Genomic DNA, 270466 nt, shown 5'->3' with positions numbered 1-270466 from the left:
TGGGGGGCTCAGCTTGTCTGGCAGCAACAGTTAGTGCATGTCACCTTGTGTTGGGACATTGCAAGTTCGAACCCCAAATGGTATGGTTGTATAATTGGTAGGGTCTGCCTAACCCCAGCTTTCTCTGTCAAAAAGAAAAAAGGATTTAGTAGGATCATATTACAATTCCACTAAATTCCCTACACCCAATATCTCTGTCCAAAATGTGAATCGTGTATTCATTCTCATAGGAATGGGAATGAAAAGCTAGCGATACTTTTTTCTCAAAAGGGGCATTTTTTATCCATCTCAACATTTCTCGAGTGGAGACCACGCCCATCTCGATAAATGCCAAGATGGGTGGCTTTGTGGGGGATGCATGTACGGATGAATGGAAGCTTCTCTTATTTTGATAAATTTATTTATTTCTTTTCGACATTGTGTATGGTTTTTTATCATGTGGATGTTGTCTTGTTTGGGAGCCGTTCAGCGAGGGAATCAGGGTAGTGCATTATAGCCCTATATCCAACTTTTTTTTTTTTTTTTTGAAAAGCAAGCTGGACGCCCGTCTCAAACTTTCTGAAGCACCTGATTAAGGGATCGACTCAATTGAACCAATTTAGCTTCAGATGGAAGTCAATTACAGATTTATCCTCGTGTTTTTTCTTTTGAAATCAGTTAACCTGATCGCGTTATTTAGCAGCAACTTACCTGAGCTCGCCTTGTCTACGTTCCAACTTGCAAGACACTCACATCCATCGTAGTATTATTTGGGGATTTCATCTTCAATGGTCCCTTCTTATGGTTTCAAATTCAGACGCTTTTTTCTCTCTGTTAAATCGATGCCCGAGTTTGTTAGATCGTTCCGTATCTGTCGGATCCATGAAAAGGGATTCGATGGTTTCCCGATTTTGGTTTGCTTATGTTTCATTAAAAATCACACTTCGGGATTGTTTTGTTTGAAGATCTTGTGTAAGCACATTTATGTTTAATCTTTCATTTTTTTAACCCATTCAGTTTCTCAGGTTTTCTCCCTCGCTTTCATCATGAAAATCACGTTTTTTCGCTTTCTTTGTCGAGTGTTTTTCGTACCTAATGCGATGGTGGTAGGATCTGCTTGTGTTTAGATGAATCAAAACCATTTGTTTTCTGGTTCTCAGCCCCAAAAAACCATGTTGGTTTTAAGCTTTTATGTTTTTTTTTTTTGAGCTTTGTAGAATGCTCTCTTGTATGGTTAAATCGTCTCCCAACTTCTTGTGGGTTTGCACCTTCATTCTTCTTTGAATTACTTGGTAATAAGTTCTTTTGTGGTTTTCCTTTGTGGGTGTACTGCTTTTTCAACCCTTTGGCAACGTAGGCATGCCTGAGTTTTGATGTGCGTTGTTGAGCTCGGTGGTTTGAAAGAACTGGATTCTTCCTCACCACTCTTCAATCAGGGGGCATCACTCCGAGATACTGGCATGTGAATTTGGGATGGGTTTTTCACGACCTTTTCCATGGCAAAGAACATAGCCAATTTGAACATTATGCTTGAATTGGGGCAATGTTGTGCCATGGGTTTACACCGTTGGGAAATATGGCAGGCATAGCCAGTGCGATTAGGTCTCTAATCCCAGGAGTGGTTTTCTGTTCCTCATGAAAAAATAATCATGCTTGAATTGGAAAAGTGTGAATGGTCATGCCACTTTCTAGCTTGGTAATGCGACTTTGGAACGTGCTATGATCATTTGAAAGTTCCTTTAGTTATTGACATCCATGAAGAAACAGCATGCAATTTGTGTATTTACCTGAAATTTTCATGGAAACTGTTGCTTTTAATGATGAACTCACTTTGTTGCTTCATCAAGATGCTTGTAATGTCCTCCACAAAAAGGAAAAAGAAAAGGATGCTTGTAGACTTGTGGTATAAGGTTCATATATTTAGTTGATGGGAAAACAGAAATTTTCAAAAGGGAATGAAGCCTGCACTAAGCAAGCGGTGTTTGGGCATGCGGAGACTAGGCGAAAACAACATTCTTGGGATAGAAATTTCATGGAGTTAAAACATAAAAAGATAAATTCATTTTTCATCAATCACAAATATTCAATAAGGACTAAAGAGCTATGCTTTCATGTTAAAACTTACTAAACCTAAACTATAACCTGAAGCTCATGATTGTTTTTTCAGCCATGACATGATCTGTGGAATTAGAATCTAGACCTAAGGCCAGATTCAGTCCAATGTATTTGTACGGTTCAATCCAAGTGAACTGAGATGAACACTAGTTTTATATTCATAGGGACTTGTTTTATTTTCTGCTGTTCAAAAGTTCAGAAAGATCTATGATTGGCAGATCATCACTGGCTTCTATATTTAACCTCCTAAATTGTTTTTTTCTAAAGGATGTCTTTTTTTTTTTAAATTCATCTTGTATCAGCTCTGATTTTTTTTTAAAATTTTTATGACCGTAACGATGACACTTACAACTGCCAAAGTGAGATTACAAATGAGTGTCTGGACTCGATAAAAAAAAAACAAGGTTTGCATTCTCTTTTAAGCTATGGTGTATTGGGCAAGGCAAAATTCTCCATAGAACAGAAATGACACTGGAAAAATATCCCCCTACTACAATATTTATAATTTATTTCAGTCATTATGTACATGACATCAAATCATCTCCTGGTTAGTTTAAGATTAAACAACTTCACTGCGTCAGTGGAATTAACTTGCTGAAGGGGCATGTGATTAGCTACAAACTCTCTTCTAAGCTCAAGAGATTGGTGGTAGAGGTTAAGATCCATGCCGTCCACATTTCGTCCAACCCTTGACTGTAGGATGGCCTGAAACAAAATTCAAAGAGTTAAGTACTTGCAAGGATTTATGTGTGCCTTGCTCTACCAAATCTTGGAGCGGAGAAATACATACATTGCCATCAAGTTCGATTAATAGCTCGCCTATGAATTGATAAATGAAACCAATTGTGAAGTTGATTTCTCTCAGGTGCTGGGTGTCTACCTACAGGTTAACACTTACATCAGCTATGACTGCAACTGCAGACTCCACAGTATTCATGTAGCCCGAATATCCCCATAGTAATTAAAAAAGATAAAATAGTTTTTTTCCTTTTGTTTGTATTTTGGTCCAGTTCTTGATCTCATAAGAACTACAAGGCTGCAGTTAAAAAAATTAGCAAAAAAAAACTTTAAAAATCATGAAACAATGATGAATTGCACAAAATACAACCATAAAATTACATATGAAACACGTCTCGAAGAACAATGTAAAATATTAAATTGTTTTGGTTTTGGCCTTTGGGAGATTCTCTCGGTCACTGATCGCTCCCTTAGGATTTTCAGTCTCAGTTAGAATGTTCGGGTTAATAAAATACCCTTGAATAATATATCTCCGAACGTTCTCTTCTGTGATGGTTGCCTTGGCCCGTGTGTACCCGCGGGATAAGATAATACAAACACTATTTAGAACAGTTAGGTATCACAGTGAGTGGAGTTATAAAAAGGGACATTTGCATATTCTTTCAGCATGCTCTATATTTTGAAATTGAAATGAACTGAAATCCTGAAATGAGTAAATATGAGATGATTGAACTATTACATGAAAGTTATGCATGTTATTGTTATTGCTGTTGCATAACTTACCTCACTTACTTATTAATGTTGCATACCATGTTCTAAGTGCTCATGTATATGACTGTTGATTTCTGTTGTTGCTTTACGTGCTATTGTATATACTAAAGATTTACACTTGACACCCACATCACATACTAGATTCATGATGTACCTGCATTAAGAGTTACAGTTTTTCTACTTAAACGTGGTAGTCTAATTCCAAACAATTTACTATTTTTCAGGTAAAGAATAGGGTTTATGAGCGGCTGCGGGATGAGGCATCGGATCGAGATTTTTGGATTTATTGTTTCAGGGATTGCTTGAGTTTATTATAAATTTTAATTGTTCATATCATTTAAACTCTGATGATTTTCATTAATATTGAAATGAAATAAATTTTGGGTTTACTCTTCACCGTAATGTCTCGAAATGCTTAACCTTATTTTATTTCTTGTTTCCGTTGTTAAAAAAAAATCCTCTTAAATTTTGGGTTAAAGTTTCGGGGCGTTACAAATGGTATCAGAGCTTGAGAACAATAAATCAAAGATCACGAACGTGCCACACCCTACCAGCGCTTTGTGAGTATAATTTATTTTGTTTTGTTATTGGTCATGTTACTTGTTCTTTTGTGATGCTCATAATAGTATATAGGTGAATTCACGCCTACACATGATTAATTTTGACCTATTAGATGAATGATACATCACGTCTATAATGATTAGCGTTTAGGTTGTTGACTTATCACGCTAGCAAATCATTAGTGTCAACCTACTAGGTGAATGTACCACGCCTACATAGTTTCATTGTAGATGATCGTATGGATCTATCATATTTATATAGCGTGATTGATGTGTGTATTGTGAATATTTGACTAAATTGCTTCGTAGATATGTGCATGTGTTTCATGTCAAAATAATTGAATGTGATATAATGTAAGAATTATCAATGCACATGAAATGAGGAAATGATCTGAATATCTCATATACATATATGATTGAAAACTTATCTGCATAACTCGAACTACGTAGAAGTTACGTATCTTGAAGTTTAGTTGGTTCTTGATATATAGATGATCACATTGTACGGAACTCATGCTTCGAGGTTAGATTTGAAAAATGCCATATTCCTGGTGGCAACGATATGATGCATAGGATAATATGTTTTATTATGATATGATCGAAATGCCACGTGATCTGAAATTTTGAGAGGATGCGATATATGCATAAGTTCAACAGTGAACTATGATTCATGGAACCTTATTGGTGAAAGGTGTAATTTTATGATTTATGTGCCAACTGAAGTAATGATGCATATTGATGATATATATATGCTTGTGCCAATATTGGTGGCTACCGACCTTGAGAGCAGTAATTTGTAGTATCACTATTTTGGCACCTATTGAGGACCTTTTCCATTAAGGATTAACTGTGAGGGTATGTATGACCAAGATTAGGTAGTCCGGCTAGAGCGGTAGATCTCCGTGAGGTAATACATTGTCCAAGAACGGGTAGCCGCAAGGACGGTAAATTCCTGTGAGGAAGTGCATTGTCCAAGACCGGGTATACCATCTAGGGCGGTAATTCCGTGTGAGGTTGTGCATTTCCTAGACCAGATGATTCGATATGGATCTTGTTAACCTTTAAGTAATAAAGAGTCATGTCAAATTGAGAGAATTTGCTGAGATTAATTGATATAGCTTATTAGAGATCGAGAGATTTGGCTTTGGTTATAGTAGAATTAGATCATTATTGATTTTAGGTCTTGAAAAATGTTATGTTTATGTCTTTCGTGGATAGATGAGTCATTCTGTGAGAGAATTATGCCTTGGGCGAGATCTCGATTGAAGATAACTAACCGTGCAAAGCCTTGAGAAGTAGGAATAAGTGGAGGTTATTTAGGATAAAAAAGTCCATTAGAAATAGCAAAGACAAAAACAACGACATGGTTATGATAAAATAAAGGAAAACTCTATCCAATAATCAAGAACAAGCTAAAAGAATATCAGGTCGTGTCTATCCTCACTGAGAATTAGTGAAAATACACTCTAATTGTCTTAGGTTAAGACTTTCTCGTGATTCATTACATTTTTGCCATCAAAGGAATCATGTATGAATTTTTGACGAGACCGACTTTTAGCTCCAAACGTCTCTTAGAAGCTCATTGTGTGTTGTCCTGATCCTTATATGTTGGGATATATGCTGGGAGCTTGTACACATATGTGCATCCTTGTCGATACCAATCTTCTCAGACTACGATCTCTACGGGAATCCTGCAATGAAATTTCGAGGACGAAATTCTTTTTAGGGGGAAAGGATGTAATACCCGTGAATTTTATCCGATAAATAAACTTGAAATTTATGATTCTTGAACTGAATATCAGATAATTTTTATTATTGTATGTGTTAATTGTATTTAGATATCGGATATTCTATTTGGATCTTCAATGTTGGAACCTTTATACCCTGTTCAGAACTTCAATTTTCCATTTGAATCTTAGTTAACGGATCTCAAACATTTTAAGTGGATAACCAATAAGGAATTTTAAGCAAATGGATTGGATCTTTGATATTGGATCCTCCATATCAGGGTCATATTGGATATTGGATCCAAGACAAATGGAGTTGATCCACGATGTTAAAACCGGATTTTTGTGAGGAAAATTTCAATTTCGGATCTATAACACTTTCATGGGATCCGTAGTAGCTTATGCGAAGTTTAGACCCACAATATTTCTTTTGGATCCTAGACACCAGAGAGGTAAAAAGGGTAGGGAACCAATTAAAATTTACTTGGATCCGTTATAAGCCACGTGGGAACCACAATAGTGTAATCTGGATCCACAGTTCCAAATCATATGATCAAAATTTTGGATCCATGGATCCAGATTTAGTAAGGAGACTTGCGAAGCCGAATGAACTTTGGATCCATAATAAGTTGGTAGGGATCCATAATAATGTAATTGAATCCACTGAATTTTATTAGAGTTACATTTTAAAAACTTAAATATCTAATAAGTTAAACGTTTTAAAACGGGTCTGGATCCTCTGGTGGACCCGGACATGCCCAAACCTGGACCCAGCTGTGATGGGTCGCGGGTCACGGGTTCGGTCAAACCAAACCCGCAACAGTGGTGCGCTAAAAAGGTAAAAACACACACACACATACATTTGGACCCGGGTCGGCTCCGGATCCGACCCGGATCTGTCAACCCGTTAGGGTTAAAAAAAAAACTCGCATGGCCAGGGGGTTCTTTTAAAATTTCCCCCTGCGCCGCTCTCCCTCTTCCTATTTCTGCTGGGGTTTCCTGATCAACGCCCTCCCGCACCCTTAAAATCACGCAAGGGTGAGGGGAGGCCTTCACCCCTGCACTCTCTGGCCTCTCGCTCACCGATGGCCTCAGCCACCACCCTACCCTAGCTTCCCCTCCCGTTCCTTTCCAGCCGCCAGCAGCAATCGCTGCCATTTCTCCTTCCCTCGTGTACTCTCATTATCTCTCTCTTTCACGATTCAAGGAAGAGACTCTGCGGAGTCATGGCTGATTGATAGTCGTGGCAATGCCAACAGGGTCATCGTCGTCAGAAGGCCTTCCGACCACCTGTTGTTCGGTCATCGGTCACCTCCTGTCGCCAGCCATCTCCAGTCGTCAGCGACAACTCTTTCGCCGGAAAAGGTAGGGTCTGTACACTTTTCTTGTTCGGGGTTGATTGGATCCGGGTGTGGTTTGGGTTAATCAAGAAAGAAAGCCTGTTTAGATGTATCGGAGTTGGGGGTTTCTCGTGTGTAACTCTAATTAAAAAAAGGGTGGGGGTTATGGTTGTCGGAAAACTCGAGTTTGTCAATTAGGTATTTCAGCTGACATTTGGAATTGTAGGGACCATTAGTTGCCATAGATCTTTTCGACAGACTGGGTATCCCGGTTACCCTACATTCCATTGGTTAGGTTGCAAGAAATTCAAATCAACCGGTTTATGTTTTTTTTTCTTCTTTTGGAGGGGTTTTCTGTAGATGTTGCCTACTGGAAAACCTGTTTCATACATAATATGATCTGGTCTTCAGTTGTATTTCGGATCTTTACTTTAAAATATGTTACAATTGTGAGTGTGTATTTTTTTGTAAATAGCTTCTTTTTTCATATATTCTGTTTACGAATCCTGCTAAATTCTTTGTTAAGTTATCGATAATAATGGAATCTGGATTTTTGGTGCTAGTAAACTACAACTCAGTCGATCTTTGTAACTGCATAATGTTAAATAATTGATAGTTTGATTTGGGTAATTTCGGTAACTGTTCCTAGCAAAAAAAATGTGCATACTTTCTTGGGTAATACTCCTGATCTGAGTAGTTGGCATTAGATGCATAAATTGTCATTCTGATAATGCTTGAACCCTGAATAGGATATTCATTATTACCGGATGATTTTCAATTAAGCTGTTCAGATATGTTCCTTTTGAATCACTCTACTTATACATATACCTATATCTATATATATGAAAAAAATTAACTAAATATATATATACATATATATATATACATATATATATATATATATTTACACATATCGGAATAAAGACTGACCTGTGAATTCTGAGTGAGCATTCAATATTTACTAAAATGTTTGTGCATGCACCTGTAGGTGCTTATGAGTCTGATGATCATCATGTATGCTATAACTTTGTATTTTGAAGGCCTATAGATTTTATTTTAAGTGTTCCGTACAATGATAGTGAACATGCCATTTGGTTAATTAGGTTTATGCTAATGACAATACTGCGAGATCTTGACGTGAATGCTGGCATGTTTCTTGTTTTGTCATCTTTGCCCAAGAAAGAACAAACTTCAACACTTGAAAGATAATATAGGTTGAATTTTAAGAAATAAAAGGATTTTGGTTGATTTACATATTTGGTGTAATGGACCATCTTCTATCTGCAAGTTAAATGGGACATCTTGATTTCTGTGTAACACAGGTTGTAGTAAGTTCAATCCTTAGCAATTAACATATATAATGATTACATTTATATTATTTATGTTCAAATTATGAATCAGATCCACATAACTTATAGTTCTGTTAAAATAGCAAATCTTTAAGTGTATGATAGTCTAAAGATGTTATATTGTTTTGACGGTTTTAATACTTGAGTAATACGTTATTTTGTGGATTGCTATTAAGTCGGATTTTCCTATTATTTTGTGGGCTGTGATCAGATCTGAGTACTTGTGATCATGTATAAGCTTATACAGTTGTATGCATGATGTGTGAAATTAAATGTGTTGCAGTCTCATAAGCTTCTTTCTCATAGTTTAAAAGTATGTTGGCTGCGATTTGTTTTAGTAGAACTCATATGCTTTCTCAGATGAAATCTGTTTCAGTCATGTGCTTCTCAGTGATGTTTGAGATACATTCTCTTGTATGTCTTGTTCAATTGATATTGCCCATTTGGGGTTCAACTGCATAGTAACTTGTATATTAAGTTGATATTTAGTTGCATATTAAGTTGCATAATTTATGATGTTCAATTGCATATTCCTTAAATTGTTTCAATGCCCATTATGTGCATATCATCTAGAAGATTCAAATGGCCATTAAGATGCTTATTCTCCAATGTCCATATGCATGTTAAACTGTATATTTTTTTTCTGAAGTATTATTGCCTAACACTACATACTTGTTGAAAGTATCAAATGCCAACTAAGCTGTATATCTTGTGGAATGTTCAAATGAGAATGTGTGGAGAAAAGTATTTAGTTATATTACCAAATCTCTAGGATTACACTGCATGCTCAATAAAGGACACCAACAATGTTTTTGCTTGTTGGCAGAGTTTTTAATACATGCCACCCTGTGTTGGGATGTCACAAGTCAAAACCTAATGGTACGTTGTGGCAATTTGCAATTGAAGAATAAATAAATAAATAATAATGATGAGGAACGATGATCTGGTAACCGAACTTATGGGTCGGTTTGTGGTGGGCATATGAGTGTCAAGCGAGTGTATTGAGGGTCATGCATAGACCATCGAAGTTATGATGTGAATCCACATGAAAAATGAAAATATAATATTGTTGTCTGACTGGTTTAAAGGCACTAGGGCATTCGTGCTTGACTGGTTTAAAGGCACCGGAGCACTTTGGGTGGGTTATGCAATCAATATGACAAAGGATTGGGACTGGTTTATACACCTTGGTAAAATGACTAAGGTTGGGAATTCTACTGCTATGATAGTAGAAGGAAGTTGGGGAAAAGCCCCATACTTCGGGAACATAATTAAATGAAAAGATTAACCCACTCAGATTCAGGCTTACCTTGGAGAGGGTAAGTGGTACAAAACTCCGGGGACATGTGTTTTACTGTTTCGAGCTAAAGTGACTCGATGGTCCCCAGTCCTCGGAGTTGGGGGGGACCCGGACTACCAATATGTCCTAAGTGGTAGCTCTTTGTTCTTCTGCAGAAGTTAGAGATGCATCTTGTTTTGGTTTTGGCCTTTGGGAGATTCTCTCGGTCACTGACCGCTCCCTTAGGGTTTTCAGTCTCAGTTAGAATGTTCGGGTTAATAAAATACCCTTGAATAACATATCCCCGAACGTTCTCTTCTGTGATGGTTGCATTGGCCCGTGTGTACCCGCGGGATAAGATAATACAAAACTATTTAGAACAGTTAGGTATCACAGTGAGTGGAGTTATAAAAAGGGACATTTGCATATTCTTTCAGCATGCTCTATATTTTAAAATTGAAATGAACTGAAATCCTGAAATGAGTAAATATGAGATGATTGAACTATTACATGAAAGTTATGCATGTTATTGTTATTGCTGTTGCATAACTTACCTCACTTACTTATTAATGTTACATACCATGTTCTAAGTGCTCATGTATATGACTGTTGATTTCTGTTGTTGCTTTACGTGCTATTGTATATACTAAAGATTTACACTTGACACCCACATCAAATACTAGATTCATGATGTACATGCATTAAGAGTTACAGTTTTTCTACTTAAACGTGGTAGTCTAATTCCAAACAATTTACTATTTTTCAGGTAAATAATAGGGTTTATGAGCGGCTGCGGGATGAGGCATCGGATCGAGATTTTTGGATTTATTGTTTCAGGGATTGCTTGAGTTTATTGTAAATTTTAACTATTCATATCATTTAAACTCTGATGATTTTCATTAATATTAAAATGAAATAAATTTTGGGTTTACTTTTCACCGTAATGTCTCGAAATGCTTAACCTTATTTTATTTCTTGTTTCCGTTGTTAAAAAAAAATCCTCTTAAATTTTGGGTTAAAGTTTCGGGCGTTACACCAACAGCTCTATTTAGAGCTGTTGGAATGTGTCAGTCCAACAGCTCTATTAAGAGTTGTTGGACTGTGTCAGTCCAATAGCTCTATGACACAACTGCCAAAGTGAGATTACAAATGAGTGTTTGGACTCGATAAAAAAAACAAGGTTTTGCATTCTCTTTTAAGCTATGGTGTATTGGGCAAGGCAAAATTCTCCATAGAACAGAAATGACACTCGAAAAATATCCCCCGACTGCAATATTTATAATTTATTTCAGCCATTATGTACATGACATCAAATCATCTCCTAGTTAGTTTAAGATCAAACAACTTCACTGCATCAGTGGAATTAACTTGCTGAAGAGATTGGTGCCATGTGATTAGCTACAAACTCTCTTCTAAGCTCAAGAGATCGGTGGTAGAGGTTAAGATCCATGTCGTCCACATTTCGTCCAACCCTTGACTGTAGGATGGCCTGAAACAAAATTCAAAGAGTTAAGTACTTGCAAGGATTTATGTGTGCCTTGATCTCTACCAAATCTTGGAGCGGAGAAATACATACATTGCCATCAAGTTCGATTAATAGCTCACCGATGAATTGATAAATGAAACCAATTGTGAAGTTGATCTCTCTCAGGTGTTGGGTGTCTATCTACAGGTTAACACTTCCATCAGCTATGACTGCAACTGCAGACTCCACAGTATTCATGTAGCCCGAATATCCCCATAGTAATTAAAAAAGCTAAAATAATTTTTTTCCTTTTGTTTGTATTTTGGTCCAGTTCTTGATCTCATAAGAACTACAAGGCTGCAGTTAAAAAAATTAGCAAAAAAAAAACTTTAAAAATCATGAAACAATGATGAATTGCACAAAATACAACCATAAAATTACATATGAAACATGTCTCGAAGAACAATGTAAAATATTAAATATCTTTAAATTAAGGACATGCCACAAGACTCATACTTTAATATTATATAAACAAAATTATTATATTTATACTTACACTCGATTTTCAATCGGTTTTCACTCATTACTTGCATTATTATGCCGGCTGATGTTATCTTTGCTAGAGGAGTGTAGAGCCTGATTTCAACCTTGATATAAATCTGTAATTTTTTTGGATCTAACTTTGTAATTTTTTGGAAGGTATTGAGTGGAAAAATTGTGAAAATACATTTTTACTTTAGCAAACCACAAAAGCTCTCTCTCTTTTGTACACGGATCGATCACCAAATTGCTCTCATAAGTCCTGGAGTGCATGAATACATCTCTAATAGCTTCTATAAAAATAAGAGAGTTGACCTTCAAGAGGTCTTTAAAACCCAAAATTAAAAATTACAATTTAATTATTTTTAAGTGTGTCGATCATGTATTGTACGATATAAAAATGTATCATACAATATATAAGATATGCCCTCGCATCGCGATACAAATATGTATTATATCAATATTCTTTATAGTAACGATATAGTATTGTACCATACATTACAATACGTACAACATTGGTTTGGTGATTGTATAGGTAATATGAACCTGATATATTGCCATGATGAAGTAATGCTAATCGGATCAAAAACCAATTTTTGCATGAGTTACTTCAATGTAAGGCTTGGCTATCTGCATGTCCTTTGGGGCGTGGTTGACTCATGGGACGCCCAGTGGTGGGGACAGAGTGGTCCCTGCCCAGACATTGTCCTGTGTTTGGTGAGCTAGACTGAGCGGTTCAAGCAAGGTCGCTTTTGTTCCCAACCCAGGCATTTTACGAGGGGTGCAGCGGGGACGCCAAAGCAGGTTATATGCCCCCCCCCCCCCCCCCCCAAACAGGGCAGTTAGCTACATCTCATGTTTGGGGGTCCCAAAGAGCACCACGTATGTAAGCATGTGCGTCTCGTATCCCCATGTTTGTGAGCATTAATTAGAGTTGGAGTTTGATGCGATTGCAAAGACTTAAGTACCCACTCCTCCATTGGTGCAAAAAAAATGACGATTCTTGAAAAGGAGTGGTTGTAAAGACTTAAGTGCCCCGAAGATGATTATTTAAGACCCAGTCTCTGCACTGCAGGATTATCTGAGAAAGAAATCTCCCCTGGAGGAGGCCATGAACATCAACCCTCTCACTCTCCCTTCTATTTCTGCTTCTATACACATCCAACAGAAGATCTTACATTGCTCCATCAAGCACCAGTTGACCTGCACATTGACTGTTGTGGAGCCTGATTCAAAGTTTTTACCCTTACAGGAGGAGGGTTTGGAGGTTCATCCTAGCGTGGGTAGCATCATTCAACTAAATGAGTTGTAGATCCTGATTCAGAGTTTTTACCCTTACAGGAGAGGGGTCTGGGGGCTCCTCCCAACGTGGGTAGCATCATTCAACTTGAAGAGTTGTGGAGTCTGATTCAAAGTTTTTACCCTTACAGAAGAGGGGGGTCTGAGGGCTCCTCCTAGCATGGGTAGCATCATTCAACTTGAAGAGTTGTGGAGTCTGATTCAGAGTTTTTACCCTTACAGAAGGAGGGTCTGAGGGCTCCTCCTAGCGTGGGTAGCACCATTCAACTTGATGAGTTGTGGAGTCTGATTCAGAGTTTTTACCCATAAAGGAGGAGGGTTTGGGGGCTCCTCCCAACGTGGATAGCATCGTTCAACTTGATTCGTTGTGGAGCCTGATTCAGAGCTTTTGCCCTTACAGGAGAAGGGTTTGGGGGCTCCTCCCAGCGTGGGTAGCATCGTTCAACTTGATTCGTTGTGGAGCCTGATTTAGAGTTTTTGCCCTTACAGGAGGGGGGTCCGGGGGCTCCCCCCCGGCACGGGTCTCGGGTGTCATGGTCAAAAAATGCACAGGGTGTCGTGGTGAGAAAGACATATGTTTGTTCCAAGCAAGGTTGGAAGAAATCAATAGAAAATCCAACAGGGAGCATGCTAGAATCAAGATGTGGATGTCAAGCGAGAATGGTGTTGTGCAACTCAAATAACACAAAATAATAAGGGTCTGGTTTTTAGTTAAAATGGGGAATGAAATGACAATTGAAATTGCTTAAAATTTACAAGAATAAACTAAACTCAATAACGAAGACATTATTTTTTACGGATTTGGAATATGACCTTCGATTAAGGAGATATAGCCCTGACATGTTGGTCCTAATTCAGGTAGCGATTTACAGCGATTTGCTTACTGAATAACATTATAAATCGCTATAGCGATTTGCGGAAGACACTATAAATCGTTATAGTGAGATTCAAAAACACTATAAATCGCTATAGCGATTTATGGAAGACACTACAAATCGCTATAGTGAGATTCAAAAACAGTAGAAATCGCACTTTTTGATTTGCGGAAGACACTACAAATCGCTATAGTGAGATTCAAAAACACTATAAATCGCTATAGCAATTTGCGGAAGACACTACAAATCGCTATAGTGAGATTCAAAAACACTATAAATCGCTATAGCGATTTGCGGAAGACACTACAAATCGCTATAGTGGGATCCAAAAACACTATAAATCGCTATATTGATTTGCGGAAGACACTACAAATCGTTGTTGAAAAGCCGGATAACACTATAAATCGTTGTGGGGCTCGTTGGAGACCCGAAAATATTATAAATCGCTGTAGGAAAGCCCGATAACACTACAAATCGTTGTTGGAAGGCCCCAAAAAAATTTGGTCTGGAGGGCGCTGCCCCCCAAGCCCCCCGCCAGGGGCGGCCCCCCTTGGACCCCCGCCCGCTGACCGCGCAGTGGGATCCGCGCCAGGGGGAGCCCCCGGACACCCCTCCTGTAAGGTTAAAAACTCTAAATCAGGCTCCACAACGAATAAAGTTGAACGATGCTACCCACGCTGGGAGGAGCCCCCAAACCCTTCTCCTGTAAGGGCAAAAACTATGAATCAGACTCCACAACGAATCAAGTTGAACGATGCTACAGTCAGTGTGCAGGTCAATCGGTGTTTGATGGAGCAATGTAGGATCGTCTTTTGGATTGTACACAGAAGTAGAGAGAGAAGGGAGATAGAGTGAGAGGGTTGATGTTCATGGCCTTCTCCAGGGAGAACTCTTTGCCTCCCTTGATTTCTTCTCTAGAGAGAGAGATAGAGGGTTTTATAGTGTTTTACGGAGAAAGAAGAAGAAGACTTTGAAGAGTCAACATCATCCTCGACTTTCTGGATGGAGGACATGTTTGTCCTTTTTTTGAACGGAGAAAGAAGAAGAAGACTTTGAAGAGTCAACATCATCCTCGACTTTCTGGATTGAGGACATGTTTGTCCTTTTTTTAAACTGTTTGTTTTTTCTTTTTTGAATGAAGGGCATTTTTGTCATTTTTTCAAACCATCACTTTATGAGAAGAATAGCAAAAAAAGGTACTTAAGTCTTTGCAACAACACTAGAGTCCGATGCAAAGTTATGTCAATATACACGGGAATACGAGCCCCATGTGCTTGTATACGTGGTGCTCATTCAAAGCCCCAAACACAGACGTGGGATTCAGTGAATCATCCGGAACATACACCACCCTCTCAACACACCCCAAGGACAAACGCCAACGTGCAGCAAATTCTTGTTACTCATGCTGAAGATAAGAGGCCTGTTGAGATGAATGGTTGGAAAATAACCAATTGAAATTGGGACCAATTACTGAAGATTAGTTTATGGTTTTGGATGGTATCAAGTGATCAACCATGTAAGCTGACAATTATGTACCAAATCATTCAACATTTAGTTGTAATAAGATGGGATAGAGATGTGACGTCTTATACTAGATGGCCAAATGAGCATGAATATATAGTTCTGTGATGATCATAAGGATGAGCTGAGGGCAAGCCCTAAGGATTCTGCACATTTGGTTAGGTGGGTCTTCTTAAATGCATTCAAGTTGAAGGACGTCACATGTTTGATACCTGGGATGTGAGTCCTTTGGTGGGAGTATTGCCGGGTGGGGGGAAGTGCGGTGGACCGTCACCTTTGGGGTCTTTATTGTTGGAAGTCGGCACTAAGGTCATCTGGATTCACACCCATCCGAAGATGGAAACTGAGGGTGCGTTTGAATCACAGATGCACGTGGACAGGACTGGCCGGAATGTCCATGCATGTCCGTGAACAGGACAGGACGCACTGTCCTACACTGTCTGCGTGCCCAAAAAAATGAGTTTTTTGTTTGTTTGTTTTTTTGTTCTAAAGTGTCTGTTCTCGGCTGTTCCATGGAACAGCCGGAACGCACCAATATTGCGTCATCCCGTGTCTGCATGGGTGCGCATGAGGCCTATGCTTGGTACTTCCCATGGACGGCAATTCAAACGCTCCCTGAGTTTTCCCCTTTTCCTTTTCATATTTAACCTGTGGAAACCTGCTACTGGGTTCGGAGACAGTGTCGCTGGGCTGGCGGCATAAAATGCCAGGGCTGACAACCAAGTTTTAACTTGGCTTAACCAAAAAAAAAAGGTATGAGCTCAGGCAAGGTTCTTATGCGAACACGCTTGCTCAATTCCCTGGATCAGGCCAATTGGACAAGGCGACCTGTCTCATGACCATCCTTATCTACCATTTTTTTTAAATATTTCTACTGAGAAACCATCCCAACTTCAGAGACCTGCCGTACTTATGATTACTATGGGCTTATGACCATCCTGATCTACCATTGTTTATCTATTTTCTTCAGTTTACATATTGCTCAGGCCATGCGTTCTGTACGTGGGGTCCATCATCCAAACGACCAGGCGTGGATGGGTCCCACGTATCATGAAAATGAGTGGGATGGCAGAAACTGGTCCCTTTTATGCCATTCGATCCGATTCTGGGGACGGATTCTCCATAATCCATGTCAGGAACTCAGGCAAAAAGCAAGAAAGAATCAATATTTTATTCTTTTTAAAAACTCCCACGATCATGTCATAGTCGCAAATCTCATGATAAATTAAAATTTTCTTTTTTTCGAAAAAAAACTTGAAAAAATGTCAATATATTTAAATATTAATATATATAGACAATAATAACATGATAATATCGTGATGAAATCATAATATTTTAAAAAAATAGTGGCTATTTTAAAAGCTTTTTTTTTGTTATCTCAACATTTCAAAAGTGATCGATATCTGTGACTAAGATCATACAGGATCCTTTTTACTGTACATAGAGCGGGGTGTAGTCTGTAAACCTTATTGTTAGCTGCTTCCTTACACTTGCAGGACTACCCGTGCTCTAGTCATCATAAATTGATAATCACCTCTGTATACTTTTTGAACCATAGACCGTGGCGTGCATCAGAATGATCACTGGTATCAGTCAAGTTGGGCAGAAGTTATTTTTAAAATGCATGTGAAATTCCAATTTCATGTTTGACTATGGAAGGTGGGAGTTTGGGACTATTCTCCTTCTCTTTCTACCATTTATGATCTGACAAATCACCTTTTCAAACTAAGAAAATATTCATGATTTGTGATGAAGATGATAGTGGGTGCCACGAAAGTATTGATGAGTGAGTGTAACTTTTGGAGTGGAGTGGAGCATGTGGTGCTGATAGTGATAGATGATAGTGGTGCAATAGCTTGATATTGTCTACGGCACTTTCGGTTCAAAACTTCAAATGTTAAAAGGTCAAGCAAAGCACTGCCTCTTTTTGACAAACCATTGTATTCGTCGTCGTATTCCAGCAATCATAATCAGCATCCGACCAGTGATTGATCACTTCTTGTCCTCATACTCATGTTACACTTTGCCTATGCAGTATTCTTTTTTGGTTTAGTGTTTGAATGGATGCTGTTGTCTTTTGCGGATTCTAATAAATCCACATGCTTTGCAAGAACAAAGCAAGAAAAAGTATGCTTGTTTGTGATGTGCTTCCACTTTGTAATCTATGCCTTCAATCGTGGAACTCCAAAAATTGATCTAACGCCACAGGATGTGATCACCATGACTCGTTTGATATGTGAAAGATTTAAAGCCATAAATGCAGATGCTGATTGTCTGTCACAGAAATATAATTATTGATTCAAAAAGTTGGATCCTTTGTATGCACATGGACGAATTCAGTCCACAAGAGCTTTGTACGTTTGGTTAGGTAGGTTGGCTTAATGCTTTTAGAGTTGAAAGATGTCATCAGTTTCATGTTACCGTAAGTTCAAACCAAATATTAAAGAGGGCTTCTTTTTGTCTGGTAGGAGCAGCTAGTGCACGTCACCTTGTTTTGGGACCTTGCAGGTTCAAAACTCAATGATATATAGTTGTATAACTGGTAGGGGTCTGCCTAACCCCAAGCTTGCCTTAAAAAAAAAGGTAGTTCAAAGCACTGAGGGTACTTCGCTGATGATCAGTAAGGAGGTACTTGGAGAAGTTTTGCACCAAGACACCAAAACAGGGCCGTGATGATCAATATTACAATTCAGCCGAAGTTAAGGTGTCCAAACCCATGTTGTCAGTATCGGTATCGGCCCTAAATCGTTTGGCTATCGATTCAGCTGTGTAATTAGCTGATACTGATACTCAAGTGAATTCGTTTCCGTATCAGCTCAAAAATAATAATAAATTATTACATGTCAATCATAACGCGACACATGTTAAAAGCTATTAAAATAATTTTAAATTAATTTAAACAAATTATTTTTTGGTATTTTTTATATTTTTTGTATTTTTTATATTTTCAAAAAAAATAACCTATCCAGGCTTGCAGCTTATCGATTTTCTGCTGATACTGATAACATACTCCAAACTATAACAGTGGTTTTTTTTTTCGTTTTATTAGCAAGCTGGGGTTAGGCAGAGTAGTACCGGAGATAATAATAATAATAATAGAAGAGAACAGTGGCTAGGTTCAAATTATGTCCATCACCAAATAAGAGCAAAAGTTTGCTATCCTCATAGGCTACCTCCTAGTAAAGGACTCTTTTTTCTTTTCTTTTTTGCATATATGACCTTCCAGATGTGAATTTACATGTTTGGTTTAATACAAATAAGTGTTTGAATCATGTTTTTCAACACTAATGTCGAATTTTCTAGGGTTAAAAAATCAACACCTATAATATCTCTGATCCTCCGAGGCAGTTTATGCATAGTTTCACCGTGTAAATTAAAAAAATATATATCTTTGGTAACGTGTCTAAAATAAAAGTACATCAACAACATTTTGAGCATGTAAACATCACCCGTCAAGTCACAAATGTGGTTGATCCAGACTTGTTTCTTGGCTTTGAAAGAATTTAAAAATCTTAGTTAATGATTTTATTTCCCTTTTATAGTTTTGTCGTAGCTAAAATGGATGAATGATGAGGTTAGCTGTTTATTTAACAATGTGGTTTGCACGTTCATTTGGACCACATTAGTTGTACTGAAGTTTCCAAAATATTGGTTAAGAAGATGACGATCTTGATTATATAATTAGTTGGAAATTGCTTTGTGATGAAGCTAAGACCAACATTGTTAATGGGGTAGGTAGCACCTAGGGATGGCAGTGGGGGACAACGGGGCTCCGCCCCGCCTTGCCCCGTTTGGTCCGGGGATAGAGGCGGGGATGAAGGTTAAAATCTATCCCCATGCAGGGATGGAGGCGAGGATGGACTTAGGTTTTTCCCTGTCCTGCTCCATCCCCACCCCGTTCCCAATCCTTTAAGGGATGATTATAGACTAAGGGGAAACGAGGCCCCACCCCGCTTCACCCCTGTTTGGACCGGGGATGGAGGTTCGGATTTGAAACGGGGCAGGGTGGAGACCTTGTCCCCCGCACCGGTCCACTGCCATGATCCCTAGACATGAAACGGGGACCCAGGTTAAAATCAAAACCCGTGCTAGGATGGAGGGTGACTGCTCGTTGTTTGCTTACGCGGATCATTTAACTTTTTTGATGACACGACACAGGGCTAACACGAGTTTTTGATGTGGGCTGGGACCCACCTATATTCAGCATTTTAAATGCCTGACCACTGAACATATCAGTTTATTCTTGATAGATACCTCTACAAGTATCAAGGTATCCATTCCTGGGTCTTTAGGCTACATAGCATCTTCTTCTTTCCCATCTCTTAGAGGTGGGCACCAGCTTGCTAGGCCCACAGGCCGGCCAGCTTACGGGTCGGACCTCTGCTAAAATTTGTAGGTGTAAACTCGAATTTGACTAAACGATACGGAGTATCCGATCAGGATTCGGGCCTGCCAGATTTTTTATAAGAAAAAGCATACCCTATTTCAATAAGAATTACATGAACCAGACGTTGTCCATATATGACAAAATAATATTTTTTAAGTTTTTACATTGAAAATTTATGGATCTTAATTGAAACTCAGGTCAGACCTGGGTTTGATATAAAATTTCATAAACCATACAACCCGTTTAATAATCAGACTTCAATGGTCTGACCCTGGTAGTTAATCGGATCCTCTTCTTTGTAACCCCATAGGATCCGGTAACAGCCGGGTTCAAGTCATACCCGATCCGTTGCCACCTCTATTGTAGATTCAACCTCGATCTTAAGTAGGCTAACACAATATCAGCATTATATATATATATAAGAAAACTAGAATATGTTTACTGGAAACAAGATTTTCATAGGTTTTTTATTTTTTTCTAAAATTTCACCGTATGGATGTGATCTAGACGCTTGATTTTTATAGAAAAACTCTTTTGGATCATCTAATTACGATGTATAAGAAGGATCTTTTAAGGGTTCAAAATCAATGACTTAGAATTTTTATAAATATTCTAGCATAAAAAAACAAATTTTTGATCTTATTACGATAATTCAACAATTGATTCCTAGCAAATGGACCATGCCGAATGCATATGCAAGGTTAGATTTGCAAAAAAAAACCTATATTTTTTTTTATTCATACCAGCAAACATATTTGGTTGGTAATATTCTAGTTTCCCACACTAGAATATGAGAACTGAAATATGAAAACTAGAAATATGGGCATTTTCAACACTTTTTTTGCAAATCCAACCATGTGGATGTGCTTGGCGTGGTGAATTTGCTAAGGATCAACCATCAAATCGTGTATTTTCGATAAAAAAAATGAAAATTTTAAATGCTTAAATATTTATGATGTTTATGAGCCATTGATTTTAAAGCCTTAAAAAAACTTGTTTATTGATCAAATTAGGATGATTCAAGAGAGGGTTTCATTAAAACCAAGCCTGGCACGGTTACATTCAAGAGAAAAGAATTAAAAAATCATGAAAATCGCGGTTCACACATTATTCTCATATTTTCAGTTATCATATTCTAGTAACTCTCTCTCTCTCTCTCTCTCTCTCTCTCTCTATCTATCTATATATATATATATATATATATATATATATATATATATATATATATATATATATATAATTACTAGAATGTGTGAACCATGATTTTCATGGATTTTTTTTATTTATTTTGAATCTAACCATAAGGATGTGATCTACATGCTTGGTTTTATAAGAACCCCTTCATGAATCATCCAATTTTGATGTATAAATGGGATTTTTTTAAGGCTCTAAAATCAATGGCTCATACTCTTCATAAATATTAAAGCATTCAAAAATCATATTTTTCAAGTTCTCATATTTTAATTCTCATATTCTAGTGACTATATATATATATATATATAATTACTAGAATATTAGAACTGAAAATATGAGAACTAATGTGTGAATCACTATTTTCATGGATTTTTTGTTTTTTTCTCTTAAATCTAACCATACAGATGTGATCTAAATGCTTGATTTTATAAGAACCTGTTATTGAATCATCCGGTTTTGATGCATAAATATGATTTTTTAAAATTTAAAATCAATGGCTCATAATCTTCATAAATATTCAAGCATTCAAAAAACACATTTTTTCATCAAAAATACATGATCCAATTGTTGATTCCTTGCAAATTCACCATGCCAAGCACATCCACGTGGTTGGATTTGCAAAAAAAAGGTGTTGGAAATGCCCTATTTCTAGTTATCATATTCTAGCTTAGTTGAGCCCGACCTAATTAAGCACATGAACCCGCCAGCAGGCTCAACCGGGCTTAAGCTTAGCCAACGGACCGGTTTATTGGTGGGCCGGGCAGGCCTGGTTTCCACACCTACCATCTTTTTCTTTTATCATATCTTGTTACATCATTTTGTAGTTAGCTATCCTGTTACATCATTTTAGTATAATATTGTTCAAGCTTAGCTACACACCCAAATGCACCCTCTTTACAACAAAATATTACAAAAACACCATAAGGTTTTAAAAGTTCTAGTCCAACGAGGTGAAGCTAGGGTCACCAAATTTTTGGAAGGTTCTATTGGTTCACACAGCCAGGTTTCCATCATCTGTCCCATTTTTTTAGTAAATATTGGTTATTACGGTGAAAGGTGGTGATCTTTGGATTCCCACAGAAGGTGCAGAGCTTCTTGGATTTTTAAAATTGGCTACTATGGTTGGGTTATCCAAAAATCTATTAACACTATGGAAGACTCGATTTGATTAAGTTAGGTTAGTTTTTTTTTTTTTAAGGCAAACTGGGGTTAGGCATAGGGAAGGCAGTGGACAGGGGCGGGGGCGGGGGCGGGGCGGGGGCGGGGGCCGGGGCGGGGGACAAAATCTCCATTCCCACCCGGTCTCAAAATCCTACTCTCCCCACCTCCATTCCTAAAAGGGTTTTGATTTTAACCTCTATTCCCGCCTCCATCCCTGTTTCATGTCCTCCATCCCCAGTCCAAACGGGGTGAGGCGAGGCAGGACCCCATTTCCTCTGTTCACTGCCATCTCTAAGAAGGATCAGTGATGGGGCAATGAGGGGATTGAGGACAAGGATGGGGCAAGAGAAAGCTTAAGTCGGTCCCCGCACGGGTTTTGATTTTAACCTCCATCCCTACCTCAATCCCCGTTTCATGTCCTCCATCCCCAGTCCAAACGAGGCTAGGCGGGCGTTTCTCCCCGGTCTACTGCCATCTCTAGTCAGGCAGACCCCTACCAGTTATATGGCTATACCATTGGGTTTTGAACCTGCAACGTCCCACCACAAGTTGGACGTACACTAGCTCCTCCTACCAGACAACCCGAACCCCCGTTGGTAAGTTAGGTTATTTGTAAGAGTGAATGATGAACTACTTTGATTTAAGGTGATGCAGAATTTCAGTGAAAAATCTCATCTTATCATTCTTGAAATAGTTTGAATTCTTTTGTTTTTGCTCCGAGTCATCCTTACATCAATTTACATAACTATCTTACTTTGGTTAAGCCAACGGAAAACACCCTCCCTTCCCATCATTGACCACATATTGGCAGGTCTCTGGTCAGTAAAATCTTTGATGTCAGGTCCCCTGCCCACCTAGTAGAGGAGTACACCCATTTTTAGTGGCGTATACTCAGGGATCGAAGAAAATTTTATCAAAGTATGGATTATTTATAAATATCTAGCTTAATTTAAGAAAGCAAAAAAAATACATGAATTAACTAGAATAGTGAGATATTTAAGTACATTAAAAGTAAAATCACAAGTATTTCAATCCTCTAAACTCTGCCTAACCTTATAGATCTTTGCCTATTTATAGATGAGGAGAATCTAATTCTAATGAGCCTAGATTTCTTATTTGATAGATATAAATTAAGAAAATAACATAATCTAAATAAATTGCTAAATTCATGTTTGGATCTGTTACATGAATCTAATACCCGTTACAAGACCCAAAATAAGAGATAATATTCAAACTAAAGAAATGGATCATGTTGAACCTTGTGGACCCGATTCTTCTACTCTCCTGGATCTTACTCTTGTGGCAATAATGGCCTACTATTGGTTTCGAACCCAAGTACTTTCATATCAGTTGACAAACCATTGAGGCCTTAAGCAAGAAGGCAGGGCAATGAGGAATTATTTATGACTCCTCATTTAAAATTGTTTTGAGAGGTCTCACGTTACCTTAAGGTAAAAAAAAAATTACCAAGATAAAAATAACATATTCAATCTCTTCCTATTTTTAACCATTATTATTCGGTTTTATTGTTAACCTTCCGATTACAGTAAAATTATGTTAACTTCAGTAATAATAACTCACTCTCTTTTCATGTTTGGATTCTAAGGACTCATGAGGCACCAAGGCCCTGATTGGAATCTAGTAGTCGTTTGGGATGGCAGTCCACCGGGGCAGGGGACAATGTCTCTACCCCTGCCCTGTTTCAACATTTCACCCTTCATCCCCGGGTTTTGATTTTAACCTCCATCCTCGTTTATTGTCCTCTATCCTCGGTCCAAATGGGGCGAAACCCCATTTTTCTCCGATCCATTACCATCCCTAAAAGCATTTTAGTTATTTTACTAATTGGGATTGGGGACGAAGAAGGGGAGAAGGGCAGGGGAAAGCATAAGTCCATCCCCTGCATGGGTTTTGATTTTAACATTCATCCTCGCCTCCATCTCCATTTCATGTCCTCCATCCCTCGTCTAAATGGGGCGAGGCGAGGCCCATTTTCTTTCCGTCCACTGTCTTCCCTAGCGTCCGAGGCGGCCAAAGTGAGAATTGGACAGCACCAAAGTTTGGATGAATGAAGAAAATGATGAAACTTGGGTAATATTTGATACCTTCAGTTCCACATTTCACTTTCACCTAGATGAGGTGGTAGTTATCAAATACTACCTTCAAGGATTTTGCTTTTAGGCCCTGGTTGGAAACTGTCAGTGGTGGCATCTAAGATGCAATTATGGAATCCCTAAAATTGTGGTGTTAGCAAATCCACATGTTTGTTTGGGATTCACTTCCACTTGTGCAGCTATTTGGAATGCTCCAATGACAAGAATCTTTATTTCCATCCAAATCTACTTCCCTTGAATTTGGGTTATTTGGATTCTCCCAACTCTTTCTAATCCTACCAAAGCCCCAAACTCATGAATTCAAACACTTTGTCACCTGCCAATTGGGTTCCAATTCCACTGAATTCTCCGAATCCAAACAGCTATCTTTGTCTCTTAATCCGAAGGATGGCAGATTAGTCATTTTCTCTACATACCAATGACTAATGAGGGAGACAAATTCAGGGTTTGGGCCCTGGGGGCACTTTTGTTAAAGAACCCTCAACCCAGGCACGCTTACGTAACGTCACTGCTGAGTTTCAAACCACTACTGTATCTAAGAGAGAGAGAGAGAGAACGGTCAGATGGAAGAAGAAAAAGGTTCTGAAGGTGATGTGCATAAAAAGAGCGTTCCTCCATTCCACTTCTCCTCGTTCAATTCCACTGAACGCCAAAATCTTTCTTCCACCGAAAACCATTCCGAAGACTTCCCTTCCTTTCCTTTCCCGGCTTCAATTTCCCACCCCAAGAACACCATGTGCTCCTTTCCATATCAACCGAAGAATCCGGTATTTCGATCACATCTTTTAAGATCGAATAAAATCCGAATGATGGTGTTTCAGTTTCAGAGAAATCATGCACTCTAGCGAAGCTCTTGGCGTGAAAGGTGTTGAAAAGAGTAGCGGTAGTTTGCGTTTTTGGGTATGACGTGTCTCCCCTTCTCCTGCAGTTCTTTCTCTGGGAGAAAGGGGAAGAATGATGGAGGGAGAGAAACCGCCGAGGAGTTGTCGCGAGAAGCGAGGAAGAACCATCGGTTGGTTCACAGCAATCGAGCCGTCCTCGCAAATGGGTCGAATGGAATCGCTTCCTTTTTTTCGCAGAGAGGGAGGAAAGGAGTTAATCAGGATTGCTTGGTTGTGTGGGAGGTATTCCCTTTCGTTTTGTTTCATTATTTTGTTTACCATTTCTATTGGTTGTAGTATTGAAGTAGGTGTTTCATGTTTGGTTGAAGTTCGGTTTTTTAGTATGGTTATGCTATGTGAAACAGAAGGATTTGACTTATGTTTGTAACTTTGTAGAGTTGGGCAACCAAGCAGTTTGGTGATTGCCATGATGTTTTTGATGATCGTAAACGTCGCCACTAATCTTTATTTAGCGTTTCTTTAACGTGGTCTCTAGGAATGCGTCATTTGACATCCTCTGTCATTCTTGGAACATCAACTTGATCGTCATTTTTATACTATAGTTCATGTTTAGCTTGGTGCTAGTATGAGCATGGTCATCATCATGTTCATGGTTAGGATTTAATTGGTTGCTTGGAATAGGATGCATCACTAGTCGTCATCTTTTCGTGCTTGTTACATCACCATGGCCATCATAATCCACATCTTTTTTCGTTAAAGTACTTGTTCAACTTGCTTGTTAAGAGGTTAGCGTAGTTGAAGCAGGCTTCGGCTGTCACACTGGCAGTTGGAGTTTGACTCCTGCGGACGGTAACCCTTTCCGCTAGCCGAAGCAAGCATAGGCCCTGTGGTTGAGGGTACTAGCTCTGGCGTTTTCCTGCCCCGGTAAGGCAACGATGTCTCCTAGGCCAGAGTCGGGGTTTCCTCAGGTTAAATATGGAAAAAAAACTTGCTTGCTGAGGTAAACATGACATCAACATCTTCCTCAAGTATTTTTATGCTCGGCTTGTCATGCTCACCGTTTTCTTTTCTTTTATTTGAACACACATTTTGCTCGGGTTCTTGAACATGCATTACCTTTCTTTTCAGAGGTTTGAACAAGAATCATCATGATGAACACTGTCTTTATGTTAATTCATCTACTAGAACGTTTCACTGTTAATTTCCTTCTTATGATTAGCACATCTTAAACATCACTTTTTATACGATTAGATGTTATACTTGGCTGTTACATTAAACATGACCACAACCAACACTGTTATCATCATCTTCATGTGCATCTTTCATCTTTCTAGTCTTTCTCATCACCATCACTATTTTACCTCAGTGCCTGCTCTGGTTGTTTCCTAGTGTATGGGTTCTGGAGTAGTAACATGACCATTGTTGTCATACTTTCAGTCGCCCTCATTCTATAATTGACTGTCTGCTCAATCATGCTAAGATATGAAAAGAAACTCAAATATATTCATTGACTCACTATTTACGATTAGCTTTGGCACATTATCACAATTATTTATCATCATCACATCATAATGTTGCTCCACTTGAGATTATTTGGCTTATTTCATTTGTAGGGATTTGGATGCCAAGAAGACATGATGTTCTGTGGTCTGTTCGATGGGCATGGTCCATGGGGACATTATGTGGCAAAAAGAGTTAGAGACTCGCTTCCATCTGCTTTGCTTTGCCAGTGGCAGGAGATTCTTGGTTTGGCCACTGTTGGTCTGGATGTTGATGATGAATGCATTAAAAGCTATAGCACTTTTGATGTGTGGAAGCAGTCCTATGTGAGAACTTGTGCTCGTGTTGACATGGAACTTGACCAGCATCAAAGCTTCTATAGCTTTTCTAGTGGGACAACTTCAGTGACTGTTGTGAAGCAGGTAAGGAGAAATTACAATGCTTTTCATATACTATAGGTTCTTATTGCTATTATATCTATACATTCACATGAAACTCTGGCCCGATCAAATTTCATATTGGAGGGCTAGATTGTAAGGTTAATTGTACAACCTGAACACGGGCTGTTATACCAAAAGCCTGTATATGTTAAAATTGGTTAGTTGGATTTTTACAGAGTTGCAAATTTCAATAATAATGGGCAATAAAAGAACTCTAAATAGATCTCTGAAAATTCCAAACAGCGTGAGTGCTTTACTTCACTTGTAAACTGAGTTCAAGGTTTCAAAGTTCAGCTGTTAAAGACTGACAAAAAACATTTTTGTCGTGGATGTGTAGATCACCCCTTTCATATTTGAAGAATGTGAAAGCATGATACTATTATTTGTCATTACATTTTGCTTTACATTCTAAATTTGAAACTTCAAACAATTTATCTTGTTCTTGATTTGAATATTTTTTCCATGTGATCTACCATGCAAGACTATGCATTTAACTGAGGAAATTAATGACCAAGTAATGATTCTCACAATTTCCATCCTTCCTTAGGGTGATATGATTGTCATAGCAAATGTTGGTGATTCTCGTGCGGTATTAGGTACAACTTCTGAGGATGGCAGCTTGGTTGCAGTTCAAATGACTGTTGACTTCAAACCCCATTTACCACGTAAGTCATTTAGATATATAAGTCAGGAAGAATGTCAATAAATTCATGTCTTAAACCTGTCCACTTTTAAATATTGAAAAGGCAGCATGACACAAGGGCAGGGGCATTCTCAAATTTTAACTAATTTACATTTTTTTCATTTATCTTCTTTTTGAGTGTGCTTTTTCAATAATAAAATTCGAGAAGCCTGAAACGGTAAGATGTCTAAGAAAAGCCTTCCTACATGAAGGATACTCAGCCACTGTACATAGCATACCTCACATTGGCTGGCCTCCAGTTGGTAAAACCCTTGAGGTGCCCCCTGCTTTGATCTTGTGACAAGGGACACCACCCATGGGTTTCTAACTTGTGGCATCCCGTCAACTTGGTGACACTCAAAAGTCGTCCCTACCAGATGGGCGGGGCCCTTGTGGGCAGCCATTGTACATAGTTAAGAATAAATGTTTTACAAGTGTTTGCATGCTTGTGGGCATGTGTATGTGTGTGTGTTTGTGTGTCTCCTTGGCTTGTGCTGGTTAATACCAAGTATAGCTAGTTCTTTTGCAGATAACTGCTTTAAAATATCCTAGTGCCCTGTACTGTTTAGCACTGCCAAAGATACTAAATAATCGAAACAGAAAATCACTTGTTTGATTCATACTTTTTGAATCTAAATATAGTGCTGCCAATGCAAAAGATTGAGGGAACTTGTTAAAACCCAATGCAACTCAAGGGCTGTGTGTGTGAAAACTTCAGCTCGTTCAGTCATTCTTATTCTTATTGATTTCAGAGGAGGCTGAGAGGATAAGGCAATCCAGGGGGCAGTTATTCTGTTTACACGATGAACCAGGAGTGTATAGGGTATGGTCCCCAAACAAAGGAACACCTGGTCTGTCAACATCTAGAGCCTTTGGGGACTACTGTCTTAAAGATTTCGGGATTGTTTCTGCCCCAGAAGTGACACAGTGGCAGATTACAGACAGAGATCAGTTTCTTGTGCTAGCTACAGATGGGGTATGCACTTGTGACACCTGCTAACTGTTTCTAATCATACAATCTTCTCTGTTGTCTGTGTTTTCTTAGAGTGAAGATGTCTTGGTTTTCTCAAGTATATCCATCTACTTGAAGCATAATGTTTTTTCATATTGTGTGGATCCAAAGTATCAACATTTCTCTAAACCATATAATTCTTGACATTGTTAAAGGCTTCCAAGTATTTGCAAATGTTTTTAATCATGTCTGCTCTACTGATGACACTGGTTGGCATTCACTTTCTTTGGTCCACAGTGGCAGTTGATGCTAGCCCAATCCCCTATCTTCTTGATTTTCACTTGGGTCATGTTGCCAATTTTTTTGTCCTTTTTTGACAGTCAAGTTGGGGGATAACCTCCGTGAGATTCAAACCCGAGACCCATCCGTTATGATAGTGTGACTTAATTGTCCAGCTATCTCATTCAACCCCAATGTTGGGAAAGGCTTTAGTCAAGACATCTGGCCCTAGACAGCATTTTTTTGAAGGCTTCTTCTTTATCATCATCATCATCATTATCATCATTAATATTATTGCTCAACTTGTTTTGTTGATTGTTCGCATGAAACAAATGTAATTTCATTGTGGTGGTTAAATTCAGGTGTGGGATGTCCTCTCAAACCAGGAAGTTGTGAAAGTTGTTTCTTCAGCGTCTCGGAAAGAAACATCAGCGAGAAGTCTTGTGGAATATGCAATTAATGCATGGAACTGTAGGAAACCAGGATTGGCAGTTGATGATTGTTCAGCTATATGCTTATTCTTTAGTTCTTCAACAACCCAAAGTCTAGACAATTTAGTCAATCATGGATCATTGGTTGGCGCAGCAATCAAACATAAGAGCGAAGGGGATCCTTATATAAATGGCACAGTTGTTTTTGGCCGCTAATGTTCTAAATGTGTGTTCAAGAACCTTAAAATGTTTTTTAATATCTTTGCTTAGCATGCTTGTATATCAGTTTCTTGTAATTACTACTGAACTTTTTCCATGTATGCAAGATCATCAACATCGACTTATTTTCAAGATGTAATCTTTCTCCAGGGCTGGATTTTAGTGCTATACTATCTTACCAGGAGTCATAGTTTATGCCAACCACCAGGGATAAAAGGCATTCAGGACACTGAGGCAGAGCTGGCTGGCCTCTTTGCCATTTGAGGCCACCGCCTAGGGCCTCATTTTTTGGAGGGGAAATTTGGTGGTATTGGGTCAGGGTGGATGGGCAGTGGCACCCTGACCCAAATTGGAACATGCACAAAGTGTGCCCTAGCGGCGCCTCCACCCCACCCCGGACTCCCTCTCTCGACTCTCTGCGTAGCTGCGCTCCCCCCAACCTGACCCCACTTTTCTTTCTGGAGTCTGGACCACCAACAGCCAGTGCGCCACCAGTGACCAGGCCCACCCCCACCACCTCCGAAGGCCAGTGCGCCACCACCTGGGATGGTTCTCTCTCTCTCTCTCATCTGGGTCAGAGCCTGGTCAGGCCACCAGGGGCTCCCCAGTGGATCGTGGGCCTCCCACTATGGAGAATTCGCCTTTCCTTGGATAGGCTTTTGGATGAAATTTTTGGTTTTTTTCATTGAAAAATCACGAATTTCCTGTGGATGAGTTCTGAGGGATTGATTTTGTGAAAATTTTGTTGTTGATTTTGGGTGAATTTTAGTGTTTTTTCGTTTAGTAGCTGAAGATTGTGAAGTTTCCTCTGTTTCTCTGTGCGATTGCCCAACTTTTCATTTGTTTTGAAAATTTTCCCTAATTATGAGTATTTAGCGTTTATGCGTCCTGTTGCATTCCTGCTTTTGGACCCTAGATCAAACTGTTCTAGTCATAATCTTTCTACTTCTAGCCTAACAGGAAAAAATGGAGATATGATATGACTGGTATTATCTATTATGATCTTCATGACGTAGAGGGTTCTCCAATTTGAATGCCAGCACCGCACAAATTCTTTTCCATTTCTTTCACACTTGAAAAAACTCGTTCATATTGGAACGTTGAAAGAAATGTGTTAGAAGTTTACTGTTCAATTGCCTGTTTTTAGCTTTCTTCAATCCATTTGAAATAATTGACATTATTGAGTTGGAAAATTTTCCACAAAATCCTGAGATCCTCACTCGTGTGTTTTCTTTCATTGTCAACTATATGGTTAGAGCATTCTCATAAGATCATGAATTATGCACAGTAGCAGAACTTTAAAAAACCTTGCTCGAGGAAGATTTTCCCTTTTTTGGTGCCTGTGGTGGCAAGTGTCATATATGGTCCCCTACCTTCCATTAATGGAAATGAAAAGAAGATGGAGTGTTATTCTTTTATGAGTGCAGTAAATCCTAGAGATAGTGAGGCTACGAAGGAATAACATACGTAGTAGTAGGGAACATGCGTGGGGACATTCAATGATAATGGGGATCTTGTTGTAGGCTGGGGTCCTCTTCGAGGATTTTCATTGCAGAAGAAAATTTCATGAATAGCTTTGCCTTATGACTGTTGCAAATGACAAAAACTGCCACATGATTATGGATTAAGAATTTGTATAGCTCTCTGGTTTTCTTTAAACGAGAGATATGTCTAAGAATGATAAAGAGTATTCATGCTATTTAGGGAAAGTTGAGAAGCATTGACTACCTTGTTTCTTTTGGTTTTTGTCATGGCCTTTTTCCAGTACTCTGGCTGAGTGAGTATATTCCTATTCTTAGATCAACATTTTGTTGCTTTTCCCTGCTTTTATGCCTCTATTTTGCAACTTGGTTTATAAGCATATTGGGGTGCCTCCCACTCGACATATAATTTAGTTGTTCTTAAGGCTGTATTTTCTTCTTTTCTTCTTCTGAAACATACACAAACACAAACACATGTAAGCATCATTGCCATATGTAATGAATTAGCCTTTTGTTTTCAAGTATATGAGGAAGTTTGAGTATTCATTTTGTGATTATCATGTTTCCTATGATAATAGATGCATCACTACAACTTAATTGTTATCATATTTGTCGACCATAAGGTTTTTTTTTTTAATTTGATGCTCATGTCAAAAAATAATTTTTTTAATCTTATGTGCTTCATATCCAGGTTTACTAGGCCTCTCACATGTGTGGTGTGTCTAACAATTGTTGAATTCATTCTCAGATAATTACCAGGTTTTATGTTCTTTTATCTATATTTTAATTTTTTATCTTGTTAAAATTATTATGTCTTTTCGAAAACTTGAATATGAACATAAAAAACGTGAAAAAAAGAAAAATCAAAATTTTAGTTGCTTCTCTAAAGAGTGCTCTTGATAAGTTTGTTATTAATAAGAAATATATAAATTACTTGAATAATGATACTATTACCCACAATGAGAAAATTTTGAATGATGTTGAAATAAAAGAAAGTGAGAAAATTATCAATAATTTAGAAGAACTAAGAATAATACCTGAATAAATTCATGAAAATATAGAGGAAAAACATAAAACAGTAAATGAGAAACTTCAAAAACATTTATAAGGGGAACCACAAATAATAATTGATGATTCTATCAATATTTATGACCCAGGACATTGGCCAACAATAGATATAAAAGTACAAGATTTATTAGTTGAAAGAGGCTCAATTAGAGAAAATTTCCTCTTGATCAAGACTTTAAACATTTTTCTATGTTCTATTATTACCGAGAATTATCAAATAGAAAAAAATATGATAAAAAATGGTTAATTTATTCGAAAGATGTTAATAAATTATTATTTTTTGCATTGAAACCTAATAAAATTCAATTAGCTAATGAAGGAAGTAAAGATTAGAAGAACCTTAGTAGAATATTAAAAAGTCATGAAACATCAAGTGAGCATATTACTAACATGAATGCTTGGGTTGAGTTAGATAAAAGATTATTAGAAAATAAGACAATTGACAAAAGTGTTCAAGAAGAATGTAATAGAGAAAAAGAACATTGGAAAAACAAATTAGTAAGGATTATTGTCGTTGTTAAGACTCTTGCAAAAAATAATCTAGCATTTTGTAGACTTAATGAGAAGATAATCAAGAAAATAATAGAAATTTTTTAAGTTTAATTGAAATGATAGCAGAATTTGATCCAACAATGAAAGAACATATGAGGCGTATTAAAAATAATGAAATACAAAATCATTGTCTTGGATATAACATACAAAATGAATTGATATTATTGTTAGCTAATATTGTTAAAAATATTATTATTTCAAAAATTAAAGAAGCAAAATATTTTTCAATACTACTTGATTGTACACCCGATGCGAGACATCAAGAACACATGACACTTATTTTAAGATATGTTGTTGTTTCCACTATTCCAATTTAGATTTTTTAGATGTTGATGACACATCTATACAGTCTTTTTAATGAACTAATAAATGATTAAATGGTCTTTAACTTAATATTAATGATGTAAGAGGATAAGGTTATGATAATGGACCCAATATAAAGGGAAAACATCAAGGTGTGCAAAAAAAATATTAGTTTTAAATCCTAGGGCATTTTACACACCATGTGGTTGTCACAATCTTAACTTAATATTTAGTGATATGGGTAATTCTTGTCCTAAAGTTATGTATTTTTTTAGAATTATACAATGTATTTTTTGCTTATTTTCTTCTTCTACAAAATGATAAAAAAAATTAAAAGACACTCTTCCATTACTAAGTCTTAAACCATTGCCCACAACATGATGGGAAAGTCGGGTTGAAAGTGTTAAAGCAATAGTGTACCAAACACCATTCATAAGAGATGCATTATTTAAATTATCAAAAATTAGTGAAGATGCTAAAATAAGAAGGGAAGCAAAATGTTTTGCTATACATGACATAAAAAATTTTGAATTCTTATTAGGGATGATTATTTGGTATGATATGTTGTTTGTCGTTAATACAATTAGTAAAAATTTACAATATAAAGATATGCATATTGATGTTGCCATAAGTCAATTAGAAGGCCTTCTTAAATTTTTTAAAATTTTTAGAGAAAATGGATTTGAACTGTCTTTAACTCGTGCCAAAGAGATTGCAAGTAACATGAAGATAGAGCCTATTTTTCGTGTAAAACGTAAATTTTTTAGGAAAAACCATTTTGATAAAATTGTTAGTGATAAATCTATGCAATCAACAGAAGAATCTTTTAGAATTAATTATTTTATATTTATTGTTGATCAAGTCATCGCCTCTATTAACATTAGATTTGAACAATTTCACAAATATCAAGATTATTTTGGTTTTTTATTCGACTTAGAAAAACTAAGAACATTAGATGATGAAAGTTTAAAAGCTTGTTGTGTTAAACTTGCAAGTTTTTTAAAATTTGATATTTATTTAGATATAGATGACTCAGACTTATTTTTAGAGTTAAATGTCTTATGAGAAATTTTAGAAAAAGAGATAAAGAATCTGATTGACACACTAACTTTTATAAAAATATCAAATTCTTTTCCAAATGCATATATTGCTTATAGAATACTCTTGACCATACTTGTTACTGTTGCTTTTACTGAAAGAAGTTTTTTAAAATTAAAATTGATTAAATCATATATAAGAACAACTATGTCACAAGAAAGATTAAGTGGATTAGCTATGTTATCTATTGAAAGAGATATAATGACAGCTTGACTATAAAGATTTAATCAAATACATTTACATCATTAAATGCAAGAAATGTAGACTTTAGATAATATTTTCTAAACTATATTGAGAATTTAAGAAAAAAAGGTATAACCCCTTTAATAAATAATAAAAAAATTATATACAATAAAAAAATTTAGGGCCTCATTTGGAGGCTTCACTTAGGGCCTCAACTTCTCTTGAGCCGCCCCTGCACTAAGGAATGAGGATTTTTATTTTCTAAAAGAAAATCACCATTTTGGTGGTTTGCATTTGTGAAATTGAGTGAGATTAGAATCCAAATCTATCATAGTTCTCATTTTTCTTATTTTTTGTGAAAGAATTTCAATGAAATTGAGCACCAATTTCACCATGTCCATGAATCCAAACACCCTGCAAAAGGGGGATAGGGAAAATCGTGTCTCTCAATTTTTTTCACTTTTTCTTGTTTCAGTTTTGCCTGTTCTTGTGGTGAATTTCTAATATGAATTTCCAAATGCATGTTTAGGACATATCATTCAACAGTTCAAGTTCTTAAAATTACATGAAAATTTGTAAAGCCATTGGACAAATAAGCCACTTCAAAATTTTGGCAACCATACTGCAAGGGAGTATGTAGTACAATGAATTAGTCATGAAAGGTTCAGGAAAACATGGACAATGATGCATCACCCTAATTTTGTGAGTGAGCTCATGGTAAGCTTCCTTTTCCCATATGTGTCAAGTTGCAAAAGGAAGAACCCATAAAATAAGCTCATCATCTGTCATCCTGACCATTTAATAGATAGGGTTATGGTTTGTTCTTATGAAAGCTTAGGAAAAAATCAAGAGTTAAAGAGAAAACTTTGTCAAGTCTATAAAACATTGGGACTTATTTTCAACAAAAAATGACCGTATTGTATGGGTAATTTGATGCATTTTTCTAATAACCCTTTAATTTTTTATATTCTTCTTATGTCCAAAATCACAAATATCTAAATACAAAAAGACCTTTTTACTCTTTACACATGCGAACTTCTCTTATATATGCGAACTTTCTCCCAAATATGTGATTATTTTGTGTAGAATAATTTATGTTCTCATATTTGTATCTCTTCGATCAAATGTCAAAAACTTGTATTTTTATAGTTGTTGGAAAGGCCTATAAGTTTTATGTTTTGAGTAAGAACCGAAAACCCCTCTAGAGTTCTTGTTTCTAAGTTTCAAAACCGAAATAGAAACATGCACCCTCAAGGGTTGCATATCTTTTGCCTATTCTATGCTATTTTCTGGCTCACTTCATCGAATATCTGGAAAAATAGTAAAAAGAAAAGAGACATATCAGGACATTAGTTTTTTACTACTACCAAGATCACCTTGATCTAATGAGCGGTTAGAAATAAATGTTATCTAGAAGATAGACCGTTCTTTCTAAACATGCAAACAACAAACATATGTGAGGATGAGGAAGTCCACTTAAAATGAGGTTTGCACATTTTTTTTTGTCGATTTCACGAAGTTCACATAAAATTATATGTGAACTTCATATTAAACTTGAACAAAATAAAAAAGTTTGCATATATTTTATGAGTGGATGAGGAAGTCCACATTTATTTTATGCATGGATGAGGAGGTCCGCATATATTTTATGTGTGGATGAGGCGGTCCACATATATTTTATGTGAATATGAGAAAGTATGCATATATTTTATAAAGAAGACCGCATGAAGTCTCCATAAAATATATGCAAATTTTCTTATATTTGTATAAAATGTTTGCAGACCTCCTCATCCTCACATATATTGGTTATTTTTTACCTATATTTAATGCAGACTTTGTGAGGTCCGCAAAAAAATCGTGTGAATCTACCTTTTAGTCAAAGGGTGTGATACAGTCGAAAAGTCTATCTTACAGAAGGTATTTCTTCTAAACTGTTCATCAGATCAAGGCAATCTCGGTGGCATTGAAAAACTAATGCATTGATTTGTTTGCCTTTTTTATTATTTTTTTGGAAAGCTAACGCATCGATACAGATCTGAGAACAAAGACTGTTCTACAAAAAAATAATCACATATTTAGGAAGTCCACATGTGTGAAGGGTAAGCAGGACTTTTGAAAACCGAATATTTGTGATTTTAAACATTGGGAGAATAGCAAAAATTATGAGGTATTTTGGAAAACATGGCATTTTTGTCGTACAATACGGTCATTTTCTATATTTTCAACCTTAACTGCTAGTTGTGTTATGCACACTATTATTTGAATACATTAATGTTTTTAATATGATTTTAAAAAATATATTTTTAAAATATTTAAAGATAATTTTTATTAAATACTGAAATTTTTCTATGCTCCTATGCCCTATTTTTCAAAATATTCTCAAACTTGCAAGTCAAACAGATACATCACGTCATAGTATCCATGTATCTTTGTTGCATAGACTGCTAGTTAGGGTTTGATTGAGGTTGGGGCTTTTGCAAATTTTGGTTGTTTTGGATCCGATTCGAACTAACATCTCAATATATTTTCTTATTTGAAATATGAATCATTTTCATCCCTATTGCTAGTGAGGTATCAATTATGCATCCATGAAGCTTTACAATGTGGACATCAACCCAGTCCATGGCCAACATGACACCTTGTAATGGGATGTTCAAACCATAGTGGTAGTTTCTCTTAAAAAAACCCATTTTCCTAAATATGGAGTCAAGAAAAAAAAACTCATCCAAAATTTGTATATCACCCAGAAGGTTCTAGAAATTTAAATTATCATCCAACAGATGAAAATGTTGCCTTATTTCATGGAATCAATATGTCACTAATGAGAGAGGATCAAGTCACAGGCAAGTCTGACAGTAATCTTAGTCAGAGCTCGCTTTGATACCATTCATCTTGTAGATGAGTGCTTCCCAAACATTATGATTGGGTTCTTTGTATCTTAAAATTTCTCAAAGTATTGATGCTTTAGGGCACTTTTACCAGCATGGTCGAAAGTTATGTAATTCTTTATATTTTATGTATTCTGCTATTGTAATAACATATAGAGAATCATTTTTTTCTCTGCTTTCTGCTCACCATTTGTAACATTGTATCAAAGCACAATGTTTAGTTAGTTGATCGATTCATCACCATATCGACGCTGATCTCACTTGGTGTTCATTCAATTATGCACAACAACCGGCTCATCGGTGGTTACGGTTATGAGCTCATATCCAGTAAAGCTGCAACATTCTTGTCCAACGCATACAACTGATTTTAGTGGCATCCGCAATGCCAATAGTGATTTCAACACCTTAGCAAATGCATAGACATCCAATCTAGAGATGATGGCAAACTCATATTTCCTTCATCACTCGGATAATCTGGGGACGTCACTTGTATCTCAACAACTCATTAAAGATAACTACTCAATGTGGAGTCGGGTGACGATCATGGCACTAAGTGCCAAGAATAAGTTAGGCTTTGTCGATGACACAATCATGCAGTCAGATTCCTCTTCACCCAATGTTGTCGCGTGGGAACATTGCAACAATATGGTGGTGTCTTGGTTGCTCAACTCAATGCATAATAACCTTGCATCAAGCATGATATACGTAAAGACAGTTGCCGAAGTTTGAACAGAACTTCATGAAAGGTTTCTTCAATCAAACGCTCCCAGAATATATCAGATTCAATAAGAGATAATCAATCTCAAGCAAGGTCAATCTTCTATAATGGTATACTTCACCAAGTTGAAAGGATTATGAGACGAGATGTCCATATATGTAAGCATTCCACCTTGCTCGTGTGGACCCATGAAAGTTATCCAAGAGCTCTAACAATGAGAAAGGCTTATCCAATTCTTAATGGGCCTAAATGATAGTTTCGATGCCATTGGGAGTCACTTGCTGCTTATGACTCCATTGTCGAGTATATCTAAGGCTTACATCTTAATAATTCAAGAAGAAGAAGAACATGCTCTTCGAATCACACCCTCACATGAATCAGTTTTTGTCGCAGTCGATCGAAGCAGTCAGTTTACCAAGACCGACTTACCAAGGATGCCATAGAATCACACCAGACCAAAATGCAAATATTGTAGTCGATTAGACCACATCAAGGTGAAGTGTTATCACCTTCACAGTTTTCCTAACCGACCAAAAGTTCTCTCAATACTCGCTTCATCAGCCAGGCTAATATCAATGCTTGCCATACCATGACTGAACCAGAAAAGCCACCTATCAATCCACCCATCTCCTAACTTATTCAAGAGTAATATGACAAGAACACCTTCTCCTATGACCAACCTTGCAGGTAACATATCCAAACCTTATGCTTGTTTGTATGTATCTTAATGTTAGATTATAGATTCAGGAGCTACGAATCATATCACAAACTCATTGTCCAATATTTCTTCTCTTATGAATGCTTCTTTGCCACCAGTTGGTCTCTCAGATGGATCACACACCCTTGTCACTCACATTGGCAACGTCACATTATCACCAACACTCACTTTATCTAATGTGTTATATGTTCCTCAATTCAAGTTCAATCTTATTTCAGTTAGCAAACTCATTTGTAAATTAAAATGTGATGTGTTTAAAGAGGATCATTGTTTATTTTAGGACCCGCACTCGAAGAGGAATATTGAAGCGGGTAGGCTCCAAGGCAATCTTTATATTCTTGAGATCGATTGTAACCATGCTTTGAATGCTTCTTCGTCTTCACTTTGGCATTTTAAATTAGAACATTTATCAAATTTTAAACTACAAGTCCATGTTAATTCCAATAAAGTCAATTAAAAATTTCTAATGATCATTGTTCCATTTGCCATAAAGCCAAACAAACTAGATTTCCTTTCGCGCATGGGGCCATACCATCCTTTAAACCATTTGAACTGATCTATTATGATATATGGGGTGTATACCAAACTCTATCTATGTGAGGAGCTCATTACTTCTTGACCATAGTAGATGATTACAATAGATGCATGTGGGTATACCTTATGCAGTATAAATCTGAAACATTTGATATCATCAAAAGTTTTGTTGCATTGATTGAAAATCAATTTAAAACTAATGTTTCAAATATTAGATCTGATAATGACACTGGATTTTTCTCTAATAAAATGCAAGCATATCTTAGAGAAAAATGAATCAACCACCAACACAGTTGTGTAGCAACTCCGCAACAAAATGAGATAGTTAAGCGCAAACATAGAGATCTATTGAATGTAGCTCGTGACCTTCATTTTCAAGCAAATTTACCAATAAAATTTTAGGAAAAAAGCGTTCTTACTACAACATATCTCATAAATCGTCTCCCCTCAAAACTTTTGATGGGTAAAACTCCATATGAGATGTTACACAACAAAGCACCCAAATATGAACACTTGCGAATATTTGGATGCCTTTGTTACACATTCAATATCCATCATGGTCACAAATTTGATGAATGTGTCAAGCAATGCATTCTTATAGGGCACTCATATGGTCAAGTTGGCTATAAAGTGTATGATCTCGAATCGCACAAAATTTTTGTTAGCATAGATGTAAAATTTTATGAAAATGATTTTGCTTTTCTTAATCATAAAGCTCCTAACAATGACGATGATAGTGTTTTACCCATACCAATATTTGAACCACAAGATTTTACTCCATAAAACCAGGTACATGACTACATACCCACAAGTCCAAATAGTTCCCATAATCATGATCCAAATCCACCAACGTCACCTTCTACCCCAGACATTGTGAATTCCAATACTATAGCCGCCAATCCCACTAACCCAGAAATGCCTCTAATTAGAAAATCAGATCATCTTCATCAACCACCATTGTATCTCAAGGTTTTCAAGTGTTACTCTACAACCCCCATACTTCAATCAAACGATTTGTATGATGTGGTTCCCAATGCCAACCATCCTCTTAGTTATTATTTTGCATATCATAAGTTTTCTCCTTCTCATAGAGTCTTCTTAGCGACCATCACTTAAAATCAGGAACCAAAAACATTCCTCCAAGCCATGAAATAGCAACAATGCTGTGATGCCATGGCTATTGAAATCTGAGCACTTGAGGAGAACAACACTTGGTCAATGATCGATTTACCTGAAGGTAAACATCTCGTAGGCTATAAATGGATCTACAAAATCAAATATAGATTTGATGGCTCTATTAAGCGATACAAAGCTTGTTTGGTTGTCAAAGGGTATACCCAAATTTAAGGACTCAATTATAATGAGACATATGCTCCAGTCGCTAAGATGGTTACCATTCATTCACTTCTTGCAATCTTAGCCATACACAATTGGCATCTATTTTAGATTGATGCCAACAATGTGTTCCTACATTGTGATCTTGATGAAGAAGTATATATGTATTTACCATCAAGATTTTCTAGTCAGGGAAGCATCAAGTTTGTCATCTTGATAAGTCTCTCTATGACCTCAAGCAGTCTTCTCAAAATTGGTTTGCTAAGTTATCCTCTTATTTGAAGCAAACTGGATTTGTTCAATCTAAAGCATACTACTCTTTCTTTTCTTGCATTGAGAAAGTTAGCCAAATGTTTGTTCTGGTCTACGTAGATGACATCATCATAGTCGAAGATGACCTTACTCAGATCGAAGAACTCAAACGACATTTCAACAAGTTCTGCCTTAAAGATCTCGACCATTTAAAATATTTTCTCGGCATTGAAGTGGCCTGATTAAAACAAGGGTTTTTTTTATCCCAGCGAAAGTATGCATTAGACATCTTGGAAGACATGGGTTATCTAGGAGCAAAACCTTGCAGTTTTCCTATGGAGCAACATTCCAAATTCAACAATGAAGACAAATCTATTTTTGAAGATCCCAACAACTATCGATGTTTGATTGGTAGATTGGTTTATCTCATCATCACATGCCTGGACATTTTGTATTTTGTTCATATCCTTAGTCAATTCTTGAGCCAACCTCGTACCCCTCATATGAATGTAGCCCTTCAGATTCTGCAGTACCTTAAAGCTTTTCCTGGACAAGAAATTCTCATGAACTCATTTAGTATGTTGGATGTTGTTGGTTATTGCAATTTAGATTGGGCCTCTTGTCCAATGACCCGTAGATCAACGTCCGGATATTGCATCATGATCGACATCAATCTGATATCTTAAAAGTCAAAGAAACAATCTATTGTCTCCCGCTTTTCAGTTGAAGCAGAATATCGCTCCATGACATTAGCAACTTGTGAGCTCATTTGGGTGAAGTATTTGTTTGCAAACTTTGAGATATCTCATCCTCAACCCATGACTCTCTTTTGTGACAATAAAGCAGTCCTTCATATTGTTGCTAATCCAGTCTATTACAAACACACAAAGCATATCGAGCTTGATTATCACCTAATCCGTGAGAAGATTCAAAATGACCTCATTTGCATGCAATTTGTTTTCACATATTTGCAGTGTGCTGACATTTTTATCAAGGCCTTGGGTAGTGACCATTTTCCCTTGTTGAAGACCAAGTTAGGCATGCTCAACCCACATGCTCCAACTTGGGGGGTGTATTAGATTATCGTGATTTTTGTAAATAACAAGATCCACATATTCACGTTATTTACAAGAACCATTTCACTTTCTTGTTTTTATTCCTTATCTTATCTCTATCTCAATTCTTGTAATCAAGAATGATCATAAAAATTGTGATCTCCTTCCTTATTTTGTTGTAACAATTATCATCCTCACCTAGAATCTAGGAAAGATAATCGACCAACATGGTCGATAGTTATGTAACTCTCTTTATATTTTTTGTATTTTGTTGTTGTAATAACATATAGAGAATCACTTTTTCTTTGCTGCCTCATCACCATTTGTAGCAGGTTTGGAGGTCACTGGAAGGTTTTATAGTTACTTGGACTGCAGATGATGTCGACCATGAGGATGATCCTGAACCCTTGTATGGCGAAGATGACGCTGATAAAGGCCCTCTAGTTCACTATCTTTGGTGCACCTCAGTGACTTCAGGGGCTGTGGGGTCTTGTCTTGTGAGCCAAATGATTGAGCAGCCCATAGTAGAGCTTGAGGTTGTTGAGCCTGGTGTTGAGTGCACCAGTGTTGTAATTGGACCTAATTTAAATAACAACTAATAACTCATTTGGTTGTATGACTTACTTTAGAGAGGATAGGAGGTACATATGCCGATTGACACGTTTTGAGGGCATAGACACCTCTTGGGCCCCAAGTCATCGGTATAGGGGGTTGTGGTTGTCAATTTATTCTAAGTAGGCAGTCAAGCTCTGCACAGTAGGAATCAATTTCCTGGATTACTGTTAAGTCTCTCTCTGTTAAAGATCGCTTCTGTGAATGTTGGTCTGCATCTTCGAATCGATAGGTTAATTAAAATATATAGCATAATAAACCACTATCTTATTGTTAAGTCAGGATTAGGTCATGACTATGTACCCTTCAGGGAAGGAAAGAAAAATAATGCATTAAATTAGGTTTATAAATGGTTAAATAATTTATTGAATGTTAGCATAAAATTCTATGCATGTCATGTATAATTTCTAGTTCATGCATATGTTGGCATATATGGATATGTTTGATTATTATCTTGATTACTAATGATATGATGCAAGTATGTTACATGATGGTAAGTATGAATTATTGTGTAATCTTGCATGATTAAATTATTATTGTTGTGATCATTAACTTTGTTGAGTTTATAAGCTATGATATGCTATGATTTATTTGTCTCAGGAAAGATGTATGCTATGTGTATTTGCATTCTTTTCATGATTGTGTATAGAGTATTTTTCTACTAGGGATGTGGCTAATGTCTCTACATTTTAATATTTTAAGTAACAAATAAGCTAGAGGGCGATGACAGGAGGCTCAGGGTTGCATCAAGAGGGTCATATTCCTTTAAGTTGTTGGATGGACTAAATCATTTTATTTACTTTGTTATTTTTTTTAGTCCTGTAAACTCTGATATTTGAAAGACTAGTGTTTGATTTAATGCGATTTAAGTGATAGTTTAATTCAATTATTTTAGTCTTACAAGTGTGTGTTGGTAACTGTAACCCGCCCAAGGCTTGAACCGAATCTAAAAAGAGTTTCTGCTATTTTTTTAAAAATCGTGTAAATGAATTTTAAAAACACAAAATTTTCCTAAAATTTTAGATTTCAAAAAATTGGGGTGTAACAGTATTAGATTACCTTGATTTTCATACATAACAAGATCTACAAATTCACGTTATTTATAGGAAGCATTTCACTTTCTATTTTTTTATTCCTTATCCTATCTCTATCTCAACTCTTGTAATCAAGAACGATCACAAAAATCGTGATCGCCTTCCTTATTTTGTTGTAACAGTTATCATCCTCACCTAGAATCTAGGAAAGATAATCGACCAACATAGTCGACAGTTATCTAACTCTCTTTATACTTTTTGTATTCTGCTGTTGTAATAACATATAGAGAATCAATTTTTCTCTGCTACCTGATCACCATTTGTAACAAGTTTGAAGGTCGCTGGAAGGTTTTATAGTTACTTGGACTACGAGATGATGCCGACCACAAGGGCGATCTTGAACCCTTGCATGGTGAAGATGACGCCAATAAAGGCCCCCCTAGTTCGCTTGTTGGCGTACTCGGACATAATGGTAGTGGAGAGAGTGGTCACCATTGATGCTGAAGCCCAACTAGAACTGGAAGGGCGACCCCCTTGACAGTTGCTCCCACGTTTGGAGGCATCGATGAAAAAACCTATGCTTGCGATCACGATGGTAGTGAAGTGGTACCACTGCATCTGCGCAACATCGAGGATATTCAACACATTGAGTTGTTGCTCACTCTAAGACGATTTGAAGGTTGCTGGATGGTTTGGAGGTCATTGAAAGGTGCAAGTCATTCAAGCGATCAACAGTGAGTCACACCATCGCCAAATATATATATATATATATATATATATATATATATATATATAGAGAGAGAGAGAGAGAGAGAGAGAGAGAGAGAGAGAGAGAGAGAGAGAGAGAGAGAGAGAGAGAGAGAGAGCTTTTGATAGAAAAGATTTTTCCACCCTCTCTAGGTAGAGGAAGCTTTCCTATAAAAAATTATACTTTTTAGAAGAAAAAAAATCTTTCTTGTTTGAAATTGTCAAAAAAAAACTGTAATTTTTTTTCTCACCATCACTTTTCTTTATTTGTTCTCACTTTCAAACTTGCCCTTAGGGAGTGGAGGAATTTTTCCCATCATTTTTTTTTGCATTAGAGCAACCATTCACTATGACACATCTCATTTCATGGCTCCCTAAGGAATTTTTCCCATCATTTTTTTTGCATTAGAGCAACCATTCACTATGCCACATATCATTTCATGGTATGCTGCAACAAGAGCTTCTATATTCATTTTCATGCTACACAAACACGTGAGAATTTTTCATTTAAAAAGTTATCAAAACTTTTCATATGCATTTCTTTTCCTATGAAAAAATTTATTGCTTCCAAATGCGCCCTTAAAAGCATTTAAGATATATAAAATAAAATGAAGAGCTGAAAATAAACTCGAAGCACTTTGTTTGGGAGACCGTTTCCGCACCGGTCACTAACAATTAGGGGTCGGCCAATTTTTTTCCCATCACCGTGGGTGTCCAAGCCAACGGTCTCGATGACAGGCTTGACACAGTAATATAACTTCCATCTGATCGTGCTAAATTTTTTGAATCTAGGGTGAGATTGGTCATTTGATTCGTTGGCTCCTCACAAACCCTAGAATTTCACAGACTCTATAAATAATCTCTCTCTCTCTCTCTCTCTCTCGCCTAGGGTTTTCCGTTTGTTGCTTGTCCATCTGGCTCCCCCTCTTTTCGTCTACTTTGTCTTCTGTTTCTTGGTTCTCTTTGGTGTTCAAAGTTATGATGATTCCGTGATGGTGGGTTTCTCGGTGATGAGAAGAAGATGACGAGTCTGATTATACTGCGATGTCATTCGAGGCATTTGTCTGAGAGGAACCACCTCCCTTCCCTTTCTCTCCTATTCCCATTCCGATCCTTCCCACTCTGTAACCTTAATTCACTTTTCTCTGTTATTTGTTTTCTTTTCTGATGATTCTATGCATTCATATGTTTTCTGATTTCTTCTTGTAATAGTTGCATTTGTTTTGCAGGCTCTGTTGTTCGACAGAGTTGATATCTATGTTTTTAACAAGTAGTTACCGCAAAAGAAAACAGATTTGTTTGGTTTTCAATGAGTAACTCTTTTCTGCAAGTGAGGAAGTTGTAGATTTCAATTCATACTCTTGGTGTTTCCTTATTATCTGTATTATTCTCCGGTTCTTGTTATTTCCTTAATATCAGTATCGTTTTTCGTTCCGGATGGCCTTTAGTGATTTTTTTTGTATGTTTTTTTTGGCTTCTTTTATGCTAAATGGACGTGCATTACGGGCTCACCGTTGTTGGGTTTTTCCATTATATCTCAAAACATGAAGAAAACTAAGCTGCCTTTGGTTCCCATGTTTTTTCTATATCTTTTTCCCGGAAATTTGGTTGTTTTACTTTCTGTTTGGTATACACGGGTTCCCCTGAACATGGCGTACTTTGTTTTCTTTGTCAATAGCGTTTCCTTTTTTACCCTCTTGAAGAACATTGTGAATGTGCAAGTTGTGTTTGGCAGCTATTCTATTGTAGTTGCAAGTTCCCAAAGATGTTTCATTGACCATGCTAATACTGATTAGTTGATGAACAGTTTTCTCATGTTCTGAGGGAACTTCGATGCCAGTCGTGTCTAAGGATGTTTTTGTGTCCTTCATTTCTTTCAAATTTAACTAATTTGATTCAGGCCTAGAGAACATTCTAGAAATACTACAGAACATGTTCTTTACCTGTTTTGTATGGTTCTATCATGAAAGTGATATATTGATGGTTAAGCTACCAGATCATTGTATTCCTCTTACTATAGCAGTCATGGGATGTGCAGTTTACCCTTTGGTTGTTTACCCTTTCGTAATTCTTTTGGGATAAACTTCTTTCAAGGAATTGGCATTGTTGAAATATGTGCGGCTTGTATAATTCATTATTATAGGGCCTTTAGACAATGCCTAAACTAAAAGCCATTCCATCAGATTCTGATGGAATGGCATCGGCAGACAACCGTAAGGATGGATCCACAAATGAGTGGCTCACAATATTGCTTGTTTACTGAGTTCATCCTACATGACAATGTTTGTCTCTTTCCTTTTATGAAACTGAGAGATTTCATCTATTTTTTATGAAAGTAATATTTTTTACCTACTCATCAGCACACATTTTCAGTTATATGATAAATGTTGATTGTTGCATTCCTGATGAGAAAAAATCAATGCGTATATTCAATGTTTGGCTTACTAGCCCACTGCAATCTTTTTTTGGGTATTGGTGTCAAATGGTCCCACCTAAATCAGTGGTGTAAATTCTTGCTGTCAATATTGGAACTGATGACTGGAAGTGTCGAGCATGAAATGATCTATCTACTCTCTTCCTTTTTGGCGTTAACTCTTTCACAACTACTTTTTACATGGTAAGAGTAGGATAAAATAAATGTTAATGATGCCAGTGATATTATCCTACAAACTGAATTACAATGTTGACTCTTAACTCTGCTTAATGTCTGATTGCCTACTTTGAAATTGCATTTGTGAACATTTTCTCTAACAATTATGAATTAGTTATTTCTTGGAAAGGATTGAATTGTGAATGTGATAGAAAAGGCACATGGCATATGATGTTATCTTATCCTACACACTGAATTGTGATGTGGACTCAAACTCTGCTTATTATCTGATGCCCTTGTGATTTTCTATCATAAATATTTTATTGGTATGCATGAAATTGTCAGGATATGTCTGGAAGCTATTTCTTGCAGGATAAGTGATAAGTTCCTTGCTTTTCATTATGTTTAAGTTGGTATATGCTGATCTGTTGGTGGGACTTGTTGTGATCTATCACTGCATTGCAAGGAAATGCTAGCTATTTGCAACTTGTTCTTGTGGATATTTCTTTATGCACCATTTATCTTCTTTTTAGCTCACAGTTGACAGTGATTATTTTGCTGTTTCTGAATTGCTGAATGGCTAAAACTGGTGCTGAGATTTTATGGTTGGCTTACCAGCTCATTGCAGGTCATTTTGCATTGGTGTCAAATGGTTCAACCAAAATTCTTTATTTTGTCAAGCATTGTTCAAAAATCTCTATGATGAAAGAATGCAGACGGGCGGTCAGAATCTGATGCCATGTTGATTGTCTGCAAATTACATACTTGATGACTGAGAGATTTAGAAAATACCACTTGATTAAAAAGACACCCTTGGCAGGTTTTATTTTTTTACAATCATAAGTTCGAGTTCTTCTTTTTCCTTTTCAGTTGGTTATGAATGTCTTGCAGTGATGAAGATCTTTTATATATGTCTGGACATCTGACTCTAGAATGATTATATAAAGATTATTCTGAGCTTGCATAAGAAATGAAGTCCTGACTCCTGCCTCAGTAGTGTGTTTGGTCTTAATTTTGACTTTTTAGCTTCATTTATCTCTGATGGATATCAAACTGAAATTACTTTTTATTAAAAATCAAAATTAATGGAATGAATTTTCTGTTTGCTTTTAGACATTATGAAAATCTCCAAATTTAAAACTTGAAGTTACTGCTGCTGTTAATATGAAACATGACATTGTATTCTGTTATCAACTTTTTAACCTGACTTTCTTGTTTTTGCCTTGTAAAAGATATATGCGTTTAACACTTACTGCTCATGAATATGATAATGTGTGTTGCGTGCTCCTGCTCGCACGCCTGTGTGGGGGTGCTGTTAGGGACATCTATCAACAGAGATTTCTGGTTGCTACATCAGGCCCCCTTTCTTTTGAAGCCAAAGGTGATTGTTACGCCAATCACGTTGGGAATGTATTACCGAGTCTAGAAGGTGACGTTTGGAAACTATTACCATATTTCAAAAAAAGAAATATGTTGGAAATATGTTTATCTATTGCGGTTTGATTATTGGAAATATGTTCTTGTGTGTTAGTGCAAATGATTGTGATTTATTGTTACAAACATGAGGAACACAATATAGTATTGAAACGAGATGGCTGAACTTTCAGCTCATCTTCTGGCACTTTGAAAAGTGTTTTTACGTTCTCAAAAAGTGATGGAAGATGCGATCCATTTTTCAAGTGCGCTGAATATGGTTTTTTTTAGTTCGAGGAAAAAAAATTAATCAATCAGTAAGATTTTAGGCAACCGGCCTAATGGGCCAAGCAGGCTGCCATGGGCTGGGTTTGGGCAAGATTTTAGGCCCAGGCCCATTAGGTACTGGGCTGGTCTGGGGTTGATTTATTAATTTTTTAATAATATAAACATTTTTAAAAATTAACTGTTACAAAACTTGAATAGCTATTATTATTTACCTAATTAATTGCATGAGAACTTGCTATTTGTTAATTATTACTGTTTACCTAATTAATGGCACTAATTAAAAATTAATTGCATGAGAACTTGCTATTGTATGATTAACTCATAATTTCAGTCAATCCTTTATACATTTTATGATTGGGCCAGGCTGGCCCGCTTCATATTGGCCTTTTGGGTCAATGGGCCGGGCTATGGGTTTCTCTTCAAACTTGAGCCCATTAAGAACTTGGCCACAAGCGGGTTGGTTAGTAAACTGGCTGGGCTGTTGACCGAGCTGGCCCAGTCAGCAGCCCGGTCAGCCCGATCCATTAGTGTGCTGGGCCTGCCCGATGTCATAGCCAAGTCATGTCTTCGAATCCCCAGCGGTTCCTGATCTGGAATACATCCATCCATGGGGTCAGTTTGTGTGTTATTAGCAATGATTGTGATGTAAATTTGTTGGATTTGGGTTGGGTCTGAGTATTGTCATCTCATTTTTACTTCTTTATGGTATTAAGGGGAAAATATAGGCTACCCTCGATGGGTTTCAAATCCCCAGTTGGTTCTCACATCTGACCTCATGGATGTATTCAATATGGTAGGAAGAGTATTTTTTTATGTTATGATTTTTTGAGGATTAAAAATTGTGTACATTCATACAATATTATAAGCCATTGATTTTTTATTCTTTAAAATTTTTGATATGCAGATAAAAAAATTCATGGATGGTAAGGTTGGTTTTTACTAAAAAAAATACGTAGATCACATCTGGAATGAATCTTGAAAAATTAAACATAAAAACTAGGGAGTTGAAACAACTTGTTTCTTTTAGTAAATAAGTTAGCTTTGAAACAATGTATTTCTTTTGTGTAAATAAGGTGGTTGAGGCTTGGCTCATTTAGCTTGCCTCACCACAAGAATGAGCCATGATCGAACACTTTAGGCTTCTAGATTACAGCAAATGGATAACTGTCCTTTTTTTTCTTCAACACATGATTGTTGGCCAGGTTGTTTGCGGTTTTGGTTAAGGCAATTTTTTGTTGACTTGGTTTATTTTTTGGATAACTGAATAAAGAAAAAATTACCTCTTTTTACCATCTTCATTGGCCTAAAACCTTAGGTGTCCCCTGCCCACCGAAGAGTACAGCCAGTTTGGCCTTGCAGCAAATAGAGATGCAAATTTTTTATTTATTTATAACCCGAAGAAACCACACTCGGCACGACTCTATCAACTACCTGGATGGACAGGTTTTGCCGACCAAACAGTCTGAGCAATTTGTTGGGAAGACAGGAGTCTCGCTTAAAAATTGGAAGGTGCACGGAAAACCGCAGCCCGGGGCACCGAGACTTGGTTAGTACCCCACAGTGCCTATGTTGGACTTCCGCTTATGCAAGGGTGAAGGGAGTAGCGCCCACTGGATTCAAACCCTGACTGGTGGTGTGCAGCCAAGGCTTGCTCAGAACATCATCTCCTCTTGTTCGTGCTAGAGTGTTTCCCTTGCCTATCATTTGGCGGATAAAAGCAAACATATGTTGGAGCTTAATCTCCATCGAGTATTGATTATGACGAGCGTCACTTCCTTGTGCAAGCCAACGTCCAGCATAGGCCCTCAAAGTGAGGGTTCGAGCCTCAAAGTGTTACACCTCTGAGCTGATGATCGTAGGTATGGCAAGCTGAGCCAGTGCGATGAAGTCTTGGTGCCGGGTGTTGTTTCTTCAGGTTATAAATCCAAAAATAAATAAATAAATAACTGAGCAAGTTTGAGCTTGACTCGTGCTTGTGTCACAAAAGTGACTTCACAATTTCACAAGCGTCAACAAAAAGTTGGGTTAAGGTTTACATGCAAAGCTACACCATTACGAGGTTGAAGGCCAATAGCGGGGATTTTTCTTGCCGCTATTACTTTATTTCTCACTGCTATTGGCTTACAACGGTGATATATTTTTTTGTTGATAAGTCATCGTTAAGAAATGACCTTTGTTAACCAATAATGATGACATTTATAGGTCAATCGTTAAAGGTGACTTAACATTAACAAAGAAACTCAATAAAACTGAGAACACTAATAACGGTAAGGTAGCCTATAATGGTAAAGTTGTTTTAATGATGAAATAACGTATAATGACTAGATTTTATCTCACCATTATAGGCTATAATAGAAAGAATTAACTCGCCATTATAGGCTATAAGGACGAGACAGGGTTATCGTCTATAATGCGAGATAAGGATCTTATGGTTATACGCCATAAACCTAAAAAAAAAATCAAAATTTTGTTAATCGATTATTTAACCATTATTTATTTATACCTAACAGTTACACTCTAAAAAAATGAACCATTATTTATTTATACCTAACAAAAAACAATATAGGAATCAATGGATTTTAAATAGCATCCATCAAACAAACAATAGAAATGATGATTATCTTTGTTCTTGAAAAATGTCAGAACACTATTTCCCATTTGATCAATTATGCACCACATTGCGCCTCTCTTCTCACCTGTTATGTATCCCTAATGAAAGTTCAAAATATTTAGCACCATAATATTCAACCACAAGCGTCAAACGAAAAATATTAAATCTAGAAAGCAACCGCAATTCTATATATGTGTCAAGGCAGTTTGCTGTGAATAAATCTAATACTGGATTTTAAATCGAGATCAGTTGCTTTAACAACTCAAGCAATTGAATAACAACAAAATCATAATTATAGCGTATCTTGTCAGCCTCGAAATAGGTTCCGGGTGCAAAAAAGGGAGAGATTTGTGAGTACCCACAAAGAAACCAAACTTAAAGTCATGATATTTGAACTTCTGAAATGAAACCAATATCAGAAACCGTCAGATTACCTAAGGATGGCAACTTAATGAGAAGAACAAAAATGAAAAAGAGAACAAAAATGTTAACGTTAAACCCTAAATTTGTAATAAATGTGAACTTACTCAATTTTTAGTAAGCACCACAAAACAAGCATGAAAAACAACAAATCACCACAATGCAAGATAACCAAAGCCCCAAAATCCATCGTGTTTTAACATTAGTTTTTGAGCTAGGGTTTTCTTTGGACTTTGATCTAGGTTTTGACATAGGGTGTTGTTGAAGAAAGAGAGAGAAAGGGACACACCATTTTTAGGCTAAGGACTCTGCAACTCCCCCTTTTTCCTCTCCCAACCCCTTCTCTTGATGATAGGTTCGCATCCATCACGTTGTTCTTATCCATGAGGTCGTCTTCCTCCGGTTTGAAGTCCAATGCTTCGACAAAATAGGAGAGGAGGCGAGAAGCCTCATAGAGATAAAAAGGGTCTATCATACCCTTTTTATAGACACCATTCTATAACGATGATATAATTGTCATTGTTGTAGAGTAAAACCCTATAACGACATGACTCAGCTCTTGCTGTTATTGATCTATTCAAGTCACCGTTATTGATGAAGCTAATCGCGATGACATTCATGATCGTAGTAAAGTAATATCGGCAAAATTCATGGCTCACCATTATTGATGAAGCTAATAGAGAGAACAAAAATCTTGATGTTATTGCTTAATCAATAGCGGCATGATTTTTTCTCACTGAAAAAGAGTCGTCGCTATTGACCCTCATCCCTATAGTGGTCACTCTATAACGGCGATAATTATCTCGCCGTTATAGATGAAGCTAATAGCGGCATAAAAAATCTCACTGTTATAGATGAAGCTAATAGCGGCATAAAAAATATCACCGTTATTGAAGCAAAAATCTCATTGTTATTGCTTTATCAATAGCGACAAGATTTTTTCTCATTGAAAAAGTGTCATCGTTATTGACTCTCATCCTTGTAGTAGTCACTCTATGACGACATAATTGTTACTGTTATAGAGTAAAACCTTTAATGGCGAGATGTGTGCAGGGGCAATGCATTCCACGAGATATTCAGCTTATTGTTATTGCACTACAAGAAAAATGCTAATTAGCGACAGATAGTAGCGACGGCATTTTCCGTAGCCAATTAGCGACGGCTTAGCGACCGTCACTAATCCGTCGCTACGTTTCGTGATATTCACAGATGTAGCGATGGAAAATGGTCCGTCGCTACGTAGCGACGGATAAGTTTTGTCGCAACAACATGCTGCGGTTAGCGACGGATGGGGCGACGGTATTTTTCCGTCGCTACTTAGCGACGCTGTGAGCGACAGACATATTCCGTCGCTAAGAAGTTGTATATATTTACATCGGCTTAGCGACGAAATAATTCTGTCGCCAATCCGTCGCTACTTTTCGCGTAAATCTGATCAGAACCCTTTTCCCTCTTTTCCTGTTTCCTCTCTCCCGCCCTCCCCACGCAGCCCGACGCCTTCCTCCGCCGCCCCGTCGCCTGCCGCTCCGCGTTCCGCCCGAGCCGTCGCCCCGCCGACCGACCGTCGCCTCGCCGGAGACAGGTTCGCCCGCCCTACGCGTTTCAAGCAGAGGATAAACCCCCTGCCTTTCCGGCATGGGGGGTCGACCCCCTGCCATGCTTTCCGGCATGGGGGGTTGACCCCCTGCCGGAAAGGCAGGGGGTTTAACCCCCTCTCGTGCTTTCCGGCATGGGAGGTTGACCCCCTGCCGTGCTTTCCGGCATGGATGGTTGACCCCCTGCCGTGCTTTCCGGCATGGGGGGTTGACCCCCTACCGGAAAGGCAGGGGGTTAAACCCCCCGCCGTGCCGGAAAGGCAGGGGGGTCGACCCCCTGCCGTGTCGTAAAGGGATGACGGCACGGCAGGGGGGGTCGACCCCCTGCCGGAAACGCAGGTGGTTTAACCCCCTGCCGTGCTTTCCGACATGGGGAGTTGACCCCCTGCCGTGCCGGAAAGGCAGGGGGTAGACCCCCTGTCGTGATGTATATCTGTTAATACATCTGGAAAGTATCGCAATCTTCTTAGAATCTCTATGCCGAACAATCTTGAGGATGAACCTTCCGTTTTAGTTGTGCCTGCTTTAAATGCATTCTTTTGACGTTGGAACAGATGATCGCTAGGTAGAAATCAACGATGGCACTCAAACCAGCAAGGCTTCCTTCCATGCCTCAATCTAAAAGCTTTGGAATCCCCCATGCAGTACGGACAAGCCAACCTCCCATGTGTGCTCTAACCAGATAACATATCATATGCAGGAAAGTCACTGATTGTCCATAGAACAACGACCTTCATGTTGAAATTTTGTTTTTTGTGGGCATCATACGTGGTAACACCGTCATCCCACAGTACTTTTAGTTCATCAATCAATGGCCTTAGATATACATCAAGATTTTGGCCAGGTGAGGTCGGACCAGGGATCAACAGAGACAAGAAAAGATTTGGATGTTTCATACACAAGCTTGGTGGAAGGTTATATGGAGTTACAAATACTAGCCAGCATGAGTATGTAGTTGATCTACCCCAAAATGGATTAAATCCATCTGTACATAGACCGAGTCTCACATTTCGCACTTCCATTGCGAAGTTCTGATGAGTACGATCAAAGTGCTTCCAAGCTTCAGCGTCAACAGGATGCGTGATCTTGTTTTCATCGTGTCCAACTTTATTTGCATGCCATCTCATGTGTTTAGCTGTCCTTGAAGACATATACAATTGCTGCAATCTAGGAGTGATAGGAAAGTAGCGGAGCGACTTGTATGAAACTTTTTTTGATCTCGTGCTACCATTGCCTCTTGTCTTTGGCTTGAACCGAGGATGCTCACATGACGGGCATGATATGTCGTTTTCCTGATCCTTGAAATACAATATGCAGTGATTTGGACAAGCATTAATCTTTTTGTAACCCATATCTAGAGCGTTGACCATAACTTTCACACGATAGAAATTTTGTGGCAATTTCTTATCTTTGGGCAACATACTCTTCACAATCATGCACAAACGGTCAAAACATGATTGAGTCAAATTATACTCGGACTTCAAATTCATTAGTTGAAGAACTGCAGACAAGATAGTGTGACTCTCGCAACCGTTCCAAAGTGGCTCATCAGTATCTCTAAGTAAATCATAAAATCTACTAGCTGCATCGTTTAGTGATTCTTCATCTACGGCAGTTCTTACATCACTAGAACTCATAGCAGAACCCAGTTTTGTTCCTGCGGCATCAAATATCAAATCCGTATATGGATTATCGTGCACCACATTCACCCGTGCATCAAAATCATTTCTAAATTCTTCTCCATGAAACATCCAGTTCTGATAATCACTCACAAAACCCTTCCTGTATAGGTGATGTCTAACGCTATGAGGTTCTACAAATCGATTATTCTTACAAATCTTGCAGGGACACCTAATCTGACCTGTAGGATCCACTGTACTGATACTTGCCGTTGCAAATTCAATAAAACTGTCAACACCATCCATATATTCATGCGATAACTCATTGTCCACTATTCTACGGTACATCCATTCATGGTTTGCAGTCATTCTGTCGTATGATGTTACGAATAGTATCCTAACGAATTAAAAAAAAAACGATCAGAATGCTACGATGAAGAAAATATCAAATTTATCATGCAATATACTATGTCAAACAATAACAAGAATTTTGATGCATGCATTGATAACTTAATATTTTCATGTGCAAACTATTAATGACACGATACAATCATTTGAAGCATGCTTTTATTATAAAATTTCACATGGAAGTCAAAATCAAATTGAAAGTAACTACATGCAAGCATGGATACAATTACATCAAACATTGCAATACATCATAATCATTCATACCAAACAAATGGAAAACATGTACCTGCAGCAAACACACTTCAATATCTCACTAACTACTACCATGCTTAGCATGGACTCCGTACTCCAAAAATAAGAACACTTCCATATTCATACATTAAAATCATGCTCAGCATGATCTCCGAACTCCAACAAAGCAACCCTAAATATCAACAACTAAGTGAGTGTGTGAACAATAAAGTATTACATCTAATAAATTAAATAACATGTGATACGCTTGCATCACTTACTCACCACGGGTATTTACCCGATTTGCATTGTTTTTGTCATTTACTTACCACAGGTGGCTGAGCACGAGTTGGTTTCATTGAAAAATCTGCAAAAAAAATGCAGTTTTAAAAAAAAGTCGCCACAAAAAAAAGGAAGCTGTTCCGGCAAGGGGTCGACTCCCTTGCTGTTCCGGTAGAGGGTCGACCCCCTTACGGAACATAGGGGGTTAACTGACCCCCAGCCTTTCCGCCAGTGAGTCGACCCCCTACCGGGGTCGACCTGCCGGAAAGGCAGGGGGTTGACCCCCTGTCTGTTCCGGCAAGGGGTTAACCCTCTGCCGGAAAGGCAAAGGGTCGACCCCCATGCCGGAAATGCAAGGGTTAAACCCCTCCGTTTCTGGCACGACAGAGGGTTAAACCCCAGCCTTTACGGCAGGGGGTTTAACCCCTGCTGGAAACGCAGGGGGTTAAACCCCCTGCCATGCCGTAAAGGCAGGGGGTTAAACCCCCTGCCTTTCCGGCATGGGGGGTCGACCCCCTGCGAGAAAGGCAGGGGGTTTAAACCCCCTGCCGTGCCGTCATCCCTTTACGGCACGGCAGGGGGTCGACCCCCCTGCCTTTCTGGCACGGCAGGGGGTCAACCCCCCATGCCGAAAAGCACGACAGGGGGTTAAACCCCCTGCCTTTCCCGCAGGGGGGTTTAAACCCCCTGCCGTGCCGTCATCCCTTTACGGCACGGCAGGGGGTCGACCCCCTGCCTTTCTTGCACGGCAGGGGGTCAACCCCTCATGCCGGAAAGCACGGCAGGGGGTTAAACCCCCTGCCTTTCCCGCAGGGGGTTAAACCACCTGCGTTTCCGGCAGGGGGTCAACCCCTCCTGCCGGAAACGCAGGGGGTTAAACCCCCTGCCGTGCCGTCATCCCTTTACGGCACGGCAGGGGGTCGACCCCCCTGCCTTTCCGGCACGACAGGGGGTTTAACCCCCTGCCTTTCCGGCAGGGGGTCAACCCCCCATGCCGGAAAGCACGGTAGGGGGTCAACCCCCCATGTCGGAAAGCACGGCAGGGGGTTAAACCCCCTGGCTTTCCGGTAGGGGGTCAACCCACCATGCCGAAAAGGCAGGGGGTTTATCCCCTGCTTGAAACGCGTAGGGCGGGCAAACCTGTCTTCGACGAGGCGATGGTCGGTCGGCGGGGCGACGGCTCGGGCGGAACGCGGGGCGGCAGGCGACGGGGCGGCGGGCGGCGGAGGAAGGCGTCGGGCTGCGTAGGGAGGGCGGGAGAGAGGAAACAGGAAAAGAGAGAAAAGGGTTCTGATCAGATTTATGCGAAAAGTAGCGACGGATTGGCGACGGAATTATTTCGTCGCTAAGCCGACGTAAATATATACAACTTCTTAGCGACAGAATATGTTTGTCGCTCACGGCGTCGCTAAGTAGCGACGAAAAAATACCGTCGCCCCATCCGTCGCTAACCGCAGCATGTTGTTGCGACAAAACTTATCTGTCGCTAAGCCGTCGCTACGTAGCGACGACTTAGCGACGGACCATTTTCCATCGCTACATCTGTGAATATCACGAAACGTAGCGACGGATTAGTGACGGTCGCTAAGCCGTCGCTAATTGGCGACAGAAAAATACCGTTGCTACTATCCGTCGCTAATTAGCATTTTTCTTGTAGTGGTGGTCGTGAGGCTCCACCCGGTTTTTTTCTACCCTTCGGCAAGGGTTCCTCGTCATAAAAAAAAAAGACAGTATGAGCCATGCCTTTGGGTTCCTTAAGGGAGGATAAAAGAATCTTGATCTCAGTTTGTCTATCCAATGGAGGGTTCAAATGATTATGAAAGGGCACGGACAAGGGTTTTGCTCATCTGGTAGGGACGACTCATGAATATCACTTAACTAGGGCTGTCAATGATCAGTATCCGACCTGACCTGACCTGACCTGACCTGATCCTAATTTGAGTAATATTCAAGTCGGGTTTGGGTTATGATTTTTGTATCCTGACACAACTTTAATAGAGTATTTTATATGTATTTTCGCTGGGAATAATCTCCTTAAATTACAAATATGAGTGAGATTTCGTTTTCTTGACCATACAAAACCTGAACCGTACAACTAGTTATTTGGACAAGTATAGGTACATGTTGATGGAACAGATATCCAACTTGTTGACAACCCTACACCTAACTTGAGGGATATCATGAGCTAGAAATCAAGGGGTGTGTTCCTTGCCATGAGGCTGAAGATGAGTGTACTCTTTCTTGCGGAACAGGGACTGGAGCTTTTGCATCGATGAGCTCATGAGTGAGTGAGGTGATATTCTTGATTATAAAAGAAAAAAAAATTGGGCCATATGTATTTGTTGGATTCTTTCGTGGAACCATCTTAACTATGAAGCAGGTTATATGTCCCCCCCCCTCCCCCAAGACGGTCGTTAGCCACAGTGCATATTCGGGGTCCCAATGAGCGCCACATATATAAGCGATCGGGACTCGTATCCCCGTGTGTGTCAGCATCATTTAGCATCGTAATCCGGTGCGATTGCAAAGACATAAGTACCCTTTCTTGTCATTCTTGCCATGAAACGACGGTTCAGGAAGATGACAAAAATGTCCTCCATTCAAAAAAAGGGAAACGACGGTTGGAGATCCTCCATCATGAAAAGTGAAACGCTGGTTCGAGAATGATGTTAACTCTTTAAAGTCCAAATGTTCATTTTTCGCCTTAATCAGTAAACTTTTGCACCATCTGTTGTAACAGAAGCTCCCTTTGACGATGCAAACTTTGCCATCGTCTCCTGCTATTAAACCCTCCTTTGCCATCGTCTGCTGCCACCGAACCCTCCTTTGTCATCGTCTACTGTTGTTGGAGCATCCTTTAACGTCATCTGCTGCCACTGAAGCACCTTTTGCAGTTGTCTGCTTCCGCCGGAGTATCCTTTGCCGTCGTCTACTACCATCGGAGCATCCTTTGTCGTCGTCTGCGCAGTGGGAGCATCGTTGCCACCATCTGCTGTGTCTACCTTCCGAGTGTTTCTCCTCCATTGTCGAATTACCAAGGTTTCGTTATGCAAACATATCGATTTGTAAATATGAATGCTAAATCTTACAACTGGTTTTACTATTCATGCTAAATAACACATATTTTCATACTCAAACAAATCGATTTGTACTTATCCACCTTCTGGTCGTCAAAAAATAGTTAGCACGATTTGTTCTTATGAAGGCCAAACATTTCAACGATGTGTATTTATGAAGGCTAAATGTCTACAATGATTTGTACATTTAAAGCATGAACGATTTATACATTTAAATCGGCAGCGATTTGTACTTTCGATGCAACGACGATTTATATGTTTGAAGTAGTAATGATTTAATGAAATTACCATGATTTATACTTGAGTTTGATTAATCGTACAATAATGTTTACGTATGAAGCCAAACGTTACAACAATATGTACTTATGAAGGTTGCGATTTATACAACGATTTGTAAGTTTGAAGCAACAACGATTTATACCTTTAAAGCAGTAGTGATGTGTATTTATGAAGTTACCTTAATTTGTACTTAAGTTTACTAAATCTTATAATGATGTTTACATAAGCCAAATATTGTGATGATTTGTATTGTTGGTGATTGTTTAACGAATGAGATAATTAATATTATTATATACTTGGGGAAGCGGTTGTAACATATAATGATGCAATTATATTTATGTGTTGTGCAGGTTAGCAATGTCTAAAGCTCGTCAGACAAGAAATCCCCATCCGTTCTATGGGATGAATATTAGAGAAGTTATCTGTCAGTCCCATCTAAATGAGCCTTATGAAAGATACCAAAATATAATGAAGATTGAGAATGATAAAGACAGGGACAAAGCATTGAAATTGTATTATGCGGAGGATTATCCATTAGATATTGAAACTGAAGACCAAAGGAAGAATGAGGAAGAACTAAAGATGAAGAAGAAGGATGACGAAAAAAAGCAAAAGCAAAGGAAGAAGGAGGATAATGAAAAGCAAAGGCAAAGAAAGAAGGCAAAGGAGAGAGAAAGACAAAGAAGAGGAAAAGACAATTGAAGAATAAGGAGGAGGAGGAAGAGAAGAAAAGACAAAAGATGATCCAGGAGTATTTAGCATAACGAAAGAGGATAGGGCAAATGAAGGAGGCAGAGGAGAGGGAAAAGCAAAAAAAGAATAAGGAGGAGAGGGAAAAACAATTGAAGAAGAATAAGGAGGAAGAGAAGGAAAGTCAAATGATGAAGATGGAATTAAAAAAGCAAAGAAAGAAGCATCAGGATGAGGAAAAGAACGAAAGGCAACGTTAGGAGAAGGAGGACGAGGAAGAGAAGAAAAGGCAAAGGAGGACGAGGAAGACAAGAAAAGAGAAAGGAAGAAGCAAGAGGATAAAGAGAATGAAAGGAAAAGGAAAAAGCAGGAGGAAGAGAAGGAAAGGAAAACGAAAAAGCAAGAGGAAGAAGAGAAGGAAAAGGAAAGGAAAAAGCAGGAGGAGGAAGAGAAGTTAAGGGAAAGAAAAAAGCAGGAGGAGAAAGAGAAGGAAATGAAAAGGAAGGAATAAATTGAAAAGCAGAGTAGGGAGGCGAAGAAGCGAAGGAAGGAAGAAGTAGAAAAGCAGCAGGAGGCGGCGAAGCAACAAGAAAAGTCGAGGATGGAGGGAGGGGATGAAGTGGAGAAAATTCTGACCAAGGTACGTAAATTGATCTAGTCTGTCATGATTTACTGTGATATGTATTACTATGATAGTGATTACTATGTATAGCGATTAATGTGATATGTATTATTATGTATAGCGATTACTATGATAAGTATTATTATATATAGCGATTACTGTGATAGCGATTACTATGTATAACAATTACTGTGTACAGCTACGTGTAGAAGTACAAATGAGACTAATTTATAATTGATACGAATAATATACTATTTTGTGTTACAGGGAGGGCAGAAGAGAAGTAGAGCACGAGGTGAAAAACTCGAAGGTCGGTATCAGTGGCCTGTAGTTCTGTCATAGTATGGACAACTGAGTGAATATTAGAAAGATCGAATATGAAATATGCACTTCGGCGGCCTTATGGACCAACATTTTTTTAAAACATGTTGGAATTTCATGACCCACCTGGTAAATAAGTGAAATCATTAGACGAACACATTCCAATTTGATTCTTTTGAGATCACAATGACCCTAGAAGATGTAGCACGGATTACTGGCCTTAAGTGCCATAAAAGTGTTGTCCTATTACGGGATTCAAACTATAACGCCAGGAAAAAGTGTACGGCCTTTCTAGGAATGTCGATGGACGACTGGAGTCATTATATTTTTGGTGGAGGCAATTCCACATCGATGAAATTTTCTTATTTCTGTAATAAATGAGAAGGTCGGTCTGCTATATATGCATCTGAAAGAGCTGACCAAGAGTTGCACAACTTTCTTCTTTATTTTTTTGGTATTACTTTATTTTTGATTGTTTTGGTTCGAGAATAAGTTACTTGTGGCTGCAGTTCCTGGAAGACTTAGATGAAGTCGACAACTATGCATGGGGTAATACTATGCTCACACACTTGTACAGTCAACTTTACCGTGTGAGTAAGGGTACGAAAACCATCGGAGGGTTTTGGCCATTTGTTCAGGTATTTGTTTATTACATATTTAGTACTTGTAGACTAAGCTTGTTGAAAGTTGTAATTTTACTAATATATTGTTTTTGTAGGCCTGGGCATGAGAGCATATTATCTCATTGCATCCTCAATGTGGCCCTATGATTTGTGGTTTTCTAAAAATCGGTCGGTGGGCTGGAATAAATGTCAAGGAGGATCATGCTAATTTCATTTTAAATGGTCTGCAACTAAATGAGGTAAATGGTTTAAAATCGTTTATAATTGTTTCAGCATTTATCATTCAATAGTATAAATCATTGAAATGTTTAGCATTACTAAGTAATCATCGCTGCACGATTTTGTCTTCGTTACTACAAATTGTTATCGCTTTAGCATTTATCTTTCAGTACTATAAATCATTGTAATCGTTTGCATTCTTAGTAACAATCGTTGTAATATATTTAGCACTCATTGTTATAAATAATTTTAATATTTAGCATTCATTAGCATAAATAATTGTCTATACCGAAACCATAATCTTTAATTTACAGGTTATGTAGAGACCGTATGGAGATAGGGAGGACGAGGACCAAGAGATTTTTGTTGAGGGTGCGAGACTGTCTCACCGCAATATTTGGTTATTTAGCAATTATGAAGCCGAGTTGCAACATGGCAGTCGAGTTCTCCTACAATCTGACTTGGGACAGTCTATTCCAAAGAAGCCTGTGGAATTCATAAGAACGATGAATAGTGGTGGGGCCAGGAACGTGAATTGGCATGAACACTACAGTGAAGAATTGTATAGCTGAAACAAAGGAGGTGATCGTGCCATAGCGTATGATTATAAAGAACGACAATATGATCCCGACTATTTTAAAAAATATTGAGAACCCATGCATCAAAATCTGAAGATTGAGAATATTGAGAACCCATTTCTTCCTCTTGTCCCCCATCATGTCGCATCCTAGCATATACAACACGTCCTTTGTCTCCCTCCGACTACAACAACGATTACCTTAGTAACAATATGCAATGAGGAGCGAACACAGCTAAGAAAAGAGGATGTAGTCTTTGGCACAAGGTTAGAGTTGTTGGAGAGGGAGAATAAGGACTTACGAAAGGAGGTTAGCAATTTGGAGAGACAAATGTGGTCACTGGTAGAGATGATGACCAGTGTTTATAATAAGATCGAGGGAACCAAGAGGCCACCGTGGAAAGAGTCTCCACCAATTAAACGAAAGAAACAATTTATATGTCTTGATTCTCAATCAGACTCGTCAAGTGCCACTGAATAAATGATAGCGATTCTTTTTAACCCAATAATTATTTATTGTAATTGTATAATTCTTTGTTCTAATTCTATAATTAATTTTTGTAATGTGACATTCTTTAATTCTTTAATTCTTTTTTTTAATAAGTGTAATACACAAGTGCCACTGAACAGATCATTGTAAGGTTCGACCTTCATAAATAAAAGTGATCATATTTGTTTTTTATAAGAGATCACGATTGGCTTGCAACCAGTTGCATATAAGATATCGCGATTTGTTTTTTATATAAGGTGTTCTATAACGATCTGTACAACCATCCCACCTAAACCCATTAACTAATCGAACCAAATCTATTTGAATATCCTATTGCAATTTTCCTTCACGACCTTTATCCTAGAGAATGATACATTCCATCGTGATTTACCCAATGACATTAAAAAATGACAGAAAAGAAAAAATAAACAAATCGATACGATGTTTAGACTTAGTTAAGAACAAATACAATTAACTTCACTGTTACAGACATCATTATGTATATCACTCTGGGACAATATCTGGTATAGCGATTTAGATACAATAGATGTACAACGATTTGTCTTATCGCGAATTACACAATGACATAAAACAAAAAGTAGAAAGAAAAAATTGTTGAAGGTTATAGTGTTACTAATATATTGTTTTTGTAGGCCTGGGTGTGGGAGCATATTGTCGTGTTGTGGCATTAGTGTGGCCCTGCGATTTGTGGTTTTCTAAAGATCAGCTGGTGGGCTACAATTAATGTAAAACATGATAATGCTAAGTTTATTTTAGATGGTTTGCAATCAAATGAGGTAAATGGTTTAAAATCGTTTACAAACAATTCAACATTTATCATTCAATAGTATAAATCGTTGAACAATGTCTCATTCTTAAGTAATCATCATTGCAGGATTTTGTCTTTGTTACTACAAATCATTATCGCTTTAGCATTTATCGTTTAGTACTGTAAATCGTTGTAATCGTTTGCATTCTTAAGTAATGATCATTGCAGGAATTTGTCTTCAATAGTACAAATCATTATCGTTTTAGCATTTATCTTTTAGTACTGTAAATTGTTATAATCGTTAGCATTCTTAAGTAATGATCATTGCAGGATTTTGTATTCCTTAGTACAAATCGTTATCGATTTAGCATTTAACTTTCAGTATTGTAAATCGTCGTACTCGTTTTCAGTAACAATCATAGCAAGATATTGTATTCCTTAGTACAAATCATTATCGCTTTATCATTTAACTTTCAATACTGCAAATCGTTGTAATCGTTTGCATTCTTAAGTAATGATCATTGCAAGATTTTGTATTCCTTAGTATAAATTGTTAGCGCTTTAGCATTTAACTTCCAGTACTGTAAATCGTTATAATCCTTTGCATTCATAAGTTATGATCTTTGCATGAATTAAGAAAATAGACATTATCACCATCATAAACCCATGTCCAAATATTTATGTGCTTCGAAAGAGACATCATCATCAGCATCAACACCTTCAGTTTACGCAGTGGCCTTCGCTAGTTACTGCAAACGATTGAAGACAAATCTATCTACCAATGGAGGTCCTTATTTGTTTGCAATATTTTTATCCATGAAGTATATTGGCAGCAGATAACGATATGGATTCCATCAGCCAAAGAAGATACAATTCAACATGACTAGCATATTTGTCTTGAAGTATATCAAAGATTAGTCAAATATTTTTCAACTGAAACGTATGATTTGCGAACGATTGAGGGTCTGACAGTAGGAATAGATCAAATAGATGGTCATCAACACCCACCTGTCTATCCTGCAGAATATTTGTGCTTGCTTCGATATGGCGGCAAAATTTGAGGATGATTATGGTTGTTATATTCTGCGTAAGCTTCGATATATTTCATGACAAATACGTCACAATTGTATGTGTCATGAATATATCGATGTATCAACAGAAGATAACCATTGTAATCATCATCAAAGATAATACAGATCTTGTGGCATGGCATGAAACAACTACAATATCAACATCAAATACCATCCATCAAGCACATGTAGAAGGAACACAAAAGAACAAATAAGAAAGAAAACTACAAGGAAAAAGAAGAAGGCGGAGTAGAAGAAAGAAGAAGAAGAAACAACGTTGCCGTAGACAATAAAGAGTAAGAGAGGCTAAATAGATTAGGGTTTAGACCTGAACAACGGGTCGGGTTGGGTCACTGTAGTAACTAAACCCATCACACAGATCGATACATTGTTAAGACTAGATAAAGTAAAATAATGCTATCGTGGTTTGCCTGATACGTCCTATCGACTTTGACTGGTTTTGTAAAAGGCAGATAAAAGGATGTTTTTCATTTAATTAATATGCAATGCAATTAATTTGTGTGTGGTATTTGAAAATGGGTTGTAGGTGAAAGGACATTTTCTTTATATATAAATGACACGTCGCACAAGTTCAGGAGGGTGTCGCTTCACTTTGCTTCGTGATTAAGTAACAGATGAAACGACGATTCCTAAAGAAATGACATGTTCTTGAAGCGAACATATAACCTGCTTTGTCGCAAAGGGGGTATCGATGTCAAGGAAGGAGACAACGATAGGTACACATCCAATGATGTCAAGGAAGAAGACGATGACAGCTACACGTCCAGCGATGGCGGCGATGAAGATGATCACAACTATACGACCAATAATGGCGATTCAGGCGTATATTGTCTAAACCTCGTGACTAGTTTCTTCAACGTTTGCCTCTTTTATGGAGTTTGTCTAAAGCGAACAATTTCAATGTCGTTTACTGAATATTCTACTGATGTCAGTGGAACATCCATAAATAAAGGTGGGCTTAAATGCTGCAAAGAGCTCCAAGAGAACATCAATCCGCTGCAGGATGAATTCGCAGAAGGGAACACTATCAATAATTTTGTTCGTATGAAACCACTATCAGTTATAGATTTATGTATGCCATGGGTATATATGTTAACACATTCATATTTTTTACAAACAGACTATATCTGATTTTGTCAGGTATATTAAAAGCAACACAACAAGCAAAACTACACGCATCGTTAACCCTTATTTCATGGTATATTGATTCTCTTTTATGTTTATTTTGTTTTTTGCTTTACTCTTGTTGCTTCATATTTCAACACTACTATTATCAGTGTTTCATTCAATAGAGTATCGCCCATTGATTGCCATACTCCATTGGATTTCAAGATGAACTACTATACTGGGGTAACGATGATCATTGCAGAGACTTTTGGTCAAGTGAAAAAGTAAGTGAACAAAGCTCTTGTTCAAGGTTGAGGTATAATAGTCCTAACATGATTTATACGATCGATTTCTAAGATATTATATCGATTCACAGATATTGATTCCTACACTCTGGCGAACTGCTGATCATTGGATCTTATACGTGATGGATATACGGGAAAAACAACTATGGTGTTATAACTCAATAGACTTTCACACTGGTGTACAACGTGACAATATGCATTTGGTAAGTTTCTGTCTATAAGTGTATTGTATCTTTTACGGTGGCCTATAGTTTACTTTACTCTAGATTAACCACATGAGGGATTCTTAAAAGACGTTTTGGGTGTTAAAATTGGCGAGTAAACCTTGCTCTGTGCAGACCATGCTCCTTTATAAAATAATGGCATCGATTGTGGCATATTTATAATAAAGTATATTGAAGCAATATGAAATAGACGAGAACCTGATTTCGATGTTGTATGTTCTTTATTATCCTCTGTTATTGGGGACTCAATTTATATGTTGGTGTCACATTACATTTTTGTTGCAGGATAATATACCTGGATTCCACACAGAACTATGCCAACAATTGACTGAGTTTGTAATTACAAAAGAGAACAAAAATCAACTACGAAGAGTACTTACAAGGCAACGAACAACGAGCCACCCCCCCCCCCCAGGCGGAGCACAGGGTTAATATGATGTACAAAGATTTTTACAGCTTTCATAGACTGTGTATACCAATTGTTTTATACAAATTTTGTAAGACTATTCTAACATATTTTGTAGACTGTATATACAAATTTCGTAAAACTGTGTTTACAAATTATGTAAATTTCTCTGGGTTGAAATAAAATTTCAATTTTACTAAACACGTGAATAAGTTGGACCCTTATTTCTTACATATATAGACAACTACTCTCTGTACATGTATCTCTACTTGCAATTTGGGAAATCTGAAGTCTTTCATGCCATTATTGTAGTTTCCAAAAGAAGAATGCATTATGCCTCAGTATACCATGCATTTATATATGTCTGAAAAGATTTACACACACATTCATAAATAACTGAAATGATTTACACAAAGAATGACTAAAGAGATTAGCGATGTGTACGGTGGATAAATCAGGGTAATGTTCGGCATTCGTTAATAAAAATCGTATAAGTGATTGGCGTTGTGTACTGTTAAGAAATCGTTGTAATGCTCACCCTCCGTAAATGAAAATCGTAAAGCGATTACCGTTGTGTACAGTGAACAAAGCCTTATAATGTTCACCCTTCGTAATTGAAAATCCTATAATTGATTTGTGTTATGTACAGTGGGAATGAGTTGTTTTCTGTTACGTGAAATTCTATAAGTGTAGCACACAAATGTCACTGAACAAATCATTGTAATGATCGGCCTTCGTAAATTTAAATCGAACAAGCATTTATATATGTCTAAAAAGATTTTCACACACATTCATAAAATACTGAAATGATTTGCACAAACAATGACCAAAGAGATTAGCGATGTGTACGGTGAATAAATCAGAGCAATGTTCACCATTCGTTAATGAAAATCATATAAGTGATTAGCGTTGTGTACTATTAAGAAATCGTTGTAATGCTCACCCTCTATAAATGAAAATCGTAAAGCGATTACTGTTGTTTATAGTGAACAGAGCCTTGTAATGTTTTTCCTTCGTAATTGAAAATCCTATAATCGATTTGTGTTGTGTACAGTGGGAACAAGTTGTTTTCTGTTACATAAAATTCTATAAGTGTAGCACACAAATGTCACTAAACAAATCGTTGTAATGATCGACCTTCGTAAATTTAAATTGAACAAGCGTTTATGTATGTTTGAAAAGATTTGCACACACATTCATAAAATGCTGAAACGATTTTGCACAAACAATAACCAAAGAGATTAACGATGTGTACGGTGAACAAATCGGGCCAATGTTCGTCATTCGTTAATGAAAATCGTATAAATGATTAGCGTTGTGTGCTGTTAAGAAATCGTTGTAATGCCCACCCTCCGTAAATGAAAATCGTAACGCGATTATCGTTGTGTATGCCCTTCGTAATTGAAAATCCTATAATCGATCAGGTTTTAGGGTTTAGGTTTTACAGTTAGGGTTAGGGTTATGGTTTAGGTATTAGGTTTTAGGGTTTAGGGTTTAGGTAGCAGGGTTTAGGGTTTATGTGGTAGGGTTTAGGGCTTAGTGTTTAGTGTTTAGGGTTTAGGGTTTAGGATTTAGGATTTAGGTAGTAGGGTTTAGGGCTTACTGTTTAGGGTTTAGGGTTTAGTGTTTAGGGTATAGGGTTTATGGTGTACGGTTTAGGGTGTAAGATTTAAGGTTTATGGTTTATGGTTTAAGTTTTAGGGCTTAGGGTTTATGGTGTAAGGTTTAGGGTTTACGGTTTAGGGTTTAGGGCTTAATGTTTAGTGTTTAGGGTTTAGTTAGTAGGGTGTAGGGTTTAGGGTGTAAGGTTTAGGGTTTACGGTTTACAGTTTACGATTTATGGTTTACGGTTTAGGGTTTAGGGTTTTATGTATAGGGTTTAGGGTTTAAGAAGCTACCGAGACAACAATATATCTTTGTAAACGATAGCAATATATAATATCGTGATTGACGAGCTTTGTGTTTTAGGTTTGTGGATTTCTTGTATAGGGAATTGGATTTAGGGTTTAGGGTAACGAGCTTTGTCTATGTGAACGATATAGCCTATCACAATTTACAATTTCATGCCGATTTAAGTCATAGTTGCAGATCGATTTCGTTGTTACGATTTGTCTGATTGCGATTGTGTTGACGAGCTTTGTCTAGTTAACAATTTTCCTATCGTGAGTTACACAATCACATATAAAAGATGCAAAAGATGTTGAAAAACAAATCCACGCAAGACGTGCTATCGTGATTTGACAGATTTGTCCTATAGCTATGATTAGTTTTGTATAAGGAAGATGAAATGACATTTTTTAATTTCATTACTACGCAATGTAATTTATTGGCTCTCATTTTTTTGTAACTGACATTATTTATTTGAAAACTGGTGGTCTGTGAAACGACGTTTCCTTGATATATAAATGACACATCACACAAGTACTGGATGGTGTGATTATCCTCTGCATCATGAACAAGGAACAGACAAACCGATGGTTCCTTTATAAAGGACATGTTCGTGAATCAAACATATAAACTGCTTCATCGCAAATAGGGTATCGATATCGATGAAGGAGACGAGGAACGAAAAGACGACAACTATACGACCAACGATGGCGAATCAGGCGTATATTGTCTAAACATCATGTCCATTTTCTTCAAAGTTTGTCTTTTTTATGTCGTTTACGTGATTTGTGTTGTGTATTGTATAATGAAATTTCAATATCGTTTATTGAATATTCTGTTAATGTTAGTGGAACATCCACCAAAAAAGGTGGGTGAAAACTCAGCAAATCACTCCAAGAGAACATCAATCAGCTGCAAAACGAATTCGCTAAGGGGAACACTATCAATAATTTTGTTCGTATGAAACCACTATCAGTTATATATTTACGTATGGCATGGGTATGTATGTTAACAAGTTCATATTTGTTGCAAAGAGACTATAGCCAATTTCATCAAGTATATTAAAAGCAACGCAACAAGCAAAACTAGACGCATCGTCAGCCATTATTTCATGGTATATCGGTTTTCTTTTATGTTTATTTTGTTTTTTGATTTTCTCTTGTTGCTTCGTGTTTTAACATTGCTATTATCATTGTTTCGTTCAACAAAGTATCGTCCGTCGATTGCCATACTCCATTGGATTTTAAGATGGACTACCATACTGGGTTAACGATGATCATTGCAGAGACTTTTGGTTAAGTGAAAAAGTAAGTAAACAATCCTCTTGTCCAAGGTTACAACATAACAGTCCTAACACCATTTGTACGATCAATTTGCAGATATTGATTCCTATACTCTGGCATTTTGAAAAGCATTGGGTCTTATATGTGATGGATTTACATGAAAAACAGATATGGTGTTACAATTCATTGGACTTACATAGTGGTTTACAACTTGACATTTCACATTTCGTAAGATTCCATTTATAAGGGTATCGTATCATGTAAGGTGGTCAAGAATTTACTTTCTCATGCATTAATCACAGGGCGGATTCATCAAAGACATTTTGGGAGTCGACGTTGGTCAAGAATTTACGTTGTCGAGTGGATCTTACGCTTAGCACAAGATGCTCCATTATAAAATAATGACATCGATTATGGTGTATTTGTAATGAAGTATATTGAAGCAATATACAATGGTCGAGAACGTTATTTTGACACTGTATGCTCTTTATTACCCTCTGTTATTGGGGACTCAATGTATATATTGGTGCCACATTACATTTTTTTTCAGGTTGATATGCCTGGATTCCGCACAAAACTATGCAGAAAATTGACAGAGTTTCTAATTGTGGAAGGAAAAAAAACTCAACCGACAAGAATACCTAAAAGGCAATGAACAACGGGACCCCTGCAGGAGTAATTTGATGTCCATCGACTTCTAGCAAATTTTATAGATTGTACAACCAAATTTTGTATAAACAATTCTTGTAGACTATATATACAAATTATGTAAATATCTCTAGGTTCAAATAAATAAAATTTCAATTTCACTAAACACGTCAATAAATAAGACTGTTATATAGTAAAAGTAAATCGTTGTTATGTTCGCTCTTCGTAATTGAAAATCGTTCAAGCGATTAGCATTGTGTAAAATGGAAAAGAGTTGTTTTCTTTAACGTGACTTTATATAAGTGTACATACATTATTTACACAAATATGAATAAACGGTAAAATCGATTTGCACAAACAATGACAGTGCATATTTACCACGATTTGTACTCATGAACGGAGCGATTGCCATCCAGTTGTGACCGACATAGGCGTTAATGCCTAAATCGTTATACCATTGTGATTTACAAAATGACATTTATCTTTTAGACAATGAGCTTTGTCTAAGTGAATGATATGTACCATCGTGATTTACACAATGACCTATGAAGGTTATGTGGTATCACAATTTGCTATTATGGGCAACGTCTATGTCATTGATTTTTTCTAATCGCTTTTACGAGCGATTGAGAAAGAAGGTTTAAGGATTTTGGGTTTTACTTCAATGATAAAAAATGAGTTAGATTCTTAAATACAAATGATTTCATTCACAAATACAAACAAAGATATATCATTGTTGTCGTAACTACAAATTCACATAATTTACATGATTTACAACCACATTTGTATATAAAAAATATTAGTAGTTGGTTACAATATCTATGTGCAGCTGAGGATACATCCTCTCCAAGTAAACAAGCTCAGTACTAATGGCAGCCCACTGTACCATATTTCTTGAACCAAAGCTGATTATCAGAGACTCTAGCATTGGTGCACGCTTCACAATATGCTTCACCAACTTCAGTTCAGGCACCGTCCCCTGGAAGGAACACAAAAGAATATAGAAGAAAGAAAAATACAAAGAAGAAGAAGAAAGAGAAGAAGAAGAAGGCGGAGTAGAAGAAAGAAGAAAGAAGAAAGAAGAAAGAAGAAAGAAGAAGAAGAAGCTACGTTGCTGCAGAAAAGAAAGAGGAAGAGAGGTTAAATACATTAGGGTTTTAAACCTGAACAATGGGTAGGGTCGGGTCGGGTAGGGTTTTATATATAGATCTATATTAGGGTTTTACATTTTGCAGGATTTTACGCCCGTCTACAACAATCAACAAGAAATTTAGACTTGGAAAAGTATAAATCCAATTAAGTAACAGTTGCAAAAAGTTATAAGTAAATCGCTATGTTACATATCGATATCATTTACATAGACAAACAAAGACATTTCTGTTTTTTTTATACAATTAGACATCCTAATAATTACCTACTGGTGATGATATCTGTTTTTTTGATGATGACGGTCATGTATTTTAGCCAAACCATTGTGGTCAGGTAAAAAGGACTAGGTTTTTCTATAAATGATTGTGGTTGTAAATCACATTGATTTGTAGTTTTAAAGTTATCGTGACAACGATATGTCTTTATTAGTCTTTGTGAACAAAATCAATTTGTATTTATAATGTTACCGCGATAACGATATATATTTGTTAGTCTTTGTGAACAAAATCAATTTGTATTAATAAAGTTACATCGATTTGTATCGTTGAATTATTCTTGATTTATTCTTTGCTAAGTTTGTTCATCGTGTGACTTTGTTTGTGAACGAATTATTGTCGGACATTACCGAATGTTATAGAGGACCTTTCATAAAATATGGACCATATAGATAGTTTATATATAACGATTTGTATATGTGAATTATTCTCGATATGTGAAGGCACTGAGTTCACAAGACAATGATTTTCACTAATCGTGTAAGTACTGAGTTCACGTACAATACCCAATTTTTATACCCGATTTACACTAACTACAATTTATACAAGTGAATGATACATATTACAAGGATTTATACATGTGAAAGATACATTATTAAACAGAGTTCACACGCGATTCCTTTGTTCCATAGCTTTTTGGATGAAGCCATTTTCATGAACAGTGATCCACAATAATATTAACAATTCTGTTTTTGTGGGCCATGATTCATGAAAATGGCTTCCTCAAAAAACTCTTTCTTAATAAGACCATCAAGTGTATATGCATATTCACCTGCTGTTTTGTTAAACTCTTAACAAATCCGACAATGTGGAAATTGGGTCATGCAAAGAGGCATGACAACTAACTTGATGGTAATACTTAAAAAGAGTCGATACACGATTCTTGTGTTCCATAGCTCACTTTTGAATTGATCTGAGCCTGTCATGAAACAGAACAATATAAGACATTACATTAAGTTTCACAAGAAATGCAAACATCCTCCCAACATTGATTACCTACCAAAAGACTTGTAAAACTGAAGCCATCATTCTGGAAAAACCTGGTCGGGAGGATCGAAGGTTACAACATTGGAAATTACTTTTGTAGGGTAAAGTTGTATGTTGAAAATTACACAAGTTAGATATTGATAAGTTTCACGTAATGCAATTTACATGAAAAGCAATATAATGTCTTACATACTTGTTCATGCGAAGGGCTTGGTTGCTTTTGATTAGAGGTTGGTTGTTTCTTAGACCTTTTCTTACCAACCAATTCTAGTGTACCATTTGCCCTCCGACGACTGCGATCAGAGGCAAATTTTATTTTGATACTCTTCGCTTGGTGAATATTTTCATCATAATCAACAACGTTTACTCTTGACTTGTTGAAGATGATGTTTATGCTTCGGCGTAACTTTTCAGGAGTGTAAAGGGAAGCATGATTTTTACCTACGTTGTTCACTCCTATTTTCTTGGACTGGTATTCATGAGCTGCAACATACTAATGGTGAATTAACTACATGTTTTCAAGTAACTCCCTTGACACTTTTCTCATGCATACATAGGCTTCTTCACTTTTCAAGGCCAAATCTGCAATATGCATAAATGACCTACACAGTTGTTGGTAACGGGAGGCTATGTGACACTTCTCATCAACACCAGATTGACTGACATTATCCGTATCCAGTAGTTTAATCTTTGTTTGTCTCCTCCATCTTCATATTAAATATGACTCAGGTATTTTTTGTATATTCTCTTGATTAAGTGTCTTTAATGCATGCCAACATAAAATACCTTTGAATTCATACATTTTGCACGTACATTCAACTTTTTTGTTGTCAACATTGTACGTGACATGTGCTTCTTGCCTTTTCTGATGCTCTTTGACCTCCTATAAAATACAATATTTGTGCATATTCTCGGTTTGCACACATCCTTTTATGTTGCAATTCATGACATGTATAACATCTTTCTTAATCCATTCAAATATAGTTAGTGTATACAGATCTGCAGGTCACATCAATATTTTTATGCTCAAAGTTACAAGGCGTGTATTGAAGCATTTCATATCTTATTCAAGCTCATTTTGTCTTTGACGTCTACAAATAATTCATAATATTTCATGAAGCGAAACATTGTTAAATATGAATAGAGGGTTTTCTTCAGCGTGACATGCATAGATTCAGCTCTTTGTGTGCTTATCATACATGCACAAAAGTATTGTCTTTCATATGCCAATGCCCACTTCTCCTTTTCTGCATATAAATTTTGTAACCACAGACAGTCTTCAAGGTCATATATCTGAATCATTTTCTCTCAATCTGACATAAAGGTGACCTCGTCTATGCTCTCAAGTACACACTTTGTAAACTTTTTGTCAAACTCTGTCTTCTGATTAAATATGTGTCTTATGTTCTTTGCTGTATTTTGAAAGATACGCCACAAACATAGGTGATGATGTGCATCTGGCTACACATGAGACACTGCAGCCACAATTGCGTGATCACCATCTGTAAGTACAACTTTAGGTTTCTTTTCATTCATTGCCTGTGTAAATGCTCTGAACAACCACTCAAAGCTTTTCTTGGTATGGTCATACAAAAAAGCGTCGCCTAATATACAACTCTGTGAGTGATGGTTCACTCTGACAAACTGCTCAAATGACCATTGTTCAATATTAATTTTCACTGCCGTATAAAAAACAAACACATCATTGAAGCATTCATAATCTACTCTTGACTTTGAATCTGTCCAAAACATATTCACAGCATATCCATCTACATCCAGTTGCATTGCACTAAAGAAATCAGGGTCAATGCTTGATTTCTTCTGTAAGTAATCAACCAAAGAACATATTTCTCCATTCTTCATATTATCTGCCCTCTTCCTTCTCAAGTGGTTTCTTAGATCCATAGGTGTGAATGACATATTCTCACGAGCACCATCTATGTGCGTGAACAAATTGTATATCTTCCTTGGTGCAATGCCCACACTATCAGCTATTTCAGCCATTGCAGCATGCGCTTCAGTTACTTTACGATATAACCTTAACATAGGAGTCATAAATGAAGCAGATAAATCATGATTATAATCACTGATTAAAGTATGAACTACATATTTTTCATTCAGAAGTCTTCTTAACACCATTCTCGTTAGACATCCACATCTTAATTCTGGCATGCTTCTTATTGGATTTCCAATTGATTTCTTCCAACCTTCCTTAGAACAAACATGTCTTTCTCACCACGACACCCTGTGCATTTTTTGACCAAGAATACCTTCTAACACTGAAGCCAAATTTTAAGGCATAATCATTGTATCATTTATATGCAGCATCCTCATTAATAAATTGCATTCCTTCTACGGGAATAGAGTCAGGTGTACTATCATGTACATTCCCAGTGCCTGCACCTTTATCAAGTGTATTGTCAGGATCATCTACCTCATTATTGAATTGCATTTCTTCTACTGGAACAGTCAAGTCAGGAGTGAATTCAATGCTTGCACCCTTGTTATCATGTGCATCATTAGTGCACGTGTTCACTTCTTCAGGTGCGTCATTGGTACATATGTTCACTTCTCTATATCTTTCAAATGATTGAGATAGATCATCTTTATTGCAACCCGATGATAAGCTCACCATTGTTATAACCAAGATATCAATTTGTGTTAGCAAGCGCATACGTTTACTACGATTTATTCAAGATGCATATAACAATGGATACTGATAAGGTTAAGCAAGTCAAAGAAATGATTTAATGAATCACAGCATAAAAGAAACTGTGATTTGTTATTTGCTTATACTATGCATCGAGTTGTTACTTACCAAGTCAATAAAAGAAACGACATGTTGTACATGTGTGTTGACGATAGCACTTTAATTATATCTACGATGTTGTGAAGCGAGTTCAATAGAAATCGCTAAATGAGTAGCGATTTGAATACGAAAATCGTCACCGCAAGCGCGTAACAATATATTTCTGCACGCATATGTTTTAAAAGTCTTTCTACAAATATCTTACAAATTGATACTAGAAAATACATAATATCTTATAAATCGATATACATATCACATGATATATTACAAATCGATACGGCAATTCAGCATAATACCTTACAAATTGACACTACAAAACATATAATATCTTACAAATCGATAAATATATCACAAATATATTACAAATCGATACAGAAATTCAGCATAATAGCTTACAAATCGATATTAACAAACAAAAAAATATCTCACAAATCGGTAATATGTTACTAAAACCGCGATTTGAGATACAATGCATATACTGAGTGAATGGAGGATACCGGATGGAGTAGAGGCCCTTCCTCACATCTGTAAATAAGCATTCTTGTCAACAGGTCCCAGTGTCTTATAAATATCGATAAGTTTTCAACCATCGAAAGGACAAGATCCACCTGCAATAACAAAATAATGATTTAATGGCACTCACGACGACATACGTTCTTCAACGATAGCATGATGACATGGAAAGGTACTCACGACACCTTAATGACACTGGTTAGAATGCTTGTGCGTCATTGCTTTCTTCCATAATGCCTAACAACAACGAAAAAGAAGAGAAGACTGTAAAGAGAGATGGCCGACAAATGCACCTATGACGTCCACCAATGATCGAACCAGTCGATTGCGAACACGGGAATGTTTTGTAACACAAGGCAGGAATGAGAAGGCAACAATGTGTTGTAAAAGGCTAAAAACCAAGGCAGGAACCTCGACTAAAGGTGACGGCAAAGGCTGCTACTCCTGTGGCAGCAGACGACGACAAAGTTTGCATTGTCAAAGGGAGCTCCTGTTACAGCAGATGGTGCAAAAGCTTATTGCTGAGGGCGAAAATGGAAGGTTTAGACTTTGAAGAGTTAACATCATACTTTCTGGATGGAGGACATTTTTTGTCTTTTTCTCGAACCGTTGTTTCTTTTCTTTTGAATGGAGGATATTTTTGTCATTTTTTTGAACCGTCATTTTATGGCGAGAATAGCAGGAAAGGATACTTAAGTCTTTGCAATTGCACCGGATTTCGATGCTAAGTGATGCCGACACACACAGGGGTACGAGCTCCTATACGTGGTGCTCATTGGGACCCCCGAACATGCACTGTGGCTAACGACCATCTTCGGGGGAGAACACACACCACCCTCTCTCTTAACTAGGGCCGTGGTTTTGTGTTCTGACCGAACACTTATATAAGTGCTCTACCTTTTAAGAAGTGGGCCAGCAAGGAAAAGATCAGGTGCAATAAGATTGCACAAATATTTGTGCCTTGCGCACTTGATCATCCTTCATCTTGAGGACAGGGCCTATCAGTTGTGGGGCCCAAGGCCTGATTGAGAGGTGATCAGGTGCTTAATGCACAAATTTTGTGTCATGTGATTGCACCTGATCAGGACTCACCATGGTTCCCCTAGTTGGGTAGAACACTGGATATGGTTCCCCTAGTTGGGTAGAACACTGGATATGCTTCCTCTTAACTGCATGATACAAAATGGCACACACGTGGGGTTTCTATCTAACTACGAATGAAAATTGGTATCCCTGCTCACAAGGGCTCCCTCATCTGGTAGGAGCAACTTGTGAATGCCACCAAATTGACGGGACGTCACAAGTTCAAAACTCACAGGTGGCATCCCTTATCCCAAGGTCAAAGTTGGGTGAATTCTCTGGTGGGCAGGGGAGACCTCAAGGGGTTTACCAACCAGAGGCCAGCCAATGTGTGGTTGGTGGGGCAGGGGGTGTGGTTGTTTGATTACCAAAAAAAAAAAATGGCATATCCTAGTGCCTAGTGCTGAGATGGATCTAGTTTGATTGATCCAAACTCAAAACTTTGTAGGAGCATCCATTGTTTTAAGAGGCATACTGACACCTCAAGGCTAGGGATGTCAATTGTTCGGATTCAAGTCAGATATTTGACAAAACCGAGTCTATTTAGTAGGATTCAGTAGAACAAGCAGCAACCCATTGATAACAGACTTTGGATTCAGTATCCAATTAAATACATTGAATTAATGGTCAATGGTAAGAGTAGATCTCTGGCAGTTTTCAGGTTTGAAGGTTTTCAGCAAAAAAGAGCCCATAGAGCCGCTATCAGTAAATTCACAAAGTGTAGCCCATTTTTTTAAATTAGGGGCAAAACCTTGCCCCCCACATGGAATCTACCACCCTTTACAACATACACCATAAACTACATTAGGGAAAGATTTTCATTTAGTTCTATCAGAAATCAACTTCATTCATAGCAGCATCATAATACAAGTATTGAGTCCACTTCAATTCCAATTTACAGCACACTAAGACATGCTTTGGCGATTTACCGTGTGCCATTGCCAAACAATCGATAATAAAAAAATCAAATAAGTATAAACAGAGGCTGAAGTTTCCAACATGCAGGTTCTTGTAAGTGTTCTCTTATTGAAGAGCATCAACCACCATAACGGTTCTTGAGGCTTTCAGGAGGCTCTTCTTCCATGATTCCTGAACCAGCTGAAGCCAAGAATTGTCGGATGGTTGTTTTCCGATCACCAAGATAGGTATGGTCCAGAAAGTTGTCATAAGCTTTACTGCCAAGATTCTTTGCTGCCAATACACTGCAGAAAAACAATGTTTTGCCTTATGATTACATATCATAGATGCTTGTAAATTATATGAATTATGACATCAGCTTTCAATCGAAAAAGGAACTATGGCACCTGCTTGCAAAAACATGGCAGCGTGGAAATTACCATGAAGGGAAAATATCGTCCAGCTGTATTTTCTGTATGGTGGCAGAGCACCATTTACAAAGACATGAAACTAAAATCAAGAGAGGGAAGGAAAAGTATACCAGTGTCGAAGATAAATACGGCAGGGTAAAATATCATCCTGCCATATCTTCTGAATGTTATGTCGTCCATATCGTTCAAAGAAAACTTTCTCATCTCCTGCAGAGGATTCATGTGATAAGAACAAGTGATAGAGCCTAGAGAGACTGCATGCACGCTTCCAGTAATATAGCAATCACAGAGAGATCAAAAAAGAATGTTATTGCATGAGGTATCAGCATGAACTCAAGAGGCATATGACATTTACTATAGACGTCAAACAAATGCCAGTTATGCTTGAATTTCAGAGAACCCCTGGTCAACATCTTAGTAAGATCAGATTGTTTTGCAGCCAAAATGTTGTTATAATTATTGTTGTCATGATCATTAGGTTGAAAGAAGAGCACCAATCCAGAAAGATGCACTACTAAAAAGTGAGCATAGAAACCTGAAAATCAAAATTTTATACAACATAATGCTAGTGTTTGGATATGATACTGTTTGAAGTTTCAACCCTTCATCATTACTTGGTTGAATCCCCATTTCCAAGACTGGACCAAGTCACTAAGTCTTTGCAAGCCTAGGATGTGTCACATGAATCGACTAATATTGACTATTGAGAGATAATGTTGATGGATCTGGGTTTTGCACCCAGATCCAGATTCATATTTTCAGACTTCAAGTATTCTTTCATATGTTTTGTACTTTTCAATATTGACCCTTCTGTTATAATTGTGTATTGTATTAAATATTGGGGCAGTTTTGTAATTTACACTGTGTAATAACTGCTTTCAATATATAATAGAAAGAGATACACGATCCCCCCTATTGTTATTGTGATTCAGCAGCAACCCCTCTCACGTTTTGTCTTCCTCTATTATTTGAGATAACTTTGGATAACAGTAAGATACCTAAAGTTTATATGGTATCAGTGCATAGATTGACAGATTAGGTGTATTGAGGTATATGCTCTAAGAGATCTTAGGTTTTTACTATTTGCTTCCTCTTCCTTCCTTTTGATTTCTTCTTTTGCCATCATTTTCCTTCTCTTCTTCTTGTCTAATCCTTGCTTAACCAAGTTTAATTTTTCGTCATATTCATAGCCTTATTTCTTGACGTCATTACTTCTCTATCATTTTATGTTTGACGTCAGCCTGTATGCCGTAATATGATCCTTACCTTGCTCCATCCTGCCTTTAGTTTATGAAAAATTGAATACCTCAAATTCCTTGCAAATAACTCATTTAATTAGGAGTTAAGATCTTTATGAGCATCTTGATGGATCCATTGTCCCTCCACAAGAATATATTCTCAAGAAGGATAAGGATGACAAAGGGTTTGTGATTCCAACAATCCCTATTAAAAATCCCGAGTTTGTTTCATGGTGAAAAGAGATGCAAACATTATTTCTGCTTTGTCGCAAGAGGTTTTTGATGGGATACCTAATGATTGCACAACCCTGCAGCTCTGAACCAAATTGGTTCAGACATATTCCCAGATATCAGAATCCAAAGTCATGTTCTTGAAGGAGTGCTAGACACTCTAGAAAAGTTTCATTTTTTTCATGGAGTATCTCAACAAAATGAAAAGTATCGTTGATCAGCTTGCCATAGTTGGTTATGAGGTATCAAATAAAGATATGGTTCAACCAGAGTTACCGGAAGCTTCTTAGGTAGGTGGGAAGCTCGCTTCCCGGAAACTCGCTTCGGAAGCGCGATACTCCTCGCTTCCGAAACTTCATGGGAAGCTCGATTTCCCCACACTTCTTCTATGCTTCTCATACACATGGTCTATGCATACTATATACTTTTCTCACGTTTCTTTTCATCTTTTTCATGTGTTTTCTCTCACGCTTTCACTCACTTTCCATGTACTTTCTTCAAATTGGTAACCATCATTGTTAGATTTTAACAAAAAATTTAACTCTTTTATTGAAAAATCATGAAATATAAGAATGATCAATTTTATTTTAGTTTTTATTTGTTTCTTGTTTGATTCCATATTGCAGCATTTTTTATTCATATTTTGCTTTTAAATTGAAACTTTGCTTCCTGCTTCGTATAAATTTTAAAATGCCTCGCTTCTCGCTTTCGCTTCCCGTATCGTTTCCCGCTTTCGCTTCCTAGTTTGGCAACCTTGGGTTCAAAAGACACTCAACGGTCTCAGTTTGGACTATCATATTCTTTTTACTACTTTGCAGTATTCATAGTTGCCTCTTATACTCTTGAGGATCTGATGGTTAAATTATTTCATTATGAAATAACCTTCATTGGAAATTTTGATGCTTCTAATGATTCCCAAGAAGTTCTTATCACTAATGTATCACGGGGTCGTAGAAGAGGATGATTATTTAGAGGAGGTAGGGGACGTGGTCGTGGAGGTAATCAAGTTGGTTGGGGCATTCTTCCTACACCTATTGTTCCTCCCAATACAACTGCTCAAGGACGTTGCCCTATTCCCACTTGTTTCATATGCAAGAAATAAGGGCACATTAAAGCAAATTGCCAGTTTAAGGATGATCCTAGTTATAATCCTCGAACAACACAAAACAAGAATCAATCTACAGGTCAGACTAGTGGAAAGTCGGTGAAGGACAATTATATATTGATAAGCAATTATTACTTGCTACCTTTGCTGGACTTAAGGAGTGTGGTACGTTGATTCGGAGCCTGCTAATCACATCACAGGTGATGAAGGTAAGTTTTTTAAGTTGATTCCCTATTATGGTAAAGATAGTATTATAACTGGAGATTAGACTCGTCATCCCATCACTCATACTGGAATGCGTCAGTCCTTTTGTCAGAGTCTAATTCTTTAAATCTTTTTAATGTCTTCTCCATTCCCAATATCAAGGAAAATCTGATTTCAATCTCTAAATTAGTTCATGTTATCAATTCATGTGTTGTATTTACTTCATCTTCTATTTATGTTAAGAATTTTCGCACAAAGAGAATGTTCGTTGAAGGCAAAAGATTCTAGAATATGTACATACTCATAGAAGATCCTCTATCCAAGTTTGTTGGTTCCATTTCGAAGCCTAGTTTAGAGTAATTGAGTCCATCTGTTTTGTTTAATGTTTCTAGTCTGAATAAAGCAAATGTGTGGCATAGTCGTCTTGCTATTTGTAGCCAAGGTTTTGTAGAAATATTAGTTTATGATAAACTTATCTCTAAGTCTAGTTTAGTTTGTGAGCCTAGTCACATTGTTTGTCTTAGTTGTCAAACTTCAAAAAGTCATGTGCTTCTGTTTAATTCCTGGAATAAAAGACTTCAAAACATTTTAAAATTGTGTACTCTAATGTTTGGGGTCCTACACCCAATGCTTCTTTTTATGGTAGTCATTATTATGTCTTCTTTATTGATAATTTCTTGCATTATACGTGAATATATTTCATGAAGCATAAGCATGAATTATTCGATATATTCACAAGGTTTCATATATGAGTTAAAAATCAGTTCTCCGTTTATTTTGAATTTCCAATGTGATAGTGAAGACAAATACTCTTCGAAAGAATTTATTACTTATCTTGAAAACAATGGGATCAACCGAAGAGTATCTTTCTCATGCACCCCACAACAAAATGGCCTTTTTGAAAAAAATCAATGTCGTATTGTTGAAAGTGACCTAGCTATAATGCATGCTGGTGGGGTTTCCTTTTGAGTTTTGATTAAGAATAGAGGCTTTTCATTCACTTGTTTATGTTATAAACATGTTGCCTATGAAAATTTTGGATTATAAGTCCCAACTGGGTCTGCTCGTAGAAAACTTCCAGAAATGTGGTATTTGATGAAAATTCCTTTGAGTGTGGCTTTAATGCAAAACAGGTTCAGGAAATGAAAGTGACTGATATTGAATACTATCAGATATGGTTAATTGAAGAATTGTTTTTTGTACCTAATGATGCCCTCATACCACAAAGAGAACCTTATTCAAGAGCATCCAAATCAAGACTTAAGCCCTGTTGAAGATAGTGCAACCACATATGGCAGGTATAAAGAAGGTTGTGTCTATACGAGGAGAAATAGAAGAATGATAGGTATGAAAGAGGAGCAGCCAATTGAAAACATGTATGCAATAATATCAGCCAACACGATGAAAATGTGGAACAACAAGAACTCAGGAGGTCAAGTAGGATTAAATATTCCATTGAAAGATGGGTGAGTTATGAAAATTTCGGTGTAGAACATAAGTTTTTTCTCATGCAGATAGAGAAACAAGAAGAGTCAATCTCATATGCTTAAGCAATCCGAAATAAGAAGTGGATTGAAACCATGAATGAGGAGATGAAGGCACTACATGAGTGCCAAACTTGGGAAGTGGTAAAGTGACCTCTGAAGAAAAATGTGACAGGATCTAAATGGGTTTACAAGATCAAATATAAACCTAATGCACTATTGAAAGGTAATAAGGCAACTAGTAGTGAAAAGATTTACAAGCGTTTTAAGATGAAAGATCTTGGTCAGTTGAAATACTTCTCGGGAGTTGAAGTTGATAAGAAGAAGGATGGTTTGACCCTAACCTAGTACAAATACATCATAGATCTCTTGCATAAAACTGGTATGAGTGATTGCAAGCCTTTATTGACTCATGTCCCAATACATTAGTGGTTGAGTATGAATGATGGGGAATTATATGATAACTCAACTGAGTATAAAAGTATTGTGAGAATGTTTTAATATCTCACTTTTACAATGTCAGATGTAGTGTATGCAGTGAATCAGGTATCTCAATTTATGCATCAACCAAGGGTCAATCATATAGAGGTCGTGAAGTGAATCTTAAGATATTTGAAAGGTACATTAGGTGATGGGTTGCTATATGAACCGAGAGAAGATATTTTTACAATCATGGCTTACTCATATGTGGATTGGGTAGGAGATCCAAATGAAAGAAGATCAATTTTTGAATATCGTATATTTGTCGCAGGCAACTCCGCCTGTGTAGTTATACACTGCCGGTCCCAAGCCCGGATAAAGGAGGAGGGTTGCGGTAGGCCTGTGACAGCCAACATAAAAACTTTGTCATATCCTATGAAAATGAACCAATATGAGAATTTCGTTGGGGCGTTCCCTACTGAGCGACGCGCTGTACTCTCTAGGCCCGGAGGCAGTGATAAATGTGCAAGGGTTGCTAGGTCGTCGCCCAGAAGCGACGCGTCACACCGGCGCCCGGGTGTGGTGTCAAATAGGCAAGGGTTCCCTCACTTTGTTGGACGGGTGGGGGTAAAGAAGTTAGTCCAAGACCATAAAATTAGGTTAGCCACTTGGAACATAGGGTCTTTAACTGGTAAGTTGGTAGAGTTAGTAGATGTTATGTGTAGGAGAAAGATTGATATTTTATGTCTTCAAGAGACCAAATGGGTAGGTGAGAAAGCTAAAGTGATAGAACCTTGGGGATATAAGATTTGGTATACAGGAATAAATAGGAATAGGAATGGAGTAGGGATTGTTATGAGTCGTCAGTTTATAGATAATGTAGTTGAGGTCCGTAGGAAGGGTGATAGAATTTTACTTATTAAATTAGTATTAGGTACGGATATTATTAATATTATTAGTGTTTATGCACCTCAAGTAGGTTTAGATGATTCCATTAAGCATCAATTTTGGGAAGATTTAGATGGAGTAGTACAAGAGACATCTTATGGAGAAAAGCTTTTCATCGGCGGTGACCTTAATGGACATGTAGGCATTAGTAGGGATGGATTTGAGAATATCCATAGAGGCTATGGTATAGGAGAAAGAAATGAAAGTGGAGAAAGGATTTTAGATTTTTGTTTGTCCTATGATATGATCTTAGCAAACACTTGGTTTAGGAAGAGGGAGTCTCACCTAGTAACATTTAAAAGTGGAGTTAATACGAGTCAGATAGATTTTTTCCTACTTAGAAAGAGAGATAGGGGTTGTTGCATCGATTGTAAGGTTATACCAGGAGAAAGTGTAGCTACACAACATAGAGTCTTAATTTTAGATCTTAGAATTAGACAATGCCGCAAAAGGGATAAACATAGGATAGATCCTAGAATTAAGTGGTGGGCACTGAAAGGAGCTAAACAAGGAATGTTTGTAGAGCAGGTAGTTAAGGAAGTTGATTGGTGTCTCGAGGAGGATTCAGAATCAATGTGGAATAAGATAGCGGGTGGTATGAGAAAAGTAGCTAAGGAGGTATTGGGTGAGTCTAAAGGCGGTGCACCACTAGGTAAGGATACATCATGGTGGAACGAGGATGTCAAATTAGCTATTAAGGTTAAAAGAGAGTGTTATAGAAATCTAAGTAAGAGTCGTGATAATGAGAATTTGGAGAAGTATATGATAGCAAAGAAGGAAGCTAAAAAAGTTGTTCGAAACGCGAGGGCTAAGGTATATAAGGAGGTTTATGACAAGTTGGATACCAAAGAAGGCGAGAAGGATATTTATAGGCTTGCAAAGATGAGAGATAGGAAATCGAAGGATTTGGGTATGGTTAGATGTATCAAAGATGAAACGCAAAGGGTTTTAGTCAAAGATGAGGAGATTAAGGAGAGATGGAAAGATTATTTTGATAAGCTATTTAATGATAGTCATGCTCAAGATCTTGGAGACTTCTCCATTCCTTTTCATGAGATAAATCGTGACTTCATGCGCAAGATTCAAAAGAAAGAAATTGCCGAGGCTTTGAAGAAAATGAAATCAAGAAGGGCAGTTGGCCCAGATGGTATACCTATCGAGGCTTGGAAATGCTTGGGAGAGAAAGGTTTAGAATGGTTGACAAATCTTTTTAACTTGATTTGGCGAACAAATAAGATGCCTAATGAGTGGAGGAAGAGTACTTTGGTGCCTTTATATAAGAATAAGGGTGATATACAAGATTGCACAAACTATCGTGGTATAAAACTCATGAGTCATACTATGAAACTTTGGGAGAGGGTGATTGAGTCTAGGTTGAGGAAGGTTGTCATGATATCGGAGAATCAATTTGGTTTTATGCCTGGAAGATCAACTATGGAAGCTATACATCTTCTTAGACAACTTATTGAAAGATATAGAGAGAGGAACAAAGATTTGCATATGGTTTTTATTGATTTAGAGAAGGCATACGATAGAGTACCTAGGGACGTTCTCTGGTGGACAATGATGAAGAAAGGTGTTTCTCTCAAGTACATTAGTATAATTAAAGATATGTATGAAGGAGTAGTAACCAATGTCCGCACTTGTGGAGGGGTGACAACCAATTTCCCGATAACGGTTGGGTTACATCAAGGATCTGCTTTAAGCCCTTTCCTATTTGCGATAGTGATGGATGAGCTTACGAGATCAATTCAAGAAAATGTACCGTGGTGTATGTTGTTTGCTGATGATATTGTTTTGATTGATGAGTCTAGAGCTGGGGTTAATGCTAAGTTAGAATTATGGAGACAGACATTGGAAGCTAGAGGTTTTAAGTTGAGTAAGAGTAAGACTGAATATATGGAATGTCGGTTTAGTAAGCAACGAAGTAGTGATGGGAGTGTAGTGAAGCTTGGTGAGCAAGATATACCGGTGAATGATTATTTCAAATATTTGGGATCCATCATTCAAAAGTATGGAGAAATTGATGGAGATGTAAATCATAGGATAAAGGTTGGGTGGATGAAATGGAAAAGTGCTACTGGAGTGCTGTGCGATCGTAGAATGCCATTGCGGTTGAAGGGAAAATTTTATAGGACGACTATTAGACCCGCTTTACTATATGGTACGGAATGTTGGGCTGCCAAGAGACATCATATTCAAAAAATGAGTGTAGCTGAGATGCGGATGCTTAGATGGATGTGTGGAAATACAATAAAAGATAAGATTCAGAACGAAGAGATACGTAAGAAGGTAGGTGTTGCACCCATTGAAAATAAGATGCGAGAGAATCGTTTACGGTGGTTTGGACATATTCGGCGAAGGCCTAATGATGCTCCAGTTAGAAGGTTGGAGAAATGGGGAAATATATTAGTTAAAAGAGGTCGGGGTAGGCCTAGGAAGACTTGGATGGAGATGATAGGAAAGGATATGAATGCTTTGAACCTCACCGAGGACATGGCGTTGGATAGAAATGATTGGAGGAAAAGGATTCATGTGGAAGACCCAAAATGAATTTCTTTTTTGGTTCATATCGCTGACCCCAATTGTTTTGGGATGAAGGCGTAGTTGTTGTTGTTGTTGTTGTTTTTGTTTGTATATTTGTCGCAGGCAATCTAGTCTCATAGTCAAGCTGAAAACAAAGAGCTATGGCTCGGTCAAGTACCGAAACTTGATATCGAGCCATAGCGGCTGCTTCTTCTGAATTGACGTTGATAAGGAACTTGTTACACGACTTAGATGAGAAAGCCCGTAGATTAGTTTTATTTTGTGATAATCAAAGTGTCATCAAGATCTCATTGAATCCTATGCATCATGGAAAAACTAAGCATATAGAAATTGATAAGCATTTTATTAGAAGCAAGATTGAGGATGGAAAGCTTGAAGCAAAATTTGTTGGCTCAAAAAATCAGATTGTAGATCTTTTCATAAAGGGTTTAACAAAGCAGAGATTTTGGTATTTGAAATCCAAGTTGTCCATGGTGATCACCATGTACAACTTGAAGGAGGCTATTGAGAGATAACATTAATGGATTTGTGTTTTCTTTCGATCCAGATTCATATTTGCAAACATCATGTATTCTTTCATATGCTCTTTTATTGCTTTCAATATTGCCCCTTATGTTATAATTGTGTATTGTATTAAATATTGGGGTAGTTTTGTAATTTCTCCTGTGTTGTAACTGCTTTCAATATATAATAGAAAGAGATACATGATCCCCCTATTGGAATCATGACTCAGCAGCAACCCTTCTCACGTTTTGTCTTCCTCTATTCCTTGAGATATTGGATAACAGTAAGATACCTAAAGTTTATAACTCACTATCACCTGAGGTGCTGGACTGGGAAAAAAGATCCCAGACTGAGACTCGTCATTGACCAGTCAATGCTAAGTTAGGCCAGTTGGATCATATATAGACTTGGAGGAGACTTGGCTTAGCAAAGGAGCCTAAGTACCAGCTAAAAATACAATCAAAAGAGCATTTATTATCAAGATATTTAGAAAGTAAATTAATTTCTGACAAATATACCATGGCAAAATCACAAGGAAACAGCATTAACTTTTAAAAATCAAGATAAATTAAATTTCTCACAAATATGTCACCCTAACACAAAGTTGTGAGAGTGCTTTGATCCCGGAATCCACTTTGAAAGTGACACTCTTTTCCATTGTATATTTTTGACCCAAACTCCTCTAATAAGATATCTAACACCTGAGAAAATCTCAAGGAAAGAGCACTAATTTTTATGAATCACTAAGCATTCCTTTGAAAAAGCCAGCTCTTATTTTGAAATTAACTGATATTTCTTGATAAAAAAGTAATCTTCAGTTCTATCTTCTATGATCAGAAAAATGAGAAAGCATATACAAAAATCTGGTATTTATATAGTAGACTATCTAAGTAATTACATTCCTCCGGTATAGAAGAAAAGGAAATTGTCAGGAATGATGGTTGTCGAATACCACCTTTACATCTGACATGAAAATATTCTTCATCACTATAACGAGCACAGAGCACCTGTGATATTAAGGAAACAAAAATATTATAGGCATAGAACAAGATGACCATAACTATATAACTGTTCTCAAGTCTCAGCAACAGATTTTAACCAATACACTCTGGCCCTGTATCATAAACTATGAGCTTACAGCTGCAGAGGGAAAAGGCTTTCCATCAAAATCTTCGGGCACCACCTGTATAAATATTTGACATTGAATGGATGTAATTCAGTGAATATTTAAAGAGCTCTATATGACAAAATTTAGCATAGAGATATCCACTAGCTCAATGAGAAAATAAATGTTTCCCGAGAATCAACTTACAGCTAAGAAACGAAATTCATGCTCCCTTTCAATGAAAGACGTGATCTGCATAGATCAATTAACAGCACTGGGCAAATGTCTTTATTGACTTAATTACAAGATACCATTGTAATGAAGACTAGGAACATGATGTTTGTGCACATCTAATGTTAGAACAACCTTGAAGCTTCTCTTGCAACAAAAAGGTTCTAAAATTTTAAGCTCACTGTAACAGTATAATAAGAAATAGCATGCATATATGGCATGTGAAGCGGAATAGTAGTGCATCTTTACTTGCCTCTAGCTTACTTATTTCAAACACAGTAACAACAAGAGTTTCACCCTGACAAGGTTCCACACTTAAGCTGGAAATCTCCTGCATTGTTTGCACATCACAGTTAAATACTTGGAAATGACAACGGATTCCATGTTTTACACAAATCCAAGAATGCAATGCCAACCCTTGTTTCATCTTTTGCTATCCCCCTTTCAAAGAAAATGGGAGCGACATGGCCAAAGACACGGCGAAATCCACGCAGCACCGCAGTCCTAAAATTTTTCAGCTCAGGAAATGTACCCCGTGCACTTCTTTCTGGTTTCATAAATTGCAAAGCAGATAATAGCAATTTCGATAAGAACATTTTCAACATAGATAGAAGTCATTTACGAGATGAGCATGCTCAGTTGGTACTGGTTTTCTTTTAAAACTAAGCTGAAAAGATGTAGGAGAAACTTTCCATATAACCATGAATTTCCATTTTCGATTTGAATAAATAAATATATCTTCTTTCTGATTGGTGAAGACTGAAGAGCCACTAAAACTTGAGAGAATAAGTATTTGGTTCGTGGCACTGAAAAGCCAGAGAGAGAGAGAGACGAACAATAAAAATTGCATCATTTTCTTCTTTTTACCTGAACAAATAAATAAATATATACTTTCTGGATGGCGAAGAACCAATAAAACTTTGAGAGATTGCGTGTTTGGTTCGTGGACTCAAATAGGTCCCAAACAGCAAAAAATGCACCATTTTACTGCAAAATTTTCTCACTCGAAACTGTGAAACAGAAGCAATAACAATCTCCATTCCATCATTTTAAATCAAGATAAACACCCCTTAAAATTTATCATGCAATTCTGTAACAGTTCCGAAAATTCTGACACGAATTCCGCATTCTTATGGTTTGAGTTGTTGGGTCATTATACTTCAAACATTTTCAATCAAACAAAAAAAAAAAAAAACCGTTCCTTCCATCGGATAACCGTGGAATCAAAATGACAGAGGGCTCCAAATTTTCACAAAAAGAAATTTTATTCTCTTTCTGATATTCTGCAATATGGTCACCCATTTCTCAATAAATTTTCGTTAGTTTAATCGAAAATTGCCAGTCAGAACCCATCAAAGGACGAAATTACAGACACCCACGTAATCAAAACTGCGAAATCGGGAAGAGGGTAACACAAAAAATTAACGCATGAACTTTATCACCCTTCATATTGTAACTAGGATGATCTAAACAGTTCGTTTTCAACGCAATCGAAATGGTTGAAGAGAGCGGAAAGAGAAAGAAGGGAAACGAGGCAAAGGATTAAGAAGTCACCAGAGAGAAGAGATCCGAATCCGCAGATGGAGAGGTAGCCGTCGGGAGAAGCAATGGCGTCGAAGTCGGATGGATCGTTCATCTCAGGGAAGGAAGAGGAGACGCCAACGGCAGCCATGGAAGCGAAGGGGATTCGGACGCGAGACCTCCCCCGCCCTTACGTTCCAAATCCAACCATACGTACCCTTGAAGAAAGTGTTTTTTTGGATGATGTGAGACGTAACAGTAATGTACATACCCGACCCGAACACGTTCAGGGCATCCAAAGGGGAATTTACATGTAGTCGTCCAGAATTTAGCAAAATTATGTTTAACGGTAATACAATCCTCTGCTTATCTAGAAGAGAAATTTATCTAAGCTTGACTATAAAAAAAAAAAAAAAACTTTCCCGTTCTTCCAGAGAGTCGCGAATGGATTCCGCTGTCACGAACTCCTAAGTTCCCGAAATCAACTAATCTCTGGGGATTAAATAGTTCCAGGAACCCATAATTTCCTGGAAATACCACGCAAAACCTGAAAGGGTATTTTGGTAATTCTATGGCTCAAAAAGTTAAGCCGCGTTGCTTCGCCCCGAAGCATAAAACCCTTTCACGAGGGGGAGCGATTTCTGGACGGTGTCGGATTTTTTTTGTTTTCTCTGCCCGAACGGACATTTTTTTTTCAAAAGTTTCGATTCGGTTTTGGTTAGACGATCGCACTTCATCGCTGTCCCGATCCCCCGAAATTTGGTTCGTTGTTTGGTAACTTGTCGAATCTGGTGCTTTTTGATACGTGGCGATCGTGTTTGGTTTTTTTTTCTCGGTGTTTTCTCGTGAGTTACGTTTCCCTCATGGCTCGACTGTGCTGCTCTGATTCAGTTAGTTGGATCGGCGTTTGTTCTTGAGAATTTGGTGTACCATCGGATCTGCGGGAACTAGGGTTCTTTTTTCAGGTTTTGATCGCAGTAATTCGTTTTCTTGTATGTGATTGGCATTTCCGCGTTTCTGCGGTGATTGTTAGGAGTTTTTCGGCGAATCTCAGCTTTGTTTGATGTGTTCCGCTTGTGATTCTCGGGGTGATCGGGGTGGTGGGTGATGATCGATGATGGAATTGTAGTTCTGTGAGATTTGAAGTTGATTAGGGTTTGCGTTCGATGGCAACGGCGACGGTGGCGACCGTGGCGGGGGCTGCTATTCTTCTGTATTATATGATGAACCGGAGATTGTCTATTGAGAGTGAAAAGAACGGGGAAGATGAAAATAAGGGCGATTTGGGTGTGAAGTCTCGTTCAGGGAGGAGGAGGACTACTCGTAGGCCGGCACAGGCGCCCGCAAATTGGTTCGAGGCGATGGTAACTCTGGCGGAGACTTTGCGGTTCACTTATTCCGAAACCTTGGGGAAATGGCCCATCGGAGACCTTGCCTTCGGCATCAATTTGTTCTTGAAGAAGCAGGTGAGTTGCTTTGGCATCCTAAAATGGGTATCTGATCCGAGGAATTAGTCCCTTTTCAATTTTCATTTTGGGGAAGCCAAGAGTCCTTTTATTGGCGAAGTTGGTGACCATTTAATACTTCCTTTTCTTTCTTTCTTTTTTATATATTGAAAAGACTGTATGGCGATTGTTGCATTCATAAGGCTGCTCATTATGTAGATACATGTTGATTCCTTATAATTTGCCTTGTTGGTGCGGCAGGGGTTACTTGTGGAAGGAAAGGTGTTTCATGTAGCATCATGTCATGTTCCGCAATTGAGCTCTGATACAAGGTTTGGGTTGATTATAGGGAAAGAAATAGCTATAATGTTAACCGGTAGGAAAGTTACTGTGAGCAGGAAGATTTCACATTCATTCTTGTTCCAAATTATCACCAGTACCGTCTAGTAGATTAACACGACTTATAGTGGGGACTCCAGCATATCAGTTTCACATTTTGTGTTCTTTGTAAGGTATCAAAGAGGATTTTGTACGCCATTGAAAATTTGGTGCTACAAAAGAGGGTCGAACACTCTCCAAATTCTTTGTTGTTCTCTGTCACATTTTCCTACAATATTAGATATTATATGCAGAAACTTTTTGTTGCTTCAGAATTTTCTTTTTATTTTGTTTTTTGTGTCTTATAGTTTGTGTTTTGGTTACAATCCTTCCTATCATACCCTTGATTGGAAGAAATTGATGACATAATGAGCTAAGGTTTAATATTGACTGTTTTGCACCTCAATGCCTTCTCAATCACTTGGGGATATTAGAAAGATGGATGAAGTAATTTGAAAAGTCAGTCTGTGGTCAACCGAAGTTAAAGAGATTTAGAGAGGTATCTACAATAATGGGAAAAAATATTTGGAGATATTTTAGCATTCCCCAAACTGTTGGGTTGAAGGCCACATGATGGTGGAAATGTAAATCTCTCTCCTAGTGAAAAAATAGTTATTGCAGCTAGCAAGATCATGTTGCCAATATTTGAAAATTATGTCTCAGTAACTTTGTGGTTAAACATCAGGTGGAAGTTGCATAGATAGAGGTTCAGTTGGCATTGGTCATTGCTAGTGCAGGAAATTTATCTTTTTCCCACATGGATTTCTTTATTGCTGTATACCTATCATGAAATTTGGTCATGTCTAAGTTTATTGTAATCTAATATGCCACTTCTATCTCTTTTAGTAAACACCTACTTCGTTATTTAGGACTAATCTCCACCCAGCATATTTTCATTAGGTCCATACTTTTATTTCAAGTGTTTGTCAGTTTTCTGTTTCTTCATACTCTTGTTTGGAGCACTAGAAATAAGCGTGCCTTTGATATCTATTGTAAAAAGGTTTTCTCATGCAATGTTCTAGAAATATTGCTTTTGTTTACTGTACTTTTAAATCTCTATTGCTGTAAGGTAAGTTCTCTAAGTTGGAGCCTTGATCTTTTATTTGGTTATATCTGCAGGGAAACCTACATGTTTCTAGTGTATATGCTGGAAATGATTGTCTGGAACTTCGAGGACCCGAATTGAAAGATGAACTGATTTATCTGTTGAAGCTGCTGACTTTTTGCATGCATTTCTCAAAGAAGCCATTCCCAGTATTTTTGGAGTGTACTGGCTATCGTCAAGAGAATGTCCTATTACAGGAGCCGAAGGCTGGGGTAAGGCTGTATAATATGCTTTGATTCTGACAACTTGTTGGACTTGCAGCTCTGTCATGTAATGGGTTGTTGATTTGCCATTTGATGCTGGGTATTTTGGTTCCATGTTTTATATTGTCATGCAGCTCTTGAAACCTGCATTCACAATTTTATCAGATAAAAATTCTAAGTGCTTTCTTCTATTGATTCGGGGGACTCATAGTATTAAGGACACATTGACAGCAGCAACTGGGGCAGTTGTACCTTTCCACCACTCAGTTTTACATGATGGTGGTTTCAGTAATTTAGTTTTAGGGTATGCCCACTGCGGGATGGTTGCAGCTGCTCGGTGGATAGCAAAGATCAGTACACCTTGTCTTCTTAAAGCTGTTGCTGAATATCCTGATTACAAAATCAAGGTAAAATTTTCATTGAAGAAGCTGAACAGGGAGTTTGGATTGCTTCTCCTAGTTATTAACATTCAGATAGAACATGCAAATCCTTTCTTTTTGTCCCAAGGAAGCTACTACTCAATGCTTATTTTGATATCCGCATCTCTTTTCTTATTTCTACTTTGGGGTCAAATAATATCATGTAAACTTAAAGTGTGATGCCTATATTCCACAATGAGAGTCCTACCAAGATGAAGTGTGTTTGGTATTCAGCTAAATTGTTGCCTATATGCTTTGCTATGTGTTCGCTGAGGTGTACATGGCTCCTTCATCAATAGTTTATCAGCATACATTTTCTATTTTAATGAATGTTGAATATTCATTTGTACATGTATGTCCCATCAACTGTACATTGTGTATATTGTTCCAAAACTCGAGTATGGGTGCATAGTCACAGATCAAATGGTGTAAACAAGACTTAACTTAAACAAACATAGCTATATAGTCATGTGCACATTTCTCCCATAGAAAATTTGTAAAACTGATTTCTTTTCTTCACAAATGCAACCAATTTCTTTTCTTCTTCACAAATGATCGGGAAGTTGCTATCAAAAAAATGATGGGGAGTTTCTTTTTCATTCTTTTTCTTTTTTTTTCTATGCAAAATTAAGGACAGTGCAACTTGGCCCATCTAAATATGGTTTCTTCGTTATTAAAAGGGTCATGTTAATAGACCTCATATTATCAGTTGAATGATAAAGGAAAATTGTGATAAACTGTCCGATTTCGAGGATGAAGTGGGTGGATATACATTACTATACAAGAAGAAACATTACTTTACATTATGAAGCATCAAAGTATTTTCCCTTTGAGGTTATTATTTTTGTCTTCAGGACCCAAAGGATTGCATAAAAAGGAGAACATAGTAATGGTCTATGACAGATGGGTGGTTGTGGCCCCAAGAAACTTTTGAGAAGGTTTAACTTAAGACATTTTGTTGATAGAAGAATGGAGGAAGATCGAAAAGAAATGACCCAACTCATCTGGTGTGGCAATAGATAATGGGCTGCAGATCTATGTTAGATGCATACTTTATTTTGGCTCATGTTCCATATCCTCTTGTATTAGTCATCTTGGAATCTTCATAAAATGGCTGTATCCCCATGCCCACAATTTCATCCACGTGACATAGCTGCAGCGAGCTTGGTGGAAATTTATGATGTTTGGCCTAGGACTCACTGAAACAGGTAGAGCTTGTCAACAGGACAGGGTGACCACAGTGAAAAAGGAGTCAACAACAGGGATAACATGGGACTGGAAAAGGGGAGTGGACAAGTTGTTATTTTCCAACTCCAGTTAACAGCTTCTGTCTATACAATGGAAGGAAGTTTGCTAGGGGTTCTTTTGGTAGCTTTTGAAAACACAGGTGGTATATGTAATATTCAACAAGGAATTCTGGAAAGGTTCTGAATCATTCGACTTCTTTCATGGATCATTGGCCACCTTTTGTCAATTTCAGCTGTAATTGACCAATAAATAATGAATTTCAACACACCATTGGAATGAAAATGAACTTTTTGATGCGGAAACTAAGTTATCCGGGAGAACTGAATGTAACAATTGAATGGTTAGAGTAGCAGATGTCAGCCTAGGGATCTTTTATTCTGATCTCATCTTGACTGAGCTGATTATACTTGTATAGATTACATTTCTATACATTTTTTTGATATACATAACTCTCTGATTTAAGGAATTTCTTATTTATTGTGTGGTCTTCTTTTGATGAGTACCATGCGCATCAGACAGTTTTATCCAATCCCGAGCATGCTTGATTTATGGTATACTTTTGTTTATAGCTTGTGCTAGAAATTTAAAGATCAATAAAGATACTCTTTTCTCCTCCTGATTCTCCTGAACAATATTGACCTCCGTTGCTCTCCTGAATTTTCAGATTGTTGGTCATTCCCTTGGTGGGGGCACAGCTGCATTGTTAACATATATACTTCGAGAGAGGAAAGAGTTTTGTTCAAGCTCCTGTGTCACTTTTGCTCCAGGTGTGTGTTCAGTCTATATCCTGTTTGAGTGTTGAATTATGTTCAATCTTCAATGCTCTTTGATTTTAGTCTTATTCTTTGGCAAGTCTGTTGAAAATGGGACATGCTATTCTTTCTGGCTACATCAAACCGTTCTTTTGTTCCTATGTGTCTCTGGTAGTCCATCTGAATCTTAACTGATGTGATGAGTATCTGTCATAAATTGTGTATGTGATGATATGACATGCTTGAAAGGTCACAGACTTATGATGGATAGCTGTTTGTGAGTACGTTGTGCTGAATGTGTTGGTTCTTTTTTTTTTCTTGTTTGATGTTGCAACTTTGTTTTCTCAGTGCTGAATATGTTTTTTTTTCTGTTTGATGTTGCAACTTTTTTTCTCAGTGGGGATAACTCTAGTTCAAGGGTACTTTTCTCTTGTTATGCTGCTGGACAATAAATAAAATGTCTGGCTATTAATAGAGAAAAAATCAATAGCACCTTTAGTTCATGGTTATTTTTCTGTAATTGTTGCTGGAAAATAAAATGTATTTGACTATTATTAGTAGAGAGTTCAGTTGCTCTCTCTCATATTCTTCCTCTAGTTCTTAATTCTTGGTCATTCTCTAGTTTCTCTATTTGGTCATGTGGTAAATTGTTAGGATAAATCTTTTTTGACTTTCTGTTTCAAATGTTTAAAAATATATTGATATTTGAGCTGCATTTTATGCAACCTATGCAGCTGCCTGTATGACGTGGGATCTGGCTGAATCTGGGAAACATTTCATTACTACTGTGATCAATGGTTCTGATTTGGTGCCTGCATTTTCTATTGCTTCAGTTGATGATCTACGTTCAGAGGTACTGTTATCTATTTTGTCTTTATATGCTGCTCGTGACTTGGCATGTCCTGTCTTCTAGTGTTTTTGCTTCATTGTATTTTGATGGTTTATATCAGTACATTAAATGCTTATTGTATTCTCCTGTTTGGGTAAGAAGGTCCGTGTGCACGCTAGCTAGCAGGCATGTGTGTGTGTGATCCTACAAACACACCAGGATCTTTGGACAACTGGTGATGCATGATCCTCATGAACATGAGACAGGGTCACCACTTGCGATGTGTAACTCAAAATGGAGAATCCTGTAGGCTCTCACATGTTCATCCTTCACTTGTTTCTGGATTTCCTGAAATGTCTACAAATTTGTCAAATTCTTGTTCTTCCCTGCAGCACACTAGCTCTCAAGTGTTCTCATGATATAATATTTTATTACATTTGAATGCATGGGCAACTGGTTATTATAAGAGTTCATGTCGACTTCCTAACTTACAATCATTCATGCTGTTGGAATACGCAAACCCTGACAATTTTCTGCTTGCTTCAGGAAGTGAAACAGCTTCTGTGATATCGCTTTTATGATTATTTTGATTTTATGCGCTTGATCTTTATGACAAAAAAATGCACATCAACTAGTAGGATACTGTGACTAAGTCAATGGTATATGTGATGGAATACATTCTTACTGGTGTTTGCGCTTTTTTATTTGCTTTCTGCAGGTGACAGCATCCTCTTGGTTAAATGACCTAAGGGATCAGATTGAGCACACACGGTTTCTGAGTACTGTCTATCGCTCTGCATCTGCTTTAGGTTCTCGGCTTCCATCTATTGCCAGTGCTAGAGCAAGGGTTGTGGGGGCAGGTGCTCTCTTACGTCCTGTCTCTAACAGCACACAGGTAAGAAAAGGGGAAATTTTTGCAAGATGCCATCTTTCAATGATTAAGTCAAAGTATGCCTTTCTTATCATTTTGCATTCCTAAATGGCGAAGCATACTGATTTTTTGTGTGAAAACTTTTTATGATTTGGGTGAACTTCCATAAATATTAAAGCTGTTTCTGCACTTACATACACAGCTTTGGTACAGTCGTCGCTTGCATAAAAAATATATGTATAAAAACCCTAATGCATTTTCAGACAGTTGCTGGCTTTAAACACACTTGTTAGTGGCCATTTCCATGTTACCAAAAAGTTCTTCCCCGTAGACTGCAATTTCATCTCTTCTATAGTTCCTTAGCAGACTCCATTCCTAGATATTGCTCCAATACATATCGATTGTAATGAACTTTCTTTCTGGATTTATAGGTGGTGATGAAGAGAGCTCAGAATGTTGCGCAGGCTGTTGTCCGGACCAGGTCATCCCTCTCTTCATGGTCATGCATGGGTGCACGCCGTCGTAATGTAGGAAACTTTTCAAGCCCTGATCCAGAGCAAAATGAATCTAGGCTCTCTACATCAATAGTGAGCTCGAAATCCATGATGACTGAAGTGGCTGAAATTGAGCATGTGATAGAGGGCTCTCAAGGCTTGGGACACGAGGAACCAGAAGAAGAGGAGCTTATAAAGCGAAGTGATGCCAGTGGTAGCACTAGAAGTGATATGACAGAAGATGAGCTATGGCAAGAACTTGAAAAGGAGCTTCAGCGGCAGGGGCAGATCGATCGAGTGCAAGAGGAAGAAGCCGCAGCCATGATAGAAATCACTGAAGAGGAAAATGGAGTAGCTGAAGCTATTGTAGAAGATAATGCATCTACGTCCTCATACTCTTCGGAGACACAGAGATTCTACCCCCCTGGCAGGATCATGCACCTAGTTTCCTTTCCACCACCTGATGGTGAACTGGGTGATGATGCTTCTCCTGTCAATGAGGAGAAAGTGGGAATCTATGAGACGCCAAGGAACCTATACAGTAAGGTTAGACTCTCGCGAACTATGATAAATGATCATTATATGCCTGCCTATAAGAAAATGATGGAATTACTTATCAGTCAATTTGATGAAGAAATGGAAGATGAAGTGGAAGCGAGTGTTTAGATCATTTATACCAGTTCACGTTGTAGATATGACGAGTTAAAAGAATTAATAAGGTGAAAAAAATGTCATGTACAGCTTGAGCAAAATTTTGATGTACTTTTATGGTAAAACTACGAGGTGGTTGCTTTGTTCCATGCCAACCTCTTTAGTGGGCTAATCAGGAATCCCTTTGAAATTTGTGGGGTTCTTTAGTGAACTATTTCCCACTCTCAAACAATCACCTCCCTGATAATCCAATGACATAAGTTTCCAAGCTCAAATGTTATGGTGCGTAGCACTTAAAGTCAAGATACCATGCTGATTCTCCAAATTGTATTGACTGCACATGATATGCTTTCTGGTGAAGAGGAGGATGGTTCCTTTTGAAATTTGTATAATTTACACTGCAATGCTCCATGGCCTTATTTTTTTCACAAGCTTGACAGACAATGCTAGACGAGCCAGATTTCTCTTGATTCGAGAGCTGCCCTGAATTACTTGATTCATATCCTTTCTTGTATCAACCACCTCCACCTTGCCCTCATTATAGGAACAATATCGACTGTCCCTACCACCACCAAAGTTGTGATATTTTCCTCTATTTTTACTAAATTGAGAGGGATGTGGTGAAGGTGTAACTGTTTTAGAGGTATCAAAACTACTTAGTTGTGCATGAAACAGTTCATCAAGGCCTACTGACCCCAAGCCTTGTATTCAAAGAGATCCAAAGGGAGACATACTAAATTGTGGGAAGCTCAGATAAAATATGCAAGATTAGATCATCATCTACCAATGCCAACTGGTGGGCAATGGATTTTGCCCTATGGCAGAGAACGCACACTCACAATTAAGGCACAAACACTACATGGTTCGGTTTGAATAATGAACCTACGTCCACGACAGACATAACCTTCCCTCTTCTCATGTTAGATGATGAGAGGAGGTTCCCTTGGATGAAATATGCCTTGATGGGATTTGAGAGATTTCCATTCCATCTACTGTCCTTATAAATCTCCTCTAATTTAGGATCATTGGAACCAATATGATTCATTTCTGTTACATTTGATGCATTAGATTTATCTTCATGATCTTTCACAATTGTACTCTTAGAATCCTCTTATTGGAGAATTCTCTTCACATGGTTTTGACTGGACCCGAACACCTCTGGTTTGGATCTCATATATATCCTTGATATGGAGGAAGTTTGCGTGCTGACACATTTGCTTTGGTCATAAGTGGGATGAACAATCACAGCTGAAAATCCAAAATCCATAATTGTTGGATTTATTCGAGGAAGAAGCATTCTCTAGTGGAGCTGGTAAATGAGTTGAATGAATAGAAAAGAGGGTGTTCAGATTGGCTAGCGGAGCATGAAGTCATGACAAGGTCAGGTTTAACGAGCTGGTTTGTTTACAAAAAGTAAAAAAACATACAAATTCTAGAATTGAAAAATAATAAAATTTGAACTTTAAACCTCCTGAGCAAAGCTCAAAATGGCTCATTTACAAAATAAGTGCATTGTTTTAAAGTTGTAAGCAATAAGATTTGATCTTTAAGCTTTTGCAAACTAAATACTTCAACCATCTGCACTCTATGATATAAAATGTATTTGTTTAGCGAGCCTACATGAGTCAAGTCAGGCTAAACACTTGTTGGTCAACCATCTTTTTCTTGTTTTTGAAAGGGTTCATAGTGAGAATTGAACCCGTGACCTGTTAGATGTAGGTATGCCCAACCACCAAGTTGGGTTAACATGCTTTTTTTCCCTTGATTTTTAAGACACTTTTCTCTTTGCACACTCGTTAAGTGGTCATTTCTATTTGTAAAGATCCTATGTTGATGATCCTAGTCGTCCAACCGCTGCATCTGGACGGCTAGGATTAGTCTGCATCCAACCAAGAATGTGGACTAACCCGAGCTGTTGGTTGGACAGCTAGGATCTAATGGATGGATCCCATAACATCTTTTCAATTCTATTAAGAAATCTGAACAACAAAAGATGATGGAAAACCATGGGGAATTTTTGTGCAGCACTTTGTGAGAAACTTTGATACAGGGTATCTGTGGTTATGCCTTTGATACCCTGGTTGTATGTAAGACCCACGCGAATTTATGATCTCTTACATTTATACTCCAAGCTTTCCACCACAAATTAAGACATGTTTGAAATTACTTGCAAATACGGCGATATGTGCCACCCTTATCACAATTAGCCTTAAATAGGGGTGTCAACGGGCCTGGTTTACCCGGACCCTTCCCGAACCAAACCCTATAGGGTCCGGGTATGGTGATAAATAAGAAGACCCGATTAAGACCTGAGTCCGGACTTGAAGATCTGATTAATACATGGATTAGGGTATAATTTGTGAAATTTTATACGAGACCCGGACCTGACCTGAGTTCTGATTAAGACCCGCAAATTTTCAATGTAAAATTGATAAAAAAAAAATATGATTTTACCGGGTATGGTCTGGGTTTGATTCATGTAGTTCTTATTGAGTCTTGGGTATGGTTTTTCTTATAGTGGATCTGATTAGACTCGAGTCCAAACCCAATACCATACCCCCAAAATCTGATCCAAGTCTGGTTTGTCCGAATCAACTATTCCTGTAGGACAAAAAGTTATCCAATCATCACCCACAGTGAATGTCGATTACATGATAAGCAACCCATCCTACTTCGATGCAAGTATCAGCAGCATACGCATCATTAGTAACACAATCGTACTGCAATGCTATCCACAACCCGTGCAGCACGAATTTCACCGCTGTTGCCAACCACTTCTTCTTCTTCTTCTGCTGCTGCTGCTGCTGCTGCTGTAACTTGCACTTTTCTCTCCTATCCTTCTGTTTTTCAGTCCGATCGTGCGATCATTTTCACAAACAGGCAAGGAACACGTAATGCCGATAGATTATCCACAGGTGTAGTAAAACTAATTCAAGTGAATCAATGGAGGCAAAACGCACACAAAAACAAGTGATGTCAACACAGAAAACCAATCCACAACCTTGCGCGTCGAAATCTCTGAAATTCTCTCATTGAATTAACCAATACTTGAAACATTCGCGAAAACTATGAAACGCATGATCAAACTAAAGGAGCGAATTTTACGAACTTGTCTGCCGGGACGAGAATCGGTCCGAAAGTGTCTTTCTCCTCACTGAAAGCAGTCGAGAGCAACCGAACGCCGGCGAATTGGTGCGTACTCGCAGAAAACAGGTTTGACGACGCAGACGAGAGGCGGTGCCAAGCAGAAACCATCGCCATTGCTTTTCTGTAGAAATTGGACATAAATCAAGTGTCAACAACAAAAAAAAAGGGAGATAGATGAACGCATCGCTTAACTAGTCCATTTCCGTTCATTTTTTCTCGAAAAAATTGGCTTTCTTCGCCATGAAAATCTGGTAATAAATTACATAATAATAAAAAAAGGTAAGGAAATCAAGTGGCAGACAGGTCTTGTGGTTAAATATCGGGTTAACCATCTTGCCCCATGGGTAGGGATGCACATGAGTCCAATCTCGGCTCGCCCAAATAAAACGGTGTTCATAATCGGCTCGGTTCGTTAAACTCGTCTTGAGTACAATGGACCGAGCTGACTCAGCCTCAGCAGGCAGAGAGAGAGAGTCTTTCCTCATCCTTCAATAAAAAAAAATGAAATAGAGAAAGAGTCTTTTCCTCCCTTCAATCAAGAAGAACAAAAAAGAGAAAGACGAAGAACGAAAGAGAGTACGAGAAAAAGAAAGAAGACTTCTTTCGCGGTGCTTCTCTTTCACAAGGCCTCAACAGAAAAGACTGAGAGAGGACTTCATCTGTCGTGTTCCTCTACTATGCGAGAAAAGGCAAGACAGAAATAAAAAAAAGGCAAGAGAGAGAGAGAGAGAGGAAAGTGGGTAAGATGCGACTCAAGAAGGGACGGACAAGGCTCTCATTCGGAAAGGTTTGATGCCGTTCATCTTGAGATCAACGGCATCCAAAGGACCTCCAGAGCTCACTCGACCCCATCTCTCCGACAAAATAACACGGCAGCAGTCACAACGTTATCACACGTGGCAGGAAACTGCGCGAGGGACTTGTCTTCCGGATACAATCAATATTGTACAAGCAGTTATTTATACAAAGCTTTTACCCGCTCTATTTGGAAGAAACAGTTGAACCCGGGGTTTGTTTTGATGACTTCTGTCCCTTCCCCCTCCCCCCCGTTAGCTCTCCCGCTACCTTTCTCTCTCTCTCTCTCTCTCTCTCTCTCTCTCTCTCTCACACACACACACACACACACACACACAGTTAGGGTTTCCCTTTGAGCGCCCCTTTCGCCCTCCATTTTTGACGATGGGCCCGTAGCAGCCAATGCCGAAACCTTGCGATTCTTTGAGGTCGATCGCTGCGTTCAAACGGGATCCGAAATCTCAATCTACGCCCAATTCTTAGGTCCGTGGGAAAAATTGGGAGGCCATCGAGTGTCGCGGACTCGGCTCTGGGGACGCGATGGATGCTCGTAGCGGTAATTGTTTATATCCCCACTACGCTTGAAGCGATCCGATCGGATCAATCTGAGTTCTAGTCGTCTATCTTTTTTCGAGGGATCCGATTGGAAATTTCGTTATCGATCGCAGTCATCTTGAGTTTTCTTGTGAAATTCGTCGGATTGTGCACATCTTGATCGCTGGTTAGAGCTGTGTGATGTCTGGTGCGGGGTTAGATTGTGGATCTGATATTGTTTCTCACTGCGATTGACACTTTGCGTACGATCTTTGCCGCAGAAAATCGACGAGGAAGTCTTCAGTTTAATGATTGATGCAACGCGTATTATTTGATATATTTAGTTCGTTTCAATTTGTGGATGATTGTGATGGATGGATTTTACTCACTCGAATTACCGGTCAGGATGGCTGGGTGTGTAGATTGGGATTTGATTTATATCAAGATCGCTTTCTCACTAAAATTGATACTTAACGTCGTGTTTCTAGTTATAGAATCTTGTAATGACTTACTCACTTTAAAGATTTGCACACGGCAATAACTTTTATTTGGCACTTATTACTGCCTCGTCGCTGTGCACGGAGTACAAAGATCTCTCTCTCTCTCTCGAACGAACGACACAATGGAAATGTTTAATTATTAAAAAATTAGCACTTTATTAAGGTCGATCTTAATTACACGTTACATTCTCATTATTTTGTCCTGCCTAGGAGTTGCATTGGTTGACTGTATCCCAAAACATTGTTCAATCCAGAGATGGGACTGTAGTTGCACCTCTTTGTTGCACCATTTCTAGCATCAAAATGGTTGTCATTGGTCCAACACGCTTGCCAGTGTATTTCGTTTTCTTTTATTTTGTTTGTGCATTTCGAATTAATCAATCTCCATGGTTTACCACAGTTGGGTGTTCGAGAGAAACCTCTGCAGTTGTTATTGTTCTAGAGACGGACGAGGTGTACATTATCACTAGCTTGTCGACCAGGAATGACACTCAGGTTATCTATGTGGATCCAACAACTGGTGATTTATGCTACACCGGGAAGATGGGCCATGACCTCTTTGTTTCTGAGAATGAAGCTTTGAACTATGTCACTGGTGGGTCAAGGTGGCTTTGCAAGAGTACAACATATGCCAGGGCAATTATGGGTTATGTAGCATTGGGAAACTTGGGACTGCTGCTTATCGCAATGAAGGTCACAGCCACCATCCCAAATATGCCTGGTGGTGGATGTGTATACACGGTTGCAGAGAGCCAGTGGGTTAAGATCCAGCTTCGGAATCCACACCTACAGGGTAAAGGAGAATTGAAGAACGTACAAGGGTTAACAAAGCTCGACTTGGATGGGAAGTACTATTTCTGTGAAACAAGAGATATTACCAGACCTTTCCCAAGCAAATTTTCATTACAGAATCCAGAATTAGAATTTGTATGGAACAACTGGTTATCTCTGCCATTCAATAACATTGGGCTTCCTCAACATTGCGTCGTCCTTCTGCAGGTTTTCCCTCATCTCAGGGTGTCCTTTTTTCTCATTGTTCAGTGTTAATTTCTCAATATTTTCTTACTGCTTCTGCATAACAGGATAAAATTATGGTGCATAGATTTTTAAAGCAGCTTGATTCGATTTGCAACATTTTGGTAGAATGTCTATCTTTCACAGGGTATAATTGATGTATATTGTGTATTGCATGTCTCGGAAAGTAATTTGGAAAAGAGAGCTACTTTATTTGTCGTGGTTAATGTAAATAGAGCAATACATAGCAATACAATAGCTGCTCAGGGTGCATATCATGTCTTATTTGTCAGATAGTTCTGTCATTGCCAGTATCATCAATAATAGTGACATTGTCCTGCTAAGCATTGGTTATTCTTAACTGATTTTGAGCTGAAATTGCCTGTATTTCTTCATTTGAGATTCAACTGAAATGAGTTATTTCCGTTGCCCTTGCATATGCAGGGATTTGCGGAAAGCAAACCTTTTGGAGTCTCTAATCTGCGAGAGCTTACAGTTGCTCTTACAGCACGAAGAAGTAGACTTCATCCTGGCACTCGTTACTTAGCACGTGGTTTGAATGCATGTTCTGGTACAGGTATGGAGTGCTTACTGGTTGACCTTGTTAAAGACTCCCGGGGTTAAAATTGTCATGTTTATATGAACAGAAGTATTGGTCGAAATGAAACCTGTTCAACTGTAAGCCTTAGAAAGTGAATGGTTGCCCCTCAGCAAATGATCACACGCAGTCATTACTTCCTAGGTTCAACCTGCGTCTTTTCCTTAGTATTCTTTTGGGTTGTTGGTACTCTATATTGTATATATTTTTAGTTGTTTAGCATTATTAGGTCAGTTCTTTTTGGTACTTGGGATTGCTGTTCATATAGTGACAATCTTTTGTTATCCATGACTTCCTTTAATTCTTAGCATGGAAGGTTTTCTATCTTTTGACCTTATAAATTTATTAGCAAGCATCTTTGTGCTGTCGTCATCCCATGTGTCAAAGTTGGTCTTGAAGTTGTTATGGGATTATCTTCACGTGATGGTTTTGGTGGCTTACTGAATGAGATATTCATGCTATAGTGGTGAGTCTAGTGCTTGGGAAGTATCTTTCCAGTGGCATCTAATACTGACAGTAAGAGGTGGTGCTGAGTTTGTGTTGGTAATATTTAGCTCATCTTTGGACTCCACAGTAATAAGCTGAAGGGGTGGATTTTGGCTTACTTGTATCTCCTGTATTGGTCATCAAGTTGCTTTGTGTTTTCATGTTGAAAGTCTTTTAATATAATCAATAGCAACTCATCGTAAAGATACTATTTTCCTCCTGGCAATCATAAACTATAAAGACTGCATTAATTTTTTGTTGAATAGACCATTATATAGTTATGTCTCCCTCAGATGTTGACAGTCTATGAGATTTTGAAGGCAGTAATTATGGTTGTAGAAATGATGTACCATCCATATACCTTTTGACAGGTAATGAAGTTGAATGTGAGCAACTTGTTTGGGTCTCAAGGAATGCTGGCCAGAATGTTCCATTTACCACATATATTTGGCGAAGAGGGACTATCCCAATCTGGTGGGGTGCAGAGTTGAAGATCACTGCTGCTGAAGCAGAAATCTATGTTGCTTCAAGAAACCCATATAGAGGGAGTTTGCAATATTATCAGCTCTTAAGACAGCGATATGGTTCCAGAAACTTGGATGCAACAATCAATGACAATCAAAAGAAAGCACCTTTTGTCCCCATTATCTGTGTTAATTTACTTAGAAGTGGTGAAGGAAAGTCAGAGGCAATCTTGGTTCAGCATTTTGAGGAATCTTTAAATTATATAAGATCTACTGGAAAACTACCATACACACGAATCCATCTAATAAATTATGATTGGCATACCAGTATTAAATTAAAAGGAGAACAAGAAACAATTGAAGGGCTCTGGAAACTTCTTAAAACACCCACTACAACTGTTGGGCTTTGTGAGGGAATGTATGTTTCTTCACCGTGGCAAGGTGAGGATTATCAAGGAGCAGTAGTTCGCTGTGATGACTTCCAGGGTGCCTTCAGTTTAAGGTCATTTCAGAATGGGGTCATACGTTATAACTGTGCTGATTCATTGGACCGGACAAATGCAGCAAGTTATTTTGGGGCTCTTCAAGTTCTTGTTGAGCAATGCAGAAGGTTAGGTCACTCGCTTGACAGTAACTGGGGCTCAGGCTTTCAACTAGGTAACAGATTTTCTAGCCAGGGGAATGATGATGGATATACTGGCCCTTTACCACCTGGTGGGGAGAAACGTTCTGATGCTGTAACTGGAAAAATATATTACATAGATCATAATACAAGGACTACTACATGGGAGCATCCCTGTCCAGATAAACCCTGGAAGTGGTTTGATATGACATTTGAAGAATTCAAAAGATCTACACTGCCTTCTCCTATCACTTTGCTTGCTGATCTTTTTCTTCTTGCTGGTGATATCCATGCAACACTATATACTGGTTCTAAAGCCATGCATAGTCACATCCTTCATATATTCAATGATGATTATGGAAGTGGAAGGTTCAAACAATTCTCTGCTGCACAGAATATGAAAATAACTCTTCAACGAAGATATCAGAACGCGGTTGTGGACAGCTCACGGCAGAAGCAGTTGGAGATGTTTCTTGGAATGAGACTCTTTAAGCATCTTCCATCAGTTCCAAGGCATCCATTGAAAGTATGTTTATCTTATGTTGTTGATCTGTAATTCGGAATATAGAAGCTGTAACCTAATTAGGATGACTTATTGGTAAGGCATTAGTGAAGGCATATTTTGTGATTATATTATGCAAAACTGCAGTATTTTCTTCTTAATTGATTTCTTGTCTTACATTAAATTTCATCCGTTTATTGAAGAACATTAAATGAAGTTATGGCAGGATAATTTTATTATCTAATCTAATAATTGCTTTAGAAAGAGTGTTTCCATTCTCTCCTTTTCCTTTTGACTTGCATTATTTGATGATTTTGATCTACTGAAAAAGTAATGAGAGAAATTGGCTTAAAGTTAAAGCTTGATTCTTTCACATGATTCTGCGATCATGTGAAACCCAAATCTTGTGAGATTTTGTTTCTTTCTCACATTCAAACAAATGCCTCGAAAAGCTCTTTGCTCACATGGAGAACTAATTGATTTTAATTTTTGAAGTTGATGGGGGTTGTCTACATTGTGTTTTTCTTGTATTTCTGACATTTCCTCTAATGATTTCTTCAATGTATTGTTGATGCATGACCAATTGAGATCATTATCATGGGTACTACTTCTTTTATTCTTTTCATCTAGGTACATACTTTTGCATGAAAAGCATAAGAAGACTAATCATCCCAAGTTTCTAGACCAGTATTGCCCCAAAATCGTGGACTTGAAACCTTTTATGAAAAAGGTTGAAAGCTTTGAAATCAATCATTTATCAGAGTTTAAAACAGAAGTTCAGCAGAAGATCAGGTTCAAAACAACAAGTCCCTAGACCTTGAGCATATTACAACCAAAAGCAGATTCTCCCTTACAAACTGATTTGCAGTTCAAATATATATTTTATTGAAATGAAAAGAAGAACCACATTTTGGTAATATAGTTTTAGAAATGCAGAGTTATAATCAAAAGAGATGCTTTCAAAGAAACCTTATACCGCATCTATCAAAAGTATCTCCAGGAGCGCAACGTCAGGAAAGGGCATTGCCTTGAATGCATCGCGTCATCATGCCATCGCAAGCTGTCTCAACCTGTTCACCACCTGCCCATGAAAATGGGTCAGTCACACAACAGACTAGTAGGGGTGCAAAGGACAAGAAAGAGCAGAAGCTGCAATAAGTAAGATAAACGCTAGCTCAAGTAGAAACAAGCAAGACTAGCAGATCTAACCAAATGTGTTGTGGAGTAAGCAAAGCTCTAGTAAAGCAGACAGCTACGTAAAAGAGCAAGAAGGATCAGAGTGCTTGAACAAACCACTATAGCAATCTCACAAATATAATAGGTGAAGAGTACTAACTCTATCCACCAGCCAAGCAAAAGCAATTGCAAAAGACAGGTATTCATAACAACATTCGTAATAAATACAAGTACCATTATATGGTTCAGCCTATCGGCCAGCAGCTACATTAATCGTGAGGCACAAGCTATTGCATCACAAGCAATTTGTAAGCTACACAGGATAAGCAATCAACAAGTATGAGAAGCTAGTTATCACCAAGCACAGAACTGCGTAAGCAGTTTAACCAACAAGGGTAACGCCTCGACAGGCGTACCTAGCTCAACGAGTAGCATACCTAACTACCGAGCTAACAAGCAAACAAACAATGCATGTCACAATATGCCAGTGTTGTTAAAAACGCGCCTCAAGGCGCAAAAAGCGCGCCTCGCCTCTAGGCGAGACCCTTTTCGCCTTGAGGCGCACTTAAAAAGCGCAACAGCCTCAAGGCGTACGCCTCATGCGCCTTGAGGCGTACGCCTTGAGGCGAGGCGCGCCTCAAAGTGAGGCACGCATTAAAAGTCGGATGGCCCGGACCCGAGTTCGACCCGGATCCGGGCCCGTATTCTCGAAAGATCGAGAACCTGTGTCTTTAAAAAAGACACAGGCGCTTCGGGGCGAGGAAAAGCCCTCGCCCCTTCTCTCTCCACTCCATCCCCTCTCGTCCACCGCCACTGCTATCGCCGGCCACCACTCGCCGCCGGCCACCACCCGTCGCCGATCATCGCATCTTCCACCTTCTTCTTTCCTCTGCTGAGATACCAGATGTCAAGTTCCAGGAGCTGGTCGACGCCATCGCGCCCGAGCTAGGCAGGCAGGACGAGTTGCTCCGACTCTTCAGGGCCTTCGACCAGGACGACAACGGCCACATCATCGCTGCCGAGCTGGCTCGGTCGATGGCCAAGATGGGCCACGCGCTCACCTTGCGGGAGCTCACCGAGATGATCCGGGAGGCCGACTCCGACGGCGACGGTGTCATCAACTTCCCCGAGTTCGCGTGCGTGATGGCCAAGTCCTCCGCCCTCACCGATTCCCAACCCTGAACTCAAACCGAAAAAAAGATGGATTTTTGTGGGGACCGTTTATCTGGACAGTGAAGATCTACCGATCGATTCAATGGGTCTGATGATCATATCATCGCATGATGATCTGATTGCCTAACAAGAAGAGGGCATCTGATGATCTGAGCTCAGTGCATCAGCACTCATGTCGTCAAAATGAAATGGTTTGGGGGAACTTTCTGTTCTTTTTTGGGCAGTTACATTCTCATTATTTTTGAGTGGTGAAACGCTGTTAAAACTACATGTCATGACCAACTGCTTAAGCCTTTGTTTGGGAGCCAGATTTGAGAGGGGGAGATGGTGATTCACTGAACCTCCTACTCCCACTGCTCTTTGGGAGCCTGGATTTAGGATGGTCTCCCATCTCTCTGTTTCAATTACATTCTCACGAAGATGTAGTTGACAACTCAACTTGTATCCCGCGTCTTCATTTCCACTCCAACATGGGCTCCCAAACAAGTTTTGCCTCAGCCATGGCCCCATGGGGTGGGGCTTAATTCCAAGAATATTAGTAATAGAAGAAATTCATGAATCCATATATATGCAGGTGATTGATTATATCGTGCTTATGACCTTGTGCTGTACACTACATTTTCAACTCACTTTTCTTATCATCGTGCATGTGCTGGTCGGTGGCAATTTAAATAAGTTTGAACAATGCATCAATTTTAGAAAATTGCTTCTTAATTACAAAAATCCGACGAAAGATTGATGTTTAAATTATTCCTTGACATCAATAAAGCATTTCTTATTTATTTATAATTTTAGATCATTTTTATAGTTTTTTTTAAGTTTAAAATTTTTTTTTTTGAGGCTTACGCTTTGCCCCTCGAGGCTTACGCCTCGCCTCAGATTTTGGTGGAGCGCCTCGCTACGCCTCAACGCTTCTCACAACACTGCAATATGCATATCTCATGATCAGGTGCATAAGTTATATCTTGTCTTATTATTGAGCAAGCCGTTGTGGGTACGCACAAGGCAAAACGTAGAAACAGCCGAGATCGATTCGGGGGTCCATTATGCTATGTATTTTATTATACCCCGGATGACTGACTGAGTCCGCTTCCTAAGAGAACGGTCTGTGACCAAGAGAGTAAATCCCCAAAGGCAAACAAAGGCCCAATGGATGCGCATCCGTACTTCTGTAGAAGTGGCCCAAAGGATTTCCCCTAACCTCCGATGACTGGGGAAGGTCGGATCTTTGCCCGAGATTGCCATATATGACTGTCCATCGGAGTTTTGTACCATCCATCCTCTCTCTTGATGAACCGTTCCGAATGAGTACGACGGAGGGTTTCTTAACCGCCGTCCCATTCTCATGCTCTGGTCTCTCAACCCAATCGAGCATCTTGTCTGTGAAGGCGCATGATTATTATTATTTAGGTGAGTTATACGCGCCATTGCGCGTTCGAGGCAAGCACTCAATTCACATCCTACTCACCGCGGTACGCATCGTACCTATTCAAATGTATAATCACAATGAAAGGGGGTCAATCCCTAGTGAGGGTAGAAACTGTTAAATAATGTAACATAATTCAATATGTAATCTCATAGTTTTAGTTTACTTTTAAGTTTAGTTAGGATTAGGTTAGTTTATTTAACTAGGTTAGGTTTCTTTTTCTTTTTTAGTTTAGTTTTTTGACTTATTTGGCTTTATGCTTTTTTGACCAAAGTCAAAAAGCATAAAGTAGAGAGAGCTCTTGGACTCCCAACAGCTCTATTTAGACTCTTAGAGCCGTTGGGAGCCCAACACTCCCTCATTCCCTCTCTCCCTTGTATTATAAATATGGGGTGTTACCCCCTTGTAACTTACACTTTTGTAAAGCCCTCTTTTGGGACCCAACATATTGAAGTTGATATTTTTTTTACGTTTGTGCATTTGTATCCGTGCCTTTGTGCACTTGTGAGAGTTCTCCTTTTATGCCTTTGTGCATTTGTATCCGTGCCTTTGTGCACTTGTGAGAGTTCTCCTTTTATGCCTTTGTGCACACTTTGTGTTTCTAGTATTGTGTTTATACACAAAATCCTTTTTTATAGAGATTTTCACATGGTATCAGAGCAAGGTTGCTTGAGAAGGAAAGTCTTGTGATTCTTCACAATATTGAGTGCCTCAAAAAGCGTGCCTTCAATTTTTTCGAGATTGGCGTGAAGACTTCTATTCATCAAATATTTTGGAAGATTACTACAAGAGTTAAAATCTCTTTGTGGTACGTATTTTTCTCCTTCATCTTATCTCTCTAATGGGTGAAAAAGACTCTCATTTCTCTCTTGGCTTTAAGCTCAATGGTTCCAATTATCATATATGGGCCGGAAATATGGAAGCTCATATTAAAGGAAAGGAGCTTTGGGAATATGTTCAAGGTTCCATAACGGAACTCGAACAAAAAATTACGATGGTTGAAAGAGGAGAAATCAAAATTCTTGAAGGAGAAGAAAGACAAAAAGCTCTTGAAGAATATTTAAAGAAATATGAGGAATGGGAAATGAGAAACTTCAAGATCCTATCTTGGATCTTCTCATCCGTTGAAACCAAGATCAATGTCAATATCATCAAATTCAAGAAAGCCTCCGAAGCTTGGCATTATCTTGAAAAGATGTATACTTCACGAGACTTATCTCACAAGTACTATCTTCAAAAGAGGGCCTTGACCCTACAACCAAATGAGATGTCTATTCGTGAGTACTTTGCTGAATTATCCTCTATTTGGGATGAGCTTGCCATGCTTGAGCCCAAGTGGAGTGGCGAAGCTATTGAACTTAGATACAAGCAATTAGAGGAAGATCACTTCTTTAACTTCCTAAATGGTCTTCGACCCGAATTTGAACAAATTCGGTCCTCTCTTCTATCTTCTTTCACATCTCCTTCCATTGAAGATGTTATTACCAAGTTAAGTGGAGAGGAAACTCGTATGGGCATTAGCAAGCAAAATCCAAGTGTTCTTGCAATGCCCACAAATCAAGATGAATGTGATGGAGCTAATGTCGTGTCTAGGCCTGGCAACAACTTGAGGACATATAAACCTCCTCACTTTAAAAACCAAAATCAAGGATACAATGGTGGTCAAGGCGGAAGAAGGGACAATAGCAAAATTGTGTGTCACTTTTGCAAGGAACTCGGTCACATCAAACCGGTTTGTCCTAAATGGAAGAAACTACTTGCAATGGCAACCACATCTCAATCACAAAAAGAGGAATCTACAAGTGGAGCTCTCTCTCTAAATCAAATTATGGAAGCTCTTCAACCTCTTCTTAAGGGAGCTATTTCCGGTGCCGTCGTATCCACTCCTTCTCCTCCAGGTAAAACTTCTTGGCTTTTAGATTCGGGTGCATCTTTTCATATGTCTCCAAACATCTCTTCTCTTTCTGAATATTCTAAAAGTTTATCACCATCTTTTGTTTCAACTGCGGATGTCACTTCTCTTGAAATTAAGGGGATTGGAAACTTTGAAACTCAAAATTTTTTTATTCCCAAAATTAGATTTATACCTAAATTGAATTTGAACTTACTTTCCGTCTCTCAACTCTCGGACCTTGGATGTGACATTCAATTTTCATCTAATAAGTGTTTAATACAGGATCACCGGTCCGGGAAGTTGATTGGGGAAGGCTCTAGGAAGGGAGACTTGTAATATGTGGATTCTCTCCAAATCCCTAAAACCCCTTTTTGTAATGTGGCCCAACATAAAGACATAAATGTTTGGCACAAAAGACTTGGTCATCCCAACATCACCAAGTTATCCTATTTGCATTTTATTAAAAATCTTTGTAAAAATACTTTCTCTTGTAATGATTGTATTCTTGGAAAAATGAGAAGTATGCCTTTTGAACAAAGATCTATGTTTACCACAAAACCTTTTGAAATTGTTCATTCGGATGTTTGGGGACCGGCACCCGTCATATCCAAGGGAGGCTTTGCCTATTATGTGATTTTTGTAGATGATTTTTCTCGATATTGTTGGATATATTTCCTTAAACATAAGCACGAAGTGTTTTCATGTTTTAAATCATATCATATGATAATTAAGAATCAATTTAATAGTAATTTAAAGATTTTTAGGACCGATTCCGGAGGCGAATATCTTTCCAATGAATTTAAGAAATATCTTGAAGACTGTGGTATTGTCCATCAAAGATCGTGTCCTAAGACCCCACAACAAAATGGGTTAGCCGAAAGGAAGCATAGGCATATCATTGAAACCACTAGAACCCTTCTTATTTCCCAAAGTATTCCAAAAAAATTTTGGGCCGAAGCGGCTCTTGCTTCAGTTTATCTTATTAATCGTCTTCCATCCAAAAATTTAGATAAAATCTCTCCTTTCGAAACTCTATATGAAAAAGAACCCGATTATAATAGATTGAGAGTTTTTTGTTGTAAGTGCTTTGTCCTTACAGATAAGAATGATAAACTCTCACCTAAAGCCATTCCTTGTGCTTTTCTTGGCTACTCCGAAACCCAAAAAGGGTTTCGATGTTATGATACTAAAAATGATAAGTTATGTCTCAAGGAATGTAACATTTTTAGAAAATGATAGTGGTTTTGAAAAGAATGAATCTCATTTAGAAATTGCTGACTATTTCTTTCTCTTTGATCTTTTATCTAAAGATGATGATATCTCTAGTGATGATGAATCAACATATAACAGTGACAATGAAGTGGTTGAAATCAACAATAACTCTAACCCTACTAACTCTCAAGAAGAAAATATAACTAGAGACCCTATCACCTATACTCATAGAGATAGACTCCCCTTTAGAAGTGCTATTGAGCAATATAGTGAACCTAGCGAATCTATCCCCTCACATGATTCAAACCCTAGAAGAACCGAGAGAACTAGAAGAACTCCCTCTAGATTTGTATCTTTTGATTCTTTCTCTCCTAAATATCGGGCTTGCTTAAGTGCCATTCACTCATATTTTGAACCAAAAAATTTTGAAGATGCCAAACGATGTATTGAATGGAGAGAAGCCATGGAGAATGAACTCAAAGCGCTTAGGAAAGCCAACACTTGGGAATTTCAAACGCTTCCCAGTGGAAAGAAAACTATAGGATGCTGATGGGTGTTCAAAGTCAAAACAAAGAGTGATGGATCTCTTGAGAGGTATAAAGCTCGTCTTGTAGCTAAAGGGTATAGTCAAGAATACGGGATTGACTATGAAGAGACATTTGCTCCAGTAGCTCGTATGGTTACTGTTAGATGTCTCGTCACCATTGCTTCCATTAGAAAATGGAATATTTACCAAATGGATGTCAAAAATGCCTTTTTAAATGGTGATCTTAATGAAGAAGTCTACATGGATGCTCCACCTGGTATGGAAATTCCTAAAAATAAAGTTCTTCGTCTTCGTAAAGCTCTTTATGGCTTGAAACAAGCTCCCAAGGCTTGGCACGATAGGTTTAACAATGTAATGACTGAAAATGGTTTTACTTCATGCTATACTGACACTGCATTGTTTGTTAAGAAATCTGATGCAGGGATTGTTATATTACTGTTATATGTTGATGATATGTTAATAACAGGTGATGATGTCAAAGGAATCAAGAGCATTAAATCTATCCTGACTTCAAGATTTGAAATGTCAGACTTAGGATTTCTGACATATTTTTTGGGAATTGAGGTTGCCTATTCTCACAGAGGCTATTTTTTGTCTCAAACTAAACTTGCTTGTGACATTCTTGGCAGATCAGGAATCACAGATGACAAGGTCTGTGAAACTCCTGAAATAGTAGGTTCAAAGATGAAGATTGATGATGGGATTCTCCTAAAAGATCCCACACCTTACTGGCAACTGGTTGGATCTTTAACGTATCTCAGCATTACGAGGCCTGATATTTCTCATGTTGTACATGTTGCTGGTCAGTTTCAACATGCACCTACTTCAGTTCATATGAGTGCCATTCTCCGCATCATCAGATACATAAAGGGTACAATAAACAATGGGGTATTTCTATCTTCTTCTTCTGAATTGAATTTAATTGCTTATACTGACTCTGATTGGGGAGGTGACCCAAATAACCGTCACTCCACCACTAGTTTTTGTATTTTTTTAGGGGAATCTTTAATTTCTTGGAGATGCAAGAAACAACATAAGGTCCCACTTTCATCCACAGAAGCCGAATATAGAGCCATGGCATCTACTACCATGGAGATTGTTTGGATTCGCAACTTGCTGGAAGATATGAATATTCAAGTTCAAGGGCCCACAAAACTATGTTGTGATAATAAAAGTGCAATTTATATTGCCAAAAATCACACATTTCATGAGCGCACGAAGCACATTGAGATGGACTGCCACTATGTTCGTGAAGAATACTTAAGAAGAACTATAGACCTTCCATATGTTACATCAGAATACCAACTAGCAGACTTCTTCACCAAAGCGTTGTGCTCTCCAAGATTTAACTTCCTTCTTGGCAAACTTTTGGTTATGTTACCCTAAGTTTGAGGGGGGGTGTTAAATAATATAACATAATTCAATATGTAATCTCATAGTTTTAGTTTACTTTTAAGTTTAGTTAGGATTAGGTTAGTTTATTTAACTAGGTTAGGTTTCTTTTTCTTTTTTAGTTTAGTTTTTTGACTTATTTGGCTTTATGCTTTTTTGACCAAAGTCAAAAAGCATAAAGTAGAGAGAGCTGTTGGACTCCCAACAGCTCTATTTAGAGCCGTTGGGAGCCCAACACTCCCTCATTCCCTCTCTCCCTTGTATTATAAATATGGGGTGTTACCCCCTTGTAACTTACACTTTTGTAAAGCCCTCTTTTGGGACCCAACATATTGAAGTTGATATTTTTTTTACGTTTGTGCATTTGTATCCGTGCCTTTGTGCACTTGTGAGAGTTCTCCTTTTATGCCTTTGTGCATTTGTATCCGTGCCTTTGTGCACTTGTGAGAGTTCTCCTTTTATGCCTTTGTGCACACTTTGTGTTTCTAGTATTGTGTTTATACACAAAATCCTTTTTTATAGAGATTTTTACACATCACTCTTGTGATCTCACACACATGCCATTGCATGTTCGAGGCAGACATAGACCTCTCATCCTACTCATCGTAGTACGCAACGTACCTGTTCAAAAGTACAACCACGATGAGAGGGGTATGGATCTCTCGCAGGAAATCCCAATGCTTCTACTTTATAGAAGCCTACAGTGAACTCATTCCAGTTCCAACTGATCGTGCTCGGGTCCTTTAGACAATTGCGAGCAACCCGCCTATTAGGCGAAAGCAACATAACAGGATTAGCTTAATGTGTCAATACACGCTTAGAGGTTACTGTAGACCTCTCGTTCTGCTCTCGTAGCCCAAACATATCGTATGTGACTAAGGGTACAACTACAAGAAGAGGAACATGGATCCTTCGTAAGAGATCCAACAATACCTTCACAAAGGAATGCACTACAATCTTGGTTGAACCAGAAAGCCTAGAAACTAGGTCTCGTATCAGAGATGAGGTAACGTCGATATAGTGATGGTGCAAGTACCTCGCTAGGATCCCCGCCCCTATTCGTGCACAGGATCCTAAATAAAGTTATCTAAGTCATATCGAATAGGCAAACTAAGGTTGTAACACATCTATCCCAAATACATCAATTTGGGAGGTCCGACCGCTACCTCTGTTTTACAAGTTATACATCTTGAAAATAGGTTTGCACCTACGACGATGTCTTTTGAGAATTGAAGTGCATAAGTGTGTGTCGTGGCTTGAAAGCCAAGTGAGACGATATACACTATGCACTCGAAGTTGCACTCAGGGAGTGCAAGCTGACAAGAGGCAAACTCATGCACATACTAATACAAAGGCAAAACGAGGGACAAGACTCGGTGGGCGAAGCCGCACCGCGAGGGTAGAACACTAAAGCTCTACACGAGGTATGAGATCATACCTCGATCATCGTAACGCACAAGCAGGCAACTACACAAGCAACTCGTGAGGTATAAAATCCTATACGCACTACGCCAGTGTAAAGGGCGACTCACGAGGCATGGGGTTGCACCTCGATAGATCGATAAGCGTAAACAAGTAAAGCAGCATACGACAACAATGAAATACATGAATGAGCAAGGCATATGCACGAAGTGCGGCAACAAGGTAAAAACAAACGCATACAAAAGATAAGGGCAAGAGCATCACGATAGCACAGGAAGGTAAAGCGCGAGAAGTAAAGCAGAAGCAAGGCCATGGCGCATAAAACGCGGGGCAACAAGGTAAATGCAGGAAGTAAAGTGCAAGAACGTAAAGAAGGACCAGGACTTGCATCCTGGAGAACAAAGTAGACATAAGCAAGTAAATGCCAAGGCGCAAAGCGCGGGGCAACAGGAAAGTAAAGAGGACAAGGATCGCGAAACCGCGTCCTTGAGTTAAAAGACATGGAATGTAAAGGCAGAAATAGAAAGCCTAGGCACATATAGCGCGGCGGCGACAGAAAGGAAAGTGCAGGAAAGTAAAGAGGACAAGGATCGCGAAATCGCGTCCTTGAAGGTAAAGACATACGTATATATATTATACGTATACATATATCGTCCTCTTTTAGTTATCTTTCTTATTTTAGCATTTATCAGTTCATTGTCCTTTCACGCAAGAATCCCCTACCTTAAGGGGTTGCGGGTCCTCGTACGCATGCAGCGTAGGTAAGCAAGAGCTCGAGCCACAGAGGGTGAGCTGGATCCACCGTTCAACCTGGAGAGCTTAGAACGTTAGCATATGCCGAAAATAAACAAGCAACAAGGCAGCAAGGCCTCCCTGCCTGCAGGAGGCAGATGCAGAAACTCTGCACCCTGCAGACAGGGGTGCCAGAGGCAGGGGCCTCAGCCCTGCTTGGCAACAGTAGCAGAGGCAAGGAGCAGGAGCTCCCTGTCTGCCAGGCACAAAGAAAGGCAGGGGAGGGAGCAGAAGCTCCCTGCCACACCTGCCACAACAAGGCAGGGGGGGGGACACCCCCTGTCAGAACACGAGACAGGGGTGCAGCCCCCCGCCGGCAGCAAGAACAAGGCAAGGGGACAGAGCCCCTTGCCAGAGAACAGCAGAGGTGCAGGGGACAAGCCCCTGCTCGAAAACAAGAAAGCAGGGGGGCTTCACCCCCTGCTGGCACAACGCAGGAGGCAGGGGGGCCTCGCCCCCTGCCGGCACAATGCAAGAGGCAGGGGGACAGAGCCCCCTACCGAGGAGCAACAGAATGGTGCAGGGGGCTCCGCCCCCTGCAGGAGAAACAATCGAAGGAAGGGGGGCCTAGCCCCCTGCCGGCAAACAAAAGAAGACAGAGGGGCGAAGCCCCCTGCCGAGAAGCAACATCAAGGCAGGGAGACCCCTCCCCCTACCGAGAACCAATAAAAGAGCAGGGGGGGCTCAGTCCCCCTGCTGACCCACTGCAAAAAGGCAGGGGGGGTGACCCCCTGCCGACAAGAGGCGACAGGGGGCTCAGCCCCCCTGTCGACCAAGAACAAAAAGGCAGGGGGGTTAACCCCCTGCCAAAACAAGAGGCAACAGGGGCTCAGCCCCCCTGTCGTCCAACAGCAAAAAGAAAGGAATGACAGGGGGCGGAACCCCCTGCCAAGAAGAGCCAACGACAGGGGGCTCAGCCCCCTGTCGACCAATAACAAAGGGGGTGGCAGGGGGTTTAGCCCCCTGCCAATAAGCGGTGATGACAGAGGGCTCAGCCCCCCTGTCGATCCACCCAACACACAGGAGAAGGAGGGGAGGGTTATACCTCCGAAGACCGCAGCGACCGGGGGAGGAGCTGACTGGAAGGGGCGCTGACGGCATGCTCGGGGTCCCTGGCGGCTGGTCGGCAAGACACAGGGAGGATCGCTGGCAGCAGCAGGGAGGAAGAAAGGGTGGTGGCCGGCGATCGTCGGCGGCTGCTGTCGACCGAGGTCACCGAACGGAGGGTGGTGGCGCTGTCGAGGCTCAAGGGCTGCCGGAGTGTCTGCGGCTGAAGGGGAGACAGCAAGGGGGATCGGGGGCTCACCGGAGCTCGGACGAGGGCTGCTGCAAGCAAAGATCGTCGTCGATGGCCGCGGATGTCGGCGAAAGGGGAACGGAGCAGAGATCGAGCGAGGAGAGAGAGAGAGGCAGCGATCGGGGACTCACCGGAGCTGGAGGGGAAGCGGCCGGTCGGAATCGCTCGCCGGCGTCTCCGATCGCCGGCGGGAGCATGATGGGGGCAGTGCAGATGAGAGAGAAGGGGCGAGGGGTTTTGCCCCTCGCCCGAGACGCCTGTGACTTTTAAAGTCACAGGCTTCTCGAACGATCGAGAATCCGGGTCCGAGTTCGGGCTCGGGTCCAGCTCGGATCCGGGTCCGAAACGGCGGACCGACCGTGACACGTGTCCGACACGTGCAGGGCATGTGTCTGACACGTGTCCGACACAGATTTTTTTTTCCGGTTGTTACAAGTATCATGAAGAAAAAACCAACACAATCAAAATAAGCAACACAAACTATGTGCCATGACCTTTGTATTGTTTCTGGTTTGTCCTAGACAATCCTGTTTGGTCTTGAAGAGTAATCTATGAAAATCTGCTCAACTTATCAGCTGTTTTTTTTTTCATCTATGTTTCAAAGGCACACTTTGTCCTAAAATCATGAAGTTGATGTTTGTTTAGTCAAACAGAATGACCGAAATGCCTCATTATTAATTGTTTAATAAAAAACATAAGTTGAATTATTTCATCAAAAAATAACAAAAATGTTATTTTACACCTCAAACAGGTATTGGAAATGCATTCAGATAAAGCATGTGGTAAATGTAATAACTAAAATGTTGAGCAGATTTCTGTAAATAATTGATAAGTTAGATTGCTTTTTGTAAAATACTAAAAAAAAAAGAGGAACACAAAAATTTGGTGTTCAAGGATGAGTTCCCAAGATGGTAGAAGGTATGCTTCCAAAGTCTTTGTTTCTGGGCATCCAATATGCCTTTGTCAATGATTATGAGCCCTCATATATTGTTGTCTGCACTTTTAGCCTCTGATATAATGCAATCCACACTTTTCTTATTGCACAGATAGGGAATGTTTGGTGTAGCACATGTACATTGTGAACTTGATTGGAATAGTTTTGTCCATGAGGCCATGTTATACTAATTAATAATCAGTCATTTCCTATTTGACTTTTGACATCCATATACTTGATGCAACTTGTAGTTTTTATGCTGATGAAGATTTTTTAACTTGTATGTAAGACATGTTCCTGTGATGACCATGCATTACCTCATCAATGTTAAGTGCCATCCATATCTATAGCACCTTTCTTATAGCCAATCTTCTTTTTCAAGCTTGGGACAAAACATAAGAAATCAGGAGCAAGCTCAACATGTTGGAAAATTATCTTCATCCAGATGTGTGTTGAAAAATCAGCCCTGACAACTTCCTGCAGCTGTTATGAAAACGACTCCTCAAAACATCCACCTGCTTCTGGTATATAAAAAAATTATACTGACTTCATAAGCTGGGTGAATGATGATGCGAAGTTGACTTTTTCATTCTATTTTAGGCCAAAGCACCATTGCTCTCTATTTTTTCTTCATTAGGCTTGCGCTAAAGAAGTCATCGGATTCACCTTGGTCAGTTGTGGAGGACCAATACAGAGGATGGTGACAACTGAGATTGGTTGCCAGAAGTTCTGTTTTTTGGGGCATTTTTATTTCTACTGCATGGCTGTTATTTGATTTCAATTTTTTTACTGCCGCATGGAGATTATCTGTTCTCAAAGTATTTATACTTCAATTTTGGATAGTATTTTTTACATGTACACGTTGGGCTATTTTTGCTGTTGTTGTTTGTGAAGATGAATCACGATCAATTTTGTTGAAGATGTTTGAGGGATACAAAACTAATGATTATTAAAACTTGCTCTGCCATGTGCACCTTGATATTTTCATCAATGTTGTCAATTGCATTTTCTGTTCATAAAGGAAATGTTGATTGTGAAAGCATAATTGTTTTAAGAGGGATGTGTGTTTGTGTGTGGTTCTGTTTCGATGTGCAATTAAGCATCATCTGTGTTAAAATATGGTATTCAATTATTTGACAGAGTTTACCTGCAGGAGAAAAATAGGAGAAGAAGAAGATGGACAGGCCTTCTGGAAAACACGTTCCTCAATCTGGAAATGTGTGGGCTGCTCTATACTTTATAACTTCCAAATGTAACTTTTACACATTTGTCCCCATGTCTAATACAACATTAAAATAACTGATGGGGTTAAAACAAGAATATAAAATAAATACATACAACAAATTACGTCTCTATGAATGATTATGTGGACATGGGTCTGAACTGATCCATATTCATGTTTCATTAGCCTTCCTCAAAGTTGTACATGGTCTTTACCATGGACAACTTGTTCTTCAAATACCAAAATCTTTTCACTACTAGACCTTATGTAAATATATCAGCTATCTGATTTTCTGTTCCCACAAACTTGGCCTCCAATTCTCTTTCTTCAATTTTCTGCCTAATGAAGTGTTGATCTATTTCAATATGCTTGGTTCTGCTATGTTGAACCGGATTCAGTGATATTCGAATTGGACTTTGGTTATCACAAAATTGGACGAAACTCGATACTTTTTCTCCTAGTTCCATCTGAAGAAACCTTATCCAAGTCAATTATGAGGTGACCGCTGCCATAGCTCTATATTTAGCCTCAATGCTTGATCTTGCGACTGCTCTTTGTTTTCAACTACTCCATGATATAAGGTTGCTGCCAATAAATACACAATAGTCGAAAATCGACCTTCTTTCATCTTGATCTCCAGCCCAATCAACATCGAAGAATGCTATCAATGATAAAACATCTTCTCCTTGCAATCTTCTTTTACACACTAATCCATCTTCCATGGTACCCTTCAAATATCTCAATATTCTTTTCACCCCTTCCATATGACTGATTTTCGGTTCATGCATGAATTGAGATACTTGATTGACAACATATGTAATATCAGGTCGAGTAAAGGTGAGATATTAAAGCATGCCTACTATGCTCCGGTATTCGGTTGGATCTTTACATAATTCTCCATCCGCATTACTCAACCTCTGATGTATTGAACTTGGTGTGAATGTTGGTTTGCAGCCTTTCATACCTGTCTTGGCAAGTAAATCCATGGTGTATTTATGTTGAGTCAAGATGAGACTACCATCATCAGTTCTATCCAGTTCAACGCCTAGAAAATATTTCAATTCTCCATAGTCTTCTAATGAAGTATGCGGAAGCAAGAAAGCACTAGCCACTTAAAGGCTTACAAGATCACAATCATAAAAGTGCACATGCACAAGTCTTCTATGGGACAATCCAAAAATCAATAAGGCAAAGGAAAGATACACAAAAATCTAAAACTTATAAGCCTTTATCGATCAAATGCTTAATACAAGCCTTAAGGAATAGTGGGGAACACTCTCTCTCTCTCTCTCTCTCTCTATATATATATATATATATATATATATATATATATATATATAATAAAAAGGAGAGAAGAGGGTGTTAAAATATAGTATGCGTATGGATCTGGATCCAGATCCATACGCACGTTAAATGAAACACATGCACAATATTGTTTCATTAATGGCATTCTTATAATACTTCTGTAATTAAAAGATTCTTTGTATATCTGCTCTTTTTATAAAGCTTAGGGCTTGGAGGTCAAGCTATCGTGCGCCGCCCCAACCATTGTGCATCTCCCTCTCTCTCTCTAGTTTCTTGTGTAAGCTGAACCACACACACATACGAAATCTCACATGGTATCAGAGTTGTGGTTGCGGAATCCTATCAGAGGCGTGTTCAGCGAGATCTGAAGAAACATGTTTTGGTTCATTTTTCCCCTCTTTTATTCTCCTCTCCACCCCTTCTATGCAACTCGTTCTTTTCTGCTAGTTCTTTTATCATCATCGTTCTTTTTCTGATTGAGGCAATCTGTAACGCCCCAAAATTTTGACTTGTGATTTCGAAAACCTTATCGAAAAACCTTTCAAAGATTTAAAGTTTTAATATTTAAAAACGACAGCGGAAGACATTTAGAAAGGAACACAAGTCAACAATCCTGGGTACGTTAGCTGAAAAAAACTATCATTCACATGTACAACAACTTAAAGGAATTTAAGTAATAAGGCAATAGATTAAAAATCTGCAGTTTATTACAAAATGAGCATTTTATTCCAAAGTTCAATAAATCTAAGAAAACTCCAAAAAGACCCAGAGTCAAGCCGCCAGCAGAAAGAAAATGAATCTTGATCCATGTTGCACCACGCCATTGGCCGCCAGTGAAGTCCTACTCCTCACCTGCCCATGAAATGAGTCAGTTTCATAACAAACCAGTAGGAGCACGAACAAATAAGTAGAATGAAAATAAAACAGGACATTCATGAGATAAGCAGTTATGATATTTAAGCAATTAAAGCAATTGTAGTCTATTCTAATAAATGTAATAGGTGCAAAGAGCTGTTAGTTGAAGCAGTGTAAGTCTCAGTCATCTACAACTATTCATGAATATATTCTTTAAGTTCCGATATTAACTGGCCTGTGGGTACGCACAGGCGCGAAACGTAGAAACAGCCGAGACCGATCCGGGGGTTTATTATGTCAGGTGTTTTCATTAACCCGGATAGCTGACTGAGTCCGCTCCCAAGGGGACGGTCAGTGACCAAGAGAGTAAATCTCCAAAGACATTCGTGGCCCATGGATGCATCCAACTTCTGCAGAAGTGCCTGGGAGTTACCACCTAGGATAATTTATGGTAATCCCAATTCCCCTAACTCCGATGACTGGGGAAACCGAGTCTTTTGCCCGTGGGGTGGTTGTTAACAACCTGTCCATCGGAGTCTTTGTACCATCCATCCTCTCCCTTGATGAACCGTGAAGATCGGATGGGTACGACGGGGGTTTCTTAACCGCCGCCCCATCCTACATGCTCTGGTCCATTAGACCCACTCGAGCATCTTGCCTGTGAAGGCGAATGGTCACCATTTAGTGATCTCAGCATTGTGCTAATTGCACTCATCGAGGTTGCTACAACCTCATCATCCCACCATCGTAACCCACATGGGACGTACTTGTCCAAAAGTACGATCGTACCTTCCTAGAGGTACAACTACGATAATGTTTTATGATTCCTTTGGTTCCTACATGACATGTTTTGCTTTTCTGAGCAATTGGCCTGTGGAGGCCGATATTATCACATCAAAATCAATAAAGTGTAGATTTCACACTTCAATACACTCCATGATCTTACATAAAATTCATACCGTACCTGCCTTAAGGTTCGATTACAATAGCAATAGCAGTGGTTTTGAGTCTATTCACAAAGTCTACCTTAAGTATGCAGTTTCAAAGGAATAAGCATGCAGAATAGACAATTATGAGTTAAGTAATCCTATACGTAAACAGGCATGCCAATTAAACTACTTGATTCTTTCTAGAATGAGTCCACCCAAAGAATTTACATTATGCAATTTCAAAAGAATCACAAAGAGTAAAACTTTGACCAACCAATACTTCTTCAGATACGCAAGTATGCAAAATAACTATTCTATCTCAGAAGTCTTATTTTATTTTGTTCATACATACTATTCGTGCGACTTTCCCCTACCTCGAGATGTCGTGCAGCTGCGTGCGTCTACGCGTGTAGATGATACGAGGCTCGAGCCGCGGAGCCAGATCGGGGGTCCGATGCGAGGTCTGCAACAGTGCTACGTTAATTATTATGCGAAGAAAATAGAAAAAACAAGCCTGCCTATAGGAAAAGAGAGAGGCAGCAGGGGTGTGCCCCTGTCGGCCGAAAACAGAAAAATGACAAGGGGTGAGCCCTTGCCTGCAGACAACCGCGAGGTGACAGGGGCTGAGCCACCTGTCAAAAACACCGAGGCGGCAGGGGGGGGGGGGGGGTCAGCCCCTGCCGAACACAACGAAGCGGCAGGGGCTGAGCCCCTACCGACAAAGGCAAAGTGGCAGGGGCTGAGCCCCTGCCAGCAGCATCCAAGTGGCAGGGGCTGAGCCCCTGCCGGCAACATAAAGTGGCAGGGCCTCGGCCCCCTGCATGGCGAATATGAAATGGCAAGGGTCTCGGCCCCTGCCTGGCACAAAAGGAATGGTAAGGGCCTTGGCCCTTACCTGACGAGAATGGGGAAATGGCAGGGGCCCCAACCCCTGCCTATCGAAAATGGGGAATGGCAGGGCCCCCAGCCCCTGCCTGATGAATTAAGGGACGACAGGGGCCTCGGCCCCTGCCAGAAGCACCTACAAATGGCAGGGGCCTCGACCCCTGCCTGGCAAAATCACGGAGCCGCAGGGGGGGGTTGTCCGGCCCCCTGCGTGTTGAGGATCAAGAGCAGCAGGGGTATTCCCTACCCTCCCAGAGGCCAAGAGGTGACAGGGGCGATTCCCTGCCGTCGGGAAATAGAAAACGGCAGGGGCATTTCCCCTGCCTACCGGAGATCGTGAGGCGGCAGGGGCTAACCCCTGCCAGAGAGAGAGTTCGGGACGGGGGTGACAGGGGGCAGCCGACCTCCTATCGGATTGCCTATCACCCCCAGAGGTGAGGGAGTGTCGCAGGGGCCATTGGTCCCCTGCCGGCACTCTGGCGCACCTCCAGAGGGAAGAGGGGACGACAGGGGCCTTGCAGGCCACCTGTCGGCCCTCCGATGATTACCGGAGAGGCGGGAGGGGGTGGCAGGGGCCGTGAGCAGCCTGCTGGCCTCCCGGCGAGGTGACAGAGAGGGGGGGTGAGGGAGGAGAAGAGGGCGGCGTACCTGGGAGTGGTGTCCGGCGTCGGCGGCGTGCGCAGCAGGGAGGAGCTCGGCGCAAATGGGGGCGAGGCCTGCGAGAGGGAGGCGTGACTCCCCTCGCCCTCCAACCTCTCTCTTAAAGGCGCAGGGGGGCAACCGAATGGGGAAACCCTCGATGGGTTTCCCTAATTTGCCCAGAAGCGAAGGGGGAGAAGGGGGGGGGTTGCGGCGCCCGAAAACTCGGGTTTTTAAAACCCTAATAAAAAAAGGGGCCCGGGTCGGGTCCGGACCCGACCCGGCCCGGGTCCAATTTTTTTTTTTTTAAATGGGGGTTTACACAATCCCATCTTCGTCTCGGTCCCAGAACTAAACAAGTTTGTAAACTTCTGCTACTCATTTTTTCTTTCTTGATTCTTTTAATCCCATCTTCGTCTCGGTCCCAGAACTAAACAGGTTCGTAAACTTCTGCCTATCTTCTTTCTTGATTCTCGTTCATCATCTGTGTATCTTCTTCACCTTTAAAACTGCTTCATCATTAACGTCTGTCACTCTTTCCTCGACATCAACGATTGCAGCCATCATTTCTAAGTGTTCTCCTCTCTGATTGCAGTCTGTTTGATTCATCTTTGATTGCAGTCTCCTCTTTGATTGCAGTCTCCTCTTTGATTGCAAACAAACAATCTCTTTGATTCCAGAAACTTTTCCTTTCCTTTATTGTTGTTTTAGTGTTCCCTGTGCAATGCCTATAGGCAGATTCTACATTGGAAGCAAGAGGTTTTAAGTTGAGTAAGAGTAAGACAGAATATATGGAATGTCGGTTTAGTAAGCAACGAAGTAGTGATGGGAGTGTAGTGAAGCTTGGTGAGCAAGAAATACCGGTGGATGATTGTTTCAAATATTTGAGATCTATCATTCAAAAGTATGGAGAAATTGATGGAGATGTAAATCATAGGATAAAGGTTGGGTGGATGAAATGGAAAAGTGCAACTGGAGTGTTGTGCGATCGTAGAATGCCATTGCGGTTGAATGGAAAGTTTTATAGGATGACTATTAGGCCCGCTTTACTATATGGTACGGAATGTTGGGCTGCCAAGAGACATCATATTCAAAAAATGAGTGTAGCTGAGATGCGTATGCTTAGATGGATGTGTGGAAATACAAGTAAAGATAAGATTCAGAACGAGGAGATACGTAAGAAGGTAGGTGTTGCACCCATTAAAAATAAGATGAGAGAGAATCGTTTACGGTGGTTTGGACATATTCGGCGAAGGCCTAATAATGCTCCAGTTAGAATGATGGAGAAATGGAAAAATATATTAGTTAAAAGAGGCCGGGGTAGGCCTAGGAAGACTTGGATGGAGACGATAGGAAAGGATATGAATGCTTGGAACCTCATCGAGGACATGGCATTGGATAGAAATGATTGGAGGAGAAGGATTCATGTGGAAGACCCAGAATGATTTTTTTTGTTGGTTCATATAGCCGACCCCAATTGTTTTGGGATGAAGGCGTAGTTGTTGTTGTTGTACAATCTTGATTCTGAATTTGCAAAAAAAAAAGGAATTTCCTTTCAAGATATTGGTAGCACAGGTACATGCCTTGTTGAAGTTCTACTGATTGATTAAGTGATCTCAAACGTGTTTGTTTCTTTCCATTCGTTTTGTTTGCTTATTCATTGTCTTATTGATATGGATTACTCCTCGTCATCCGGTCCCTCTGCAAATTTCTTGAGTCAGCTCGTTACAGAAAAACTGACTCATTCTAATTTTTTGACTTGGAAGAGGCAAATTCTTCCTTTTATACGGAGTCAGGATCTCGATGAACATCTGGATGTTTTAGTTCTTATACCACCACGGCTTATTTTGCAGGAAACCAAGGATGAGAAGGGTGACACAATTACCATTTCTATTAAGAATCCAGAGTATACAACTTGGAGGAAACGGGATCAGTCTTTGGTTGCTTATATTACGTCAACACTCTCTCAAGAAGTGTTGGTTACTCTTTCAGATGATTTTACTGCGGCGGATCTGTGGAGTAAGTTGTTTCAGACATACTCTCAGATATCAAAAGCCCGAGTTATGTACTTCAAAATGAATTTCAAAGTTTGAAGAAAGGCTCTATGGCAGTCATGGAATACATAGGCCGCTTAAAGAGTATTACTGACCAATTGGCGGTTATTGGAAGTACTATTACAGATAAAGATAAAGTTCAACAACTTCTCAATGGATTGGGTCTTGATTTTGACATGTTTACCACAGCTTTATCATGCCTTCCTCACTTGCCCACCTTTGACGACCTTCAAGCGAAACTTCTCCAGCATGAGATGATTATGAAGCAAAGGGCAGAAGGAAATGAATCAGCTCGTTCTCATTCAGTTTTGGCCATGGACACTTCTGTAGGTTTTGGACGAGGGAATGGAAGGCATCAAGGACGCAGAGGCCGCAAACGTTTTGGGCAGGGAGGACGTGGTATCTTGCCTACACCTAATATTTCAGGGGCTTTTAATACAGGGAATGAGAGGAGAGTGCCCAATTGTTTCTTATGTAACAAAAGAGGACATGTGAAAGTTGATTATTGGTTTAATCTACAGAATAGAGGAAAAGTAAACAAAATTGAGAATAAATCAGCTACTATTGTGGACACGAAAGCTCCATCCACAGATGTGCAACAACTTTTGTTATCAGCATTGTCACAGATGACGATCAAGCAAAATGAACAAGGCGAGTGGTATGTTGATTCCGGTGCTGCCACACATGTTACGGGTAATGCGGGTAAGTTATCTCACTTATTGCCTTATTTTGAAAAAGGTAGCATAGTTACGGGAGATGGAACTTATCACTCCATTAGTCATACTGGCAGTGCACATATCCCTATGTCAAAGTCCTCACTTCACTTGTCCAATGTCCTTCTTGCTCCTAATATTAAAAAGAACATTTTTATGTAGCTAAACTTGTTGACGATATGAATTCTTCCATCGAATTTACTCCATCTTCTGTTTATGTTAAGGATCTACGAACAAAGGAGACGTTCGCTAAGGGGGAGCGACAAGGAAACATGTACGTCTTCAAGGAGATTCCTTCAGTGTCTTCGCCTTCAGTCCCCGTCCTCCAGTTGAAGTCGTCCAAGCATTCTTCAGAGTCTTTGTTTTTCCCTTTATTGGAAGTTTTAAATTCATCTCATTGTAATAAGAAAGATATTTGGCATAGTCGTTTGGGACATTGTAGTCGGGGTTTTGTTGAAAATCTTGTATCTGATGGTCTTCTTCCAGAGTCTAGTTTATGTTCATTTTTTTATAATAATAATAAATGTTCTTCATGCGAACTCTGCAAAAGCCATGTTCTTCCGTTTCATATTATAAATAAAAGGGCTTCAAAGCCATTTGAGATTATTTGTTCCGATGTTTGGGGACTCGTACCTATTCCTTCTCTTTCTGGCAGTCGTTACTATGTTGTCTTTATTGATTCTTATTCCCGTTATACTTACCCTTGCTCAACACAAATATACGCTGGACATTCTCAGCAGAGCAGGCATGACAGATTGTAAGCCGTTAACAACTCCAAGTGTCATTCATCAGAAATTGAGTTCACAAGAAGGGAATATATATGGAGATCCCACTAAGTATCGCAGTTTAGTTGGCATGTTGCAATACCTGACTTTTACTAGACCCGACATAGTATATTCGGTTAATCAGGTATCTCAGTTTATGCATGAACCTCGTGTGTCACACATGGAGGCAGTCAAACGTATACTTCGCTACCTAAAGGGTACAGTGGGTGATGGGCTGGTATACAAAGGCAAGGAAGAATTAGATCCAGGCGGGGGCCATGAGATTGTTACTTATGCTGATGCTGATTGGGCGGGTGATCCAGACGAACGACGATCAGTATCCGGTTACTGCAGCTTCATTGGGCCAAACTTGGTATCCTGGAGCAGTAGAAAATAAAAGGCGGTTGCTAGATCGAGCACTGAGGCTGAATACAGATCGATGGCCACTGCCACGGCCGAGGGTACATGGATAAGACATCTTCTGACTGAAATGGGAGAACCGATTGCTCGGTCACTGTTGCTGTGTGACAATCAAAGTGCCATCAACATGTCATTCAATCCCATTCACCATAGTCGAGCAAAGCACATTGAAATAGATCAACATTTTATTAGGAAAAAGGTTGAAGACAAAGAGATTGAGCCCATGTATGTGTCAACTAAAGAACAAGTTGCTGATATCCTCACTAAAGGGTTAACAAAGGATAGATTTTGGTTTTTGAAGAACAAGTTGTTCATGGTCCAACACCATGCACAACTTGAGGGAGGCTGAAAAGAAGGCATCGTTATCTTCATTGTGTATGTCTGACCCGATCCATTTATGTAATGGATCGGGTCCAGATCCAGTTCATGTATTGTAAATTAACACTTTGTAAAGGGGTATTTTCGTACCCTAGTGTTTTACACTTTTAATATAAATAGAATGAGAGGGCAGTCACGATGGACTGAACCCTCTTTCCTCTCTCTCTCTCTCTCTCTCTCTCTCTCTCTCTCTCTCTTCCCTTCTCTCACTATCGATAATAGGGTTTCCTTCTTTCAATATCTCATTTTCTCATGGTTGTTGGGTATAGGATCGCCAGTCAGGAAAGCTGATTGGGGAAGGCCATAGAGAAGGAGGACTTTATTACATGGACTTTTTGGAATTACCCAAGAATGCATTTTGTTATAATATTCAGAAATTAGAATTGGATTTATGGCACAAAAGGCTTGGCCATCCTCATATGTCTAAAATTCAATATTTTCCAAGTTTGGAAAAATTTTGTAATTCTGAAAATTTTTCTTGTAAAGACTGCATTCTTGGCAAAATGAAAAGGTTACCATTTCTTAGTAGAACTTTTGTTTCCTCACGACCACTTGAGCTAATACATTCGGATGTTTGGGGCCCCGCACCAGTTATTTCAAAAGGTGGTTATAAATATTATGTCATTTTTGTTGATGACTTTTCTAGACATACTTGGATTTATTTTCTTAAACATAAATCTGATGTCTTTGCTAACTTCCAAATATTTCATAAAATGGTTAAAAATAAGTTTCAAAATGATATTTCTGTTTTTCGCACTGATTCAGGGGGAGAATTTATGTCCAACGAATTCAAAGACTATCTCAATTTACATGTTATTACACATCAAAGATCATGTCCACACACTCCACAACAGAATGGCCTAGCCGAACGCAAACATCGGCACATTATGAAAACTACTAGGACATTGCTAATTGCAAATCAAGTTCCAAAAAGTTTTTGGGCTGAAGCGGTCCTAACTGTCACCTACCTCATTAATAGGATGCCATCTTTATCATTAAAGAATACAACTCCAATAGAAAAGCTTGTTAATTTAACTCCAGATTATTCTAGATTAAGAGTCTTTGGATGCAAATGTTTTGTTTTCACCAACAGAAATAACAAACTCTCTCCTCGTGCAATCCCATGTGCCTTTTTAGGATATGTTGATAATCAAAAAGGCTACAGGTGTTTCGATTTTCAAAATGACAAATTATATGTGTCAAGAAATGTATCTTTTTTGGAAAAAGAAAGCTTCTTTGAATTTGAAAAATCCAAGGATGTCACTGAATACTCGTTTTTAATTGATCCAACTTCAAAATCCAATGAATGTGATGTTGGATGTGACCTTGGCAATGATCAAAGTCCTATTGTTGTTGAAAATGATGATAATGAAGAGCAAATCCATAGGGATGTTAGTCTACAATATTCAAGACGTAGAGAGCAAAATCTTCCATGTGCATTACAAAAATACTCTGAAGTCTCACCTAGAAGAACGTCTAGAATCTCTAAACCTCCAGAAAAATTTGTGTCTTATGAATCTTTTTCACCCACGTATAGGGCCGCCATTACATTAATACAATCATATGTTGAACCATCATCCTATTCTCAAGCAAAAAATCATATAGAATGGATAGAAGCCATGAAAATAGAATTGGATGCACTAGAAAAGGCCAATACTTGGACGATACAAGATATCCCTTCGGGTAAGAAACCTATAGGTTGTAGGTGGGTATACAAAGTCAAAACCAAAAGTGATGGGACCCTGGAAAGATATAAGGCTCGTTTAGTAGCAAAAGGATATGCCCAAGAGTATGACATCGATTATGAAGAAACATTTGCTCATGTGGCCCGTATGACCACTGTTAGAACTTTAATAGCCTTAGCCTCCATTAGAACATGCCCTATCTTTCAATTAGATGTCAAAAATGCTTTCCTGAATGGGAATTTCGTTGAAGAAGTATACATGGAAGTCCCACCTGGTATTAGTATCCCTAAGGGTAAAACTCTTCGTCTAGAAAAAGCTCTTTATGGTCTTAAACAGGCTCCAAAAGCCTGGTATGACCGATTTAGTCATGTTATGCTTGATATTGGTTTTCAACCTTGTTTAACTGACACTGCTTTGTTTGTTAAGAAATCTGATGCATGTATCATTATTCTTCTTTTCTATGTGGACGATATGATCATCACTGGAGGCGACAAACAGGGAGTTGCAAATATCAAATCTCTTCTTAAAACTCACTTTGAAATGACTGACTTAGGTTTATTAAGATATTTTTTAGGCATTGAAGTTGCTTATTCCCCTCGGGGGTATTTGATATCTCAATCTAAATTTGCTCTTGATATCGTTTACAGGTCTGAAATTACAGATGATAAGAAAGTAGACACTCCAGAAGTTGTCAATGTTAAAATGAAAATTGATGATGGAGAACTTTTTGATGATCCTACTCCATATAGACAGCTTGTTGGAGCTCTTTCTTATCTTTCCATTACTAGGCCAGATATAACTCATGCGGTTCATACAGTCAGTCAGTTTCAGCATGCTCCCACCTCCGTGCACATGGGAGCGATTTTGCGTATTATTAGATACTTAAAATCCTCTCTTTCACGAGGACTCTTCTTGTCTGCTTCATCTTCATTAAATGTAATTGCATATACTAATGTTGACTGGGGAGGTGATCCCAATAATAGACACTCAACTACTGGTTTTTGTGTGTTCCTAGGTGAAACCTTAATTTCGTGGAGGTGCAAGAAGCAGCAGAAAGTCTCTCTTTCCTCCACCGAAGCTGAATACAAAGCCATGGCAACCACCACTATGGAGGTTGTTTGGCTCAGACGATTGGTAGCGGATATGGGAGCTAAAGCAACGCAAGCTTCAAAGATGTGTTGTGACAACAAAAGTGCGATCTACATTGCAAGCAACCGGACATTCCATGAGCGCACTAAACACATTGAGATGGACTGTCACTATGTCAGAGAGGAATACTTACATGGAACCATTGATCTGCCATATGTTACATCAGAATATCAATTAGCAAACTTCTTCACCAAGCCTCTCGCTGCTCCCAGATTTTACTTCCTCTTGGACAAACTTGCGCTCATTGTACCGTAAGTTTGAGGGGGAGTGTTAAAATGTAAACTATAATATATATATATATATAATTTAATATTATTATATTTTCTTTTATTATTTTCTTTTTCTATTTTCTTTATTTTCTTTTTTAGCATCTAGTTTAATAGAAACTAGATATTTGATCCAGTCAAGTTCCTGTTGGAACTTGACTGTGCAAATAGTTGTTGGACTGTAGTCCAACAGCTATAATAAATGTTGTTGGACTATAGTCCAACAGCTATAATAATAAATGTTGTTGGACTGTAGTCCAACAGCTATATTAAGAGACGTTGGAATCCAACGTCTCTTTTGGAGAGCTCAAAATGAGCTCTCCTCTCTCTTCCACTTTTTTGTATATATAGGGGTGAACCCCTTCAATGTAAACAACTATGCTTCTTAAGCATTTTGTTTATGAATAAAGTATTATTTATTTTTCAAGTGTTCTTCCTTTTATACCCTTTCAAGGGTCATGCTTGTAGTGTCTCCAATAGACACTTGTTTGTGAGTTATTTGTGCATTTGTTGAAGACCACCATTTCATTACAGTGGAGGCTATGAAGAAGGAGGTGTCTACTATCCTCATCAACCTCTGGGAGTCGTGCATACTGTGTCTGAGTCATCCTCCAGTTCTTATCAATGGCACCTTCGTCTCGGTCATGTGCCTTTGCCAAAACTGCGTAGAATCCTTCCTCAAATTTCTCCTACTGCCTCATTCCAGTGTGAAGCCTGTCAGTTGGGTAAACATCACAGAAGTTTGTTTCCTTCAAGTCAGAGTCTATTGAGTTAAAGATTATTTGAGCTTCTTCACGTCGATGTGTGGGGACCTAGTAGAGTTCCCAGTAGGTCTCAGTGTCATTATTTAGTCATTGTTGATGATTTTTCTAGATTATCATGGGTATTTTTAATAAAAGATAGATCAGAAGTTCCTTCAATTCTTATGTCTCTCATTGTTGAAATAAAGACTCAGTTTGATTCTCTTGTCAAGATCATTCGCACTGACAATGCTCTCGAATTTAAAACCAATGAGTTACTACGGTTTTATAAGATTCATGGCATTCTACCTCAAACTACTTGTGCTCATACCTCTCAACAAAATGGGGTAGCTGAAAGAAAGCATAGACATCTTCTAGATGTTGCTCGCAACCTTATGCTACAATCATGTATGCCTCCTTCATATTGGGGAGATGTCATTCTTACAGCTTGCTATCTTATCAATCGCATGCCATCATCCTCATTGGGAGAACAAATTCCTGTGAACATCCTATATCCCAATGTACCTCTTTTCTTGATTCCTCCTAAGGTGTTTGGGTGCGTTTGTTTCGTTCATAAACTAGGGCCTCATCGAGACAAATTGTCGGCTCAATCCATAAAGTGTGTTTTTGTGGGCTATCCAAGAAATCAAAAGGGGTACAGGTGTTGTGATCCCATCGCTCGTAGGGAGTATGTCAGTGCAGATGTATCTTTCTTTAAGTCTGTTCCCTTCTTCTCAAATACTGCCTCCAGGTTCCTATGTGATCAGGGCGATGCAATGCCATTACCTATTCCACCTTTTCCTATGGAATAAACTCTCACACTCAGTCACGATATCATTCCTTCAAGCTCTCCTACCTCTCACACTCAGTCACGATATCACGATCCACCTCTGGTATATACTCGAAGATCTCCTCCGGAATCAGAACCTACACTACCTTCTCCCTCAGAAGCAAGTCCTCCAACCACGACTGAAGCATCTATTGTGGATGATGATTTGCCAATAGCTATCAGGAAAGGTAAAAGGCAATGTACCTTACATCCCATTTCTAAGTTTGTTACAGATGCGAGACTTGGGAGTCATATGAAGAAGTTCATCATAGCTCTATCCGCTGAATCTCTACCTCTAGATCACCATCAGGCTGTCCTAGACTCAAAATGGAAAATGGCTATACACGATGAGATGGATGCCTTAGTCTCACGGAATACCTAGGAGTTAGTTACTCCGCCGGAGGATGCTGATATTGTTGGGTGTAAGTGGGTCTACACCATTAAGTACAATTCAGATGGCTCTATTGAACGGTACAAAGTCAGGTTGGTGGCAAAAGGGTATACACAGACATATGGGGTAGACTTCTTTGAAACTTTTTCTCCTGTGGCACGCTTTGGCACTATTCGGCTAGTCATATCTGTGGATGTCCATAATGGTTGGGGCTTATGCCAGTTGGATATAAAGAACGCATTTTTGTATAGTGATTTGTCAGAGACGGTGTATATGCAGCAACCTCCGGATTTCGAGGTTCAGGGGGAGTGTTACAAGGTGTGCAAGTTAAAGAAAGCAATATATGGTCTAAAGCAAAGTCCACGTGCGTGGTTTCAGAAGTTGTTTGAGAGTATGTCCGCTTTCGGTTTTAACAAGTCAGCATCAGACCACTCATTGTTTGTTAAGAAAACTCCCACTGGTGTTGTGATTATGGTTGTGTACGTGGATGATATTATACTTACAGGAAGCAATAAAAAGGATATCTCAGATACCAAAGCTCATCTTCAGAAACACTTCGTTACCAAAGATCTTGGTTCTCTTAGATATTTCTTGGGTATAGAGGTAGCTCGAAGCCGTGAAGGGTTAGTTTTATCTTAGAGGAAGTATGTACTTGATTTGTTACAGGAAACAGGAATGTTAGGAGCCAAACCTGCTAACATTCCAATGGATCCTAAACTTCACTTGTTTGAAGAGGCAGAACCTATTGACATTAGAAGTTTCTGGTCTCTAGTTGGTAAACTCTTGTACGTTACAGTGACAAGACCAGATATTTCTCTAGCTGTGAGCAAGATTAGCCAGTTCATGGATAAACCAACCCAAGTACATTGGCAGGCAGCAGTGATGATTCTTAGGTACTTGAAGTCATCTCCGGGTAAAGGACTACTATACAAATCAAGCTCTTCTCTTGATATAGTTGCCTATTCGGATGCTGACTATGCAGGAGACATTAGTGATAGAAAATCCACTACGGGGTTTTGTGTGTTTATAGGCGGAAATTTAATAAGCTGGAGAAGTAAAAAGCAGACCGTAGTAGCTTGATCGAGTGCTGAGTCAGAATATAGAGCCATGGCCCAAACTGCAGCCGAAATGATATGGGTTAGATCAATTCTCAGAGATCTACATGTACAGACCTCAACGCCGATGGTGATGAGATGTGATAACAGAGCAGCCACTTATATTGCTAATAATCCAATGTTTCATGAGAGGACTAAACACATTGAAGTTGATTATCACTACATAAGAGATCTAGTACAGACAGGTCAAATCTCTACTTGTCACGTTGCTTCAGAGGATCAAGCTGCCGATGTGTTTACTAAACCTCTTGCTAGTGTGGGCTTTCTTAAATGCTGTGACAAGCTGAGCATGATAGATATATATGCTCCAGCTTGAGGGGGAGTGTTAAAGGAAAATATCTTTTTGGTTTTGGGTAGCTTTATGTAATTAGTAATAAGTAGATGGGTTCTTTTAGTAACCTAATTTTGTACTAATTCCTTTAAGTAGGGATTAGGGACTAATGAAACATACGATTACTCTCTCTCTCTCTCTCTCTCTCTCTCTCTCTCTCTCTCTCAGTTACTGTTTAATCAGGAACCCAGCCGACGTTAACAGTATCAACAATAGAAGGAATTTTTTCACGATATAAAAGGGCCGATTTGGTGGATTCAAACTCTGGCCTTAGACCATTCACAAATTGATAGAAATGTTCCATATCGAGTTGCTTTTGGCGAAGCTCGATATCTTCGGCACAATGCCATTTGGGCTCAAGAAAAACCAACTCTTCCCAAAGTTCGGACAACTCATTGTAATATTCTTGAATAGTTTTATCTTTTTGAGTCATTGTCCGAACTTTGTCTTGTAAATTGCACACATGTGCAATATCTTTAAGGGAATACATGTTTTTGAGGTATTCTCAAGCCTTATCGGCATGCTCAAACTTAGCTAGACTAGCGCATTTTTCAATGTCTATGCTATTGATGAGCCATGATATAATTTTTGCATGCTCTATCCTCCACTCTTTTCATTTTTTTTTCATAAGTGACTTAACGCCTTACTCTTCTCTTCCTCCGTTAGAGGAACCTCTTTATCACCCTCTTTCTTGGTAAGAGATAGTTTAGGTTCTGAATCGGAACCATCCACTGTACCCCATAAACCTTTTCCCCAAATGTGGTGCTTCATAATCGAAACCCACATTACATAGTTAGTATCATTTAGCTTCATAGGAATGATGGTGATCTTATCATTGGCATCCATCTTTTACAAGGGTAAGAGAGGAATAGATAGGAGGAGAGAGAGAGGGGAAAAAAGAAAATGAGTAAACACGGGAATAAGAGAGAGGATACAAAACCAAATTTTTTGTAGCACAAGTTCGTCTTTCTTCAAACAAATCTTCTTGAGCCAAGAACAAGGTGATGAAACACCTTTTGTAAATGTGGTATGGAAATCGAGGCGAAATCACTTCAAGATCTAAGGATTCTGTAGCTTTGATACCATGTAATGAAATGGTGGTCTTCAACAAATGCACGAATAACTCACAAACAAGTGTCTATTGGAGACACTACAAGCATGACCCTTGAAAGGGTATAAAAGGAAGAACACTTGAAAAATAAATAATACTTTATTCATGCACAAAATGCTTAAGAAGCATAGTAATTTACATTGAAGGGGTTCACCTCTATATATACAAAAAAGTGGAAGAGAGAGGAGAGCTCATTTTGAGCTCTCCAAAAGAGACGACGTTGGATTCTAGTCCAATGGCTCTTATTATAGCTGTTGGACTAGATTCCAACAGCTATTATTATAGCTGTTGGACTACAGTCCAACAGCTATTTGCACAGTCAAGTTCCAACAGGAACTTGACTGGATCAAATATCTAGTTTCTATTAAACTAGATGCTAAAAAAGAAAATAAAGGAAAATAGAAAAAGAAAATAATAAAAGGAAAAATATAATAATATTAAATAATATATATGTATTACAGTTTACATTTTACCAATAATGTCCATCTGAACTTTAGTTATGGAAAAAGCAAACAGAAGGGACCTCTAGATTGCTAATAATTTCTGGATAAAGACTGTCTGGGGACCTTGGTCTTTGTTTTGAGGATTTGTTTTTCTTTTTGTTTATTTTGACTAGTTGATTCTCGAGATGATATGATTGAACCAATGTTCATCTCTATTTTTGTCTTTTGCTTTCTTCATTTTGTGGTAACAGTTTCTTACTTGACACAGGTGTTGTCACGACCATCTGCGTGCTTTTTGAAACCGATTCCGAATATGTTTCCTGGTACTAATGATGGAGCTGATCTACTCAGTTTCAGGAAGAAAGATCTGATATGGGTAAATTGAATCTGTGTTTCTAGGTGCTAGGTTAACCTTAGTCTTGTAGGTTTGCCTCCTGATTAAGAGAAATTTCCATCAATGTACATGGAAGCTGATTGCTTGCTTATAATGGGTTGCTGAAGCAAATGCATCATAACATTGTCAGGTCTGCCCACCTGCTGCAGACATTATCGAAATTTTCGTATACCTTCAAGAACCTTGCCATGTTTGTCAGCTTCTCTTGACCATTTCACATGGAGCAGATGACTCCTCCTTTCCAGCTACAGTTGATGTCCGAACAGGATGCAGTTTGGATGGGCTTAAGCTCGTGCTTGAGGTGGGTGCTTTTTGGTTGTTTTGATTGCTTTATCCAATCTGTTCTGTCCAAATGGAGGTCATGCTATTGTGTATGAAACTATGTTTCATTATTGTTCCTGTTTAGCTGTATTGCTGTCCTATTTTCGCTTTTCATATTAGTATTAATTACAATACTATGTTCAGGACGTGGATGTGTGAGGTGCAAAGTACTTTAAGGTTGTTAGTTTTGCTGCAATGCAGGGAGTAACTATACCTCAATGTCCAAATGGGACAAATATGGTGATACCCTTGACAGGTGCAATCAACTCAGAGGATATGGCTATTACAGGTGCAGGCGCACGGCTTCAATCTCAACAGAAGTCTTCCAATTCATTGTTGTATAGTTTTGAAGAATTGGAGGGAGAATTGAATTTTCTTACCCGTGTTGTTGCACTTACATTTTATCCTGCAACTTCTAGGAGAATCCCTATCACTCTTGGTGAGGTACAAACCTGAGTTTAATTTTGTTGATTAATTCTTCTTTATTTATTGTCATTATTGCTTATGCTTCTCTGTTCACGTGTTTGGCTAAAAATTGATTGGTATTTGAGAGAGGATGGATGGAAAGGAATTAGGAAATCAGCTATATTCTTTAATCAATGGGTCTGCGTAAGAGAAAATGACCAAATGAATATGATAAACCTAAAAATGCATCATTTGAGAAGAGAAAGGCGGTAACAATAACTGGTGGTCTATGTCACAGGGATTTGGCCAGACAGGTGCCGCACCCGCGTTGACGCGATGCGGGTGCGGCACCCGGTGCGGTCAACCCGACCCTGGGTGCAGTCAACGCACCTAGGGACATTTTGGTCCATTTTTTGGATTTTTTTTTTTAAAAATTGCCCTATGAAATGGGCTGCGGAATTTTTAAAAAAAATCTTGGCAGGGGGGCGCTGCCCCCCTATAACCCCCACCAGGGGCGCCCCCCCCTCTGGACCGCTGACCGCACAGCGGGACCCGTGGACCCCCCTTATATATATATATATATATATATATATATATATATATATATATATATATATATATATATATATATATATATATATATATATTTTGCCGCACCCGCACCCATGTAACATAGCTGGTGGTGATAATATTGGTGGATGTAGTGCTGATCACTATTATGTGGTGGTGGTTGCAAGGAAATGGAATTAAAAAAGGCAATGAATAGTATGATAATGGTGGTGATGATGATGGAGAGAAAATGGTGATTATGATGGTGACGATATGGTAGTGATGAAGGTTAATGATGTATGAAAAAAATGATGATCATGATGTGGTGATGACATTCATACAGATACTAACAATGATGCTGATCAAAGAAAAATGATGATGGCTTTGAGGAAAGTAATGTTTGTTATTAATGATAATATAAATGATTGTGAATATTGTGATAAATAAATGATGGTTAGCTGTATAAAAAGATGATGATGAAGCAGAAAGGGATGGTTAGGTGAAGAGCATGATGATGACAAAGACTGTACTAAGTGTATGTCCAAAACTAGAAAGGGAAGAGTCGTTTTCTTCCCCCTCCCCTCACGTGCACATTCAACACCCCCATCATGTTCATGTGAGATGAAGCGACATATCACAAACTTGTGGTTTATGAACCTTTCGTCATCTAAATACCCTTTCAAAAGAAATTGTGTAGTGTCGTCAAAATTCTAAATAAAGCTGTGAAAAAATAATAAAAAATGAATTAATGTTAAACCGTAGTATCAAAAGTGTCTTGCAAATGGATCTGCAGAAATGGCATCATAATCTCATTGCTTCCCTTATTGTGGGAATTTTTCATCATATGAAGAAAAACAAAAAAAAACTTTTGGGAAATTTCCCTTCCTTTTCTCTTATTTATTTTTAATGTTGTGAATAAAATATGGTTGATTACTTCCTATGTCACATAGACAAGGCGAAATAGGCCATGTACCCATGTTGACACGGTACGGGTACCGGGCACGGCACGGGTAGTGGGCCTGTGGGTTGGGTCAGATCCAACTAAGACCCGACCTGAAACCCACAATCTCTTTTTTTTTCCTATTTTTCCTGTCTAAACCCTCTCCCTTCCCACCCTTGGCAGCAGGAGAGAGAGAGAGAGAGAGAGGTGATGTGAGTGGGGTTAGAGAGAGAGAGAGGGAGGCGGTGGGGTGAGGGTTACAAAGAGAGAATGGAGAGAGGGAGAGAGAGAGGCAGTGGGTGAGGGTTACGAAGAGAGAGAGAGAGATCTTTAAATTACATTTTAGTCTTTTTATATTAAATCATATTCTTTATATATAAATATATATATACATATATATCCTGTGTCGCCATACCTGCATTTTTAAAAATTGCCGTGTCGTACCCGCACCCGTACCCATGTGACAGATTACTTCAAGATGTTGTTTTTGCTCTTGTGAAATTATGTCATATAGTGTTTCTACTTGGTGATATGAGTAATATATCTTTTCACTCATGCAGATTGAGGTACTTGGAGTTGCTCTTCCTTGGAGAGATATATTTGTTAAGAATGGCCCTTATCTGAAGTTTATTGAGATCGAAAAGAAATGTCACAAGAGAACAAACCGATTTTTGACTGATTCAGAAGTCAATGCCTTTGACACTTCATTGTCCAGTCAAAATTCCTCAGTTGTATGCCAGACAAATGGATTATTACCCCATGGATTTGATCTTCTAGGTGGAGATTTTGTATGTCCACAACCTTCTCCCCGACCTGATCTGCAAGGGACTACCGTTCAAGTTGGATCAGGTGATTTGCTTGATTTCTTTGGAGATGGCTTAATTGAACAAAAGGGTTCTGAGCAAGATCAACCTGATCTGCAAGGAACTACCATTCAAGTTGGATCAGGTGATTTGCTTGATTTCTTTGGAGATGGCTTAGTTGAACAGAAGGGTTCTGAGCAAGATTACAAGTCATCTTCTCTGTTGCAAGATCCTGCGTCTGAAAATGAAACTGCAACGCAGCACTATTTGAGTTGTTTCAGAAACCTTTGTGGTCCTAAGATGGTAATAGATGCTAATTCATTGTGTTTATACTCTTGAAGATTTCTTTATCAAGCATCTTTCCTATCTATGATCAAACTATCTTCTTTATATGTTGGAATTTCTAGATTCATTTTGTGGAACCTCTTTACGGTTAAGTGTTTGCTACTAGGAGCAGGTACTTTTGGATTTTCAATATATATTTAGCTGTATTTTGGTAACTAACTGAACATGATTTTGACCTGCAATGTAGAGCACGAACTTGCTTATACAGTTTATTAAACATCTATATAGATGGCAATGACAAGAATCTTACAAGGCAATGGTTCCAAAAATGCTGTCAACAAAATGGGGATGTTGTATTCCACTCCTAGCGAGGGGTGGACTAGACCTGGGCCTGATATAATTGGTTGGCTTTGATATGTCGTAGGCAGAGGACTTGTTCAGGTTGTAATGAAAGAGAAAAATACAAATAGATGCCTCTTATGGGCTTACAAGAACACAATGAACGCATATGGGTCCATACAAAACTCATACACATAAGCCACTTATAGGCTTGAATCACAAGTAAAAATAATGAATATTATTGAGAGATTGGGTTCTTGAGAAAGAAATACCCATCTAAGGGGAAGCACCCCTATATATACACAAAGGAGAGTCAATATAGCTGTAGGGAGCATCCCTACAGCTATAAATATAGCTGTTGGGATCTCCCAACAGCTATATTTGGGCAATAACAATATTGCCCATTACAAAAACAGGAATTTACAAAACAGAAAAGAATAAAGGAAACAAAAAATATACAAAGACATTAGTGGCCCTAATGGGCACAGCCTATACAGTGAAAAGACTGAAATGCCCCTATTAGGTATTACCTATTACAATGATATGAATATACATATATATGTGTGTGTGTGTGTGTGTGTGTACATATATGATCATATACATATATATGATACAATGATACAACTTAACACAGGTCATAAGGTCTGATTCTGAAATTGGGCCTGCTACATGTTGGGTTGGGTCCAGGTCCATGTCGACCATGTTATGTCTATGTTTGCATGTGTGTGTGTTTATCTGTGCATGGGCATGAAAACTCACCCAATCTGTGTTGGTTGAATTGCTGCAATCTTGGGTTATGAAACTATAATACAAACCGATATTGTTTCCTAGCTTTTATCACCTGCCTGTTTTTGTCAAAAGTTATTTCCCTGTGCTTGGTGTCTTATATAGGCTCAGATTTAGGTTAACTGGGTTACATCTAGCTAGTTACTGGATCCAATTTGAACCCGATCACATATTGGACAAAACTGACCCTACAGTTAATTGGGTTGGGTTCAGTGCAACAGTGTCATTAATGGGTTGGTTTGATCCACCTGGCCCACTTTCACCTCTCTCTCTCTCCATGTGTTATTTCATATGTTGTCCAACTTATGAAGAAAGTGTTTATTTAGCTTTCCAGTTTTGTCTGGGGGCAGAAATGCTGTCATGTTTATGGTTTTCATGCTCAGAGCATGTTGCCCTGACCTGACCTATTCTTATTTATTTCCCCATCTCCTCCCTTCATACCTTGTCCTCTATATGTCTGAGTTTTTTCTACTGTCATTATTATTATTATTATCAATAATAATAATGATGATGATGTTATAATAATAATATTATTATTATTATAACTTGATTCTGACCTTTACTCAATTTCAGTAACCTCTTAGCTCCCCAGTTTCCCAGTCAAGTATCTGAAATTATTAGGATGTTGGTTGATCCACCTTGGACCTAACTGTTTATTGACATGGAAAAGACCATTGACTCATTGCAAGCACTCAGTCCTTCACTATGTGATGTATCCTTTATGCAAAATGCAACGTGAGATGTAGATGGCGAATGCAGTAAAATCTTGGGCATGTCTATGATAAATTTAAGTGATTTCCTTTTTTCTTGTGGTCCAATCTGGTGTGAGCTTCTTCTCATTTTGATTTTCATGGTAACTAGTTGTCTTCATTTTTTTTTTACTTTGGAAGATGCAAATGCAGCATGATCACCTTCCAAGATGTCCATGGCCAATCTATGATAAATTTAAGTGCTTTTTGTGGTACAATCTGGTTTCAGATTCCTCTCATTTTGATTTCCATGGTAAATAGTTGTCTTCATTTTTTTCTGCTTTGGATTGTGACGTGTCACGTGCTTTTGGACATTTAATTCTTCAGTCAAGGGTTGAGACCGATATTTATTCAGTTTACAAATCTATTAGCTGACATAGTCAATACGATGGATATGTTACTTTTCAGGCCAGGAAACCAGACTTTTTACAAGCAATGAAACTTGAAATTGAGCGGTTCCGTCTAAATTTATCTGCTGCAGAAAGGGATAGAGCTCTCTTATCCATCGGTGTTGATCCTGCAATGTTAGATCCAAACAAACTAATTAGTCTTTCAGATATGGGTCGATTGTGCAAAGCTGCAAATAGTCTTGCTTTGTTGGGACATACTGTCTTTGAGGACAAGAGTGTAGCTTCCATTGGCCTTGAGGCAGAGGAGGATTGTACTGTAGATTTCTGGAATATAGCTGGAACTGGGGAATCCTGTTTAGGTTCCGGTTGTGAAGTTCGTTTTGATGCACAAAACCGTTTGCAGCCCTCAAAGGTTCCTTTTGCAGGTTCTTTGTTGCTTCTGATGTGTTCTCTTTGTCAAAGAAAGGTATGCAAGGTTTGTGTTGCTGGCAGGGGAAGCACTTTACTTGTAAATACTAATCAAATGGGGGTGACACAGTTCAATGGTTTATGTAGCCCCAGTGGATCTAGCCATGGTGGGCAAAATGATGGAAATTCAGCCAACCATGCCATTATGCTTGATGGCATTTTATGTAGATCATGCTGTCCTGGTATTGTTCTTGATGCATTGGTTTTGGACTATATTAGGGTTCTAAGTAGCTTACGAAGAAGGGCACGGGCAGATGATGCAGCCGTGCAAGCCTTAAGGAAGGTGTTAGATCCTTGTATAAAAGATCATACATATGATGTAAAACACGAACTTGGATATCGGCAAGGTGTTGAACTAAACAAGAAGCAGTTAAAGAATTTACTCAGCCAGGAAGAATCACTCGCTGAATTTCCATCTGCAGCTTTTCTGTATTCGGTAATATTTCAAGCTTAACTGTTGTGGTAGTTTAATTCTGTTGTGAACTAATGATCAATTTCTCCACCATGGATTATGTTTATGTCTTTTTTCTTTCCCAGCTGAATTTTCCTTTTGAGCATTCCAGGGTTTTCCCAGATCTATATTTCTTATGATGTTTTGATGGTGTTGAAATGATTCTCCAATTTAGTTTTTTAAAAGATGTGGTTCTTCAGATGGTTATCATTTTATTTGCTGTACTTTCGATGTATAAATTGCTGTGAATTAGTTGAACCAACTCTCTCTCTCTCTCTCTCTCTCTCTCTCTCTCTCTCTCTCTCTCTCTCTCTCTCTCTCTCTGCAATAGCAGTATATGCTGCTACAATCTCAATATTAGGTAGAGTGCAAGGCAAAATATAACGAAGTTATGTAAACACTTTAAAAAAAATTGTGTCAGAGTATACAAAGAAACGACAAAAAACAATCAAGTAGTGAAAAGGTTAAAAGGAAGTTACTCACGTCTATGACAATGGAAAGAGAAAAGGGAAAAAGAAAGGCAAACCCCGTGTCACAAGTCACAGTGCAACTAATACTATGCATGCAATTAAAATAAAGCCAAATTCAGTAAAGTGTTCTCTCTCTCTCTCTCTCTCACTCTAAACGTAATAACTGGATGATTGCTCATGAGTGATCGTAATCGTTGTTCTTATCATCATTATCTTCTTTCATTCACCCCCACCTCACCCCCCAAAACAAAAAAATCAACATCGTCTTCTTAATCTATCTTATCTCCTAGATCACCCGCATATTGTCTTAAATATCATGCTTTCATCATTTAGCATGCCAGGACCTCTTTAGCCACTTATTTTTAGTATGAAACTGGTTAATGCCAAATTGTTATTTAGGCTTTTTTTATTTCTAAGATTGCCGTTAAATTTTCCTAGAAGGCTTCATTGACTGGAAAACATTGCACTGGTTTCATTGCATGGAAGGCTGGTTGTATTAGTGCTAACAACAAGGCAGTGGTGGCAAGCTAGGTAGACATTGGTGACCCTTGATGGATGGACAGCACCTTGTGATGGAGCATAGATGATGCATTCTTAATGTTGGTGGGGAGCAATTGGTTGATTTTATACTCTGTAACTGTGTAAGGTGTTAAATGCTGCAGGAATGCGAGGAATATGTCATTTAACACTCAAATTTTTAAATATTCAATCTAAGAATCTTGCTTGTCAAATCATACTCCTACAGGTCGGAATGTTAAGTCAAAATTTCGCCCTTGTACTACAAAGTTACAGTTCACCAACATGAGATCGTTGAGTTGTTTATGCTTCAAACAATTTCTTTTCATTGTTTGAATTTTTTCAAAGATACCCGTGTTCCTTTCAAATGCACTTGCACTCCAAGCATGGCTGAAACTCTCGATAGAAAGTGTTGTATGAGCATGTGCTTATGTGCTTATGTTGCAAAGTTTATATCTGCATTCTGTAATTGTTGGTAACTTGTATCTTTAGTTATATTATAATATGACTAAGTGATCAAAATCTTCTGTTTTAGGTGGTTTTATTTCTTTCTGGAATTAGTCACGTATGCAATGAAGTTATTGTTTTCTCATCTTTAAAATCTGTGTCATTTTTTATTGGAATTTCTTAATGAAACATTCTTGCTTGTATAAACTGACAACGTTTTATCTATCACAGTTAGAAATGGCAACAGGATCAGCCCCAGCTTTGTCATTACTTTTGCCACTTGATGTTGGAGCAGCAGGTTCATGTTGGCGAGCTCCACCAAATTCAACGAACATTGAATTTGCAATAGTTCTTGGCACACTTTCCATTGTCTCAGGGGTTATCTTGCTCGTTAGTTCATGTGGCTATTCAACATTCGATGTCCCTATTGTAAGCATCTTTTGAAGAAATTTATGACATACCCTTGTTTGTATACTTACCAATTTTTTGATATTATGATCAAATAGCAATGTATTTGCTGACTTTTTTCATTAGAGTATTTCAGTGCATAAAATAAACATCAAGGATGAAAACTAGAAACAATCACTTCTTTAAATCTATGGTTGATTTCTCCTGATTTTCTATTTTTGTGTTTTTCTCAATATCTGATGTATTTAAGATATTAAAAGCCAGAGCCCTTAAAGGATGGATAGACTAATATAATATTTGACTTAAGGGTATTTTATTTTGTTTCGATTTATGGTGCTCTAGTGACTGTCTTCAAGATGATCATAGGATTCCCATTATTGCCAGCATCATACTCATCATTCCAAAATCCAAGGATGGCCTTTCTTTATGTGATTTTTGTTAATATATATATATATACTTATGTAAACCAAAATACCCTATTTCGGTCTTTTCACTGTAATAGGCATCAGCCTATTAGGGTCTGACCCAGAGTTACCAGAAGCGCCTATGCTTGAGGGGAAGCGCGCTTCCCCGATACGCGCTTCGAAAGCGCGAAACGCGACGCTTCCGAAACGCACGTTGAAGCGCACTTAAGTATTCGGAAGCGCGTACCCCTTTAAAGGGGTACGCGTATCCCTTTAATGGGGTACGAGTGACCTTTATTACTATTTTGCCCTTTTTTTAAAAAAGAAAGAGTTTTTTATTAAGGGCAAAATAGGAATTTTAAAAAACTCGCGAAAAAAAAAACTTAAAAGAGGCCTTAGGGTTTTTTTTTCACGCCTCTTCAGAGTCTCTCTCTTCCTCCCTCTCTCTCAGGATTTTGGCCACCAACCGGCGACCTTCAGAACTTCCGGCGACCTTTTTCGACGTTCGGCGACCTCCACCGACCGACGATGGGGATATTCAGGTACGCGTATCCATTTCCCCTCCATCTCTTCTCTCATCTCTTCTCTCTATCTCCCACGACTCCGATTTTTCCCCCTCCCCCCTTATGTTCAGGTACGCTCTCCTCTCACTCTCTCCATCTCTTCTCTCACGCTCATCGCACGACTGCAACCCCTTCACAAGCCAAGCATGGCGACTCTCGTTCAGACTTTTCAGAGTTTTCTTTTCTTTTATTTTTTTTAAGGCAAGTTGGGGTTAGGCAGAGTCGCAGACCCTAACCATCTCTTAAGCCCCACGCGGTAGAGGGATTCCAGCTTTCAGCTTGGCACAGGACCCGTTTACCACACGGGATACCACCTTGGTGGTAAGCCCTTAGAGTTTTTATGCTGCCAGGGTGCCATTTTTATGAAATTTTCTATTACAAGGGGACATGATATGGGATTAAGTTGGAGTATCCCTATGACATGTTGTAGCAGCAGGTACTGCAGATGGGTATCACGCCATCAGCACATGAGTTGTTGTTGTATTATGAAAATCGTGCTATGTTACATCTCCCCCATTCTAATATAGCATGGAAAGAACAAGCACATTGAAATTATCTGTATTAATTCTTGAAGAGTGAAAAGTTGTGCATCGGTAAATGAATAGTATGGCTAAATTACATGGTGTTAGCATGGTAAAGTTTGTTCATGGTAATATCCTGAGTCAGGATTTGCATATTTCATGTCATATGTAGAATAGCCATCTTTAATCAACCTTTTGCTTCTTAATTTTCCTCAAATTGACATATTCATGTAGAGTATTGGTGTAATTATGTATTAGGAATAAGGGTTAATGCAATATTTTTTTTTATCATTCTTGTAGGTTTTAACTTTTAAGCTATGTCACAGGGATTCGGCTAGGAGGGTGCCGCACCCGCGTCGACGCGACTCGACGCGGGTGCCGCACCGGGTGCGGTCAACTCGATCCTGGGTGCGTTGACCGCACCCAGGATCATTAATGTCCATTTTTAAAAAAAAAAATTGCCCAAATGGGCTTCGAATTTTTTTTAAAAAAACTTTATGCTAGTCTGTCAGCTGCTGACAGACTAGCATAAAGTAAGTTTTTCAGTTTTCAAGCACAGCTGCTGACAACTGCAAAGTTTAAAAAAAAAAACCCGCCTATTCCCCAACCCCCTTTTTAAAAAAAAAAAACCGCCTATTCCCCAACCCCCTATATATATATATATATATATATATATATATATATATATATATATATATATATATATATATATATATATATATATATATATATATATATATATATATATATATTACTTATTACATTTTTGCCCCTGCCGCACCCCCGCACCCGGGTTTTCGGAAGTGCCGAATCCCCGCACCCGCACCCGCACCCGCACCCATGTGACATAGCTTTTAAATCATTTTGACGAGTGCTTGAATCCTGATCAGATTGATTGGATCACTGTTATTATTCTTTTACTGTTGGATATATATGGATTATTGATTTATTGTTTTCAATTTCAAAGTCAATGAAAAACATGTTCTGCCTCCACAATTTGTCTTATGGTTTCATTATGGTGTTTGATCTTGCAGACTTTCATTCTCTCCTTGATCTCTTGAAGTGATTTTGCTTTATGTGAATTCTGAACTTACATGTTGATCAAGTGTACCAAGCATTATAAAAGAAACAAAAGAGATACTTATAAGTATAAATTAATATATAAAAATATATATTATAGGAAAATTATTGAATTCATATTATAAAAATATATAAGCTATAATATAAAAACATATTATACAAAGTGTATACCAAGCATGATTGAGCTTATCATCCCTATTAAGTATGAATTCTTTGATATACCAAGCGTGGGCACACCCAGGCTTGGCTCATTTACTCTATCAGAAGAGTGGGGCAACTAGTATGCTGCAGTTAGTTGTTTAAAATTTTAAATAAATATCATTATTACTAGAAACAGTCGGCCAATATGAATTTTGTTTTTCTTCGTTGTTATGTTATCTTTCTTTAACATTTTTTCATAAATGCAAACTTTTGAAAGAACTTTTTTTTTTAAATTTTGTCTGCTTTATCATAGTATATTATAGAATCATAGATCTTTCACCTCCTTAAATGATGTTTATTTATTTGTTTTAGTAATTGGTAAATTATGAGTAATGATTTGTGTTCTTCACTCTCCATCCTTTGTTGTTAATAATAGCCTTTTTAAAGTGTTTTAGGTTGATTCTAGGTTGATTCTTATACTTTTATGATGCAGGTATATGTGCATGTTCTTTGCTTCATTAATGACCATCCCAAGCTATGATCACGATAATTATGATGACGATGATGATTCTTTGTACAATTTGGAGCATGAATCATCTAGTGGTGTTGGGAAGGGTAAGAGGTCTTCTGCTTGTCCATATCAGTTTGAGGATAGAAACGAAGATTGTTTTGATGAGGAAGATTAAAGAAGAATATGACTTGGATGACTACTATTCTGAAGATGACCAAGATGATGAACCACCTAGCATGCATAAAACAACAGTGCTATGGCGCCATGTATTGAAACAAAAGAAGAGTGGGCAAGGAAAGCAAGGTGGAACCCAGGTTTTTATGTGCAGACACTGCAAAAATATTTATCATGGGTCATATACTCGAGTTTTTGCACATCTTATGGGATCTCTAAAGGGACAAAGTGTTGGGATTTCCTTTTATCCTGTAGTTGCAAAAAATGCAGAATTGGCAAAAAAAATTAAGAGGCAAGTTCGACGAGTGGAGGTTTCATCAAGTGCATTTGAGTTGAGGAGATCAGGAATTGATAATCCGAAGAAGCCTATTAGTATAACTACATCATCTAGTTGAAGCCGAAAAACAGTTGATATTCGTGATACCTTTAAAAAGGTAGAAAGAGATGATGTAGATCACAAAATTATCAGATTTTTGTGTGCAAATGGCATACCTTTCAATGTGCTTCGATCACCATATTGGGAAGAGATGATATCTGCAGTTAGTAAAGTGCCTGGATATAAACCCCCATCATATGAAAAAGCGCGAACAACATTGCTTGACAGTGAGAAAAAGTGTGTTCACAGAGAGTTAAATGAATTTCGAGAAAAGTTTGAGGAGTTTGGAGTTTTCATTGTCTCAGACGGTTGGACAAATATCAAGAACAAACACTTGATAAATATACTTGCATCAAACTGTTTTGGCTTGATGCTCTTATATGCAAGCGATTTTTCTAATGTGCAACAGTCAGTTACAAACATTGCCGAGTTTTTTAAGACAGGGGCCTTCTAATGTAGTGCAAGTGATTACAGACAATACAGCAAATTGCAAGTTAGCAGGTGAAAAATTAAAACAAATGTATAAGTATATTTTTTGGTCACCTTGTGTTGTGCATACACTTAATTTGATCTTCAAGGATTTGGCACATGAGTTTCATTGGTTAAGAGAAACATATTTGCAGAGTTAAGAAATTGTGAAGTATATTACAAATCATTCAAAAGCACTAGCAATCTTTAGAAGCAATGAAAAATTAGAGTTAATAAAGATTGCAAAAACAAGGTTCGCTTCACATTATACTACTTTGAAGCACTTGCTTGATGTGAGGGAGAGCTTGAGGCTCACAGTAATTTCAGATAGATGGAGCGAATGGAAGCAATCATGCACGGATGAAACTATGAAAAAAAGGGTTGTTACAACAGAAACAATTGTTCTTGATGAAGAATATTGGGATTTTGTTCGTTTAGCATTATTGATTACAAAACCCATCTATAAGATGATTAAATTTTGTAATCAGGAAGGCCCTATAATTGGTGAAGTGTATGAAGGCATGGACAACATGTTGGGAGAAATTAAAGACAATCTAAAAGGACAACCAGATTTGTTTGAAAACATTCATAAGATTGTCTCAAATAGATGGGATAGAATGAATGTGCCTCTCCACAGTCTAGCCCACATGCTTACTCCAAAATATTACGAGTCAGAGTATCTCAAGATCCCAGCAGCAGCAGGAGTCAAACGAGTTTCTCCTGGTAAACATTTTATTCTATCTATTTAATAAAGTTTAAAGTTTAATGATTTAATTATTTTTTTATTTCATTTGCATTTTCTTGTTATAGTTACTAAACATTTTTTTTTGCAGAAAAGGATAATGATATCTTAGATGGTGCAATGCTCGCGCTTGAAGTGATATCTGCTGGAAACGAAGAGCTCCCTACACTTTATAGGTCACAACTTGTGGCTTTTGCATCAAGAAGTGGAAGATTTAGCCGAAATACAGTAAGAATAGATGCATTGAATCCTACAATGTCGGTGCTTAATTGGTGGCGTTTTTATGGTGGTGATGCACCTGAGTTGAGAGCATTAGCCATTAAGATTTTATCTCAACCTATTAGCACATCTTCTGCAGAAAGAGTATGTAGCACCTATAGTTACATTCACAATGTTAAAAGAAATAGGTTCAATGAAGATCGTGTTGATACCTTGGTGTATATTCATTCCAATCTTCGATTGATTAACAAGTATGATTAAATCATGTTGTACTTTTGTTTTGGTATTTTTTTTCTCTTTTTCTATCATTGATTATTTATTACCATTCATATTTTATATTCTTGTTATGAAAAGGTGTAACAATCGCTAAAAGGAAGGACCTAGTCGAAAATGGGATATCAATCCAGAACTTCCTATTGTAGAAGAAAATACGTTGAGATTAGAGGACATGCGTTGGAGAGATTTGGATGATAGTGCACAACAATCAAGCACTATTTCCAAATCCAAACATAAAGATGCACAACCAAGAACTCAATTACCTCCAATAATCATACTTACAAATGAAGTTGAAGAGGATACAAATCAATCCAATAGAGCTAGTAGAACTGCAGATATACAAGAGCGACTATCAGTTCCGCATGGTCGGATTGATCGTTTCTTTAGCCAGAGACCTAGGCAAGGTATGTTGATATTGTGTTTTTTATATTTTAAATTATGGTTTTTAAACATTTTAATTTTTTAACGTATTCATTATAGGAAATGAAGGAAGGAGCAGAAGACATGGTCGTGGAGGACAAGAAGCACGTGATGATGCAGAAAGTTCGCGATCTATTGCTGACTTGAAGGGGAAGAGAAAGATGACAGATTAATAAACTCTTGAATTATTAATTTTTTTTTATGATGTAGTTGAAGTAGTCCAACTTAAAAACTTTTATGTTACTTTTTTGTCATGGTCTTGTAATCTTTTTTTTGTATACTTTTATTTTGAATCTTGCATGATGAAGTGAAGTAGTGGATTATGTTAATTTTAAGTTTAGAGTTTAGAACTTTGTAGCTTATAATTTACAATTTAGAAATTTATATCTTAAAAATTTAACCATATCTCTATGTAATCTTTGAGTTTATTGATTTCTCGTTTTCTATGTTGCAGGGATGACAAGATTTACAACATCAAATAATAAGTCATTTGATTCTTTCGTTGAAAAAGGTACGTTTTTTAATCAAATTTATTTATTTTCTTAATGCATTATTTAGTGTTTGCATGCATTTGTTAAATGGTTGCAACAAGAATGTGGATTATGATCTTCTCTTGATGTATGATTTTTTAAATGCTTGACAGTTGCAATATGATGCATTTGTTAGATAATTACAACTTATATTATTTATTGTCTATATACATGTTTTATTTTGTCAATGATGACATAAATCTTAATTTTTGATAAAATAAAAATATATAATTACATTTTCGCTTCTTTTTCGATTTTTATTAGCTTCTCTTTCGATTCTTATTCGCTTCCCTTTCGCTTCTCACTTGAATCTTATGTCGCTTCCTTCTTCACTTCTTAGGTCGCTTTCAGTTCGCTCCCTAGGTCGCTTTCGAGACGCTTCCTAGGTCGCTTCCGAGACGCTTCCTGGTTCGATCCTAAGTTATCCCGCCCTTCCCGCTTCCTAAAATTTTAGAAGTGCCTCGCTTCCCGCTTCCGCTTCCCGTATCGCTTCCCGCTCCCGCTTCCTCGATTGGCAACTCTGGTGCAGCCCAACAGCCACTTGGAGCTGCCCCCTTTGTGTCCCCTTGTATTATAAATATGCCTTCAAGGGCTTTGTATATTTTACTCTTCTAAGAGCTCTCCTATGCAATAACAAAGCTATTTTTGACTCTTACGAAGGTGGTGCGGTTTATTCAATCAAGTGTTTTACTTGATTGAAGTGTGTTTTTGCATGTCCATAAGCGACATATTTTGGATTTAGTCCATTTCATTACAATTTTAATAGTTGGTTGTTTGCTGCAACATTTTGGACCTACCATGAAGGCCTTTTTTCTCATTAAATTGTTATTGTAATATTGTGTATTTTCATACTTAGTCATTTTCTGGTTTTTTGAAAATTTGGCTAAGTCTGGGAGAAAAATGTTTGAACCACGATATTAAACCAATGCTTTTGAGTCTGGGCTTGGCCCAGGTCTCATCAGCTAGGTCTAAATGAGTCATTTAAAATGTAAGAAAAACATTTATTTTCGACTTTGAAATTCAAGCAAAAATCGAGTTAATTTCGGGCAAAATTCATAATTTATATTCATGTAATATACCGTTGGATGCATCTCAGAATGTCGAGCGCAACGATATGTTACTTTTCTGAATTTGAGTTCCGGTTGGCCCAGAAATCACGTTTTTCAAAAAAGGAGCAGTTTGTCGGTTTGGATTGGACGGGATCCAATGCTTATGATCCAAATTAATGTGGATTTGGACCTTATCCAAGACCCATGTTAATCTTGATTTGATCCAGATCATAATCCAATTTCGTTTTGGATATAGATTTGGATTTTGGATCCGGACCCATATCAAAATCCATGTCCAATGAAAATCTAGCTTTAAATTCAGTTTAAAGCTTTAAATTAAAGTTAGATGGAGTTAAGAAGACTCCTAAAGTAATTAAACTAACTTTGGAATTTCGAAAATATTTAATTAATTAATTAATAAATAATAATTAAATAAATAATTAAATATTTTTTATCAATTTTGAATTTTAATTATATGAATGATTAGGACTTCTTAAAAGAGTCCTTGTACATGCCTTAGAGGGCTAAAGAAAGTTTTAGAAAGAATTATAAAGCAAATTGGAAACTTTGAAAAAAAGTCAAAATAAGAGAGTGTTGGAAAATTTTAGAAAGGAAAAGAGAGTTTCCTCAAAAGGGATAAAGAAGGGGGGGGAGTCGTCACCCCCTCTCTTGTCTATTTAAGAGAAAAAAAAAGAGGAAAGAAAGAAAGAGAAAAAAAGGAGACAGAAGGAAAAGAGAAAGAAAGAAAGGAGAAAGGGGAGGAAAAGAGAGGAAGAAGGGGAGAAGGAGACCTTCCTCTCTAGCCATCCAACACTTTTCACCATTTATTTTTTTGTTCTCTTCGATTCACGAAAAGGTACGGGTCTTCTCTCTTTATTTAATTGAGAAATCGAGTGTAGATGGGTTTTCCATGCATGATTTAGATGAACATCCATGGAAAAAGAGTAGATCTATATGTCTACTCTAAAATATATGAAAGAGGATTTATGGATCCTCTTCCATGGGTTTATTTTTTTATTTTTATTCACCTCTTCAAAAAGAAATTTCTGTGTATGTTTATTTTTATGAAAAACAGAATTTTTATTGCTAATAAAAGCATGATTTAGAGTTGTTTTCGATAAAAATCAATTTCCATAGATGTATTTTTTATTCTCTTTATCTTTTCAAAGTAAAATTTTGTACATAACTATTTTTATGCTAAAACAGAATTTATTTCATGATAAAATTTAGTTTGTTAAGTGTTTACATTATGCTATTGTCGATTTTGACGGATGAGCCATGATATGTATTGTTAGAAGCATGTAAAGGAGCAATAAAATATTGAGTATACATGTAATTTTCGTTGAAAGCGTGCATAATGGGGTATGATTCAAAACATATTTTAATGAAGTAGCATGCTCATGCTTGCATGTTAGTTCCGGTACATGCGTAATACATATGCTTGAAGGCATGTATGCAAATAAATGCATGCATAGATCCTGAAATCTGGATGTGTTTGTAAGAAGAAAAAGAAAAATTTTATTTTAAAAAGTTTTATGGAGGCTTTCTGTTCTGTCCGGCCAGATCTGGCCGTGAGATCTGGCCAGACTGTTTTGTGTTGTCAGGCCTGTTTTTTGACAGGCCTGATTTGTTACTGCAAGGCCCAGCCGAGTGGCTCGGCCTGGGCAGCATATTTTTTTACAAAAAAAAAGGGGCTGTAAGGCGGGTCTGGTCAGCAGACCAGCCGAGTGGCTCGACTGGCTAAGCGTGACCAGACCTGGCCACGCACTGTCAAGGCAGCCGGCCCAGCTGAACCAGAATAGTTGGCCCGGTCTGCCAGGCTTTTGGAGCCCAGCCGAGTGGGCTCGGCTGGACAGGATTTTTTTTTATTTTTTTTTAAGTATATGTTGTGTTTAGTGGGTTGAAGGTGTAACCTCTCTTGACCTGAATGTTGAAGTTACCTGTGTAACAAAATATTCAGATTTTTATAATGGTTGTATGCTCAGTTCATGCATAAGGGCCAACTTAAATACTTGATCTTTCAGTGATGCTCATGATTATGGAAATCTGGAAACAAGTTCAGTTGTGAATGAAAGTTTCCAGATTTCTCTAAATGTGGTTGTTTAAAACCCTTATATAGGTTAATGAATGGAATTCTTCATATGCTTTGACATGTCATGACATGCTTACACCATATGTTATTTCAAGTTTGTTCCTAGTGCATGTGCACACATAAAGTGAATGGGTCCGATTATGTAATTAGATTTTCAGATTTGGTTAAGTACATGCATTATGATTTTTATACATGCTAAGGACGGGATTCTTTCACATGTTTTAACCCGCTATGACATGTGTTAGCAATATGTTATTGTAAGATTGTTTTAGCTGCATAAACACACACGTGATAAATATATTTTTAGCTTGCACAAAATGTTATGTATGGTCACACGTGTAATGAGATTGATTCATGAATGTTCACATGCTTAATTGAATTGATTCGTGATTAAAAGCATGCACTGGTTCACATGTTTACTTGAATTGGTTCATGAATGGAAGCATGCTTTGGGTATGGTTACATGAATGCATTCATCTGAATATGAATACATGCTTAAGGATATAGTCATTGGCATCCATGATTGTGCATTGGAAAGCTTGTGACACGTAATGAATGCATTAGTATATTCCTAATGATTTTTGCATATGAATGCATGGATGATCAAAGTGGATCATCACGGGCAGTGGAATGCCTTGAGCCGGTATACTCCTTACTTTACTTGTTTATGCACTGCGAAAATCTCATTTGATATTGTGATTCTAATTGCACTGTTCTATTGATGCCACAGATGGACCGTGAAGAGCTTCGCATGTGGATATGCGAACTTATGTTATTAATTTTGCATGGTGAATTGCAAATAATGAAAATTGATATTAATAACAAGATAAATAAAGAGAATGGTGTAATTTACGTCCCCGTGAGGATACAAAAATTATGTGTGTGTTGTTGTGCCCTTAAACCCGATACTGAGGTTCTTCTCCTGGTCACGGTTTTATGGAGTTTCCGCCACTTTACCTAGGGGTGGTGTGTAAACACAACTGTTCTTTTGGTATACCAAGAAAAGTTACACTTGTGGATGGGTGGTCCCTAGTGTTCCGATATTAGATGGGTGGTTTAATGTTTCAAAGACTGTTTCGATCGAGGGTTAAGTTTGAAACCCAGTAATAAAATACAACTTGTGTGCTAAGTTACCCTAGGAACCCAACTTGACCTCAGAAATTCTTACTCGTTTGGAGTATCTGCGGGCAATGGTAATAATAAAAAGTATAACGTAAATGTCTGTACATTCTAATAGGAGCATGCATATGAAAAAGAACTTGATTAAAGATAATAAACTACTCATGCATGTGCACTGAGATCATGTATTTTTCTGTTATGCATTAGATCATGCATAATTACTTACTTTGTTACTTGTCCTGTATATTAATCCTATCTGTATTTTTTATGTTCATTTGTTTCATTAGAGGGATTCGTACGTAAAAAAAATTGGATTCTGACACTCTGCTTTTGGTGTTTTTCGCAACCTCAGATGTTCTGTGAGGCGACTTGCTCATGAGAGGAGCTACGAGGGAATCACATGACTGTTTGACAGACTTCTATGGACAGCGGGACTCTTTCTTTTTATTCTCCTTTTTGTGCTCTGATGTTCTTATTTATTTGTCTCATGACTCTATCATTTCTTAATTAATAAAAGTGATGCAGTTTGGGTTTGGATTGAAAGATGGGGTGTAAGATCCCTTGTGTTGTGTCGAGTTTCCTAGTTGTGGTGGAATTATAAAGGCTCCGGGTCTCTGGAAAGATTTCCGCAATTGATTTAAAAAAACAAAATCCACACTTTTTCTTGGGTATAAGTTGGGGTCGTTACAGTTATGTAGGTCTCTATGTTGTTAGTTGGATTGATCCCAACTAAGGAAAAAGGGTAAGAAAAGTGTTGTGAACTGCTGGCTTTTGAAGAACTTACTCTGGAATATATTTCAACATATACAAGCACAAATAACTAATGCTAATTTAGTAAGAAATGAAAAAAGTGCCTTTAGAAACAGGATAAGTTTAAGATGAATATGCTTGTATCCTTGGTATCCAACCAAAGGGATCTCTATGGATAAAATGCTACATGCCCTGTTGATTTTCCATTTTCAGAGAAAAACACAGATTTCATGGTGGTCAAAACCATATTTTTCATTGTACCTTGTCCATCAACCTTATATTTTCAGTGTAGGCTTTGAGCCATCTAGATCTCTACCATATTTCAATTTGTCAACAGCATGTGATTCCTACAATATGGAATGTACTTTTCGTTCTTTCTCAATAGATGTATTTTTGTTTATTTGAAATTTAAAAGGGGTAGGCTTACTAATCTATGTGTGTCTGTCTGTCAGTTACTCGACTCTGTGGCCCAACAGGGTGATAGACTCTGGTGGAGGTCTCGACCACCAAACTGGTCTGATTGATATTCTTCTTTGTAAAAGGAGGGGGCCTTAATTCCCCCATCTCTGTTATGGAAAAAAAGGAAACAATCTTAAATGTTGCTGTCTATGTCACACGGACTTGGCTATAAGGCCGACCTACCTGCGTTGACACGCCCCGACACGGGGCGGACACGGTCAACCAAGTATCAGACTCGGTCAACGCACTGGGGCCGAGTCTGTCCACATTTTGGACTCGGTCAACTTTGACTGAGTCTATTTTTGTCCATTTTTAGGGAAAAAGACGTATAAAAACTAAAAATCTCTCTCTCTCTCTCTCTCTCTCTCTCTCTCTCTCTCTCTCTCTCTCTCTCTCTCTCTATATATATATATATATATATATATATATAGATATATATATATAGTTGTGTTCCCTAATGGGCACAACTTTGACCGAGTCTTATTATTGTTATATATATTTTTTTAAATATATATAGCCGTGTCCCCGTGTCCAAAATTTTTGAAATTGCTCCGCACCCGTGTCGCACCCGTACCCGTACCCGCACCCGCACCCATGTGACATAGGTTGCAGTTAACCATGAGAAGAGCATCCAATTCCATCCAGTAGTAATCTATCCAAGATTTGTTTGTGACTGTGTGCAATATGCTTATGCAAATGTGCTTATATGTCCGTCAGTATGCGCACACGTGTGTACATGTGTTTGGCCAGTGTTCACATCATAGTGAGAGCTATACTTTTCTGGCATTTGTGCATTTGTTTTTGCTGTTATTTGAATCCCCTCTCTAGGAAGTGAAGAGTGCATTTTAGGCTATGTTTGGGATCCTTGCAATGGGACGGAAACATGGTTTTAGTGTGTTGCCAAAATATTGTTTTGCCAATGTGTGATGTTGAGAGATGGAGTTGCCAAAAACATCCTCTCGAGAAAGATGTTGAAATGTGGTGTTGGGCCTGCCAACACCAGTTCCAACGCATTGTTTCAGCAACGCACTGCTCCCAAACAGCAAGAGAGTATGGGAGCATGGCGGAAATCTCAACATGATGGCCGATTGAAGGCTCCCAGATATAGCCTTCGTGAAAATGTATACATCTTAGATGGTTTTGAAAGTGAAAAATGTAGGTCTCTACAGAAGCCCCTTCAAATATCATGAAACTGCTCCTTGTAGAGGGATATTTGATTTGAGAAAAATGTGACATTCTCACAAACGTGTGGATATTGATATCAATGTCTATATGGTCTATAAACTGCCATACATAAGGTGATTATTACTATCTAGCAGACTTCAATAATTTTGTTTTTTCACCTGAACTTGAGTTTAAGATTTTTAGATTTTGATTCTCTTATTCTCCAGTATAAAACTGCCATGCCCCTCTTACCTGCCACTGCTTGATTTTTCGTTGGATGGCTTGTTGGTTGTGTCCAATGAAGTTAGCTGATAAATGCTGAGTTTGCTTTCACAGGTTCAGATATGGGCTAGCAATAAGGTCAATAAAGAAGAAAGATCTTGTTTGGGAATATGGGATATTGCATCCCTAATTGCTTCATCAGAATTATATGGACCAGAAAATAGCAATGTACAAAAAGATGTACCTAGACATGTGAGATTCACTTTCCGCAATCCTGTTCAGTGTCGTATCATTTGGATGCAGCTAAGTCTTCGCCCCGTTAGCTCAAGTTCTGTTAGTCTAGAGAAAGGATTTGGTGAACTTTCTTTGCAAGACACCAGTATGCCGAGTGGAAGCAATGAATATGCTCCCTGTATTCATGCAAGAAGGATTTTGGTAACAGGGACCCTTGTTGAAAAAGATTCTGCACGTGAAACCTCATTTCAAGGCTCTGACAAGATGAGTCAAAAAACTTGGTTGGATAGACCACCACAGTTGGGTCGGTTCAAAGTATGACATGATTTTGGATGGAAAATTATTTCCCAATTCCCATATGTAGACTATGATTTTCTATCACAAAGATAATTCTTATGTGCGCTTTCTCTGAATTTGTTGCAGATTCCTGTTGAGACTGAACGGTTAACAGACAATGATTGCATATTGGAACAATATTTATCACCTAGTGCACCTGGCGTGGCTGGATTTCGTATTGATGCCTTAAGTGTGATAAGACCTCGTGTATCCCATTCACCTACTCCTTTGGATATGAACATCTGTGACCAGCCTCTAACATGTATAGAAGACAGGCACATCACTACTGCAGTTTTGTTTATTCAAGTATCTGTTATCCAGGTGCATGAATAACTATTCTATTTACATGCTTAGTGCATTTGGTTAGCTTGTGCCTTTTGTGGTTATATGGTTTTGTATATTCCTTTTGTAGATGTGCTTTTCTGATACACCTATACCTGAGAAAAAATTCAGAATCAAGTTAATATTCAGATTTCCCCATGACCATTATTTTAAGGAGGAGATACTGCAGGTTTTATCCCATGTCATTATGAGCTTGACAGATAAAGCCCATTGATTTGATTATTCCCCATGACACCTATACTTAAGAATATTCCGATTTCCCCATGGCCATTATTTTAAGGAGACACTGCACGTTTTATCCCATATCGTTAAGAGCTTGTGCAACTATTAATGGATGGCACCATTGCCTTGGTCAGAAATTGGTGGTCTTAGGTTGCAGATCCTGTGGTCTCCCTTTTGCCTGCTACAGGGTTTGGTCCAATCTATGTTGCCTTGTTATATGTGAAAACCTGGTCTGATAATCTTTACTTTTCTACAGGACCAAAACAATGAAGTCACAGTTGGGGAATATCGGTTGCCCGAGTTGCAGGCAGGCACGCCCATGTACTTTGACTTTCCGAGGCCGATACAAGCTCAAAGGATTACTTTCAGGCTGCTTGGTGACGTTGCTGCATTTGCTGATGATCCAGCAGAGCAAGATGACTCTGTTGCCGGAGGTGTACCATTGGCATCCGGGCTGACTCTGAATAATAGGATCAAAATATATTATTATGCTGAGCCTTATGAGCTTGGGAAGTGGACAAGTCTTTCTGCCGTTTAATTGTTTTTTATGGTTAGTTCAGATCTCTGGCATGCTCTCAGGTGGTCGCACTTCTGCTTGTGTAATTTTCTAATTTAAATAGGACTGAGATTATTGATGTTCTGATGTATAATTCAATACCTCTGAATCATATAATAAAGAAAAAAAATTGTGCATTTGGTATAGATGAGTTGTTGGATGGTTTAGGTTGCACTATCATAACCGAGGGTATCTTGGGTTCAAATTTTGACTGTTTTTTTTTTTCATGCAAATTAATTGTTTTTGTGACAGATGCCATCTGCTGGTTAAAAGTTAGCTGATTCAGTTCAAAATTGGAATCGGCCGTTTCCCTAAATCGTTTTGAAAATCGATTCAGGGCTGATAACGATTCTAACATTGATCAAGCTTCAAAAATCATATTTTCCATTGAAAAATACAATCTAAATGTCCATTGTTAGCAAATGAAGCATGTCTAACACATCTGCAAGGTTGGATTTGCCAAAACACAAAAAAAATGCTGTCAACAAAAAGTTGCATATTTGTGGTTCACAAGGTTCATTTTCCCTAGCTTTTGTCGCTGACTATAAGGTTTAAGTACAAATGGATAAAGATAAAAAGGTTGAGGAAAAAAAAAAGAGAAGCATAAAGTCCCAAGATGGCTAAACGTATAAAGAGAAAAAGAAAATAATAAAAATAGTGACGAGATACATTTTTTTACTTTGAATAAACACATCCACGTTGATTTAGCTTCGAGTCCAATCTTCTTCAATATGGGTTTGATAAACCCAACCCACTTTTACCGAATCTGATAACAAACCCCAAATATGAATATATATATATATATATATTACTCGGAGAAACCACCCCAGGATCATCGACCTAGTTGTGCTGGCCCTGTCTGTCGTACTTAAGGTTGTTGTCCTGGCAGCATAAAACTCTGAAGGCTTACCCCTTACCCCGAGGAGTCACCACGACTTGCGCAGGGGGTGATGCTCATGGGATTTGAACATAGACTACCTATTTGAGCTATAAATTGAAATCATAATTATACCTAAACCCAAATCTGATTCATATCGATTTGGGTTTGGATTCACTTTTTATAATTCAAAGTCATGTCTGAGACTCCGAATCTAATAAAATCTGGCCCAAGTGGTTCTCTATCAACTTAGACCCGGTTCATGGACCTTGTAGGAGCCATATGATGATCTCCCACGTCATCCCGTAAACATGGGAGAGTAGTTACAAGAGGGAGCCCAACAACTCCACCTCAATAAGCTAGCCTTCCAAGATTCGTACACGTGTCAAACCTAACGGTAACCTCTCCCCAACTTTCCCACTAACTCAAACCATTTCAAATCTTGACTGAAGAGGTGAGGCCTTCTGCTTTCTCTCTCATCAAATAACATAAACTTTTAAACCCACAGAAACATCTTCACCTATCCCTCCTGCCTGCCTTTTTGTTTTCCAATAATAATGGTATTGCCATTTTCCTTTCATCTCCTTGTTTTGGTGTTGGGGAGATGAGAGAGAAAACGGTCAAAGCTGGGGAAGATGCAGAAGAGTTGAAATCAAAGTTGATTGAAGAGATCTGCTCCGTCTCATCAAGATCTTGTTCATGCAATCCCCAACTCTCCTGTCCAGAGACATCTGAGTTCGTCGATTGGTATCGAGTTCTACACGTATGTTTTGGCCGCCCATTAGATTTTCTTTTCAGTTCTGTAATCTTCAAAGTTTCGACATATATACAATATTCTGTTCTTCTGTTCATAAGAGTTTGTCCTATGAGGATAGGTAGAAGAGAATGCTGGAATTGATGTCATCAAGAAGCGTTACCATCAACTGGGTAAGATCCAAAACAGAAAAAAAAATGAACAGCTTTGAATGCTAATGAATCTTCTTTTTCCTTCCCTTTATTTTCCCAGCCTTGCAGATCCATCCTGACAAAAACAAACATCGTCATGCTGAGGTTACATTTAAGCTTGTTTCGGAGGTAAGCATCATTTAATCCAACAGCATTGTTAGGACAACCACACTACGAATCTAAAAATCAAATCAGCACTCTTGCACTACACGTACAAATTCGGGTCGCTTTGAACAGATTTTTCTGAGGGAAATAAAAGAAACTGTCTACCTTCGCGTAAGGCAGCAAACCATCAAAGAGGCTTTGCTATCCAACACAGATGCGTAGTGCATGCAATCTTTTTCCTTGTTTCCATTAGTCTGCTAGCAATTGATATATGTGCGGTAAGAAAATGACTACAGGCATATGCATGCCTCTCCAACGAAACAAGGAGAATGGAATTCAACATGGAAAGATCTCACCGAGTATGCACCAGATGCAAGAGAAGCACACCATCTACAGCCTAAGGTCCGATCGACAAAATGAACAAGGTAAATAAGACAAAGTTTTCTTCAAGAAGGGCAGGACTGGAGAAAGCAAGGAGGGAAATGAAAGAGACAATAAGGGAGGAAGCAAAAGTGATCACCAGTTCCATCAGAATCTATCATCAAACACCCAGAAATGAATCTCCAATCTTTGATCCTGCCATGTTCAAATCTCCAGGCTACCCTCATCAAAGGACTCCTCTAGAACGCTCCACCTTCCTTGATTCCCATCATCCACCCGATGATCTTTGTGGGACTGCAGGTTACAATGGCAGACGAAACTACCAGGATAGAAGAGGAAAAGCAGATTTTCCAGTTTATGAGAATTGCAACACAAACCCATGTCTTTCCAACCAAACACACCATTCTCAGGGTGTGATGGAAACTTTTCTGCAACTTAAATCTCATTGTACATTTCTTTTATAGAGACATGGCCTTGGTAGCATTGGAGAATATTTGGGAGATGCAAAATCATGAACAGCATATCCATCCAACTACAATGCAAAAAGATGCCAAATCATCTGCGGAGATCAACATGCTATATACCTCAATACTCGAAAGCAGAAATGTGCAACGGAAATAAGCAGTTAGATATGGTCTTGCACATCCAACCTAACTGCTATCAAATTTTTCACAAAAACTAACTTGAGATCTGTTTTTACTAAAACAAATCCCAGAGCCGTCGCCTTCCAGGAATGAAGATGGAAGGAACCCCTCAATCCCAAATCATCATGGGCACAATGAAGTTATCTGCTAAACTCAATCTTCACCACAAGCGTAGTAAGGTTTTGATTTGCTTTCCCTGATAGCTGTGTGATTTTCGCACACATCTACTTGATCCGCAGTACACATACATAGAACACAGAAAATTGCAGTGCATCCTTCGTGACTCATTCTCAACCAGGGAAGACAAAACTCCATATTTCATAAGAAACCAAAAATTTTCAATATGGTTCAGATGGGTACAGTGTAAACCAAACTAGAAAAGATACATAAAATGCTCAACTTGTTCCCCAACAACGTTTGGCCCTTTATGGAACCATCCACAGCAAAGGCTTGGAAAGCTCCACAGTAACTCGTCTCAGAGAATGAGTTACTAGATTCTGGCCTGTGGTTGAAAGAAAAAAATACGGCGACAGAACCAGACTTTCAGAACATTCTTGGCGTTCAGTTGTGTTACATAGAACCACGTATTTCAGGTTTCTTGGTTTCCGAAATTTTGAGAAAACCAGAATCTATCAACGGTTGAACTTCCGATTTGGCTAGATCTTTCACTTCTTGATCAGAGGATTCCATATATGCAGAAACAACCTTGCAACTGTAACACCAAACACATAAAAAATAATAAATAAATATGCACATGATAAAAAAACAAATATGGACATGACCAAGGATTATGAGAGGACGTTAAGTCTAATTGGGCTGAACCAACAATGCAGTTGAGAACTTTGGGTCAAATTAAAAGACAACTAATCTCTGATCTTGCCCCCATCTACAGATCTACGGGTGTAATTATCAGATAATATATTTTAATGCTGTAGGAGATTAAGGATGACGTTGATCCCATGCCCTCCAACGTGAAGTTGCCAGAGTTCAAAATGGGTGCAGTTTTCTATACGCTGAAAAAGAGAGTTTACATTTGAAAGTGGAAAAGGGTCCATAAATGGTCTTACTGTTAAAATGTAAACTATATATATCTATACATATATATATATATAGAGAGAGAGAGAGAGATAAATATACATATATATGTATATATATTCTATATATATGTCTACGTATCTATATACATATAAATATAGATATATATTTTTGTAATACCCGATAAGGGTAAATCTGTCATTTCCCTTTTTTACACATATTCACTTTTGAATATGATTGCATTCTTTTTTTTCTATTTTTTCTTTTTTATTATTATTATTTTCAGCTTTCGGGGGGGGGGGGTGCACACTATAGACGTTGGGCCCCTCGTGACAGTTGGAGGGGCTCCAACATATATACGTGGAGCCCCTCCAAGGGTTCACCCCCGCCAAAGCTCTTTCCATTTCAATAAAGATTCTATCTTATTTTTATGCCTTTGTGCATTTGTAATCTCTTGTATGTGTTGTGCCCTTGTGCAAAGTTGTTCCAAGTATTCTTCTTGTGCCTTTGTGCACACATCACACGTTGATAACTTAGTGCTTTTGTGCACAGTCTCTTTGAAGACATTTTCACATGGTATCAGAGCGAGGTTTCTAGAAAAAGAGCTCGGGTATTGCATCATCACAGTGATCGCCTCGAAGAATGTGCCTATTCCTCATTCTCGTTCTTTTGGCGTGAAAAGCTCTTGCAAATCATTTCAAGTGAAGTGCAATACATCATGTAAGCTCAAAAAAGATATGTTGTGATAAGATTTCAAATTTATAAGACTCTTTCTCATAAAGGCATGGGAGAAAAGGATTCTCATTTTTTCCTCGGATTTAAACTCAATGGATTCAACTATCTGTTTGGGCCAACAATATGGAAACTCATATTAAGGAAAAAGGCCCTTAGGGCTATGTCAAAGGCACTATTGCCGAACCCGAACCAAAAAACACCATTATTGAAAAAGGTGAAATTAAGGCTCTTGATGGAAAAAAAAAGAGATAAGGCCTTTGAAAAATATAATAAGAAGCATGAGTGAGAAATAAAGAATTCTAAAATCCTTTTTTGGATTTTTTTCTACGGTGAAAACAAGGAGAAGTGTCAATATTTTAAAGTTTAAAAAGGCATTTCAAGTTTGGGATTATCTTGAGAGGATGTATACTTCAAGAGATCTATCCCATAAATACTATCTTCAAAAAAAGGCATTGACTATTCAACAAGGAAAAATGTCCATTAAAAAATACTTTGCTGAATTATCATCCATTTGGGATGAACTTGCACACCTTAAACCCAAATGGAGTGAAGAAGCTATTGAGCTAAGGCATAAGCAATTGAAAGAGAATCACTTTTTCAATTTTTTAAATGGGCTTAGACCAGAATTTGAACAAACTAAATCCTCTCTTTTATCTTTTTTTACATCTCCACCTCTAAAAGATGTTCTGACCAAACTAAGTGGAAAATAAACTAGATTGGGAATGAACAAAACCAATCAAAGTGTGTTGGACGTTCCTTCAACAGATGAAAATGAAGGAGTTTATGTCGTCTCTAGACCGAAAAATAATGTGAAAACATAAAAAAAACCTCATTTTAACAAATTCCAAAATCAAAATCGAGACATATTATGTCATCTCTAGATGAAAATGGTGGCCAAAATAGAAGGTACTAAGGAAGAGACTATAGCAAGATTATGTCATTTTTGCAAAGAACCGAGACATATTAAACCGGTGTGTCATAAATGGAAGAAGATGGTGGCCATGTCTACAACATTTCAACCATATAAGGAGGAGGGTCCATCTATTTCTAACAATGGAACATTGCCTCTAAGTCAAATTATGGAAGCTCTTCAACCTTTCTTCAAGGGATCCGTTTTTTGGGCTGCCATGTCAACATTCTCTCCTCTCGGTAAGACTTCTTGGCTTTTATATTCGGGTGCCTCCTTTCCTATAACTCCAAATATTTTTGCTCTTTCCGAATACACAAAAAATATCTCTTTCTTTTGTCTCAACCACGGATTGTGCTTCTCTTGAAATTAAAGGAATTGAAAATTTTGAAAATCAAGAATTTTTTATTCCTAAAATTAGATTTATTTTTAAGTTAAACTTAAATTTGCTTTCGGTCTCTCAACTATCGGACCATGGGTGTAATCAAATTCTCATTAAATAAATGTTTGATACAGGATCGTCGGTCCGAAAAGTTGATCGGAGAAGGCTCTAGGAAAAGAGATCTATATTACATGGAATTTCTCCAAATTTCAAAACACTTTTTTTATAACATTGCTCAGCATAAAGATATAAATGTTTGGCATAAGCATCTTGGGCATCCCAATATTGTCATGCTTTCTTATTTGCATTTTGTTAAAGATCTATGTAAAGACAACTTCACTTGTAATGATTGCATTCTTGAAAAAATGAAAAGCTTACCTTTTGGATAAAGAACTATGTTTACAACCAAACCTTTTGAAATTGTGCATTCGGATGTATAGGGACCGGCACCCGTTGTATCTAATGGAGGATTTTCTTACTATGTCATTTTTGTTAATGATTATTCTAGATTTTGTTGGATATACTTTTTCAAGCATAAACGTGAGATTTTTTTTATGTTTAAGACATATCACATGATGATAAAAAATCAATTTAATAGTAAGTTAAAATTCTTAGAACTGATTCTGGAAGAGAATATCTCTCAAATGATTTTAAAAATTATCTTGAAACTAATGGAATTATTCATCAAAAATCATGTCCCAAAATACCCCAACAAAATGGCTTAAACGAAAGAAAACATATAGTTGAAACCACTAGGACTTTGCTTATCTCTCAAAAAATCCCTAAAAGATTTTGGGTTGAGGCAGCTCTTGCATCTGTCTATCTTATAAATCGTCTTCTTTCAAAGAACTTGAATAAAATATCACCTTTTGAAACCTTGTATCAAAAGGAACCCGATTATAATAGACTAAGCATTTTTTGATGCAAATGTTTTGTTCTTACCGACAAAAATGATAAACTTTCACCCAAAGTCATTCCTTGTGCATTTCTTGGATATTCGAAAACACAAAAGGGATTTAGGTGTTATTATGTCAAAAATGATAAATTATATGTTTATAGAAATGTAACCTTCTTAGAAAACTTAAGTGGTTTTGAAGAAATATAAACCTTATGAGGATAATGTCGATTATTCCTTCTTGTTTGAATTATTGTCTAGAAATGAGGATATTTCTAGTGATGATGAAATGATATTTGATGCTTCTAATGATGATATACAAGATAGTGAGTGTTCTCCACTTCTTAAGCAAACTATCGAAAAAGGAATATCTAGTGAACCAATTACGTATACACATAGAGATAGAAACACTTTTAGAAGTGCAATTGAAAAATATAGTGAATCTAATAAACCTTACTCAATAAACAATCCTCGTAGAATCGAGAGAACTAGGAGAAACACTTCTAGATTTATATCCTATGAATCCTTCTCACCTAAAATAGAGCATGTCTTAAGTGTTATTCATTCATACATGGAACCTAAGAATTTTGAAGAAGCCAAGAAAATAATAGAACGAAGAGATGCAAAGGGTTATGGACTTAGACCCCTTAAGAAAGCTAAAACTTAGGAATTCCAAAATTTACCCAAAGGAAAGAAAATAATAGGATGTAGATGGGTTTTCAAAGTCAAAACTAAGAGTGATGGGTCACTTGAAAGATATAAAGCTCATCTAGTCGTCAAGGGATATAGTCAAGAATATGGTATAGATTACGATGAAACATTCGCCCCCGTTGCGTGGATGGTTATTGTTAGGTGCCTAATTACAATTGTCTTTATTAAAAAATGAAACGTATATCAAATGGATGTTAAAAATGCATTCTTAAATGGACATTTAAATGAAAAAGTCTATAATGGATGCTCCTCCGGGTATGGATGTTCCTAAGGGTAAAGTTTTTCGCCTACGAAAAGCTCTCTATGATTTGAAACAAGCTTCCAAGGCTTGGTATGATCGATTTAACAATTTCATGGTAGAAAATGGTTTTACTTCATGTTATACTGATATTGCTTTGTTTTTCAAAAAGTCTGATGCAGGAATTGTGATTTTGTTATTATATGTTGACGATATGTTGATCACAGGTGATGATGCCAAAGGAATCAAGAGAATCAAGTCTGCATTAACAGAAAAATTTGAAATGTCGAACTTAGGTTTTCTGACATATTTTTTAAGCATTTAAGTTACATATTCTCATAGGGGCTATATTTTTTAGGCATTACAGATGACAAAATCTGTGAAACTCCTGAAGTAGTAGGAACAAAAAAGAAGATTGATGATGGGATTCATAGGCAACTCGTTGGATCATTGATGTATCTTAGCATTATCAGGCCGGATATCTCTCATGCAGTACATGTTGCAAGTCAATTTCAGCATGCCCCTACATCAATTCATATGAGTGTCATTCTTCGAATTATCAGATATGCAAAGGGATTCATAAATAAGGGAGTATTTCTATCTTCATCCTCTGATTTAAATTTAATTGAGTATACTAACTCTGATTGAGGAGGTGACCCAAATAACCATCACTCCACCACTGGCTTTTGTGTCTTTCTAGGTGAATCTTTAGTTTCTTGAAGATGCAAGAAACAACAAAAGTGTGTCTTTGTCTTCTACTCTGACTGAGTACCGAGCCATGGCAACTAAAACCATGAAAAATGTTTGGATTCGACAGTTGCTAGAAGTTATGGGGGATAGTGTTTAAGGGCCTACAAAGCTATGTTGTGACAGCAAAAGTGCAATATATATTGCCAAGAATCACGCATTTCATGTGCGCACGAAGCATATCGAGATGGACCGCCACTATGTTAGAGAAGAATACCTGAAGAAAGTCATTGATCTCTCTAAAGCACTATGTTCTCCTAGATTTAATTTTTTTGGCAAACTTTCGGTTATCACACCATAAGTTTGAGGGGGAATGTTAAAATGTAAACTATATATATGTAATACATGATAAGGGTAAATCTATCATTTTCCTTTTTTTACGTATATTCACTTTTGAATATGATTTTATTCTTTTTTTTATTATTATTTCCAGCCCTTGGGGGGCCACACTATAGACGTTGGGCCCCTCTAACAGTCACAACACACTATAGACGTTGGGCCCCTCCAACGTCTATATGTGGAGCCCCTCTAAGTAGTGGTGGCAATCGTGTCGGGTTGGCGGGTCAGCATACCTCAACCCAAACCCGACCCGTTTATTAAACGGGTCAGTTGTGGCAAACACGAACCCGGCCCGTTTAATAAACGGGTAACCCGACACGACCCGCCAACCCATTTAATAAATGGGTTGGGTCGGGTAAACGGGTTCTCAGGTTCGTTGGTCAGGTTGACGGGTCGGGTTGGCGGGTCGGGTTGGCGGGTCGGGTCGGCGGGTTGGCAGACGGGTTGGCGGGTTGACGAGTTGACCCACCCGCCTAACCCGTTTATTAAACGGGTCAGGCGGGTTGGCGGGTTGGCATACCCCTAACACGAACCCGACCCGTTTAATAAACGGGTTAGGCGGGTTGACCCGTTTATTAAACGGGTTCGTTTTTTCCAAACCCGAACCCGCCTAAGAGGCGGGTTGGCGGGTCGGGTCAGGTTTTGCCACCCCTACCTCTAAGGCTTCACTACATGTATAAATAGGGGTTTGCCCCCTTTGTATTTTTGAAGCTTTTAGCAAAAGCTATTTTCATTTCAATAAAGATTCTTATTTTATTTTTATGCCTTTGTGCATTTGTAATATCTTGTATGTGTTGTGCCTTTGTGCACACTTGTTCCAAGTGTTCTTCTTGTGCCTTTGTGCACACATCACACATTGAGAACTTAGTGCTTTTGTGCACATAGTCTCTTTGAAGACATTTTCACACTTACCTGTGACCCTGAGCCCAAAATTTGCACCTATTCTTCAATGCCAGCTTCCACAAGGTAATAGCAAAGCGAGGACACTCCAAAATTAGTTTTCTAATGGCCCTGCTTGAATGGAAGTTCTCAAACACATGCTCCTGCGACTCCACCTTTGGTGCAGCACCTAGTTGTGATATGGCCACATGAAGGGCGTCCAACTTGCCTGACAAGGTTTGCCAAAGCACACCTCCAGCTCCACCCATCGCCACCTATAAAGATAAGTGAAAATTTACCATCAAAACCAGCACAAACTGATCTTTAGGATCCTCAGAAAGTTAATCAGTAATCTACAGTATGATATCACGTTATCAGTGAAGTTGTAACTTTCTGATATCTGGTTGATGGCGAGAGTAAAGAATTGGACCAAAGACCCATTCTCAACGTACAGGACAGCTGAAGATTTTTCGGATGAAAGAAAACAGAAAGGTGAATGGAGTCCAGAAACAAACTTATGAAGCTATAACGTCTTTGTGGCTTCAACAAAAGCACAAATTATGGTAGGCAGGTATAAGTGATTCAGATCTCAGAGGTCTACCCACCTCTGTGCTGATCCAATGATTACAATAACAATAACATGGCTAACAACATGCCCGTCACTTGCACACTTACAGAATGGCTTAGAAGTTTATATGGAGTCATGAATTCATGATTGAAATTATTGTTCCAAACAAGCAATTCTAGGTCCAAGAGATGATTACCTCATATATCACATCTTTGGAAAAATTAGACCGCAAAAGTTCTGCAGCATTATCAATGCAAACATTGATGAGGCCCTGCATGCGAAATAACAGAATGAGCTTCAGTTGCTAGCAGCATGCATGCAATTGGCAGCAAATACATCAAAAAGAAGACAAACCTCTGCCAGCCCACTGTTAATCAGTATCTCAAGTCTTCGCAAGGAAGGATCCTTTTTCCCTTTGTCAGCCAAACTACTGCTTTCTTTAGGGGCTGAGCTATCATCTTTAGCATCCTCAGTAAACTGTACTCCATTATCAGTGTTTACATGATTAGATTGATCTGTTTTTGATAATTCAGATTCCTTGACTACTTCAGTGTTAACTTCAAACTTTTTTCCCTAGAAATGAAAAGAAAGCATATCATTTGGTAGAGATTAGATTACTGAGTCATCTAGCATACCCACAATAGTTTATGACTTCAAATATTAATCATGAATATGGGATTTTTCAAGAGAAATTGCCTCAGAGGTCGATAGAGAAGGAACTGATAAGTTCAACATTGCCAAATCATCTGGACCAAAATACCGCGAACAATATGGATGAAGCAGCTGCAACAATGGTCGTCTTCCATTCTGATAATTCCACAAAGAAGAGCTAAGCGCTAATAGATTTTAACTAGCATTATTACTGACTACCATAAGATTTCAAATGTTCAAGGCATTTAATAAAAGAAAACCAACCTTATCTAAAATGAGTTCCTTGAGTCCTGATTGTAGCTCTTGAATAATCACCTGGCATCAGATCAAGAGTATGACCATCAAAAGCCTACAGAAAAAAAATCATGAAAACATCCAAACATTTATCTAAAAGAAGCATAAAGTTTCTGGCAACTAACCTTGGCTATAAGTTTTGTATCATCAACCACACACAAAATACAAGTAAGAACCTGCAAAGAAAAGAACAGAGAAACCAATTAGAAACGAAAATGACAAGAATTAACCTGATACAACTATTACATATAAACTCCAATCTTAAACCGAAAATGACAAGAATTAACCTGATACAACTATTACATATAAACTCCAATCTTAAACCTTAAAAACTAAGAAACATGACAAGAAGAAAGTAATTTTCTGACTGAACATACATTTTTGAGGTTCTCTACCACTATTTCTTATTATGCAGGCAGCACCCAACAATCAACAACTGGAAGAACCATGACCATTATACAACTTTGTACAAGAACAAACACAGACTCAAGAATGCAGACTATCTGTAGGACCCTCAAATGCAACAAAGAACCCAACATGCACGGGTCAGTGTTTTTCTGTTTCCAAACAAAAAAAGTGAAAAAGAAAAAGGAGGGTAGCAAAGTCATTATATGTAACAAGGATCAAAAGCTGCACATAGAACTTTTTTTTGCATAACATTCAAGCACTCGAGCAACTAAAGGATGTTGTTAAAGTCAACAATATTAACTACCTACAGAGAAAGAGGAAGATCATATTTGTCTCCTAACATTCTCACAATCTATGATACTATTTTACTAATTTATACAATTCTAGTCTAAACCATTACCACTACCAACGGGGGCTCTGCATGGTCGGTAGGAGCTGTCAGTGCACATCCCTTTGTGGTGGGACGTTGCAGGTTCAAAACCCAATTGTACGTTGAATAATAACTGGTGGGGGTCTGCCTAACCCCAGCCTGCCTTTCAAAAAAAAAGTCTGAACAACTACCACTCTCCTGGAGTTCCTGAACTCAAACATTTCAAATTTGCCTTTACAATATCAACAGACTAATCAAGAAGATAATAGTAATAATAATAAGAGAGAAAGGGCATTATCCTAAGTTTTGAGGCAACAAAACTAGAATTCCAATTAGAAAAAGAACACCTTAATAAAGTATTAGATCATATATACAAATAGATAACTGAAAAAAAAAATCCCAACATATGCCAAGAAATATGATGAGATGACTATAATGGGGTCTGAACAATCAATACCAATAAATAAATAAATAAAAAGAAAACTAAAAGACTTAGTTTACCATGCCGCCATATTGATCAAGAGCAATCTTTTGAACATGTCCCTTCATGGCTTTGATAATTTTCTTTCTTTCCTGAAGGAAATTTGAGTGAGTTCCGATATCTAACTATAATAGTAGAAAGAAATTTTAACCATCAATAGGATATAATCTTTGCAATAGCAAGAAGCATCTGTATCAGTTGTAGCCACCTTGCAAGCAACAATTTAAGAGTTGTAGTGTCATATGGTTTGAAAAAGAGTGATCATAGGAACAGAATTCTCACCAGGAAAAAGAAAAAGAAAACTACATGTGGAAAACAAAGAGCAGAAGTTTCATGGAAATACCTTGGCTGTGCTATGCTTGACGCAAAGCACACCAATCCTCGCTCCATCTCTTGTGTGAATCATTCGAATAAGAATTGGTCCAGACAGCTGTTGGATTACATCTGTGGCAAGAGACTGTAAGCAAGCTCAACTCAGATGGGAATAGAAAATTTTGTTTTTCATCAAATGCTGCCATATTAAGTAAAATAATGTCATTTAGAAAAACATTTCAGATCCATTACTTTGTCAGCAATGCTGAAGAACTCCATTAATGCAGTGTGTATGATAGAATGGTCAACTATTTCCTTCTTCAATATTGGCTGAAGTACAGAGGACATGTGCTGTAGAACTGAAGACTTTTGAAGACCATGCCTAGAAATTAAATCTACTAACCTGGTAAAAAGCATAATAACATAGATCGTCAAGTCTGCACACTGCCTTTGATGAATAAACCACCAACCACAATGTGAAGCACTAAATTGAGAAGGGGAATCCAAAACCAAATAGGGCATATATAAAACAGCACTGGCCAATAAAAGATAGAGAAATATCATCCAATAAAATGAAATATATAACTTTGCAAAGGAAAAAAACAAAAACCCATAGATGCAAACATTTGTTTCCTGATGTGTTTTGAATCTTTTGGTTTAACATTTTCTGCACATAAACTTTTGAATAATTCATCACAGTATTTCCAAGTCCTTTTTTTCAGGTAAGCAATAACTGACTTTAGGTGAGCAGTCCTAAATCCTAAAAATTAGATTTATCCAAAACTCACTACTGGCTGATGGGTCAACAAAACATATCTTCAGTGAGTCGTGTTTTGGGATTTCTAACATAACTAGACCTGTTTTATTGGAAGCTACCAGTAGAATTGCAATCATCTAGATGACTCCAGAAAGGTAATATAATTGAACAAAATGGAGCACATAAATAAGGCATTTATCCCTTAATAATCATACCTCCCCTCACTCACGGAGCTCAAACCCTTAAACAGTCTAAACTCAGTTGAATATAGTTCCAGCAAGAGCGCCCTCTTTTGAGCTGCATTTCCTATCCTGAATGCATGTTCAACCACTGCACGCAAGGAAAATGTAGTCAACAACAAAGATAAGCTACAACCTAATGATTACACCAGGCATATCTAAATCTGTATATATTTTACATAAGCGGAACTGTTAAACTGTTATCCAGCCAGAATTTGTAAAAAATAGTCATAGAGCATCAAACTGCCCTAGTTGCATTCAGTAAAGTCTTGGCGATGGAAGATCTCGCAATATTTAAAAAAAAATCTGGTTTTTCTCCGGAAAATATCTGTATGTATGAAAAAATATAAAAAAACATAAAAATAAATATAAACAAAAATATAGATAATGTGTAAAAATCATATAATTGCCTTTAATCGCTATGATCTCATGATAAAAAAAATGCAATGTTGTCAAAATAGGCAATATCTTGAAAATCTCATGTTTTCCAGTATTATATTGAATTCTGACAATATGATGGTAAAATCATAATATTTTCAATATATGGGTAATCTTTGTGTTATAGATTAAAACATCTCATAAAACATATAAATGCTTAGAAAAAGTTTCTTTTGTATGGACCAAGCAGCAGCACAATGAAATCATGACCATAAAAAACTGGTTCTATACATGACAACAATAGCATAACTATTGAATTTCTTAGTGCTTTGGATGCACTAATACTCGCATCATTAAGAACACCCACATTTTGAGGCTGGCAAAAGCTGAGAGCATTGCCGCAGGTTGCAGTGTGGATAAATATGAGACAATGGGAGTTCCTGATTCTAACTAAACAGAATACCTGCTGATCCAAACTGACGACGAAGAAGCGAAGCAACATGCCCAGAGAGCGAAGAGATTAATGTCTTCAGCTGGCTCTTACTGGCTTCAACGAACGAAACAAACTGCATTTAAGATATCTCATGGAATGCAAGCAACAGTTTATATCAAACCCATCTACGCAATTGTCATAAATTACCATTATCCAGCATCTTGCTGACAAGATGAACTGCATATTTGTTGTGAGCAAGCGTAAGGAAATGTGGTCGCAGCTCATCGCAGATGTTGTTCTTCTCCGATGGGTGGCAGTATTTGATGCAAGTCTGCGTGTGTATTCGGACGCAAACAAACCAATAGAATTCAAAAACTCAAATAAAGTCATAAACCAAGTTATAACACGGCAAAAACTTGAATCCATCATACTCAAACTACAACCAAACACCATGAATCTAGCAATTAAAAGAGAACGTCAAAAGCATAAAAAAAATCAAATTTAAAGCACAATGGTTACGCCACGCATAGACCAACCTGCAAAACACGGGAAGAAACATGAGAACCCGCAATTTCCGGGATCTTTCCTTTCATCTTCTTCAATGCATCAGTTATCAGCCTGACTTACATCAAAATCGTGCATAAGAGACCCAAAAAACACGGTACAGAAAAAAATGTCATCGTAAGGAAATTTAGTGGTAATGGCTGTGTACTTAGATCGGTCCTCTTTCGAAATATCACGACGGCGCATCTTCTCCCATAGCAATGCAAGTTCCTGAACTCGATCATTGCCCCCCACCAGAAATTTTCACCGGCAAAATTAGAGATATCGATTCCAAAAATAATAAAAAAAAAATCAATCAAATAGATAAAATAACACTAAAATTCAGCTCTATGCCAACTTAATCCAAAACGATGACGAAAACAACAGAAAAAACAAAACAAAAAGAAAATTTTACATGCTGAAGAGCGTAATTAGGCTTTCTTTTCTTCTTTCTCGCCTCCGTCAATTCCTGCAGGCACCGATCAATGTTAGGAATCATTTAGCGAGGAAACAATGCTGATTTCAGGATGCGAAAATAGAAAAAAAAGACGTGATTGCGATGTCGAATTCGAGACCTTGGATGTCGACCGGCGACTTCCATCGTTCTTCGACGGGTTTTCGCCCTCCGATGGCTTGTGTGAGATATGGTTTTGCTTCTCCAGAGAGTTCGGTTTCGCCCCTGATTTGTTCTTCGACGAAATGATGAATTTATTCTTCTTCGTCGGATTCTGCTGCTTCTTGAAGGGATTGGTGTCTGCGGATTTGAGCTTATTCGAGGGATTAGGGTTCGCCTTCTGAGTGGGATTAGGGTTAGGGTTTCGCTTCCTCTTTTTCGAAGAGTGTTGCTTCTCCGACGCCATAAGAGAGAGAGAGGGGGGGAGAGAGAGGGAAGGCTTCTGCTGTGTGAGAGGAGGAGGAGAGGAGGGAAGAGAAGAAAACCTAAACGGCAGCTCGGGTCCGGGTTGGCCCATGTGTGCTCCAGTTCTGGAAGGACCGGGTCCGGGACCAGGTCCTGCTGTCATATTTTTATCAACAAATAACGGCATCATACCCTCTCCTTCAAGTGATTCAAATTTACTTTAGGTTATTTTTATTTTGTTGTGAAAATAAAATGAAACAAAAAACATTTAAGTATTTTTTAGTATTTTGCACTTTTAGATAAAGATTAGTGTGTATGAAGTTATGTAATGCCACATTAGTGTTGGTTTAATTATTTTATTTATAAGTACATATTTTTCTTTATTATTTTTATTTGATTTTTTCATACATTAAACAAATAAAATAAAAGACGTTAGAGTGTTTTGTAGACTTAGATTTGTTAGCATCAACTTTTAGAACATTTTAATGTTTTAAAAATCACATTTATTTGTGTTCACAAGTTTTGATGCATTTACAACCATTTTTTTGCATTGTCGAAATCATGATCACGCGTCAAGATCCCACGATCAAAACACCAACTCATCTTAAATGGACTGCATAAGTGTTTGTATGTGAAAACAATGGCTTGGGATCCTATGCAAACTTGTGATTGCGCCTAGGGTATCTTTGATAGATTGTCCAAGATTGGACGGAATAAACCAACAAAACAAACATAGCACAAGTTATGGATGTTCTGTAACAGTTGTGCTTCATTCAACCTTTGTTACGACTATCCACAAAAGTTGTATTTCAAAGTCCAATGTTTGTTTCAGGTGGTGCAGGCAACATAAACACGCATGGACAGTGGGTCGGATAACATACAAGAATTCACTATTTTTTTATATACAAATTCAAAACCGTAAATAAATTATAAAACTCTAAAATGCAAGAAAATAAATCATAAATAGACCAAATAACCCTAAACTATAAGAAAAATAAATTATAAATAAGTATAAAAAAAAACCATAATACGAAATATAAAAAACCTTAATTCAAGCCCTAATAAAAAGAAAAACAACTCTAATCAAATTAGTTATAAAAAAAAAACTAATTTAAAAAATTTGATTCAAAGTTTTAATAAAAAATATAATCAAATTAAATATCAAAACTCTTAATTAAAGATATTTGATTCAAAGCCCTTATAAAAAAAACAAAGAAAACCCCTAATCAAACTAAATTTAAAAAGCCTTAATTATAACAAATTATTCAAAGTCCTAATCAAAAAGAAGAGAGAGAGAGACTTGGGTGTCATCACCGGTGACCTCGTCGCCCAACCGCTACATAGGGGTGAGAGAGAGAGAGAGAGAAAAAAGAGGGGAAGAAAGAAAAGAGACATAGAGGGGGGTGTCGTGGTTGGTCGATGATGGCCTTGATTGACCAATGCATAGGGGTGAGAGAGAGAGAGAGGGTTGGGGTTAAACCCCTCTTCTGCTCGATTTTTTTAGTTGTTTTTTCGTAAAAGAGGTGAAATGCTTGGATCAACGAAATAAGAACACGACATATGGCCTTCTGCATGTTCATCGCGTTCATCATTTGATCCATCCTCTGTTCCCAGTTGTCGCACCATCTGAAAATGGGAGTGGGATGGGGGATCAAACAACACCTGAAGAGAGGTTGGAGATGCTATGTGCAAATATTGAATATTTTCATTGGAAACTTTTGTTGTCACGGCAGAGTCAACATCATTAGTCATCTTGGAATCTCAACTACAACTCCATTTATTATGAATCATCTAAGTAAGTGGCAAGTGGAGCAAGAAATCCCAATTAAGGTGGGCATTACTGGCATGAAGGAAGGTGTCATTATAAGGGAAGTCAAAAGCCAAGATTATACATCCTTCTTCTAAAGAAACTTTTCTTTTTCAAAGGCAAGTTAGGGTTAGGCGGACCCCTACTAGAACAACAGTCACCCCATGTGGCAGAGTGATTCGATCTTGGGCCTTCAACTTGACACTGGACAATGCTTACCACATGGGATGACACATTTGCCTTTTATTAACATGTATATTTTTTGTTAGTTTTTTGGCCCCTTAATTGGCAACCAATGTGGTTTTAAAAAATAAGAAATACCTTTAAAAAAATTTGACTTGACGAAATTATTTGTAACGACCTCAACTCGTACCCATTAAAAAGTGGCAATTTTTTTTTAAACATTTGCAGAAACATTCTCACACCCGAGCCTTTACAGTTATAACGCATCCACAACCATAAAGGATCTTATATTACCATTATCCAAACCAAACAAACTTTATTAATTAAATTTATATAATCTGAAAACATGTGCAAGAAAATATAAATAAAGCAAAACATAGAGCCACGTTGTCCCAAGAAAAAATTGTCAAGTAGTCGTGTAACCGTCGTAGCTTCTTGCAAAAGCAAGTTCCTTCACTAGGCTTTATAGATTATGAAAAACAAAAAGTAGGGGTGTCAGAATCAAAGATCTTGCATACAGGTCACTCTAATAAATCAAATAAGTAAAAAGAATATAAATAAGATTCATGCAATATTTTAGAGAGATGCAACTATAGCAAATTTAGAATTCAATTAACCATTCATATATTAGGGAATAATTGTTATCAATATAAAATATCAATTAAGCAATAGAGAACATTTATCATACAATAGAGAACAAATATCATGCAATCATTAATTTAGCACAAGGGAACAAGTAAATATGCATGATCTAATGCATAATAGGAATATGCATGGTTTCAGTGCACATGCATAAATAAATTATTATCTTTTATCAAAATTTTTTTTTATATGCATATTTCTATTAAATGCACACAAACTTTAGTTCATCTTTTTATTATTGTTGCCCGCGAATACTAAAAAATAGCTAAAAAAATTTTAGGCCACGTTAGATCCTCAGTTGTAACTTAACACGTAATTTTTATTTTATTACTGGGTTCCACACTTAGCCCTCGACAGATATCAGAAATCAACATCAACCATCGAAACATTAGAAATCAATATTTAATGTTGGGACATCATAGAAATCAATATTCACTAATGTCACTTTCTTAGTATACAAAAAATAATAGTTGTGTCTACACACCACCCTGAGGCAAAGTGGCAGAATCTCTCTAAAATTGTGGCCAGAAGGTGAACCACCTAGTTCGTTTTAAGAAAACAATAATTCACACAGAGTTTTAGTATCCTCACGGTATCTCAAAACTGTAAGTACAAGATTTTCACACTAAAGAAGGAATATCGAGAAACACCGCAAGTACAAGATTCTCACATTAAAGAAGGGACATCAAGGAAGCGTAGATTACATTATTTTATTCTTTTATCTTGTTTTTAATTCAACTTCTTTATTTCGCAAATCAATATACAAAATCAATAACACAGGTTCGCAAATCAATATACAAAGTTCATCACGGGACTACAGCCTGTGGCAACATAGAACAATGTAATTAGAATAATAATATCAGGTTTGATTTTTACGGTACATAGAAACAACTAAAACAAAGAGCAACACATACTCAAGGCTCACGCGGTCTACGATGATTCACTTTTGATCATCAATACATCCAAATACAAAAATCATAAAGAACATGTCATTTATACATTCTTTTCATATGTTTTTCAATGCACAATCATATATGCTAATCTAGGGATCTGCATGAACCACAATATACATATGCATGTGTTCACATAATCATGTCAATTTCATGCTTCCATTCATAATTTTTTTCAAACTAAACACGTGAACACTCATGCAATGTTGCACGTGTCAAAACACATCAATTTCATGTATGCACATGCACATGAAAGCAACTTTACAATAATACCTTGATCCAGCAAAATATATCAAAACTAAACATGTGAAATTTTTTATCTTTTTGCATGCATAAAGTTGTCTAATACAAATAGCAAATTCTGGAAATTAACATATACAACTGAATTTTTATTCCAGATTTACACAAGCACATAGAATGAGCATAGACTGAAAATTTACATATTCTAAGTTGACCCTTACTTATGCATAAACTGAGCATACAACTACATATGAAATATGAATATTTTTCGGACAAGCAACTCAAACACTCTGTTCAAAAACATATGATAGTGCATATATATATATATATTGGTCAACCGAACCCAGTCGGTTGTGCCTAATAGGTTATGCTACCACCCAACTGAACCTGGTTCAGCTGGGTCGGCAACTACCTGCCAACATAATAAAAAAATCTTTTTAAACTTTTCTATTTTTTTTAAAGTACAGGCACTTGGCCCAGCCCCAGCCAAACCCGGTTTGGCTGGGCTTGACAGGCCCTTCACCAGCCCAACTGAAAGAGGTTTATATATATATATATATATATATATATATATATATATATATATATATATATATATATATATATATATTCCCTTTTTAACAGTATGTCAGCCCAACCGTTCGGTCGGCTGGGTCTGGACTATACCCAACTACAGTCCAGCCGAGTGGCTGGGCCTGCCCAGCTGAGCCATTCAAGATCCAAAAAACATAAAGAAAAAAACAAGTAATGAACAAATTTTATCGGTAGGCATGCATATGCATAATAAACATTTAAGTGTGCATGCACAAGCAGTTTCTCATGCATATTTGACTACATATACCGATTCTCAGTCAAGCAAGCACTCATATGGTAAGTTCACAATCAAATTCGCATGTTTAAATAGATTTAAAACTATGTATGCAGGTATTTACAAATTCATATCTCAAATATGTACGAATAGACAAACTTACATTCAGGTGTGCATAATTTCATAATCAAAGTAAGCATGCTTATACAGATTTTTGCATTCATTTTTTTACATAAATCTAAAAACAATATATCGACATGGAACATGCTGCAATAAATGCTCTTCTAACATGAACACAAATAAAAAACATAATTTGTGTTTTAACATGACAATAAGCATAAACAAAAAGTTTTCTAACTATATGCAGATCGCATTGTATTCATCTTTTTTAAAGCTTTATAACACGAGATCTGGACCGGATCTGTGCATGTTAAATTCATGGCAGATCGGTCCAGCTTCGTGGATCTGTGGCACATATATATATATATATATATATATATATATATATATATATATATATATATATATATATATATATATATATATTCTAGAAATAGATTTTTGAAAAGGAAAAATACATTAATTTCAACCATGAAACTTAGAGTAAATATTCAAATTTACTCTTTTCTCATAGTTTTTTTACTGAAACCTTGCATAGAATTCCAATATATGCTCTTTTTCTCGTTCAAAACAAGTGAAAGAACTCGTACCTTATTCATAGATTGAAAAATTAAAATGGATGGATGAAACACCGAATGACTAGAAATGAAGAAGGCCTCCTCTATGCTCTTCTTCTTCCTCCTTTTCTCTTTCATCTCCTCTTTCTTTCTCTCTCTTTCTCTCTCTTTCTTCCTCTCTCTTTATCTCTATTTATTTCTCTTTAGGGTTTACGATTTTTTTTAAAGCTATATATAGATAACAAGGGGGGTGACACCCCTTCTTATCCATCAAGCTTTTCTAGAGAGGGCTTGAGGCTAATCCCTAATTGAGACTCTCTCTCTCTCACTTCTTTCCAATTTTTTTAAAACTCTCATGTTGACTTTTCTAATCTTCTTTTCTAATTCAATTAAATTTTCTCAAACATTCTTTACCTTTCTTAAACCTATTAAGGACTCTACTAAGGATAGGAGTCCTAATTAGTTTACAAAAATTGAATTTCAGAATTAACTAATTCTTAATAATTAAATATCCAAAAACTTCCAAGGGATACTTTATTTCACTGAGAGTCTTTTTAACTCTAGTTAACTTCAATTTAAATATAAAAATTGAATTTAAAGCAGTATTTTCATTGATAATAAGTGTTGGATCCGGATCTGGATCTAAAATCTAAATCCATATCCAAACTCTAATTAGATCCTGAGCTGGATCAGTTCCTAATTAATATGAGTCTTGGACAGAGTCTAGATCCATATTATTTTGGATCGAATGCATTGGATCTAGTCCAATCCAAATCTGACCCTGGCCTGTCAAGGTAGTACTTTTTTGAAAAATTACGATTTTCGGGCAAACCGTAGCCCAAATTTAGAAAAGTAAAGTATCATTACGCTCAAAATTTTGAGACGCATCAAATGATATATAACTTGAATTTCGCCTCTGAAATCTGTCTGAATTTAACCTGAATTTTGCTTAATTTTTGCTTGAATTTAAAGGTTGAAAATAAAACTCTTTATCACCTTACAATTGGCTCATCTCGACCTTGTCGATGAGACCTGGGCCAAGCTGAGACTCAAAGAGCATCGGCCTAAAATCGAGATTCTACCAATTTTCTTCTATACTTGGTCAAATTTTCAAAAATCTCAAATTTAACTAAGTATGAAAATCCATGATATTATATTATTTCTCCAATCGATTGCCTAGTACGTAACAAGGGTATGGGGTGTGGGTTCCAATACAGGTGCAGGTTTGAGAATCCAACACAACTTCAAAATATGTATGTGCAGGGTACAACTATATATATATATATATATTAATTTAATTAAAATTTGAACTCATATTTTAAAGACATGGTTTGTGCAAGAGCCATAATTTTCTAGTAAAAAATTTTAAATAAAACTAAGAGATATTTTATATAAAATTATCATATTAACCCGAAATGTGAAACAAACAAATTTCAATGAGCCAATTATACTTAAGATGTATATATCGTTGGAGATATATGCTTAAATAGTCAAGGAGTCATAACTCCTTCCCTAAACAAAATTAAGAGATTTCGCAAAACCAATCTTCTTCATCTCATCGAAATAAAGAAAAAATGGTATACTCACATTTTTTACAAAAAATATCGATGAAACCACAAAAATACTCGAGCCCCACAAAAATATCTGACAGAACCTAGAAAAATATCTCACCAAAAATATCTTGTAGACTCCACATAAATATCTTAAAGAATTATTAAGTGGGCTCCACAGGGACATAGATATTATTTAGTTACTTTGCCCTTAAGTTTGGGTTTGGGATCAAGTGGGCTATCTGGATCAGAATCAAACCCCATGTGGATTCAGGATCTACTTTTTTGCCTATAAATAAAAGTAAACTCCTCTTAGAAATCATCCCCTTCCCCCTCTCTCTCACCTTTCTCTCTCTAGCCTCTCTCTCCTCTCTCCTTTCTCTCGGTTCTAGCCTAGACCAAGCCCACTTGCAATGAGCTCGGACCTGTCTAGCTTAAGCTGAGCCCAATTGGGTCAAGTCAACTTGACCAACTAGTTAGCCTTGCTCTCTCTTCTCTTATTTTGGTCTTAGCCTAGGTCAAACTCACTTAACCTATACTGAGCCTACTTGAGGTGAGCTTTGACCCACCCGACCTATACCAAACTTAATTAAGATAAAACCCTTTAGCCCCAACTGCTTGACCTACTCTACCATTTCTTTGACTAGGTCTAACCCATATGATCTAGCCTAGCCCACTTGAGGTAGGTTCGAACCCAGTTGGACCTAAACTAGGTCTAAACCTTGTCGTTTCGCCGCATCATTGAGTTTTGCAAGAGACACTCTTGGTTGTGACTATACTGGATGTAAAGTTAACTTGAGGTGAGCTTGCCTAGGCTGAGCCCAGTTGGGTCAAGTTAACTTTACCTACTAGGTTAGCCTTTCTCTCTCTTCTCTTATTTTGGTCTTAGCCTAGGTCAAACCCACTTGACATAGACTGAGCCTACTTGAGGTGAGCTTGGACTCACCTGACCTAGACCGAACACAGTTGGGACAAAACCCCTTAGCCCTGACTACTTGACCTGCTCTACTATTTTTTTGACTAGGCCCAACCCATCTGACCTAACCTATCCCACTTGAGGTAGATTTGAACCCAGTTGGATCTAAACTAGGTCTAATCCAGTTTTGGTCAAAACATCACCATTTCATCGCACCATTGAGTTCTGCAAGGGACACTCTTGGTAGTGACCATACCGAACATAAAGGACGTGTCGACCATGACCTAAGAGTACCTCAATGCTTTGTTGAGCCACCGCCAAAGATCCTTGGTAGGTTTGTGCACAGAACAATGCCAAGGCTCTTGCTTTTCTCAACATATGTTTTGCTTATGTATTTTGTCTTATTGTCGCATTGTATGGCATCAAGGCTCATATTTTCTATAATATATACATACTTTGCTTATGCATTTATTATTGGCATTGCGTTAAACAGTGTCAAGGCTCCTGCTTTCCACAATATATACATATTTTGCTTATGCATTTAGTCTTGTTGTGTCGAACAATGCTAAAGCTTCTGCTTTTTACAATATATACATATTTTGCTTATGCATTTAGTCTTATCATTACACCGAATGATGCTAAGGCGCCTGCTTTCTGCAATTTACTTAGCCTAGTTTCACCCGTCGAACCTTGCTTACGCTTTTTACATTGCTGTCACGTTGTTATGTGTACAGTCTCTCGCTTTTACTAAATATAGCTATGCATAAATAAGCGTACAAATAGAGATTGCTCCCTATCGCCAAAGCAATTCCAAATACCCTTCATCAATCAAAATATTGTTTGGCAAAGAAACCCTTATTGAAAAAGTTATGCAATTTACGCAAAACCATTTTTACGTAAACATCTAAATTACTAGCGTATGGCCTAACTAAGGCCTAAGTTTCCAATAAACCATAGAAGAGCCAAAGTATTCACAACGGTGCACATCTATCTCCGAACGGACATGGTGCTTTCTCCGTTAAAGAGATGAGGTGCTACCAAATTTTTTGGCAATATATTCACCAAGCTTAAAAGAGTAACATTTTCTCCATAAAAAAGGAGGTGTTACTAAATTTTCTGACAAGATGCTCACCAAGCTTAAAAGAGCGCAACACTTTCTCTGTCAAACAGAGGAGGTGCTGCCAAAATTTGTGAAAAATTACCTTTCATGATAAAAAGAAATGTCATGCTCTTTCCATTAAACAGAGAAAGTGTTGCTGAAATTTCTAGCGAAATGTCAGCCTGAGCTGGTATGAATAACACAATAATGCCCACGTTGTCGATACCTTGCCTAGATGGCTTGTTCCACTTTCGCCTTCAAGAGCATTATACTCGTAATGGTCGATGCGTCAAAGTAGCCATTGCGCCTTGTTAGGCCAATGCTCAATGCAGCTACATACGTTGAGTAGTCGATCCAAAGTGATCGTTGTTTATATATGTCTATGTGAAACAATGTACTACAACAAGACTCGTAGGGGTCATTATGCCAGAGTTGGTTGTCCACCCGCAAGAGGTGAAATGCTCGTGAGGGTCGTAGATGCCGAGAGCGAGGTCTTGCATGCATATGAATAAAACATAACGGTAGTCTCTGACCACACATGAACTGACCCGTGATTCAGAAAACTGAGTGGGGTTTGGGGTACATGTTTCCTTGGTGTAGAATGCACTGGATTGCCTATATGGCATTCAATGTCTTAATAGGAAAGATTATGTCGTGGAACTCCTTCAGGACTTGGGTTCACCATGGCATGATAGTGATGGCACCTCAAGTGACATGTATGATGTCATGGATCAAAGAGTTCAGGTGACCTCCCATCACTCGGAGGTTAGGAGGTCGAGTCATCCTTACGATCTAGGGATTGAACCCCGCTACTACAGTAGAAGGATGTATCTGAACCGACCTGGTGGGGTCCTCCGATATGAAAACTGCCGCCCTACTATGGACAGGGTCATCCGACCTCTAGGGTATACAAAATACATAGCATAATAAACCCCAGAACATTGTGTTGATGTTGAAGTCATGATTTTTTCGCATACCAAGGGGTGAACGATTAATATCGAAATAATACATTAGTTATAGGTTCAACATGAATGAATAAATGAATGAATGTACATTATTGTTACTCATGCATAACCTTATAAAAAGTATTGATATTAATACACTATTAGAATGATAGGGCAAAGGACCCAAGTTGTATCCGCATGGCTAAGCTAAGCTCAAAAGCACTTGCTTGGATTCATATGATACTGATATGCTAAGTCATAGAGACTTGAGCTACGATATTTCAACTATGGTATTGAAGAAACTTTTTCATATTTATACTCTAAGTCGTGGAGGCTTGAGCGACGCTGTCTTCAACTACGGCCTAAAGAGATTCTTTGTATTTTCAAACTTTATACTTGTTAGAATTAGAATGCTTTCTTACAAGATCAGTGTTGGTACTGACCTCTCTTTATGGGAAATGCAAGTATTGAACCTGTGGTATGATATGCAGAGCAGGGCAACATCAAGTTTCAAGGTTTTTATAGACTGTGTTAGATATTTCATTTACAAAACCAGTTTTATAGAATAGTGTTTTACCAAACAATGTTGTTTGTAATAAATAACTCATTTTGGTTTGTGTAAATATAATACTTTGGTGGTTAATGAGTGCTTGGCCACATACTTGTGGTTTGCCCTGCATCTTCTAAAATCTACGACTAACTATCTTTTATTTATGTTGCTAAAGACCTTTTCTAAATTTCTCTATAAAAAAAATCATGAAATTTTTACCAAGTTTTGTTTTGGAAATCCAGGGCATTACAATTTGGATTGGGTTAAATCCAAACGCATATATTTTGCATTCTTTTTTATAATAAAACAAGAGAAGTGGTGACGAGGGCAGTCAAAAGGGTTTCACTTGTCCCCTTTTCGCTCTCTACCTCTATGGGCACTTTTGAAAGTGAGAAAGATGCATAAAAAGTGATACAAAATAGAAAATTCATATGCTTTTTTTCAACCCTTCAAACGAGAGAAAATTTGACTTTGAAAAAGTGTTTCTAAAAAGTACACTTTTGGAGGAAGCAGAAAAATGTTTCCTACCAAAAGAAAATAGTGAGGTCCACTGCCCACCACCCACCATCTCACTATCACTACCACCATTTATCTCACCACCATCCATCACCCACCTCTCGAAAAAGCCTCCCTTCTCATAATGATTTTTCACTATCCATCACCACCATCAATCTCACCACTACCACTACCACTCACCTTCCGATGGCACTAGGGAATCTCCACCGCTACCACCACCCACCCACGATGATTTTTCACCACCACCATCATCACCATATATCTCACCACCACCCACCTCCCGAAAAACCACCCTCCTTACCATCTATCACCACCTACCATCACCACGCCACAATGATTTTTCATCACCACCACCACCATCCATCTCATCAACACCCACCATCACCTGCCTCCCAAAAAGTTGTGTCAGAGAAGCTCTACCACCACCCCCTCCTCTCTCTCATTTTTTTCAAGATTTTTATTTTTATTTTTCTCATGCTACCCAAAAAATTGAAAAAAAACTATTTTTAGAAAAATTGTCATATCAAAACTTCATATAAAAAAATCCGATAAAAGTTTTTTTTTCTAAACATTTTTCAGAGGAAGAGGGTAAATAAGAAGAACCACCAAATAACAAAGTGCGCTTCCCTCTCCCAATCCTGGCCATATTTTGTCCTTCCTCTTTCTCTTTTTCTTGCTTATTTTTCTATTTCGTCTTCTTCTTCTTCCTCCTCTTGCTTCTATCTCTCTCATTCCATGCCTCTTTTTCCTTCTTTCTCACTTCCTTCACCTCTTCTCCTCTTCCCTTCTTCTCTCCTCCCCCGCTTTCTCCTGCATACCCTCATCCTCCTCCTAAAAAAGTTTTAAAAATATATATGTATTTTAGGTCAATGGGATGAGTTCATCCATCCTAGCCCAGGATGCACCTAGTGCAAGGGTGGTACCTGCACGTACCCCCATCACCCTCGATTATATAAGCTTCCACAACGCACCCGTGGGACATAGCATGAAGTCTTTCCAGCCTTCGAGCAAGGGTGTAAATGGGTCCAATTTGCATTGAGTATTTGACATGACCTAAATTGGAATTCTTAGCAATTTCCATGTCCAGCAAAATTTTCAAAATACAAGAAACTAATGATTGTCAAGCAACAAACAAGCAATTACCTCTTTTAGTTTCTAGCACGACTAGTTTGAGGCACATAATTACTTAAGACTGATAATTTTCAAGAGGGAGAGAGAGGGGAATATAAAAGGAAAATTTTGGAATACGGCGTGAACTTTTTGGCCTAATTCATCCATACACCAAAAGTTTCAAACTTTACAAATGCCCACCAAAGTTTTTACTTGGGTGAATCAAATGATCCTAGTTATAAACTAATGTTGGGTTGTCCTTGGGTTAACCTAACTTATGATGTAAAGTTACCATTTTACCCGTATAACTAGAAAAGTAATATTATTAGTTTATCCTCATTCCAGAAGGATGAGCAAAATAAGTTTGACCATGTGCAAAGTTGCCTATATATTTATACTGTGATAAGTCAATCAACCCAACAATTACTCAACCCACTATAACACAATTGAGACTGTTTGGTTCCTCAATAGTTGATTCCATAAATATCTAGACACAAACTAAATATATTTTTATTTGACCCCAAAGCCGGTGTGGTTATATATAGTTGACAAAAGTTTTAGTAATTCATGAATCAAGATCAATTAGCTATTGTTATGATATTAACTATGCAAGTTTTAAGCTTTTCATTTAGATTTGACAACTTAATCTACTTATTTTTGAGCCTATATAGATTTGGAAAAAGTGGTCACTACCGATCATTTTTTGAGCCTATAGCGAGCCTATCACTAGTAAATAAGGGTTTTAGGTTGGTTTTCTCAAATATGACCTTGTAGATGTGTTCAGCAGGGTTGATTTGCTAGAAAATGACAATGAGATCATATTTTTTTGAGAAAAAAAATATAATTTTTTAAGCATTGATTAATTTTGAAAATTATAGACCATTGATTTTTAAATCTTATAAAAACCTACTACCTATCATGATCGGAAGATTCATGAGTCTATTCCTATAAAATTAGGCATGTATATTATACCTTATTAGATTTTAGTGGGTTGAGTAATTGTTGGGTTGATTGGTTTATCACAATATAAATATATAATAGTTTTTCAGAAATTAACTAGTAACAAGCCTTATGGTGCAATGGTTATTTTTGTAGCTTTTTTAGGGAGGTCAACGATTCAAGTATCCATGTAGGCAATTTTTTTTTTTTGCAAAATACATTTAGTTGAGCCCTACACATGGTCAAACTTACTTTGCTCGTCCTTCTAGAGTAAGGGTAAATTAGTAACTTTAATTGTCTAGTTATAAGGATAAAATAATAACTTTGCAACATAAGTTAGTTGACCCAAGAACAGCCCAACGTTAGTTTAAGATTAGTCATTTGATTAAACCAAGTAAAAACTTTGGTAGGCATTTATAAAGTCCAAATCTTTTGATGTGAGTATGAATTAGGCTGAAACATTTAGAAGGTATTTGAAAAAAAATCGTTATAAAAATTATTTCAAACAAAAAATTGCATGAAACAAACATAAAGACGATCCAATATCTTATTAAAATCTGACAAGGATGTATATGGCACTTACTTTTGGCACCATTTTATATTTTGGCTGAGACCAAAAAAAATGACAAACATGATCAATTCACAACTCAAAATATGACAACTTAGTTTTTTTGTTGATAGTTGTATCCTTTTGTTGCTTGAAAAATTAGACACCTTTTTGGTCAAAAAACTTGTCTAAGTTGTCGTCTAAAAAAATCAGACGCCATGTAAGTTATCTTTTATCAGATGTCATGATTTTAATCACACAAAAAGAGCTAAACTACGAAGAAAACAGTAAAGTAGATATGCTTATCATGTTGCATTAAAAAGCCATATACCTAAAAGAATTGCAAATTGAGCAATATAAACAACATACAAGTGATGTATTAGGGCTAGGGTGTCAAAGGGTCAGGTTTGGTTCAGACCCAGGCGGAACCAGACTTGGACCCTGTTTTTGGGTATGGTATCAGTTTCTGGGTCTAATCAGGTCCATTATAAAAAACCATACCCAGATTTGATAAGAACTACATGAACCAGACCTGAACCATACCCGATAAAACCATATTGTTTATCATTTTTACATTAAAAAATTGTGGGTCTTAATCGAAACTCAGGTCTGGTATAAAATTTCACAAACTATACCCAGGTCCATGTATTAATGGGACCTTCGTGTTCGGACCCGAGTCTTAATCGGGTTTTCTTATTTATCACCATACCCAGAATTATAAGGTTTGGTTCGGGTCGGGTCTGGGTAAACTCGCCCCGTTGAAACTCTTAATTAAGACACCTCGTAGGCAGTCAAAATGAACTCAAGGAACTTATTGTTCATTAAGGACGTGTTTGATTACCCTAAATCTTGGTGCTGGAGGTTTGGTTTGGCATGGGGCCCTTGCAGATCCTTCCCTCAAGCAAACGAGGTATCTAGATCCTTGGATTCAAGAACACTACCACACTCTAAATTCATGTATTTTTAGGTCGATGAGGAAAAAAGAAGGGGGTATGGTCAGGTTAACTATAATATCTAAGTAAGGATGCAATCAGATTGAATATTATCCAACATCTGACCCAAATCTGAATCAATTAGTCAGTTCTGATAGATAATTGGATGCAAACTCGGTATTGAGTTTTGAATTTGAATATGAAACCAAGTCCAACTAAGATTGGAATATGGATACATGTAAAATGCTTTACTTTATAGAATGATTCGATTTTTATTTTATGGAATGCTTTTCATTTCACACCGAAGTAGGTTTGGGCCTAACACTTGTAAAATGTTCGGCCCTACTCAAAGGGTGCCATGCAATGTTGTCAGTATCGGTATCGACCCTGAATCGGTTGGTCAACGATTCAGGTGAATACGGACGATACCGATTCTCAAGTGAATCCTTCTGAATAGGCTAAAAAATATTTTGTGTCAATCAGAACGTGATACATGTTGAAACTATTAAAATAATATAAAAAATTAATTGTAAGCATTTTTTAATATTTATTAAAAATAGCCAACTGAATATGAACCAATATGAGAATTTCGTTGGGGCGTTCCCTACTGAGCGACGCGTTGTACTCTATAGGCCCGGAGGCAGTGATAAATGGGCAAGGGTTGCTAGGTCGTCGCCCGGAAGCGACACGTCACACTGACGCCCAGGTGTGTGGCAAGGGTTCCCTCACTTTGTTGGACGGATGGGGGTAAAGAAGTTAGTCCAAGACCATAAAATTAGGTTAGCCACTTGGAACATAGGGTGTTTAACTGGTAAGTTGGTAGAGTTAGTAGATGTTATGTGTAGGAGAAAGATTGATATTTTATGTCTACAAGAGACCAAATGGGTAGGTGAGAAAGCAAAAGTGATAGAACCTCGGGGATATAAGATTTGGTATACATGAATAAGTAGAAATAAGAATGGAGTAGGGATTGTTATGAGTTGTGAGTTTATAGATAATGTCGTTGAGGTCCGTAGGAAGGGTGATAGAATTTTACTTATTAAATTAGTATTAGGTACATATATTATTAATATTATTAGTGTTTATGCACCTCACGTAGGTTTAGATTATTCCATTAAGCGTCAATTTTGGAAAGATTTAGATGGAGTAGTACAAGGGATATCTTATGGTGAAAAGCTTTTCATCGGCGGTGACCTTAATGGACATGTAGGCATTAGTAGAGATGGAATTGAGAGTATCCAAGGAGGCTATGGTATAGGAGAAGGAAACGAAAGTGGAGAAAAGATTTTAGATTTTGGTTTGTCCTATGATATGATCTTAGCAGACACTTAGTTTAGGAAGAGGGAGTCTCACCTAGTAACATTTAAAAGTGAGGTTAATACGAGTCAGATAGATTTTTTCCTAGTTAGAAAGAGAGATAGGGGTTGTTGCATCGATTGTAAGGTTATACCGGGAGAAAGTGTAGCTACACAACATAGAGTCTTAATTTTACATCTTAGAATTAGACAATGCCGCAAAAGGGATAGACATAGGATAGATCCTAGAATTAAGTGGTGGGCACTGAAAGGAGCTAAACAAAGAATGTTTGTAGAGCAGGTAGTTAAGAAAGTTGATTGGTGTCTCGAGGAGGATTCAGAATCATTGTGGAATAAGATAGCGAGTGGCATGAGAAAGGTGGCTAAGGAGGTATTGGGTGAGTCTAAAGGCGGTGCACCGCTAGGTAAGGATACATCATGGTGGAACGAGGATGTCAAATTAGCTATTAAGGTTAAAAGAGAGTGTTATAGAAATTTAAGTAAGAGTCGTGATAATGAGAATTTGGAAAAGTATATGATAGCAAAGAAGGAAGCTAAAAAAGTAGTTCGAAACGCGAAGGATAAGGTATATAAGGAGGTTTATGACAAGTTAGATACCAAAGAGGGCGAGAAGGATATTTATAGGCTTGCAAAGATGAGAGATAGGAAATCGAGGGATCTGGGTATGAGTAGATGTATCAAAGATGAAACACAAAGGGTTTTAGTCAAAGATGAGGAGATTAAGGAGAGATGAAAAGATTATTTTGATAAGCTATATAATGGAAGTCATGCTCAGGATCTTGGAGACTTGTCAATTCCTTTTCATGAGATGAATCATGACTTCATGCGCAAGATTCAAAAGGAAAAAATTGTAGAGGCTTTGAAGAAAATGAAATCAAGAAGGGTAGTTGGCCCAAATGGTATACCTATCGAGGCTTGGAAATGCTTGGGAGAGAAAGGTTTAGAATGATTGACAAATATTTTTAACAAGATTTGGCGGACAAATAAGATGCCTAATGAGTGGAGGAAGAGTACTTTGGTGACTCTATATAAGAATAAGGGTGATATACAAGATTGCACAAACTATCGTGGTATAAAACTCATGAGTCATACTATGAAACTTTGGGAGAGGGTGATTGAGTCTAGGTTGAGGAAGGTTGTCATGATATCGGAGAATCAATTTGGTTTTATGCCTGAAAGATCAACTATGGAAGCTATACATCTTCTTAGACAACTTATTGAGAGAAATAGAGAGAGGAACAAAGATTTGCATATGGTTTTTATTGATTTGGAGAAGGCATACGATAGAGTACCTAGGGATGTTCTCTGGTAGACAATGATGAAGAAAAGTGTTTCTCTCAAGTACATTAGTATAATTAAAGATATGTATGAAGGAGTAGTAACCAATGGCCGCACTTGTGGAGGGGTGACAACCAATTTTCCTATAACGGTTGGGTTACATCAAGGATCTGCTTTAAGCCCTTTCCTATTTGCTATAGTGATGAATGAGCTTACGAGATCAATTCAAGAAAATATGCCGTGGTGTATGTTGTTTGCTGATGATATTGTTTTGATTGACGAGTCTAGAGCTAGGGTTAATGCTAAGTTAGAATTATGGAGACAGACATTAGAAGCAAGAGGTTTTAAGTTGAGTAAGAGTAAGACAAAATATATAGAATGTCGATTTAGTAAGCAACGAAGTAGTGATGGGAGTGTAGTGAAGCTTGGTGAGCAAGAAATACCGGTGGATGATTGTTTCAAATATTTAGGATCTATCATTCAAAAATATGAAGAAATTGATGGAGATGTAAATCATAGGATAAAGGTTGGGTGGATGAAATGAAAAAGTGCAACTGGAGTGTTGTGCGATCGTAGAATGCCATTGCGGTTGAAGGAAAAGTTTTATAGGACGACTATTAGGCCCGCTTTACTATATGGTACGGAATGTTGGGCTGCCAAGAGACGTCATATTCAAAAAATGAGTGTAGCTGAGATGCATATGCTTAGATGGATGTGTGGAAATACAATAAAAGATAAGATTCGGAACGAGGAGATACGTAAGAAGGTAGGCGTTGCACCCATTGAAAATAAGATAAGAGAGAATCGTTTACGGTGGTTTGGACATATTTGGCGAAGGCCTAATGATGCTCCAGTTAGAAGGATGGAGAAATGTGAAAATATATTAGTTAAAAGAGGTCAGGTAGGCCTAGGAAGACTTGGATGAAGATGATAGGAAAGGATATGAATGCTTTGAACCTCACCGAGGACATGGCATTGGATAAAAATGATTGGAGGAGAAGGATTCATGTGAAAGACCCAAAATGATTTTCTTTGTTTGTTCATATCGTCGACCCCAATTGTTTTGGGATGAAGGCGTAGTAGTTGTTGTTGTTGTATTAAAAATAGCCAACTCAAGTTAATATCATATCGTTTTTTCTGCCTATACGATACATATCAACCGATACAGGCTGATATGCACCAATACTGACAACATCTGCCGGACGCCGTCCTATTAAAAGGGGGGAGGCACGCATGCATAGAAAGCAAGCGATGCACAAGGGCAATGAAGGTGATTCAGAATTCCTAATTCTTAACCAAAGAGTTGGCAATTCTCATTGGATATAAGAGTCACCGGCTATCCAAACGTGGGAACCCACTGTATTATAAAGTAAATAATGAAACAAATTGTTTAATATATTGTGTACCGTGTCATAGTGACACACCATTTAGAGTGCGTGTCATGCATGACACATGTCAAAATGTTTGGTACATATGAATATTATTTTTAATATTTTTAATAGCTTTGTAAATTTTTTTAATAATATTTTAACAAATTTTTTATTTTATAATTTTTATTGCTTAAAATTTTGAAAAAGCCCATCTCACCATCTCCTATTTTTCAAAAAATAATTGAACTTGCATGTCCAAATTGAGTTGCACATCGGGTCATATCCATATGGTTGGGTTCAGGATTAATGACATAGATTTGGGTTTGGATTTAGATTTGGTTGTGGATGTATTGAGCCGAGCTTGACCTAAATCAAGATCTAAACCCAATATTGTATTAGTAGGCTGGATATAGATTGACCTGATAAAGCTGAAACGGTGAAACCTGACCTATTTGCAGCCCTACTTAGGTGCATAGCCACAAATATCAGCAATATTTTTAAAATACTATAAGTTTTTTCTAATATATTGCATCTTTTAAAAAATCAATAAGTCCTCTCAAACATATATTTAATATCACCTATTTTGGAAATACCATGATTCTATCATGATGGTAGCATTCTAGTTATTTTTTGTTTTCTTAAGTTTTCATAGATTTTTTTACTTTTAAATTTTATAGACACTGCATTTCAAGATTTTCGAAACAAAATTTTATTTATTACATGTTCCTCTTTTTTTTTTTTGCCGTGGAAAATCTCAATGGCTATATTTGTGACAGTAAATTCAAATACAATTCCAGATTTTAAGCAGTAGCTATGAATCCAAACCCAGATCTAAACTAGATGCAATGAACTAAAATTGAATCCATATGCAAATTCTATGTCCAGCAAAAGAAGTTGAAAACAAGGATTTTGCATGCAAAAAGTGTAAATGAATTGGATTTGATTAAGATCCGAATACAAGTTTCTATATAAAATTGTTGATCCAAACCAATAAAATAAATGTCCGCTCATATAGGCCTGAACCTGATCCAAATATGCATTCAGATTTGTTTCAAGACCCGTATCCAAGAATAATGTGTCTGATGTGAGTCAGATATATGATATACATCTGATCAATTCTGATCATTTACGTTGCGGCCATGTGGGTGTGTGATGTAAATGGGTCAGACTTCGTTCAGACCTAGGCATTACTTTTTTTTATAGGCAAGCTGGGGTTATACAACCATACCATTGGGATTTGAACTTGGAACGTCCCAACATAAGGTAACGTGCACTCACTGCTCCTACCAGACAACGGGAGACCCGGTTGGTGGACCAATGCATTACTTAATCCGACCTAATCATGTCAAGCTTAATGGGATTCAGACTTAGATCCAGAGCCAAATGCAAAAAGTTAAAATACTGAATTGGGGGCCACTAGAATATGAGGTTAACACTCTAGTATTTATATTCTAGTCGTCCCTGAATCGAGATCCGATTAGCTAATCGGATATATTTTATATGTAACTGGATTAGATTATCCATAGGATTTGGATCCAGATTCGCAGATGCATAAGAATCCTAATCCGAGTTCTACCAAATCAACTAATCAGATTCGGATTTGAACGGATATCCGACCCAAACACGATCCACTGACATCCCTAAATGTGCGAGTCTAATCAAGGGACGAGACAAGCAGACTGCGACAAAGACCTCACAGTTGACACATTAAGGGTAATTTCGGAATATAAATTCACAAGAGGAAAGCAAAAAATAACAGAAGGGTAATTTCGGTACATAAATCTACTCTTGAGGCAACCATGCCTGAACGTCCATAAATTTTCAAAATGACGAAAATGTCTTCCACTATCATTCTTAGGAGAGCTTTTTGTCCTCAAGAAAAAGTGATGCTTGTCAATTGTCTTTGTCATGGGCATTTACGTCAGAGAGCCTGGAACAAAGAGCGCTAATGTGCCGATATTTTCCTTCTTTGAGGGTATTTATGTAATATCAGAAAACCGATACGTCAATCTTTTCCTCCTATTAGGGTATTTCGGTAATATCGAGAACCCAGAAACGGGTCCGCCAACTGAGCGAGTCCAGGCTCGCATTTGAGGAATGATTGAGCGTGGGCCCCACGTCGTCCGGGCACCCACGTGCGCTCGAGCCCCGAAGGAAAGAGATCCAATGAAATTCAAATTTATTTAATTCCATAAAAATCCCCCAGAAATATGTAAATGACTAGGAAAACCCTCTCCCTCCCCTCAAGGAGCGGACCTCTTTTTGCCTCTTGGTATTATGAATTGTTATGGGCCTGTTTTTGTCATCAGCTAAAACGATGACTTCGGCTCACTCAGCAGCCCCTCCAGAGCACTGCATCAAGCTGAGCCGGATAAAGGAGCAGGAAATTACAGAAATAGTATTTCCTTTTTTATTTATGACCAAAATTATCCGAAATGACAAAATTGATAAATTGGCAAATTAAAGAATGCATAAATGATAATAAAACAAGTATTAATTGATAAATTTTTGCCCGACACAATGTGATTGATGCTCTATGTCATTGATGGCGTGAATGAGCCGGATAATGGTAATCAGAATAAGAAGGGGATGATGCAGCCGTTTTCTGCGCCGAGCTAATCGGTTTTTAATGTCGGCGCGCCAGCCATAAATGAAAATTATGGGAAGGAAAACAAAGGAATAGAAGGAAAGGCGTTTTGTTTACTTATTTGGCTGCAGAAACTCTCTAATGCTGACCGGCTCCATTTTTGTGCATGGAGCCGAGCCTGTCGGCCTGCCTTCCCCTCCTCTTCTTCCCTTTCTCTCTGTTCCTGTTGGTTCCTTGAGTTACCATTGCTGGTCTGGCTCATGAAAGGGCTAGTAAGTACGTTGGTTTCTTGGTTTGGTTTGTGGTTACTTGATCTGTTTATATGTGATTTGTTTCTCTTTCTTGGTGTGATTTACACTGGTTTTCTCAGTTATGTTTAGTGTGATCAAAATTTGATCTTCTTTGAGTGGTTGGTGTTTCATGGCATGCGTCTTTTGTTTGAGTTTTGGTGAATCTCTGTTTGTTGGGCAGTCTAGATTCTGTTGTCTGTGTGGTTTTTGTTGATTATTGTGTTGAATTTGCATTGTTTTCTCAAAGATGTGATATTTTCTTTTATTTTTATTTTTCATTTGAGTTCTCCATAGAATGCATTGTTTGGGCCTTTCTTTTTGTTGATGTTTTTGAGTGGTTTATGTTTATTTTTTAATTTTGGTTTTCTGTTTATGTTCTATATGGTCATTGTATTCTTTTGGTTGAAAAATGATCTTTTTTCTCCTTCCATGAAATTATCATCTTTGCCTTTCGTATAGAACGTTGATTGGCTTATTCGTTTCAATTTTCTTAATCTATTTGTGGTTGACACCTTGCTTCCTTTTTTTATTCCATCTCTTTGGTTCATATTCAGCGACAGCCTTAATTAGTTACCAACAACTCTCATGTATATTCAGGAAATTCTGGGCAATGTTTCACATGATCTGATCTTTTATGTTGATGGGTCTAGTGATTATTTAAAAATGTGACCTGTTCCTTTGTCGATCCTAGTCATAGTCATTGATCTACTTTGCCTTTTCATGCTGACAATTTTTTTGATGAATAATAACATATGGTTATACAGTTCATTTGGTCATTGTCACTTTGTTGATTTCCTTTGCACTGTTACTGTTTTACAGGTTCTGTTGGTACTTTTGGTTCTAAGCCATGGTGTAAATGGCAGTGAAGGAAGGAGTAAGAGTGCTTACTCTTCTGTGTTGCAGAAATCTGATGGCTGGCAGTGTCAATACAACAGAATTTTGAGACCCAGACCTCACAGTGTATCAATTTTGGAGTTTGGAGCAGTTGGGGATGGGATCGCATTGAACACATTGGCGTTCCAGAATGCCATCTTCTACCTCAAGTCATTTGCGGATAAGGGTGGTGCTCAGCTCTATGTGCCTGCAGGAAAATGGCTGACAGGGAGCTTCAATCTCACCAGCCATCTCACACTGTTCTTAGACAGAAATGCGGTCATCCTAGGATCACAGGTCTGTGTCAATTTTCTCTCTGGCATTCTGTGTCTGTTTTGGTTCTGTAATTTCAATTATTCGTTGTCTAATTGCTCTAGAATATATTACCTAATGATTGCCTGGAGATTATTCACGTTTTTAGCTGTATTGGGACAATAATTGGGGCTCCAGTTGGGTTGCTCATCCTTCTGGCCTAGCTACTTGTTAGTTTGGTCGATGGCAAAATTTAGTATGAAGTCACCATCGTGAAGTGATGACAATTAACTATGAAGCGTTCTGTTCTTTGTCAGCTTCGGTTTGTAACTTTTTAGATTACTTGTATTGGTTGTTTAAGCATGTCTTTCATCTTTCTAAAGAGTTATTATTGATAACAGCATGGTTGTCTCAGAATAGTCGAAGCACAATATGAGATTTAGGCCTAACAAGTGTAATTCATTAGTGTTACTATGATTAGCCGTCCAAGGTGGTTGGTGGTGGGGATTATCGTGCTTTTCCTGATTTAATATGGTAGATCAATTTGGAATTAGCAACTATAGTTACAGGAATGCCTGGGACTCAAAAATTCATTGATGGCATCCCTTTGAAATTTGGATGGGCTGATTCTTGCAATCACATGCTGATATATCTCCATGATTAAAATTTCCTTGTTTGTACGTGCAGGAAGCATCTCACTGGCCTGTCCTTGAACCTTTGCCTTCATATGGTCGAGGGCTGGACGTCGCAGGTGGAAGGCACAGCAGTTTGATCAATGGATACAAATTGAAAGATGTGGTGATTACAGGCATGTTTATTGTTTGTTTGTCTGTCTGTCTTTAGTTTAGCTTTAAAATCAGGAATTCAGTGAGCTGGATTTCAAAACTACACCATGAGTGTCCAGGAGCTAGAATAAACCACTCTAATTCACCGACCTGTTTGAGCATTGAAATGCCTGAATCATTGTTGGAAGCTTGAGGTTTTGTTGACTCAACTGAGTTGTGCCTTGAGCTAAAGATTGATGCTGTGCTTAGTATTGGAAGTTGATGATTTGATTTATCTGAATTCTACACTTACAGAAGATTGTTTCTACAATTTTTTTTTAAACAAACTGTGTTTCATGCACATGGAATGAACTCTCTCTCTAGATAACTGTCTAATTATATTTATTTTAGTGAATTTGAGTAGATTTCTTATATTAATTTCAACAGGTGACAATGGCACTATTGATGGCCAAGGTGCTATATGGTGGGAGGCACTTCATTCTCATTCCTTGAACTGTAGCCGCCCTCATCTTGTTGAAATCACGAGCTCTGATGACATTGTTATTTCAAACCTGACATTCATAAATTCCCCTGCTTATGGCATCCATCCAGTCTATACCCGGTAGGGAAGCCAGAATCATGCGGTGCTCAAAGTTTCTTCCCTGTTCTCGGCCAATTTCAATGTTCAAAACCAAGTTTAAAGAAAGGAAAATAAAGAAAATAAATTATTACTAAATTCTATGCATCTTATCTATTTATCCTTGATCCTTAATTGGAAAACGATCACTGATAAGTTCTTAAAATCCCACAGAATTCTTCATTGATCCTTTTATCATGTACAGCAATGTGCAGGTTCAGAATGTAACGGTCCATGCTCCACCAGATTCACCTTATACAGATGGTATAGTTCCAGGTTAGAAATTGTTCGCAATATTTCCCCTTTCCCTTTTTATTTGTTTTTTTCCTCATCTATTTTTCTTAGTGCTTCGGGAGTTAAAGACATATTAGTCTGGGAGCCATGTAAGCTTCTTGCACACATTGGATAATCTACTTATATCAATAGTTTTTTCTTTAATAGATTTAGTAAAATTTCACAATTTATTAACCCAAAATTGTTTTCTTTTAGGCTATTTGTGGGATTGTGGGAGCCCGGAGTTGGAGGAAGTTTATGGAATTGAAAAGTGAAACCTTTCAGTTCCTAGAATTGGCAATACAACCTCTAGACAGTATCTGATATATCTGTTTTTTGGTACAAATACAAAGGAGTAAAAGCCTCAACTAGCTCATTGATTCCTCTGATGTGTTCTTAATTCACTTCTCTGAAGCAACCATTTCAAGAATAGTTCGACCCAATTCCAACCCAATTCTTCAATTCCTGCCTTAACTACCAGTTCCCAAGCAGGGCCTTAAGTTGAGCAGATATTTTTTTATTTCATAAATTTAAAATTCTGTGTCAAAAAAGAATGTTGTAAAACTTCAAGTTCTTTTTCTGATAGAGGCCTATAAATTGTAGTAGATGAAGGAATAGATTTGGTAAAAAATGCCAATGAAATGATAACCATGTTCTTCCACGGGGTTGGGGTTCTCCTTGCATTGTCAAGCATCATACACCAGATCCACAATTTTAGACACAATATGCTTAGAATTGTGGAGTCCGACAAGTTAATAATGCATGTTATGGGCTTTTGCTGTTAGAAGATGTTTTGAAGAATTAGCTTGCAATTAAAACAGTACTTAATATAGAAATAAATAACTTACCTTTATAGCTTGGGGGCTTACTGTTGAAGATTGTCTGCCCTCATTATGATAGTGATATTGAATGCAGAAATACTTCCTAATGATGCTGTCTTAGAGATAAAAAAAAATATTGAAGCATTTTACATAAAAGTTCAACATAAGATGCTGAAAATTCAGTAGTTTAGACTTTGATTAAGGAATGTGGAGAGATTACAGTAAACAAAAGCCTCATATTTGGTATGCAAGGGTAAATCCATAATAAATGGCATACAACAAATTATATGATGCAGAGGAAAAGCAAGTCTACAATGCAGGACAAGGCTGCAAGGGAATATGCCACTAACACCTCTTTGATGATGCTGACTTTGATTAAGATGCTGAAAATTCAGTGTTTTAGACTTTGATTAAGGAATGTGGAGAGATTACAGTAAACAAAAACTTTATATTTGGTATGCATAAGTAAATCCATCATAAATGACATACAACAAATTATGATGCAGAGGAAATGCAAGTCTACAATGCAGGACAGGACTGCAAGGGAATATGCCACTAACACCTCTTTGATGATGCTGACTTTGGATACTAGGTGCTTTTTAAAGTGTACATGTAAATTGCTATCCCCATGCTTCCGATTTGGTATTTTCTATACATATGACCAACCATGAAAAAATAAATGAGAGACATAGAGAGATACATTAAAAGTCTTGTCTGAAAGAAGCTGTTGGATTCAAGTCTGGGCCCTCTGATCTTTTTCTGTAAATCAAATAAAAGTAAAAGTGTTTTTTCTGATCCTTTGTTCCTTGGCAATCCTTTGCCCTAAATTTACATGGGATGCAGTCTTTGTAGCAGGTATCACAGGGGGGAGTCCAGTAGCTCTGTTCTTAAGTCTCAAATGTTTAGAAACCTATATACCATAATGCTTATTCATTATATGCAATCAGCAAGGGGGAGTCCAGTAGCTTTATTGTTTCATGCTACCAAACAGTAGAATCTTCTGATAACTGTTTAACAAATTCAGACATATTTGTGTTGTTACTTGTTAGTGGTAATAGATGTTGGACTGAGCTTTAGATTGTCCTGCAACATGGATGTGTTGAATGCCATTCTGAACCTATTGATATGTTGATAGATTTGGTGATTGAGCAAGCCTATTAGTGGCTTGATAGTAACTTGCAGATCCAGGCAAATATAAAGGGGTTCCTGGCCATTCAGACCAGAGGAGAGTCTATAGACGAGTATATACATGAAATGTAACAGATTAAAACATGGACCAGAATTTAAGGTCAACCAGTATATGGATGATAATGTTGTTAATCTGTATCATAATTTACACAACATCATGCTTCTGCCAATAAAAAAAGCCTTCTTCAAGTAATATTCTTATTCCTCTCAAGTTCATTGAAGCATTGAACTGTGCTCAACATAGTTATTTTTATCACATGCTGATGTAATCCATTTTTTTTTGGTGCAGATTCTTGTGTGAATATGTGCATTGAGGACAGCCTTGTTAGTGTCGGCCATGATGCAATTGTGCTCAAGAGTGGATGGGATGAGTATGGAATTTCTTATGGAAAGCCCGCTTCAGAAATCCACATTCGGCGTGTTTTCCTGCAATCTCCTTTTGCTTCTGCCTTTGCATTAGGTAGTGAGATGTCAGGCGGCATTTATCAGATACATGTGGAAAATGCCCACATTTGTAATTCTCGCAATGGCATCAAAATTAAAACAACCCAAGGCAGAGGTGGTTACATCAAGGATATTTTTATCTCTGATGTTGAAATGGAAAATGTGGAAGTGGCTTTTAGGTTTACCGGTCATTCAGGCAGGCACCTAGATCACTATGATCCTTTAGCTTTTCCTGCTGTTGGTCATGTTACTGTGACCAATGTGGTTGGGACTAATATCAGCATGGCTGGTGAACTTGATGGGATTCAGCAGGCACAATTTACACCAATTTGTTTTTCAGATGTTAACATGGATCTTGCATCTGGAACTTCTGTTTCATGGGTATGTTCCAATGTAATGGGCTTCTCTGATTCTGTTTTTCCTGAACCATGTCCAGCTCTCCAAAACCAAATCTCCAATTCAACATCACTCTGCTACTATCCTTCAGGAGTTGATGGTTACCCTCAGTCTTCTTGAACCCTTTTCTTTCCCCCTGTTCTCAGCCTATTTGTATCATGAGTCCATTGAATTTCAATTGTTCGCATTCTCTTCTCTATGCTTGTTAATTTTTTCTCATGTTAATAAAGTCCCTCATCCTTCTTCCTTTCCTTCTGTTACCCATGTCATTACTCTCTCTCTCTCTCTGGTGTATATGTTTCGGTGCCATGTTAGCATGGCCATTGAATAGCATTGTTGATGTGATTGATGAGGTGATAGAGATCTAGTAGTGGCTTGTGTCAGGGCAGCCATCTGGTCATATCTGTGTAGTGTACAGTTTCATTTCTTTGATTCATCTGTAAGCAAATTTTTGACTGTTTGGATTTAGCCATGTTATTGATGCTTAGCTCATTTGCAGTTTCTTTTTACTGTGTACCTCTTTTTTCCATAACCAATTCACATAGTCATCTCATATTGAGAGTGAGAGAGAGAGAGTCTTTGTATGTACTTAATTGTTGACTGCTAATCGTGGATATCAACAGTGAGTTTTTTTTATATGTATTTAATTGCTTGCTACTATCATGGATGTCATCGGTTACTACAGCTTGATTCATTGTCTCCTGTTATAAAGATTAAAGAGACAATGGGTTTGTGGTGGTACCTTGCTTGATTGAAAGGGCCACTTTGGCATTCATTTTGGGCCATTTGTTGCATGACACGTTTCCTTAATGCTGCTCCATTCTTTGGCAATAATTGCTAGATTCCATTGGCTCCGACTTTTAGGACACTGGGACATGATGAGGACACTAGACACGCTATTCTGGTATAATTGAGGCTCTGTTTGGTAGCCTGTGTTTAAGAGGAGATGAGAGGGGTGATGGGAATGGAGATGAAAATGAACTCTGCTTGTCTGGTAGGAGCAGCTAGTACCAGTCACCTTTGTGTCGGGATGTTGCAGGTTCAAAACGCAATGATATACCTAACATGCTTGTCTTTCAAAAAGAAAAAAGAAAATGGGAGATGAGGCTGGAGTTGCTAACATGCTTGTCGGGATGTAATTGAAAATGACCAAAACAGTGTTCCCAAACTCTCAAAACAGTGTTCCCAAACACCTGTGAAGGTTGGTGGTATTAATTATACCCTCATTAAATACCATCTCTACTATCATTTTCTCTCACCTCTGACAAAAAAAAACTTATTGTTTGAAGCAGCATGCCTATTAGTGTGCTTGGTTATCTTAAGGAGACTCTATTTCCATGTAGAAGGTTGGTTTCTTTTGATGGTGGTCAGGTTGCAACTGCACTCATTTAAGCTTTGTGTGTAAACCTGTAGAAGGTGGTGTTGCAATTGGTTCACGGAGTTTCCATAACCATCCGCCATTTGAGTGCACTTGTATTTGTCAAATCAGGGAGAGAGGTTGGGAGTTTGTGCTTCCGTCTTCCAAATCCAGCTACATCTTGGAGAGGATGTAGTCGCCAAATCCAGTGGCTCAAGCGTTCAATATTTGGTCTTCCCATCTCACAAGGTCCTCTCATAATTAAATATTTATTTCAGTTTTTAGCTTTCAAATCTTGGGAGAACATATCAGATGATCCGTTAAATTATTTTAAGAAAGTGATTTGACATCTTCACCGTCCATTGCAGGAAAGACCCCACAGTCTTTATGCAATTTGTGGACAGTGAGTTAAAGTGATTTGGCAGATTTAAAGTGATTTGTATGATCACCTGATCTGCTCTCAAATCTTGGGCTTAAAAAATTCAAAGATTTGGCATTCAACACTAAATATAGGTTAGCTGCAATGTGAATGCACTTTATCTGCCCTTCTTTTGATATCTCTAATAACATGTTCTTCGCTTTTGAAAGCTAGATTTACATGAGGTGCATGATGCATAGCTAAGAAAAACACATGCTATTGTGTAAATCACTAAACAAAAATACCTCCTTATGAGCACCAACCACTTCCTTCTTTTTTTTTTTGGCCATGCCGGTGGCTTCATTTAATCAAGTTTTCTATTATGGGACATTGACAATTAATTTTCTTATATATATTGTGTTTGCATTACATTTTTATCATGATTTTAATGATTTTCAAATTTTTCCTATGCATCCATATCGTTTGTTAATCTTATATCTTTAAAATTTTTTAAAATCTAAGCATGTATAATTTTTCAGTTTATCATGAGATTTCCCCTTTATTGGATAGAATTTTGATATGGTGATTGGTAAATATGTTTACGACAAAGGTAACATTTTGGATAGTTTTAGAGGGCATCGTACTGTTGGCCTTAGTGGGTGACCACCTCTTTGCGTTGCCTCTAACCTACCAACGATATGGTTTTGAGCTTGAACTGGATCAATTTATCCAGGCCTACCATCCAAATCCAATGTGAAATATTTTGAAAATGGACCAATTAGTAGTTAGTTGGCCTATCCATTCAGATCTTACTTTTTTGGGTCCGTTCCTTGCATGGTCCAGACAAAAACACAACTCTTTTTTTTTTTTTTAAAGGCAAGCTGGAGTTAGTCAGATCCCTACTAGATATCTCTTAAGCCCCATGTGGTTGAGGGATTCGATCATGAGCCTTCATCTTGCCACAGGAGCCCCATGTGGTTTGGGGCTGCTTTACCCGGGCTTGCTAACCAAACCAGGAAAAAGAAATTAAACCACGCAACTTATTAGCTGCTCACAGAAAGTTGATTAATGTTTTAGTTATTATGTTTAGTCACCTGCTTAGTAATCCAAAAATTTTCATTCCAAAATGCATACGAAAAATCAATGTCATAAGTCTTCTTTTAACTAAGAAATATTTCATGATATTTTGAAAGTTTTAGGCTTTTTGAGATATCTAAAAAAATATTAGAATCTATAAAACATAGAAATATATAAAATACAACAATATAAAAATGGGAATATTATAAGATTACTATTTTTTCAATTGCATTTATATATATCAATAAAAATGTTATTATTGAAATAAGTGTTATTTAAAAAAAATATCATAATTTTCAATATTAAATCAGCCCCTAAATTACGATAGCATAATGAAAAAAAAACAATTCACTGTGTCTGGTTTCTGCTATTTGAACCGGTACCCGGATCTGGTTCTGCCAAAGTTGGGTCAGGTAGGACACCAACCAAGACTCATCACCAGCAGCACCCCAAAGTCTGATCCGGGTTCAGACCAACACAGACACGGGATCTTGATCAGGTTAGACCAGGACTTTTCGGGTAAGATCTGGACCCGTAAATTGAACCTTCGCATAGTAAAAATTTCATTGTGTTTGGTTTCTGCTATCCGAACCAATACCCGGATCTGATCCTGCCAAAAGTCAGGACAGGTAGGGCACTGACCAGGAGTCATCACCAGCACCCCAAAGTCGGATCCGGGTTCAGATCAACACAGACACGGGATCCTGTTCAGGTTAGACCCGAACTTTTTGGGTAAGATCTGGATCCGTAAATTGAACCTTCGCATAGTAAAAAATTCATTATGTATGGTTTCTGCTATCCGAACCAATACCCGGATCTGATCCTGCCCAAAGTCAGGACAGGTAGGACACAGACCAGGACCAAGACCAGGACTCGTCACCAGCACCTCAAAGTCGGATCTGGGTTCAGATAAACACAGACACAGGATCCTGATCTGGTTCGAACCAAAATATTTCTGGCAAGATCCGGACCCGAATCTTCTCTCGGCAAGATGGGAAGAAAGAGGCGACGAGGGACTAAACCCTAAATTTTTATCTTCTCGTTCCTCTCCCTTTTTTCTGACGATTTCTTCGTCATCTCTTCATTTCATTCATCGTCAATCCGAGAAAATTTCTAGGGTTTTGGTTTCAATCTTTCTTGCAGGGTTGAATGTCGTCTCCGATTCTCGATTCTGTTTCGAAAGAGATCAGAAGAGGTGAAATTGTTGCAGTGAGGCAGCGATCGCGTTCGCCATTTTTGCTAGAATCGTTAAAGTTTCCCGAGGGAATTTGGGGGTGTAAGAGAGGGAGTTGAATGGCTAATAGAACTGATCCGACGGCCAAGAGCATCCACGTAACGAACCCTCAGAATCTCGTCGAGAAGGTTTTGAGGTCGAAGATCTATCAGAACACCTACTGGAAGGAGCAATGCTTCGGCCTCACCGCGGAAACCCTCGTCGACATGGCCATGGAGTTGGACCATTTCGGCGGAACGTATGGTGGGAACAGGAAGGCGACTCCTTTTATGTGTTTGGTGATGAAGATGCTTTAGATCCAGTCGGAGAAGGAAATCGTCGTCGAATTCGTCAAGAACGAAGATTATAAGTAAATGCCCCAACTTGCTTTTTTTTTTTGCTTTGTTCACTTGTTGTTATTATTATTTTTCTTTCCTGGGATCTATAGAGGTTTTGCATTTCTCGTTTCATTGATTTTAAGGGTTTTCCTCTTGTAGTGAATGGTTGGCTTTGTTTGTCTTCTAATGCAATTGCTAATGGTGAAATGAATGTATAATTGATGCTTCGCCTTCTCTTCTATTCCGAAACAGAAAAAGTGTGGTCCGGTGGCAGGAGCAACGCGCGTGTGTGCACGCTCACAGTGAACTCGAATAACTCATCCTTTCATTTTTTGATTCACTTTTGCTTTTTTGGGATTGTTTACCGGTTTATTTACGTGCTTCAAAGAAGAAATTGTCTATTTATTTTTTTGCTTATCTTTTTTGGAACAGATATGTTCGGATATTAAGGGCGTTTTATTTGCGGCTGGTGGATAAAGCAACTGATGCCTACCAATATCTCGAGCCTTTATATAATGATTATCGGAAATTGAGGTTCAAATTATCAGATGGAAGTAAGTATGCCGAAGGGTCTTGATGAGAAATTTGGTTTACATATTTGTTTACCTTTGCAAGCTTGTTTATTTGGACATGCACCCGTGCGTGAAGTTGTCTTTTGATGTTTTCTCGGGGTTGAACTAACTTTATCGAGTTCATGTCTTTCCATTGTTTATCAGGTTTCGCTTTGAACCACGTTGATGAGTTTATCGACGAGCTTCTTACAAAAGACTACTCTTGTGACGTTGTTCTTCCACGTGTTCTGAAAAGGTGATTTCTCTAAAGATGCATCTCTTTCCTGAATCTGAAAATGTACTTAAAGCTTATTTATGCACCTTTTTTCCTTCATGTCAATTCCGGCATAGCACGTACGTTTGAGAGGTTTTGAATTTGTTAGTGCGTTGGCTGAGTAAACATTAGCTTATTCATCCCAAGCATGAATGCCTTATGCTACTAGAATAATGGCGTCTTATGGGATTAATAATGTGTTCAAGGTGCACAAACTGGGTGTGTTTTGCTACGGATTCCCCTTTCCTTTTGGCCTCTAACAGTGCCTGTCTAACCATTGATGATGCTTGTAACATCCACTGAAGCTTGTTCCATGTGAATACATGATACCACAACCATCAAACTTGTGTATAGTTCCTTCTCTCTCTCTCTCTCTCCACTTTACAGAGATGGGCACAGTAGAACTTCTCATTGATGTAGGACCAAATGAGTTTATTCTCATTCTTTAGTTCCATATTGATGAGCAAGGGTGATTGCCAGGGGCCCATTTTACTACAGAAACATGAGCATGTAGATGCGTTTATCATCATCTATTTACTAGAAAACATGCTTTGGATTAAATTGTTTTGATGTTGTGACCGTTGATCTTTAGGTTTTTTTGAAAACCTGTCTTAACATAAGAAATTCCTCGTCTAATGGATGATCTCCACTAAAATTTTTACAGCTGCAGGGTTTGATTTACAAGACATGCAATAAAACATAAAAAAGTAACATGGTCTATACCAGTCCATACTCAGATTGGATAAATATGTCACCTGGGTACGGGTACGGGTATGGAGGGTACGTCACGGCAATTCCAAAAAATGTGGGTACCGGGATATGGCTAAATATATACTAAAAAATATATATTATATTATCTAAAATATACTGAAAATATATATTATATATCTAAAATATATATTATTTATTTAAAATATAATGCATAATATAATATAATATATGACACGACAAATGCCATGTCTAGGTACCAGTACTCGTGTCGACACGGGTACAGCACCCAAGGTTCCGTGTTGCGGTAATATAGTGTGCATGCTATGTCACCTGGGCACGGGTGCGGGTATGACACTGCAATTCCAAAAAATGTGTGGGGGCACTGCTAAATATATACTGAAAAATATATATTATATATCTAAAATATACTGAAAACATATATTATATATCTAAAATATACTGAAAATATATTATATATCTAAAATATATATTATATATTTAAAATATAATACATAATATAATATAATATAGGACACAGTAAATGCCGTGTCCAGGTTCCAGTACCCGTGTCGACACGGGTACAGTACCCAAGGTGCCATGTCGCGGTATCATAGTGTGCATGCAAATGTATACTCCGACTCTTCTTTCTTTGATATTTTTATTGTAGAACGAGCTGTTAATATGTCTATCTCATAATATTCCTAGAATGCGTATGCATACTTTTCCATTCTTACCATGATTTTTCTTTTTCTAGGAGTCCTAGATTCACAAATACAAATACTGTTGTGACCCTTACTGCAATATTATTATCCAAGTTTAAATATCATGGTATTCTGTTTTCTCAGATCCTGTAGCTTCAGTAGAATAAACAGAAGAATAAATTCCACATTGTTAAACCAATATTGAACTGAATTACTTGGTCTTTAATGGCTCTTAATATTCTTGAGAAAAGGAAATGAAGCAGTAAAATTCTAAAACTATGTCTACTGCAAAATTTTGAATAAACAAGACTCATATCCATAGTTTCTCAAGTTCCTGAAAATTCCAAAATTTTGGGATGGATTATTATGTTCACCCATGATCAGTGACATAAGGAGCTGTTTGGATTGGATAACACTTTTCTTAAGGCGTTGAGTAGATGGCGATATAGTATGCTTAGTGAGATTGTTAATCAAAACATTCCAATTCACTTAGAATTGGACAGAGATATTTTCTGCATTGCCAAAAAATATCTTTAGAGGCTCGGTAATAGCCTATTCTTTTACACTCAGGTCACCATCCACCTATGGTATTTGGATAATCTTGTCTGTGATTTGTCTGATTGCAGGTTCTGTTTTGCAATTGGTTTTCAATGGTTGATGCTTTAATAGGAACTGACAGTGCATCAGCCCTTCCATATGGGCGGGCTTTGGTTAAAAAATGAGTTTATAAAGATGATAAAAATTAATATCCAGTGAGATAAGCAAGACAACTAAAGTCCTAACTATTTACTTAAATAAAAAACATTCTAATAAAAATAATTAAGCAAATGATTACCTCAATTAGAAAAAACAGTAGAAAAGAATGAATTATCTGTTCATTTGTTTCTACCAAGTGAGATCATAATGTTTGGAAATGGATTGAGCACCTTCTAGGAAATATAGGAATATGGTTGATATATGAGAATTGAGGAGGGGCGTGGCTTTTAGAATCCTAAAAGCAACCGATTGGCTAGGGGTGCGTAACATATTTTTTATATTAATGACAAAATAAAAAGAAATTAAAAATTCCTTAAAATGTCTTTTAAAATGCCATGTAAATGTCTAAAATGTTATAAAAGTACATGACCCCTGCTTCTACTTTTATATGATGTATGCTAATGAGTTTGTTATGTGGTCTATCACAAGGACAGATGGACTCTGGAATCAGCAGGGCAATTAGAACCGAGAAGTGCTCTGGAAGATGATTTTGAGGAGGAAGAAGAAAAGGACGAGGATGATCATGCCTTAGAAAATGGGGCAAATGATAAGGTCAGCCTTAGTTATTCATTTTGTAGCTCCATCTAACCACTTGGTTTTTTAGATGAGAATTGGCCTCTCCTTATATTTGTGTTTTTCTTTCTGTAGGAATATTGTCGGGAAAGGAGTCCTTTGAGGGACAGAGATAGGGACAAAAAACGTGATCGACACAGGTAAATATCCAGGTTTATTATGAGCTGATTATTATTATCACACCATTGAGTTTTGTTCAGTCTACATGGTTTTGGCGTTGCAAATCTTGCTAATTGTTCATTTCATAAGATTTTCTTGGCTATTCAATTGCTTAACCATTTCTATTTCATGTGCATGATGTTTAGTCATGATATTGACTTCCTTTACTGTCGAGGAGGCTGTCTGGATCTCCCTTTCCCTTCCCTAATGTTTTCCTCATTGTTTCATGATCTCTGTCCAAGATTCAAATCCATAAGCGTATATCTAACTCTGGCCCTTTCAAGAAACCTAAACTTTAGAATACAATATGTTTTTTAAACCCTTGCCTAGTTATAACCTATCATGATTTTTCATCATACTGTTCCAATTTCTTAAGATTCTTCTTGAAATAATGGAAACTTTTGAATTTCTTTTTTATTTGATTTCCCTTTTTTTTTTAAATTTTATTTGAGTGCTTCATTTTTTTTGTGTTTCCCTGAATTGGAACTTTCTAAGACAGTTGCTGCTTGCTATAAAATTCTCCATTAATGCCACTGGTTACATACATGTGGAATAGGTGCCTAAGGTTGACATTGATTTTGAAATTTCTTTTTTGATGTTGAATTTAAAATTGTTTGATAGCTTGATGATGGTCTTTGGATTTTGTTCAGATATTGGCAATAATAGCACTCATATTGTTTTATCATGCTTAAGGTCTTCCAATTTCATTTGTTTTGAACAAAAGGTTACATATGCAATGGAATTAAAATTGTTATGTGCTCATTGATTTACCGTTATTATCCTAAATGGCTGCTAAAACATGCACACACACATGCATTATATATGCATAGCCCTTCATATGTAACTAAGCATTTTTGTGTCTTCTGTATAGTTGGAAACCTTTTGGTTAAGCAGTGCCTTGTATTCAAGGTCATGTCACTGCTATTGGCATATCAGGCCTTTAGCAGAGTGAATGTTTCCTAAAAAAAATCATGATGACTCGGACAGGTTTCTCTGCACTGGTAGTGTGCAGTGAGAAGTATGACGGGTCATACACTCCCTTTGTTTAATCTTTATACCAGGTTTCGACCTTTTCATGATTGAGGTGAATTATTGCATTTATGTGAACTTAAGTTTACTAGTTCTGCTTGTTTGCCTCGTGTATCTATATTCTTGTTCCTGGTCTTTAATTGTCACATTGGTTTTCCCGCTTTGTTTTCTGTGTGGGTTCTAAACTCTAGGTTGCCATTATTTTCATATATTCTTTTTATGGCATTCCCTTAACAGAGATTGCTATGAGCGAGATTATGAACGGGAACGTGATCGCCATCATGGAAGAGGGAGAGAGAGAGAGACAGGGACAAAGAAAGAGATAGGGACAGGGCGAGGGAGAGGCATCACAGGGGTCGCCTTAGGGATGAAAAGGATTATGGCCGAGATAGAGATGGTAGAGATCACAGGAGAAACCGAGACAAGGAGAGGCGCAAGAAGCCGGAGCAGGAGTTGAGATCGGAAGGAACATGAAAGAGATGGAGAGCACAGGAAGAGATGTCACAGTCCCAGCCCTCAGTGACGGAGGCGGTCAGATGCTCTTGATGAGAATGATGGCCGTGAGGAGCAGAAGAAGAAAGAAAAGAAAGAGGATGCAGGTGATGGCACCGACCACCCTGACCCTGAGATTGCCGAGGCGAACCGCCTTAGAGCCTCTCTGGGATTGAAGCCCTTAAGAGTGTGATGTCCGCAACGAGGCCTTGATGAGAGTGACAAAAGAGACAAATGAAGAAGCGGGGAGATGGCACCAACCGCCCTGAGCCTGTGATTCCAAAGGCGTTTTGAAGCCTGTCAGACCTTGTGGTGTCATCTGCTTTGTAGTGTTTGTATCATTCCTAACGAGGTCTGGAATATTCATTATAGTGTTGTCTTTGCCTTTGAGTGCCTGTATGAAGTGTATTGTGTGTTGATCACCTACTTTTAGTATTACATGTTAGGTTGTAGAACAATATAATGCTGCCTAAGCTTTAATACGTCAGATGCAATAACTTATGGTACTCGGATTTCTTGTTCGCTATGGTATGGATTCTATGAAGCATGCATATCAAATCCAACACTTGATCATTGTGGTCGGATATAAGGTTCAATTTTCAGTATGAAAGGCCTGTGCATATGGACATTGAGTGGATTAACTGGGTTTCCAGTAACTAGAACGTACATCTTGGACAGGCATGTTTGCTGAATCAACCGAGTTTGCTGTCGTGGGGGAGACGGGGAGACAGTCGCAGCTGGGCTATCAGAGAGAGAGAGAGAGAGAGAGAGAGAGAGAGAGAGAGAGAGAGAATGCAGAATGGCAGCCTGGGCTAAAGATCTACGAACTACAAATATGCGAAAATGTAATTCTTCGCCCGTAAACAAGATAATCACTGAGGGTTGAAGTGTTATCTTCGAAGGTTATGGAAATAATAGAAGCAAGTGGAAGCCCTCTACCACCGATTTTTTTTAGGATCAGAAAGTCTACAATGCAGAGCCCATCCAAAGCAAATGTGAACGGTGTCGCAGTCCCGCAGATATGCAAGGAAGAGACTACAAAGGGCGTTAGAATAATTCTTTCCATTTGGAGGACCTTTCTATTCGATACAAAAAGAGAAGAAAGACCGGCCTATGAAATGACACCTACCACCCTATTCCAATATTCCCTCCGTTACCTCATGAACAAGCAAAGCATCGTCCCCTTCTCTTTTGGCTTCTATTCTACTCTCTCTCTCTCTGAGCAAACTAACTGAACAAAAAGGTAAAAAGGTGCTCAAGATCGACTCATTTTAATAGCGAGTTGAGTCAAGCTTGAGCTCAAGTTAAATTAACCAAGTTCGAGCTGGTTCATCTAAAAGACAAATCATTGTTTCAAAGCTGGAAGTAATGGGATTTAAAATTCAGTCTTATTCAACGAAGCTCAAGTTTGCTTGTTTATGAAAAAAATACATTGTTTCAAAGCCGAAACCATATTGCTTGCAAGCTAAACACCTCAACTATTTATTCTACAGTACATTATGTGATCAATATATTTGTTAGTACTTAACCAGCCCAGCTGAGCTGAAACACTTGCTATTTGTATTCTGCTTGCCAAGCTTATTTTACAAGTTTGAACGAGCTCTTTATAAGCCAAGTACGAGCCAAACCATGAGTGGTTTTTTTCATTTCCCAGCCCTGTACCACTACTATAGTGACAAAACTCGACCTCCTACATCAAGCTATAGACATTTGGATTTTCGTTGCTAAAGACGGAAGTAATGCTGCTCCCACCCCCATTGCCACGGTTACTAGGGTAATCATCCATATAGTATTCCACACGATAGTACCGTGAATGTGGTGCTGTCCTGTAATGAACAGGTTCAGGTATCACATGCACGGTAGGCCTATAGGCGTAAGAGTAAGCATAGGTTGGAACATACAACCTGCCCCCGCAACTTGGGGCACTTCATGTTTCCCATGGTAAGTGTACCAATGTCCACTATATGCATTGTCCCTTGAGTGGTAATCTATGGGTTGGATATCTTCAGTGACTTTCTTTATCACTGTAAAAGCTGATGACTGTGGAGTGGATGTCTCAATGGGTGGTGTAGCTTCGGTAGGTGGTGGTGGTGGTTCTGGTGTAGGCTCTGCTGGTGGTGCAGGGGTAGGCTCAGCAGGAGGAGGAGGATTGATTGGCTGGCTCTGGAGTTGGTGGTGATGCTTCAGCTGGCTTTTGCTCTCCTTCAGTGAGTGGAGTTGCGGTGTCGGCTGGTGGGGTGGGGTGGGGTGGGGTGGAATGGGGTGGGGAGGGGGGGGGGGGGGGGGTGTTGAATCAGGCTTGGCTTCACTGAACTGTGAGTGAGAGCTTATGGTTGCTGTCTTGTTTTCTTTAAGGCCTTGATGACCAGTTGAGGATCAACCCAACCCAACCTACAATGGTCAGTTTTTGTTGAGGGAAGTCTATGTATTGCTCATATATACCTACAAGGGGAGCACATACCAACATGTTAGTTTTTCATATAAAAGTCCTCTTTTTAGAAATACCAAGCGAGGAAATTAAACAATATCATGACTCGAACTAATGATTATAATGTCTCACCATCAAGGCCATGGATAGCCTTCTGGATCTTTTTGAACCAAAGCAGGTTATATGTTCCCCCCCCCCCCCGAACAGGGCAGTTAGCTACATCTCATGATCGGGGGTCTCAAAGAGCACCACGTATGTAAGCATGTGCGTCTCGTATCCCCATGTTTGTCAGCATTAATTAGCGTTGGAGTTTGATGCGATTGCAAAGACTTAAGTACCCTCTCCTCCATTGGTGCAAAAAAAAATGACGGTTCTTGAAAAGGAGTGGTTGTAAAGACTTAAGTGCCCCGAAGATGATTATTTAAGACCCAGTCTCTGCACTGCAGGATTATCCGAGAAAGAAATCTCCCCTGAAGGAGGCCATGAACATCAACCCTCTTACTCTCTCTCTCTCCCTTCTATTTTTGCTTCTGTGCACATCCATTAGAAGATCATACATTGCTCCATCAAGCACCGACTGACCTGCACAGGAAGAGGGTCTGGGGGCTCCTCCCAGCGTGGGTAGCATCACCAGTGTGGGTAGCATCATTCAACTTGAAGAGTTATGGAGTCTGATTCAGAGCTTTTACCCTTACAGAAGGAGGGTCTGAGGGCTCCTCCCAACGTGTTCATGGCCTTTTGCCCTTACAGGAGGGGGGATTTACATTTCGTAGAACACCCGTCACCGGAACGAGATGAACACCCGTCACCGGAACGACGGCTCCGCTGAGACCTCCTCGCTAGGGAGAGGAAGACGACGTGGTGGAGCTTCTGCTGGCCATCCTCAGCGCGACTGCACCGACTGGGTTGTTGTCGAGGAGGAGGGCGAGAACGGTGACTCTTAGCTTGGGCAATCTTTCTTTTGATGATTGTGGTTGTAATGTATCGTTGAAGTTAAAATGGGGAATGAAATGACAATAAAATTTGCTGAAAATTTACAGAAATAAACTAGACTCAATAACGAAGACCCCACATTTTACGAATTTGGAACATGACCTCTGGTTAGAGAGATATGGCCCTGACAAGTTGGTCCTAATTCGGGTAGCGATTTACAACGATTTGCTTACTGAATAACATTACAAATCGCTATAGCGATTTGCGGAAACACTACAAATCGCTATAGCGATTTGCGAAAGAATCTACAAATCGCTATAGCGATTCACGGAAGACACTACAAATCGCTATAGCGATTTGCGATTTGTAGTGTCTTCCGCAAATCGCTATAGCGATTTATAGTGTCTTCTGCAAATCACTATAGCGTTTCGTTGGAGACCCGAAAATACTACAAATTGCTGTAGGAAAGCCCGATAATACTACAAATCATTGTTGGAAGGCCCAAAAAAAATTTGGTCCGGAGGGCGCTGCCCCCCGAGCCCCCCGCCAGGGGCGGCCCCCCCTGGACCCCCGCCCGCTGACCGCGCAGCGGGATCCGCGCCGGGGGGGAGCCCCCGAACCCCCTTCCTGTAAGGGCAAAAACTCTAAATCAGACACATAAGTAAAGAGAGAAGGGAGAGAGAGTGAGAGGGTTGGTGTTCATGGCTTTCTCCAGGAGGAACCCTTTACCTCCCTTGATTTCTTCTCTAGAGAAAGAGAGGGTTTTACAGTGTTTTACGAAGAAGGAAGAAGAAGAAGATGGCGATGGAGCAATGTAGGATCGTCTGTTGGATATGCACAGAAGTAGAGAGAGAAGGGAGAGAGAGTGAGAGGGTTGATGTTCATGGCCTTCTCCAGGAAGAACTCTTTGTTTCCCTTGATTTCTTCTCTAAAGAGAGAGAGGGTTTTACAGTGTTTTACGGAGAAAGAAGAAGACATGTTTGTCCTTTTTTTGAACAGAAAAAGAAGAAGACTTTGAAGAGTCAACATCATCCTCGACTTTCATGGATGGAGGACATGTTTGTCCTTTTTTTGAACTGTTTGTTTTTTCTTTTTTGAATGAAAGGCATTTTTGTCATTTTCTTAAACCATCACTTTATGAGAAGAATAGCAAGAAAGGGTACTTAAGTCTTTGCAACAACACCAGAGTCCGATGCAAAGTTATGTCAACATACACGGAAATACGAGCCCCATGTGCTTGTATACGTGGTGCTCATTCAAAGCCCCGAACACAGACGTGGGATTCAGTGAATCATCGGGGGCGAACATACACAACCCTCTCTTTTTGAACTGCAGTCCATCCTGACATGGATTTCAGTGACACTAGGCTTCTGTCAACATTGACAGACAAAGAATGGCCAGATTAGAATAACACCTATTACTAGTTTTTTGCGTAGTGAAATTGATCTGCTATTAAATTAACAGAATTAAAACTATGTTCTGAAAAACTATAGTGACCCTTGAACACCTACGATTTAATGCTTGAAATTACAAGCAATGTTTTTGAAATCAATGCATAAAAAATGCATTTCTCGACCAACCATCGTCTGAATGTTCAACAAATTATAAAGAAGAAATGTTAATAAGCAACCTTAAAACAAAACAAGGATCTTCAGATCACACAACACATTTCTTTTTTTATTTATTAGATGGATGAACCCGAGCCCCGGTAGCAGGTAAATCTTAGATCAACTCTCTCAGGGGTAAAACTCAGTGGCTAAGACCCTTGCCCCCAGGGCTTAAGCTGGGCTTCAGCTTAAACAAGTGGGTAACACCTGCGGGAATCAAACCCCGACTGACCCTCTGACAGCCTAGTCCGGCTCCAACTAAACTTGCTCAACAAAAAGATGTTTGGTTATTCCAAAACATTAATTAGGCAACCAGTAGAAAGAACCACATTTGACATTAAACAACCGTACTTGTACATAGATGGACTCTTGATACAAGAGGATATCATACCTCTGTATTCATGGCTCAGAAAGAGAGAGAGAGAGAGAGAGAGAGAGAGAGAGAGAGAGAGAGAGAGAGAGAGAGAGAGAGAGAGAGAGAGAGGTGTTAATTGGCATACCGAGTGTAGAGTGAGGTATATGTACACATGGAGGGAGGTGGGAAGAGATGAGAATATAGAAAAGTTGAGGCAGAGGATGAAAAGAATGGTATACAGTTTTAGCTTTATGACGGATATGTGATGTATGAGTGACCTCTCAAAATGTAAAATTCCGTGTCACATCAAGAAATGCGTGGAGGGGCTAAGCAGTGGCGGAGCCAAAAGTTTTTCGTTGGGTGGGCAGACTTCGGGTCTTGGGCACAATGCTATGATCTTGAAGGACGATCCTGCTGGGAAGGGATCAAGGAACTATTTGAACGTGTTGGATTTTTCAATTTGAATTTAGTAACATTCCCCATTAACTAGATTTATTAGCTATGTAACTGAAATACAAGAACGAAGGATACGGAGTCCTATGGTAATACGATAAACAACAATATGCCTTTTAATAACCAAAATGTTTAAAACTAACCTTTACTCGTTTACACCCACTAAAAGTGAACCTCTTCAATTATGTATTTTCTCTCACAGACAAAGATAAAGAAACCACAATCCATATACGAGTCTTGTTCACTTACCAAAGCCCAAACATGATATAGAATTCAACCACAATTTTTGGATTTTCAATATTCAAAATCAAAAAACTATTTTCATATATGCCACAACAATATTCACATTGAAATCTCTGAAATTGTTACCCCAAAATGAACTATAGAGACAAATGGATTGAAAAAAAGTGAGAAGGGTTTACCTTGAACTCCCGGAGGCGGTTTCACCATCAAAACAACAGTCAAATTGCCGATGTTGGGAAAACCAGCGGCCGGCAGGGAGGCAGAATGCTGCACAAAATCATCCATCTTTCCGTCCCCGCTGACGCATGCGGACACCGTTTTAGCTACCCAACGAGGCGAGGGCTCCTCCGAGAACTCAATCGACGGAACACTTGGTCCTGCTTGAAGGCGAAGCCAGCGGCAACGTGCTCAACATATAGTCTGGCACTTTGTAGCTCCCGTTAGGTAGGTTGTTGCTCGGCCTCCGACGAGGCGACAATGGCACCGGGACAGGGACCCCCCGTGCTGCCGCCTCCACGGAATGCCGGGGAGGCAGGATTATCACTGTGGAGAGCGTGTTCCTGGTCAGAGACATAGCAGAGATCGACAAAACGACTTCCTCCGCCGCGGCGGCATCAGAAGCGGAGCGTACATGGTCGGAGGCCGTCACGAAACCAACTTTCCACACCTTCGGGTCGATGACCGCCCACCCACCCTTCCTGGCGTCCATGGAGGCAGCTCTCTTTCCACTCTTCAATCCCCTCTCATAACCAATTAGAATCCTTCGAAACCATCCCTACAAGTCCAGCAAACAACAAAACCCTAAAACTGAAACTCCAAAACTAGGGTTTTGCAGACAGAAAACACCAGCATCACCGAGTCGAGTTGACTCGGCCGAGTCCCAAGTCAACTCATTTTCTAATTCTGGGGTGGGCGACCGCCCACCCCTGGCTCCGCCGCTGGGGCTCAGGTGGGAAGAAGCCCTTGGATCATTCAGGCAAAGAGGGACTTTATTCTTTGGGAGGCCACCCATCATTGAGTTATAAATTGTCAACCAAAAAAAAATTTAAAAGTGGCCAAATTTGTTTTCCCTTGGTCAAAAACATCAAAGCAGCTTTTGGTGGAGGATATCCAACTCTTTAGAAATTAGCTGGTGTTTCCTTGCTTTATATCATCTAATCTTCTTACTTTTTCTTTTGATAAAACATTGCCCTTGTGCACTAGCACCAGATTCCGTTATCTCATCATATCCCACATTACCCTCATCTACAGGACACATGTTCTTGTTTGCACGAATCTAGCCACCAGATGTTAGATCTGACCATAAATATGTCTACCACGGGTTATTTACTATGTTGGAAGTTTTTATCATGTCTAATATGTTATATAATTTGATTTCTAAGGTTCATAATTCATGAAGATAAGAATAGTTTAAAAATGATTTAAAACTTCATGTTAGAGTCTACTTTAATACATGAAAATATCATAAAAGCATTGAAAAGATACCCAAGAAAACATATGAACTTTTCTTTAAGGAAAAATTAGAGAGGAAGGGGGTGAGGAAGGAGCACTTCAAAGTGGAATAACTTTGGGATTCATGAACACAACAATAAGATGCTATGGACATGATGAATAAAGGATCAAGAGTGATTAAAGATGCTTTGATCTCCAATCAACAACAAAGTTTTCTTTATGATCATCTTCTCTATCACTTGATGATTCTTTGCTTGATTCTTCAGCCATGAATGCGTTTGCTTACACTCGGTCTTGGCAACTCGATGCTCCTCCAAATTCTTTTTCAACATCACTCTTTCCATGTAAGTCCTATGAGCCAAACTTGTCAGATACAGGGATCAAACTAAAACACAACAAAGATTGCCAATTGCAATCCGATTCATCTTTGTTCCAGAGAATCTGCCACCTCTCTCCATTCTGCAGCATCAAACAGCCAAACACACGAATCTTGTCAACATACTATGCATGTATTTAGGATAATGTGTTTGCATTTCTATGTGTGTAACTAAATTGCGTTGATGATACCTCTTCTTCCACGTGATCATCGAATTCCTGTACGTCCTCTTGAATCACCTTCTGAAATTCTTTGTACTCGTCTCTACATTGAAGAATGATTTGCTTATATCACAAAGAATAAAAAAAATATGCATCAAGTTTTGTACAGGGTACATTGTTGTATGACCATATTCTGGAATGCATCTTGATGATCTTTCATCAAGAATAGTTACATAACTTGCATGATATGACATTTTCTCAAAAAGCCGAAATGCACACACACATAGCACATCTTATTGACATCTAACAGTTATCTCTCTTCCCCTTTTTAGCTAAACCAGATTTTTCTGTCCCATAATCGCAAATAAGAATCATATCGCCGACCCCAATTGTTTTGGGATGAAGGCGTAGTTGTTGTTGTTGTTGTATAATCGCAAATAAGAATCCATGAAGAAAAATGTTAAGTGCAATAACAGCCTACAAAAACAAAACCAGGTTTCTCATATATCAAGCAATGGCGCACTGGACTAACTTTAGTTCATTACAAGGAGTTTACAATAGCTAATTTGCCACAATGGTTCAATACAACAATATTTTTGCAAAATAAGTGTTGCCCAACATGAGTATGATGCTGATGTAACCTGAATGAGGGGATCATGTGACTCTTATACGTGTAGTCTGATATTGTCATCATGATACATGATACACAAAAAGGTTGACACATTAAAACCGCAATATGCAAGCACCAAACTCTTAGCGAAAGTTTATTAGTGTTAATTTATTAGTTCAATTCATCTTAAGCAAAGAAGGATAAAGTTTAATGTCACCTCTCCAAACCCTGGTAAATGACACCCAACATTCATCTAGACCACAAACGAACCATATCCAGCAAAACACACACTTTAATGAACTTTTACACTGCAGAAGTTTTGTAATACTTGAAAAAGATGCAGTATAAGAAAAACTACTATGTAATGTCAAATTTAACAAGATCAATATGTTGGACCGGTTTTCAGATCACGCAGTTTCACAATCAGCATCATGATATAAAACATTATATAAATCATGATATGCAGCAGAATACAAATCATGATTAACAGTAAATCGAAACATAAACAGGGAGCAAGCAAGTCGGTTTTCGCATAATACCAAAATCTAGACAAAAGCAAATAGACAAACAATTGTATAGAACACAATAAAAACAACGAAAACATGCTAATATTGTATAACAGGCTAAGACGTACGAAAGTACTCCCCTTATAGAAGATTCACCCCCACATACAGTGCAAACAGGGTCCGACGTCCTTCCCCCAGGATACAATAGCCTCAACGATCAGAACCGGTGCACTCTGATGGATCGTCCTTCGAAGACAACCTCTACAAACCAATGTTGCAGAAAACTCCTTCAGGGAAAACTCAGGCGAGAGAGAGAGAGAGAGAGCAACAGGGAGAGAGAAAATACATGGCCTTTCTTCAGAATTCTGTGTGTCTAGCATATGCGTAACCCCAGCCCTAACCACGCTTTTATAACCTACGAACGGTTACAAAACGTGAAAGGGACCTGTTACGGAATCCGAGGCGCCTAGACTCGTTAACGGACTTCGAAGAGTCGATATCCGTTACAGAATCCAAAGAAACAAGACTCGTTAACGGACATGGACTACGAGGAGTCATGACCCATTATCATTTCTCATAACCCATAAACACAGAAACTTTGGGCAAAAAGGTACTTTGGTCTTGATTGGATATGGCCCTAAAGGGCCAATTACCCGAACCCGAACCCGGCCTGGCACGGCGGGCGCACACGCGCGTGTGGTAGTCATCCCAACCTCTTGTTCTTAGGAACAAGTGTAAGAGTTTACATGTAGGTTATAAAGCCTACAACAAACTCAAACACCGTCAATATGAGACTATTCCACGTCATCAAGTCTAACCTTTTCCAAACAACCCATGTTTTCATATTTGAATTCTCTCTCACCTCCTCTTTTTACATCCAACACAATACCATGGGCATGTAGATCAACATCCTTGTTATAAAAAAATCCTTCATGAAGAGCACCCTTAGTTTGCTCGACTTCTGAACCATGAACCGTTTTTGACACTGTACCATGTTGCTGGCTAGGTATGCCCTATTTCCCTTCATTTGTATCTGATATATCAAGAATGGCCTCCTTTCCATCCGAACTTGATAGTATGGGGGCTTTATTTGAAAGCAAAAATGCTTTCTTTTCATCTACCAAAGGTGATTGGACATCTAAGTTTGACAGACAATTATGGAGTTACAGAGTCTTTCTTATCGCCTGCCACCAGACATTCAAAAATTAGGATGGAGAACTATAACAGAGAACTATAAAAAATGGATAAAGTGTGTGCATAATGAAGGTGTGATTTACAAGAATTTTAAAAGAAATAAACAATACATATCTATCAAAAAGAAATTGTCAACCAGAAGGAAAGGCAATAGGAAAATATCCAATATCATTTCAGGTCATTCAAATTTAGAATGCACAAAGACATTCAACCTATGTCATATGGGTGCGGGTGCGACACGGGTGCGGCGCAATTTCAAAAAATTCGGACACAGGGACTCGACTATATATATATATATTAAAAAAATATATTTTAAATATATATAATTATATATATAATAATAAATTAACACTAAATTTTAAAGCAAAAATAAAAAAGAAATTCTTAACAACACAAACTTACCAAAATATAACACATAAAGAAGCTTATGAGTGTGATAAACAACAAAACTTATCATAAATTTGCCTCATCGTCTGAATTTGAGGGAAGAACAGGATCGATATAGTTCATGTTGAGAGTATGAAAATTATGTTCTCCCTCCAAGTCAAAATCTTCTGAATTTACATCCCAATTCTTGGATGGTCCACAACTGCATCAAAAAATGACTATATTAGTATCTAACTTAAAACTTTGAATACAAATATTTAAATACAAACTTTGAATACAAAGAAAAAAAAGTACCTATACTCTGCTTTGGTGCGACGATAAATTAATCGTAGATTAGAGTGAACATAAACCAAATTCTCTGCTCTTTTACTAGTGAGTTTGTTTCTTTTAATGTTTGAATTTGATCATATGTACTTCAATTTCTTTCACAACAAGATGATATAGCAGGTTGGGATAACAACTTCATTTCAAGCCGTTGCAGATTTTGTGTTTCTGATTCATATGTTGCCCACCAATTAAGAGGATATTTTTCGTCCCTTGCCACAAGTGCTGCTAAAGAATCAAATCTTCCAGTAGAAAACTTGTTAAACTCACTATTTACAACCTTAAACATGTGAGGATCATTAAAAAGTCTTACCAAACATATCATTCTATTTTTTGATATCTCAGGATCTTCATTTGGAGAAACACGACCAACACCTGCTGTCAACCATTTTTTTGCATAGTATTTTGGATTAAGAGAGTGTGTCATGCAATGCAAAGGTGTATTGCTTTTATCCCATCTTCTCACTAAAACTGAATGTACATGATTGTAAAATTCTGAATCATCAAGTGCAATATCTTTCTTCTCATGTTTAAAAATGATACTTTAAACTTTTTCAATCATATTGTCCCATATTTCATAAATTCTATGAAGCATGGGTACATCTCTATCAACTTCTCTCAAGATTTCTAAAATAGGCTATGTAAATTCAACATAATATGTAATTTTATCCCACCAAAAATCATCACAGATGCATTTTTTGATAGCTTGAGCCTTGACATCATCTTCAGTACGATAAAAATTCCAATCTTGATCAGCCACCATCATCATCAATGCATTCTTGAGTTGCTTAATTCTCTTCATCATAACAATGAGAGAAGCAAAACAAGTTTCAACAACTTTCAGTAAATTGAGATCAGAATACCTATTAAATATAGAAAGGGCATGATCATGGTTTACAACAAAATTTCTAATATTTCGAACATCATGCTCTATTTCCTCAATCCATAAGCACATTTCATGTGCATGTGTATCATCTTTTGATGGATTGCATATACTCTTAAGTGCCAAATTTAAACTATGTGCGACACAAGGAGTCCAAAAAATATGTGAATATGTATCTTCACTTGCCAAATTCATTTCTGCACGACTGCAAACTTGAGCATTGTCAGTAATGATTTGCACAACACTTTCTTCACCCACTTTTTTTATCACTTCGACAAATATTCTCTTTAAATATTCAACATCTTTATACTCTCCTGATGCATCAACAGTCTTCAAAAAGATTGACCCATTAAGTGAGTAAGCAATGAAGTTTATCAGTGGTCGCCTTTGTATATCAGTCCACCCATCAGAAACAATCAACACTCCATGTCGTTTTCATGCAAATTTTTGGGTCTTTAACAAGTCTTCAATTCTATTTTTTTCCTCTGCAAGAATGACTGTTCTTAGTTTTTTCTGAACTAGGAGGCACATAACCACTCAAATTACAATTAGCCAAAGATATAATCATATCTTTCCAGTATGAACTTCTAGCTATATTAAAAGGAATTGAGCTTGAGTAAAAGAATTGACCAATCTTTTTATCAATTTATGCTCTTGCCATGTTTTTGAATGACGCTTGTATTGTTTTATTGTTTTCCATCTTTCTTTTCTTTAAAAGCTCTTCTTGTATATCACTAGCAATAGGAAAAGATAGATTAATCGAATCATTTCTGATCTCTGCAATTTTCTTCTTTTCAGCTTCCTCTTGTTCTTTCTTTAATTGCTTTAACATGTCTTTGTTAACCCCAGAACATGACCTAATTTCTTGACCATGAATATGCAAAAGATGTGCTTTCACACGCGTATAAGAACCTGTGAAAACAGTCTTACATAGATTACAATGAAACTGCACATTCCCACCACCACCATCAGCTTTTATCCCTTTTGTCACAAGCGTCCAAAGTGGTTGAGAATCTTCTAATTCAGGGTTAGAACTTGAACCAAATGTATTGACACTACCGCTAGAACTTGCCATTATATCTGAAAAGTTAAAACTGAAAAGAAAATAAGTAAATAAAAATAGAATCTTCTAATTCAAGCCCTTGATGAACCTTGTCGAGCCCCTCTTCTGTGAGCAGAGGGGGGGAGGGGGCTGCCGGAAAATAAGAACAAGGCAGGCCTCGTTCTTATTTTTCGGCAGCCCCCCCCTCCCTGCACCCTCTGCTCGCAGAAGAAGGGCTCGACCCCTCCCTTTGCCTTCGATTCATAGAGGAGGGGCTCGGCTCCTCCTCGTTTCTCTTCTGTCCGGTGGGGCAAGGCTCGGCTCGACCTGTCAGCCGAGCCCCCTTCTTCCCCCCACTCCTCCTTCTTACACCTGCGAAACAAAATGGAAACGAGGAGGGGCCCCTCCTTGTTTCCCTTCTGTCTGACGGGGCAAGGCTCGGCCTGTCAGTTGAGCCCCATCCTTCCCCCACTCCTTCTTACCCCTATCAGACAAATGGGAAACGAGGAGGGGCCGAGCCCCTCCTCTGTGAATCGGAGGCACAGGGACCCCTCTTTTGCGAGCAGAGGGTGCAGGGAGGGGAGGGGGGGGGGGTTGCCAAACAATGAGAACGAGGCAGGGGCAGAGCACCCTGCCTCATTTTTTTTCCAGCAAGGGGCGGAGGCAAGGGGCTCCGCCACCTGCCGGAAAATGAGGAAGGGGGAGCCCCCTGCCGGATGAAGAGGAGAGAGTGGGAATGGGGGGCATACCTGTTGACGGATGAAAGGGGGAGACAGTTGCTGACGTCGCCTGCGGCTACGGTCGTCGGAGTGGATCGCCGATGAGAGGAAGCTACAAGAGATGGGGGGAGGCAAAATCGACAGGGTAAGCCCCTCCCCCTGTCGTAAACCCCTTTTAGGGTTCGAAAGAAAATTTGGATCTGGGTCGGGTCCAAATCCGAACCCGACCCAAATCCAAAACATATTTCAAAAATGGATATTTTTGGACTCGGTCAACGTTGACCGAGTCCAAAATGAGGATGGACTCGGCCTCGACTCGTTGACCGAGTTCGACTCAGCGTTGACCGAGTTTGGGCCGTGTCTTAAGCCGCACCCGTGTCTACTCGAGTGCGGCACCTCCCTAGTCGAGTCCGTGTAACAACATTCAACCATATTAATTTGATTGAATACAAAATTATAACTTAAAGTCCACAAACACAAAAAACAAAATAAGAAAGCAAAGTCAATAGATTTAAATGTCAAAAAATAAAAAACTGCAACCAAGAATAAAAGAAAAACACCACACAAAAATCACATTTTCTAACACCCAAAAGCAGAAAAACTCACTCACGCACCCAATTTCCTGCACAACCCATAAAAAATATGTAAATAAATGAGTAACAACCATGATTTTTAGATCCTCATAATTGCCAAAACTAACTTCCAAAGTTGATGCATTCAACTACATTAAAATAACTGAAATGAAATCTCCAACATTTTTTGAGTAAATGATTGAAATATTTTCCAAATAGCATGTTGTACCAAAATGGAATTTCCTTGATCATCTTGAATCACATATAATAACCACACACTCAAACAACACAGTCATAATAAAATGCAATGGTTTGAAGACAAAAAAACCTTCAAAAACTGGCACCAAGAATCCAAAGCTTCAAAAAATGAAAGAACTATCAAGTATGTAGCACAACTATAAAAAAAATTAATACATAATTTATGCCCAACAAAGACAACAAATATACAAAAAACAGAATGTGAACCATTTGCAATTACCAACACTAACACTGGTGATCATTGAAAAAATCAAACAAAAAGTAAAATAAGCTTTGTTGGGCACCAAAAAAAAATCACCAACGAACCTGAACACAAGAAAACATTTAGAGCGAGAGAGGGACCTCGTACTAAGGGAATTGTAATGGCACAACAAGAGTTGAATCGTCGAGCTAAATCTGGAAACCAACACATTCTAGTTGTTGCAACAAAACAAAAAATCCACAGCAAAACTAAACAAGAAAAATCCAAGAAAATCAAAATGGGTGACCCACTCAAGAAAATCCAAGAGAGAGAACCTTTCTAAATTTGTGATTTTTTGAGAGAGGAGAGTAGGCGGACTACTCTGCATATGGCCAGAAGACTCATCGGAAGTCGTTCGTCATTGATGGTGCGATAGATATCAACCCTCACGGTAATATGCATACCAACAGGGTCAAGAGAGAGAGAGAGAGAGAGAGAGAGAGCCGAAAAGCGATCAACGTTACTTAAAAGTGAAACTCAACAAAGCGTTGAGACCCACAAGCACAAACACAACAGCATAGCATGAGAACACCAAAAAACACAAAACAAAACACTCATAGAGGACCACAAACATCTATATGAGGATCGGTTTGTGGCAGAGGCAGGTCTTTGAGATATATGCGTAAGATAACATACACATCAGCCAAGACCCTATGGGTCAAACGGTTAAGGTTGAACAGGACATCCCGAAAAGTAGCATCATTTCTGGCCATCCATATGAACCACCACACTGTAAATAACCAAACTCTCCAAATAGTCCTCCACTTCTTTTCGCGTCTACTTATAGCAGGGCCGAGGATAAGATCTAACGCAAAGCAACCCTCCCGCACAACAACTGATGGAGCCCTCCAAGTTTTAGAAAACAATTCTTGAAACACTTCACACGACCAGAAAAGGTGTTGTGTAGTTTCTTCAGCCTGTCGACAAAGCACACACCAACTGGAAAACTGAAAACCCATCCTCTTGATATTGTTATGGGTCTGTACCAGCAGGGAATGAAAGCATTGGGTTCGGATGATCTGGTGCTCCAAAACTTGCCCGAAGACCATTCGTCGTCGTCTCTTGAGGCCTTCCTCGGCGCCCTCCTCGCTCCATGCGCCAGTGATCCCGATGTTAAATGTGTGCGAGGGAACGATTTCTCAAAGAACGCAAACAAAGAACTTCATTTTCGGCGATCATGAGAGAGGGACTCCATTCTTTTTATTTTTTATTTTTTATTTTTTCATTCAAAATTAACAGAAAATCAGCTGTTAATGCTTCCATTAAATGCCACGTGGCATTAAGTATAAGGAACAGTCACGATTGTAGCATGAGCCTTTTACTCATTTTCAGCATGACCCGATCTGAGTGACAAATGGGTCCAACCCGATCGTGGGACAACATGACAGCCAGCCGGTGACCCCCACTTCTGCCATGGAGAGGCCGCTTTGGAAATAGAACGATGCAATCACATTGCACATTTAAATATGCTGCTGCACTTGAGCACCCACCATCACTGTATTGGGGTGATAGAGGGTGCCGTGGTGCAGCAGCAATGTGATTGCACCTATTTACCCATTTACCCGACCCAACCCGTTTATTAAACGGGTTGGCGGGTCATGTCGGGTTACCCGTTTAATAAATGGGTCGGGTTCATGTTTGCCACAGCCAACCCGTTTAATAAATGGGTCAGGTTCGGGTTGAGGTATGCTGACCCGCTAACCCGCCGGGTCGACCCACCAACCCGACCCGATTGCCACCCCTAGGGGATATGTTTGAGTTTTATTCATATATAATTTATGTAAATTAATATTAGCCAATCTAAAACTTATCAATGCGAAGGTCTGGCAGACAAGAAAACTGGTCCTTCAGAATTCCGCATTTATGGTTGTTAAACTAATGACACTTTGGCTTGGTAAAATACATACTTTAGACCAACGTTGTCAGTATCGGTGTGAATTGGCCCATTAGTATCTTATTGGCGGAAAATCGATACGATACTAACCTCAATCGGCTAATTTTAATAAGATATTTCAAATGATTTTTTAATATTATTTTAATAGTTTTATACTGACTGCTATTGTAAGTAGGGATGCAAACGGGTCAGATTCTGCTGGATCTTTCCAAATCTGAACCTGAATATGAAATGTAAGCAGTGGATCTGAATTTGAATCGGTTCTGAATAAAATCCGAGAAGGTAAGGTTTAATCCGAGTCCAAAATACATGTGATAATACTGGATCTGAAAAAAAAATAGAACCAAACAACCTATTTACATGTAAAAAATGTAATTGGTTTGATTTTTGGATCAGATTATATCAAGATTCGACTTAAATTGTTGATCTGAATATGACCTGAATCCGAAAGTAATCTGATTGAACAAATCCAAATCCAGTCTCAATGTCATTTGGATTTTAAAGGATCCATATCCAAAAGACGTTAGATTTGGATCGGATATGCGACCATATCCAATCCATTTGCAGCCCTAATTATAAGTGTGTAAGCAAGCAGGGGGCATATTTTTTTGGTTTATTTACTTATTGTTGCTGTATTTTCTTTTATGGGAGAGGAATGTTGGGTTGGCCTTTGGTGGGGTTTGAAGTTTGAACAGACCCCCCCCCCCCCCCGCCGGCTGAGATGGTTCGCATGTCATTGTTGTCAGTCTCGGTTTCTGAATCAAACCGGTTTTCCGAAAAAGCTCAACTCGGTGGTATCGTCGGTGTTGTAAGGGGCCTGAACCGGCGCTCACTTCAAATAATAAAATTCGACTCGGCCAATTTGATTCGATGTCAAAATCATGCAAAATGGCCACGACATGGGAGTCTCACGCACGACCTACTCATCTTTTGTGGCAATGTTGGCCCAGCCTGGCTCAAGTCCACAATCTCACAGAGCTCACGGGCCCATAGATGGGCCCTAGGCCAGCCAACTGGCTCCTTGCCCATCATTTTTTCGACAGAGAAAGCTGGGGTTAGGCAGACCCCTACCAGTTATACAACTTTACCACTTGGATTCGAACTTGCAATGTCCCAACACAAGGTGACGTGAACTAACTACTCCTGCCAGATAAGCGGAGCCCTCTAATAACAGCATAGTCTGGCCCAAACCAGCAAAACCATGGGTAACCTGGCCAGATAACTAGCCTTTAAAGAATCGAGGCTTTTTAGGTTGGCAATAACTAATGTCATGAATATTGGTACTGCATCTTCTTAGCAAGGAAAGTATCACATCAAAATTATTATTTTTTTTAGAAAAAAAAAGTCAAGAAAAATCTAAAGATAGGGAATTTAATATAAAAAAATTGAAAAAGAAATAACAGTTACCAATTAAAATTTATTATATCTACATAAAAGATATTTAAAAGTGGACATCATTGTAAGAACTACTGCAAGATTATTTCAAAAATAAAGCAGATATTCCTTGTGTTTGTGCTTCATTCAGCATTTATTTAAAAACATTAATGTTTTTCCTTTTTCACGGGTACCCCGTGTGCTGCCCTTAATACCTTTCCTATAGGAGCCTATGACCACTATATACATATAAAGAGTACTCATTTTGTCACACACACACATATATATATATATATATATATATATATATATATATATATATATATATATATATATATATATATATATATATGGTAAATAAAATATGTTTACCAACCAAATATATTTACTGAACCAAGATTTTCATAGTTTTTTACTTTTTAAAAAAAAAAAAATCGAATTTAGATGTGATCTAGATGCTTGGTTTTATAGAAACAAACTCTTGGATCATTCAATTACGATGTATAAGAAGGATCTGGATTGAAAATTAACGGCTTAGAATTTTCATAAATATTCAAGAATAAAAAATCACATTTTTTTATCCCATTACGATGATTCATCTATTCCTAACAAATGGACCACACCGAATGCATATGCAGGGTTAGATTTATAAAAAACCTATAAAAATCTCAATTCATATCAACAAACATATTTGTATTCTCTCTCTTTATATATATATATGATTTAAATATTGATTCCTAGCATTTGGACAATGTTGGTCATGGTGACATGATGTAACTATATCTGAAGTTGTTTTGATCCAATCAGATCTGGTCGATGGATTCAACATTGTCCAAATGCTAGGAATCAATATTTAAATTATGTTTTCACCTAAAATAATGATTTTATTTATCTGTACATTATTATACATTGTATGGAGTTGATTTTTCAAGCCTTATAAACCTTTGCCTGAATAATATAATCTGACAATCTAGGGGAGCACTTGTGCCTCTGAAATTTACATCACACACACATATATATATATATATATATATATATATATATATATATATATATATATATATATATATATATATATATATATATAGAGAGAGAGAGAGAGAGAGAGAGAGAGAGTTTTCCTTTTTTCTATAAGACTAGTCATTTGGGTACATTTGGTTTGATCATGAGATTCACTTTCTCATGCACTTTAGAAAGTGAAACTCATTTGCTTTTTTTGCAAAAACAACCAAACTTAAAAGTACACTCATGATAAAGTGAATCTTATTTGCCTTTGAAATGAGCAAATGAGAGTTTTTTAGAAAATGAATCTCATTTGTACGAGAACTCCAAACTCATGAGACTTAGAAAGTGAATCTCATTTGTACAGTAGCCACAAGCAACGAAGCGTTTAAAGAAATTAAAAATTGAAATGATGACTATCTCTAGAGTCAGGACTGTTAACCCTTGGGGATGTCAACTATCAAGGGTCTCCATCCAAACATTGAACGGAATCAACAGCATCAATGCTTTCCAGGATCAACTCTGAACCCAATTCCTACTTGGGACCCATATCCAAAAAATGTGAAATGACCGTATGATATAGTTCTTAACAATCGGTAGCAGAACCATTATCTTCATATATGTAGGCGTAAGAGCACTGAGATCTCTCATGTTTATTGAGTATGGTTATGTCCGATAGATCCAAAACTAGATATGAGAGTCAAATGCCCATATTTGTTAGAGCTAGATGCCAATCCAGTTGATATGTCAACCTAGTTGGGCCTAGGTCTGGATCGAGATGCAACGAGACTTGACCCATAAATGGCGTATTGTTTTTATAAATGTAAAGAGATCATTAAACCAATAAAGAAAAACAACTACACGAGTATAGAAAGATTAGGATAGTCAATTAGTATTTTAGATATTCTTTTCTCTCTCCATTTTTTTTTTCCTTTGTGACCTTTGGAGATCTTATCTCAAGGGATCGTGGGTCATGGCCATAGTATCAAACGTTTTTATGGGCAATTTTTCATTTTTTCAAAAAGCTTGAACAAAAGACATAATTGATGACACCACTACTTTTTGCTACTGATAAGGAACCTGCCGAACCATGGAGGTCACTGCAAAGGTTTTCCTCCTCATACATTAGGGGTGGCAATCGGGTCGGGTTGGTGGGTCAACATACCTCAACCCGAATCCGACCCGTTCATTAAACGGGTCGGCTGTGGCAAACACGAACCCGACCCATTTATTAAACGGGTAACCCGACATGACCCACCAACCCGTTTAATAAACGGGTTGGGTCGGGTAAACGGGTTGGCGGGTTAGCGGGCGGGTTGACCCGACCGCCTAACCCGTTTATTAAACGGGTCAGCCGGTTTGGCGAGTTGGCATACCCCTAACACGAACCCGGCCCGTTTAATAAACGGGTTAGGCGGGTCAACCCATTTATTAAATGGGTTAGTTTAAGCCCAACCCGAACCTGCCTAAGAGGCGGGTTGGCGGGTCATGTCAGGTTTTGCCACCCCTATCATACATGATAAACTCCGAGTGAGCACCTTAGCAAAGAACATCCACCAAGACCAATGGGAGCTCTGCTTGTCTGGTAGGAGCTGCTAGTGCATGTCACCTTGTGTTGGGACGTTGCAAGTTCGAATCTCAGCAGCTTGCCTTTCAAAAAAAAAAGACATCCACCAAGGGTGCCATGATCTCGAGGGAATTGATTTGGGTAAAGCTGGGTTCTATCATCTTCCCAAGAACCGCCCTACCGGGCTAATCGTAAACAAATTTTCATAAGTTTTTTTTTTTCATTCATTAAATAATGAAATAGGGCTTGGAATGAAATTGCTGGATGATTAGATTGAATTATTCATCTAATCATGGCTTTTGAAACACATGGGAAGATTTAAGACTTCAGCTCAATGACTAATTCACTCGCCTAATACCTACGCCATACAACCCTAAAGACGGTGAAAGTGGAACGTTGCAGGTTCAAAACCCTGGTGGGGGTCTGCCTAACTCAAGAATGAAGAAATGATTGACATGATTGGCAAGTGAGTAAACGAATGAGAAAGGAGTGAGAAGCTAAAAAAATATACATTAACATGAAAACCACAAGAAAAACTATGAGAAAGGGAAAAAGAGAAGAAAGCAAGTTTAGAACAAAGGGGACAGGGATGGCAATGGACGGGGAACAACGGGCCCCGCCCTGCCTCTCCCCGTTTGGATCGGGGATGAAGGGCATGAAACAGGGATAGAGGCGGGGATGAAGGTTAAAATCTATCCCCATGCGGGAATGGAGGCGGGGATGGACTTACTCTTTCCCCTGCCTTGTCCCGTCCCCGTCTCAATCCCCGCTTTTCCCCGCCCTACCCCATCCCCAATCCTTTAAGGAATGACTATAGACCGAGGGGAAACGGAGCCCCGCCCTGCCTCACCCCCATTTGGACCGGGGATGGAGGACATGAAATGGGGATGGAGGCAGGGGTGGAGGTTAAAATCCATCCCCATGCGGGGATGGAGGTAGGGATAAAGGTTCAGATTTTGAAACGGGGCGGGGGTGGAGGCCTTGTCCCCCGCCCCGGTCCACTGCCATCCCTAAAAGGGGAAAACAAGCTTCTTCACACATCCTTATCTTTGGAGAAGAAACATGGTGCTTCTCACTTTGGAAGCACGTTTTGAAAGGCAAGCTGGGGTTAGGCAGACCCCTACCAGTTAGTTTAGAATCTCTAACATCCTACCACAAGGTGACTTGCACTAGCTGCTCCTACCAGACAAGCAGAGCCCCGCGCTCTTCTTCTAGCTGAGGGAAGCAAAACTGCAAAGTCATAGGGTTTCCAAATAATCACCAATTGAAGCTCTTGTAAACATGATAGGGAAAACTCCAATGAACAACATTCTCCAAACTTGACCGTTTGAAGCTATCTCAATTGGAATGAAGCGACTGGAACCCTCACATCTTGTTTTTTTTTTTTAAAATCTCATGATAAATTGAAAAAATAAATTTCAAACATTTTAAAAATATTTGTTTTTTTTATACAACCAAGCAAAATGACCACACTCACTCTCAAGTCATTGGTGTAAAAATCCCGAGTCCGACTTGCCCCCAACATGAACCTTGCAGCAAGGGAAAATCTAGATGAATATCGACACATATAAAACAAAAAAAATACAAAAAATACGAAAGACAAATATAAATATAAATCAACAATATTTGTGACATCAATTCATGCCATGGCTAAGCCAGGTCCGGGTTAGTATAAACGGGTCCATATCCTACTACACTCCCCTTGTGGACAAAACCATCCCAAAATCCAATCACTCTCCAGCTAAGGTGCGATGTGATTGTACACTTTAAGCATGGTGTGGCACTTGATCACCCACGGCTTGTCTCAGCGGCAGATGATGGGTGATCTCGGATCAACAGGGGCTCCGGTTGTTTGGTAGGAGAAGCGAGTGCACGCCACCTTGTGATCGGAAGTTGCAAGTTCAAATACCATTGGTATGGTTGTATAACTGGTAGGGTCTGCCTATCCTCAGCTTGCCTATCAAAAAAAAAAATGATGGGTGATCAGGTGCACAGCAGCACACTTTAACCGTGCAATTACATTGCACCTTATCTCAATTCCTCTCCAGTCCAAACGCACGGGGTTGGTGTAATTAAGTACGATTAAAGTTTAAACAAAGTCTTAAGATAATATAATTCGCGACGGCTAGAAGTTCAAAATGGAAGGACATTTTAGAAAATAACTATCATAAGTCGGGGTATATTAGTTTCTCTCTCTCCTATAAATGTTGCGCTTCGCCATTGTGTCATTTTCTTCTCATTCTGTCACTCGCTCTCGTCTTCTTCTCTCCGAATTCGGTTTCTGATCAGGTACTGTCTCTCTATATCGTTGTTTTGGGTTTTTTTCTCTTTTCTTTGTTGTTTTAATTGAGGATGTCTGTTTTCGTTTGAAACCTTGGGGTTTCCGTTTGGATGCCTAGGGTTAGATTTGGTTGTTAGGGTTTCCTCTCGTTGATTTGGTTTTTTTTTTTTTCTTTGGTTCCCTTTGTGTGGGGATTCTGTGGTTAGGGTTTTTATTTGGGTGTGTTTGCAGCCATGTCTCTGAGGCCCAACGCTCGGGCGGAGGTCCGCAAGAAGAGTTACAAGGTCGCCGTCGACGCTGATGAGGCCCGGAGGAAGAGGGAGGATAACATGGTCGAGATCAGGAAGAACAAGAGGGAAGAGAACCTCTTGAAGAAGAGGAGGGAGGGCATGCAGGCCCAGGCCTACGTCCCCACCATGCAGGCGACCGCCATGGAAAAGAAGGTACCTTGATAGATCCCCTTTTCTCTCTTAAACCTATTCAATTTGCCTCCTGAAATCATCGTTCTTCCTTTTGGTTGATTCGCTTTATTGATCGGAGACACATCTTGGGGTTTCTTCCAACGTGAAGAACCGTAGAAGGATTTTTTTGGTCGATCGGAAACACATCTTAGGGTTTCTTCGAATGCCAACAGCCCTAGAAGGATTATTAGTTTTTGATCTGGGCTTTGATGAAGTTTTAAAGTCTATCTTTATGATTTATGTTATCTTTTTTTACATTTCCTGGTGTTTTGGTAGCTCCGTATGATTGTATTGGTTCGGAGGTTCACTGATCGTTTATATTCTGTCGGTGCTTCAATTTTTAGTTGAATTGAAGGCAAATGGAACGATTTTCTTGTGTTGATGATGCTATTTTGCTTGGTCTTGTTTCTTATCGTGGAAATTTTGATTTCTAATAGTTAGAGTCTCTTCCTGCAATGGTTGCGGGGGTATGGTCGGACGATAGCAGTTTGCAGTTGGAAGCAACCACGCAATTTAGAAAGCTCCTTTCTATAGGTATAGGTTTAATTCAGTATTTGACATGTTGATTGCTTCTTTTGCACTGTATTGAAACTGTATTTTCTTCCCATGAGCAGAACGCAGCCCTCCCATTGAAGAAGTTATTCAAGCTGGTGTAGTTCCGAGGTTTGTTGAGTTCCTCACTCGATTGGATTATCCTCAACTTCAGGTTTGCATACATTTCATTTTTGGTGCATTGTAGTGTGTTCCTGTTTGCAAGAAATTCTCTTCATAGGTTTTTATGCTCTTGGGATTTTGCAGTTTGAGGCAGCCTGGGCTTTGACAAACATTGCTTCAGGAACTTCAGAGAACACCAGAGTTGTGATTGATCATGGAGCAGTTCCTATTTTCGTCCAGTTGCTTCAGTCACCCAGCGATGATGTCAGAGAACAGGTAGCTTTTGGTATTCTGTCTCTCTGTCTCACTCTCTCTCTTGGAAGCTTATATATGAATGCGGTTGTTGACATTTGCTTTTCTTCACTCTTTGTGTAGGCCGTGTGGGCTTTGGGAAATGTTGCTGGTGACTCTCCAAAATGTCGAGATTTGGTGCTCAGCCATGGTGCCTTACTCCCACTGTTGTCCCAGCTAAATGAGCATGCAAAGCTTTCTATGTTAAGAAATGCCACTTGGACGCTATCAAACTTCTGTCGTGGCAAGCCTCAGCCACCATTTGATCAGGTTTTCATGATACCCATTTCAGAGTGATGGTTGTTCCTGTTCTTCTATATGCGAATGATGTAATCTTTCTGTTCCTCTTTGATGCAGACAAAACCTGCACTTCCTGCACTTCAGCGTCTCATCCATTCAGCAGATGAGGAGGTGCTGACTGATGCCTGCTGGGCGCTTTCTTATCTTTCTGATGGAACAAATGACAAAATACAAGCAGTCATTGATGCTGGTGTCTGCCCCAGGCTTGTTGAGCTTCTCCTGTATGTGTTTCTTTATATATTTGAAAATTCTAATTTGCTCACATGTATGGTACTTGTGGTGTATAAATCTTTGGCCTTTCATTAGAGCTTCTCCAAAGTTCTAATAATTCACAGCAAATTTTATTTGTTTGTTTGAATCTGCACATCTCACAGTTTCCTTGTTTACTTTCCAAGTCATCCTTCACCTTCAGTGCTTATTCCTGCACTTCGTACGGTTGGAAATATTGTTACTGGTGATGATCAACAAACTCAGGTTTGTATCTTTGCAAAACATGTTTGTGCTTTTTAAGTGGTTGTTTTGTTGTTAAATATTTTTTTACTTTGATTTTGTACCAAGACATATTGTTGCCTCCGATATATGTATTTAGATATTACTGCTCTCTGTCTCTCTTGTTTGTGATACATGGTCGTATAAAAGCTGTAATCCTGTGAGTAATTTGAAATAACATGCCTGTCAAAGATTAAGTAGCTTGTTCCAGATCCGATGAGTTTGCAACCATATTTATAGATAACCATGTAACTGTTCCAATCGTATTTTGTAGATAGCCATGGAACTATGAAGCTTTTTTTTTGTGGGGTATTGTTATTGAGATATTATTCATTTATGCTGCTACTGTTTTGCCCCATAACATGTATAATAAGTGATATCTCCTATGAAAAATCGTTTCTGACCTAAGCTTTGAATCAGATTTGGAAAGTTTCCAGGTAGTCTTTTATGTTTTTGGTTGCTTAGTATGTTAGAAAGGTAAACACAAGCTGGGTCCTTGGTTGTGTAGCAAATGGTCTAGCTGCCTAGGCATTTGGACTCTGTTTTTTCTTGTTGTTTCTTATAAGTTGAGGTTGTGCTGTGGCATCAACTAGGAAAGTGTGCTTCACATCTTTTCTCAACTCATCTCATGCTTTGGATAAATCATTCCCAACTGCACCCCGTGCCCATGAGGATTGATTTCTAGGTCACAGACTTTTTTTTTTCATTCAAAGCAAGGGCTTGAATTTATTGCAGTCACGTCTCACACCTAGTGTTAATTATTGTCATTGTCATAGGAACAGATGTTCAGCCACAAAACTGAACCTTCTCTATCTTTGTTCTCTGGTACATTGGATTTAAACTCGATATGGATGTCAGTGGTAGTGGAATGCTTTTCATTTTCATTAAAGGGTTAGGAGTCCTAGGACATATTCTTTCCGATATTGAATATTTTTGCATTTTACATTTAAAATCTAGGAAAAATGAACAGCTGTGGACTCTTGAATCTTGACCCTAGCACTACTAAATCATTTTTTTCTTTTTCTTTTTCCTTTTTTTTTCAGTATGAGATAACATTCAATCACTGCCAAAGGGATGTGGTGTCTTTGGATTTGGATTTGCTAACCCTTGTTGCCTCATGATTCCTATACTGTTTTGTACATGATTTCTTTATCATTCCTCTTTTTTTCCCAATGATTACGACTGGACCTGGTGTCTTTGGATTTTGATTGCTAACCCTTGTTGCCTCATGATGCATATTCTGTTTTGTACATGATGATTTCTTTATCATTCCTCCTTTTTCCCCAATGACTACGACAACATTTGACTACTGCAGAGTAACATGATGTCTTTGGATTTGAAGCTGTGAACTCCTGTTGTTCCATGATGCATGTACCGTTCTTGTTCATGATAAAAATCATGGCTTTGCGTAGTCAAGTGCTTAGCTCATAGTTCTCCAATGTTATTTTAGTTCAATATATTTCTCAGTCTGACTTACAATTTTCATGAAGTTGGTCCTTGCATTAGTCATATAGTTCTAAACTAATTTAGAGGTTCCTAACTGTTTGTTGTCTGCTGCTTCATTTTCAGTGATGGTCAAGCAATGCTATTTGTCTATATTTTTATATTTTTTGTTGTATAAAGCAAGGTTGTAAGTATTGCATTGTTACCCGTATCGGTCGAGCCCAAATTAAGACTGTATCGGATAGTATCATAAAATATCATAAATTTTTAATAAATTTTTTAAAAAATCAAGAAAAATAGCAAAAATTCTAAAAAAATCATATCACATGAAAAATGATAAATTGCACAAAATACAACCATAAAATCACATATGAAGCATTTATGTCTCTATGAGCTTCTCAAGACATCATCCGACATCAACTAATATAGAATCATAGATAATATTTCATGCATATCTCACAAGAACAATGAAAAATATTAAATATCTTGCAATTAAGAACTTGCCACAAGACTCATACTTTTATATTGCATAAACAAAAATATTATGGCAATAGTTGCACTCGATTTTCAATCGGTTTCCACTTATTACTTGAGTGCCTTATTGCCATGCCAGATCATCTAATGTCATCTTTGTTGGATAAGTGTGGAGCCTAATTTCTACGTTAATATAAATCTCTAATTTTCGTAGATCCAACTTTGTGGTAAGTTGGTAGGGAGTTTTAGGGGACAGCACCTCCCGAGGCAATTTTTTTTGGAGGGTAGCTTTATAATTTTGCTTATAATAAAGATTTTTTACCTTAACCCACTTCTTTGAGTGGAAAAATGGTGGAAATGCACTTTTACTTTAGCAAACCGCAAAATCCCTCTCCCTTGTGCACGGATCAGCTCTCAAATCATTCTCACAAGTCCTAGGGTGTGTGGATACCTGGCTAATGGCTTCTACACAAATTAGGGAGTTGGCCCTCGATGTCTTTAAAACCCAAAACTGAAAAATTACGATTTGGTCATTTTTTTATGAGTGTTGACCCTGTATTGTACGATACAGTATGAGTCTATGAGATGGGTATGTATCATATGTTACATATGATAGAGCTGCGATACACACTTGTATCATATCGATATTCTAAATAGTAATGATACGAACAGTATCGTGCGATAAGGTAAGTTCGCAGAATTAGTTTAAAGGTTGTAGTGAAGCTTTAAACTATCAATTTGGCATATTGTTTGATTGGTCAGTGGATTGTTTTTTACTGCTAAATTTATGAAAGTCATTGTTACAGATATAGGAAGTAGTTTTAAAATATTCTGATATCATCTTGATGTAACGAGCATCAAGGTTTTTGTCACATTTTCTCATGATTTATCAGGAAACCCAAAAGTTTTCCTTTATGAGACGTAGTCGAGACAAATCTGAAGTTTAAACTAAAGTAATATTATTTTAACTATAAAGTATAAAAAATATTTGACCGCAATAATCACACAGAACCATAATAGTGAAGCCCAGACACAAAAAAAATGATAGCAACAGAAAAATGAAGTAATAAGAAAGTAAAACAAGCATATGAATGCATGTCATTATTATATTGATAGTCATAGTAAGTTATAAAAGTGGTAGATTAGATGCAAAATTAAATCAAACAACAAGCCTAGAGAATATACCAAAAGACAAGCCCTAAAAGGAGAATGAGGAGAAATTATTTCATCTCTCTTTGATTCTTCTCTCAATGAATGAAAAGACAAACCACAATGACATAGATATAGCAACATCGCCTTTATTTATCAATTGACGTTGCCGATCACTTAAGGACAGGGGTTCTTGTTATGTCAACTTAGCAAAATTACTGTCAGAACACCTTTCTGTGTGGCCCTTAACTCTGTTATGAGGTTTTAATTCCATCTTGTCTTGATCTTGAGTAATTTGGAGGCTTCATCTTCCCGTGATTCTTTATGCTGTATTCAAAAACTGCTTTCTGGAATTTGTCCTATATTTTATAAGATTGGTCATGGTGTTCTTCTAGAATACGTGTTGGTGTTTGAGAGTACACTTTAGTTCGCAATCCGTGTTCTGATAACATTTATTTATTGTTTCAGTTTGTTATCAACCACCAATCCCTTCCTTGCCTGTTGAATCTTTTGACACACAATCATAAGAAAAGCATAAAGAAGGAAGCATGCTGGACGATTTCAAACATTACTGCTGGCAACAAGCAACAGATACAGGTACATGTATCTCTTTTTACTGCTGCCCAGGAACATCTTCTCCGCCTTCATTACCGGGTCATAAGAAATTTTATTAGATGCCTCCCCAGTTCAAGAGGTTTTTCTGCATAATGAGTTCAGAGTTCCTGATTTCTCAGTGGTTAGAAAGCATCCTACCATTTACTGGACAAGTAGGTGCTTTCTTGCAAAGAGGAGAAAAGAGAACTAGGAGTGTCATAACCTTCCTTATCTCATAATTTGGAAGGTTTCGCCTAACAGTGCTTTGTGCATTCCATTAATACAGCTTATACTGAGGTTTGTTTTTATGTTCGCAGGCTGTGATTGATGCTGATATCATTCGGCCGCTTGTTCAGTTGCTTCAAACAGCTGAGTTCGACATCAAGAAGGAAGCAGCTTGGGCAATCTCAAATGCCACTTCAGGTGGCACACATGATCAAATAAAGTATGTTATTAACACTTATTTTATAATTTAACTTTCATCTTTTTTCTAATTGCGAATCTTGTTATAGGTATCTGGTGAGTCAAGGTTGCATCAAGCCTTTGTGCGATCTTCTTGTTTGCCCCGACCCGAGAATTGTGACGGTTTGTCTTGAAGGGCTAGAGAACATATTGAAGGTTGGGGAATCAGAGAAAAACATTGGCAACACTGGAGGTGTGAATCAGTACGCACAATTGATTGATGATGCTGAGGGGTTGGAGAAGATTGAGAATCTGCAGTCTCATGACAATACCGAGATCTACGAGAAGGCTGTTAAAATTCTTGAGACCTACTGGTTGGAGGAGGAAGATGAGGCACTGCCTCCTGGCGACCAGTCTCAGCCGGCTTTCCGCTTTGGGGAGACTGAACTCCCACCTCAGGGTGCTAGATTCAATTTCTCCTAGAGGTAGTAGTCTACTGTTCGCTCCATTCAAGATGCCTTTGTAGTTCATTGTCATGCTGTCGTGCATCTGATGCTAATGTTTGGTCGAACACAGGGTGGGTGGCTGTTAAGGGTTGTAGTCGTGAATGGTCTGAAGGGGTTCATGTCATTGGTCCGGTATGGTTGCCGAGGTCTTCCCTGTTACTGGTAATAAGCGTACAGCCAGGATTCAAGTATTGTTCGTCACTCTCTTTGCTGGCCTGCAGTGTTGGGGGGTCTGTCGGCCTGGTGGTAGCGGTGGAGGTGCTGGTGCTGGTGCATTTATTGGTGGATGATGGTGGTAAAAGAGTTTATCTAGTCTTTTTTTTTCTCTTTATTTTGCCTATTTGTATAAGGATTGGTCAGAGTTTCGGTTGCCATATAGCTTATGGGGCTTCTTTTGAGATTCATGTGTTTTTAGTGGGAAGGGTCTTTAAGGGGGTCCTCGGAGGGATATTGTAGTGAGTTTTTAGAAAGTATTAGCAACTATGCAACAATGTGAGGAGGGAAAGTGTTATTTGTATTTTGGGGTTACATGTTCTCTGTGTTCCTTTATACAGTGCCTGGGTTGGATCATTGCTGTAGGGTGTGCTTTTTGGTAGTTGAATATAATCACTTAAAAGCATCTCCTCTCGGGTCTTTATTTTGCACAAAGGATCATTGTAAATCTGTGGAAGGCCTTTATGTGCATGCTGAGTTCATCTGGTGCCATAATATGAACAGTAAAATCTAAAATAACAAGCTTACTACAATGTGAGATTCACTTATGCTGTGAGTCATCAATTTGGAAGCTCCTTCTCTTCAGTCCTGCGTTTGAGGTTAGCTTCATGTCGGGAGATTGAGTTCCTCTGCTGGTGTGGACGATGGCGGTTACAAGGAAGAGACCATCCTTGGGATCCAAAATAAAGGGCTTAAATGTATCAGCTATGAAAACTTGTTCTGCATCTTGCAATCTTAATCAGTCCATGGTTCCAATAATCTGTTCATCTGTTGTTAGATTTTGGAAGAAGTTTACCTCGTGGGTTAAAACCGAACAAGGGAAATTCAGGTTGGCAGGGATCTGTCTGGTTTTGAAGCAACCTGGTGACTAGGAACCTGAACTGGCTAAAGAAACGGGCTGATCGTGTTTGGAAACCCTGAGTTACTACTACCTGTGTAGTTGGTGAGTTTTCCATGGAAAGTGTGTACTTTTATGGGAATGGCATCATTGTGTCATCCACTCGATGCCATTCAAATTCACAATGAGGGGGATCTTTGATCCGATCAGTTAATGGGTCCACCATGAATTGAACATGCATGGTGGTGCTATCATTTACTCCTCGCATCAGAAAGGTGAGCTGCTGTTTATTTTGTGCAAAGAATGAAAACAGGGAAAGGGAGATGATTAGGATGATGGATTCCAATTGTGGAGCTATAAGCTACGAGGCCATTGTTTGACTGACCGTTTAAGTTTTCTCAAGCGTTGATATGCACCGCAAGAAAAATTTGGTGTAGCTTCTTCTATGGTCAACCAGGAAATCTCTCTCTCTCTCTCTCTCATCGTCACTCGCTTATGCCCATTCCCACCTCAAACGTCTTCGTCTTCTACAATGGCGTGCCTTGTTTTGGTAATCCAATAGTTAATAGAAAAGGAAAGGTCAAAGCGTCTTTTTTTGCAATGAACAAACCAAGGTTTAAGAGTTAACTAGAGTTAAACGGCTGGAGCCTAGGGGCATGTTTGGAAGCGAGGAAATGGTAGGAAAAATGCATGTAGAAAGGAAAATGTAAATTTTTTTGAGAGAATTTTTGAAACTAATTTTTTTAAAAAGTTTGATTTTTTGGGTGGTGGTGGTTGGAAGAATTTTTCCTATCAAATTTCTTTTTTGCATTAAGGCAATGGTTCACCCACAACACGACGGAGGATGGCTATGTTTCAGGCATAGAGGTGGACTCACTCTCTCTAGAATGCATGAATCACCTAGTAGTGGGGTTTATACAAATGAAACACATTTGAACGTGTTTCATTTGGATAAACATGATGTGAGGTTATTGATTTTCTCTCATTAGAGAGAAAACTGGTGGATCTCTTGATGCTAGGTAATGGCTACTCAGAGGGTGCGATACCACCAACACTCTCTCTTTTATTGAGAGGATCTCGCATAAGAACATCTATCTAAAATGGAAGTGAGAAATCCCCCATGAAGAAGGTATGTTACAATCATCTCTCTCTCTGAACCTCATATCTTCATTCGTGCACATCGTGTACCCACATCTCTTCAGTGGTATCAGAGCTCAGGTTCCTGGTGTGCGCAATTCCATCCTTAAATCGTTGTTCAAAGTCATCGATTGCTGTGCAGAGCTGCAAAACACCAATCACCAAAAATAGATAAAAAAACAACGATTAAGGTTAGTGCCTTTTTCCTTTTGTGTAGGGGTTGTCAAATTCGAAGGGGCCTAACCGAGTTCAAATCGGTGAGCCCTCATCCCCTGTCACCGGATTTCCAACCACAGCCGGTGAAAATTCGGCCACTGAAGAATATATATATATATATATATATATATATATATATATATATATATATATATATATATAGGGGTGTTGTTTTTTATTAAAGGGGTCATTTCTTTTTACAAAGCAGTACTTACCTCACTAAAGCTAAACACAAAAAAAAGTAATTAAAAAAAGGGAAAGGGAGAAGCCAAAGCCCCCACTGAAAAAGGGGAACCCTGAATCGGGTCTGTTCGTAAAAAAAAGAAGGGAGGAAATTTTTTTCTCTGTTTTCGATTTGGGGATCCATTTATTTTATAAAAAAGAAGAAGAAGAAAAAAAAAACAGATCCTGAATCGAGGTCTGCATCCAGCCACAAGGAGGTCACCGGTTTTCGATGACCTCTAAACTTTAAAAAAAAAATTGTTTTGCCATCACTGGAAGAAACAAAAAAAAAACCTTTCACCATATTTTTTTAAGAAGCAGACCCAGATTGGGGTCTGCATCAATCTTTAGGAAGATGCTGCCGCTAGATTCCAGTGACCTTGGTCATCGGGATCAGACACTCATTTTTTTTAAATAATAAATAAAAAGGGGGGAAAAACAAAACCGAGTGAGGTGGTAAAGAACCCCACACCCATCGTTGGCCTAAGCCACCGGCGGTGAACACCCAACCTCAACAAAAAAAGGGGGAATTTTTTTTTCTTTTTTGTCAAGAGGTAACAAAAAAAAACATACAAGGGGAATCACACTGGTCACCGGTATCTGACGACCCTTGTTCTATGAGAGAGAGAAAAAAACAAACAAAGGGGAAGAAGGGTACCTTTCTTTGTCTCTTCATCTCCGCCACATCATCCATCACCATGTCAGTGGTGCTAAGACGTTCCGGCGACCCAGTCGGCCTGTCTGTGGAGGAAGATCGAACGAAAAAAAATAAATTTCGCCGAATGGGAACAAAAGATTTTTTTTTTGCAAAAGAACGATGAACTATTTTTTTCTTCTTCAAGATTCAGGGTTTCTCGAACATTCAATTCATTTTATACTCTTAAACAAGAAAAAATATTGTTCTGCCCCTAGTCTTTTCTAATAATTCTAGTCAAATCCCTTTTTAGTTCATTTACTAATATGCCCCTATTCTTTTCAGTTAATTTTGCTTATATCCTGCTTCAGTAAATTTACTTTTCTGCCCTTGTTAATTTTAGAAATTGATGCCTGTATCCTCTTCTTTATAAAATAGACCCTTATTTTTTAGTAAATTTCAGAAAGAGACCTTTACTTTAAAAAATAACTGAGACAAGTTCCTATCTTTTTGAGAATTTTTAGAAAACCCATGATTTTTTTTTTTAATTTTGAAAGTTCTATTTTGGGGGTTCTACTTTTCGGTACAGACCTCTGACTTTTCTGTAATTATAGAAAAGTGCTCATAGTTTGTAATTTAACTCATAAGCTTTGTTTTAATTGAAATAAGTTATGAATTGATTGTATTTCATATTGTTTTGATATTTGCATGACAAAATATGTTTAATATCATGCATTTACAGATCGTAAATATGATATTTTATGATTTCATGGCTAATGTTATGATATTTATCTTGTTGAATGTTGGACATATTTTTATAATACTTTGCCAACATAAAATACTTAAAACCATAAAATGTCTAGTAGGGTTTATGCTATTAAGTTAGCAAAAACTAATAAATTAAATGGAATCAATTTTCATATTTTGAAGAGGAGGATTTCTTTAGTTTTGACCTTAAAGGGCATCGAAAATGCCCTGACTACTCAAATGAGAGATCTTGGTGACAAAGCTATAGAAGCAAACAAAAATGCTTATCTTAAATATAAAAATGATAACATGTTAGCGAGAACCATCATGCTTACCTACATGAATGACGATCTCATTTGAGTGTTCAAAAACTATCCTATAACAAAGTCAATGTTTGATGCTATTTCGAATAAACATGATACTACCTCTGAAACTCACATTCAATTACTCTTTGAGCAATATAATTCATGTAGGATGCAAGAAAATGATAATGTAGTTGACCACGTGAACAAAATATTAGTAATGACAAAGGACTTGACAATTGTTGAAAATGTGATTCCCGATAATATGCAGATATCCACAATTATGCAGTCTCTCATATTCATGAAAAATTATACAAACTGCTCTAAGATTGAACTCTAAAAACTTGATACTAGAAGACTTGCCTGGTCAACTTAAAATTGAGCAGCAACATATGCAGCAAGATAAGAAAAATGAATTATATTTTGCTAAAGATGTTCCAAAGAACAACCATAGTTCTTCCAAGCGCCCACATTTCAAAAAAAAGTTTTTTAAAGGTAATGACAAATTTGATAAGAAAAAATGTTTAACATTCCGCAAGCTGCAGATAGTCGTCTCCCAAGTGAAGTGCTTTAAGTGTGAAAAAACCTGGATACTTTAAGAAAGATTGTTGGAGTCGGACGAACAACAACAATTGCAGAAACAACAAAAATGTCAAGCAAAAAGAGAAGCGTGATATAATCTGCATGATATCAGAATGCTCATATACGGACCAGGAACTTTCTGGATTGTGGGTGGACTCTAGGGCGGCACGTCATATAACCATGAGCAAAGAATGAATGATGGACATGATCAAGTATAAACCCGGGGAACATTGGGTGTACATGAAAAACAACACCTACTTTGATGTTATGGGTGTTGGGATTTATTGTATCAAAACTTTAATGAACAATGTTCTGTTATCAAATGTTTTGTTTGTACCGTCCATGAGATGAAACTTAGTGTTTGTTCCAGCATTGGTTACTAAGGGTTTTGAAGTTAGGATTTTACTTGAAAAGGTCAATATAGAAAAACATGGTTGGGTTCTGTTTGATGGGGTTTTTGATAAACAACATGGTCTGTTTAAAATATTTTATTCTGAGATGAATAAAATTATGTCTATTTTTGCTTATATTGACAATGTATTTAATGCGGATGTGAATGTATAGCATCAAAGACTCTGACATATTAATTTAAAGAAAATGAAGAAACTTATTGAATTAAATCTAATACTTTACTTTGATGAATCTTCTTTTTACAGATGTGAACCTTGTATTTATGGTAAAATGATACGAAAATCATTTTCATATAATATAATTAGAGTATCTCAATTATTAGAAATCATTCATAAAGACATTTGTGGTCCCTTCAAGACTCAAACTCATAAAGAAATATAATATTTTATATCTTTTATTGATGACTTTTCAAGATATAGTTGTGTATATCTTATAACATATAAGTATGAAGCATTAAAAAAATTTAAAAAATATCGTTAAGAAGTCAAAAACCAACTTGGTAGAAAGATAAAAGTTTTACAGTCTGATCAAGAAGGAGAATATACTTCAAATGAACTTTCTGAATATTGTAAGGCTAATGAGATTAGATCTCAAACTATGACTCTAGACACTTCTCAACAAAATGGTGTGGCTGAAAGATACAATAGGATATTTCTTGACATGGTTAGATGCATGTTGTCTAACACTTCATTACCTAAAGTATTTTGAAAAAAATTAATACATATAACAACATATGTTTTAAATAGGGTTCCTTGTAAAGCTATTGTCTCTACACCTTATGAATTATGGACTAAAAGAAAACCTAACATAAGTCACTTTCGTAGATGTGGTTCAGTTGCTTATATAAAGGTTATAGAGCTATCAAAAGATAAACTCGATATAAGATCTATAAGGTGTATCTTTATTGGATATCCCAAAGGATCTAAATGTTATAGATTTTACCATCTATATAAGAGTTTAATCGAAAGTAGAGATGTTATATTATTGGAAGATCAAAATATAAAATAAATTATTCTTGAAATAAATGGAGGTGATCCTCTTGATTTATAGTATTACTCTGATGACTCACAAGAACGTTTAAGTAATGATGAACCATCAGCTAGTTCTCTGTCTTCTTCACCTCAAACTTAGGTTGGCCATAAGAGGTCTAGATCTCTCCCGTCATACTTGGATGACTATTGTGTCTACTTGTCGAAGAATCTGTGTTATGCTTTAGACGGTAATGACATAGAAGATAACCTATCATATAATGAGACAATAAAATCACGAGTCAACAAACTAAGTAAAAGTTATGGACGAGAAAATTGAGTCTATTGAGAAAAATCAAGTCTGAAAATTGATTGATTTACCTAAGAAAAGAAATATCATTTGATGTAAATAAATTTTAAAGAAAAAATTTAATTTCGATGATAGTATTGATAAATTTAAAGCAAGGTTGGTAGCTAAAGGATTTTGTCAAAAAAAAATGTTAGACTATGTTGATACATATTCATCTGTTGCAAAATTTGCCTCGATAAAGGTAATTCTCACTATTGTAGTTCATTACAACATAGATCTACATCAAATGAATGTTAAAATCACATTCCTTAATGGTGAGCTTAAAGAAACAATTTTCATAGAATAACCTGAAGGCTATATTATTAAAGGCCAAGAAGATAAAGTACATCGGTTGAAAAAATTCTTATATGGACTCAAGTAATCACCACATTAGTGATACTTAAAGTTTCATAAGGCAATTACGTCATTGAGGTTTGTGGCAAATAAATTTGACCACTGTGTTTATGTATGAAAAAGTGAGCAAATTTTCTATCCTCTCACTATATGTGAATAACATTCTTTTGACTAGAAACGACAATGATATGATTGTCAAAACCAAGTCATGGTTAAATTCTCAATTCGAGATCATGTGAAAGACATCCTATGTTCTTGGAATTAAAGTCACTCGAGACAGAAATTCTAAACTTTTAAGCTTGAGTCAAGAAAAGTATATAAATTATATACTCAAGAAATTTAAAATGAGTGATTGTAAGACTGATAGAATACCTGTGGTAAAAGGTATCAAATTGAGTAAGAATGATACTCTTGATGATGGACAAGAAAGACTGAATGTCCCTTATACACAAGCTGTTGAAAACTTGATGTATGTTATACTATGCACAAGGCCTAATATCAGCTTTGCTATTGACCTCGTTAGTCGTTACTGAAGTAATCATGGTTGGCCTCACTGGAAAGCAGTGAAAATAATATTTTGATGTTTAAAAGAGACAATAAACTTGAAATTATGTTTTCAAGAAGATGCTTTAGAATTAACTGAATATTCTGATGTTGACTTTGTAAGCAATAAAGATGATAGTAAATCCATTTTTGGATATGTTTTTCTCCTCAGAGGAGGAGCAAATTCTTGATCATGTAAGAAATAAGTTTGCGTAGCTTAGCATACTCAGAAAGCAAAATATATTGTATGCAATGTTGCTGCTACATTTGTCATTTGGATAAGTCGCTTCATTAATGATTTGAAGCAGGATATAACCAACATGCCAGTTCAAATTTATTATGATAACCAAGCTACCATCTCTCTTATTAAGAGTGGAGCGAACAATTCTAAAAGTAAATATATAATGATAAAATATTATTATATTCATGGCATGATTGAAAAGAATGAAATCAAAGTCAGCTACTTACGTGCATCTGATATGATTGTTGATCCCTTAACAAAGGGCATATTGAAAAAAATATTCTCGAAACATGTATCATGTATAGGATTAAGATATGTCTGATAAGACATATGGCTGAATGAGTAACCAAAATATATAACTTATTCCAAGAACATTGATGCAAGTAAAATACTTCAATAGTGGGAGGCAAAATCCTGCATCGTGATTATTTTTACATGACCAAGTGAGAGATGTTGGTCATATATGATCGAGGATGACCATGTTTCATACACGGGTTCATGCATTGAGGAGAGAGGTGGACACACTCTCTCTATAATGCATGAACCACCCACTAGTGGGGCTTATCCAAATGAAGCACATAAATATGACGTGAGTCAGTTATCAATTTTCTCTAATTAGAAAGAAAATCAGTAGATCTCTTGATGTTGGGTAACAGCAGCACAGGGAGCGCGATACCAGCATCACACTCTCCTTTATTAAGTGAGAGGATCTCGATCTAAAATAGAAGTGAGAAATCCACCCCTGAATAAGGCCTGTTACAATCATATACCTATTTGCTCCTCATATCTTCATCCATGCACATCGTGTACGCACATCCCTTCATGCTTCATTCAATGGGGTTGCCACAAAAAGAGCTCCCTCCATATTCAACTCAGCCGCCCACCACCATTTTCAAGTCTCTCTCTCTCTTTCTCTTGGCATGATCCACCACCCTCTCTCCCTATCTAGTTGAGCAATCTCTCCCTAAGAGCTGCTCAACACCATTTTTAGATCTCTCTCTTTTACAGGCATGGTCAACCACCTTTTTTGGAAGGAGGCTCATATCTCTCTCACTCTCACTCTCACACACGCGTGGTTGATCAACCCTCTCTCTCCCTCTCATTTTTTCACATTTTTATCACCTTGTTTTTCTCAAGCTATATAAACAAGGGAAAATTATTTAAAAAAGTTATCATATCAAACCTTCTCGTGGGCAATTTTTTTTTTTCCTTGGAGTTTTTCTTGCTTCCAAATTTGTCCTAACAACAGCGATTTCTTGATATGTTAGACACTACTTAATGTTTTAGAAATGTCATGTCGCTGCAAAAATCATAAATTCTGCATACTACAAGTGCCTATTTTATGTTTTTTTTTTTTGAGTAACCGCTGATTTCTGAATTGCCAAAAAAAAAACAAAACTTGCACACAAGTTGGATTTGGTGATTTCAAGTGTCCATCTTCACTAAATAAATAAATGATGTAAATCACATTGATGGAGCCCGATTTGATCAAGAAACAACTTACAAAAATAAAATCCCTTGGGTATGAAAAAGATAAGATGACTTTAGGGATGAGTGGAACGGATTTGTCACAGGCATCAATCAAAACAAGGAAAAAAACCCATGCATCCAAGCCGATTTACCCCAAAAAAAGCAAGAGGTTTACTAATCATAGGAAATAGCAGTAAGTATAAAATATCATAATTTCTGGAGTCCATTCTTAAGAAAATGGTGGCAACTTACTAACCAATAAAAAAAAATACAGCAAATGCTGCCTGGATCCTATAATAGATCGCCCACACACCAAACTGCCTAGCAACTCAAAACCCAGCTCATGAAGACCATAATCTACATAACAAGAACAAGCAATAGCGATTATAAGCAACACCGACACCAAACAATATATCATTTACCAGCCTCCACCATTCCTCGACGGAAATCACAGATAAATTATGCCAACCTGCACACCAACCAAAAACCCATCCCATACTGCATTGAACCAAATAAAAGATCAACTCAAACTCCAGAACCAAAGGTTGAAAATTGACACCATCAACACCAGTTGTTTGATTGCATGGATAACAGCACCTGGAAGGCGGTATCTTATGGGTAGGGGTGACAACCAGTTCGGTTTGACCAAGACCTAGGTGGAACCAAACCCATACCTGATTTGAGATGAGGTATCGGTTCTAAACTCAGGTCCAATCAGACCCACTATAAGAGAAACCATACTCCGATCCTATAAAAATTACATGAACCAGACCCGAACCATACCGGTAAAATAATATGTAAAAATTACAGATCTTAGTCGGAACTCGGGTCCGGCCAAGGCTTGGTGTGAAATTTCACAAACCATTTGAAGCTCCATATATTAATCGAACCCTTGGGGTCCGACCCGAGTATAGGGTTTGGTACTGATTGGGTCTGGGTCAAACCCGACCTGTTGAAACCCATACTCATGGGTGTAGCTAGCAAGATACCTTTAGGTGTCTCTTGGTTTTACACCCCTCCTCACGGAGAAGCAGTTTCCAGAACATTTGGGGCAAAAACAAAGAAAAATTAAAAAACAAACTGTTTGAGAAAAGTTTGATTTATCTAAGACACCTCTCTGCCTAGCCAGCAGTGTAAAAAAAAAGCTGTTCTACATAGTTCTGTCTGTGCAATGAAACGCTTAAGCAGGCATCGGGGACAATAATGTCTGTGCAACTAAACGCCTCCCAAGCAGGGATAGGGACAATAAAAAGAACCATATAGCATCAACAGGCTGAAAACCGGCTCATCAAAAGCTCAGGGCTCGCTAGTACCCCCATGATTTTTACTCAATAGATTTACAGACTGAACCAGCTACACACTCTAGACCCATTTGCATCATTTTGGCCTCTTGCTAAGTTGAATCATTAGTAGGACGAGGGAAAGCCGAGACAGCTGAGACCTGCCCATGGTCCCAAACAACATCGCTTTCAAGTGAAGGTGCATTGAAAGCATCTGGCCACTCACGTGATTCAGGCAACTTGACCAAGCTCAGGCGTTGCAGGGCAATCTTGCAGGTGACATGGACCAGACCAACCCACATGGGTGGTGAAAGACTAACCCGAACAGACTTGGCTCAGACTTGCAGGCTAACTGACCTTTTGGCTAGTTTGGTTGGGCCTCACTTGAACAAAACGCTTAAACGCTACTCTTTCCAAGCCACCAATGTGTGCAGAAGCTTTAGCTCGTATTGGACTCGAACTTAGTCGAGCATTAGGCTCGAACCTAGCTGCCAACTTGGTCCAACTTCAAGCCTTGTGGGTAGAATCAAATTGATCATTACTCCAACCGACACATAAAGGTTTTGAATTTTGATCTTCCTGTGCTCCAGTGTGGTGATCTACAATTCAGAAGAATGGTGGTACCAACATGTTGGTCTTTTGGGGGGCAAGTAGCTCCTTTCCTTCTATGGTAGCAAAAACAGAGTTACAGGTGAGATTGTAAGGGAGAATTCCTCATCATCATTACTCCACACAAGTCCAGCAAAGCAAAAACTGACAAAATCGTTGCCTACGGTACAAACGGTTGGTAAGATGGTTGCGTCCATCTTCATCTTCACCTTTCCATCCATAAAGTTCTGAGATTCATAAAGCTTTTTGGGCATTACTAATGGACTCAATAGTTGCACTGCTAGCAAACATGAGAGAGAGAAAGAGAGAGTTTAGATCTCTTCTTAATCATCAGTTATGAAAGAAACATGTTGGTTTCTCCCATTTTTCACACATACATCCCCCCCCCCCCTCTCTCTCTCTCACATACATACATATATACATACATACTCAGATCTTGACCATAAGATAGGTGAAAGAACTATGTTGGTTTCTCCCTTTTTACACACACACAAACAGAGAGGGAGAGTATACTTTCTAGATTTCAGATCTCTTATCTATCAGATAGGTGAAAGTACCATGTTGGTTTCTCCCATTTTACAGAGAGAGAGAGAGAGAGAGAGAGAGAGAGAGAGAGAGTCAAGCATACACAGAGCTGTAGGAGAGGGCCATTAACAAGACAGCGGCCTCTTCCTCCTCGTTTCCTAGAAGCCTAAGCTTGAAAGGGACCCCCAAACTCTTCCTCCTCCCTTGCTTCTCTTTGTCTTCCTTCTGAAACGCAACATCCGCCCTCCTCCTCTTCCTGTACCTAATCCCGCAAGCGTTACACAGAGACTGCAAAAACCACACCACAATCAATCAAAAGCAGAAGAAAGAAAATGCAAACAGAAAAGAAGAAGAGAATCCTGTAATCAACCAACATACTTTAGGCCCCTGAGGTCCACTCCTCCACAAGGGAGTCTTTGTAGTCTGACAATCCACACAAACTCTAGAATCCCCACTCATCTTCAGCCCATCAATCCTATTCTCCACTCCCCAAAACTCCTCCCTTCTAACAGTTTTTTCCTTGAAATCAGATGTTCCAGGTACCTGATCAAAGAAAAAAGAGTCAAAGACTCAAAAGGCCTGTTACACTAAAAGTTAGTCAGAAACAAGACTCAAAGATAACCAAAAATCAAGAAATAGGAAACACCAACCTCATTAGGATCAAGATTGAGATCTATGGTACTGTGATCTTCCTCTTTGGAGGATAGAAATGGATGGAACATCTCTGAAACTACCAACTTTCAAAATGGGGAGGTAGAGTATCTAACAGAGAGGGGAGATCACATTATTTCTTTACACGATGGACTTGAAAGAAGATCTTCTTTTTAAGTCGGTACCAACAAGGAGGAATTTTCTGAAAGAACAGATCTAAACAGATTTCTGGTGAAAGAAAAGTTGTCGAGGTAAAGATCTTAGCAAGATCACTCTACGGCACCATTTGTGAGTAAAGAATGCGTAGGGGTAAGACAAGATGGGATTTATACAGGGAGGTGATTTGAGACAGACACACGTTCCATTTAGAGAAGGCTTGCTGCCCAAGTCTGCACTAGGTGGAGTTTTTTTTTTTTTTTTGACCTTTTTATCCAGGTGCAGTAGGCCTAAAGACCAACATTTCGAAGTCCAGAGTGGTTCGTCTCGTCTCGGATTATAATTATCTCTGAACCAGTCCGAGTAGTTCATGGTTGGTCCAAGCCAACACAGTTGGTCAATCCAGTTTTCAATACTACATATCCCATGACTTATGACTCTGAGCGTTGATCCTCACAAGCCATCTTTTCTACATGCGATAACTTGATAGAATTGGTTAGGTTCTGCAATGGGTGAATCAGACTGCTCTGAGTCAGGACTTGGATCCTGTTGATTCCGCCCAAGAACCAGATCCATCCGATTCCAGTAGTCACTTCTGTCGATCTGGTGGCAAGGGTAACAAGTTCATCTGTCGATGACCCAGATCCAATCGATGAATCAGTGGTTTTGGTTGATGATCCATTGTTCAAAAGTGGCTTGTCACAATGACGACTTGATCGGAGCTTGAACTCATGACTAGCTCAAGCTAACTTGTTTATAAAAAAGATGTGTTGTGGTTGGAAACATAAATTTGTACTAAACCACCAGGCCAACCTGAAAGTTGCTTGAATACATTGTTCGAAAGCTGGAAGCAGATAGGATTTGAACATTCTTGCAACCCAAGCACCTTAGCCCTTGCTCTATTTTACAATATGTATGTAAACTATATTTATACTTACTATTTTATAACGAGCCCCAAGGGAGGCTAGCGTAATGGGTTGGAGTCTTGGCTGCTAGACCGGCAGTCAAAGTTCGATTCTCATGAGCATCGCCTCTCTGTACAAGCCAACACGTACCATAGGCACCGGGGCAGGGTCCTACCCTCAGAGTTTTAGGCTACCAACACGACCATAGGTATGGCAGGCTGAGCCAGTGTGACCAGGTCTTCGTGCCGAGTCGAGCACGAGCATTTCACCTCAAGCCCTAGACAGATCAACATTTTGGAATTTAATGGTTATGTTAACTCCTTTTAAAATCTTATTTTTTTACATTTTCAGTTTTTTAATAAGCTAGTACAATTTCAAGATTTTTTTTTTCAAAGGCAAGCTGAGATTAGGTAGACCCGTACCAGGTATACAACAATACCATTGGGTTTTGAGCCTAAAACATCCCAAAACAAGGTGGCGTGCACTAGCTGCTCCTACCAGACAAGCGGAGCCCCTGTTGGTAAAATTTCAAGATTTTTCTCAAACAACGCTTATAACTTTTTTCTTTATCACGAAGAACAGTAAGAGACCTAGTCATGCTGGTCCGTGCTTGCCAACCTACGATCGCTTCTTCAGCAACTTAAAACTGTAGCGCATCCCTCGCTAGGGATGACACTGGACTTAGAGAAAATGGGACCCCGCCTCGCCTTGTTTGAACAAGGGATGGAGGACATGAAACGAGGATGAAGGCGGGGATGAAGGTTGAAATCAAAACCCGTGCAGGGATGGACTTATTCTTTCTCCCGACCCGGCCCACCCTGGCCCGGCCCGGCCCACCCTGGCCCGGCCCGGCCCACCCCATCTCCAATCCATTTTTAGGGATGGCAATGGATCGAAGAGAAATGGGGCTCTACCCTGCCTTGCCCCGTTTGGACCTTGCCCCGTTTGGACCAGGGATAAAGAACATGAATCGAAGACACGGCAGAGATGAAAGTTAAAATCAAAACCCATGTAGGGATGGACGGCAGGATTTTGAGACAGGGCAGGGGTGAAGACCTAGTCTCCCACCCCTGCTCCGGTCCACTGCCATCCCTATCCCTCACCCACAGGTTGTCGCCTTGCATCAGCTTAATAACACAAGGGGTGATGAGTGTGAGAATGGAACCTTGACCAGAAACCGATTTGAGATTCGTGACATTATAGAATCCGAGTCGGTTTATGGTTCGCATATTAACCCGGGATGCGAACGAGGGTAAAAAGGGAAATGATGACGTCTGCCTTGCAAACTATAAAAGGACACTTTGGTCGTTCCTATAAAAGGTAATTACGAAAATGGCAAAATCAAAAGTGAGGGCATAGATGTGCCACAAAGCAGTAAAAAAGCGAACCGTACACCATGGATGAATGACACGTGTCGAAAAAAGGTAAAAAATCCAAACGAGACATTTATGTAGAAAAAATTCAACGAATGAAACGAGGCACGCAAGGGACAAATATGTCATTTTCAGTTTTGGATAACGAAGGGCATAGGATAGGACGCCAACAAAATGCACCGTTCTGTTTTTAATGGAATTCTATATTTACCCCTTGAGGCGGTTGGGGAGCACGTTGATACATACGTAATTATGAAGGGGACCGGCGGTTTGAGGACTGCCCCTAGGGATATTTTGGAGAGCATGCGAGTTTCTTTCTTTGATGGTCAAGTCTTATGGGAAAAAAAAATTAATTAATAAATTAAAATTAAGAAGAAATCTCCACCGTTCACAGAAATGGGAATTATGTAAATCGAAGGCATCTCGGTGCCCTTTTGACTCTCCTCCAAAACCCTAACAAAATTCTGTACAGAGGCCCAGATTGAAAGATAAAGGGCTTTTTGGTCATTTGATATTCTATACTACCAGTTCGACTCCGATAAGAAATTGGATGACTCGGTTAATATAACTGTCAATGGATCGGGTTTTGATCTGGATATGACTCGAGTTGGTTCAAACCTGCACACCAGAGCATAGTGACAAACGTTTTTATCGGCAATTTCTCGTTTTTAAAAAACTCCCAAGAAAATGAAAAAAATCCATAAATCTTGCATTTTTTCGGCAAAATCTCAGCAATAAAAAATTAATTAAAAATAAAAAAAATATTTTTTATGAGAAAATATTAATAAAAAATATTTAAAAATAATAAATGTTTTTTTCTGTGATAAATAGCTATTTAAAACGTAAATAACATGTTTAATTCATAGTATTTATGTTTTTTCATAAATCTCACGATATTTTGTAAATCTCACGAGAAATTACCATTTTAAACTTTCAGGCAATTTCTCGGGATGTTATAGCGAGATTTATGTCACATTGCACCAGAGTTGTATATGAATCTCCACTTGAATATTACTCGAGTTGAACTGTCCAGCATCCAGTAATGTGGTCAGTTTCCTGGGAGGGAGGGGTAAGCCCTTGGAGTTCTACGCTGCTAGGACAACGATTGTAAGTACAACCAGCAGAGCGACTAGGTTTATAATCCTAAGGCTGTTTCTCCTAGTAAAAATTAAAAAGAAAGGTCAGGTTTGGGTTTTGGTTTTGGTTTTTGTCAAATATCTAAGCAAAACCAGATAAATCCAAATATTTTGTATGTATGTTTAGACGAATAATGGAATATATAATTTTTAGGACACTTTAGAGTTGAAATTGAGCATTAACGTTACCCAACCTAGGCAAATTGTTTGTAATAATAAAATTACTAATAACTAACAAACAACTACAACTACAACTACAACTACAACTACGCCTTCATCCCAAAACAATTGGGGTCAATTTGAACCAACAAAGAAAATCATTCTGGGTCTTCCACACGAATCCTTCTCCTCCATTCATTTTTATCCAATGCCATGTCCTCGGTGAGGTTCAAAGCATTCATATCCTTTCCTATCACCTCCATCCATGTCTTCCTAGGCCTACCCCGACCTCTTTTAACTAATATGTTTTCCCATTTCTCCATCCTTCTAACTGGAGCATCATTAGGCCTTCGTCGAATATGTCCAAACCACCGTAAATGATTCTCTCTCATCTTATTTTAAAAAAATATCTAAAAACTGAAATAAACTTTTTTTTAAAGATTTTATTAATAAAAAAGGTATGCATCATAATAGAAAACAATTTTTTAGTTTAATGACAAATTGAGAATATTTCCACGTATCTTGTGGATAACCACACACAATTTCAACCACCTAGCAATTGGGCTCATAAATGAGCCTAGCTTCGGCTGTTCGGGCTAGGCTCGTTAAAGGTATAACCCTGCTTGGCCTTGGTCCAGGAGCTGGCTCTTTTTTTTTTGTAGTAAAACGAGCCTATTCGAGTTGAGTAGAGCTTGCTATGTTCGTGCTTGGCTCAATTACCGGAACGAGCTGGCTCACAGTTTGACTCACTGCGCTCAAATTCTGAGCTGCTCGTCTCATTTCTCAACCTTGGTTAGCAGTAGCTACGGGCAACCTGGACCAATATTGGGGCTGTAGCCCAATTTAGCTGAACTCAGGCCTTTGGTCCAAACATTTTCAACACCACAAATTAAGGATGGCAGTGGACCGGGAAGAAATGGGGCCCTGCCTCGCCTCGCCTCGCCTCGCCCTGTTTGGACTGGGGATGAAGCGCATGAAACGAGGATGGAGGCGGGTATGAAGGTTCAAATCAAAACCCGTGCGAGGATGTACTTACGCTTGCGCCCCGATCCACGTTAGTAAAATAACTAAAATGCCTATTAGTGATGGAGGTTAAAATCAAAACCCTGGAGGGCAGAATTTTGGGACGGGCAGGGGTGGAGACCTTGTCCCCCCCCAGCCTCGGTCCACTGCCATCCCTACCACAAATGATAATGGGCCACCGGGCTGGACCAACCCGTTCAGCTGTAATTCAAGTTCAAACCGGACCAAATTGGCCCAACCCGAATCCAGTTAGCAACTCAAGTGTCTCACGAACCGATATGATTGGGAAGACAAGGAATCGGCTGGGCTCGTCCCGTTACTGAAAAAAAATTTTAGTGACTAAAATGCCCATGACCGTGATCATCATTTTCGGAAGGGAGATATCTGTCATTAACTGATTTGTGGAAGACCTTCTCGTAATTTCTTAGTCCATAGTTTTGCCCAAGAAACGTGGTGCCGCCAAAACTAAAAGCGTTACTTAAAAGTCGTGGTGGTGGTGGCGGTCGTATAAACTATAAACCCTAAGTCGCTTTTTGTTTCGGGTTCCGGGTCTGACCCATCACCACTTTTTCATTACGACGCTGTAGTTGTACTTGTACGGGCATAAAGGGACTCGGAATAGGTCTGAACTTTGGCCCAAACCTAGGATATGGATCCTAAAACAGGGACCAAATGCACTTTCGAATAGGTTTGGGCTTTATCTGGATGGTTATCTTTGGGTCGTTCCGTTCCCACGCTAGGGTTGTGTGAAAATGGATCGAATTAGATCCGACCTTCGATCAGAATCTGATACTTTGTTTTTCCAATATTGATCACAAAATAGGGCCCAAATGAGTTTCCGCGTCGGATTTACGTGGATCATTATTCTTGGATCTGGACTTAGATCTACTTTATCATAATTACGAGGATACCCTTTTTACAGACGGATAAGGATCCTGACCCGAACCATTTGTTCTTTTTGCCCTTAAAGCGAAATTAGCGTTTCAACCGAACCATCTTGACACGTCATGGCGCCGGGACAATATCTTACCTGATTCTGAATGCAATTAGTCGGATTTGGTGAAGAAAATTGAATCCGAATGGTAATGAAATTCGGATTAGGATTTCATAATGGACTCCGGTTATATGCATTTTTTCGGATCCAGTGTTAATTAGTCGGATTTGGTATTGGCTACATCCGACACAAATCTGAACCTTTTTACATCCCTAGCCAGGAATCAAGGTGACACCCTTTTGAACCCGATAGTTGGGGCGGAAACGGATCAGATGCAGGCTAAATCCATTACAAAAAAAGTATTACCGACGGGGCATCATCAGCGAAATCGGGGTGTCAACGGATCAGGTTGGGTTCGGACTCAAGTGAAACCAGACCCAGATGCTGGTTTCAGGTTTGGATTTGGGTTCAGTGAGACCCATTATAAGAGAAATTATACCCAGATCTTATAAGGATTACATGAAACGGACTCGAACTATACCCACTAAATTTATATTTTTTTATTCTTTTTACATTAAAAAGTTGTGGATCTTAGTCGGAACTCGGGTTGAGCTCCGTTCTGGTATAAAAGTTCACAAACCATACCCGACTTCATATATTACTCTTCAAGTCCGACCCTGATTCTATTCGAAGTTCGAACCTTCTTATTTATCACATAACCCTGACCCTAGGGTTTAGTACGGATCGGGTCGAGGTCAAACACGACCCATTTACACATATACCCACGGAAATAATCGCCGGCATAGGCCACAACGCGCCAAAAAAACGCGCCAGATTTCTCACTCCCCCTTTTTGATATTAATTTTCGTTTTTCGCCCATTCAACATAACACGCTCTATTAAATGGCGATGTTTTTTTTTTGGTGTTCGTCTCTCTCTCTCATCCGAGTGTCCTCATTAGAGTCGAGAGGATAAAAATCTTGTGGTTTTTGCTGGCCGGTGGCCGGAAAGTACCTTTGAGTAGTCCGATCACCAGGAAAATGCATCTCTAGGGTTCTTGCTTCACTCAATCGGTGGGGGAATTCTATAGAGAGGAGAAGCTGAGGCTGTTGGAGTTTGGAGATGCGCATTTGCTATATTGAGGAAGTTTTGGCCCTCTGTATTTTTCTTGTTTTTTTTTGCAAATGTCATTTGTATTTCGTTGTGTTTGATGTGAAGTGAGTGAGATCGTTCTCTGTAGGTTCTTTCTAGAGGTGTCTACAGGAAGAATCAGTGAGATCAGAAGAAATAGGAAGCCAGAAACAACCGATCATTTGCTGGTAAGCCCAGGGTTTTATGACTGTGCTGATTATTATTATTTTTGTTCATTTTCAAGTTTATTTAGTGTATTTTGCATTTCTACCCACTCTTTTTGTTTTCCCCTTTTCTGTTAGTATTTTTTTTGTTCAAATTTGTGATGTTTCACTTGTTTTTTGTTGTGTTTGAGTTGAAGTGAGTGAGATCGAGCTCTGTAGAGGTGTCTTCTGGAGGAACCGGTGAGATTAGAAACAACTGATCATTTGCTGGTAAGACTAGGGTTTTGTGACTGTTGATTATTATGTTTTTGTGTTCATTTACAAGTTTATTTAGAGCATTTTGCATTTCTACCCACTCTTTTTTGTTTTTTCCCTTTTCTGTGAGTATTTCCTTGTTTTTTTGTGTGCAAATGTGTGATGTACAACCTGAATTTGATCCAGCAGGTAAAGAACCTGATGACACTTAAAGTTTTAGATCAAAATTTTGAAATAAGCAATCATCAGTGAGCAATTTGTTCCAGGTTAACATTGGAGATAGGCTTTTGCATATGGATATTAGTGTAGTACTTGATTATGATACATTTTCTTTAATATCGGTGGTTGGATTTTCTTATAGCTTTTGTATTCCAGTTACTGATGAGATTAGCTGGCGTATGATTGTTGCGAGCATGGACATGCTTTGTAAGATAACCAATCACTGTGCTGGATTATTGATGGAAATGACGTGATTGTGCTCAGGACGTTAGCTTCTTAGCTTGCTGTGTTTTTCTTTTTATTCACTATTAACCAAGAAAAACTTAAAGAAATTTTGGATAATTTTGTTCATGGTGATGTTACGCTATAGTTTTTCCTTATTTCCACTTAATAGTTTTGAGCATTTAACACAATTCCATCATGCTTGCTTTTATAGCAAGAGAATGTACCATACGTTCTTATGATGTGTTCTAGCCTGCTTTCTGCGCATATTTTATATGATTGCTATATGAAACTGCCAGCTGCGTGGTCCCACCTATTCTTAACATTCACTGTAGGCTGCCATCTATGTCTACTGTCATGGGCCTTATAATTTTCTTATGTTGTTTGGAAAAAGTGTCTCATGTACAAGTATTTAGGGGATCTTACCTCTTGACGCAAACGCCTCTGCTATTTGGTATTATTATAACCATGGTTATGGTATGAATATAAAGGTATAGAGAGCCTAATATGCTGCTTTCTCTGAAAAAAGTCCTATGTGGTTATGTTGAAGGCACATTACTGCTTTGTTGTCTTTCTTATTATTATTTGTTGAGTTGCAAGATCTTTGTCTCTGCTTTTTGGTTCATGTTTGGCTTTGCTTACTATTATTGATTATTTGTGCATCAATTTTACAGTATCTCTGTGTGTGTATTCTTGCAATTGAAAGCCATGTTTTTAGACAAGGTTTCAGTTAAATGTTTAGATTTGCCTAAGAATCCATTGTGAATACCTTTGGGTGATTACAACTGTGTCTCCTGAGAAATATGTAAATCCCGTTGTTGGGGTGTATACAACTCTTATGTTAAAGGATTGGGGCGTCTTAGGATGTGATCATCAATAGAATATAGAGCCCATGGATGAGTTTCTTAGCTATCCACATGATTATCATCTGGCATGTATAGATTATTCACCACGCCGAGCACATGACACTATCCTCTTATCTCTTCTATATGAGATATTGGCATGCATGACGCAAGTTTGATGCAATTCATCTCTCCTTGTTAAGACGAGGAAATCCAAGATGGAAGGGTCTCATTGAAATATTGGAAGATCAAGAGGTGAACCCAGAAGTAGAGTGGGAATCAACTTTCTTAAGGCATCACTGTTAGAGCCATTGGCATCTCCTATACGAAAAGAGTGTTTAGAGTCCTTAGCGTACCCCACAGCCTGTGACATTCAGTCAGTTATTAGCTTACCAGTTACCATAAACCTAATCAGAGTTCATATTTTTAGGATGTTTCTTGTTGCCTTTTAATGTGGGTCATGCATGCTTTGCCAAATCAGCAACAAAAATTTGCATATTTTGCAACATTTGGAAAGTTTGATTTCACTGCAAAAAGACATTCTATCAAGAATTCCAAATTACAAGAAGCATATTTGACTTGATATCTGACCCAAGTGGTAGAAATGAAATCCATTATGTTTTCATCCAAAAGTTTTTTTTTTTACCATTTTGTTTGTTTCTTCAGAAAAAGGAGCTTATGTTTGAGCAAAAAATGTCTTGGATAGGCTTGGCTATGTTTTGAACTTGCCATGTGGGAACAAAGTTATCCAATCTCTACCTTTCGCTCCATTCCTGCCCTGCATTTCACCTATATCACTCTTCTTTTTTTTCCCTATGTTTGAACAAAAAATAAATTATGGAATGGACTTCTCTTGGATTAGCCCTTGACATGAGAACAACATTATCTGATGTTTCCCTATGCCGGTCTCTTTTTTTTTCCTTTAATGTCTGATAAAACATTTAATTTCAAGATACCTTGTCTGATTCAGCATAGAGGGAGACAATTCCTTCACTGTATTTTGCTGAAGATGATTAGGAAAATGCCCTCTACTGGAGCCTAAATTAGGTGAGTACCTGCATGTAGGGGCCAGTTGCTTAGTTGCCTAGCAAAAGGGAAAGCAGCATCCTTGTTCATGTAGATGCATTTGGGCTAGGTTGTCTTCCCTCTTGTCCTCCTGCTTGTGTAATCAGGAGAAGATGGTTCCATTCGTCATTAAACTTGAGGAGAACAACCTTTAGGAGTCCTCAATTTTTCCATTTATCATGAGGAAACGGGCCTTTGAGACGAAGTGTTGGAACCATAATTACTAGTTCTTTATCATGGACTGTGTTTGTAACCTGCACCTGACGTCCGGTGTTCCAAGTGTGATTTTTCAATTTTTTTGGGGATTCATATCCATTAATATCTTTGTTGCTAATAAGAGATAATTTGATGGAATGATCTTCCAGTGAAGACTATTACCGGCTGACAAAATCTCTGGTAATGCCCAATTTCCTTGTAGTGATCATAGTAGATTCGAATTTGAATATTCAGCAAGTGCTGATGCCACTTTGAACCCAATCCCGTGTAACGGAGTTGTACATGCATCCAAAATTGAGCTTTTATATATATATATATATATATATATATATATATATATATATATATATATATATATATATATATATATATACACACACACACACGAAAATGTGTAGGTGCATGATCACTTTAGAACATGACCAGAACAAACTCGTGCATAGTGTCCATTGTGAGGTTCCACCAAATAACACCTTTACCGGCAACAAAAGTTGCCGCTACGCTAAAGGTCGCCGCTCCAGTGCGAAAACAGCGAAAGTTCATTTTGGTCATGTTCTAAAGTGATTATGTACCTACGCATTATAGCTGGCCTCTGGTTGGTAAAACCCTTGAGGTCCTTGCTGCCCACTTTGCAGTAAAACCCTCTTCTACCTTGCGGCAAAAGAAGAGTTTCACATGTAAAAAGTTCTAACAGATCAGATTTCATCTGTATTTAGATCTAGATTAATAGAAACTGATCCAAATTTCTAGTTTGATCCAAAAGATCCGATCATGCAAGTTTGAATACAATATGAATATACATTTGGATCTTATATTAAATCTATATCCAAGAAATTTGTGCCAGATTCGGATATGAAGTCCAACCAAATCCAATCCATAGGCACCCCTAGGTGTAAAACTTAAAACATCACGAAAAGGATGTAATATTATCAGAGCTGGGTTATTTGGACAAACTTGTTTGAGTTGGATTTAAGTCAAATCACGATCAGGTTCCACTAAGGGGCTTGTTTTTAGTCGTCTTTGTTGTTTGACTTTTAGTAATATCAAGGGCTGGAATTTTGGTCTAACTTTCCAGGTCTGATCCAAACCCAATCCAGACCTGACCTGCTGCAGCCAGAAGTGGAACTGGATCATCATGGTGGCTGGATTTTGGCTCCCGGGCTAACGAATTGTTACCATGATGCCATGATGTTGATTGGATCATAACCTCGGATCTAAAATTAACATATTTTCTTGCATATGGATCCGAAAATAAGATGAAGATGTATGATTGGATTTGGTATAGGCTTATGTGGCCAGACCTCTAATCTTGGATTGTATTGAAACTAATCCCTTTATAAATTTGTTTCCAACTACTTTTTATTGGATCAATACCATTATGTCAAAGAGAGACGACAACTATTGTGTCAGATTTCAAAAACCAGAGAATTCTTGGGTTCAGAGACAGATCCATGTCAGATTAACTTATATGGTTTTTTTGTTGACGAGGAACACTTGGCAAAGCTAAGAAAATCCCTGGTGGGGGCTCCATGACTACCCTGTCTTACGTGGCCCACCTCTGAAAGCTACAGACATGCTCATGCACCAGTGGGTTTTGATTCGGTGCCTTCATCTCAGAACCGCCCCGTTGGCCAAGCAGGTGACCCTGTGGTGGTGTTATGGTATATATTTCCAATGACCAACATGTATGTTCGGTCAACTTTGGCTTGATATCGAATCATAAAATCCAAACTAATGAAGGATTGAGAAATAGAATCCATGAGTCAAACTGCAGGCATACTCCCAACATATAAGAATCATCCTTGAATGTCAGGCTTAAAATGGTAGATGCATAAATAGAAGAAAACAATAACTCTGTAGCCTTACCAGATTCATCTGGCGGATAAATGAACATCTGGCTTGAGCTGATAATACCAAATTTGCTTCCCACTTGTCTTTAGTTTGTTTGCTTCATGTTTCTTATTTTACTTTACACGCTTCCACAATCACTTCCAGAATCAATCTCGATTCATGCTACTTTTTGACACTCACTTCTGTGATGCTGTTTTTCTTTTTTTAAAGAGAGATTCTCCGATGCTACTTTTTGTAAATACACAAATCTGTAACATGCACATGATGAAAATTAAAGATGCAATTTAAGTGTGGATATAGGAGAATAAACAGACTCAAAATGTGAATATATTGAATATATGTAGTCATGTATCTATGAAGGAACATCTTATAGAACCATGTCCGCATGTAGTGAAATATGAAGTGTGTTAGTGTCTAGACAATAGAACATAAAAAGTGTCATACATACTGTTACTGGATCACTCTTTCTGTCATGAAACTTTCCAATACTTATCTAATTTGAAAACCAAAAGAATTATGTTTGCCATTCCATAATCCCAATTTTTTGATGAAATGTATTTTCCTCAATTGTGGTATTGATAGGAAAGGAGTAAACCATTTAAGAAAAAAAGTTACACTTTTCATATCCAGAAATATGAATTTGACAAGCAGTTAACCTGAAAGAATCACTAATTTTGGATTAATTATGACAAACTGTGATTAATATTAAGACCGGAATGAAGAAGTTCAAACTTCAGTACGATTGCATTGGAAGTTTGTAATATGGTTAGGGATGTAAACAGTTTGGATCTAGGCATTATCAAGTCTGACTTAATCGGGTTTGGCCTAATCGGATGAAAAAAGATAAAACCTAACCTGGTATTTGCATTTAATCTAGTTGGGTTTTTAGTTGGATTTGGGTTTGAATGCAAAACTTAATACCAAACCAGGATCTGATTATTAATAAGATCCAGATTTGGCTACCAATCTTGCTTAATGGAGTTGGATTCGGGTTGCACTTGAACAGTTTATGTCCTTAAATATGGTCCCTAATATTATATACTCTTTGAAAATGTAGTTGAGTGCTTATTTTATCTTGAGTTTGAGTTGCTTATTTTATCTTGTGTTTGAGTTTTATCCTCCTTTACAAAAATGATGTTTCTAATTTGTTTATCTAATTGGATAGGTTTTGCACTAAAAGAACTAAACCACAATATATATAATGGGCATTTTAGTTTCAACAATATTCAATAGGAACCATTTTTTTTAAGACCCTGTAAAATCATAAGAATTACAAATGTTTTTTCCTCTACACTTGTAGATGTGTTTACTGGTGCTCATGTACTAAATAAACATGCTTTGATCAAATCGATTTAACAAAAAGAAATTGAATATTTGATGAAGTTTTACCACAATATGGCCGTTGATTTTTTCCTCTCAACACACATACACACAAGATCTGAGGGTTTGGACATGAGAACTACGGATCTCAAATCCATGGTACTACCCTTAGCAAACAAATCATGTGTTTCAGATCTGAGGGATTGGACATGAGGACTGAGGATTTCAGATCCAAGTACTATTTTTAGCAAACAAGCCATGCTCAACATATTTATGTGGTTGATAGAGTTTGCGCTTATGATTTCCTGCTCTCTCTCTCTCTCACACACACACATATATATATAGTCACTAGTGTCACGGGCCTATTTTCTTCAATGGGCCAGCGTGGCGCGACGGTCCTTCCTTATCGCTGCAAGCCTACTTGTCAGCTCGCTTGCCGGTCGCGGAAGCTTGTAATCAGAGTGCAAGAGAGCAAGAGAGAATAGAGGGAGAGAAATTGCAATCACAAGAAGCAATCACAACAAGGGTGAACAAAAGAAAGCTCAACGCATTTAATTCATTCACAATTTTGCTCGCAGCCGATTATAGTTCAAGTATACGGGCTGCCCCTTCGGGGTATTGATTCACCTGAACCGGGCAGCTTATATCAGACTCAACAAAAGCAAAACAGACTCTAGCGCAACTGTACAC

At 38.2% G+C, this 270466-nt stretch overlaps 9 protein-coding genes, 3 long non-coding RNA genes, 3 other non-coding genes and 1 pseudogene across 20 annotated transcripts; 10 read left to right on the top strand and 6 right to left on the bottom strand.

The window, feature by feature from the left end:
• Positions 1–24978: 24978 nt before the first annotated feature.
• LOC149846166 (putative protein phosphatase 2C 34) lies at positions 24979–29891 on the top strand. The gene is made up of 5 exons (XM_089997865.1): positions 24979–25538; positions 26870–27178; positions 27744–27861; positions 28631–28854; positions 29472–29891. The coding sequence occupies exons 1-5, from the start codon at positions 25317–25319 to the stop codon at positions 29754–29756; spliced, it is 1158 nt and encodes a 385-aa protein (XP_089853991.1). The 5' UTR covers positions 24979–25316; the 3' UTR covers positions 29757–29891.
• A 2807-nt stretch (positions 29892–32698) lies between these two features.
• LOC149846165 (General transcription factor 2-related zinc finger protein) lies at positions 32699–33218 on the top strand. Its single transcript, XM_089990554.1, is given in 3 exon segments — positions 32699–32876; positions 32879–33069; positions 33189–33218. Coding segments are annotated over 3 exon segments (399 nt in total).
• Positions 33219–45339: 12121 nt separating this feature from the next.
• Positions 45340–45410, top strand: LOC149846164 (small nucleolar RNA SNOR75). The gene has a single exon (XR_016430683.1). It is a non-coding gene; the product is annotated as a small nucleolar RNA SNOR75 (small nucleolar RNA).
• Positions 45411–46092: 682 nt separating this feature from the next.
• Positions 46093–46167, top strand: LOC149846163 (small nucleolar RNA snoR53Y). Its single transcript, XR_016430678.1, has one exon. It is a non-coding gene; the product is annotated as a small nucleolar RNA snoR53Y (small nucleolar RNA).
• A 980-nt stretch (positions 46168–47147) lies between these two features.
• Positions 47148–47225, top strand: LOC149846162 (small nucleolar RNA R16). Its single transcript, XR_016430656.1, has one exon. It is a non-coding gene; the product is annotated as a small nucleolar RNA R16 (small nucleolar RNA).
• A 30821-nt stretch (positions 47226–78046) lies between these two features.
• On the bottom strand, positions 78047–90344 carry LOC149846161 (uncharacterized). 3 transcript variants are annotated; one of them, XM_089996214.1, is made up of 8 exons: positions 90125–90344; positions 88987–89117; positions 88824–88901; positions 88547–88591; positions 88373–88417; positions 88190–88241; positions 78664–78760; positions 78047–78427 (listed from the first exon to the last, which is right to left on the bottom strand). In XM_089996214.1, the coding sequence occupies exons 1-8, from the start codon at positions 90240–90242 to the stop codon at positions 78262–78264; spliced, it is 732 nt and encodes a 243-aa protein (XP_089852340.1). In that variant the 5' UTR covers positions 90243–90344; the 3' UTR covers positions 78047–78261. The 3 variants fall into 3 exon arrangements, with proteins under 3 accessions (XP_089852340.1, XP_089852342.1, XP_089852343.1); XM_089996216.1 differs by lacking the exon at positions 88190–88241 and having other exon boundaries at positions 90125–90331; XM_089996217.1 differs by lacking the exons at positions 88190–88241; positions 88373–88417; positions 88547–88591 and having other exon boundaries at positions 90125–90322.
• A 390-nt stretch (positions 90345–90734) lies between these two features.
• On the top strand, positions 90735–98761 carry LOC149846160 (uncharacterized). The gene is made up of 7 exons (XM_089996213.1): positions 90735–91557; positions 93034–93231; positions 93357–93629; positions 95554–95656; positions 96376–96494; positions 97189–97365; positions 97773–98761. Exons 1-7 carry the CDS (start codon positions 91258–91260, stop codon positions 98499–98501), a joined length of 1899 nt encoding a protein of 632 aa, XP_089852339.1. The 5' UTR covers positions 90735–91257; the 3' UTR covers positions 98502–98761.
• Positions 98762–101333: 2572 nt separating this feature from the next.
• On the bottom strand, positions 101334–102345 carry LOC149846159 (uncharacterized). Its single transcript, XR_016430501.1, has 3 exons — positions 102214–102345; positions 101596–101754; positions 101334–101412 (listed from the first exon to the last, which is right to left on the bottom strand). It is a non-coding gene; the product is annotated as an uncharacterized LOC149846159 (long non-coding RNA).
• Positions 102346–102777: 432 nt separating this feature from the next.
• On the top strand, positions 102778–162420 carry LOC149846158 (putative phosphoinositide phosphatase SAC9). The gene is made up of 13 exons (XM_089990549.1): positions 102778–102984; positions 103863–104461; positions 104921–105053; positions 105932–107172; positions 138906–139013; positions 139162–139332; positions 139554–139796; positions 141807–142352; positions 144617–145462; positions 147142–147339; positions 160713–161147; positions 161256–161489; positions 161989–162420. The coding sequence occupies exons 1-13, from the start codon at positions 102969–102971 to the stop codon at positions 162268–162270; spliced, it is 5052 nt and encodes a 1683-aa protein (XP_089846675.1). The 5' UTR covers positions 102778–102968; the 3' UTR covers positions 162271–162420.
• Positions 162421–165541: 3121 nt separating this feature from the next.
• LOC149846157 (pumilio homolog 24-like) lies at positions 165542–178407 on the bottom strand. Its single transcript, XM_089997864.1, has 17 exons — positions 178118–178407; positions 177958–178011; positions 177712–177773; positions 177536–177617; positions 177207–177330; positions 177030–177113; positions 176165–176279; positions 175445–175595; positions 175224–175337; positions 174901–174972; positions 173747–173797; positions 173592–173642; positions 173373–173483; positions 173031–173249; positions 172873–172947; positions 172142–172383; positions 165542–165952 (listed from the first exon to the last, which is right to left on the bottom strand). Exons 1-17 carry the CDS (start codon positions 178400–178402, stop codon positions 165811–165813), a joined length of 2034 nt encoding a protein of 677 aa, XP_089853990.1. The 5' UTR covers positions 178403–178407; the 3' UTR covers positions 165542–165810.
• Positions 178408–199092: 20685 nt separating this feature from the next.
• LOC149846156 (putative polygalacturonase) lies at positions 199093–205803 on the top strand. The gene is made up of 6 exons (XM_089990541.1): positions 199093–199173; positions 200472–200822; positions 201465–201585; positions 201989–202163; positions 202384–202454; positions 204750–205803. The coding sequence occupies exons 1-6, from the start codon at positions 199093–199095 to the stop codon at positions 205418–205420; spliced, it is 1470 nt and encodes a 489-aa protein (XP_089846667.1). The 3' UTR covers positions 205421–205803.
• A 3332-nt stretch (positions 205804–209135) lies between these two features.
• On the top strand, positions 209136–215385 carry LOC149846155 (pre-mRNA-splicing factor 38-like; annotated as a pseudogene). Its single transcript, XR_016430258.1, has 6 exons — positions 209136–209675; positions 210076–210197; positions 210360–210450; positions 213071–213188; positions 213285–213349; positions 214635–215385. The product of XR_016430258.1 is annotated as a pre-mRNA-splicing factor 38-like (transcript).
• A 22313-nt stretch (positions 215386–237698) lies between these two features.
• On the top strand, positions 237699–245133 carry LOC149846154 (importin subunit alpha-1a-like). 3 transcript variants are annotated; one of them, XM_089996210.1, is made up of 12 exons: positions 237699–237759; positions 237983–238194; positions 238650–238746; positions 238827–238918; positions 239011–239142; positions 239242–239427; positions 239515–239678; positions 239853–239931; positions 243481–243609; positions 243924–244051; positions 244119–244493; positions 244585–245133. In XM_089996210.1, exons 2-11 carry the CDS (start codon positions 237985–237987, stop codon positions 244489–244491), a joined length of 1590 nt encoding a protein of 529 aa, XP_089852336.1. In that variant the 5' UTR covers positions 237699–237759; positions 237983–237984; the 3' UTR covers positions 244492–244493; positions 244585–245133. The 3 variants fall into 3 exon arrangements, with proteins under 3 accessions (XP_089852336.1, XP_089852338.1, XP_089852337.1); XM_089996212.1 differs by having other exon boundaries at positions 244119–244496; XM_089996211.1 differs by having other exon boundaries at positions 237707–237759; positions 237958–238194.
• Positions 244607–247987, bottom strand: LOC149846153 (uncharacterized). The gene is made up of 2 exons (XR_016430257.1): positions 247799–247987; positions 244607–246846 (listed from the first exon to the last, which is right to left on the bottom strand). It is a non-coding gene; the product is annotated as an uncharacterized LOC149846153 (long non-coding RNA).
• An 8261-nt stretch (positions 247988–256248) lies between these two features.
• On the bottom strand, positions 256249–256614 carry LOC149846152 (GATA transcription factor 15-like). The gene is made up of 2 exons (XM_089990538.1): positions 256534–256614; positions 256249–256443 (listed from the first exon to the last, which is right to left on the bottom strand). The coding sequence occupies exons 1-2, from the start codon at positions 256612–256614 to the stop codon at positions 256249–256251; spliced, it is 276 nt and encodes a 91-aa protein (XP_089846664.1).
• A 4-nt stretch (positions 256615–256618) lies between these two features.
• Positions 256619–257081, bottom strand: LOC149846151 (uncharacterized). Its single transcript, XR_016430500.1, has 2 exons — positions 256806–257081; positions 256619–256698 (listed from the first exon to the last, which is right to left on the bottom strand). It is a non-coding gene; the product is annotated as an uncharacterized LOC149846151 (long non-coding RNA).
• Positions 257082–270466: the final 13385 nt, after the last annotated feature.

This window comes from Nuphar pumila, chromosome 2, assembly GCF_984573655.1.
Source record: "Nuphar pumila chromosome 2, dmNupPumi1.hap1.1, whole genome shotgun sequence".
In the NCBI taxonomy this organism is placed as follows: domain Eukaryota; kingdom Viridiplantae; phylum Streptophyta; class Magnoliopsida; order Nymphaeales; family Nymphaeaceae; genus Nuphar; species Nuphar pumila.
This window is presented reverse-complemented; position numbering and strand designations above follow the sequence as displayed.

Excerpts from the sequence above, each read along its gene's own strand:
- LOC149846166 (XM_089997865.1), top strand. The coding sequence starts at position 25,317 with ATGACGTGTCTCCCCTTCTCCTGCAGTTCTTTCTCTGGGAGAAAGGGG. Across the intron at positions 27,862-28,630 it reads CTTCAAACCCCATTTACCAC|AGGAGGCTGAGAGGATAAGG; the intron begins GTAAGTCATTTA and ends TATTGATTTCAG. Across the intron at positions 28,855-29,471 it reads TTGTGCTAGCTACAGATGGG|GTGTGGGATGTCCTCTCAAA; the intron begins GTATGCACTTGT and ends GGTTAAATTCAG.
- LOC149846161 (XM_089996214.1), bottom strand. The coding sequence starts at position 90,242 with ATGGCTGCCGTTGGCGTCTCCTCTTCCTTCCCTGAGATGAACGATCCA. Across the intron at positions 88,592-88,823 it reads TTGAAATAAGTAAGCTAGAG|ATCACGTCTTTCATTGAAAG; the intron begins GCAAGTAAAGAT and ends TGATCTATGCAG. Across the intron at positions 78,761-88,189 it reads TTTTCATGTCAGATGTAAAG|GAGATGAGAAAGTTTTCTTT; the intron begins GTGGTATTCGAC and ends AATCCTCTGCAG.
- LOC149846160 (XM_089996213.1), top strand. The coding sequence starts at position 91,258 with ATGGCAACGGCGACGGTGGCGACCGTGGCGGGGGCTGCTATTCTTCTG. Across the intron at positions 91,558-93,033 it reads ATTTGTTCTTGAAGAAGCAG|GGAAACCTACATGTTTCTAG; the intron begins GTGAGTTGCTTT and ends TTATATCTGCAG. Across the intron at positions 97,366-97,772 it reads CTGTCTCTAACAGCACACAG|GTGGTGATGAAGAGAGCTCA; the intron begins GTAAGAAAAGGG and ends CTGGATTTATAG.
- LOC149846158 (XM_089990549.1), top strand. Across the intron at positions 142,353-144,616 it reads ACCTTTGTGGTCCTAAGATG|GCCAGGAAACCAGACTTTTT; the intron begins GTAATAGATGCT and ends GTTACTTTTCAG. Across the intron at positions 145,463-147,141 it reads CTGCAGCTTTTCTGTATTCG|TTAGAAATGGCAACAGGATC; the intron begins GTAATATTTCAA and ends TATCTATCACAG.
- LOC149846157 (XM_089997864.1), bottom strand. The coding sequence starts at position 178,402 with ATGGCGTCGGAGAAGCAACACTCTTCGAAAAAGAGGAAGCGAAACCCT. Across the intron at positions 177,774-177,957 it reads CTAATTACGCTCTTCAGCAT|GAACTTGCATTGCTATGGGA; the intron begins GTAAAATTTTCT and ends GATCGAGTTCAG. Across the intron at positions 172,948-173,030 it reads TTAACAGTGGGCTGGCAGAG|GGCCTCATCAATGTTTGCAT; the intron begins GTTTGTCTTCTT and ends TTTCGCATGCAG.
- LOC149846156 (XM_089990541.1), top strand. The coding sequence starts at position 199,093 with ATGACTTCGGCTCACTCAGCAGCCCCTCCAGAGCACTGCATCAAGCTG. Across the intron at positions 200,823-201,464 it reads CGGTCATCCTAGGATCACAG|GAAGCATCTCACTGGCCTGT; the intron begins GTCTGTGTCAAT and ends TTGTACGTGCAG. Across the intron at positions 202,455-204,749 it reads TACAGATGGTATAGTTCCAG|ATTCTTGTGTGAATATGTGC; the intron begins GTTAGAAATTGT and ends TTTTTGGTGCAG.
- LOC149846154 (XM_089996210.1), top strand. The coding sequence starts at position 237,985 with ATGTCTCTGAGGCCCAACGCTCGGGCGGAGGTCCGCAAGAAGAGTTAC. Across the intron at positions 243,610-243,923 it reads GCAACAAGCAACAGATACAG|GCTGTGATTGATGCTGATAT; the intron begins GTACATGTATCT and ends TTATGTTCGCAG. Across the intron at positions 244,052-244,118 it reads GGCACACATGATCAAATAAA|GTATCTGGTGAGTCAAGGTT; the intron begins GTATGTTATTAA and ends ATCTTGTTATAG.
- LOC149846152 (XM_089990538.1), bottom strand. The coding sequence starts at position 256,614 with ATGAGTGGGGATTCTAGAGTTTGTGTGGATTGTCAGACTACAAAGACT. Across the intron at positions 256,444-256,533 it reads GTGGACCTCAGGGGCCTAAA|TCTCTGTGTAACGCTTGCGG; the intron begins GTATGTTGGTTG and ends TGGTTTTTGCAG.